The 288358-nt window shown below is 43.9% G+C and overlaps 2 protein-coding genes across 2 annotated transcripts; one reads left to right on the top strand and one right to left on the bottom strand.

Annotated features, from left to right (window-relative positions):
* Positions 1-3906: 3906 nt before the first annotated feature.
* Positions 3907-42595, top strand: LOC110522888 (transmembrane protein 132D-like). The gene is made up of 9 exons (XM_090236605.1): positions 3907-4487; positions 11670-12570; positions 31650-31793; positions 34309-34480; positions 35749-35892; positions 36907-37115; positions 39335-39632; positions 39710-39901; positions 41081-42595. The coding sequence occupies exons 1-9, from the start codon at positions 4421-4423 to the stop codon at positions 42536-42538; spliced, it is 3585 nt and encodes a 1194-aa protein (XP_090092731.1). The 5' UTR covers positions 3907-4420; the 3' UTR covers positions 42539-42595.
* A 44612-nt stretch (positions 42596-87207) lies between these two features.
* On the bottom strand, positions 87208-213020 carry LOC110522892 (transmembrane protein 132C-like). The gene is made up of 8 exons (XM_090236667.1): positions 212924-213020; positions 211002-211920; positions 179858-180001; positions 139528-139714; positions 116253-116461; positions 112397-112679; positions 90270-90461; positions 87208-89574 (listed from the first exon to the last, which is right to left on the bottom strand). Exons 1-8 carry the CDS (start codon positions 213018-213020, stop codon positions 88519-88521), a joined length of 3087 nt encoding a protein of 1028 aa, XP_090092793.1. The 3' UTR covers positions 87208-88518.
* Between the last annotated feature and the right edge of the window lie 75338 nt (positions 213021-288358).

Raw genomic sequence — 288358 nt, forward strand, 5'->3', positions numbered from 1 at the left:
GAGTGCGATTGAAATTATGGATCTGTTGGGGCGGTATGCAAATTGGAGTGGGTCTAGGGTGTCCGGGAGGTTGCTGTTGATGTGAGCCATGACCAGCTTTTCAAAGCACTTCATGGCTACCAACGTGAGTGCCACGGGCAGTAATCATTTAGGCAGGTTACCTTTGCTTCCTTGGTCACAGGGACTATGGTGGTCTGCTTGAAACATGTAGGTATTACAAACTCGGTCAGGGAGAGGTTGAAAATGTCAGTGAAGACACATGACAGCTGGTCCGCGCATTCTTTGAGTACACGTCCTGGTAATCCGTCTGGCCCAGCTGCTTTTTGAATGTTGCCCTGTTTAAAGGTTTTGTTCACATTGGCTACCGAGAGCGTTATCACATGCAGAACAGCTGGCGCTCTCGTGCATGCTTCAGTGTTGCTTGCCTCGAAGCAAGCATAAAAGGCAATAGGCTCATCTGGTAGGCTCGCGTCACTGGTGTCATGACGTGCCCCTTTCTGGAAATAGATCGTAGCATCCTCCCCTCTCTCTCTCTCTCTCTGTCTTACACCCAGGTTATGTTTTCTCAGGTCATAAATTCCTGGAGGAGACTCTCTCCCCCTGGCCATGCAGAAAGAGACACATAGAGAGAACAAAGGATTTCACATGGCAAACTCCTAAATCTCCAAAATGGGGATTTGATACAAAAGTTCCACTAGTGAGAAGGTGGGAATGGTCAGTGGACAACATACTTTGGTGCGAAAAGTGCAAATCAATCCCAGAAGAACAGCAAAGGACCTTGTGAAGATGCTGGAAGAAACAAGTACAAGTGCAACTGCACATGGGGACAAAGATCATACTTTTTGGAGAAATGTCCTCTGGTCTGATGAAACAAAAATATAACTGTTTGGCCATAATGACCATCATTATGTTTGGAGGAAAAAGGGGGAGGCTTGCAATCCAAAGAACACCATCCCGACCGTGAAGCACGGGTGTGGCAGCATCATGTTGCCGGGGTGCTTTGCTGCAGGAGGGACTGGTGCACTTCAAAAAATAGATGGCATCATTAAGAAGGGAAATTATGTGGATATATTGAAGCAACATCTCAAGACATCAGTCAGGATGTTAAAGCTTGGTCGCAAATGGGTCTTCCAAATGGACAATGACCCCAAGCAAACTTCCAAAGTTGTGGCAAAGTGGCTTAAGAACAACAAAGTCAAAGGAATTGGAGTGGCCATCACAAAGCCCTGACCGCAATCCCATAGAAAATTTGTGGGCAGAACTGAAAAAGTGTGTGCGAGCAAGGAGGCCTACACACCTGACTCACTTACACCAGCTCTGTCAGGAGGAATGAGCCAGAATTCACCCAACTTATTGTGGGAAGCTTGTGGATGGCTACCTGAAACATTTGACCCAAGTTAAACAATTTAAAGGCAATGTTACCAAATACTAATTGGGTGTATGTAAACTTCTGACCCACTGGGAATGTGATAAAATAAATAAAAGCTGAAATATATCATTCTCTCTACTATTATTCTGACATTTCACATTCTTAAAATAAAGTGGTGATCCTAACTGACCTAATACAGGGAATTTTTACAATGCCTAAATGTCAGGTATTGTGAAAAACTGAGTTTAAATGTAATTGGCTAAGGTGTATGTAAACTTCCGACTTCAACTGTAACTATATCTCTGAATATGTACATTTCACAATTATGGGGTTTGCATCTAATTCTTGTATCAAATGAATGAGTAAAGATTAAACTATTTGTGAAATGATGTAAAACCTTTAATGAAAGAGAATTGTATTCCCTTTAAAGTTTAACCAAGTCATTGGCCCGCCCCGGTGAGAACAGACATGATCAGGTGTCATGGAACATCCCTTTTATACTGTTACTAAGAAAAAACCCTCCTGAGAAAATCCTCTTCAGACCACGCATACCTCGGTCAGCTAAGGGGGCAAAGGTTTGAGTTTAGACTAAGCAAATCCATAGCGTGAGCTGTGATTGCAAATAGTTATTGAATTCCTAACCATACCACGTGGAGCATTGGCTACACGGCTGGAAATGGTTCAACTGAGACTATCAATCTCTCAAGAATAAGAGCAAGTCTGAGATACTAATTACTGGTCTGCAGCTAGAAATTATGTCAACCTGGGATGTGAAGACCGACAACCGCCGAAACAACTATGAGAACATTTATGAATGGTACTCTGAAGTATCCATTTTAACCACAAAATACTTGATCTTCAGGGAAACAGAAAAAAGAAAGAGAGTGACTCGGATGAACTCTCCATCAGAAGGACTGACGATTCCAACAGAGATCACGACACTATATAAATATACATTTATATTGATTGCAATTATTCCCGATTGAGTGAACGTTCATGTGCAAAGGATTAGCATTTCAATTAATATAATTATAAATTGTGTGACTCCAGTTCTATCCCGCCTTTTCAGTCCACACCCACTTCCCTTTGTCCGCCAAGCCGTCATATTGGCTTAGCCCACTAGGGAACCTCCCCTATCATTTCCTTGTAACCATATCAACTGTTTGTGTGTTTATGCAGTTCTGTGATTATTTAGTTAGTTAGTAAATAAATGATTAAGACAATTGGTGTATGAATGATATATAGTAAAGGCTGAGTTCATGCAGATAACCAACAATTTACGAAGTTTGGAATGAGACTAACGTGAGGTAAAGAATAATTCATTAATTAGAAGACTAATTGATTAGATATTAAAAATATCTGAAGAGTTATATTAGGAAAATCAATCTGAAGATTTTACTTTGTGCCCTGGCTTCCTAGTTAATTACATGTACATGATTAGTTTAATCACATAATAATAATTACAGAGAATTGATTTGATAAAATAACATTCTTCACTTTAATGATGCAAAAGACACAACACTGGGCAGCTCGCGTCTGAGTTTCCCTTTGTAGTCCGTAATAGTTTTCAAGACCTGCCACATCCTACGTGCGTCAAAGCCGGTGTAGTAGGATTCAATCTTAATCCTGTATTGACGCTTTGCTTGTTTGATGGTTCATCTGAGAGCATAGCGGATTTAAAATCAACCTGCTATAGAGCATTCTGGGAAATATGATAATGATGAGTGTGGTTGTGAGGGTTTTACTCTACATAGAGTAAAGATGACACAATTACACTAGCCTCTATTCACCAGCCCTGGCCGGGGTTCTTTTACACCACTGAATGTTAATTTACCTATTTTTTACACTAAAATGTAACACTGAAAAAACAGCACTAGGTAACACAATTTGCTGGGTACAAATATTCTCATACAGTTTAAAACATTATCACATCAATCTTTTTAAATGTTAAAGGATTAAGTTTAAACACTGAGGTAAACACTAACGGTCAAAGCACTATTTTAAAAAATGATTCAGAACGGTTCTCTTTAGAATGCTTCTTGCCTTCCAAATAATCATCAAAGAACCATTTCTTCCAAAAACGGTTCTTAGAATGAAAAATGTTCTAGGTAGAACCCTTTGCTCTACAAAGAACCCTCATCTTCCTAAAAAGGGTCTTCAGGTGAAAATGGTTATTGGTAGAACCCTATCTATCCATCTGCTAAGAACCCTTTTGGAACCCTTTTTTCTAAGAGTGTATATGCAATGCCCTCTCAAAAAAAACTGGGTATACCTTTGTCTAGCCCCCTCTACACCCCTGCCAATAGGCTACAAAAACAGAGTACAAAATAACAATAGACTAAAAAGTAGTTATTAGGTCAAATAAAATATATAGACATGTAGGCCTACAAAGTATTTCTAGGCCTTTTGTGAATTGTAGCCTATATACTAGTAGCGCAACATATTCCAAATGGGACAGCCTTTAATAAATCGTGGAGAAATCACTAGATCCCATTGACCTCTCGTGCGTTTAATTTCCTCGCAGGCCTTTCCCCCACGGCGATTACGCACGAGAATCGTTAATCTGACGGAATATGGGCACAGCGCTCAACCTGATTTTTACTCATTCTATATGCAGTCCAGGACAGGATATAACATATCCGCAGTCTACTCAGTGAAGTTTGCTTTTGTTGCGTCCACAATAAACGGTGAATGTAAAAGAATACCGCAACTTGGATCTTTGTTCTACAATTTGGCGATCCACAAGCGAAAGTGAATTTTACGCAGAAAAATTAGACGGAGGCAAGGTGCAGAAAGTAGCGTAAAGTGGATACTCAAACTGGTGGACCTAAACAACACTTCAGTTATTACTTGGAACAGGAATTTACCGTTGCATCTGTTATCAACAGAGAGTTATATATATATTCATTACAGCTCTTTACTTTGTTGGGGATTGAAAAAATGTAAATTACCATAGATGTGTGTCAATTGAGAGCAGAAAGTCTGACGCTGTTCTCTTGGTACGTTGTTAGAGCTCTCCTGTAGATAATCAGGACTGTCCAACTTGCCAAGATGCTTTATTTGCCTCTCTTTTGGATATTGCCAATTGTCACAGTATTAATTTTCAAACTTCTGACAGGTAAGGATCCACTTTGCTGTGATAGATAGTGAAAATGAAATGGTTTGAGGTCAATTCTTTTTTCATTTTGTCCATTCTAACTTATTTTGATACTCTCAATTGATCAACAGATAAAAAACACAGCTTGACAGTTGGAAACACATTTAAAGGAATAGCTTATTTTATTACAGTAGGTCCATACATTGATGTAGACTAGAGGCATTCATTTATTGAATACATGGCCTTTCCTATTTACATACTACATGAAAAAAATATATCTAAACAAAAAAAACATGCTTTTCACTTGGGGATGATCCCGAAAAGAGCATGAATGCTATAATAAGTTAATGCTTTAAGATACCATAGGACTATGTTTGCTCGAAAGTATTCTGGCATGACTGCTGTTTATTCATTCATTCATATTTTCCCATGCATTACTGAGTTAAAGAGTCCAGTAAACTTTAAACTTCATGAACATTATACAGTTGAGATCTCCCTAAAAATATGACGACATCTGTATACCCTCTGTGATATTTGTACTAATGAAAATCACCTGAGGAATAATGGGTCAACGGACGCCTCAGGTAACATCAGGAAATAGATTAATGTTGTGCACACAGATGTAGGATCTTCATTTGATCACCCTGTTGCAGGACAACTTGTAAGACGTTTAGTGTATTTGTTGTTTAAAAAGGCTTCAGAAGTTTGTAATTTCTACTGTGAAATTTACGACTTGATTTTCCCTCACGAAAAATGTATCAACCCCTACAAAAATGTCCATTAATTATAATTTACATAATAATTAACATTTCCTATTGTTGCAGGATTCTTTTCCTGCTGTAGCAAACTGGTTCAAATTAAGATCCTACACTAAACACTTAGCATTTACATTTACATTTGAGTAATTTAGCAGATTGTAATCAGTGTGCTTGAACCTCCTTGTGTGGACAGTACCACTCTTTCACCCAGCAGTCCAGCAATTATGGGGTGGTGCAGGTACAGTCACGTGTGGTGGGGGCAGTTGCAGACATGATTTGTTCATTAGACATGTGTGTGTTTTGGGGGCAGTTTGGCCAAGTGATGTGATGCTAGAGTGGAAATCATCATCAGAGAAAGAGGCTGGATGTCAGGAAACAGCCACTGTGTTTGTTTGGAGATAACCTGTCCTGCATTATAGAAGATGAGGCCAGGCTGTCTGTCTTCTGTTGATAACCATTTCAGACTGCTGTTTGGTGTGTGTCTGTGTGTGAGTGACTGTGCCTTCTCATCCCTCTACTTGTGCAGGTGTAGCCTGTAGAGAGATTAGAAAGTCAAGAAGATTTAATATTTGCTTTGTGCACAATTTCACCTTTTGACCCTCCACAAACCTGTTTTTTCCTTGAAAATGAAAATGTGATTTTAATTGACCCTCTCCGTGAGAGAAAGGTCACATAGGTTGAGCCATGAAGGGCAGTGCTACCCTTCCATTTCCCCAATACTAATTGGCTAGCAATTTCTTACTCCCTTCTAACGAAATACTAATGGTTTCTCATTAATATTCTGCATGGCTGATCAGTGTGATCAGTTGTACATGAGGGTATTTGGCCTCCCTGTGGAACTGTATCATTATGTTCTTGTTGTCTAAAGTCAACTCATTGAGAACAGAACAACACATTCAGGTGTTTTAGGCTTGACTTGCAGAACGCCTTTTGACAAATTACTTCAAAGATGCACGGCATGTCCAGATCAACCTTCAATTTCCGCCGTTGCACTTTAACGATGGCGGCCGTGTAGGCTTAGGAAGAGGAAGCTGGTGGGTCTGTCAGCGAGAGAAAGGTTAAGTGTCTGCCGGCTGCTTCTGCATACCAGGGTTCTGACACATTGTTTCTTGTACAGACAGGCAGTCATCCAACAGAGCCTCACAGTGCTGGTCGCTCGTTTTCTCAGATACATGAAGAGATAGCTACACTATCTTCTGGCATGGCAGAAGTGGGAGGGTTTCTATTGAGATAGACACTGAGTATACAAAACATTAGGAATACCTTCCTAATATTACCCTATTTTGTCCTCAGAACAGCCTCAATTTGTTGGGGCATGGATTCTATAAAGTGTCAAAAGCATTCCACAGGGATGCTGGCCAATGTTGACTCCAATGCTTCCCACAGTTGTGTCAAGTTGGCTGGATGTCCTTTGGGTGGTGGATCATTTTTTATGCACACAGGAAACTGTTGAGCGTGAAAAACCTGTCAGTGTTGCAGTTCTTGACACAAACCGGTGCACTTGGCACCTTCTACCATACCCTGTTCAAAGTCACTTAAATATTTTGTCTTGCCCATTCAGCCTCTTAATGGCATTCATACACAATATAATATATTATATATATATATATATATATATATATAATATAATTGAACAGAATAGAATAAAACATTATTGTCCATCCAGGATGGCCACCTTACATTTAAAGGATCACATACAGTGCCTTGCGAAAGTATTCGGCCCCCTTGAACTTTGCGACCTTTTGCCACATTTCAGGCTTCAAACCTAAAGATATAAAACTGTATTTTTTTTATTTTTATTTTTATTTTTTTGTGAAGAATCAACAACAAGTGGGACACAATCATGAAGTGGAACGACATTTATTGGATATTTCAAACTTTTTTAACAAATCAAAAACTGAAAAATTGGGCGTGCAAAATTATTCAGCCCCCTTAAGTTAATACTTTGTAGCGCCACCTTTTGCTGCGATTACAGCTGTAAGTCGCTTGGGGTATGTCTCTATCAGTTTTGCACATCGAGAGACTGACATTTTTTCCCATTCCTCCTTGCAAAACAGCTCGAGCTCAGTGAGGTTGGATGGAGAGCATTTGTGAACAGCAGTTTTCAGTTCTTTCCACAGATTCTCGATTGGATTCAAGTCTGGACTTTGACTTGGCCATTCTAACACCTGGATATGTTTATTATTGAACCATTCCATTGTAGATTTTGCTTTATGTTTTGGATCATTGTCTTGTTGGAAGACAAATCTCCGTCCCAGTCTCAGGTCTTTTGCAGACTCCATCAGGTTTTCTTCCAGAATGGTCCTGTATTTGGCTCCATCCATCTTCCCATCAATTTTAACCATCTTCCCTGTCCCTGCTGAAGAAAAGCAAGCCCAAACCATGATGCTGCCACCACCATGTTTGACAGTGGAGATGGTGTGTTCAGGGTGATAAGCTGTGTTGCTTTTACGCCAAACATAACGTTTTGCATTGTTGCCAAAAAGTTCAATTTTGGTTTCATCTGACCAGAGCACCTTCTTCCACATGTTTTGTGTGTCTCTCAGGGGCTTGTGGCAAACTTTAAACAACACTTTTTATGGATATCTTTAAGAAATGGCTTTCTTCTTGCCACTCTTCCATAAAGGCCAGATTTGTGCAATATACGACTGATTGTTGTCCTATGGACAGAGTCTCCCACCTCAGCTGTAGATCTCTGCAGTTCATCCAGAGTGATCATGGGCCTCTTGGCTGCATCTCTGATCAGTCTTCTCCTTGTATGAGCTGAAAGTTTAGAGGGACGGCCAGGTCTTGGTAGATTTGCAGTGGTCTGATACTCCTTCCATTTCAATATTATCGCTTGCACAGTGCTCCTTGGGATGTTTAAAGCTTGGGAAATATTTTTGTATCCAAATCCGGCTTTAAACTTCTTCACAACAGTATCCCGGACCTGCCTGGTGTGTTCCTTGTTCTTCATGATGCTCTCTGCGCTTTTAACGGACCTCTGAGACTATCACAGTGCAGGTGCATTTATACGGAGACTTGATTACACACAGGCGGATTGTATTTATCATCATTAGTCATTTAGGTCAACATTGGATCATTCAGAGGTCCTCACTGAACTTCTGGAGAGAGTTTGCTGCACTGAAAGTAAAGGGGCTGAATAATTTTGCACGCCCAATTTTTCAGTTTTTGATTTGTTAAAAAAGTTTGAAATATCCAATAAATGTCGTTCCACTTCATGATTGTGTCCCACTTGTTGTTTATTCTTCACAAAAAAATACAGTTTTATATCTTTATGTTTGAAGCCTGAAATGTGGCAAAAGGTCGCAAAGTTCAAGGGGGCCGAATACTTTCGCAAGGCACTGTACATTCTCACATCACACACATTTTATCCAGTCAGTCCATCATACTGCATACACTAAAAACATAGAGGACATTGATACATTCACTCACAACTGACCGCTGCCCCAACTACACTGGATAGATAAAATTGACCAATACAAAAAATTTTAAACATAAAATAATTTATCTTCGTCTATCGGTGTTTTCATAATTTTCATAAAGAGTATGACATTGTTTCCGCACGTAGCATTGAATTCAAGGGAAGCCAGAGATCATTTGGCCCCAAAAAACATGTATAAAATAATAGCCAATCAGCGTTGAGCTAAGCTGAGTGAGCTCAACTGTGAATGGTCCTGGCGCACCAAATAAAAGTGTCAAGCGGAAGCCAGTTTGGATTTGGCTTCACTCCTATCACATATAAATAAGTAATTTATAGAAACAACTTGAATTGTTGCATCTTGTTATGTTGTTGTTCTCTGGTGGCTAGCTAGCTAAAATTGTCCCTTTCCTAAATTAGCCATGGATGGAGATATGTATTTGGACTTGTGGTTTTACTTAATTCTCCGTACTGGCCATTGGACTGAGAGGATGGATGTAATATATGTAGTATATTAATGTAGTAGGCTAATATTAACTAGCTAACACTGCCCATAAAAGGAAGTTAGGCTAGCGAGCAAGCATTTTAGCCAGGTAGCCTAGGAAAACAAAAAATAAAAGCATGTACTGTATGACACATGAGTGACTATGAGTCATAGACCATTTTGCCCCGTAGCACTCACTTCTGTCATCATGAAGTGCTTTGAGAGACTAGTCAAGGATCATATCACCTCCACTCTACCTGATACCTTAGACCCACTCCAGTTTGCTTAGCGCCCCAATAGGTCCACAGACGACCAATCGCCATCACACTGCACACTACCTTATCCCATCTGTACAAGAGGTATACCTATGTAAGAATGCTGTTCATTGACTACAGCTCAGCATTTAACACCATAGTACCCTCCAAACTCATTATTAAGCGCAAGACCCTAGTCTCGACCCCGCTCTGTGCAACTGGGTCCTGGACTTTCTGACGGGCCGCCCCCAGGTGGTGAGGGAAGGAAACATCTCCAACCCGCTGATCCTAAACACTGCGGCCCCACAAGGGTGCGTTCTCAGCCCTCTCCTGTACTCCCGGTTCATCCATGACTGCGTGGCCGTGCACGCCTCCAACTCAATCATCAAGTTTGCAGACGACACTACAATGGTAGACTTGATTGCCAACAATGAAGAAATGGCCTACAGGGTGGAGGCGAGGGCCCTTGGAGTGTGGTGTCAGGAAAATAACCTCTCACTCAACGTCAACAAAACAAAGGAGATGATCGTGGACTTCAGGAAACAGCAGAGGGAGCATCCCCCCATCCACATCAACGGGACAGCAGTGGAGAAGGTGGAAAGTTTTACATTCCTCGGCGTACACATCACGGACCAACTTGAAATGGTCCCCTCACACAGACAGCGTGCATCTTCAACCTCAGGAGGCTGAAAAAATGTGACCTTGTCACCTAAAACAGTCACACACTTTTACAGATGCACAATAGAGAGCATCCTGTCAGGCTGTATCCCCGCCTGGTACGGATTTGGGGATGCTGTCACATATTTGTTCACGTTCGTCTTTAAAATCGACAGTGTCAAATCTTCCATTAAAGCAGATAAGGTCGTTTACAGTCAGCAATTGTATTGTTCTCTCTTTTACTCTCTCTTCCCATCATTGCATTAAGCCCTTCCCAAGCTCGTCTTAGATTGCCTGTACACAATCCATGTCTCAATTGTCTTAAGGCTCAAAAGTCCTTCTTTAACCTGTCTTCTCCCCTTCCCGTCTACACTGATTGAAGTGGATTTGACATCAATAAGGGATCATAGCATTCACCTGGATTCACCTGGTCAGTCTATGTCATGGAAAGAGCAAGTGTTCCTAATGTTTTGTACACTCAGTGTATAATAAGGCTGTGTATCCCATGGGCTTTCATACTGTATGTGCATTATTGAAAGCAGGATATGTATTGTGTACATCCAAAGCGTTTAAGGGTCCAACGCCTGCTGGAGCATATATTTGTCACAACATTGTCCACCAGGTTGGATGATATACAGTTGTTGCATGTTATGTTATGTATTTTAACAACTGTTGCCATTCTCTTCTTCAACCGTATGTATTTTGTAACTACCGTGTAATGTAGCTACCCTGTCGTTTTCTGAAGACCACTGTGCAATGTAGGGCTCAGACAAGGTACAATAGCCTGTATATTATAACAGGATTACACATATCCAGTGAAGTTGTGGCAGAAAAATACTTCCTAGATACATTTGTTTCATACTTTGCCTAGTCATTGTAGTGCTCTGCTGTTAAGCTGCAAACCTGTTCTCGTTGATGTTTACAATGAAAGTGATTGCGCTGGATTAGTTGGATTTGTCTTTTCCGCATGCACCAAACTCAACTGGTGTAGACTTTACTGTGAAATGCTAGTTTACGAGCCCTTCCCAACAATGCAGATTTTAATCAAATAAAATACTCATAAGTTAAGCTATATACAGGGAGTACCAGTACAATGTGCAGAGGTACAAGGTATTTTAAGTAAATATGTATATGAAGGCAGGGTAAAGTGACTAGGCATCAGGATAGGTAATAATAAGAGTAAATAAAGAACAGAGTAGCAGCAGCAAATGATGAGTGTAAAATGTGTGAGTGTTTGTGGAATGTGTGTGTATGTGTGTATGTGTTGTGTCGGTCTGCGTGTGTGTGTTATGTGTGGCTGTGTCATGATGGACTGTATAGTGAGGCAGGAGGGCAGTGGGCTAGCTAGGACTTTCAGTGTGATAAGTGACTGGTGTAAATATTGTTTTTCAGCAAACCTTCCCTGAAAAGCTTGGTAATCTCTTCTAGAATTCTGCTGAATTCACTGAATAAACACGGGTCACTGCATTAGAATTGCTTTTTATATCCACCATTATTACATTTTTAAACCAAATTTTCAGAAAATCCATTCTATAATAATGCTACTATATACTTTAAACAGACATACATTTGCTATGTGCTTTCTTTTTGCTCTATGCTAACAGCTGTATTTCATATCTTATCCTCTAGGTGTACACTGCCAGGAGCTGTCCAAGGACACCAAGAACCAAGCTCCCTTCCCTGTCTACCCTTCAGTTGGCTACCAGATCCTCAACGCAGACCACCTGCTGTTGAGGGACTACAGCCAGGAGCTGCTGGGGAACTCCAGCCTGCAAGCCCAGAGGCAGGCCTTCCTCATTACCAACCCCGGGGCGGGCCGCCTGCAGCCGGCCGTCAATGTCACCTTCGGCTCCCTGTCTGTGGAGAGAGCCATCGGCCCAGAGCTGCTCCTTGGCAGTCGCAGGATCCTCCCTGTCATCCTGGCACGCCAGGTCCTCTCCTCTGCCCCCATTATCAGGATCCTCTTTCACATGCCCAGTATGGCCAATGGAGGTGATGCTGGAGGGGGCAGGGCTGGGGAGGGGGTGGAGGTGGGTAGTGGTGGGAGGAAGGGAACGGAGGAGGGGGCCCACTGTGTGACGGCGTATGCCTTCTGTGAGACGCAGGAGGTGCGGGGGGCATGCCTGCTGTCCCCAGGGGGTTTCTGTGTTGCCCAGTTGAAGCCCGACCTGGCCTGGTTCAGCCCCACCAGCAGCTCCGACAGCAGGGATAGACAGGGAGAGGTGCAGGGTATTCCCGTGGAGATCTACTTCCAGAGCCGACGGGACTGGACAGGCCAGTGTGTTCCCCAGGACAGCCTGCAGCATGTGGGGGTGGGGAGGGGCGGCCCAGTGGGATCTGGTATACCCATGAGGAGGGTAGGGAGTGTCAACATCCTAAAGGCACCACCTGGAAGCCCTACGTTCCTGCGTCTGAGGTTAGGGGGAGCCGTGGTGGTCCAGACCTCATCCAAACCACTGAGGACCACCGACATGGCCACCTTCTATGTCTTCCTGTCCAGTGTGTCTGCTGTGGAGAGCTTCACTCTTAGGTAAGAGTAGGGCTGTACGATATGGGAAAAAATAGAATTGTGTTTTTTTTAGCAAATATTGCAATTGCGATTTGACTTGCGATTTAGATCAAAACATATGGTTGAAGAGTTGAAATAATAGAAATAGAATGATTTATATTAAAAAGCTAAAGTTAAAGCAGCATTGTTCTTATTTGGAACAATCTGTTGCCTGCAATTGATCAAACAGAACAGCATGCAAACTTATAGTCGATCTAACAGTGAGAGGTAACTGCAGGGTTTGAGTGATGGGACGGGGCTTGGTATGTGTGGGATGCAGCCACAAGAGGAGAAAAAAACAGAATAAACTATAAATACTGACATTACACGCAGCGTTTGAAAAAATTGCATGCGATATGAAAATGTCAAAATATTGCATGCGATATGAATCTCTTGCGATTTGCATATTGCACATGTCAATATTGCAATTTCTATGTGAATTCAATTAATTGTACAGCCCTAGGTAAGATCACTGCTTGGATATACTGTCTGTTCAGTCCATAGCTAGAATATCCAGGTCACAATCGGATACATTAGCTGTGAAGTTTGCACATAATGGTGTTGATATGACCTTTGTCTATTTATTCTATTGTAGAGTTTTGTGTTGTCTAAACGTGCGGAACGTATTCTGCATGCACTGATACACTCTTACTCACTAATGGATCCATTCTACATCCTATTTGCTTAATGTAAATTTAGGTCTATATGTTGTGGTCGTACTAATGCATCATGACTTTTATCACTAAGTCTTACTGTGCCTTTTCTGTTACCTTGACGCATGCTACCATAATGTGCTGGCCCCTGGCTCAGAACATAAATCCATAAATAATAGAAAATTAAGAAATAGGATTTATGTATGGATTATGAAAACATTCTCAGAACACATAGCAAATGTTAACCTCTTTTCCTGTTAAAAAGATGTTTGTGTATATGAGGACAAAATAATATTGTGTGTAGTCAGAAATTAGAGACAGAATGTTTTTTATTGCCATTTTAGGCCTTGTGTAAAAAGTCTATCACCATGATGAATAAAAGGGCTCTTCTCAAAGGATAAGTTCCATGCATTTAAATTGTAACTTAAGGCCACTTGAATGGCGCCAGGGCGTGTCACCAAGGCCATGCTGTGGGACGGTTGAACGCTGGTGTGGCTGGAAGTCGTCTTGCTGTTCCGCTCCCTACACAGATTACAGACTTGTCGTGTGCCAGTCCCAGTCTACTTCACTCCCGACTGGAAGAAGTTCTGAAGGCAGTCTTCCATAGACAGGGAAATAATTGGGTAATGGATTCGGCAGCCTTCATATCTTAACATCCCATTAACGTTTGAAAAGGGATCTCTGAATTTTTTAGTTCATAAATAATGCATACATTTAATGGAGCAAGAAAACAAATAACTAACAACTGCCTGACTCCTTATGGTGAAAATTAACTTATTACGCAGGCAGCTTTATCGCGCCAAACACACAATTCAGTCTGTTTTGCAAAAGCTCTACTCGTTGCTTTGGATGCACATCACAGAGCAGAATAAAGTTGCTTTTATTGGAATGTTTTAGATCAGTATACCTTAAAGTAATTTCTATCGGCGGAAGTTTGCATTTTCCACTCTTCCACTCGTTTTGTTTGAAGAAACAGCAGAAAAGCTTCTGATACATTGATATCTCAAAGTGTAGGGGACAAAGTAACACACCCATTTTCTCAGATAACATAGAAGATAGAATGACATAGTGAAGTCAGCACGTTCCGTAATGCGAAGGACGAGCTCCTAGCAAAAAAAAACTCCCAGTCTGGCCATGTTTCGCCTAGTTTTAAGAAGTGGTTTTGAGCAATGTAAGTAAAGAAAAGGACCTAGAAGTTTTTTTTTCGGTTGTAGAGTTGTGTTTAGTTGTTTAAGGTTCCAAATGTATGTCATTTTGTTAAGCCTTCTAGGGGCGGTTTCGCAGACACAGATGACGCTTAATCCTAGACTAAATTGCACTTTTAAACTGGACTAACTGAAATGCCATTTCTCAGAAATGGTTTAAAATAGTCTCAGACTTGCACTAGTCTAGATTTTTAAAAATCTGATTTCCAGAAGGACGTTTAGAGTTCATCTAGATCTAAGTGAAGGCTTAAATTAAACCTGGCCTAGAGGCAGGTTTAACTTCTGATTAATGGATGTTGGCCCCAAGGTTGACCTTGGCAATGGAGGAAAATGGATTACCTGGACTAAAATCTATTTCCGTGACCATTTCCATATGTACAAAGAAAATTCTTGAGCCAAGGCTTTATCTAAGTCTCTTAGGATAAAGCCCATCCCTCCTTCCCTACAAGTACTGATCCCCTTGAGGTTTTTGGGATCTGGAACCTTCCATCATGAAACATGATGTGTGGTGCAAATGAACTAACTGTATGCATAATCGTCCACAAAGTCTGCAATGCTATATGTGAACTGAAAGACAATTATACCAAGTTCCCTGATGCTGCTGACTGAGCCAACTACAAGGTAGAGTTCTATGAATATGATAACTTCCATGGAGTCATTGGCTGTATAGATGGATGTCATATTCCCATCAAGTTTCTCTCTACAGCAGATGCTGAGGAGTACAGGAATTGTAAAAACTGGTTCTCAATAAATGTAAAAAGTGTGTGCAGTTCTCCAACATTGTTGCATTTTGGAAAGGTGCATCAAGGATTCCTCTTTGTATGCTCAGCTTGAAGGTGGACAACATAGTGGAATCTTACTTGGTGACAGTGGGTATGCACAGACCAACTTCTTGTTCACTCCCTATCTTCATGCAATAGGACCTGAGCAACAATGGTGCAACCAAGCTCACATCCGCACCAGAGGTATATTGGAACACATGCTTGGTGTATGGAAGAGGAATGTCCTGTGTAAGAAACACATTACGCTTTTAACCAAGATGATGCTGCATTGTAATAATTGCAACAGCAGTGCTTCACAATTACCTCAAACAGCATGGCTGCCTAGATCCTTGCATTGAAGATGAGGATGACCCAGATGTTCCAATGGTTGAGGCAGACAATGACAGAAATGGACTAGCCTGCAGAGATGTTTTTGCTATGCAGCACTTCTCACAACAAAGATAGCTCAAGTGATTGAAGCAAACCGTAGACATGGATTGGTAACAAAAAAGGTTTTTAATTCACAAATGGAAATATCGGGACCCCGAACTGGTGCTGGTTTGAGAAGAACATTGGTACTGCTGCTGCTTCCTGTTTCTCTCCTCCTTCATAACCAACACAACATGAAGGATTAGCATCTTCATATCATGCTCTTCTTTTAAATACATTAGTTTGTGCTCATGAAATTCCATGGTCAGTTTCTCATGCATTCTCACACAATCTTCCCTCCTGGCTGCTGCAGATGTAGTGGGCTGACCTTCATCCTGCATTATCTCCTCTGAGCTATGGTGATCATCTGCCTCTAGAAAATGATTGCATTGCTGCATTAGAGAACATTATTTCTTCAAGAGTTGAGTTCATTACATAATTCTTATTATGGGAGTGCAAGAGATAACTGACACATTACATGTTCCCTGGAGTCCGGGGATTGCACATGTTGAATGAATGTGTCCTACCAAATGAGGACTGGAACAGTCCCCAATCTGAACTGTCCAAATTGTCATCATCGAGGATACCTTCCAGGGGTTGCTGGCTCAACATTTCCCCCAGCTCATCTGTCTCTGGGCCTCCTGGGTGTCCATCACCAGTCTTGAAACGCTCCCTATGAGCAGTGGTGCAAGATACCTTAATAGAAAATCACTCAAGTGAAAGTGAAAGTCACACAGTAAAATACTACTTGAGTAAAAGTCTGAAAGTATTTGGTTTTAAATATACTTAAGTATCAAAAGTAAGTGTAATTGCTAAAATATACTTTAGTATCAAAGTAAAAGTACAATAATTTCAAATTCCTTATATCAGGTATTCCCAAACAGGGAAACGGCACAATGCCGTCGGGGTAAGCCAAATAAAAATGTGATCCACATTAAAAATATATATATATTTTTAAAAAATTACTTAAAAAAATAAACAATGAATGTTCTTCACATTTTCTAACTGTCCATTTAGTAAGGCCCGCATCCATAGAGACACACATCAGCTCTACTTTCAAAAATGTAACCCTCCAAGATCCCCCCACAGTTCCCCAATAGCTGTCCCTCAACCATTTGAGACCCCCCCCCCCCCGGAAAAAAATACAATTAATTCCATTCCCCACCCCCAAGAACCCCCCAATGCACCAACAACCAAGAGAATGAACTAAAGAGAAAAAAGGAAAAGACAGAAGAAAACAGCAATCAACAATGCAAAAAAATGGACATCAAGGACAACTGAAATCATAACAGCAATGCCAACTTTAAATGTTTGTGTGCATGTCTGGCACTATTACCTGTATGTGTGTGTTCTTGTATGTGTTTATTTGAATGAGAGTGTGTGGATATGCATTTGTACAAACACCTGCACGGCATCAGCCTCAGGCAAACGAGCATTAGTTGTAAAAATAATGCCACTTAGTGTCATTCAAATGTACTTTTATTATTTTTTATTTTGACTTTTTTTTCTCCTTTATCTTTTGACCATTGACTCTCACATACAGCAACTCCACTCCCACTTGTCTCCAATTCCACATACCAACCCTCACCTTCCCTCAGCCCATCCCATCTATCTCTGCTGGCCACCCACTTCGTGTTTCTACGCAACACATATCTTTCAACTATGCTATGATGTTTAATGTATCTACAGATTGCGTGTTGAAGATAAATAATTTTACTAGGAGTATTAGTATATTAGTAATTGACTGACCCGGTCTCTCCAGATATCCTAACAGTACTATTTCTAGGGTCAATTTTAGATCAATGCTATGCATTTTCAGCCATTCCTGAACCTGAGGAAACACTTGCTGCCAAGGGAATGCCTGATATCTTGAAAGACGTTTTGGACACTACTGTGAAAATGGTTAACTTTGTTAAAGCAAGGTCCCTGAACTCTTGTGTATTTTCTGCACTATCCAATGATATGTGCAGCGACCATGTAACACTTTTACAACAAGTGTGCTGGTTATCAAGGGGCAAAGTATTGACACATTTTTTTTAATTGAGAGATGAGCTTAAAGTTCTTTACTGACCATCATTTTCACTTGTCTGACTGCTAGCAATATGACGAGTTTCTCACACGAGTGGCCTATCTGGGGAATGTTTTTGCTTGCCTGAGTGATCTGAATCTTGGATTACATGGACTCTCCACAACTATATTCAATGTGTGGGACAAAATTGAGGCTATGATTAAACATTTGGAGCTGTTCTCTGTCTGCATTAACAAGGACACCACCAGGTCTTTCCATCATTGTATGATTGTTTGTGTGCAAAAGAATTCAAGCTTACGGACAATGTCAAATATGATATAGTGAAGCACCTGAGTGAGCTGGGTGCGCATTTACACCGAGACTTTCCCAAAACGGACCACACAAACAACTGGATTCGTTATCCCTTTCATGCCCTGCCTCCAGTCCCCTTACCGATATCTGAACAAGCAGTTCTGTGAAAATGGAATTGAATCAGAAGCCACTACCAGATTTTTGGATACGGCTGCGCTGCGCTCAGAGTATTCTGTCTTGGCAAATCGCTCTGTTAAGACACTGATGCCCTTTGCAACCATGGACCTATTTGAGAGTGGAACCAGACGGCATCATTTTCTTTATTTTTTTAATTTACTGATAGCCACGGGCACACTCCAACACTCAGACGTCATTACAAATGAAGCATGTGTGTTTAGTGAGTCCACCAGATCAGAGCCAGTAGGGAAGACCAGGGATGTTCTCCTGATAAGTGCATGAATTGGGGCTCCCAAGTGGCGCAGTGGTCTAAGGCACTGCATCTCAGTGCTGGAGGTGTCACTAAAGACACCCTGGTTTGAATCCAGGCTGTATCACAACTGGCTGTGATTGGGACAGTATCTTACCTGAAGTTGTATTTCTGTTGATGAATCATGCTGTTATAATTGGGTGGTTTGACACAATTTGTTTCAAGAGGGTTTTTTCAGTCAATGAAATTATCTTAACGTTTTCTTTTAACTCCGTCCATTATTTGGTTTAGGTGACCCATCCCTAGTTTTGGAAGCATCCTCAGATCAGCACTAAGTGCACATCATTAATCTAATTAGGCTTCACAAAGATTAACTGGTTAGTCCTTATTTACCTTAGTCTGGGACGCCATAGTCTAGAATTTATTAATCTGAAGTTAAACAATGTCACAGAAAGCCATTTTTTTTATCAGGATTTATTTAAGTAGAATTTGCCTAGTCCTGATTTAAATTAAACTCTATCCGGGAAACCGCCCTGTAGTGACTAAATGACAGCATAGGTTTTAAAAAATCATGTTAGCTAGTCTTGGGTGTTAGCCTAGGAGAACTACAAGATAGACGGGTGGGACGAAAGTAACACAACGTAAATTTATGAGCTGGAATAAAATACATTTTAATTTTACCAGGTAAGTTGACTGAGAACACATTCTCATTTACAGCAAATACCTGGGGAATAGTTACAGGGGAGATGAATGGGCCAATTGGAGGTGATTAGGTGACCATGATGGTATGAGGGCCAGATTGGTAATTTAGCCAGGACACCAGGGTTAACACTCCTACTCTTACAATAAGTGCCATGGGAACTTTAGTGACCACAGAGAGTCAGGACACCCAGGACACCATTTAACATCCCATCTGAAAGACAGCACCCTACACAGGGACATGTCCCCAATTCCTTCCTACTCTGAGGTATTGCGATCTTTTGACCAGAGGGAAGGGTGCCTCCTACTGGCCCTCCAACACTAATTCCAGCAGCATCTGGTCTCCCATCAAGGACCAACCTTGCTTAGCTTCAGAAGCAAGCCAGCAGTGGGATGCAGGGTGGTATGCTGCAGGCCATTGTATCCTCTAGTTCATATTGCTTTTATAATGTTAACAAAATATCAACAAGTGACTGAATGTTTAAAAATTATATATGACATCATTAGAATTCTGCTTTATTAATCAATTGACTGGATGGATCAGCTTCTCACATAAGCTTTTATCGACAGGTTAGTGGTTAAAATATATACCTTTATGATTCTGTGAGTCAATTACCTTATGTCAATCCATGGAAATGTGATAATGAGTTTGCCGTTTTTGAAGAGAATAAAGGAAGTTCATTCTACCAAACACAAGGAGCGCGCATGACAGCTGGAGCGCACCTGATATGTAGGGCTGTGCAGGAATATTAATTGAAAATTGTGAAAAACATCTCCTACTACATTCCCGTTAAATAATTCCCCCCCTCTCATCAATCTACACTCCATAATGACAAAGCAAAAAAATGGAAATATCACATTTACATAAGTATTCAGAACGTTTACTCAGTACTTTATTGAAGCACCTTTGGCAGCGATTACTGCCTTGAGTCTTCTTGGGTATGACGCTACAAGCTTGGCATACCTGTTTTGGGGAGTTTCCCCCGTTCTTCTCTGCAGATTTCTCAAGCTCTGTCAGGTTGGATGGGGAGCGTCGCGGCACAGCTATTTTCAGGTCACTCCAGAGATGTTTGATTGGGTTCATTTCCTGGCTCTGGCTGGGGCACTCAATGACATTCAGAGACTTGTCCTGAAGCCACTCCTGTGTTGTCTTGGCTGTGTGCTTAGTCTCATTGTCCTGATGGAAGGAGAACCTTCGCGACAGTCTGAGGTCCTGAGCGCTCTGGAGCAGGTTTTCATCAAGGATCTCTCTGTACATTGCTCTGTTCATCTTGCCCTCGATCCTGACTAGTCTCCCAGTGCCTGACGCTGAAAAACATCCCCACAGCATGATGCTGCCACCACCATACTTCACCGTAGGGATGTTGCCAGGCTTCCTCCAGACGTGACACTTGGTATTCTTGGTTTCATCAGACCTGAAAATCTTGTATCTCATGGTCTGAAACTCCAAGCTGGCTGTCATGTGCCTTTTACTGAGGAGTGGCTTCCATCTGGCCACTCTACTGTAAATGCCTGATTGGTGCAGTGCTGCAGAGATGGTTGTCCTTCTGGGTGGTTCTCCCATCTCCACAGAGGAACTCTGGAGATCTGTCAGAGTGTCCATGGGTTCTTGGTCACCTCTCTGACCAAGGCCCTTCTCTCCCGATTGCTCAGTTTGGCCGGGCAGCCAATTCTAGGAAGAGTCATGTTGGTTCCAGACTTCTTCCATTTAAGAATGATGGAGGCCTCTGTGTTCTTTGGGACCTTTAAAGCTGAAGAAATGTTTTAGTACACTTCCACAGATCTGTGCCTTAACCTCACTAGGGGACGTGGGTAGCGTCCCACCTGGCCAACATCCAGTGAAAATGCAGAGCGCCAAATTAAAAAACAGAAATACTCATTATAAAAATTCATAAAACATACAAGTGTTATACATCGGTTTAAAGATGAACTTCTTGTTAATCCAACCATTTCAAAAAGGCTTTACCATGCGATTATCTGAGAACAGCGCCCAGCAGACAAATCATTACAAACAGTTACCAGCCATGTAGAGGAGTTACACAAGTCAGAAATAACAATAAAATTAATCACTTACCTTTGATGATCTTCTTATGGTTGCACTCACAAGACTCCCATTTACTCAATAAATGTTTGTTTTGTTCGATAAAGTTCCTCTTTATATCCAAAAGCCTCTGTTTTGTTCAGTAATCCACAGGCTCAAACGCAGTCACAACAAGCAGACGAAAAATCCAAATAATATCCGTAAAGTTCGTAGAAACATGTCAAACTATGTTTATAATCAATCCTCAGGTTGTTTTTAGCCTAAATAATCAATAATATTTCAACTGGACAATAACGTCGTCAATATAAAAGGTAAACAAGAAAGGCTCGCTCTCGGTCGTGCGCATGAAAAATCTATGGGACACTGTAGGTTCCAGTCATTCAGAGTGGTCTTACTCCCTCATTTTTCAGCATACAAGCCTGAAACAATTTCTAGGAAGTACAATTTGAGTCCTAAATCAATTGAAACTGTAATGAAAATCATTAGAAAACTACAAACATACAAAAATCCCACTTCCTGGATGGATTTGTCTCAAGTTTTCGCCTACCAAATAAGTTATGTTATACTCACAGACATTATTTTACAAGTTTTGGAAACTTTAGACTGTTGTCTATCCAGATCTACCAATTATATGCATATCCTAGCATTTGGGCCTGAGTAGCAGGCAGTTTACTTTGGGTACACTTTTCATCCGGAGGTGAAAATAGTGCCCCTTATCCTAGTTAACACAATCCTGTCTCAGAGCTCTACGGACAATTCCTTCGACCTCATGGCTTTGTTTTTGCTCTGACATGCACTGTCAACTGTGGGACCTTATACAGACAGGGGTGTGCCTTTCCAAAACATTTCCAATCAATTGAATTTACAACAGATAGACTCCAATCAAGTTGTAGAAACATCTCAAGAATGATCAATTGAAACAGGATGCACCTGAGCTCAATTTCAAGTCTCATAGCAAAGGGTTCAAATAGTTATGTAAATAAGGTATTTCTGTTTTTTAATTTCTATACATTTGCAAAATTATATAAACCTGTTTTCTCTTTGTCGTTATGGGGTATTGTGTGCAGATTGATGAGTAAAAACATTAATTTAATACATTTTTGAATAAGGCTGTAACGTATTAAAATGTGGAGGAAGTTGAGGGGTCTGAATACTTTCCGAATGCACTGTAAATACACCTTATGGAACAGCGGGGACTGTGAAGAGACACACACACAGGTACAGACACACACATACGCACACACACACTACCACATGCACTCTTACACAAACGCACATTGTAATATTGTTGTACGGTGGAATTATACATTTTTGTATTGTAGATATGTAGTGGTGTAAGATATGATACTGTTCTTTTTATGTGTGATGTAAGTGCCTAAATGTGTTTGGACCCCAGGAAGAGTAACTGCTGCCTTGGCAGTAGCTAATGGGGACCCCTAATAAATAAATAAAAATATACAAAACTGACCTGGACTAGCATTGAGGAGACTTTGGTGAAAGACTCTTAAACTCTCATGGCCTTGATATTATATTTATTTGAGAGAATAATCTCTATGCCCCCTGAACTTCCCAAATTCATTGACCCACTACAGATGCTTTTAGGCCTCTGTGCTTGAGTCCCATTGTAAATCATAGCCCCATACTGAGATTTAGAAAGGGGAGAGGACTGAAGGGACTGAGCCCAGTGTTTAAGGCCATGTGGAGGCTGGCCCGGCCTGGCCTGGCTTGGTTTGGCTCAGAGATGAGTGATTCTTCCTGGGGGAAAATCCATGCTCTACTTCACTCCTCCAGGCCCAATATTGAGTACAAACCCCCAGGTTTATGACAGATAATCCCTGTCCTGATTGAAAATGACTTGAGAGGTTAACCCTTTGGTTGAGAGATGATCTGACCATGGCTCCATTACTGCCTACTGGACTTTAATGTGAGTTTGTGTGTGTGCGTGTGTGCGTGCGGCCATACGTGAGTGAGTGTGTGCATGTGTGTTTGACGGTGGTCCCAGTCCCACAGTCATTGGAACAAGGCTCTCAATTACAGTAAGCATCTTTGCTGCTCTACCTCAGAGCCAGAGCTCAGAGACCATCCATTTCCAGTCTGTCCAAAGTGGCCAGTCTTTCTTTCTATGAAAACTCCCACTGTACAATATCAGCATATACAGCATATATCAGCATATAATATTAAACTTAAAATGACTTGTGGGGAAAAAAATTGGGACTGTTGCATGGCTGTTCATTTTACACAAGTAATTTAATTTGCACCACAGTATTGCGGGTAATTTAAGGACATTTCAGGCAGACCTGTTTTTTGCCTGAACAAATGTGATTGGTTGGTCCAAACAAATTAATACTTTGTCAAATTCAGGCCAGGGGATGATAACGTTGTGTATTTTAAAAAGTGGTATTTTGATGATGAGTTTGTGCTGTGCCTGAGAGGAGGTTCAGGAGGTCTCCGGCAGGCAGTTTATTTAGCTGATAGCCTGTTGGCAGTTCCCAACTAAATATATTGTAAAGGTGTGAGATGTGAAGGTAGTAGATGAAGAGGGGAGCTGTAAAAGGTTACGAATGAAATGATGATGAGTTGACTTTGAGGAAGTCACACAGACAAGTTTCTCTTCATATTCCCCCTTTTCAACGTGATCTCAGGCAAGGATTTATTTAATCAACCTCCTCTTTGACTTTTATTTTCCTTTCCCCTTCCTGATCTCATACTTGGACTGTTTACTATTCCAGCCAGGCTGAAAATAGACTGTTGTCATCGGGCTTTGCCACTCATCTCTATAGTCCTCCTCAGGCAAATTAATAACTGTTGGTCTGAATCACTTCTCGTTCCTGATACTGGCCCATTAAATTGAGATAAAAAAAGGTCCTCATTTATCATAGCAGGAGTAACAATATGTTTGGTTGGTGGATTGCTTGGCTCTAATGTTGGCCTTGCCTCAGTGAACCTAGTTGAGAGTGATTTAGTCTGGCTCCTGACCCAGAACTCGATCCAGATCTGCCTGGGTTAGTATTGATCAGACTGTCAGCTGTCACTGAGCACCAGTCTCTGTGCGTATGACTGAATCACACGCTCCAGCAGTCAGACGGGACAAGGGGAGTGTCTGTGTGTGTGTGTGTGTGTGTGTGTGTGTGTGTGTGTGTGTGTGTGTGTGTGTGTGTGTGTGTGTGTGTTTGTGTGTGTGTGTGTGTGTGCATCTGTCTAATCCACTGCACTGAAATCTCTGTTATTATATTTATAAAGCTTACTTGTCGGTGTGTGTGTATGTGTGGAGATTAAGAGTTGTCTGTCTGGATGCGTGGTGGGACTTTAAGCCACTGGGTTATCACTTAATAGTGACTCTCATTCATCTGAATGTTGTCCCGCCATCATCATCATCTAAATGTTGACCCCAATCATTGTCATCTAAATGTTGTCCCCATCATCATCATCATTTTAATGTTGTTCCCCCCATTATCATCATCTAAATGTTGTCCAAAATCATCATCGTCTGAATGTTGTCCCCCCATCATCATCTGAATGTTGTCCCAACATCATCATCATCTGAATGCTGTCCCCCTCATCATCATCATCATCTGAATGTTGTTCCCCCGTCTTCATCACCTGAATGTTGCCCCCATCATCATCATCTGAAAGTTGGCCCCCCGTCATCATCATCTAAATGTTGTCCCCCTATCATCATCATCTGAATGTTGTCCCCCCATCATCACCGTCACTTGAATGTTGTCCCCCCATCATCACCGTCACTTGAATGTTGTCCCCCACATCATCATCTGAATGTTGCCCCCCCATCCTCATAATCATCTGAATGTTGTCCCCATCATCATCATCATCTGAATGTTGTCCCCATCATCATCATCTGAATGTTGTCCCCCATCTTCATCATCTAATTGTTGTCCCCATCATCTGCTGAATGTTGTCCCAGAATCATCATCATCATCTGAACTTTGTCCCCCATCATCATCATCTGAATGTTATCCCCCCATCATCATCATCTGAATGTTGTCCCACCATCATGATCATCATCTGTATGTTGTCCACCATCATCATGATCTGAATGTTGTCCCCCATTGTCATCGACATCATCTGAATGTTGTCAACATCATCATTTGAATGTTGTCCCCACATCATCATTACAATCTTAATGTTGTCCTCCCAACATCATCATTCTGAATGTTGTCATAACATAATTGTTATCATCATCTGAATGTTGTCCACATCAACATCTGAATGTTGTCCCCCTATCATCATCATCATCTGAATGTTGTCCCCACATCATCATCATCTGAATGTTGTCCACCATCATCATCATCTGAATGTTGTCCCCCATTGTCATGGACATCATCTGAATGTTGTCCACATCATCATTTGAATGTTGTCCCCCCATCATCATCACAATCTTAATGTTGTCCTCCCAACATCATCATCATCTGAATGTTGTCCCTCCGTCATCATCAGCTGAATGTTGTCCCCAATCATCATCATCTGAATGTTGTCCCCCCATCATCAGCATCATCATCTGAATGTTGTCCCCCCGTCATCATCATCTGAATTTTGTCCCCCCCGTCATCATCATCTGAATGTTGTACCCCATCATCATCATCTGAATGTTGTGCCCCATCATCATCATCTGAATGTTGTCCCTACATCATCAGCTTCATCTGAATGTTATCCCCCATCAAAATCATCTGAATGTTGTCTCCATCATCATCATCTGAATGTTGTCCCCCATCATCATCATCTGAATGTTGTCCTACCATCATCATCTGAATGTTGTCCCAACATCATCATCATCTGAATGCTGTCCCCCTCATCATCATCATCATCTGAATGTTGTTCCCCCGTCTTCATCACCTGAATGTTGCCCCCATCATCATCATCTGAAAGTTGGCCCCCCGTCATCATCATCTAAATGTTGTCCCCCTATCATCATCATCTGAATGTTGTCCCCCCATCATCACCGTCACTTGAATGTTGTCCCCCACATCATCATCTGAATGTTGCCCCCCCATCCTCATAATCATCTGAATGTTGTCCCCATCATCATCATCATCTGAATGTTGTCCCCATCATCATCATCTGAATGTTGTCCCCCATCTTCATCATCTAATTGTTGTCCCCATCATCTGCTGAATGTTGTCCCAGAATCATCATCATCATCTGAACTTTGTCCCCCATCATCATCATCTGAATGTTATCCCCCCATCATCATCATCTGAATGTTGTCCCACCATCATGATCATCATCTGTATGTTGTCCACCATCATCATGATCTGAATGTTGTCCCCCATTGTCATCGACATCATCTGAATGTTGTCAACATCATCATTTGAATGTTGTCCCCACATCATCATTACAATCTTAATGTTGTCCTCCCAACATCATCATTCTGAATGTTGTCATAACATAATTGTTATCATCATCTGAATGTTGTCCACATCAACATCTGAATGTTGTCCCCCTATCATCATCATCATCTGAATGTTGTCCCCACATCATCATCATCTGAATGTTGTCCACCATCATCATCATCTGAATGTTGTCCCCCATTGTCATGGACATCATCTGAATGTTGTCCACATCATCATTTGAATGTTGTCCCCCCATCATCATCACAATCTTAATGTTGTCCTCCCAACATCATCATCATCTGAATGTTGTCCCTCCGTCATCATCAGCTGAATGTTGTCCCCAATCATCATCATCTGAATGTTGTCCCCCCATCATCAGCATCATCATCTGAATGTTGTCCCCCCGTCATCATCATCTGAATTTTGTCCCCCCCGTCATCATCATCTGAATGTTGTACCCCATCATCATCATCTGAATGTTGTGCCCCATCATCATCATCTGAATGTTGTCCCTACATCATCAGCTTCATCTGAATGTTATCCCCCATCAAAATCATCTGAATGTTGTCTCCATCATCATCATCTGAATGTTGTCCCCCATCATCATCATCTGAATGTTGTCCTACCATCATCATCATCATCTGAATGTTGTCCCCAATCATCATCATCTGAATGTAGTCCCCCATCATCATCATCTGAATGTTGTCCCCCATCATCATCAACTGGATGTTGTCCCCCACATCATCATCGACATCATCTGAATGTTGTGCCCCCATATTCATCATCTAATTGTTGTCCCCGTCATCATCATCATCTGAATATTGTCCCACCATCATCATCAAATGAATGTTGTCCTCCCATCATCTTCATCATCTGAAATTTGTCCCCCCGGTCATCATCATCTGAATTTTGGGCCCCCATCATCATCATCATCTGAATGTTGTCCTCACATCATCATCATCATCATCTGAATGGTGTCCCCCCGTCATCATCATCTGAATGTTTTGCCCCATCATCATCTGAATGTTGTCCCCACATCATAATCTGACTTTTGTCCCCCTGTCATCATCATCTGAATGTTGTACCCCATCATCATCATCTGAATGTTGTGCCCCATAACCATCATCTGAATGTTGTCCCTACATCATCAGCTTCATCTGAATGTTATCCCCCATCAAAATCACCTGAAAGTTGTCCCACCATCATCATCATCTGAATGTTGTCTCCATCATCATCATCTAAATGTTGTCCCCCGTCATCATCATCTGAATGTTGTGCCCCCATCCTCATCCTCATCTGAATGTTGTCCCCCATCATCATCATCTGAATGTGGTCCCCCATCATCATCAACTGGATGTTGTCCCCCACATCATCATCGACATCATCTGAATGTTGTGCCCCCATATTCATCATCTAATTGTTGTCCCCCATCATCATCATCATCTGAATGTTGTCCCCCATCAAAATCATCTGAATGTTGTCCTCCCATTGTCATCATCATCTGAATTTTGTCCCCCCCGTCATCATCATCTGAATGCTGTGCTCCATCATTATCATCTGAATGTTATCCCCCATCATCATCATCATCTGAATGTTGTGCCCCATCATCATCTGAATGTTGTCCCCACATCATCATCATCATCTGAATGTTGTCCCCCATCATCATCATCATCTGAATGTTGTCCCCCATCATCATCATCATCGGAATGTTGTGCCCCATCATCATCTGAATGTTGTCCCCACATCATCATCTGAATGTTGTACCCCATCATCATCATCTGAATGTTGTGCCCCATCATCATCATCTGAATGTTGTCCCTACATCATCATCTTCATCTGAATGTGGTCCCCCCATCATCATCATCTGAATGTTGTCCCACCATCATCATCATCATCTGAATGTTGTCTCCATCATCATCATCTGAATTATGTCCCCATCATCATCATCTGAATTCTGTACCCCCCATCATCATCATCTGAATGTTGTCCCCCCATCATCATCATCTGAATGTTGTCCCTACATCATCATCTTCAACTGAATGTTGTCCCCCCATCATCATCATCTGAATTTTGTCCCCCCCATCATCATCATCATCTGAATGTTGTCCCACCATCATCATCATCATCTGAATGTTTTCAGCCATCAAAATCATCGGAATGTTGTCCCTCCATCATCATCATCTGAATTTTGCCCCCCCGTCATCATCATCTGAATGTTGTGCCCCCATCATCATCGTCATCTGAATGTTGTCCCCATCATCATAATCTGAATGTTGTCCCCCATCATCATCATCTGAATGTTGTGCCCCATCATCATCATCTTAATATTGTCCCTACATCATCATCTTCATCTGAATGTTGTCCCCCACATAATCATCATCATCATCTACATTTGGTCTCCCCATCATCATCATCTGAATGTTGTCCCCACATAATCATCTGAATGTTGTCCCCACATCATCATCATCATCATCTGTATGTTGTCCTCAATCATCATCATCTGAATGTTGTCCTCCCATCATAATCATCTGAATGTTGTTCCCCATCATCATCATCATCTGATTGTTGTCCCACCCTCATCATCATGATCTTAATGTTGTCCCCCATCATCATCATCTGAATATTGTCTCGCCATCATCATCATCATCTGAATGTTGTCCCACCATCATCATCATGATCTTAATGTTGTCCCCCATCATCATCACCATCTGAATGTTGTCCCCATCATCATCATCATCTGAATGTTGTCCCACCATCATCATCATGATCTGAATGTTGTCCCCCATCATCATTCTGAATATTGTCTCACCATAATCATCATCATCATTTGAATGTTGTCCCCCATCATCATCATCATCATCTGAATGTCTTCCTCATCATCATCTGAATGTTGTCCCCATCATCATCATCATCATCATCATCTGAGTATTGTCCTCCCATCATCATCATCTGAATGTTGTTCCCCCGTCATCATCTGAATTTTGTGCCCCCATCATCATCATGAATGAATGATGTCCCAACATAATCTTCATCATCTGAATGTTGTCCCCCCATATTCATCATCTGATTGTTGTCCCCCATCATCATCATCAACTAAATGTTGTCCTCCCATCATCATCATCTTCTGAATGTTGTCCCCCATCATCATCATCATCTGAATGTTGTGCCCCCATCATCATCATCTGAGTGTTGTCCCCCCATCATCTTCATCATCTGAATGTTGTCCTCCTATATATTTATCATCTGAATGTTGTACCCCATCATCATCATCTGAATGTTGTCCTCCCATCATCATCATCATCTGAATGTTGTCCTACATCATCATCATCTGATTGTTGTCCCCCCATCATCATCATCATCTCAATATTGTCCCCCATTATCATCATCATCATCTGAATGTTGTGTGTGTGTATGTGTGTGTTAACTGACCTGTGTGTGTTTATGTGTGTGTTAACTGACCTGTGTGTGTGTGTTAACTGACCTGTGTGTGTGTGTGTTAACTGACCTGTGTGTGTGTGTGTGTGTGTTAACTGACCTGTGTGTGTATGTGTGTGTTAACTGACCTGTATGTGTGTGTTATCTGACCTGTGTGTGTGTGTGTGTGTGTTAACTGACCTGTGTGTGTGTGTGTGTTAACTGACCTGTGTGTGTATGTGTGTGTTAACTGACCTATGTGTGTGTGTGTTTGTGTGTGTTAACTGACCTGTGTGTGTGTGTGTGTGTTTATGTGTGTGTCAACTGACCTGTATGTGTGTGTTAACTGACCTGTGTGTGTGTGTGTTAACTGACCTGTGTGTGTGTGTGTGTGTGTTAACTGACCTGTGTGTGTGTGTATGTGTGTGTTAACTGACCTGTGTGTGTATGTGTGTGTTAACTGACCTATGTGTGTGTGTGTTTATGTGTGTGTTAACTGACCTGTGTGTGTGTGTGTTTATGTGTGTGTCAACTGACCTGTATGTGTGTGTTAACTGACCTGTATGTGTGTGTATGTGTGTGTTAACTGACCTGTGTGTGTATGTGTGTGTTAACTGACCTATGTGTGTGTATGTGTGTGTTAACTGAACTTTATGTGTGTATTAACTGACATGTGTGTGTGTGTGTTAACTGACCTGTGTGTGTGTGTGTGTGTGTGTGTGTATGTATGTGTGTGTGTTAACTGACCTATGTGTGTGTTAACTGACCTGTGCGTGTGTTAACTGACCTATGTGTGTGTGTATGTGTGTTAACTGAGCTATGTGTGTGTTAACTGAGCTATGTGTGTGTGTATGTGTGTGTTAACTGAGCTATGTGTGTGTGTATGTGTGTGTTAACTGACCTGTGTGTGTGTGTGTGTGTTAACTGACCTGTATGTGTGTGTTAACTGACCTGTGTGTGTGTGTGTGTTAACTGACCTGTATGTGTGTGTTAACTGACCTGTATGTGTGTGTTAACTGACCTGTGTGTGTGTGTGTGTTAACTGACCTGTGTGTATGTGTGTGTTAACTGACCTATGTGTGTGTGTGTTTGTGTGTGTTAACTGACCTGTGTGTGTGTGTGTGTTTATATGTGTGTCAACTGACCTGTATGTGTTTGTTAACTGACCTGTGTGTGTGTGTATGTGTGTGTTAACTGACCTGTGTGTGTATGTGTGTGTTAACTGACCTATGTGTGTGTGTGTTTATGTGTGTGTTAACTGACCTGTGTGTGTGTGTGTGTTTATGTGTGTGTCAACTGACCTGTATGTGTGTGTTAACTGACCTGTATGTGTGTGTATGTGTGTGTTAACTGACCTATGTGTGTGTATGTGTGTGTTAACTGAACTTTGTGTGTGTATTAACTGACATGTGTGTGTGTGTGTGTGTGTTAACTGACCTATGTGTGTGTATTAACTGACCTGTGTGTGTGTGTGTATGTGTGTGTTAACTGACCGGCGTGTGTGCATGTGTGTGTAAACTGAACGTTGTGTGTGTATTAACTGACCTGTGTATGTATGTATGTGTGTGTGTGTGTGTGTGTGTGTGTTAACTGACCTGTGTGTGTATGTGTGTGTTAACTGACATCTCTGTGTGTGTGTGTGTGTGTGTGTGTGTTAACTGACCTATGTGTGTGTGTGTTAACTGACCTGTGTATGTGTGTGTTAACTGACCTGTGTGTGTGTATGCGTGTGTTAACTGACCTGTGTGTGTCTATGTGTTCCAGAGCCACAGTGAGGAAGGGCATGTCGTTCAGTACAGCGAGGCCCACTGACTCAGCCTTATGGGACATCGCCCTGGAACCTGGCAGAAGGGGCGCAAATACCATCTCTGTCGTGTGTCAGAGGAAGACCACCAATCCCGGGAAAAGGTGTGTAGCCCTTCATTTTCCTCAAACATCCTGAGTTTTGTAGGCTCTCTTAAATCTTACCAATGGCCTTCCTTTGTCATGTTCTTACTGGTATGAGAAGTGTGAGATTATTGATGTATAGCATTTGTCAGAAGAGAAAGGTAGAAGAAACAAACATGTTGTTTCTTATAGCTTTCCAGATTCTCAGAATTCTCTTCGTTAAAATGTCAGGAAGAAGAACAGATTGCAATTCTAGGACTTGATCGAGGGAAAAAACTAATTAATTTCATCAGTTGCCTTGTTGGTGTGGTCCCAGCAGCTGTGCAGACAGCCGTTTATTGTGTGGAGCAGATCTGTTACATTGTGATTAATCACTCTCCTTGTAAATAGACTGAAGTGACTATTCAGTACTTTTGAACTGATAGATGTGGTACAGCTGCACTGATATTTGCTTACGGCACTTATTTCCCTGGTTTCTATAAGATATGTTATACGTAAATTGGGCCCAGAGTTTTCCCTGGTTAGGTCATGTGATCAGGAAAAACTCTGGGCCCTAGTTATAATCTCATGGAATATGGGCCAGTTTCCGGTACAGAGATCAAGCCTAGTCCTGGACTAAAAAGCATTCCTCAATGGAGAAATAGACTGTAGCACTAATCTGTGTCCGGGAAACCTGCTCTGTAACTACAAGGAATAACATACAGTAGATGACAATGTCAATCAGTTGTTTGTAAGGCTCTTTGAGATTATCATGATATCAGTAATAACGTTAGTAATCCTCCTGTCTATCGCAGTGGGGGAGGGATCAACTGTGTTGATATGAACAGTCTAGAATATTTCTCCATGATTTCACTGATGGGGTGCTGACAGGTAAACAACCTCTCCCTCAACATCAGCAAATCAAAGGAGCATCCTTATCAACAGGGCCGCATTGGAGATGGTCAAAATCTTAAAGTTCCTCGAAGTACACATTTCCGAGGAGGTGAAATGGCCAAACCACACGGCACCTCAAGATGCTGAAGAAATCTGGCCTGTCCTCGAGGGCCATCACAGTGTTCTACAGGAGCACCATTGAGAGCATAGTGTCAGGCTGCATCACAGCCTTGTACGGCAACTCCACCGCCAGTGACCTCAAGGCGCTAAAGAGGGTGGTACTCTCAGCCGAACGCACCATTGGATGCACACTGCCTGCCCTCCACGACACCTACAACACCACATGTTGCAGGAAGGCCAAGAAGATCATCAGGTACCCCAGCCACCCGGGCCATGCCCTGTTCTTCCCGTTTCCGTTACTTAGATGCGGGCAGTATAGGAACATCATGGCAGAAACTGTAAGACTGGCCAAAAGCTTCTACCCCCAGACCATCAGGCTGCTGAATAGCCACCACTAGTCAGCACAGCGTCAATGATGTCAACATGGACAATTATGTGGTGCTATCACAACACTTCCTGATCCAGATGGAAAAACACACCTCTGCCCTGCAACCTCCTAGCACATACCATCCTCCTTAGACAAACACACACACACACACACACACACACACTCCAGCCCGGCTCAGCGCGCCGCCTGTCCGGCCCACTTATCTGTAATCATCAGTAATCCTCAGTGCGTTATCCGGGCTTAACCGCTGGCTGGCACATTCCGGGCCAGATAAGGAGTGCAGATATTCCAAGTCCTGGCAGCAGTATTAACCAGTGAACAGACCAGTGAACACCCAGAGGGGTCGACAGAAGTGACCCCCCTACCCACCCCAGCACTCTGAAACTGATGATAAGACCACAGATTTACAAGCTACGACCCCCAAAGCCCCTGTAGAGGGTTTCCAGGAAAAAGAGGTGGAATTACCACCTATTTCTCCTCAATTCCTGTGCTGAAGTAATTGAGTGGAATATGGTGAAAATGTTCCTGTCCAAACTCTTTTATTGATGAATAAGTATACATGTATGTAGAGCAAAGCTATCTCGAGGTCTAAGCTGAAGAGGCTGAAAAAAGTTTGGGGAGGGGGATTGATCTGTGGGCCTGATCCGAGAATGAAAGAGAGATGGACTAGAGATGGAGAAGAGATGGAGGAGACAAATGGACAGATGAGGAAGGAGGGAGATATTGAGGAGAGAAGATGAAGAGAGCAGGAGGGAGGGAGACAGTGAATAATACAACACAGTAAACCAACACAGTATCCTACTGACAGCACCAAGGACAACCATTAAGGACATCCACACATCTGTTGTCTAGCAACTGCTTGACCAAACAGAGTGTTCTGAACACCCTTCCCCTCCCCCACCACCAGTTTCCCATCTCTGTATTACATACACTATAAGCAAGGTTAAGGTCAGATTATGATCATTTTATAATAACACTGTGGGTTTGAATGTGCATGTTAGATATAAGAGGGTTTTGTTGTTCTTGATTGCAGCATACATCTTGATTATTGCAGTATTCATGTCCACTCATGAGCTGTGACACACTGTATTGAGTGGTACAGTGAATATCAGTAGGATGAAGAATGTGAATGTAACTGTATTTCTGGATTGACAGGGGTCTGTTGGAGGTCTTGCAGCTTGACTTTGAGACCAAGGAGTTGACTGAGCAACAATTGGAGAGCCAGATAATCACATGGCATTTGGAAACAGGACACATTAAGGATGTTGGCATCATGAAGATCTATACCACCCAGAGAGACTACGTAGGCCTGACACCACTGGTCATGGTGAGGAGCATGTGTGCGTGCCTTTTATGTGTGTGTACGTGTGGCATTTTATTTGTATGCGTGCATGTACCTGTGTGCAGATGCACCTGGGTTTGTATGACACAGCAGTAGTTGCATTAACAGTAACACCACCACTTTATTCTCCCTGCAGCGTGTCTGTAAGTTGAATTACAGTCTTGCTGGATGTGCAATTAAGTACTGTGTGGGTCTACTGTAAATGTATGTCTATTGTACTCTCATCTGGTTTGATGTTTTATGGAGGAGACGTTGGCTATAAAATAACAATAACGTGTGTGTACATGATTGAGAGAGCCCTGGAGAGGGGGATGTCAGGGGGGTGCCGATGTGTTCATTGTTGTACAGCTGAGTGCCAGCTGTATTGGCCTCTAGCTTTGATAACATCAGGGCTGTTCTGGCCCAGGTCACACTCTCCTTCAATGTTAATGCAGTTGACGTTCAGTGAGGATCAAACAGCCCTCATAGGGAGGACTGAAACATCTTTATAACAAAGCCACAATGCTTTATACAATTTTTCCAAATGTACAAGTACAAGGTATAGATCTGGTTTGTCAGAAGATGGTTTTACCACCTGTGTACTTGTGACAGGAATTAATCCCTTTTTCAAAGCGGTGTTGGTACTACAAATCCCATAGGGATTGCTTCAGTACAGTAGATCTGTACAATACAATACAATACAATACAATACAATACAATACAATACAACTTTATTGTACTGGTAGTCAGTTTGGGTGACTTTCTGAATTGCGGTCAGCAGCTGTTATACTGTGCTGCTGAGTTCAGAATGACTTACAGGCTGCCCTGCAACATCTGTCAAGAGCTGCAGTTAAATCTACATCAGCTGGGCCATACAGTCATCAGCCACTGTATCAACCCCCATGCCTCCTAGATTAGAACCAATATTATTAGAGAGTATCATGGCCAGAAAACACTTTAAAACCCATGTTCAAAGAGGGGTTATAGAGCCGTAGATCAACCTTGATTTGTCCATTTATGTTTAGGAGGTAAGCAGTTAAACATATGCACAGACTTAACTGTACAAGGAAGTGGGTGAGTGCGTGTTCATGTAATTGTATGATTGTGCATTTGTGTGTGCGTTCATGCGAGCGTGTGTACATGTGCATGCCAATCTTTGTGTAAATGTGTTCTTGTGTGCATGCATGCTTACATGTGAATGCCCAGTTTTGAATGTGAGTGTGTGGTTAAATGCCTGCCTCACACAGTCACTCTGTCCCGTCTGTCCCCTGTAGGACAGTGATGTGATGAACACAGCTGTACTGACTGGTAAGAAAGTGTCTGCCCCAGTCAGGACTCTGGCTGTGGAGGCTGACGGCACTGTCACCGATGTCACCAACTATACCAACTGTAGGTCCACTGACGAGAACGTGCTGAAGGTACAGCTTTGGAAGCCCTGTTCCAATGTTTTTAATCAATGTTTTTCTCTACAGTTGTAGGATCTTAATTTGATCACCTTGTTGCAGGAGAACTTTCCTACAATGCAGGACAATTAAAACGTGTAGTGTATTTGAGGTTTAAAAAGGCTGCTGAAGTTTATCATTTCCACTTTGTAATTTCAGACTTGATTTTCCCTTACGAAAAATGTATCAACCCCTACAAAAATGTCCATGAATTATAATCCACATGTCCTGTTGCTGCAGGATTATTTTCCTACTGCAGCAAACTGGCTCAAATTGAGATTCTTTATCTACGTATCTGTATGTTGCAAGAGAACAAGACAAACATCCTAATGACTATCATGTTCAGAATCATTCAGAGACCATAATATAAATCATACTTGCATGTGAAATGCATGTTATTAGAGCAGATCTCATGGAGCCAAGGGCACAGGGACTTTACTCCAATAAGAGAGAGAGAGACGGAGAGATGAAAAGAGACAGCGAGGGGGCGAGACAGACAGAGACAGACAGAGAGAGAGAGGGTGACAGAGAGAGAGAGAGAGAGAGGGAAACAGAGAGAAAAAGCTAGATAAAGAGCAGGAGATACACATACACACAGAAACAATATGATGGTTCAACTGCATGCTCTTTCTTTCTTCTGTCTCTATCAGCACTTAGATTGATACATCTTAGATGGCTGAGGGCTAGATCAAATCCGGGCCGCATAAGATCTGCGTTATAACACAATTGAACATTTTACAGTAATTTCCGATTGAACCGACATATGCAGCGGAAACATTTTAATCTCACTCTAATGTGGATACTCGGTGGCCCAGATTGAATCTAACCGAAGCCTATGTGACAATGGGCACAGGGACCTCAAATGACAAAGAAATTAATGGGGCTAGTACATTATGGGCAAGTAGACTTCAGCTTGCTATCCACGTCACATAACTCCTCATGAAGAGGATGTGTTATTTAATAGCTCAGCATCCCCCTGTGTCCCCCCAGGTGTCGGATCGTTGTGACTATGTGTTTGTTAATGGGAAGGAGACGAGGGGGAGGATGAGGATGGTGCTCAACTTCACCTACAGCTACCTGAGTGCCCAACTGGAGATGAGTGTGTGGATGCCCCGCCTCCCCCTGCTTATCGACATAGCCAACCCCGAACTCAGCCAGATCAAGGGCTGGAGAGTCCCCGTGGCCGCCGGCACCAAGAGGTATGGTTTTGCTTTAAATAACAATTCTCCACATACCAATGTTGGCCACATACCAATGTAAGCCTTTGTCAATACTATTTAGAAATCCACAGAGAGAGCTGATTAGAGAGCTGATGCCAAGACCTGCTGTAGCAAGGCTGGAGTTTGGCATTCATGAAGGATTCAAAGAAGGATTTGATTGACAGTTTGTTTGCACAAAACTTAATAACAAATCATCACAAGAGCCACTAGTAGTGACCCACTGCATAGTGACAAAGGATGAAATCCAAAACCATTATTTGACAAATCTAAGTAGCAGTCCTAAAGCGTGTTTGTTTAGAAGCATCATAGACTAGAGCTGTGCTGTTCAGACAGATAAATGATTCCAATAATACAGTAGGTACTATGAGAGAGAGGGTAGGGAATAGAAATCTTCCAGTTTATCAGCCTTGACTAATGCATGTTGCTGTACTCTGTCGTGTCTTTGGCTATGCCGGATTAAGTGATATGACATGCTATTCTATAAAATAATTTATCCGTAATTAATATCTCCTGATTGAGCTAATCATGTAAATGTAATTAACTAGAGAGTCGGACACCACAAAATAATATTTATAGAGCTGTTATCTTCCGAATAAACTCTTAAAGACCTAGTTATATGTTACATCAATAGCAGTCAATATCAATCGCCATCTTAATTCAGTCTCATCTGAAAGTTGTAAATTATTTTATCTGCACGAACCCTGGCTAACAAGTTGAATCAGCAATACAAAATTGGGTTTAATTATTTATTTACTAAATACCTAACTAATAACACAGACTTACACATACACACAATTAATCATAACTTGATTACAAATTACATCATAAAGGAAAACGTCCCGAGCGGGCGGAACAGATATGACAGCTGGTTACACAAAAGAAAATGGTCTGGGTTGAGTGAAGGAGCGGGAAGACTGAGGAACAAAGGGAAGAAGCTGGGCTATCGTAAATACAGTATCTTATGCATTCTAAATTAACGCCCATTTGGAAAAGGAAAATGCAATAAATATTTACTCTGAGCTGCGCTTCAGTAGGTTGGTGGTAGATGGGAAGGCCGTGTTGCCAAACCGAGTCCTTTGTCCTTGAAAGAATGTCTCTGGTGGTCAATTGTATACGTTGTAGTAACGTCATTGTGTGGTAGATGGGATACTCTGTCTGTCCCTTCCTACCCTGCGTTTGCAGCAGGGGTTGCTAACTCAACCGCTAGGAGGTATCACTTCTGTAGTGAATACGAGTTCAAAGTTCAAACCATTCGCAACCAAAGCTCACGCTGATGTTGGCTTCGTTCTGTAGTTATTATCTGAACCAGTCTGACATAGGACCGTCGTCCTTCATCCCCGGAACAGGAAGTTATGTTGTCGTCAAGGCTTTATATAGGAAGGGAGAAAAGGGGTGTGTTTCATAGTTTACAACCTCTGTCTCTTCACGTGGGCGGGCTACTGAGTGAGCAGCCCTATCTGATGAAAACCTACATCTCACATTTTAGAAGCTAAAATCCCATTTCATCCCATCACAAATAATTTCATATTCAAACATTTAAATTGAACAACAATTCCATGTGAATCCGATAACTCTGATGTGTAGACTTTCCACTGTAGAGTTTATGTCATCTTATCATTGATGAGAAAGTCTCAGATGACAACCGAACTGACATCATATTCATTAAGTACCACTTGCATATGTTCAATCGTTCGGATTACCAGAATATAGTTAATTTCCCCCCACCTACTGATGTTCACAGAATCTCTATGTTAACCAAGGGTTTTGCAAATGTAACCTCAGTAGAGTAGAGGGAGGAAAAAGGGGGGAAGAGGTATTTGTGACTGTCATAAACCTACCCCCCAGGCCAACGTCATGACAACTCTATAATAATAATCTATCATCACATCACTGTTAGTTACATTAGTGTGTTATTCCCCGTAGAAGGGACATAGACTTGCTCTCAGATAACAGGTCAGTAGGGTCTCACTCAATACTGAGCGTCTTACCGCTGCCTGGTTCTTAGTCAATACACTGAGGTGGATGGATGGATTGTGTAGGGTGTTGTTGTTTTCTCTGGAGCTACACTGTATGTTTGCATGGTTATGGTTGGTGTCAGAGATAGCTACCCAAACCCATTCAACTCTCAGATTTTTCTTGAACGTCTTCCAGCTGACAGTTTTCTCGTAAGAGTATACAATTAAGTGTTGTTTTCTCAGGACCAGCTGGGACAGTGAGGAAGAGGAAGAGATAAGGAAGAGCAGAGGCTGCATGCTACAGTACCAACACACCGTGGTCAGGGTGCTCACACCCTTTGTGGCCGAGCCGTCGGACCCATCTCCAGACCCCATGGTAGGGGGATTGAGGGGGTCTCTGGAGACTTTTCTGGGGCCAGACTGGCAGGTGGATGTCACCAGGCTGGTGCGCTACTCTCTCAGGGTGGGAGACCAATCTATAGCCAGACTACATGCTGGGACAGTACTGCAGGGACGCGCTGCAGGGACCACCACTCTACAGGTAATGTGTGTATGTTTGTGTGTGTGCATGTGTGTGTTTGTTTGTGTGTATTCTAATGTGTGTGTATACTGTTGCAGGTGATGTCTCCTCTGTCTGACTCGATCCTGGCTGAGCGGATGGTCAGGGTTCTGGAAGACAAAGTGAGTGTGACAGAGCTGGGAGTGCAGCTGGTCTCTGGCCTCTCTCTGTCCCTCCAGCTCAGCCCAGGGAGAAACATGGCCATCATTGCCACGGCTACAATACAGGAAGTCATGCAGAGACCCAAACAGGTAAATAGACAAATGATGTAATATCAAACCTGATTCAAAACTATTATACAAAATAAAGTACATCCGAAGAACAAGCCCCAACTTCACATTGTGCCATTCTGAAGCTGAGGGGGGAATGATTAGCAATAGTGGAAAACCTGTACCCTAAAATCTCTTCACATATATTTAGCAAGAAAATAACACATTTCACAGTGAATAACAGTAACCTGCTAGCCTAGCAGCATGTGGTTTGTCCCTGCGATTCCTGTGTGTGTGCGTTAATAGTGTCCACAGCTCAGGACTGTAGTACTGTGGCCACGCTGTGAGCCAGACAGAGTGCATGGACGCAGTTTAACAGCTCACACATTAGCCGTGGCAGCATGCCCATTCAAAAACACTTCCCAAACTGTGATTGGGGATACCATTAGGCAGTAGTCCATACTCTATAACCAGAAGTATGACAGCCATGTGCTGCCAGGGGCCTGGCCAATCGCTAATTTGACCCAGTCAATACTCACCCTATTAGAACGGAGTTAGTGCACATGCCCATTTGTTTCTATGATGGGTCATGTACAGTACAATTCCAAGCTATGCAAATGTATTTCACCTCAGAATATAGGCCATGCCTCTGGCTTCAATCGTTCATTATCAGCTAACAGCTCTATGGTTCTATTGGACTGACTGTGGTGGGAGTAATTCATTTACATTGCACCCTCTGGTGGCTAGTGCTAATGGTTTGAATTCTCCATCTATACTGATATTGATCCCCTGTGGTTAAATTGAGTTTCACGCCATGATGTGATAGGACTGTGGTCTGTGATACAATAGCCCCCAAGCTAATTATAGTGAGATTAACAGAGGCAATTCTTAGATACCGACAAAATTAGGGATTAGCTATCATGTCAACCCAATGGACAAAACGCTAATGCAGGAATTGAAATAACTGTGTAATTGTGAATCATTGGGTTGCATGAGAATCCTGTGGAAATATGCTAAATCCTATCAGCTCCTGCTTTACCACCTACTCTTATGCATTAACACATCTATTTATGAGAGGGAATATTTGGAAATTAATTGATGTTCTGTATGTCTGACCCTCTGCACATGGAGAGAATATTGATTTCCTGATTGTATTTTGACCTATTTTAGATAATTCCAAGCCCTCTCCTTATCCTGTCTCTGTGTTATTTCCGTGTTTAGGAGGCAATGGTCAGCTGCTGGATCCAGTTCAGTGACGGCTCAGTGACCCCTCTGGACCTCTTTGACCGCAGCGTCTACTCCCTGACTGTGACCTCTGGGGACAAGAGTGTGGCGACCGTGCGCCGGACCCCCCAGTCAGCATTTGTGGTGGCGGAGGGTGAGGGTCAGGGGGCGCTGGTGAAAGCTGAGCTGAGGATCTGTGAGGAGTGCCAGAAGTCTAAGAGGAAGAGCAAGCTGGTGGTGGGCAATGGGCTTCTTAGGGTCACTTTCCAGAAAGGCAGCAGGATGGACGGAGGGGTCACTGGTGGTGGTGCTACTGGCTATGGCAGTGAAGGTTCAGAGTCAGAGGTAGAGCCTGAGCCAGTCGTGACATCACCACGGGAACTCACGCCAGTTGTGACCTCACCACGGGCTCTGATCGAGGGGGACGGAGACAGACGCTCGTTCAGGAGCACCGTGCCAGACTGCCAGGACAGCACTGTAACTGATGTCACCACGTCAACAGCCAGGGATCAGCAAGCTGCTGGAGGTGGCATTTCTACCATCAGAGAGGGCATCAGCTGCAGCACCACCAACACTGCCAGTAGTACCACCACCAGGGGAAAACCTGGCACGGACAAACCTCAGGTGTCTGGCAGACCTGGCAGGGTCAGAAGCCTGGGCAGAGGACAGGAGCTGAGGAGAGACTGGCGGAACGTGGTGGAAAACCCCAACCAGAAGAAAGAGATGCCCAAAGCAGAGGCACCACCCCAGAAAGAGCAGCCCAAGCCGCCCCAGATGGTGGAGAGTGACCTGGTGAAGACGTTCAAAGCCATGTCAGACCTGGAGATTGGCATCTTCGCGCTGGTGGGAGTCTCTGTCCTTGCTATCCTCGCCTTCCTGCTCAACTGCGCCTCCTATAATCTCTGCTTCCGGGTCAACAAGACCCCCGTCCAGGGCAACCCAGACCCCAACGGCCCCAAGGAGCACAGGCACGACTGGGTGTGGCTGGGGACCAGCACAGGGCCAGCGCCTGACAACCCACCCCAGGTCTCCACCATCAAACGGGAGAACCACGGCTCTATTGAGTCCCACTGCAGCCTGCAGAGACAATGCTCCACAGATAGCCACAGGGCTCTGGAGAGCAGCCTGAGTATGAGTGCTATCCCAGAGAGGACTGCCACCTTGGGTAGGAGGAGCAGCTCCCAGCAGGTTCCCACCCTGGACCCCATGGCTCAGGGTTCAGCCACCCTCCTGGCCAAGCCAACCCGCAGCGATCCACTCCACTCCCCCACCAGCAAGAGGAATCAGGTCCAGTTCACCACCTTCACCACACTGGACGTTAAGCACTTGGCTGCCCTGAAGAGGAACGGAGTGGACTTTAACTGGGCCAGTCAGGCTGGGGGAGCTGGGGAGCCTAAGGGGCCTCTACCTGACATGCTATGGCCTGTAGTCACACCCCTGGGCCAACCACAGTGATACTCCAAATGGGTTCTGTGTGTGTGTGTGTGTGTGTGTGTGTTCTGAACCTGTTTAAGTGTTTAAATGTGTACAACTTAGTGAGGATACACTTTCTCGTACACATACACATATTAATAGGTGTAAGGTCTCTTCCTTTCCATTAAGTCACACACATGACCAAATTACCAAATTAATGACCAGACCTCATTAATACGGGATGGTGAAAAGTGTTGTATGCTTATAACTGTAAATAATGTACTGTATATTTCTACAGATAGTTGTTTACACATTTCTAACTGTTTAAATGCATTTAATTACTGTTTCATTTCATGTCACTTTTGAACATTTGTATGAGAAAATGCATCATGATATATTTGTATGTGGTTATACACTTTCCAGGCTTTGTATATGTCCTAAACAGAATAGCTTATAGTTTGTTCAATTTGTCAGAGAAAATGCAATATTTATAAAATATATTGGAGCTCTGACAAATGGTGCTCTGTCTGTGCAATACTATTGCCTTTTTTAAGGCTGAAAAGGGATGTTAAATGTTAAATATAGTGGAACTGAAAGCGTTTTAGAAAAAATCTAATCTTAAAATCTGTTCATAAAAAGGAACAGGCCTTCCTGTGATATCGGGTGCTGTAGGTGGCCTGGAGGGCGGGTAGTTTGCCCCCAGTAATGGGTTGGTTGCCATACCAGCCCAACAATATGCTTTTAATTGTGCATCTGTAAAAATTTGTGAGGGTTTTAGGTGACAAGCCAAATTTCTTTAGCCTCCTGAGGTTGAAGAGGCTCTGTTGCGCCTTCTCCACCACACTGTCTGTGTGGGTGGTCCATTTCAGTTTGTCAGTGATGTGTACGCCAAGTAACTTGAAGCTTTCCACCTTCTCCACTGCGGCTCCTTCGATGTAAATGGGGGCTGCACCCTCTGCTTTTCCCCGAAGTCCACAATCATCTTCTTTGTTTAGTTGAAATTGAGTGAAAGGTTGTTTTCCTGGCATCACACTCCCAGATCCCTCACCTCCTCCCTGTAGGCTGTCTCGTCATCGTTGGTAATCAAACCTACTACTGTTGTGTCATCTGCAAACTTGATGATTGAGTTGGAGGCGTGCTTGGCCACGCAGTCATGGGTGAACAGGGAGAACAGGAGGGAGTTGAGCACACATCCTCGTAGGGCCCCAGTATTGAGGATCAGCGTAGTGGACGTGTTGTTTCCTACCTTCACCACCTGGGGGCGGCCCATCAGGAAGTCCAGGACCCAGTTACACAGGGCAAAGTTCAGACCCAGGGCCTGAAGCTTAATGATGAGCTTGGAGGGTACTATGGTGTTGAATGCTGAGCTGTAGTCAATAAACAGCCTTCTTACATAGGTGTTCCTCTTGTCCAGATGGGATAGGGAAGTGTGCATAGTGATGGCGATTGCATCGTCTATGGATCTATTGGGAAAGTAAGTAAATTGAAGTGGGTCTAGGTTGGCAGGTAAGGTAGAGGTGATATGATCCTTTACTCATCTCTCAAAGCACTTCATGATGACAGAGGTGAGTGCTACGGGGCGATAGTCATTAAGTTCAGTTACCTTTGCCTTCTTGGGTACAGGAACAATTGTGGCCATCTTGAAGCATGTGGGGACAGCAGACTGGGATAGGGAGATATTGAATATGCCCGTAAACACACCAGCCAGCTGGTCTGCGCATGCTCTGAGGACCCGGCTAGGGTTGCTGTCTGGGCCGGCAGCCTTGTGAGGGTTAACACGTTTAAATGTTTGACTCACGTCGACTACGGAGAAGGAGCAGGTAGCAGGCTGCACCGGGGGCACTGTGTTACTCTCAAAGCATGCGAAGAATGTGTTTTGCCTGTCCGGAAGCAAAACGTCGGTCTCGGCGACGTGGCTGGTTTTCCTTTTGTAGTCCGTGATTGTCTGTAGTCCCTGCCACATACGTCTTGTGTCTGAGCTGTTGAATTGCAAATCCACTTTAACTCTATACTGATGTTTATCTTGTTTGATTGCCTTGTGGAGTGAATAACTACACTGTTTATATTCTGCATTATTACCAGTCGCCTTGCCATGGTTAAATGCGATGGTTCGCACTTTCAGTTTTGCGCGAACGCGAATCTATCCATGGTTTCCGGTTAGGGTAGTTTTTAATAGTCACCGTGGGTACTACATCTCCTATACACTTCCTTATGAACTCACACACCGTATCCGCGTATGCGTTTAGATTATTTTCAAAAAGCTACCTGGGAATATATCCCAGTCCATGTGATAAAAACAATCATGAAGTGTGGATTGCGATTGGTCAGATCAGCGTTGAATAGTACAGGCACTTCCTGTTTGAGTTTCTGCCTATAGGACGGGAGGAGCCAGATTGAGTTGTAATCAGATTTTCCAAAAGGGATTTGCTTTGTTAAAACCCCCAGCTACAATAAATGCACCCTCAGGATATGTTGTTTCCAGTTTGCATAAAGTCCAGTGAAGTTCTTTGAGGGCCGTCGAGGTTTCGGCTTGAGGTGGGATGTAAACAGCCGTGGCAATGACGGAGGAGAATTCTCTTGGGAGATAATATGGTCAGCTTTTAATTTTGAGGTATTCTAGGTTGGGTGAACAAAATTACTTGAGTTACTGTATGTTCCTAGAATTACACCATGAGTCGTTAATCATGAAACACACCCCTCTGCCCTTCTGCTTCCCGGAGAGATATTTATTCCTGTCTGCGCAATGTACTGAGAATCCTGCTGGCTTTACCAACTCTGACAGAGTATCCCAAGAGACCATGTTCCATGAAACAAAGTTTGTTACAGGCCCAACGTCTCTCTGGAAAGAAATCCTTTCTCGAAGCTCATCAACTTTGTTATCCAAAGACTGAACATTAGCGAGAAATATACTCAGAAGCGCTGGGTGGTGTGCGTGCCTCCTAAGTTGAACCAGCAGGCCGCCTCGAGTGCCTCTCCTGCGCCGGCAAAGTTTTGGGTCGGCCCCTGGAGTAAGTTCAATTGCTCTGGGGAGAGTGAACAAAGGATCTGCTCCAGGGAAGTTGTATTCCTGGTCATAATGCTAGTAGTTCTGGTGAGTTACCGCCACCTTAATATCCAATAGTTCTTTCTGGCTGTATGTAATGACACAAAACATTTCCTGTGCTAATAATGTAAAAAATAGTACATAAAAAATAAAAAAAATACTGCAAAGTTTTCCAAGAGCTAGTCTTGATGCTGCCATCTCCATCGGCACCATCTTGCCCTGATACAGTAGCCTATTAGTCACATTATGACTGAATTGTGATCATTGCCCTTGTGTAACTAACTTCACATAGCGCCCCAGAAGAAAGACACACGGACACCCACACTTCAGGTTGACTCGGTTTTTATTTGCAGTAAAAGATATCAAACAGTGATGACATGCATTGACAGAATGATCACAGCCACACGTTCACTGCTCTCAGAATATCTCTCTCAGACTCAATCTACAAAGTGATTGTATAGTATACATGCTTTGTGTTTAGAAAATAACTAAAATACAGAAAAGCATACCTGCAGTAAAAGATATCAAACAATGATGAGAGGCATTGACAGGACGGTCACAGCCACACGTTCAATGGGTAGGTAGGACACAATATATCTTTTAGATACGAGCAACAGTAGTGATACATACCCTCAGTGTGAAGATATTAATCCATAAATACAGAGCACAAGTACAACCCTTTTATAGAAACCTTTTAAGGTAGTAAGAAAATAAACATTCACTTAATATTTAAAAAAACCACCTGCTGTCACGACTTCCGCTGAAGTTGTTCCCTCTCCTTGTTCGGGCGGTGTTTGGCGGTCGACGTCACCGACCTTCTAGCCATCACTGATCAATTTTTCATTTTCCATTGGTTTTGTCTTGTCTTCCATCACACCTGGTTCCAATCCCATCAATTACATGTTGTGTATTTAACCCTCTGTTCCCCTCATGTCCTTGTCGGTGATTGTTTATTGTAAGTGTATGTGTACGTCTGTACTGGTGTGCGTCAGGTTATGTTACCCATTGATTTTTATTATTATGTTTTCCGGTGGGTTTTTTTTTGTAAATAAACTGCGCCGTTGGAAACACAGTTATTTCTCTCCTGCGTCTGACTTCTCTGCCGCCAGTTAAACACCCTTACACCCGCTGGCAATAGCTAGCGTGACATTGTAGTGCAGTATCCAACGGTGCTAGTTAGCTCGTCATTAACATGGCTAGCTAAGCCAGCAAAAACTTGGTTAACTTGCTGAAATAGGTCTTCAATACATTAACAGGAAAAAAATATATATACATAGCCACATTCGCTATTGACTTTAGGATATATGAACCAGTTTTCCAAAAACTATTGTGTTATACAGTTTTAAACAGTTTTTATATACAGAGAAAAGGGCAAAGAACCTGCTCTCAGAATATCTCTTTCAGACTGAGGAGCAGGCAGACCAACTTCCCAAATAGGGGAGAAGCACTCAAAACCCACTAGTTGTTCTTTCAAAGAAAATAATACAAAAATGGAAAGTCCAAAGACCTCTCCTATTACCAACCGTATTACAACACAAAATGAAAGGATTTTATTTATATCACCACTTTTATATCATTTATATCACCCCTTTTCATTAAGTGAATGTTTTCACCCACTACTCTACCACGAACTGCGGCGTTCTTTCACATGTATTGAACTGCATCAATCTATTCTGCTGACAATGCCTTACTGTTTTTCATGGAATGTTGAGTCAAATATTACCTATTTTTAAATCCTCTTATAAAGTTGCTTTTGTAGCCTAAACTGGGAATTTTATATTTTGACAGATTTTATGATTTTATTTGTCTGTTAAAATGCTGTCAGTTCCACTTTAACCAATAAATGACTAAAGGACCAAGTGGATGCATCAGGAGCAGAATTTAATCAGTATTGTCTTCCACTATTATTCATGTTTTATTTAAAACAATGTGATTATATTTATATTCAAAACACATAATAATTGCTGAAATTGTCTGAATAGTTTTTTCTTTATTACTATAAAGGCCATTGAAAATTGAGAGAGTCCCTGAATATTGGTTTGTCCATCTATGTGGTGTGCCATACAGTACAGTATGTTTCAAGGGGCCTCAGAGGTCTGTCTGTCTGTCTGCTGACCTGAAGTCACCCACTGAATGAGGTCCATTTTGACTGCTAGGAGTGAATGAGAGAGAGAGAGAGAGAGAGAGAGAGAGGGAGAGAGAGAGGGAGAGAGAGAGAGAGAGAGAGAGAGAGAGATCTCCCTCTTGATTTGTTGCGATAGTGCCACCACACACCTGAGGAAATGCTGTTTTCTATTTGCTGTCGGAGTACACAAGCGATAACTCTCTCCCTCTCTAATGTGTAACCGTGGTGACACATCTCTAAATTACATTTCAGCAGCAGATGTATAAAAACCAGGTGTCTGGCTTACACTAGCCCAGATAATCTGATGTGCTGAGCATCGGAAACTGGCAGCAGTGGATTTGACAGCATGCGTCATTCCCTCCTGCTGTAGTGGGGGTTGGATTTGAAATGTTGATAAAGGCACTTTTAATAACTTTCCCCCAAAATGATCTCCCACTGCACGTCCAGCATGTTTGCTATGTGGGTAAACTCTCTCCCCTCCAGTTGGTTTATCTTTCTTATAGAAGCTGGAGAGGTAAATACACGTTCACCTCTGAGAGATCCCCTGAATCAAAGTGGTTTCTGTAGAGTCTCTGACCACAAAATATCTGTAATAATGGAACTACAATAACTGGTATTAATATATAAAGGCAAAAATCACAGAATATACTTCACAGGTGACATTTTATTGAAAACAAAGGGTCTATTTCAAATGTACAACAATATAATAAAGGCTTGGTAGTTAAGACGTTTTTCTAGATAAAACATATTTTGCATTGACGTGCATTCTCTAAAGCCCTTTGCGTTTCTTGTTTGTCATTAGTGAACAGCAGTGCACAGTAGTGCTTCCACTATCATTACAGTGACCCTTTAATCTGAAGCTTCAGCTTCCCTATTGACAGATTTAAGGGATTTGGGTCATTGTGTTTTGGAGGGATTAGTGTGAATTAGTGGACCCTATCCATGGCAAATGCCCTTTAATGTGGGCCAGAGACGAGCTTGTCGTTTACTTGTTGCTATGCTAACAACACTACCCTGGGTTATATTCAGCACGCTCAAATGGGGGTGAATGCTGTTCAAGTGAAATCGAATAGGAGCACTCGTACTCAACAAGTTTGGATGGTGCCATCTCGGTTTAGTGGTTCATGCCTATCTAACATGACTCTGTTCAGGTTTGACATAATAGATGGAATGTTATTCTAATTGTGTAGTGTTTTTTACTAATGATATACAGTGCCTCTAGCCTTGTGCTTCGGTTGTTTCATGTAGGCTACAGTATTTCCTCATTGAATTCTCTGATCCTCTGTTACAGTACTCAAACTTTACCTTTACTGTACCTGTCCCAGTGAGAGTGAAGTGACTGTTAAAGGAAGCTTAGACGTGAGAGGTGTTTAATAGAAAGCCCCTAGCCCCAGGCACTGTTTTGAGACGAAGAAGAGACAAGATCAAAACACCAGCAGTCTAACACTGTCACAGTGTGCAACAGGAGTTCTGTATGGTGGTTCATTAACTCACCAAAGGCAGGCATCAACAGATCTCCTGGTGCTTGTTTCTGCCGTCACACATCGCACACATCTCTCCGATCGACAGTCTACCATGTCACTCACTGCTACTCAACGCTAATGTCAGTCTGTAAAGCAGGGCAGGGTTACTATGGAGCACAATGATGAGGATGAACACAAATTAAACAGTGGCAGAGAAAAGGAAACCAGGCCAGTAGAGCTTAGCAGCAAAGTCGACTGACATCTGGAGAACAGGGGTAGGAAGAGAGGGAGGGAGAGCAAGGGAGGGAGAGAGAGAGGCAGGGAGAGAGTGAAAGTCAGAGGGATGAAGAGAGAGAGGGCAAGAGAGAGAAAAGGAGAGGACACAGTTAAACAAGGAGATTAAGCCCACAGCAGCCCGTGTATAATGAGGTAGCCAGTGAAGCCTGTGATGAGGACCTGAGAGGGACCACACACAGTCAATGCCCCACGGCCCCCTGGGACAGACTCTCTCAGGTCAGCGGGGAGCTGAAGCAGAACAAACAACAACATCATTTTTCTCCCTCCCTCTCGTTTTTCTTTCTCTTTCCCTTTCTCTGCGAAACTCGGTCAATAAATACACTAGCCTAAGGGAGAGGAATGTGACTCATTCACAGAAAATGTTTTTGGGAGAGTGAGAGCTCTCACGGTGTGTATTGATGGTTTGTAGAGCAGAAAATTGAAACAGGTGGCAGATACATGTTTCATACTGTGAAGAAGTCTTCAGCAGTCTAAATCTATAAGATTTCCACTCCATGATTATAATAGAAAAGGGGATAAATTCTAGATCCTCTTTTGATAACCCTGTAGGTGGAACAATCATGGAGTGATTATCTTAATGTAGCTGTTGTTATGACGTGGCCCTTTCTGGGTATAGATCGTGGCTTCCATCTCTCTCTCTCTCTTTCTCTCCTACACCCATGTTCTGTTATCTCAGGTCGTAATTTCCTGGCGGAGACTGTTCCCCCTTGGCCATGCAGTATAGAGAGAGCGAGTTTCACAGTAGAACAAAGGAACTCCCGACAAATTCCACTACATTCCAGAATTTGAAAAGGGAACAATATCCATATTTTGGAGAATGTGTAAACGGTCGGTGGAGAAGCCAGCTGCGACCCGGTCCGTTTTGGTTCATATTTGTGTTTATACAGGTGCCTCCATTATTTATTTATTTATTTTATTTCACCTTTATTTAACCAGGTAGGCAAGTTGAGAACAAGTTCTCATTTACAATTGCGACCTGCCCAAGATAAAGCAAAGCAGTTCGACACATACAACGACACAGAGTTACACATGGAGTAAAACAAACATACAGTCAATAATACAGTATAAACAAGTCTATATACGATGTGAGCAAATGAGGTGAGATAAGGGAGGTAAAGGCAAAAAGGCAATGGTGGCAAAGTAAATACAATATAGCAAGTAAAACACTGGAATGGTAGATTTGCAATGGGAGAATGTGCAAAGTAGAAATAAAAATAATGGGGTGCAAAGGAGCAAAATAAATAAATAAATAAAATACAGTAGGGAAAGAGGTAGTTGTTTGGGCTAAATTATAGGTGGGCTATGTACAGGTGCAGTAATCTGTGAGCTGCTCTGACAGTTGGTGCTTAAAGCTAGTGAGGGAGATAAGTATTTCCAGTTTCAGAGATTTTTGTAGTTCGTTCCAGTCATTGGCAGCAGAGAACTGGAAGGAGAGGCGGCCAAAGAAGGAATTGGTTTTGGGGGTGACTAGAGAGATATACCTGCTGGAGCGTGTGCTACAGGTGGGAGATGCAATGGTGACCAGCAGGCTGAGATAAGGGGGGACTTTACCTAGCAGGGTCTTGTAGATGACATGGAGCCAGTGGGTTTGGCGACGAGTATGAAGCGAGGGCCAGCCAACGAGAGCGTACAGGTCGCAATGGTGGGTAGTATATGGGGCTTTGGTGACAAAACGGATTGCACTGTGATAGACTGCATCCAATTTGTTGAGTAGGGTATTGGAGGCTATTTTGTAAATGACATCGCCAAAGTCGAGGATTGGTAGGATGGTCAGTTTTACAAGGGTATGTTTGGCAGCATGAGTGAAGGATGATTTGTTGCGAAATAGGAAGCCAAATCTAGATTTAACTTTGGATTGGAGATGTTTGATATGGGTCTGGAAGGAGAGTTTACAGTCTAACCAGACACCTAAGTATTTGTAGTTGTCCACGTATTCTAAGTCAGAGCCGTCCAGAGTAGTAATGTTGGACAGGCGGGTAGGTACAGGTAGCGATCGGTTGAAGAGCATGCATTTAGTTTTACTTGTATTTAAGAGCAATTGGAGGCCACGGAAGGAGAGTTGTATGGCATTGAAGCTTGCCTGGAGGGTTGTTAACACAGTGTCCAAAGAAGGGCCAGAAGTATACAGAATGGTGTCGTCTGCGTAGAGGTGGATCAGAGACTCACCAGCAGCAAGAGCGACCTCATTGATGTATACAGAGAAGAGAGTCGGTCCAAGAATTGAACCCTGTGGCACCCCCATAGAGACTGCCAGAGGTCCGGACAGCAGACCCTCCGATTTGACACACTGAACTCTATCAGAGAAGTAGTTGGTGAACCAGGCGAGGCAATCATTTGAGAAACCAAGGCTGTCGAGTCTGCCAATGAGGATGTGGTGATTGACAGAGTAGAAAGCCTTGGCCAGATCAATGAATACGGCTGCACAGTAATGTTTCTTATCGATGGCGGTTAAGATATCATTTAGGACCTTGAGCGTGGCTGAGGTGCACCCATGACCAGCTCTGAAACCAGATTGCATAGCAGAGAAAGTATGGTGAGATTCGAAATGGTCGGTAATCTGTTTGTTGACTTGGCTTTCGAAGACCTTAGAAAGGCATGGTAGGATAGATATAGGTCTGTAGCAGTTTGGGTCAAGAGTGTCACCCCCTTTGAAGAGGGGGATGACCGCAGCTGCTTTCCAATCTTTGGGAATCTCAGACGACACGAAAGAGAGGTTGAACAGGCTAGTAATAGGGGTGGCAACAATTTTGGCAGATCATTTTAGAAAGAAAGGGTCCAGATTGTCTAGCCCGGCTGATTTGTAGGGGTCCAGATTTTGCAGCTCATTCAGAACATCAGCTGAGCAGATTTGGGAGAAGGAGAAATGGGGAAGGCTTGGGCGAGTTGTTGTGGGGGGTGCAGTGCTGTTGACCGGGGTAGGAGTAGCCAGGTGGAAAGCATGGCCAGCCGTAGAAAAATGCTTATTGAAATTCTCAATTATGGTGGATTAATCAGTGGTGACAGTGTTTCCTATCTTCAGTGCAGTGGGCAGCTGGGAGGAGGTGTTCTTATTCTCCATGGACTTTACAGTGTCCCAGAGGTTGAGGTTTGAGGTTTGCATCTAAATATTGTATAAAATGAATGAGTAAAGATTAAACTATTTGTGAAATGATGGAATGTGATGATAAACCTTTAACTTGAGATAATTGTATTCCATTTAAAGTTTAACAAAGTCATTGGCCTGCCCCCGTGAGCACAGACATGATCAGGCATCATAGAACCGCCTTTTCTGCTGTTACGAATAATACCTCCTCCTGAAGAAATCCTCTTCAGACCACGCGTACCTCGGTGTATACTGAGGTGGCACAGGTTTGAGTACCAAACTAAGCAAACCCACAGCGTGAGCTGTGATTGCAAATAGTTAATGAATTCCTAACCATACCACGTGGAGCATTGGCTACACGGCTGGAAATGGTTGAACTCTGAGACTATCGATCCCTACATGCAACGATGTGAAACGGCTAGCTTAGTTAGAGATGGTGGGCGCTAAATAGCGTTTCAATCGGTGACGTCACTTGCTCTGAGACCTTGAAGTAGTAGTTCCCCTTGCTCTGCAAGAGCTGCGGCTTTTGTGGAGCGATGGGTAACGATGCTTCGTGGGTGACTGTTGTTGATGTGTGCAGAGGGTCCCTGGTTCGCGCCCGGGTATGGGTGAGGGGACGGTCTAAAGTTATACTGTTGCATTGATGCTGTTGACCCGGATTACTGGTTGCTGCGGAAAAAGGAGGAGGTCAAAAGGGGGGTGAGTGTAACGGATGTGAAACGGCTAGCTTAGTTAGCGGTGGTGGGCGCTAAATAGCGTTTTAATCGGTGACGTCACTTGTTCTGAGACCTTGAAGTTGTAGTTCCCCTTGCTCTGCAAGGGCCGCGGCTTTTGTGGAGCGATGGGTAACGATGCTTCGTGGGTGACTGTTGTTGATGTGTGCAGAGGGTCCCTGGTTCGCGCCCGGGTATGGGCGAGGGGACGGTCTAAAGTTATACTGTTACATACAGAATAAGAGCAAATCTTAGATACTAATTACTAGTCTGCAGCTAGAAATTATGTAAACCTGGGATGCGAATAGCAACAACCGCCAAAACATCTATTTTATGAGAACATTTCTGAATGGTACTCTGAATTATCCATTCTATCCACAAAAGCATTTGATCTTCAGGGAAACAGAAAGAGAGAGAGAGACTCGGATGAACTCTCCATCAGAAGGACTGATGATTCCCACAGAGATCACGGCGACACATGGGCGTACATATGTATTGATTTCAATGATGTGAGCGTTGAATGAGTGAGCGTTCATGAATTCAAAGGATTAGCATTTCAATTAATATAAGTATGAACCATGTATAGTGCTCCCTTTTGTCTTTCTCTCTCAGTCCACACCCACTTCCCTTTGTCCACCAAGCGTTCATATCGATTTAGCCCACTAGGGAATCTTCCCGGTCATTTGTTAGTAACATATTTACTGTTTGTTTGTTTGTGCATTTCTGTGATTATTTAGTTAGTTAGTAAATAAATGATTAAGACAATTGGTATATGGATGATTCATAGTAAAGGCTGGGTTTGTGCAGATAACTAACAATTTGCGATGTTTTGACTGACGTGAGGTAAAGAATAATTCATTAATAGAAGATGAATTGATCAGATATTAAAATATCTGAAGACTTATATTCGGAAAACTATAAATTTGTAATCTGAAGATTTTCCTTTGTGCACCAACTTCCTAGTTAATTACATTACCATGATTAGTTTAATCACGTAATAATAATTACAGGGAATTGATTTGATAAAATAACAGTCTTCACTTTTAATGATGCCAAAGACACAAAACTGTGTCTTTTTGCTCTAAAAAGGTTAAATCATGTGTTTAACACCCTGCACTGTACTTTACCATAGTCTTTTCGCAAAAGGCAAAATGTGTTGAATTCAGACTATGTCGTTTATCTTGGTACCAGACTGAAAATAAAAATAAAGTTCTGTGGCAGCATATAAGGTATTTATTTCTAATGGGATAGTCGCATTCATCCCAGAGATAGCTGGAGGCAGTACTCTGGGTCTGCAGTTATTTTTCACTTCATTTCAGATCTAAAGGGCACAGGAGTGTGCGTGTGCTTGTGTGTGTGTGTGTGTGTGTGTGTGTGTGTGTGTGTGTGTGTGTGTGTGTGTGTGTGTGTGTGTGTGTGTGTGTGTGTGTGTGTGTGTGTGTGTGTGTGCGTGCGTGCGTGCACGTGTGTGTGTGTGTGTGTGTGTAGGATAAGGATAAATGCAGCTAAAGTAAACTGGCCTATCAACGAGAGCAGGAATAAGGGAAACAAATGAAGAGGAATCTGGTAGAGAAGCTGGAATGTTTTCTCTTTGTTCAGCAGAGGAACATATTTGGTCAAATCATCAGTATTAGCCATCCCCACCTGTTTGGAGGACTATTCCTGTCTCACATGTAGCAAGCAGACATTGTGTTATCTATCCTTTTGATTTCTGACAACAGTTATGTTTCTTCATTCTCTCGCTACCTCTCTCTCGCCTTCCATCGCAGCACAGGCTGCTGTCCTTCTGGCTGAAGCCCCGCACACTCTTTCTCTATCTCACTCTCCTCCCTCGCCTCCCTCCCATATCCCACTCCCTGTTGTTCTCTGTTCCCTTCAGATTTCTGAAATGCGTTGACACTGTATTTTTGTCCTTTTTTGGTCAAGATAGTGCAGTCAGTAAGAGATGAAATAAGTCATGGTCTCTTTGGATGGGACAGTTCTCATATGTACCTATATGGTAATAAACAATTGATGCTCTGTACACGGTCCTGAACCGACAGTGCACTTCTCTTACCACTCCCTCACTGTCTCTCTGTCTCTCTGTCTCTCAGCCAGGGGGCCATTATACACCACTCAACAAGTCCTCACTATCACACAATAACATGAAAATGTGTTTTTCGGTTTAGCTACTTATATACAACTCTAATGTGTTTACCTCAGCTCTTTTCATCATTCAGGTTGTGCAGCGTTCAGGTTAGCAGCGCTCCAACGACAACAGCAACTCCACAAATGTGGCGAGGTGTTGCGATGTTGTCACATGAAATGAGAACACCCGCTGTAAGGGGATGTTTGTAGCCCTTTTAAGTAATGTTGTCAACACATTCAGTATCATCTGAGACTGAAAACACTCCTTTAAAATATAATTTTTCACATTTTTTCTTCTCAGGATAGACAGCACCTAGAAATATATTACTTGAGTAGTCTGTAGTTTAGAATGACAGAATGACAGATACAGTCATCTCCAAAATTATTGGCACTCTTGATAAACATGAGCAAAAAAATAATATAAAAATAAATAATCCAAAAACTGAGTTTATACTAACACAATTGCTCAGATAAGTAAATTTTGTTGAACAAGTTAAAACATTTTTTTCATAAATATAAATTTCAACATTTTTGGAACCCCTAAACATTCTCATATAAAATTTAATCTGCATCAACGTTTTGAAGTTCATCTCAGTTTAAGAAACTTTATTGTGGCCTTCCACATATCTAAAATCCATTTGCCATCCATCACCATGAGGAAAGGCAAAGAACTCACAAACGAAATAGTTGTTGACCTTCGTAAATCAGGCAATTGGCACATAACAATAGTTAAAAAATGAAATATACCACTTACCATTTTTAGGGCAAAAAATAAGAAGTTTAATGACTGGAACAGGGGTAAACATGCCTGGTAGAGGACGCATGTGTATCTTGTCCCCACACACAGCTAGGAAGATGGTTCTGGAGGCAAAGAAAAGTCCAAGGGCCACAGAGGATTACAGAACTTGGTCATATCTTCGGGTCACCAAGTCTGTTAATCTACAATTAGACGCCACCTCCATGCCAATAGGCTCTTTGGAAGGGTTGCCAGAAAAAAGGATTTATTGAGAGTAACCAGCAAATGTTATTGCCTAGAGCTTGCTAAACGACATTGGCAGCAGGTGCTATGGTGATATGAGACAAAAAATATACTTTTTTTGCAATGCGTTTAGCTTTTCTTGTGAAGTAACTTCAACACCTGACTTTGTCACCTGAAGCAACTTGTGGAAATGAATATCCCAAGGCTAGGCATTAGCTCAGGGAAGTAACGCCTGCGGATGTCTTCAGGTCGCAGGCAAGGTTAATTACAGGCACGATTCACAGTCTGTATCCACAATAGAAATCTGATTGAGCTGTGCAGGGCTAGACCTTCACCTATAGAGGAAGTGCTCAGCCACAGCAACGACAACTTCAAAAGTTCTCACACACTATTGTAATATCTGAGGGGGAGAATGGCAATCAAGGGAAAGTCTGTCGGTAGTGGCGGCAGAGGCATCCTTTACAGCACAACTAATGGGGGGGCGTGTCCGTGGAAGGGACGTACGATTTGGGCCCAATTTTCTCTATGACACGAGGCTTTGATTACTGTTTAGATTACTGTGGAGAACACCACTGACGCTGGATGTCACAAATTGTACCAGATTGCATTTCCTGATCAAGGGGCCGTGTGCGTGGGCGAGGGTGGCGGCACAGCAGGTGGTCTAGCTCACAAAGGCGTCGGATGTCGAGACACCCACAGGGGGCCTCAGAGACAGGTGTCTCACTGTCGAACGCTCTTACAGCACAGTCCAACGGCAGGCAGCGTAAAGACAATGTGTTGCTGGCGTCGGAGTGGAGACAGAGGAAAGTTATTACCTGTGGGGTGGAGGCTCTCTGGAAGGCAGATAGGGATGCTTTGAGGGAAGGCTATGTTCTCCGCGTAACTTTAACATGTACTATTGTACAACTCAAATATTCATAAGGCCATAGACATGACTTTTGGAGACTACAGTAGTTTGTTGGTTTTATTTGTTGACTTTCTATTAGACTTTATAAGCCCAAAAAGCTGCCAAATTGATCATTTGTTTTCTTGTCAGAGAACAGCAAAGCTCTAGATAGTCATTAAGCGAAGAGAAATCCACAAAAAATGTAAACAAACTTTAATGTAAGCGTTTTTGGGATGGTATGCCGCCTCTCAATAAATGTTTACAATACAGCTGGCCACACTTGAAACCTTTATTGATCATGACATGCTTAAGCTTTAGCATCTGTCCTATTGTATACACACATACACACACGACCAGCAGCACAGCTCACTCAGGCGACTCATGCCTCTCTGGTCTCAATTCACCACAGTCAATTGGCGTAAACACAAAATGAAAACATCGAGACATTACAACGCAACCAGGCTGATATTGTCACTCAGCCACCAAGTCAACCAGCCTGACAGGCAGGAAACACTGAGTGAGTATTTGTCCATCAAGCCAATACACAGAGACAGTGTCACAGAGAACATGTACTGCATATTTCTGCTGAAGTCTTGATTCAATTGGTTTATTTCCCTTATATTCTATTAAAAATACATACTGACCTCTGATTTTGTCTCTAGGCAGCATTTTATCCTGTCTTGTTGAGTGAAAAAATATATATATATTTGTTTGGATCTCTATGGAGGTAGGAGTATATAGTTTAAATAATACAATATATTAAATACATTCGCCTCATACTCAATCAAAAGGTATGACTATGATGATAGACTCTCTGTGGTACACATTGCTAGTTAACAGGCTTACCGATCCTGTCCTTTAATCCAGTGGGGAAATTAAAGTAAATTGACAAGTGGCAGAGGGAGAGCCTGTCTTTGTGCTGTCAGAACAGGAGTCATAGACATGCTAGCCAGATAATGGGTCTGATGTTTCTCATGTTTCTCATGCCTCAAAGAGATAGAAACAGACCTTTTTTATTCTCACTTGTACATTCACACCACATCTCTCTGGATCCATGGTTTTCACGCACCACATCCATGTGATAATTCTAGCTAGTTAAGCGGACAAGGTTTCTAAAGGCTTCCGTACAGTAGGTGGGTAGTGTTGGACTCTTGACAGCAGTCATGATCTCACACAGACGTTTAGTGCTCTCTAATGCCCACACGCTCTCTTCAGATCAGAGTTCAGGATGTTCAAACAAACAAACGGACTGAGCCTTTTGAGAGGAACTTCAGTGGCAGTATAAGGGAAATAAATAAATGACTGAATGTTGGAGGTTAAAATCTCAGGTGACACAGAGCTGAAATGTCAGTAGCTAAAGGTCTGGACAAGGTGTGTAAAACCTGCTAATCTTTTTTTTCATGCCACATAGTTATTTTGATGCATATCCCCTTTCAAGAGATCCACATTTTCCCAACCTAATATGTACATACTGCATAATAACATTAAAAACATCATGTTGATTCTCCTGAGAGGTCTCCTGTGTGCCAGACCAGGACAGACCAGACCAGAGCAGTCTGTAATGAGCCTGAGCTGATTAACACAGAGCCTCTCACTACGTCTCGGCCTCCACATCATTAACACCCACCTTGGCACATCAACTTCTACTGAACACACTGACTGGCAGCACTGCTGAGGGAACAGTTGCTTTAACCGACGCCAGCTTGTCTGTTAATAGCTCTTAATTAGCTTGTTTCTCACATTGTCAAACACATATACGTCACCATGACTCCTCAAAGGTACTCTTCTCGCCCCTGTTTATTAGTGAGATGTTAGTGAGTCCTCGGAGGATGTCAATAAACGTGTCAGTACTCAAGATGCTCTATTGCAGTTAGTGAAGAGCTTTCATGTAACGGTCTTCTAGTAGGAAGGATCGGAAGACCAACGCACAGCGTGGTACGTGTTCATGATTCTTTTAATAGAACACAGAAAAATACAAAATAACAACGTGCAATAACAAAAACCGAAAAGAAAATCACCCACACCACACAAGTGGGAAAAGGCTACCTAAGTATGATTCTCAATCAGAGGCAACTAACGACACCTGCCTCTGATTGAGAACCATGCCAGGCCAAACACAAAAACACCACATAGAAAAAGGAACATAGACAACCCACCCAACTCACGCCCTGACCATACTAAAACAAAGATATAACAAAAGAACTAAGGAAAGTGACATTTCACAACATTGAATGTCATTTAGTTACTATAGTAGTCAGCCTCAACACATTCACACTTGCATTTTGTTTGTTATGCAGTTGCATTTCAGTGAAGCTATGGACAATCCATCATTGTTTTGGAATTGTTTTATGTAAGTTTAAAGGGTCATGGCCTATCATGTTTTCTTATTGGGTTATTATTGGGGTTTTAGAGGTAATGTCACGAATCCCGCCGAAGATGGTGCCTCTTCCTGTTCGGGCGGCGCTCGGCGGTCGTCGTAGCTGCCACCGATCCCCTTTTCTGTTTCATTTAGTTGTGTCTGATTAGTTGCACCTGTTTCGTGTTTAGGTTTTGATTGTGGGCTATTTAAACCCAGTAGGCCCACCGGCTTTTGTGCGGGCTTGTTTTCTGTTATTTGATGTGTGTGGTTTCTGTGGAAGTATTTTGTTCTCGTACCGTTTTCGTCCTGTTGTTTTGGACTGGGTCTTATTGCACCCGTGTGTGTGGCGTTGACCGACACTGTTGTTTTGGACTGGGTCTTATTGCGCCCGTGTGTGTGGCGTTGACCGACACTGTGGTTTTGGACTGGGTCTTATTGCACCCGTGTGTGTGGCGTTGACCGACACTGTTGTTTTGGACTGGGTCTTATTGCACCCCTGTGTGTGGCGTTGACCGACACTGTTGTTTTGGACTGGGTCTTATTGCACCCGTGTGTGTGGCGTTGACCGACACTGTTGTTTTGGACTGGGTCTTATTGCGCCCGTGTGTGTGGCGTTGACCGACACTGTTGTTTTGGACTGGGTCTTATTGCACCCGTGTGTGTGGCGTTGACCGACACTGTGGTTTTGGACTGGGTCTTATTGCACCCGTGTGTGTGGCGTTGACCGACACTGTTGTTTTGGACTGGGTCTTATTGCGCCCGTGTGTGTGGCGTTGACCGACACTGTTGTTTTGGACTGGGTCTTATTGCACCCGTGTGTGTGGCGTTGACCGACACTGTTGTTTTAGACTGGGTCTTATTGCGCCCGTGTGTGTGGCGTTGACCGACACTGTTGTTTTGGACTGGGTCTTATTGCGCCCGTGTGTGTGGCGTTGACCGACACTGTTGTTTTGGACTGGGTCTTATTGCACCCGTGTGTGTGGCGTTGACCGACACTGTTGTTTTGGACTGGGTCTTATTGCACCCGTGTGTGTGGCGTTGACCGACACTGTTGTTTTGGACTGGGTCTTATTGCACCCCTGTGTGTGGCGTTGACCGACACTGTTGTTTTGGACTGGGTCTTATTGCGCCCCTGTGTGTGGCGTTGACCGACACTGTTGTTTTGGACTGGGTCTTATTGCTCCCGTGTGTGTGGCGTTGACCGACACTGTTGTTTTGGACTGGGTCTTATTGCACCCGTGTGTGTGGCGTTGACCGACACTGTTGTTTTGGACTGGGTCTTATTGCTCCCGTGTGTGTGGCGTTGACCGACACTGTTGTTTTGGACTGGGTCTTATTGCTCCCGTGTGTGTGGCGTTGACCGACACTGTTGTTTTGGACTGGGTCTTATTGCACCCGTGTGTGTGGCGTTGACCGACACTGTTGTTTTGGACTGGGTCTTATTGCACCCGTGTGTGTGGCGTTGACCGACACTGTTGTTTTGGACTGGGTCTTATTGCACCCGTGTGTGTGGCGTTGACCGACACTGTTGTTTTGGACTGGGTCTTATTGCACCCGTGTGTGTGGCGTTGACCGACACTGTTGTTTTGGACTGGGTCTTATTGCACCCGTGTGTGTGGCGTTGACCGACACTGTGGTTTTGGGAATAAACATTCCACATATCAACTACCCTGCTCTCTGCGCCTGACTCCTCCACCCACTACTTCTAGAAGTACATGACAGGTAAAACAAAAGTTTAATCTAGTTCAATACCTCTTCTCCAGCTGAGCCATATACTGGAGGCTTCAACAGATGTTGTTCAGTTCATTTCAATTTGCTGATATCTCAACTCAGCGTCATTGTTACGAACGGCCACGCAGTTACATTTTACATTGACAGTTTAGTAATCTCGCAGACGCTCTGATCCAGAGGGATTTCCGCATTCATCTTAAAACAACTAGGTGAAACAACATATCACAATCATAGCAAGTCTATTTTCCGTAAACAAAGAAGTTATCAGAAAAGTCAGTGCTATGAAGAAAATACAAAAGTTGTGGGATTTATTTAAGACAGTCTTTAAAGAGGTAGGGTTTCAGATGTATTCAGACTCCACTGTCCTGACATTAGGGGGAAGCTTGTTCCACCATTGGGGTGCCAGCACAGAGAAGAGCTTGAGGCCCAATCACACCAAGACCAAAGGTAAGACCAAGGCCAAAGGTACACTTTGTTCCCAAATGCACGGCAGGACGCTGTTGTAGGTGGGGTCACCGCCCTGCCTGTGTTTGTGTCTGATTTAAGACTGAGTCTGGGTATCTGTTTGCTGTACCCAACCGGCCTCCATCACACACACTTTGCTTAGAAAAGGAGGCATGGTGAGAGAGAGAGACTGGAATGAGAAATAAGAGAACACTCAGAAGCTACGGTACTAAAACATGAGATGAATTTCCAGCAGTGAAAAATGGCTGTAGCCAAGGTAAATTTGAAAGATGGATAGAAGCTTTGATTCAGGGTGTTGGTGGATAGTAAGAAGATATAGGTTTTTCTTTGTGTCCAGGAATAGTGTTGAACATGATTACGTAATGTTCTGTTCATGTCATCTTATTCAACCAGTTATCTTCACACACAAACCTCCAACATGCACACACACACACACACACACACACACCAACACACATCCAATTAAACAGACTTGATTCATATCTGTGGTGAGGTAGCATCCTTTCAAAACTGCTATTCAAATCAGCAGTCTGGCTGGGCTCAACTGGGGAGAAGAGGAAAACAAAGGGAATGTTCACTGTGTAGTTGCTTCGTCTCTGTTGGCAATCCTCTCACGTCGCACTGGTTGGTTCCAGTTAAGGGCACATCTGCCATTTTTCACCTTGTCTCTGAGTAGATTGGTAATTGCACACTGTTTATTTCTGTATCACCACTGCTGTTGACCCACCCTTCCCTCCCACTGTTCCTTGCCTATCTCTCTCTCCTTCCCTCTCCTCCTTTCTCCACCTCTCCCCCATATGCTCTCCTGCATAATGATACAAGGCTCTGTCCAGTCTAATGTGCACCTGGTGCTCGGTGGGAAAAAGGGAGCCAATGCAATATCTGGGAGAAGGATCTATGGTAGCCAGCAGTGATTATGTTGATCCAGATTCCATTTTCCTGAAATTTACCATAGAGTTATTTATCACCTGTAATTACTATAATGTTAAGCAACCTGCACAACCTGTATAACAGTTTATTTAATTCCTATACAAGCTTATTTTCTACCTTTCATTTGAACATTCGCAGTCTTCTTAAAAATAATGACCACCTTGTTCATTATCTGTCTTCTCTCAGTCATGTAAACTCAGCAAAAAAAGAAATGTCGTCTCACTTTCAACTGCGTTTATTTTTAGCAAACTTAACATGTGTAAATATTTGTATGAACATAACAAGATTTAACAACTGAGACATAAATTGAACAAGTTCCACAGTCATGTGACTAACAGAAATTGAATAATGTGTCCCTGATCAAAGGGGGTTCAAAATTAAAAGTAACAGTCAGTATCTGGTGTGGCCACCAGCTGCATCAAGTACTGCAGTGCATCTCCTCATCATGGACTGCACCAGATTTGCCAGTTCTTGCTGTGAGATGTCACCCTACTCTTCCACCAAGGCACCTGCATGTTCCTGGACATTTATGGAGGGGAATGGCCCAAGCCCTCAACCTCCGATCCAAAAGGTCCCAGACGTGCTCAATGGGATTGAGATCCAGGCTCTTTGCTGGCTATGGCAGAACACTGACATTCCTGTCTTGCAGGAAATCACACACAAAATGAGCAGTATGGCTGGTGGCATTGTCATGCTGGAGGGTCATGTCAGGATGAGCCTGCAGGTGTCACGCCCTGGCCATAGAGAGGTTGTTATTCTCTATTTTGGTTAGGCCAGGGTGTGACTAGGGTGGGCATTCTAGTTTCTTTATTTCTATGTTGGTGTGGTTCCCAATCAGAGGCAGCTGTCTATAGTTGTCTCTGATTGGGGACCATATATAAGTTGTCCTTTTTCTTTTGGGTTTTGTGGGTAGTAATTTTTTGTTTAGTGTCTGAACCTGACAGGACTGTTTCGGTTTTCACTCTTTGTTATTTTGTTAGAGTGTTTTGAATAGTACATTTATCATGAACACTTATCACGCTGCGCCTTGGTCCGATCCTTTCAACAAGCATGACAGCAGGAAGGGAACCACATGAGGGAGGAGGATGTCTTCCTTGTAACGCACAGCTTTGAGATAGCCTGCAATGACAACAAGCTCAGTCCGGTGATGCTGTGACACACCGCCCCAGACCATGACGGACCCTCCACCTCCAAATCGATCACACTCCAGAGTACAGGCCTCGGTGTAACGCTCATTCCTTCGACGATAAACGCGAATCCGACCATCACTCCCGGAGACAAAACTGCGACTCGTTTAGTGCTTCTTAGGGCTAGGCCCCTTTTTTCTCCATTTCCACCTGAATGACGTGCCCAAAGTAAACTGCCTGTTGCTCAGGGCCTGAAGCCAGGATATGCATATAATTGGTACCATTGGACAGAAAACACTTCGAAGTTTGTAGAAATGTTAAAATGTAGGAGAATATAACACCATAGATATGGTAGGAGAAAATCAAAAGACAAACCAACAGGATTCTTTTTTTTTGAGAGGGACTATCCTCTTAGAAAGGCAAGTTAAAGGTCATATTGAAAATTCTCCCTGGATGCAATTCCTATAGCCTCCACAGGGTGTCAACAGTCCATATTAACCCACTGTTCCTAGGCCGTCATTGAAAATAAGAATTTGTTCTTAACTGACTTGCCTAGTTAAACAAAGGTAAAATAAATAAAAAAATATTCAAGGTTTCAGGCTTGTAACTTCAAAACGAATAAATATCAGTTTTAGTACAGTGACAGTCTTGGAAATTTGTGTTAGAGCGCTCCATGAAGACAGGACGCACCTGCTTCCTATTGAACATACTTCTTTCCGTAAGAAATATTAGTTTGATTACATTTTAGGGTATCCGAGGAGTAAATAGAAACATATTTTCACTTGTTGTAACAAAGTTTAGGGGTAGATTTTCAGATTCCTCTTGAACAAGTGGATTACTCAAATCGATGGTGCCAAATAAACAGACTTTTTTGGATATAAAGGAGGATTATATCTAACAAAACGACATTGCATGCTATAGCTGGGACCCTTTGGATGACAAATTAGGAAGATTTTCAAAAAGTAATTGAATTTTAATCGTTATTTGTGAATGTTTTAAATCTGTGCCGGTGGAAAAATATTTTAATGTCGGGCGCCGTCTTCAAACAGTCGCATGGCATGTTTTCACTAATAGCTATCGTAAATGGCCTATCCCTAAGTATGAAGAGCACTTTTTGCCAGTCCTGTCTGGTCCAGCGACGGTGGGTTTGTGCCAATAGGCGACGTTGTTGCCGGTGATGTCTTGTGAGGACCTGCCTTACAACAGTCCTACAAGCCCTCTCTCCAGCCTCTCTCAGCCTATTACACAGTCAGTCTGACAGTCTGACAGTCTGAGCACTGATGGAGGGATTGTGCGTTCTTGTGTAACTCGGGCAGTTGTTGTTGCCATCCTGTACCTGTCCCACAGGTGTGATGTTCAGATGTACCGATCCTGTACAGGTGTTACACGTGGTCTGCCACTGCTAGGGCGATCAGCTGTCCATACTGTCTCCCTGTAGCGCTGTCTTAGCGCTTTAGGCGTTTCACAATACGGACTTTGCAATTTATCACCCTGGCTACATCTGCAGTCCTCATGCCTCCTTGCAGCATGCCTAAGGCACGTTCACGCAGATGAGCAGGGACCCTGGGCATCTTTCTTTTGGTGTTTTTCAGAGTCAATAGAAAGGTCTCTTTTTAGTGTCCTAAGTTTTCATAACTGTGACCTTAATTGCCTACCGTCTGTAAGATGTTAGTGTCTTAACAACCGTTCCACAGGTGCATGTTCATTAATTGTTTGTGGTTCATTGAATAAGCATGGGAAAAAGTGTTTTATCCCTTTTCAATGAAGATCTGTGAAGTTATTTGGATTTTTACGAATTATCTTTGAAAGACAGGGTCCTGAAAAAGGGATGTTTATTTTTTTGCTGAGTTTGTTTTCCATTGTTGCCCTTTCAGAAACATGATTGACTGAAGAGACAACCACGCTTCATGACATGTCTCCTTATATCGCTGTTAACCACTGTAGGACATCAAGAGTGGGAGGAGGAGAGTCCATTTTTGTTCATAAACATGTTCATTCTTTGTAAGAGAGGACCTTGCACTTACATGTGATAACATTGATGTTGAATCTCTTTTCATAGAAATTCCCTCCTGTACTTTTTTTTAACCACCAAAAAATGTGTTAGATACATCCAATTATCGGCCACCCGATTCTGACATTGGTAGTTTCATTGATATCCTTGCACCAGCGTTGGATTTGATTAATAATTCATATACAATTTGTTTACTATTGACTGATTATAACAAATGTATTTAAAAGTGAGAACCACTCACTGACGTCAGTCAATAGTAAATACTTTATATCCCAGCTATCTGTATCCCCTCATCTACGTATAAGCCCACAATACTTACCAGTTCATCTGACACCCTTATTGATAATAATTTTACAATGTGGCTAATACAGGTATACTTTATTAAAATTTATTAAACAAGCACCATTCACCCGAGTAGCCTGTTCTCTGTGCGTAAAGTAGAGAATATATACATGCACACTGACCACTTTCCAATTTTCCACTTCTCCTTGGCAGCTGGAAATGAAACAGATGGGAATGTAGAATATTTAACAAAAGTAATTGTGAGCTCTTTAAGATATTGATTGATGATATTTCTTGGGATTTTGTTAATAATAATCAGGCCTGCAGGCGTGCAATGTGGAGTCTGCTTACCAGACTTTGCTCACATCTTTTAATTCTGTATATCAACACTGCTTTCCCTTAGATAAACCACGCAAGAGAGCAGCAGAAGGGTTCTGGAAACCTTGGTTTACAACCGGTCTCAAAAAATCCTGTCTCCCCTGAATTCTGAAAATTAGTAAAAGTATATGAACAAATTTACTCACCTACTTCAAACCAAAAACGATATTTTACCAACAAATTCCAAAAATCCTTAAATAATACAGTTAACTGTTTCACCTGCTCCTGTGATTGTCTCCACCCCCTCTAGGTGTCACTTATTTTCCCTAGTGTATTTATCCCTGTGTTTCCTGTCTCTCTGTGCCAGTTCATCTTGTATGTTAGTCAAGTCAACCAGCGTGTTTTTCCCACACTCCTTTTGCTATTCTCTTTTTGATAGTCTTCCCGGTTTTGACCACTGCCTGACTCTGGACTACTTTCCCACCTGCCTGATCATCCTGCCTGCCCTGACCTTGATTCTGCCTGCCCTTCGGTACCTTTTGGACTCTGAACTGGTTTTGACCCTTTTGCCTGTCCATGAACATTCTCTTGCCTTCCCCTATTGGATAATTAAATATTGTAAGACTCCAACCATCGCCTTCTGTGTCCGCATCTGGGTCTCGACTTGTGTCATGATACTATAGTGATCTTGATGGTATTTCAAGTGAATTTAAGAACTTAAAATAGAAAATACTGATGGAAATCCCTTGGATTACATTAAGGGACATTTCCCATCTCTGCTCAATTTGATCCTCCTGATGTAATGGAGGTAATTGGTAACTTAAAATATATAATCAGAAGGTCATGATGAGGTTGGTGCCTCTTTGGTAAAATCAGTGTCTTCCTCATTTACTGAGCCTCTAACTTACATCCAAATCTATGCAAACTGGAATTGTTACTACAAATGTGAAAATCGCCAAAGTTATCCCCCTCTGTAAATCTGGGGATCCAAGATATTTGACAAATTATTTCCCAATATTTGTACTACCATGTTTTCTAAAATCCTAGAAAAATGTGTGTATATGAGAATGTTGAAACATTTAAATCAACACTGTATTCTATATGAGCACTAATATGGCTTTTGTGAAAACTACTCCACAGATCTCTTGGCATCTTTTTAGATTTATCCAAAGCATTTGACGATGCTTTGAGCATTTGTAGATCATTAAATATTACTTTCTAAATTGTATTAGTACGGTTTTCATGGTTATACATATAATTGGTTATATAGACATGTTCATGATAGAGAACAATTTGTGTATACAAATGCCTGTGCATCTACCAGGGCCAAGATATGCTGATGTGTACCATAGGGTTTGATAATTGGACCTTTATTATTCCTAATCTATATCAATGACCTTGCTACTGTGTCTTCTACTGTACTTCCCACATTTTCTGAATGGTTCCAGATAATTTGTTTATCTTTAAATGTAATTTAAAAAAAACACTTGTATTCACTTGCACAAATAAGAAATATACAAATTAAATTAAAAAAAGCGCCATAATCTCTATTGGTGGGAATGAAATGGAACAAGTCACATCCACTAGATTCCTCTGAGTTCTAATTGATGAAATGTCATCCTGCAAAGACCTTATTCAATTTGTCTGTAGCAAAGTGATGAAATCGGTTGGTTTTATCAGACAGATTATTGGTTTGGTTCATCAGGCTTGCTTCCTATACTATAGCTTAATTTACCCATATCTCATTTACTGTAATATTGTCTGGGCCAGAACATATGTCTCCTACCTAAACAAATTACTCATCCTAGAAAATACATTTGCAAGACTAGCCACCTCCTCTAATTACCTGGCTCCATCTGCAACTTTGTTTAAGAAACTCAGTATCTTCTCTATTTACGACATTAATGTATGCCAATTATAAACTCTCATCTACAAATACGCATACATCCCAGACAGTTTACCTAAGCCCCTCAATGGATTCTTCCAGATTAATTCTGAAATCCATCTATATAACACAAGACCCTGTGATAACCTTCACCCTCCCAACTGCTGCACCTCACATTGAGAATTGACTATCAGATAGAGAGGTACTATACTCTGGAATTCTTATCTTCACATTGCAAAAACATCATCATCCCTCAATAACTTCAAGGGAAGACTGCGGGTCAGCCTGATGAACCAAACTACCCTATAATCCCATCCATGTTGTCACGACCAAAGTCGGTCCCTCTCCTTGTTCGGGTGGCGTTCGGTGATCGACGTCACCGGCTTTCTAGCCACCACCGATCCACTTTTCATTTTCCATTTGTTCTGTCTTTGTCTTACACACCTGGCTTCACTCAACCAATTACTTGTTTATTATTTAACCCTCTGTTCCCCAGGTTGTGTTTGTGAATGATTGTTTATTGTAATTCGATCCGTCTTTGTGGGCTCGTGATGTTACTTTGAGTATTTGTCTTTTTTGAGTAAAGTACGTTAATTACTCATATCTGCTGTCCTGCGCCTGACTCTCTACACCAGCTACACACAGGACTCTTACACATGTAGCCTGACTCTCATTCTCACACTCACACATGCACACACATAATCAAACATGTTTTTTCTTGTAAACTGAGTATATAATGTACAATTATAGTTAATATGCTTTGTTTAACTGATTGAACACATTTTTTGTTTGTTTTACTTACATTTGTGGTGTGGTTGCACACTGTTTTACCAGTTTTTGTATCTTTAATGTTATGTCTTTTCTTTGGTGCGAATAAATAAAACCCACAAATCTCAGACCTATTGCACCCCCTTGTTGATTAAACCTGACTCATGTGGCCCCATGTTGTACCTGGGGAGAGTTGGCCTCCATAATGGCCCTATTCTATCCCCATGTGCTTTCACTCTGCCCTCTCTCCACTCCCACTCTCAGACTGACAGACAGGCATTTGTTGCATTGTGAGACAGATGGTTTCAAGAAGATTTATTTGGATACAGGATGTGAGGGAGGAATAGAGGAATGGAATGAGAGAGAAATATAGTAGGAGAGAAAGATATTGAGAGACAGAGAGAGAGAAATATAGTGAGAGATGTCAAAATCCTCTGATTTAAAAACAACAGTTTGTTGTGGTGAGGTTGAGGCTGGTACTTTCACTGCATGCTGAGCAAGCAGGAATCCCAGCCTTCCTCTGTGAAAATATGCCTAGTATTTCTCCATGGTACGATTGGTCTAGACTACAGATATTATTTGACCTTATCTAGCTTCATAAAATGAACGTTGTGGCCCACCCACCTGTAAATGGAGTTTTAACTGAAAGGGGCTACATTTTCTAATTAGAAATGGGGCTATAACCGGACGCTGTTAGTGAGGAATCGAAGCTCTTAATTGGCTGTGGTGTGTTATAGGCTCCTGAGTCACCACAGCTCTCATTAGCCACATTAGGAAAAGAACATTGCTCCACTGCTGCTGTCCCCCAGGCCCCTCCGCAAATGGCACCATGAATTATATTCACATTTTATGCTTTTGAACAACCAGCTGTTCCACAAACGCCTTGTCCCAATGGTGACTCTTACTAGTGGTCTGGATCCAGCATCCACCCAGATGAATGTGAATCTGGGTTTGAGTGGAAAGGGAAACACAGAGAATCGGGCTGGCTCTCTGCTTCCCCAAAAAGCAGATTTAGCCCTCACCTACAGTGGTCAGGGTTAATTAAATTAGCAAGCCATTTACACTTCACCCACCAATTATTGGCTCCATCGAGTGCTGAGTCATTGCGAGCTCCAGAGAATCACTCCACTCACCTCCTGGACAATGGCCACACTCTCCAAGCCAACAGGATGCTAATGCCAGCACAGGGTCTGTGTCCCAAATGGCACCCTATTCCCTATATAGTGCACTACACTTGACCAGAGCCCTATAGGGTTCCATTTGGAACTCAATCTGTCCACTGACAGACAGAGGGTGTTTGACAGCCGACGTCAGGTCAGGGCAGCAAATAAATGTTTGAATGTGAAAGTGAGCACACGTAAAGTGCGAAGGACACCACCCGGGTTAGAGTTTTTATAAAACCTTTATTTTATACCAAGGTATTAACACAAATAATGGCACACTTTGCCTTTTCAGAAATTAAACAACAAATGTGTCATTCTTAAATAAACATACATTTAAAAAAAAAAATAGAGTTATTTGATCCACAAAAAATAGTTTCCGCTCCTCCACAAAACATACCGCTCCTTAGTAAGCCCACTTCTTCTCAAACAATGGGAGATCTTTTACAGCCGAGAAGACCTCAAAATCCACTTTTGGGGCCTCCCGGGTGGCGCACTGGTTATTGGCGCTGCATTGCAGAGCCAGCTGTGCCACCAGAGACTCTGGGTTCACGCCCAGGCTCTGTCGCAACCGGCCGCGACCGGGTGGTCCGTGGGGCGATGCACAATTGGCCTAGTGTTGTCCGGGTTAGGGAGGGTTTGGCCGGTTGCGCCACTCCTGTGGCGGGCCGGGCGCAGTGCGCGCTAACCAAGGTCGCCAGGTGCACGGTGTTTTCTCCGACACATTGGTGCGGCTGGCTTCCGGGTTGGATGGGTAAAAAATATATATCCACTTTTATTCTCGCTTTGAAAAATCCCTTATTAAAAACACATCTTACATCCTGCCCATATCCCGTGTCTTTCTTATGTTTCCTACTCAGAAATATTGACATCTTAGCTTGTCCCAAAATTCAATTTAACAGGTGACATTTTCTTTTGGGTTGCTTCCTATATTGAAACCCCAAAATAAAAACAGTGGATTGAAAATCTCCGCTACAGCTTTACACAAAGACTCTAGTATTTCTAGGAGAGGATTTATCCTCTCACACTACATAAAACAGTGAAAACATTTTTCTCTTACATTACAAAAAGGACATCCATCTCCAACATCTGAGTTAATGACAGAAACAAAAGCATTAACTGCAATGTTGCCATGCAAAACCCTCCATTGCATATCACCAGTACCCTTTTGTAATGGTGGCTTGTACAGTGCTCTCCGTGCTGGCTTTACTTTGTCATCAATTTGATGTTATTTTAATGGACAAAAAATGAAGCCAATGCAAGAGCTGAATTGATTGGAGCTCCAGGGGGGCTCTGAGATGCACCTCTCCTTCAGAGCGGGCTGGTAATCTCTCCTGTCAGCCCTCAGCTACAGGCTGTAATTTTATAAATCGCAAACCTGAGATGAAGTGACATCAGGCTTGGCAAGGGCCTCCTCTCCTCTGACACAGATCATCTGATCCCTTTTTTACAGCACATTAAATATTGAGAGACCTGTTTTGCTGGTGCAGCCTCAAATTAAGAGATGCTCTACTAACAATTTGTGTTGCCACAAGAAAGAGTGTCACGATGTCACCGAGCGAAGGCGAACATGCAGGCCCCAAGGGAGGGTAATTAAACATTATCTGAAGTAGTAGCTCTTTTGAATGTCCATCAAAATATCTCCAGAGCATCAGACATACATCAGACATATTCGGCAGTCTGTATTGCCGTCAGCAACAGACCAGGTAAATATTGTAACTGTGTGGTTTCTGTGGACAGTCTAAGAGCATTGGGAATAGCTTGGGAAGTATAAGAATGGAGATTTGGATAATTTCATCTTTTTGCGTAGTCACCCAATTTTCCTAAAAATCCAGGGTGATGATGAGGGTCTTGTCAAGTCAGATCTAACATCTAAAGATGGCTTTTTGTTGTTGTCTCCCTTTCGGCCTGACTTCTGTTCCATACTCACCTCTCTCTCTCTGGGTCTCTTTCAACTTCTCTGTCAACACTCTCACTGACTGTACCAGGGTAAAGAGAGACTGTTCTGTCACATCTTTGAACAAGAGATAAAAGCTTCTCCAAGGCCCTGTTTTCTCCACAGATGTTTGACATTTAAAAAAGTTGTCCGACACCAGGTGATATTTCTTTCTCTCTCTCTCTCTCTCTCTCTAGCGCTCACACACACAAACACACAAGCACATACAGTGCCTATAGAAAGTTTACACCCCCCTTGGATTTCTTCACGTTATTGTGTTACAAAGTGGTATTCAATCATTTTTTTGTCAACAATCTGCAAAAAAATACTTTTTGAGATGAATGAAAACATCTAAAATTGCAATTAAATCTATCTCAATACCACTTTGTAACGTAGCAACATTTGAAAAAATTACAAGGGTATGCTTTCTATTAGCACTGTTCATTCACACACATGCGCACACAGAAACACACACACAAATATTAATTTATCAGTGTAATAAAACACATTTCATGCCAATGTAGATACACTCCACCCACTTCGCTTCTCTTAAATCTCAACTTTTTCTTTCAATTTTACAATATGCCGTAAGCAATCCCACGCCTCCCACACAGCTGCCATATCCATTTGATCACGGTCTGATTTGTACGTACATTTATTTTCTGTGTACAGTACAGAACTCACATCTGAATCTCTTTTCTGGTACATACGTTATGTTCTCTGATGTATTTCTCCAACATACTAGCTTTGAATGGTGAAAGGAACACATTACAATGGACCAGTATCATCTTAGGGACCGTTTGAAATGTATTGGGGCAACTGCACCCACCTCACATGACCCTCCCCTTGTACTGTAAAGAAAAGGTGCGCACCCTCCCCCTCATAAAATTAACTCAGAAATAATGGTCACCACCACAAATAACATTAACTGTAGCAACCCTGTGTTTACAAATGTGGATATGGCTATGACCACTTCAGCTTGGTTTTGGGGAACAGTAGACGCCACGCAGGGCTACGGGCCAGGAGGTTGAGGGTTTGGCGACCACCATGGACGAGCTTACTCGCCCTGCCTTTCTCATTACACTGGGACCAGAGCCGGCTGCAGACATTGATCAGCTACAGGGAAATCTGACTATCCACATTTTGATGCTATATGTACAGTTACTTAATAGAAAGTTACTCAAGTAAAAGTGAAAAGTCACCCAGTAAAATACTTGAGTAAAAGTCTAAAAGTATTTGATTATAAATATACTTAAGTATCAAAAGTAAATGTAATTGCTAAAAATATATTTGAAGCATCTAAAGTAAAAGTATAAATATTTCAAATTCCTCATATAAAGGAAACTAGATGCCACCATTTTTGTTTTTAAAATGTAAGGATAGCCAAGAGTACACACTAACACTCAGACATCATTTACAAATGATGCATTTGTGTTTTGTGAGTCTGCCAGATCAGAGGCAGTAGGGATGACCATGTGGTCTCTTGATAAGTGTATGAATTGGACCATTTTCCTGTCCTGCTAAGCAGTTGTCAGATATATGTGTATAGGTGGCAGGGAAGTCAGGCGCAGGAGAGTCAAACGGAGTGTAAAATGGAGTCTTTTAATAAATGTCCAAGTAACATGCTCCATAACACTAAATAGAAAAATGAATATAAACAAATATGGGTACGAAGACCCGTCGCGCACCTATACAAACAACACTACACTGACAATAAACAATCTCTGACAAAGACATGAGGGGAAACAGAGGGTTAAATACACAACAGGTAATGAATGGGATTGAAAACAGGTGTGAGGGAAGACAAGACAAAACCAATGGAAAATGAAAATGGATCAATGATGGCTAGAAGAACGGTAGCACCGCCCGAACAAGGAGAGGCAACGACTTCGGTAGAAGTCGTGACAGCAGTCTACATTTAACAAGTACCTTTGAGTGTCAGGGAAATGTATGGAGTAAAAAGTAGATTATTTTGTGAAGTAAAAGGTGTCAAAAATATAAATAGCAAAGTAAAGTACAGATACACCAAAAATGACTTAAGTAGTACTTTAAAGTAGTTTTACTCAAGTACTTTACACCACTGTATTTATAATTATAGAAAATATATGTAACGATTTTCCACTAACAGGTTTCTGTGCTAATGCACCACACACAACCAATAAGCAATGCGTAACAGCATACCGAATAACCAACTTCGAGCACTTCATCATGGTTTATGTTTCGACAAACAGAAAATACATCCCTCCCTACTCAGTATTGAAGGCATCAAATCAAATCAAATGTTATTAGTCACATGCGCAGAATATAACAGGTGTAGACCTTACAGTGAAACGCTTACTTACCAGCCCCTAACCGACTGTGCAATTAAAGAAATATGAATAAGAATGAGATAAAAGTAACAAATAATTAAAGAGCAGCAGTAAGAAATAACAATACAATACTGGTGGGTGCCGGTACAGAGTCAATGTGCGGGGGCACCGGTTCGTTGAGGTAGTATGTAGAGTATGTAGGAAGAGTTAATGGCAGTTGCCATACCAGGCAGTCATGCAACCAGGATGCTCTCGATGGTGCAGCTGTAGAATCTTTTGAGGATCTGAGGATGCATGCCAAATATTTTCAGTCTCCTGAGGGGGAATAGGTTTTGTCGTGCCCGCTTCACGACTGTCATGGTGTGCTTGGACCATGTTAGTTTGATGGTACTTGAAGCTCTCAACCTGCTCCACTGCAGCCCCTTCAATGAGAATGGGGGCGTGCTCGGTCCTCATTTTCCTGTAGTCTACAATCATCTCCTTTGTCTTGATCATGTTGAGGGAGAGGTTGTTGTCCTGATCTCATCCCTATAGGCTGTCTCGTTGTTGTCGGTGATCAGGCCTAACACTGTTGTGTCTTCGGAAAATGTAATGATGGTGTTGGAGTCGTGCCTGGCCATGCAGTCATGATTGAACAAGGAGTACAGGAGGGGGCTAGGCACGCACCCCTGAGGGGCCCCTGTGTTGAGGATCAGTGTGGCAGATGTGTTGTTACCTACCCATTACCACCTGGGGGTGGCCCGTCTGGATGTACAGGATCCAGTTGCAGGAGGTGTTTAGTTCCAGGGTCTTTAGCTTAGTGATGAGCTTTGAGGGCACTATGGTGTTGAATGCTAAGCTGTAGTCAATGGATAGCATTCTAACATAGGTTTTCTTTTGTCAAGGTGGGAAAGGGCAGTGTGGAGTGCGATAGAGACTGCATCATCTGTGGATCTGTTGTGGCGGTATGCAAATTGGAGTGGGTCTAGGGTTTCTGGGATGATGGTGTTGATGTGAGCTATTTCCAGCCTTTCAAAGCACTTCATGGCTCCAGACGTGAGTGCTACGGATCGGTGGTCATTTAGGCAGGTTACCTTAGTGTTCTTGGGCATAGGCACTATAGTGGTTTACTTAAAACATGTTGGTATGACAGAGTCAGACAGGGAGAAGTTGAAAATGTCAGTGAAGACACTTGCTAATTGGTCAGCGCATGCTCGCAGTACACGTCCTGGTAATCCGTCTGGCCCTGCGGCCTTGTGAATGTTGACCTGTCTAAAGATCTTACTCACATTGGCTGCGGAGAGCATGATCACACAGTCTTCCGGTACAGCTGGTGCTCTCATGCATGTTTCAGTGTTTCCTCGAAGCGAGCATAGAAGCTGTTTAGCTCGTCCGGTAGGCTTGTGTCACTGGGCAGCTCTCGGCTGTGCTTCCCTTTGTAGTCTGTAATGGTTTGCGGGCCCTGCCACATCCGACGAGCATCAGCGCCAGTGTAGTACGACTCAATCTTAGTCCTGTATTGACGCTTTGCCTGTTTGATGGTTCGTCGGAGGGAATATCGGGATTTCTTTTAAGCTTCCGGGTTAGAGTCCCGCTCCTTGAAAGTGGCAGCTCTAGCCTTTAGCTCAGTGCAGATTCTGCCTGTAATCCACGGCTTCTGGTTGGGGTATGTAGGTACGGTCACTGTGGGGAAGACATCATCGATGCACTTATTGATGAAGCCAATGACAGATGTGGTGTAATCCTCAATTACATTGGAGGAATCCTGGAACATATTCCAGTCTGTGCTAGCAAAACAGTCCTGTAGCTTAGCATCTGCTTCATCTGAACACTTTTTAATTGATCTAGTCACTGGTGCTTCCTGCTTTAATTTTTGCTTGAAAGCCGGAATCAGGAGGGTGGAATTATGGTCAGATTTGCAGAGGGAGAGCTTTGTATGCGTCTCTGTGTGTGCAGTATAGGTGGTCCAGAGTTATTTTCCGTCTGGTTGCACATTTAACATGCTGATAGATATTTGGTAAAACTGATTTAACTTTCCCTTCATTAAAGTCCCTGGCTACTAGGAGCGCCAACTCTGGGTGAGCGTTTTCTTGTTTGCTTATGGCGGAATACAGCTCATTCAATGCTATCTTAGTGCCAGCCTCTGACTGTGGTGGTATGTAGGTAGACAGCTACAAGGAATATAGAAGAAAACTCTCTCGATAGGTAATGTGGTCTGCAGCTTATCATGAGACACTCTACCTCAGGCGAGCAATAGCTCGAGACTTCCTTAGATATCGGGCACCAGCTGTTGTTTACAAAAATACATAGACCGCCGCCCCTTGTCTTACCAGACGCTGCTGTTCTATCCTACCGGGAACATCGTATAAGCAGCCAGCTTTGTTGATGTTGATATTGATGTATATTTTGATGTATGTTGATGCTGTCGTCGTTCAGCCACGTCTTTGTGAAGTATAAGATGTTACAGTTTATAATGTCTCGTTGGTAGTTTAATCTCCCCAATAACTTGTTAATTTTATTGTCCAAAGATTGCATGTTTGCTAGCAGAATTGAGGGGAGTGGGGGTTTATTCGATCGCCTCCGACTCCTCAGAAGGCAGCCCGCCCTCTGGCCTCTCTTTCTCTGCCTCCTCTTCACGCAGATCATTGGGGTTGAGACCTGTTCCATGACTCTCGTCAGAGTCGTGAAAGAAGAAAAAGGATTCTGCTAGTTCCTGGTGAGTAATCGCAGTCTTGACGTCTAGAAGTTATTTTCGGTGATAAGAGACGGTAGGGACAAAATTATGTACAAAATAGTACAAAAATGAGTTACAAACGTAGCAGATAAACGAACAAAAAAACACAATCGGTTGGGGGCACGTAAAACGTCTGCCTTCTGCTCCGGGGCACATCTTACACTTGGTTTGACAATCTCGAAATGTCATTGAACGTTTTGATGTTTTGTAACAGACTTCTCTTTCCATTCATCGAATGGCCGTTGTGCAGTTTATATGCTGGAATTATATTAGAGTGGAGTGGATGAACGTGCAGACTTAGACTACAGGAGACTTTTGAAGTAACCTAATCAGATTAAAACATTGTGACTGGTTGTGTTAATGCCACAGATAAAAGGTAATACATTTGAACATTTAAATATTTAGGCTATATTGAAGTGTTAGAGTTTAGGTCGAGGAATAGGATTGGAGGCAGAACGGCGCTAAGCTTTCCTGAATAACTAGGACTTCTGGGAGCATAGGCCTACGTAGGATGACTTAGGAGAAGGATGATCAGCAACAGACAGCGCATCAGTAATAGAACAAAAAGTATTTATGTTTGTAATAAAGCCCTTTTGTGGGGGAAAACTTATTCTGATTGGCTGGGCCTGGCTCCCCACTGGGTGTGCCTATGCCCTTCCAGGCCTACCCATGACTGTGCCCCTGCCCAGTCATTTGACTTCCATAGATTAGGGCAGGGGCACAACTTTGGTTTTAGAAGTGGAGGGGACATAATATTGCATTTTTTGGGGATAAACACTCCAAACAGCCTGACCTCTTGGAGATGTCCGCATGGTCCTAAAGCACCCCGTTGCCTCATTTTGTATCACATTCCAACAATAAAACTGGGGTGGCCAAAAATGTTCTTTCAGAATGCTGGGGGGACATGTCCCTCCCCGTCCCCAGTGAAAGCTGCGACACTGGATTAGGGCCTAATGAGGTTTTTTTTATTGACTGATTTCCTTATAAGAACTGTAACTCAGTAAAATAATTGAAATTGTTGCATGTTGCATTTATATTTTGGTTCAGAACAACATATATACACACTTGTTTTGCAGCGACACAATTCGAAAGGCTATAGCAAAAAAATGTCATTTTACTGTTTGCGATTCACAAATTATTATTTAGAATTTCATGATTTCATTCAACGTGATTTAACTATTTTTAGAAATATGAAGAGAGACATCTATTATACAGTAAATTACATTTGTATGGCTCTTGACTTGACATGTTTTCACATGACATGTCTTGACTCTTTGATGCTCAATGATGCACCTAGCCTCTCCGCTGCCTATCAGCTATTCCTCTATGTTCTTGTGGAGTTCTATAGAAAATTGATGGAGATTAGAATTATTTTATGTGCGGTATGATTGCTAGTTAACCTAATGCAGATCTGGACAAATTATCCACCTACCTGTTATGTATGGTACGTCGTGCTGTTCGTCGTACTGTACATTGTTATGGTTTACGACAGTGTGCTGCATTACAGATGAATGGGTTGTCAGAATGAGTGGCACATGTCATTAAATGACAGAGTAATGTACAATGTGAATCTGTGCAGATCTGCGTTCTTTTACAGCTAAGCTAGATATAGCATTGGCGATGAGGATGGCTGAATTCAGCGTACCACCACCAGCACCATTCCTTGCCGTGCCTGGTGAACCTCCAGTCCCGTGGATTAACTGGCTTGAAGGTTTTAACACTTATCTCGAAGCTATAGACTTTTCTACAATCTCAGACAAGCAGAGGACAGCACTTCTCCATCACTCCCTCGGTACAGAGGGACAGTGGATTTTCAGATAGAGGGGATGTTATGTGAAAAGACAAGAGGGAAACTACTTTTAGAATCGGATCATTTACAACTTGATGGAGCTATTAAAATAGCACTCCAGGTTGATACGGCTTTGGAATGCTCTACTGGGCTAACAGACAGCTCTGCAGCATACACTCAGCCCCCAGCCGTTCTCACACAGCAGCTTCAGCCCAAGCAGGCTCACTACAATGATCATGCGCTGCGCTCGCCTTCCCACGTCGATAGCAGCATGGACACAGTCACAGACACCAGCATGCCCGTGTAGCAGGCACACAGACAAACAAACAAAAGTAGCTGTGGGGCTAGCTCTCACAATTCATGGGCTTCAAACTGCCCAGCCCGTGTGAAAATATGCAAGAACTGTTCAAATACAATCACTTGGCTAAAGTGTGTCATTCTGCCACAGCTACTCGCTCCACCCAGAATAGGCCCTTATTTTCATCTCGCTCTCAACATGAGCACACTGAAATCTGAACCGTCTCCACTAACCATATGTCATTCAATACATGCACTGTGCAGCTACACTTACTACAAGTTTCTCAGTCACCTACCACTCCAGCAGCCCTCCACTGACCTCTGTGGGTATGGTAGATCCAAGATAGACATTGCAGGCACCCTCCAGGTCCCAGTACACTACGGCGCCAAGCATCTGCCATCCTTCACATTTCACGTTGCAAAGCGGGGTGCCAACCTCCTGGGCCTCGACCTCTTCACAGGCTTGGGGATCGCACTGAGAGATGACAGTTGGTCAGCTATCCACCAAGTTACCGGCACATGGCAACAGAACTGGCCAATTCTGTTTGATGGACTGGGCTGCCTCACAGCTTTTACTCACAGGCCCCTAGTGAACCCGGGCGTGACCGCAGTCATGCAGCCCCTGCGGTGCATTCCTTTGCACTGCGTGATGAAGTCACAAAATATCTCCTGTCACAGTAGGAGGCAGGCATCATTAAGCCAGTCAATGCTGCCCCCTGAATTTCAAACTTGGTAATCGCAACCAAAAAGTCAGGTGGAATTTGGACCTGTGTGGATCTCCGTGCTGTGAACAAGGCTGTTGTCCCGGGTAAGTACCCCTTGCCTACAGCTGAGGAGCTGACCGCACAATTTCATGGCCCCACGGTCCTCAAGAAGCTCGACCTGTGCCAGGGTTATCTTCAGGTGCCCCTCCACCCAGCCAGCACACATGCTGGTGTGTTCAGATACACATGCATACCTTTTGGACTTACCTCTGCCCCCAGCTGCTTGAGCACCATCCTCGCTGGAATACCCAGGGTGGCAGTCTATCTGAATGACATCGTGGTCCATGGCCTTGACCTCCAAATCCACAGAGTATTCAGTGCTCTACTGCGGAACAATCTGACCCTGAATGGTGGAAAGTGCACCTTTGCAGCTCCAGCCGTCAAGTTTGTGGAGTTCCGCCTATCGGCCAAAGGCATTGCCCCGCTCATGTCGAACATTGAAGCCGTCCTCTGCATCCTGGAACCGACCTCAGACTCTCAGGTGGCCTCGATCTTGGGCATGACAGCCTACTACCTCCGGTCTCTGCCCCACCACTCTCAGACCACAGCGTCCCTTCGCCAACTCCTCAAGAAGGATGAGCCATGGGCCTGGATGTGCCATGGGCCTGCTCAGATGCTGTCCGCTAACTGAAGAGCCAGCTCACCACAGTCCCAGTCTTGGCTCACTTTGATCCCGTCTGCCCCACCATTGTCTCCTGTGAAGCCTCAGCTGGAGCACTAGAGCTGTCCTCTCACAGCTGCAGAATGGCATTGAGAGGCCCAATGCCTTCGCCTCGCCTTGAGCCCCACTGAACAACGATACTATGTGGGTGAAAGAGAAGCACTGGTCTGTGTCTGGGCATGTGAAAGATAACACCTGTACCTATATGGCAGGCACTTCACGCTCCAAACTGACCATCAGTGCTTCACAACGCTACTGTCAGCATCATGAACTGGCCACAAGCCACTTCGGCTGCACAGATGGGCCAACCACCTCAGACAGTATGACCATCAGCTGAAGTTCACTCTGAGGAGGGATAACATGGTGGCAGACCCCCTCTCAAGCTCCTTTGACGCTCCTACTCCGACCGTCTTGCCAGACGACAACAAAACAGTGCTCTTACAAATGCTCTACGCTCTCCTTTAGTCAGCCATCTCACTGGAGGAGCTGAAGCAAGCATCGGAATAGGATCCCATACTGTCTACCCTGCGCACCTACACACGCACTGGATGGCCAGCATGTGTGCCGGAAGAGCTGGCGACTTTCACCAGGGTGAAGCACAAACTTTCTTGCTGGGAAGAAGTCTGTGTCTCTCGAGGGTTTTGCACTGTGGTCCTGAGTGGCCTGTGTATGTGTGTTCTTTCAATGGGGCGATGTCGAGTCCTTGTGTGGTGGCCAGACATAGACCAGACATAGACCATGACATTGAAGCCCATCCTAGACAGCTTGTTCACAAGGTGGGAACTATCCCTCACCCTCACCACGGACACTGTTTTCCTCCTATCTCATCAACAAGGGAATCAAACACATCCGAACGGCCTACTACACCCCACAAGCTAATGGAGGGGTGGAACGCTTCAACCAAACACTGAAGAACGGCATCAGAGCGCACTTGGTCCAGGGGTGCACGATCCAAACTGCTTTGAACCAAACTCTCATGCACTACAGAGCAAGCAAACACACAACAACACAGGTCTCCTCAGCATCTCTCATGCTAGGTTGAGAGATGGAACTGCCACTGGACAGACTCAGAACACAGAGAGTAGCAGAACCGGCGACTAGGCGCACCCAAGAAAAGCAGGCAGTGACCAGGCACCAAAGAGCAATGAAACAGCATTTCGACAAGGGTGAAGATGCCGATCATCCAAGTGTCAGACTGGTGCACTTTATCTAAGGAAGTCTTGAGGTTTTGCTCGCCTGACCTATTCTCCTCATGTGACTGAAAAGATTTGGCATGGGTCCTCAGATCCTCAAAGGGTTCTACAGCTGCACCATCGAGAGCATCCTAACTGGTTGCATCACTGCCTGGTATGGCAACTGCTTGGCATCCGACCGCAAGGCACAACAGAGGGTAGTACGTACAGCCCAGTACATCACTGGGGCAAAGCTTCCTGCCATCCAGGACCTCTATACCAGGCAGTGTCAGAGGAAGGCCATAAAAATTGTCAAAGACTCGGCAAGTGGCTTCTACCCCCAAGCCATGAGACTCCTGAACATCTAAACAAATGGCTACCCAGAATATTTTCATTGCCCCCCCCCCTTTTACACCGCTGCCACTCTCTGTTGTTATCATCTATGCATAGTCACTTTAATAACTCTACCTACATATTACCTCAATTACCTCAACTAACCGGTGCCCCCGCACATCGACTCTGTACCGGTACCCCACTGTATATAGTCTCACTATTGTTATTTTACTGCTGCTCTTTAAATACTTGTTTCTTTTTATGTCTTATTCTAATTTTAAATATTTTTAAACTGCGTTGTTGGTTCTATTCGGCGCATGTGATTAATAACATTTGATTTGATTTGTCTCTATACAAGCAACGGCAGAGGGAGAGTGAGAAAAACACCAAACGTATCCTCATACAGCTGTTAGGTCAGTCTGCATGAGAAGATGTCTCTGCGCTGTCCGGGATCTGAGCAGACTGTGTTTTGTGACCATACAGTATCATCTGTCCAGACAGAAGCTGCTTATTTTAGTGATGTTCTGGGCCTGATTCTCCCAACAATGTGTACTGGGAAAGGAAAGATATCTAGTCAGTTGTACAACTGAATGCAATCAACTGAAATGTGCCTTATGTATTTAACCCAACCCCTCTGAATCAGAGAGGTGCGGGGGGCTGCCTTAATAGTCACCCACATCTTCGGCACCCAGGGAACAGTGGGTTAATTGCCTTTGCACAGGGGCAGAAAGACAGATTTTTACCATGTCAGCTCAGGGATTTGATCCAGCAACATTTCAGTTACTGGCCCAATGTTCTAATCACTAGGCTACCTGTGCCCTGCCTTCTTGACACCTGCACAAACGTTCTATTACATGTAATTACTGTAAACTTTTCTAGCGTGGGGGGGTCGATTATATCACTGTCAGAACAAGAGTGTCAACAGTCATCATTACCACGATCACAGCCCTAAGTGCCAATCCCCACCAGACACTGACAACATAGACCTAAATACGGAAATACCATCTGAGATAAAACGAGAAGCAGAAAATAAAACAAACTCACTTCTTCCACAGAGGGGTCCCATTGAGGAAAAGGGGCGGGGGAGGGGTGTTAGCTTCAGTATCCCAATTAGTACCTCAATAAGGCCAGCACCGGGGGGAATAGGACTGAACCAGACACATCTAATACACTGCAGTGAATCATTTCCCTCAATGAACTCTTCATTGTTTCTGTGACTCCCTTGCCACTACAGTGCTTATCTATGAGGGCTGCGCCATTGCAGCGCTTTGTACACATGGTTTGGATGAAGGCAGTCTCTTATACTACACTTCAGTTAGTGTCTGCTTAGCATTGTGAACGTTGACCCTGTTGACCCTGCAATGCCAGGGGAGGAGGGAACAACACCGCAATCACAGCTGCTTTAATTTCACTGATCTAACTCATAAATCACCTCACACACACACGCACACGCGCACGCGCACACGTGCACACACACACACATGCATACGCACACACACCAGCAGTGTGATAAGGCCTGCCAACTCCAATATTTGTGAAAGAACCATTTATTAAGTTTCAAGTTTTAATGTCACATGAACAAGTACAGTGAAATGACTTTCTTGCAAACTCAAAACCCAACAATGCAATAATCAATAATAATGTATTAATAGAAAAATACAAATGAGAAATAAGAATAAGAAATATGAAATACACAATAAAGTAAGTAAGTAAGTAAGCATACTATATACAGGATTTTTTTGGTCAGTGTGCAGGGATACTGGAGTGATGGAGGTAGATATGTATAGGGGTAAGGTGACTAGTCAACAGGATATAAGATTAACAGAGTTGTAGCAGCATGGGTGTGAGTGGGTGGGCGGGTTTGTAGAGTCAGTATAAATGTACAGTATGTGCATATTATGTGTGAGTGAGCAAAAGATCAAGTGAGTATTTGTGTGTGTTAGAGTGACAGTGTGTGTGAGTGTGTAGGGCCCTGTGTATGCACAAATCAAATATAAGGTCATTAAAGATACAAGGTTAACTCAGATAGTCTGTGTAGCTATTTCGTTAGCTATTTATCAGTCGCATTGCTTGGGGATGGAAGCTGTTCTAGAGCCTGATGGTGTCAGCCCCAGTGATGTCCTGGGCTGTCCGTACAACCCCCTGTAGCACTATGTGATGGAGGGCGGTGCTATTGCCACACCAACCAGTGACGCAACCAGCCAAAATGCTCTCAATGGTACAGCTGTAGAACCTGAGGGGGAAGAGGCACTTCTTCACAACTGTGCGTGTGTTTGGTCCATTTTAAGTCTTTTGTGATTTGGACACCAAGGAACTTGAAGCTGTCTACCTGCTCCACTACAGCTTTGTCATTGTATATGGGGGTGTGCCCCCCCGAAAGCTGAGCGGCGGCGATATGAGGTAAGGCAGCGCAACAGGCACGAGAGATGCGGGGCACACGGGTAGATTGGCGGAGTCAGGCGATAGACCTGAGCCAACTCCCCATGCTTACCGGAAAAAGCGTAGTACTGGTCAGGCACCGTGTTATGCGGTCAAGCGCACGGTGTCGCCAGTACGTGCTCATAGCCCGGTGCGCTCTAGGCCAGCCCCCCCACAAGTGCCATGCGAGAGTGGGTATCCAGCCAGGGCGTATTGTGCCGGCTCAGCGTGTTTGGTCTCCGGTACGCCGTTTTGGCCCAGGGTATCCTGCGCCGGCGCTGCGTGCTGTGTCTCCGGGGCGCTAGGAGGGTGCAGTTCCATGCCGGGTGAATGTGGGCATTGAGCCTAAGGGAGAGGTGTGAGTGGTATGCACCAGACCTCCAGTGCTCCCCCACAGCCCAGTTCAACCTGTGCCTGCACTCTGGAGGGTCCGGGCTAAAGTGGTCATCCAGCCTAGAGGAGTGGTGCCAAGGCTGCGCACCCTAGCTCCAGTGCTCCCCCACAGCCCGGTCCATCTTGTGCCTCCTCCACGCACCAGGCCTCCTGTAGGTCTCCCCATCCTGGTGGGTCCTGTGGCAGCCCCACGCAGCAGGCTGTCTCTCCGTCTCCTCCCTCCAGGTTCTCCCTCCTGTCCGGAGCCGCCAGAGTCTCCCTCCTGTCCGGAGCCGCCAGAGTCTCCCTCCTGTCCGGAGCCGCCAGAGTCTCCCTCCTGTCCGGAGCCGCCAGAGTCTCCCTCCTGTCCGGAGCCGCCAGAGTCGCCCATCAGTCCAGAGGCGCCCTCTACAAGGGTCTTCAGTCCGGGGCCCGCTGCGAGGGTCCCCTAAGTGGGCCAAGACTGAGGTGGAGCGGGGTCCACGTCCCACACCCGAGCCGCCGCCGTAAGAAGGCCCACCTGGACCCTCCACTTTAGAGTCAGGTTTTGCGGCCGGAGTCCGCACCTTTGGGGGGAGGGGGGGTACTCTCAAGCCCTGGCCATAGAGAGGCTTTTTATTCTCTATTTTGGTTAGGCCAGGGTGTGACTAGGGTGGGCGTTCTATGTTCTTTTTTCTATGTTTTTGTATTTCTTTGTTTTTGGCCGGGTATGGTTCTCAATCAGGGACAGCTGTCTGTCGTTGTCTCTGATTGAGAACCATACTTAGGCAGCCTGTTTTCCCTTTATGAGTTGTGGGTAGTTTTCTGTTTTGTGTTTCTGCACCTGACAGGACTGTTTCATTTTCGTTCATTCTCTTATTTTGTTTTGTGTTAAGTAAAAAAAACAAACATGAACACTTACCACGCTGCGCTTTGGTCCACACCTTCTTCATACGACGACCGTTACATCCATCTTATTATCAAGTGACTGTACATTGGCCAGTAGAATGGAGGGAAGAGGTGACCTGTTTTCCCTTCACCTTAATCTCAAAATAATCACAAAATAGCTCAATTGAGTCAGAGCTTGCAAAACGGTGGCCATCCAGTTCCGTGCATACTGTATGTGCGCGCACACACACAGGCACACAAGTATATGGTGGGAAAGTGGGGCGAGTTTAATCTGTTTAAGGCCAGGATCAATAGAGAAAGAACAGTGAGCAGCTGAAAGAGACAACAGGACAAACAACAGTAAAGAAGGCCTCACTCACTCATACTCAGTTCACAAACACATGAACTCTACCACTTATTCATTCAGGCTTTCAAATTGATTTACCAACTCATGTTTTACTCATCAAAACAATTAATTTCAATAAAAAGCACAAGGTTCCAAAAACTCTCTACTGCGCTTCAAATTAAAACCAACCCTTCCAACAGAAGATCATTTTGGGTATTGTATTGGTACAGTGAGTTATCTAAAAACACACAGAAAATGCATAAAAAGTTCAGCATTTTGAATGGGGACTGATTGCATCCCTCCCGCTCTCCTCTTCACAGGTGCTGGGGCTTGTACTTCAATAGAATATCATTGACATCTGGGTTGTTAAATGTGTACAATAATTTAGCTTGAAGGCATGTACTGTATAAACTGTCAAGTTTGACATTAACATGTAGTAAACCACATCTTTGTAATCCTTAATTAGCTTTCCCATTCACAAAGAGGAGCCATACCTGTGTTCTATGGGACAGATACAAATTGTCTAGGAAAGGTACAAAATGCTTTTTAATGTATTAGAGTTGGAGAGGGAACTGTGACATACACTATGAGTAGCATTAGAGTAAATGGTGGAAATACTTGTGATACTCATCATTAGGGCCAATGAGTTTTTCCTAACCACATGACCTGACCATGAAAAACTCGGGTCCCCATAGGCTAATATGTGATCAAAATTTGGTAATAGTTCTGGTGTTGTAAGACAACTCTCGGTCAGCCATGTCTGAAGTAGTACTTTAGGGATGCAGACATCACAATAACTTATTTCCCCAGCTTACTATCTGCCTGGCAGATGCACAAATGCACAAACACCAAATTGCCAATCTCATTAGAGCAGCAGTCGGTTTGTAGAAATGAATAGGTTGGGTGGGTAACTGAGTCTGGACAGATAGATAGAGGGATGAATTAAACGTCTAGACAAATGAATCAAACAGAAACAGGAGAGAGAGGTTTCACCTTTTAGTTTTAATCAAATCCAGAGGCCATTTTGAAAACGGTAAGGGATCTGATTGACGGGGAGGAAGGAGGGATGGGGATGGACTCGTCAGGATTTTTGCCACAGAGCGGATCACTATTCCACCTGGAACTCAGCAGCTCATGTCATTAGAGTTTAGTTTAATGTACTAGCATCCTTATACTAGTATGCTATACTGATCTGCACCAACCATTGGTTCTGGTAATAGACCTGTACTATATTCTGTGTTTGGGTTCGATGACTCAGTCTAAGTGAAATAATCTGGAGTGATTATGGTCCATCTGAAAGTGGAATAAATAGATACAAAATGTGGATTTAACAGGATGTAGCTCACCAACAGTTACGCTCACCAATAATTACAGGTAAGGTCAGAATTAAACTAATTACACAAGGAGTAAAAATCTCCATATAGGCTACAGGTTTTACCTAGACATTGGAAACAGTCAAAGGAATCATATCAACTACCTTGACAACAAAATAACAAAAGAATGTCACAAACAGCAAGTAGGAGACACTCCTGTTGACTTCTAATAATAGAGAGAAAAGGAAAGATAAGAAAAAAATGACAAAATAATAAGAAAACACACAACCTAGAGCTCAGCTATTCAATGAATGTCATGTCTTTGACAGGGATGTGTGTGAGAGAAGCATGTGTCTTATAGGGAGGACTCTACAGTATGTACACATTTATTTCTGACGGATCAACAGGAACTAAGACAGGCTTTGTCTTTAGTAACATGCATGTTGATCTCTGGAGAACAAAATTAAATGCAAAAAGGAGGACAGACTAAAGAAAGACGTTACAAAATATTCTCTCATACTCCAAACCAGTCTCTATGCTCAACTTATTTACAATTTTAATAGCTTTGAACACTTCTCTCATGGACTGTAATTGCTTAACAACATAATACACAGCAGAATAAGGAAAGTATGATTTAAAAAGTCAACAAAGAGAGCTGTGCCTGAAAAACTTATTTCATTTTGTTATCTAAAATTAAAGACAGGGAGCAGATATATTTACTAATTAAAGTGTCATTCAAGTTAAAAAATTCCCACATATCCAATGTGGTGTAATGGCAATTTGAGTTTCCCCTCATTTCTGATCCTTGACCATTCTGATAGTAACAATGGAAACAACAATGGCTGGAACGCTCCATCTTGTTGTCATAGCGAGGTACAGTGCCAACCAATTTCAATAAACGCACCCCTCATTCCCTCCTTACTCTGAAGGCATTCGGGTGTGTTAGAGTTACTCATTCGTCCACTAAAAATACAAGCGTCTCTATACAACGTTCTTTGTAGCGTTCTCGTTCAACCTCTCCATGTAATTCCGGAGCTCTTGCGAGTCCCCGAGCTCGATGTCTGGACACACCCACTTAATGTCGTTGGTCAGTCCGAGTGCCAGTGGGCTCAGAACTGGGCATCCATTATTGGGCTTGACGTTGGAGAAGGTGGTGAATTTGACCCTCTTCCTCTTGGTGGTGGGTGAGTTGAGTGACTCGTTCCTACCTCCCGGACAGCTTCCCTGTGCACTGCTCTTCAGGGCCCCTCCATTCAGCAGCTGGCTGCCCTCCTCCAGGGTTGAGCCCAGCTCATCCTGCTGCTGCTGCAGGCACAGGCCCTCATCCTGGCCAAGCCACACCCAGTCGTGGGCATGAGGCATTGCCTCAGGGGCCTCCAGGGGCAGCTCCTTGCTGCGGTACTTGAGAGCGTAGGAGATGCAGTTGATGAGGAAGACTAGGATGGCCAGGCAGAAGACCCCCAGCAGGGCATACATACCGATCTCCAGGTCTGTGAGGCCACGGCGGGACGACAACAGGTCCTCCTCTGTGCTGTGGCCCCGCGGCAGCTCCGCCTGGGCAGGGAACTCAGAGAACTCTCCAGGGACTCCTCCGTCGGCCAATAGCCTGTCCCCGTTGGGCCTCACCGGGATGGGGGCCTTAACCGTGGTAGCGTCCCGATTCATGATTCCAGCCTCAATGTCAGAGATGGAGCCTCCGTAGTAGGGCGCGTCTGGTCGGGTTCTGCCTCCGGGGCGGCTGTACAGCTCCTCAGCGCTGCCAAACCTGACACTGATGTTTCCTACCCCGGCTGCCAGGATGATGCGTCGCTTCGTCTTCCGGCAGATCTCTGATGATGTCATCTCTACGCGCACCAGTAACCCTTGACCTTCGCCCTTTGCCACGATAACCGGCCACTTCCAAACGGTACTGCGCTGTACTGACACCACCTGCTCGTCCAATGAGGTGGCTGTGAGCACAAAGTGGGCGGGGTCATAGTGGTCCAGAGGGGTCATGGAGCCGTCACTGAACTGAAGCCAGGCACTGATAAGAGATTCCTGAGGAACCATACATACACACAAACACACACACACACGCACACACACAGACATCAGTGCGTCACCAGTCTTGTTTTTCCATCAAAAGGGTAAACTAAACAACACTGTCTGAGTAGCGCTTCAACAAAGCCAATCTCTTCCCACATCGCTACTCTAGAACACCAACTCCCCTTGGGACATACTGCAGCTTAAAAGGAAAGAATGCTCCCTGTCAATGTAAACTGTTACTGTTACTAGACAAAAGCAACCGGTATCTGCAGGAATCACATCTTTTCATCTTTATCAAGAGAGAAAAAGAAAGAGTGAGAGTGAGTGTAGAAGTAATGGGAGAGAAAGAACCCCGACAGATGTACAGAGATGTTTTAATTAGCCAGATTTAAAAGCGCAGGAGAATTTCAGCTGAGCAGGAGGTCTCTGCAGCTGTTCCTCTGAAAATGTGTTAGTTTCAGAAGCAAACATCTTCATTGAGATTAGATCAATAATTTGATGTCAGAATCTGATCATATTCACTATAAAGGATAAAATGGCAGCCAATGTGACTCCATCTATTCCAGGTGAGAAAGTTACAGTTTACCTTTATCACATATCTCATATAAACATATTGAAAATTCCCATATACAATTTCTATCTATTGGTCAACATTTGATACTGTATGTTTGGTGCAGTAGGTTGCTGAGTCATGTGTGTGTGGTTACCTGTTTAAGTTTCTGCATGACTTCCTGTGTTGTAGCCGTGGCGACGATGGCCCTGTTGCTCCCTGGGCTGAGCTGGAGGGACAGAGAGAGGCCAGAGACCAGCTGCACTCCCAGCTCTGTCACACTCACTTTGTCTTCCAGAACCCTGACCATCCGCTCAGCCAGGATCGAGTCAGACAGAGGAGACATCACCTACAACATTATACACACACATTAGTATACAGACAGACAAACATACACACACTTGTATTGGTTCAACTTCAAATATATCATTTCACATCACCTGTACAAGCACTCACACTGAAGCCAACACCATCAATAATGGACAGAGGGAGGAGCGAAGACGTCAACATGACAAGTTTATATTAACACTGAAGAAAGAACATAATGATGGAGGAACACCATGACCCAAGCTTTTTCATAATGTACATAATGTACATAATGTACAATGTATATTAATCAAGACAAGATGATGCATGTTCTGTACACTCAATGGGGTCTGCGATCACCAGCTTCGCACTCAGACACACTCGGACACACACACACTCCGCCTCATCTGTCTGACTGGCAGTTCCCCGGCTCCGGGGCCTGCTGGAGATGTAAGCATGTAAATGTGAGTGATGTGTGATGAGAAGGGAAGTACTTCCATCCACTCCCATTAGGTCTGAGTCTCCTCTCCACCATCCTCCTTTGCTCCACCACCCGCCCACACACAGACTCACGCTTCCACTCCCTCCACACTGCCATAATGAACTGTCAGCACTGATCACTGCCTCATCTGAAAAGGACCATGGCCAACACACTCCTCCTCCACAGCACCATACTATTAAAGCTGCATGCTACTGGCTGCATGCTAACGACATAGCTAAACACACTGGGAACACACCGGGCCAGCTGTGTAGATATGTGTACTATGGCACCTGTAGGGCTGGGTCGAAGGTCAAACATATAAGGCCCAGGGGTCATTTGCGATCGGTTTAAGAAAGCTGGTGGTATGACAGAGGTCACTACAGGAGAGGAATTTAACATAAAAAATATATTTTCATCAAAATGAGTTTTTTCCAGAAATGCCTTCTTGAACATGTGAACTTTCGTGTCCGTTAATAACAAACTTGTATGTCATCCTTAAATATGAATCAAATTGTTACATTACAAGCCTAGTTGGTTTAGCCACAGACAAAGGGAGGAACCTTCCCACTAGCCATGATTGGCTGAGATAATGGGTGGGCTGGACATGACGAGACATGAGTTCTGATTGGTCTGCTATGTCGCAGGCGTCTGTCTAAAACATGAGCTGCTCAGATAATCCTTGCGACCACATTTACAAAAAAATATATAGCCAAGGAGAACTGCAAAAGTGTTGCTACTGCTCTCAACAACATTGCTGCCATGAATTTAGCAGGCGCTATCGACAAAGGTCAGTGGGAAAAAGTTGAAAAGAGAAAACAAGTACTTTCTGGAGAAAGATCGTGCCATGTTGACTCGCTTTGACTTTGAAAACGAATCAGACGATGAGGAAATCAACAACAGTGTTGTTGTCATGGAAGAAGTGAAATCAGTAGACTGCCCACTGGAAAAGGAGTATGAGAAGGAGATGGAGAAAATGTGGATGTTTGATTGCAAATGCAGCGGGAGTCGAAAAGAGAACACAGAAGGCTGTTGTATAAAATACCCGTCTCCGGATTACATCTTCAAACTAAGGCTAACAATGGCCATGAAGCAATCATCCATGTAAACGGCTAAGAGTCTAGCTACATTTCAGATATTATGCGTTTCTAATTTTGACAAAGTCATTTTCATTGCAAGTTGAAGCCTACTGTTAGCTAGCCACTCTAAGGCTTCATGCCACAATGACTACTGCCCTGTAGCACTCACTTCTGTAATCATGAAGCGCTTTGAGAGGCTGGTTATGCACTCCATCCTCCCAGCACCCTAGACCCACTCTCAGCACCGCCCCAACAGATCCATAGATGACGTAATCTCAATTGCTCTCCACACTGCCCTCACCCACCTAGATAAAAGGAATACCTATGTGAGAATGCTGTTCATTGACTACAGCTCGTCAACAAGCTTAGGACTCTAGGTCTGTGCACCTCCCTCTGCAAATGGATCCTGGACTTCCTGATGGGCCAACCCCAGGTGGTGAGGGTAGGCAGCATCACCTCTGCCTCGTTGACCATCAACATATGGGCCCCACAGGGGTGTGTGCTTAGTCCCCTCCTGTTCTCCCTGTTCACCCACGACTGCGTTGCCACGCAATACTCCAACACCATCATCAAGTTTGACAACCACATGATGGTCATAGGAGGCCTGATCACCGATGATGATGAGTCAGCCTACAGTGAGGAGGTCAGTGACCTGGCAGTGTGGTGCCAGAACAACAACCTCTCCTTCAACATCAGTAAGACCAAGGAGCTGATCGCAAGCACGCCCCCATCCACATCGACAGGGCTGCAGTGGAGCAGGTCAAGCTTCAAGTTAGTCCAAATCACTAAATACTTCAAATGTTCCAAACACACGCACACTGTCATGAAGAAGACGCGACAGCGCCTCTTTCCCTCAGGAGGTTGAAAAAGTTTGGCATGGACAGTCGAATCGTCAAAAAGTTATACAGTTAGTTACCTGTAAACTTGATCCAAACATTTCAAACAACTTTCCCAATCCAACTTTAGGTATTTTTAAATGTAAATAATGTATCAAATTTAAGACGGAATAAACTGTATTCAATACCGGAGGAAAACAAATTGGAGCGAGCTTTCAGGTCACGCGCCTCAACCACAACAGTACACTTCACTCGACCCTCGTTCTGAACAGGGCTACTTCTTCATTTCTCAAAGGAAAAACATCAACCAATTTCTAAAGACGTTTGACATCCAATGGAAGCAATAGGAACTGCAAGCAACTGCCTTAGAATTCTAGATTCCCATTGAAAACCCATTGAAAAGAGAGTGACCTCAAAAAAATAATTCCTGGATGGTTTGTCCTCGGGGTTTTGCCTGACAAATAAGTACTATGCGTATTCTAGCTTCTGGGCCTGAGTAGCAGGCAGTTTACTTTGGGCACACTTTTCATTCGGACGTGAAAATAGTGTCCCTAGCCTTAAGAAGTTTTAAAGACTACAACCACTCAAGCCATAGACTATTCTCTCTGCTTCCGCACAGCAAGCAGTACCGGTGCATCAAGTCTGGCACCAACAGGCTCTTGAACAGCTTCTATCCCCAAGCAGTACAACTGATAAGTAGCTGTCAAAATGACTACGCGGACTGAGTTAACCTTTGAACTTTATTGACCTTTTATTTTAATTTCACTGTCTCTATGCACACTCGCAGGGCCCTACACACTTAATCCATCACCTACTCACTCACACATAATATGCACGTACGTTTATACTGACTCCACACACACACACTCCCTCACATACAAGCTGATTCTACTCTGTTTATCTTATATCCTGCTGCCTAGTCACCTTACCCCAATACATATCTACCTTCCTCACTGTAGTGTCCCTTCACATTGTGAATATGATATTGGAACTGACCCTGTATATAATACTGCTTACTTACTTATTGTATTCTTCAAATATTGTTATTTTTTTCTAGTATTACATTGTTATTGATTATTGCATTGTTGGGTTTTGAGTTTACAAGAAAGGCATTTCACTGTACTTTTGCATGTGACATAAAAATCTTAGCTGGCTGGCATTAGCTGGCTGGCTCTCTAACTACATGTATGATCTTTGTAGTAATATTATTAATATCTCAGAAAACCATTTGCATTTCTAGGTGTAGCCTACTGTTAGCTAACTAGCTAACATTGAATCCATTTGGTTAGCTTTAGCTACCTGCAGATACATACTACACCATGTCATGCATGGTGGCTAGCTATGACAATCTGCTTGTATTGCTTCTATATGGGTTGGGATTATTGTTCATTGTTCAGCTGGCTAGCTAGCTACATGTCTAAACAAAAGACTCCACTTTGCCAGATGGTTACATGACCCATAAACTTAGCCAACTGTGTCTGGGGGTGATTATGGCCATCTAGGCGAACAGATTCTAGGCAATAGAGACCCATCCACTTAGATATATGTTATTGGGGAGAGGTTATAGCCTCTCTTTCACATGACCTATCAATTTAGACAAGTGTGTTCCTGGTTAAGCCTCATCTAATAATGATCAAATATTTGTATCTGGAATTGGTCTTTCACCATTTTGGTATTTGTATATTTTATTAGGAAAGCAGCATCTACTCTTCCTGGGGACCACACAAAACATGAAACATAACATAATACAGCACATTAATAGACAAGAACAGCTCAAGGACAGAACTACATCAATTAAAAAAAGGCACACATAGCCTACATATCAATACATACACACACACACACACGATCTAGGTCAGATAGGGGAGAGGCGTTGTGCCGTGAGGTGTTGCTGTATCTGTTGTTTTAAACTATGTTTGCTGTTCATTTGAGCTATAAGAGATGGAACAGAGTTATATGCAATGGTAGCTCTATATAACTCTGTATGCTTTCTTGAATATGGGGACTGTGAAAAGACCCCTGGTGGCATGTGTGGTGGGGTAAGTGTGTGTGTCAGAGCTGTGTTTAAGTTGACTATGCAAACTATTTGGAATTTTCAACACATTAATGTTTCTTATAAGAAGAAAAAGTGATGCAGTCAATCTCTCCTTAACTCTTAGCCAAGAGAGACTGGCATGCATACTATTTATATTAGCCCTCTGATCACAATGAAGAGCCTGGGCCAGCTGCAGCTTAAATAGGTCCTTGCAGCACTCGACCACACGACTGGACAATAATCAAGATAAGACAAAACTAGAGCCTGCATGATTTGCCACTGCAGAACACGCCTGACTCTCCTCCACCAGTCATACAAGGAGAATGGTCTAATGTCTTCCATCAACAAGAGAGCTAGCCCAAGCAAGCACTGGTTACAACTGAAGCATGAGGACTTGCAGCAAGTTGTGAACATCAACAACTATGCAAAGGATAATGAATAGTATGAACAGGACAGAAAAACTTTGATGGAAGGCTGCTGCCATGTGACAAAAACAGAGGTGGGGCGTCTCCACAAGGAATCGATGACAACACTTGGTATGTAAAGCATAAACAACACATTCTGATTGTTTCATTTACCACCAACGTGATTGGAACTTCTTTTATTGATCTTGCATTTTTATAAAGTGTAATTTTACCTGGAGTTTTTCCTTATTGTAGTCAAATCAAATTAAATGTTATTTGTGACACGCGCTGAATACTACAGGTGTAGACCTTACTGTGAAATTGTAACGTTCGTCGTCTTCCTCTTCTGAGGAGTAAGAGAGATCGGACCAATTTGCAGCGTGGTAAGTGCCCATTTTAATAAGACAAACTGAACACTACAACAATAACAAAGTGACACAACCAAACCGGTCCCGTGTGGTAACTAACACGGAACGATAGGGGCAACGATACACAGCTGCCTCTGATTGAGAACCATACCAGGCCAAACACAGAACTCCCAAAACACAGAAAAAGGTCACTTTCCTTAGTTCTTTTGTTATATCTTTGTTTTAGTATGGTCAGGGCGTGAGTTGGGTGGGTTGTCTGTGTTCCTTTTTCTATGTTTTGGGAGTTCTGTGTTTGGCCTGGTATGGTTCTCAATCAGAGGCAAGTGTTGTCATCGATTCCTTGTGGAGACGCCCCACCTCTGTTTTTGTCGCATGGCAGCAGCCTTCCATCAAAGTTTGCATAGCAGAGAAGGTATGGTGGGATTTGAAATGGTCAGTAATCTGTTTGTTAACTTGGCTTTTGAAGACCTTAGAAAGACAGGGTAGGATAGATATAGGTCTGTAGCAGTTTGGGTCTAGAGTGTCACCCCCTTTGAAGAGGGGGATGACCGTGGCAGCTTTCCAATCTTTGGGAATCTCAGACGATATGAAAGAGAGGTTAAACAGGCTTGTAATAGGGGTTGCAACATTTTCGGCAGATCATTTTAGAAAGATAGGGCCCAGCGAGAAAGAGAGGGAAACGCTCATTCCTTCAATGATAAACACGAATCTGACCATCACCCCTGGTGAGACAAAACTATGGACTCATTTAGTGAAGAGCACTTTTTGCCTGTACTGTCTGGTCCAGCGACGGTGGTTTTGTGCCCATAGGCGACGTTGTTGCAGGTGATGTCTGGTGAGGACCTTCATTACAACAGGCCTACAAGCCCGCAGTCCAGCCTCTTTCAGTCTATTGTGAACAGTCTCAGTGCTGATGGAGGGATTGTGCATTCCTTGTGTAACTCGGGCAGTTGTTGTTGCCATCCTATACCTGTCCCGGATGATCAGCTGTCCGTCCTGTCTCCCTGTAGCGCTGTATTAGGCGTCTCAAGTACGGACATTGCAATTTATTGCCCTGGCCACATCTGCAGTCCCCATGCCTCCTTGCAGCATGCCTAAGGCACATTCACGCAGATGAATGATGACCCAGGAGATGACCCAGGTGTTTTTCAGAGTCAGTAGAATGGCTTCTTTAGTGTCCTAGATTTTCATAACTGTGACCTTAATTGCCTACTGTCTGTAAGCTGTTAGTGTATTAACCACCGTTCCACAAGTGCATGTTCATTAATTAATTGTTTATGGTTCATTGAACAGGCATGGGAAACTTTACAATGAAGGTCTGTGAAGTTATTGGATTTTTTGGAATTATCTTTGAAAGACAGGGTCCTGAAAAAGGGGTGTTGCTTTTTTTGCTGAGTTTATATAGGATTCAATCTTTACCTGTTTGGTGGATCGTCTGAGGGCATAGAGGGATTTCATATACAGTGGTTAGAACAAGTATTTGATACACTGCCGATTTTGCAAGTTTTCCTACTTACAAAGCATGTAGAGGTCTGTAGCATTTTTAGCATAGGTACACTTAAACTGTGAGAGACAGAATCTAAAACAAAAATCTAGAAAATCATGTGCATTTTATTGCATGACATAAGTATTTGCTACATCAGAAAAGCAGAACTTAATATTTGGTACAGAAAACTTTGTTTGCAATTACAGAGATCATATGTTTCCTGTAGTTCTTGACCAGGTTTGCACACACTGCAGCAGGGATTTTGGCCCACTCCTCCATACAGACCTTCTCCAGATCCTTCAGGTTTCGGAGCTGTCGCTGGGCAAAACGGACTTTCAGCTCCCTCCAAAGATTTTCTATTGGGTTCAGGTCTGTCCTCCCCTCAATACGGTGCAGTCGTCCTGTCCCCTTTGCAGAAAATCATCCCCAAAGAATGATGTTTCCACCTCCATGCTTCACGGTTGGGATGGTGTTCTTGGGGTTTTACTCATCCTTCTTCTTCCTCCAAACACAGGGAGTGGAGTTTAGACCAAAAAGCTCTATTTTTGTCTCATCAGACCACATGACCTTCTCCCATTCCTCCTCTGGATCATCCAGATGGTCATTGGCAAACTTCAGACGGGCCTGGACATGCGCTGGCTTGAGCAAGGGGACCTTGCGTGCGCTGCAGGATTTTAATCCATGACGGTGTAGTGTGTTACTAATGGTTTTCTTTGAGACTGTGGTCCCAGCGCTCTTCAGGTCATTGACTAAGTCCTGCCGTGTAGTTCTGGGCTGATCCTTCACCTTCCTCATGATCATTGATGCCCCACGAGGTGAGATCTTGCATGGAGCCCCAGACCGAGGGTGATTGACCGTCATCTTGAACTTCTTCCATTTTCTAATAATTGTGCCAACATTTGTTGCCTTCTCACCAAGCTGCTTGCCTATTGTCCTGTAGCCCATCCCAGCCTTGTGCAGGTCTACAATTGTATCCCTGATGTCCTTACACAGCTCTCTGGTCTTGGCCATTGTGGAGAGGTTGGAGTCTGTTTGATTGAGTGTGTGGACAGGTGTCATTTATACAGGTAACGAGTTCAAACAGGTGCAGTTAATACAGGTAATGAGTGGAGAACACGATGGCTTCTTAAAGAAAAACTAACAGGTCTGTGAGAGCCGGAATTCTTACTGGTTGGTAGGTGATCAAATACTTATGTCATGCAATAAAATGCAAATGAATTACTTAAAAATCATACAATGTTATTTTCTGGATTTTTGTTTTAGATTCCGTCTCTCACAGTTGAAGTGTATCTATGATAAAAATTACAGACCTCTACATGCTTTGTAAGTGGGAAAACCTGCTAAATCGGCAGTGTATCAAATACTTGTTCTCCCCACTGTAAGTGTCCGTGTTAGTGTCCCACTCATTGAAAGTGTTAGCTCTAGCCTTTAGCTCAGTGCAGATGTTGCCTGTAATCCATGGCTTCTGGTTGGGATATGTACATACTGTCACTGTGGGAACCACGTCGTCGATGCACTTATTGATGAAGCCGGTGACTGATGTGGTATACTCCTCAATGCCATTGGATGCATCTCTAAACATATTCCAGCCTGTGCTAGAAAAACAGTCCTGTATTTTAGCATCCATGTCATCTGACCAATTCCGTATTGAGCGAGTCACTGGTACTTCCTGCTTTAGATTTAGCTTGTAAGCCAAGTGGAGGGCGAGGGAGAGCTTTGTATGCGTTACTGTGTGTGGAGTAAAGGTGGCCTTATACAGGTCATTGAGTGCAGTCTTAGTTGAGTGCAGTCTTATATTTTTACTATTTTCTACACTGGAGAATAATAGTGGAGATAACAAAACAACAAAAACATAACTATGAAAGATAAAGATAACAAAGATAACAAAAACAAAACTATGAAATAACACATATAGAATCATGTAGTAACCAAAAAAGTGTTAAACAAATCAAAATATATTTTGTATTTGAGATTCTTCAAAGAAGACACCCTTTCCTTTGATGACAGTTTTGCAAACTCTTGGCATTCTCTCAACCAGCTTCACCTGGAATGTTTATAGTTTTGATGTCTTCACTATCATTCTACATGGTAGAAAATAGCAACAACAAAAAAAAACCTTGAACGAGTAGGTGTGTCAAAGCTTTTGACTGGTACTGTAGATGAGAACTCTCTTGGTAGATAGTGTGGTCTACAGCTTATCATGATGTACTCTACCTCAGGTGAGCAATATCTCGAGATCTCTTTAATATTAGACATCACGCACCAGCAATTATTGACAAATAGACACAAATCCCCGCCCCTCGTCTTACCAGACGTAGCTGCTCTGTCCTGCCGATGCACAGAGAAGCCAGCCAGCTCTATATTATCTGTATCGTCGTATAGCCACGTCTCGGTGAAACACAAGATATTACAGTTTTTAATGTCCTGTTGGTAGGATAGTCTGAATTGTAGATTGTCCAGTTTTTTCCAATGATTGCAAGTTGGCCAATAATACTGCGGGTAGTGGTGGTGTACCTACTCGTTGGTGAATTCTTACAAGACACTCTGCCCTCCTCCCCCCTTTTCTCTGTATTTTCTTTTTGCGAATGACAGGGATTTGGGGTTTGTCTTGACAAAGAATGTATATCCTTCGTGTTGGACTCATTAAAGAAAAAATCTTTGTCTAGTTCGAGGTGAGGAATTACTGTTTTGATGTCCAGAAGCTCTTTTCGGTCATAAGAGATTGTAGCAGCAACTTTATGTACAGAATGAGTTACAAACAATGTGAAAAAAAACGAACAAACAAGTATAAATGGTACCATTATCAAGGAAGGCTACTACTTTTACCACTTTTAGTCTTGAAATCTTTGGCTGTTTACTACACTACCTTACTCACTCTGTTGAGGACATGGCCTCACAAGTGAATACTTAAAGAGATGGGTGGGGCTAAGGCTTAAGAGGGTGGGAACGATGCTGAATGGGTGTGAACAAAGAGGTATAAAAACTGAACCAAAACTTTTCAAGGACCATTTCTCTTTTTAAGTGGGGTTACAAGTTTATAAACGTTCAAAGCAACATTACTTTGCCATTGTTATTCCGAATGCAGTTTATGACAGACCATTTTGAAGCTCTGAGTCTGTACTTCTGTCAAATGTCAAAAACACCTGTTAAAATGTTGGAATCGTCGGAAAGAGATGAGGTGTCACATTTGCAGTCTGTGGTTTGAAGTGATATGACCTCCCCACATGTGTTACCATGAGCATATATGTAGAGATACCTTGTTGTTAACTTGATGCATTAGGTCTATTTAGGACTATTTTATTATCTAAGTGGGTACATTGTGTCACTGGTCAGATTAAGCCAAAGCTTTATCCTAAAACCCAGCAGCACACCTACCACCACATTTTCATTCAATGTCCTTTAATCTACTCTAGAATTAAGTGAAATAAAATAATACATTAACAAAAGTAACTTAGAAAAGTAAAGAGGGCCTTTTTATATTACATCTGTTGGTGACATTGTGGAGGCATTGTCAAAACAATGAACCATTCGAAGCTGTATTTGAAGCTTGGGAAAAGCAGTGATTACGCCTTTAAAAGTTAATAACCGGTTTTATGAGGTAAAGTGATTAATCAATTTAGCAGCAGCTAAAACAACAGGGCAGGGAGAGATGCATCTGACACATGAAATGGGTTTTATTATTGGTAACCTTGGAGACCCGGGACCATCTACTCCCTTTTCAGCAGATTTCTTTTTGATAGTTTGATTACAAGACCCTCCTTGACAATCGCAGTGATTGCTCTTTTTATCAGATTTTAATTCCAGACGATTGAGGAAGCTCTTGTTTGTAGCTGGATCTAAAATCACTCCAGTGAAGCGAGAGGCAATTTTGCTATCAAATAAAACTTCAAAGGCTCTCTAACAACACTGTCAATACTCATTTGAGGCTGCCGCATGTGGGGTTCTCTGAGTGCCAGTGTGTGTGTGTGCGCGCGCTTCAGGAAGGAGAGGAACAAATAAATGAAGAGAGAGGAGAGCATAGTGGGTTCTGTTTTTTGCGTTTGTGTGTTTCTTTGCATGTGAGTGATCAGCATCAGAACTATAGATTTGTTTACTGTGTGTGTGTGTGTGTGTGTGTGTGTGTGTGTGTGTGTGTGTGTGTGTGTGTGTGTGTGTGTGTGTGTGTGTGTGTGTGTGTGTGTGTGTGTGTGTGTGTGTGTTGGCGTAGCAGTGGGATGTCTGTTTTGATTGTCCCTTGTACATATCGTTTTTCTTCGTATATATTTTTATATATAATTTTCCATCTTCTGACTGAACATAATCTCCTGCAACCCGCCTCACCCAAAGTGGTATGGATCGGCTATTTTTTACACTTTAGAACCGGAACCCCCTTCAGCAGCTAGCCAGCTAACCAGCTACTAGCTAGTAGTCAGTTAGCCACTGCTAGTGGTCATCACCGTTAAGTCGGACATCTGCCAGCCTCAGCCCGGTAAACTCCTGCTAGCCTGCACAGTGCGAAATCAACACAGAGCATATCGGACTGCTTTCCTCTACCACATCTTCCTACCGCAAGCTCTGAACCTTTACTCCGGATCATCGCAGCTAGCTAACTGCTATCCGAGTGGCTACTCCTGGCTAACATCTCTGTCCCGAAGCAAGCACCAGTTAGGCTGGAGCTAGCCTCGAACCAGGCCCATCTCCTGGCTAGCCGAAGAGATCCATCAAGCACTTCCTGGGCTTCAATTACCTATTTTGACAATTGGCCTGGAGCCTATGCTGCTGACAGGGAGCCCTGCCGATCCATCACGTCTGGTCTACCGACGTAACCGTCCGAGGGGGTTTCTGTCCCGAAGCAAGCACCAGTTAGCCTGGAGCTAGCCTGGAGCTAGGCCCATCTCCTGGCTAGCCGAAGAGATCCATCAAGCACTTATTGGGCTTCAATTACCTATTTTGCCAATTGGCAAGAACCCTTTGCTGCCGACACGGCGCCCCGCCTATCCATCACGACTGGTCTGCCGACATAACCGTCCTAGGAGGTTTCAACAGGCTCTCCCATTGCAACTTCCCCCTGAGGCCCATCTGCTAGCCTACTGCTAGCCCCGACCTGCTAGCTGTCTGAATCGCCGTGCCTCCAGCTCGCCTAGCTACTCACTGGATCCTATGATCACTCGGCTACACATGCCTCCCCTAATGTCAATATGCCTTGTCTATTGCTGTTTTGGTTAGGACTGTTTGTCTTATTTCACTATAGAGCCTCCAGCCCTGCTCCATATGCCTTATGCCTAGCCCTTATGTTTCACCCCCCACACATTGCGGTGACCGCACCTGGCTTAAATGGTGCCTCTAGAGACTAAACCTCTCTCATCATCACTCAATGCCTCAGCTTACCTCCACTGTACTCACATCCTACCATACCCTTGTGTGTACATTATGCTTTGAATCTATTCTTCTTCAGAAACATGCTCCTTTTACTCACTGTTCCGAATGCACTAGACGACCAGTTCTTTTAACCTGTTGAAACTAGGGGTCATTTTTTTTATTTTGGGAAAAATAACATTCCCAAAGTAAACGGGCTATTTTTAAGGACCAGAAAATAGAATATGCATATAATTGACAGCTTAGGATAGAAAACACTCTAACGTTTCCAAACCTGTAAAGATATTGTCTGTGAGTATAACAGAACTGATATTGCAGGCAAAAGAATGAGAAAAATCAAATCAGAAACGCAGCGGTTTCTAAATAAGAGTGTCATGTATTGTCATGTTGTGTCTTGTTTCTGTCCTTTCTCTTCACCCTGTCTCCCTCTGCTGGTCGTTTTAGGTTACCTTTTCTCCCCCTCTTTCCCCCAGCTGTTCCTTGTCTCCTCCTAACTACCTCGTCACCCCTTTTCCCACCTGTTCCCTTTTTCCCTCTGATTAGTCCTCTATATCTCTCTCTGTTTTTGTTTCTGTCTTTGTCGGATTCTTGTTTGTGTTATTCATGCCTGAACCAGACTATCGTCATGTTTGCTGCAACCTTGTCCTGTCCTGTCGGAATCTGCCGGTCCATCTGAGCCTACCTATGTTTTGTCATTAAAGAAGCTCTGTTTAGGTTAATTCGCTTTTGGGTCCTCATTCACGCACCGTAACAGAAGAATCCGACCAAGAATGGACCCAGCGACTTCGGATCCTCTCCACTCAGCCGTCGAGATCCAGGGAGCGATGCTAGGCAGACACGAGCAGGAATTGTCTGCTGCTCGACATGCCGTTGAGACCCTGGCCACCCAAGTCTCCAACCTCACAGAACAGGTTCACCATCTCCGCCTCGATCCACCGGCCACTTCCAGGGCTTTCGAATCTCCGGAGCCCAGAATCAATAACCCGCCGTGTTACTCTGGGGAGCCCACTGAATGCCGCTCGTTCCTCACCCAGTGTGATATTGTGTTTTCTCTCCAGCCCAACACTTACTCCAGGAGCACTGCTCGTGTCGCCTACGTCATATCTCTCCTTACTGGACGGGCTCGTGAGTGGGGCACGGCAATCTGGGAGGCAAGGGCTGAGTGTACTAACCAGTATCAGGACTTTAAGGAGGAGATGATACGGGTTTTTGATCGATCTGTTTTTGGGGAGGAGGCTTCCAGGGCCCTGTCTTCCCTATGTCAAGGTAATCGATCCATAACAGACTACTCTATTGAGTTTCGCACTCTTACTGCCTCCAGTGGCTGGAACGAGCCGGCTTTGCTCGCTCGTTTTCTGGAGGGTCTCCGCGCAGAGGTAAAGGATGAGATTCTCTCCCGGGAGGTTCCTTCCAGCGTGGATTCCTTGATTGAACTCGCTATTCGCATTGAGCGACGGGTTGATCTTCGTCACCGAGCTCGTGGAAAGGAGCTCGCGTTCTCCGTTGCCCCCCTCTCCGCATCACTACCATCTTCCTCTGCCGGCTCGGGTGCTGAGCCTATGCAGCTGGGAGGTATCCGCATCTCGACTAAGGAGAGGGAACGGAGAATCACCAACCGCCTCTGTCTCTATTGCGGTTCTGCTGGTCATTTTGTCACTTCATGTCCAGTAAAAGCCAGAGCTCATCAGTAAGCGGAGGGCTACTGGTGAGCGCTACTACTCCTGTCTCTCCTTCAAGATCCTGCACTACCTTGTCGGTCCATCTACGCTGGACCGGTTCGTCAGCTTCCTGCAGTGCCTTAATAGACTCTGGGGCGGAGGGCTGTTTTATGGACGAGACCTGGGCTCGGGAACATGACATTCCTCTCAGACAGTTAAGGGAGTCCACGGCCTTGTTCGCCCTGGATGGTAGTCCTCTCCCCAGGATTCAGCGTGAGACGCTACCTTTAACCCTCACTGTTTCTGGTAATCATAGCGAAACCATTTCTTTTTAAATTTTTCGTTCACCTTTTACACCTGTTGTTTTGGGCCATCCCTGGCTAGTTTGTCATAATCCTTCCATTAATTGGTCTAGTAATTCTATCCTCTCCTGGAACGTCTCTTGTCATGTGAAATGTTTAATGTCTGCTATCCCTCCTGTTTCCTCTGTCTCTTCTTCACAGGAGGAGCCTGGTGATTTGACAGGGGTGCCGGAGGAATATCACGATCTGCGCACGGTGTTCAGTCGGTCCAGGGCCACCTCTCTTCCTCCACAACGGTCGTATGATTGTAGTATTGATCTCCTTCCGGGAACCACTCCCCCCCGGGGTAGACTATACTCTCTGTCGGCTCCCGAACGTAAGGCTCTCGAAGATTATTTGTCTGTAGCTCTTGCCGCCGGTACCATAGTCCCCTCCTCCTCTCCCGCCGGAGCGGGGTTTTTTTTTGTTAAGAAGAAGGACGGGTCCCTGCGCCCCTGCATAGATTATCGAGGGCTGAATGACATAACAGTGAAGAATCGTTATCCGCTTCCTCTTATGTCTTCAGCCTTCGAGATCCTGCAGGGAGCCAGGTTTTTCACTAAGTTGGACCTTCATAACGCTTACCATCTCGTGCGCATCAGGGAGGGGGACGAGTGGAAGACGGCGTTTAACACTCCGTTAGGGCACTTTGAATACCGGGTTCTTCCTTTCGGCCTCGCTAACGCTCCAGCTGTCTTTCAGGCATTAGTCAATGATGTCCTGAGAGACATGCTGAACATCTTTGTTTTCGTTTACCTTGACGATATCCTGATTTTTTCACCGTCACTCCAGATTCATGTTCAGCACGTTCGACGTGTCCTCCAGCGCCTTTTAGAGAATTGTCTTTTTGTGAAGGCTGAGAAGTGCTCTTTTCATGCCTCCTCCGTCACATTTCTCGGTTCTGTTATTTCCGCTGAAGGCATTAAGATGGATCCCGCTAAGGTCCAAGCTGTCATTGATTGGCCCGTCCCTAAGTCACGCGTCGAGCTGCAGCGCTTTCTCGGCTTCGCGAACTTCTATCGTCGTTTCATCCGTAATTTCGGTCAGGTGGCAGCTCCTCTCACAGCCCTTACTTCTGTCAAGACGTGCTTTAAGTGGTCCGTTTCCGCCCAGGGAGCTTTTGATCTCCTCAAGAATCGTTTTACATCCGCACCTATCCTTGTTACACCTGACGTCACTAGACAGTTCGTTGTCGAGGTTGACGCGTCAGAGGTGGGCGTGGGAGCCATTCTTTCTCAGCGCTCCCTCTCTGACGACAAGGTCCACCCTTGCGCGTATTTTTCTCATTGCCTGTCGCCGTCGGAACGTAACTATGATGTGGGAAACCGCGAACTGCTCGCCATCCGCTTAGCCCTAGGCGAATGGCGACAGTGGTTGGAGGGGGCGACCGTTCCTTTTGTCGTTTGGACTGACCATAGGAACCTTGAGTACATCCGTTCTGCCAAACGACTTAATGCGCGTCAGGCGCGCTGGGCGCTGTTTTTCGCTCGTTTCGAGTTCGTGATTTCTTATCGTCCGGGCTCTAAGAACACCAAGCCTGATGCTTTATCTCGTCTCTTCAGTTCTTCAGTAGCCTCCACTGACCCCGAGGGGATTCTCCCTGAGGGGCGTGTTGTCGGGTTGACTGTCTGGGGAATTGAGAGGCAGGTAAAGCAAGCACTCACTCAAACTCCGTCGCCGCGCGCTTGTCCTAGGAACCTTCTTTTCGTTCCCGTTCCTACTCGTCTGGCCGTTCTTCAGTGGGCTCACTCTGCCAAGTTAGCCGGCCACCCTGGCGTTCGGGGTACGCTTGCTTCCATTCGCCAGCGTTTTTGGTGGCCCACCCGGGAGCATGACACGCGTCGCTTCGTGGCTGCTTGTTCGGTCTGCGCGCAGACTAAGTCCGGTAACTCCCCTCCTGCCGGCCGTCTCAGGCCGCTTCCCATTCCCTCTCGACCGTGGTCTCACATCGCCTTAGATTTTGTCACCGGACTGCCTTCGTCAGCGGGGAAGACTGTTATTCTTACGGTTGTCGACAGGTTCTCTAAGGCGGCTCATTTTATTCCCCTTGCTAAGCTTCCTTCTGCTAAAGAGACGGCACAAATCATCATCGAGAATGTTTTCAGAATTCATGGCCTTCCGTCAGACGTCGTTTCGGACAGAGGTCCGCAATTCACGTCTCAATTTTGGAGGGAGTTTTGCCGTTTGATTGGGGCTTCCGTCAGTCTCTCTTCCGGCTTTCACCCCCAGTCTAACGGTCAAGCAGAACGGGCCAATCAGACTATTGGTCGCATCTTACGCAGTCTTTCTTTTCGCAACCCTGCGTCTTGGTCAGAACAGCTCCCCTGGGCAGAATACGCCCACAACTCGCTTCCTTCGTCTGCGACCGGGCTATCTCCTTTTCAGAGTAGCCTCGGGTACCAGCCTCCGCTGTTCTCATCTCAGTTCGCCGAGTCCAGCGTCCCCTCCGCTCAGGCTTTTGTCCAACGTTGCGAGCGCACCTGGAAGAGGGTCAGGTCTGCACTTTGCCGTTATAGGGCGCAGACTGTGAGAGCTGCTAATAAGCGTAGAACTAAGAGTCCTAGATATTGTCGCGGTCAGAGAGTTTGGCTCTCCACTCAGAACCTTCCCCTTAAGACCGTTTCTCGCAAGTTGACCCCGCGGTTCATTGGTCCGTTCCGTATTTCTCAGATCATTAATCCTGTCGCAGTGCGACTTCTTCTTCCGCGATATCTTCGTCGCGTCCACCCGGTCTTCCATGTCTCCTGTGTTAAGCCCGTTCTTCGCGCCCCCGCTCGTCTCCCCCCCCCCCCCCCCCATCCTTGTCGAGGGCGCACCCATCTACAGGGTCCGTAGGATTTTGGACATGCGTCCTCGGGGCCGTGGTCATCAGTACCTAGTAGATTGGGAGGGGTACGGTCCTGAGGAGAGGAGTTGGGTTCCCTCTCGGGACGTGCTGGACCGTGCGCTGATCGATGATTTCCTCCGTTGCCGCCAGGTTTCCTCCTCGAGTGCGCCAGGAGGCGCTCGGTGAGTGGGGGGGTACTGTCATGTATTGTCATGTTGTGTCTTGTTTCTGTCCTTTCTCTTCACCCTGTCTCCCTCTGCTGGTCGTTTTAGGTTACCTTTTCTCCCCCTCTTTCCCCCAGCTGTTCCTTGTCTCCTCCTAACTACCTCGTCACCCCTTTTCCCACCTGTTCCCTTTTTCCCTCTGATTAGTCCTCTATATCTCTCTCTGTTTTTGTTTCTGTCTTTGTCGGATTCTTGTTTGTGTTATTCATGCCTGAACCAGACTATCGTCATGTTTGCTGCAACCTTGTCCTGTCCTGTCGGAATCTGCCGGTCCATCTGAGCCTACCTATGTTTTGTCATTAAAGAAGCTCTGTTTAGGTTAATTCGCTTTTGGGTCCTCATTCACGCACCGTAACAAAGAGTCCCTTCCTATGCTTCCCTATTGAGCAGTGAATGGGATATCAACAAGATTCCTTTTCTATGGCTTCCTTAATGTGTCTTGTATCACAGGACATAGTTTCAGGCTTTTATTTTGAACGACAACATTCTGTCAGTGTCCACCTGATGGCTCTTTGTGTATTTCTCGCGCAAAAGACAGAGGTAGCCATTTTTCCAACCCGGTCTTACTGAAAAAAGCTCTGTTCCAGTTGATATATATTTGAATAGATATTTGAAAAACACCTGGAGGATTGATTATAAACAACGTTTGCCATGTTTCTGTCAATATTATGGAGCTAATTTAGAATATTTTTCGGCGTTGTCGTGACCGCAATTTCCGGTCGTTTTCTCAGCCAAACGTGAAGAACTAATTTTTGGGGAAAAAAGGAACATTTGCTATCTAACTGGGAGTCTCGTGAGTGAAAACATCCGAAGCTCATCAAAGGTCAATTATTTAATTTGATTGCTTTTCTGATTTTTCTGCTGCTAGCTAGGCATAATGCTATGCTAGGCTATCGATAAACTTACACAAATGCTTGTCTTGCTTTGGCTGTAAAGCATATTTTCAAAATCTGAGATGACAGGGTGATTAACAAAAGGCTAAGCTGTGTTTGAATATATTTCACTTGTGATTTCATGAATATCAATATTTTCTAGTAAGATTTTTTGTCCGTTGTGTTATGCTACTTAGTGTCAGTTGATGACAATTCTCCCGGATCCGGGATGGGTAGTTGTTAAGGGATTTTTTATTAATAATGACTAATTATGAATACATTTCAATCAGGACTGACTAATCAGAATACTATTATGTTACAGTATAGATGTATGAATTTTCTTTTAATCCTAGTACTGAATATAATGTGTGTAAATATAATCAAGAATTAATTAATTAATCAAGAACTGTCTTTTCCTTGGTAGAAATGAATGAACTTATAGTCAGACTGGCTAGAATGCTTATCTACACAGGCAGACCTTGGCTTGGTCGTAAATTATCTAAGTAGGGAGAGACGATGTGGGAAGGCTTGAGAACTATACAGCAATTGTACTGGAGTGGAGATGAGACGGGATGGTACGAAAACTAATGACGTCATTTTCAGTTTATAACCTGTGGTAAACTGTATCATGTTCAGTACTCTCGAGAATAAATGCTGCTGATTGATTTTGAAACTGGTCTCTGTCCATTTTATGCAAATAAGAGTCTTACAAATTCTTAGGAATTGACAGAGTGTTTAATTTTAATTGGGTATTAAAACATATGGGAATTTAATTCCTGTAACAGTAGTTCCAAGAGTTAACCTTTAGCCGTGTTCTTATCCTTCTCCTCCCTCTGTTCCTCTGGTGATGTAGAGGTTAACCCAGGCCCTGCAGCCCCCAGCATCACTCCAATTCCCCAGGCGCTCTCATTTGTTGACAAAAAAAAAAAAAAAAAGCATTGGTTTCATGCATGTTAACATTAGGAGCCTCCTCCCTAAGTTTTTTTTTTCACTGCTTCAGCACACTCCGCATTCCCGGATGTCCTAGCCATGTCTGAATCCTGGCTTAGGAAGGCCACCAAAAATCCTGAAATTTCCATCCCTAAATATAAAATTTTCCGACAAGCTAGAACTGCCAAATAATTTGTGCTTCTACTTTTAAAAATCCACCATTCCAGAAACAAGTCTCTCACCGTTGCTTCTTGTTATAGACCCACCTCATCCCCCAGCTGTGCCCTGGACACCATATGTGAATTTATCGTCCTCCCATCTATCTTCAGAGTTCGTACTGTTAGGTGACATAAACTGGGACATGCTTAACACCCCGGCCGTCCTACAATATAAGCTAGATGCCCTCAATATCACACAAATTATCAAGGAACCTACCAGGTACAACCCTAAATCCGTAACCATGAGCACCCTCTTAGATATCATCCTGACCAACTTGCCCTCTAAATACACCTCTGCTGTCTTCAACCAGGATCTCAGCGATCACCTCATTGCCTGCGTGCATAATGGGTCCACAGTCAAATGACCACCCCACATCACTGTCAAACGCTCCCTAAAACACTTCAGCGAGCAGGCCTTTCTAATTGACCTGGCCCTGGTATCCTGGAAGGATATTGACCTCATCCCGTCAGTAGAGGATGCCTGGTTGCTCTTCAAAAGTGCTTTCCTTTCCATCTTAAATAAGCATACCCCATTCAAAAAATGTTGAACTAAGAACAGATATAGCCCTTGGTTCACCCCAGACTTGACTGCCCTTGACCAGCACAAAAACATCCTGTGGCATTCTGCATTAGCATCGAATAGCCTCCCTTTTCAGGGAAGTCAGGAACCAATTTACTCAGTCAATTAGGAAAGCTAAGGCTATCATTTTCAAACAGAAATTTGCTTTCTGTAGCACTAATTCCAAAAAGTTTTGGGACACTGTAAAGTCCATGGAGAATAAGAGCACCTCCTCCCAGTTGCCCAATGCACTGAGTATAGGAAACACTGTCACCACCGATAAATCTATTATAATTGATCATTTATTAAGCATTTTACCACGGCTGGCCATGCTTTCCACCTGGCTACCCCTACGCCGACCAACATCTCAGCACCACTGCAGCAACTCCCCACCCCCACCCCCGCTCCTCCTTCACCCAGACCGTTGATGTTCTGAAAGAACTGCAAAATCTGGATCCCTACAAATCAGCTGGGCTAGACAATCTGGACCCTCTCTTTCTAAAATTATCAACCTCTCTTTGTGTCGTCTGCCTTTCCTCCCAGTTCTCTGCTGCCAATGACTGAAACTAATTGCAAAAATCTCTGAAGCTGGAGTCTTATACCTCCCTCTCTAACTTTAAGCATCAGCTGTCAGAGCAGCTTACCGATGGTACCTGTACACAGCCAATCTGTAAATAGCACACCCGACTTTCTCATCCCCATATTATTACTTACCCTCTTGCTCTTTTGCACCCCAGTATCTCTACTTGCACATCATCATCTGCACATCTTTCACTCCAATATTAATGCTAATGTCATTCCCTGACCTTAGAGATCCTTATTTATTCTCTATGTTTGGTTAGGTCAGGGTGTGACTCGGGTGGGAAAATCTATGTTTTCTATTTCTTTGTTGTTTTGCCGAGTGTGGTTCCCAATCAGAGGTCTATTGTTGTCTCTGATTGGGGATCATATATAAGTTGTGATTTTCCGTTTGAGTTTTGTGGGGTGTTATTTTCTGTTTAGTGTCTGTGCCTGACGGAACTGTTCGCTTTCATTTTTTTTGATTGGTTATTTTTGTTTGAGTGTTTCTTGAAAATAAATATCATGAACACTTTCCATGCTGCGCTTTGGTCCACTCTTCCTTCCACCGATGAGAGCCATTACAGCTAAATTTTAATTAGTTTTCGCCTCTAGGGCCTATTTATTGCCTACCTCCCTACTCTCCTACATTTGTACACACTATACATAGATTTTTCTATTTTTCTTTTCTTTTGTGTTATTGACTGTGCGTTTGTTAATGTGTAACTCTGTGTTGTTGTTTTTGTCGCAGTGCTTTGCTTTATCTTAGCCAGGTCGCAGTTGTAAATGAGAACTTGTTCTCAACTGGCCTACCTGGTTAAATAAAGATAAGCCCCCTATAATAGCACAGTAGGGGAGGGACAGTGACATGATGGCTTTGTAGCAGAGTGAATAATTACAGGGTTATCAAGGTTGCCGTTAACATTCATAATGTGCCTCTCCACTCTTATTGAGTCATAGACATTCTCAAACCATCCAAAAGGACGCAAAAAAAATAGAGGGTCAACACAGTGCAACCATTGATATGATTTCTATCAATTTCGCTTCTGCTTCTGCCTCTGGGCCAAGGTCGCCATTGGAAATGAGAAAAGGTTCTCAACTGACAACCGGGATAACATAAAGGTAATAGGGCATTGTACACCGACACACACAACTGAAACTCATCAATAAGGAGAAGAGATGCAGGTCCATGGCTCAGGCCTTGGCAAAGCTGTTGTGCTGTTGGGGAAAAGCTTGATCGATTGTGTTTTACACCGTAAGTGGACACAGTAATGATCTAAATGGGATGGGGCATGTGAGTGTGGTGTGTGAGCCTACATGCCCTCAGAGACTCAGGAGCCTTTATTGGCCGTGCCGCAGTCTCACGTTGCTTTGTCAGGCCCTGATTGGCTAAGTGTTTATGTTGTGCCGAGATCGATTCTGTTGCCTTTTTAAAGTCTCCCTTGCAACGAGCCTCGGTCTACTTTGTATTTTCCAATCGTTCCTCCTCCACTCCCCATCCTCTATTATTTTGTCCAAGCAGGTGCTCTCTTTCTTTCTTTCTTTCTCTCACTCTCTCTTAATCATGTTGTTTCTTTCTCTCCCTTGCTCTCTCTCACAAACGAATACTCTCATTATCACTCTTTCCCCCACTATCTCTCTCTCCCCCTTTCGATCACACCCTCCCTATCTCCCTCTCTCTCTCTCTCTCTCTCTCTTTCTCTCTCTCTCTCTCTCTCTCGCTCTCTCTCTCTCGCTCTGTCTCTCTCACCTGTAGTTTGGCTATGCCGGTGCTGAGGCCCATCAGGACCTGTCCCTTCAGTAGGCGGGCCACACGTTGGTCCTCCACCCTCAGCGAATCCTGGACCAGGTCAGTCACGTCCACCTGCCAATCACTGCCCAGCAGGAAGTCCTGTTGGCCCAGCCCATCAGCTCCTAGGGCCATAAAGTGTGTGAGGACCCGCACCGTGGTGCTCTGGTACTGAGGGACACAGCCACTCTCTGTCCTCTCACTGTCCACTTCATCACCATCATCCTCACTCACCCTCTCATACCTGGAGAAAAGAAAAAGAAAAGCGCTTGTTAAGAAGCAGAATAAAAGGAGCCTTAAAGTTTACACAGTTTACTGCAGTTACCACAGACACATTTGAACGTGGGTATTTGTTTACTCCGGAGCAAAATATCAAATAAATACAATGCAACCAAATTTCAGAGTAAAAATATGTTTACTTGCAATGTGTTTTTAGTTTTTATAAAAAATGATCTACTCTATTCTATTCCTCCATTACTCTGACTTCTCTGTCTCTATCTTCTCCTATAATATTTGCCATTGTTTGAATTGAAAGAGAGATTGAAAGCCTGGCCTATAGGGACCCAGTCTTCCAACTTGGTCTCAGAGTATTTTGTATTATTCTGTATGTAAATCTGAACACTCCATTTAGTATGACATGTTATATTATGTAAAATGTCTCTAACACTAAACATACAAATATGTATTTTACAGATAAAAGGAAGGTAAAATCTTACAGTTAGCCATTTTATAATTTTATTATGCTATATTTAGAAAGCATATAAGTAATTTCAAGCCAAATTCATACAGTCTTGTTGAATAGGAAATATATCATATAAAATATGTAATATATATTAATATTTTATATTTTATACTGAATCCTCAAAAATGACTACACCTCAGCAATTTATAACTATTTTTACCAGAAAGGTGAGATTTGAACCTTTCTTTGAGTATGCAGCATTACTAGTTAATAATGTTTATGGCCCTCTCATGATGAATAACTACTTTTGGGGATTACATAGATTAAATCTTCGATTACATTTAGTTAAATTTAGCTGGTTACGAATTCTAGCTAGGTGGCTAGGTGGCTAATGATAGGGGCTAGTTTTAAGGTAGAGATTAAGTTTAGGAGTTAGGTTATGGTGCAAAGTAGCTAAAAAGTAGTAAGTAGTTAAAAAATTGCAAATTATCTAAAATGCTAGAGTTGTCCGTGATGAGATTCAAACTTGCAGCCTTTCGGTTGCTAGCCGTTTCTGTTATGCACCCACCCATCTATCCATCCACCCCGACGAACCACCCTCCTTTCGTTTTTGCATTAATACATTTTCATGTTCAAAATTGTCCTCTCTCCTCAAACAATAGCATGGTATTCTTTCTCTGTAATAGCTACTGTAAATTGAACAGTGCAGTTAGATTAACAATAAGTTAAGCTTTCAGCCAATATCAGATATATCTATGTCCTGGGAAATGTTCTTGTTACTTACAACCTCGTGTTAATCGCATTAGCTTACGTTAGTGCAACACAACCGTGGAAGGGAAACCGATCCCAAAGTATTGACCTTTCTCTTGCATTTCAAATATGGTGGTAAAACAAACACTGCTTGGTTTTTTCTTTGTATTTTCTTCTACCAGATTGTGGTCTTCTATTGTGTTATATTCTACAACATTCAATTCACATTTCCACAAACTTCAAAGTGTTTCCTTTCAAATGGTACAAAGAAAATGCATATCCTTGCTTCAGGTCCTGAGCTACAGGCAGTTAGATTTGGGTATGTCATTTAGACGAAAATTGAAAAAAAGGGGGGCTATCCCTAAGAAGTTTTAATAAACAAATTAGGCACATTTGGGCAGTCTTGATACAACATTTTGAACAGAAATGCAATGGATCATTGGATCAGTCTAAAACTGTGCACACACACTGGTGCCATCTAGTGGACAAAATCTAAATTGCACCTGGGCTGGAATAGTACATTATGGCATTTCTCTTGCATTTCAAAGATGATGGTACAAAAAAATACTAAAGAACTGTTGGTTTTTTCTTTGTATTATCTTTTACCAGATTGATTGTGCTATAGTCTACTACATTCCTTTCACATTTCCATACACTTCAAAGTGTTTCCGTTTAAATGGTACCAAGAATATGTATATCCTTGCTTCAGGGCCTGAGCTACAGGCAGTTAGATTTGGGTATGTAATTTTAGGCAAACATTTAAAAAAAAGGGGGTAATCCTTAAGAGGTTTTAAGTAACCATACCAAAGGTAACATACAGTTTCATACTAAATGGAGTGTCTCAGAGTTACATACAGAATAATATGAAATTATCTTAGACCAGGTTGAGTCTTTTTCATCTACTGTGATGAACCCCATACAGCAGCAATAGGGCTGATTAGGTAAAGTACAGACCAGGGAGAGGCACCTGTCTTCAGCCCAATGACAGACAGAACGTGGGCCAGAGACTCTAAACTCCTGTAAACAGTGTAGCAATGTGAAAAACCATAAACATGGAGGCCACAGCCATTATCCTGATACCACTCCAATCTCCATTCTCTCGTTCTCTCTACCTTACATGTTTTCTCATTCAAATCTCTCTCTTTCTCTCTCTCCACTCAGTTCACACCCTCTCTCTCGTTCTTTCTCCACTGAATTCGTTTTCTTTAAAAACAACCCCCTCCCCATCCCCCTCTGTTCTCTGGGCCAGGCCAGGTGGTTGGGCGAAGTGCGACACTGACAACTTCCATTAGGTTTAATGATGCTTGGCCATCCAGCCAGAAAAACAGACTGACAGGTTAACATGCTGGAGCTGACTGGCGTAGGTGCCCGGGCCCCCCATTCCTCCCCCCTCCACCTCTTCACCGGAGGGATGACACACACGTCAGCCTAATCGAGGTGACATTTGCAGCAGGGCGCAGACAAAAGCATGCAAGCCGTGTTCTCACTGATGACCGTCAGGACAGATAAGGTCTGGGCGTATAATGAGCTCGCTTTCAGACCCACGACTCGACTGGCCATTTCACCTCTCCTACCCACTGGACTAGAGTGATCATGGGCTCAGAGAGGGCCATGAAAGCAGGGGCATATGTGTTAGAACGCCACCTGGTGGCCCCAGGGTTAAAGGGTTGCACAGTGCATTGGGGATAATGATGTATGTTGAAGTGGATTCAAGCATGCATTGTGCAAGGTAACTGAACAATCTACAGAACATATGCCTCAAGCTAAAGAACTCAAGCTTAATTGCCCAAATTTAATTGCCCGTACTATAACAATGAGAGAAAATAAAAGACAGACTCAAACTCTATTCTTCTCTCTCTTTCTTCATTGTTCAGACATGGCTTTGCAACCAATAAATCTTGCTTTCACAACAAACAGAAACAAGGCTGTGTAAGGACATTTCCAGAATGTTGTGGAGGTGATAACAGATATGTTAGTCTTGCGCCTGGCTAACAGAAAGTGAGTCAGCGACAGAAATGAGAGACAGAGTCATGGCAGTAATTGAAAGTCAAATTTTTCCCTCAGAGAGGCCACCGACGTCACCTGGGTATCCTGATCACAGCAGTGGCCATAGACAGGGGAGTGATGGGAAGAGGAAAGGTGTAGGTGTCATGATTAAGACATTAGCATTCTCACAGTTATTCTAAACTGCCAGATGAAGATACTACTTCAAAAATAAGTGGTAAATATGTGGGAGGTGGTGATACAACCATCAAAATTAACAAGATGCTTGAAGATGATTCTTGAAAGTTAGTATTTTACTTTGCATCGCAATCACTGTTTAAGTCAATTTCCCAAGCAGTTTGAACCAGGTAATACATCTCACTATCTGGTAAAACTACTGACCTCTTGGTGCCGGCGGCCACAGGGACTCTCCAGCCCTTGATCTGGCTGAGTTCGGGGTTGGCTATGTCGATAAGCAGGGGGAGGCGGGGCATCCACACACTCATCTCCAGTTGGGCACTCAGGTAGCTGTAGGTGAAGTTGAGCACCATCCTCATCCTCCCCCTCGTCTCCTTCCCATTAACAAACACATAGTCACAACGATCTGACACCTGGGAGGACGAGGATGAGAGAGAGGAGAAATAGGGAAACGTGTTATTAAGAGAAAAACAAAATAAACTACACCTACACTGAGTGTACAAAACATTAAGGACACCTGCTCTTTCCTTGAAATAGACTGACCAGGTGAATCCAGGTGATCCCTTATTGCCACTTCTTAAATCCACTTCAGTCAGTATAGATGAAAGGGAGGAGACAGATTAAAGAAGGATTTGTAAGCCTTGAGACAAATGAGACCTGTATTGTGTATGTGTGCCATTCAGAGGGTGAATGGGCAAGACACAATATTTAAGTGCCTTTGAACGGGGTATGGTAGTAGGTGCCAGGCACACCAGTTTGCGTCAAGAAATACAACTCTACTAGGTTTTTCACGCTCAACTGTTTCCCATGTGTATCAAGAATCGTCTACCACCCAAAGGGCATCCATCCAACTTGACACAACTGGACGAAGCATAGGAGTCAACATTGGCCAGCATCCCTGTGGACTGCTTTTGAAACCTTGCACAGTCCATGCCCCAATGAATTGAGGCTGCTCTGAGGGCAACAGGGGGTGCAACTCAATATTAGGAAGGCGTTATTAATGTTTTGTACACTTAGTTTAAGTTCAAAATGTAGGCTACTGCTTTATGAAAGAATAAGATACAACAGTATATTCAGTGTCTAAGGGAAGTCCAGGGTCGAAGTTGCATCAAATTATTTCTATGCAAATATTAGTCATACAAGTTTGTACAGCTAGAGGGAGACAACAATGTTATTCTTATGTCCTTCAAAGACTTGACATTGCTCCCTCTGCTCTGTAATGATACAGATGACAGATTTGGCATTCCTTGAGCAAGCCCTTGAAGTCTCTATTCAAGTGTGTGTGTGTGTGTGTGTGTGTGTGTGTGTGTGTGTGTGTGTGTGTGTGTGTGTGTGTGTGTGTGTGTGTGTGTGTGTGTGTGTGTGAGCGCGCGCGTGTCAGTGGAAGCTGCTGAGGGGAGGACGGCTCATAGTAATGGCTGGAATGGAGTCAATGGAATGGTTTCAACCAATGGAAACCACATGTTTGATACCATTCCATTGACTCCCTTCCAGCAAATATTATGAGCCGTCCTCCCCTCCTTGGCCTCCACTGGTGTGTGTGTGTGTGTGTGTGTGTGTGTGTGTGTGCGCGCACGCACACAGATAAGCCCAGTGTGGAGGAACGGGCCACAAATCTCAACAGATGGACCAGAGAAAGACACAAATCCCAATTGCCAATCAAGAAACAAAACCCTGGCTCCAGGTCACCCCTCTTTATGATTGGCTAAATCTGCTCTGTCTCCTCCAATCAGTTCCAAAGCCTCTCAGATATAGATCGACCAATGGCATGGCAGGGTTTCTGAAGAGCATCTTCGAAACGTATGAACTTCTACCTTCAAACAACCTAAACCACTCGATCAGGCATGTATTCTTTCACAAAAGACTGGGAGGACAGATTTTGTTTTAGTTTCTCCATATGCAACGGCTTGTCAAAGCCTGTCATGTATAATCACAACCATTTTCCATTCATCTGAAGCTTTGGATGGAGCGATAATGAAGATGGGCATCACTGTTAATCTCAGCATGCCCACAGTTTGGGTGTGCAATTAGTCTTTTATAAATCTAGTCAAAAGCAGACTATCATCACTCTTCGCTGGAAGTGTCTTGGCAGTTTTTTCCACAAATTATGTGTCAGAACATCCACTCCTAATAGATTCACTCTGTCAGTTCTCTCTTTCTCTTCTCTCCTCTCGCTCTCCTTTTCTCTCTCTCTCTCTCTCTCTCTCTCTCTCTCTCTCTCTCTCTCTCTCTCTCTCTCGCTCTCTCTCTCTCTCTCTCTCTCTTTATCCCCTTCTCTCTCTCTCTTCCTCGCTCTCTGTGCCTCTCTTCTCACCCGTCTTCTATCTTTGATTAACTGTCATTAAAACGGGCTGTGTATCAGAACCTACTTTAACCTGGGAGAAGCTTCTATAGCTTCTCTATGTTGACCTGTTCCTTCCTTCCTTCCTTTCTTTCTTCCTTTCTTTCTTTCTTTCTTTCTTTCTTTTTTCTATCTTTCTTTCTTTCTTCCTACACTGCCTTTCAATCCACTACCACTGTACTGTAAAGTACTTGATGTAGGCTAGTTTAAAGGATTCACATTCCCTCTATATCTGTATGTGACTATAAGACTTTTTCTCATTTGAATGGGAATAAATAGTTTGGTTTAGAAAATAATAGAAAAACAAACACGTGTGTGTGTTATCTGACATAGAAAATGAAACATTCCCAGCTATATTTACATGCACACACAAGCACGCACAATCCTTCTCCTCCCTCTTCTCATTTCCCAGACACTGTGCAGGTTTTTAAAAAGTCACCCAACCAGAAAGCGATCTGAAACAATCCACTTCACTCCTTATTAAGCCTCCGTGATATCTATCTATCTCTCTCTCTCTTTCTCTCTGCATTCTATTTTAACCATCTCCAGTTTTAGAGAAAAAGGTGCTATCTAGAACCTAAAATGGTTCTTTGCCTATCGCTATTGGATAACCCTTTGAAGAACCTTTTTGGTTCCAAATAGAAACCTCTTGGGTTTCCTTTCCAATAGAGGGTTCTACGTGGAACCCAAAACCAGAAACCCTTTTGGAACCCTTTTTTCTAAGACTGTATATGTCCCTTCATCTGTCAATAACTATTCAACTACAAAGTTTAATTAAAGTTAATTTGAGGCTTCCGAAACTTTGACACGGAATGTTCCACATCAAGTAACAAATATAGACATTGCCATCATATTGATTTTCTCTGTAATTGTCGGGCCGTGGATATGTGAAGAAAATGTGTTATTTTACAGTGTTCTTTGGCTAGAAGAGAATAATTCAATAACGTTGCATGCAACAGACAATTACTATAACGTTCATTATTCAAGCTTATAGAACATAATGCTTTGTTTGAGTGAAATTACCAAGAGTAGCTTGGAAAGAGACATGCATGTACATGTGGGGTAAGTTGAGTAATATCTTACATTCAGCATCACTCCGTAAAGGGAAATGTACTGTTATTTCTAACAAAGATATCTACATATATTTCAGGATGTTGAGTATCCCTGGAAATACTCAGAATTCATGTAAACTTTACAGTTTTGTAAACACAGCTTGTCCAAACAAAAGTGGTCTCTTGGCACAACTTGCAGTACCCTGGGCATGGAGTAAATTGAGTTGCGGGACATGGTAAGTTAAGCTGCCAAAGAATATCTGTGTTGAATGAAAAAGGACCACTAGCTTTTTAAAACCATGTCTATCTTTATTTCCCAAACACAATTCAACACAATCACAATCACTTTTTTGTTCTTGAATAAATGTAAGCATATTTTAATACAGGCTAACAAACACATTGTACTTAAAAAAATATACATTGTCAGAAAGGTGCAGTGAAATGTTTTTTTTTTTTACAGTGTCAGCCATAATAGTACAGCCCTGGAGCAAATTAGGGTTAAGTGCCTTGCTCAAGGATACATCAACATATTTTCACTTTGTCAGCTCAGGTATTCAAACCAGCAACCTTTCAGTTACTGGACCAACACTCTAACTGCTAGGCTACCTGCTATCCTGACACCCTAACTTTGCTCCTGAGTGGCACAGTGGTCTAAGGCACTGCATCTCAGTGCTAGAGGTGTCACTACAGGCCATGGTTCAATCCCGGGCTGTATAACAACTGGCTGTGATCGGGAGTCCCATATGGCGGTGCACAATTGGCCCAGCATCGTCCGGGTTAGGGGAGGGATTGCCAGGGTAGGCCAATATTGTAAAACAAATGATTTGTTAATTGACTTAATAATAAATAATAAAACAAAACTACCTATTTTCCCATGTGGTTTCTTCTTTCCTAAATATTTAGTCAAATTATACATGTTGTTTCCTAGAAACAAGGGTGGCTCATCTTATCCCTTTGGCTTACCCCACTCTCCCCTACTGTACATTGTGTTTAAGTACACTAGTGTTGTCTTAGTTGTCTTTAGGGCTCCTGAGTGGCGCAGCAGTCTAAGGCACTGCATTTGTTATTGTGGAAAAGTAAACGGATGAAATTATTAATCTCACTGTTGTCACACATCTACCTCTTATGATTGAAATAGTGGATCAAACCTAATCATTACTGTTGATTTGTTTATTCATCTCAGAGACTATCACAATCATATTAGGTTTTGACAGTGTAATCTTCCAATAACACCAAGACCCATGAGGTTTAGAATCACCATCAACATTATGAAACCTACAGTGAGCTCTCACTCTCACACACACAACTTCAAATGTACAACCAGAAACACACACAAAGTAAATAAACACACATATACACAAACACACACCCTTACACACAAACACACCCATGTGCACTCATCCCTCAGAGGAGGGGGAGTTTGGCTACACTCTTCCCCCTCTCTCTCATTGTCATATCCTAAGTATTTAGCAGTGTGTGCTATTTGAGACAAAAAACAGGGAGGGACATTGAGAGTGGAGCGCTGTCTGTCTATTGGTGGTGAATAGAATACATGTAGCATCTATATTATTCGGAGCCGTCTAATTACCACCACAAACCGATGCTGGCACTAAGACCACACTCAACCAACTCTATAAGGCCATAAGCAAATAAGAAAATGCTCATCCAAAAGCGGTGCTCCTTGTGGCCGGGGACTTTAATGCAGGTAAACTTAAATCTGTTTTACCTCATTTCTACCAGCATGTCACATGTGAAAGCAGAGGAGAAACAAACTCTAGACCACATTTACTCCACACACAGAGATGCATACAAAGCTCTCCCTCGCCCTCCATTTGGCAAATCTGAACATAATTATATCCTCCTGATTCCTGCTTACAAGCAAAAACTAAAGCAGGAAGTGCCCGTGACTCCCTCAATTCGGGATGACGCAGATGCTATGCTACAGGACTGTTTTGCTAGCATAGACTGGAATATGTTCTGGGATTCATTCAATGGTATTGAGGAGTATACCACCCCAGTCATCGACTTTATCAATAAGTGCATCATCGACCTCTCCCCTACAGTGACCGTACATACATATCCCAACCAGAAGCCATGGATTACAGGCAGCATCGAGCTAAGGGCTAGACGCTTATAAGAAATTCCGCTATGCCCTCAGACGAAACATCAAACAAGAAAAGCGTCAATACAAGGATTAAGATTGAATCCTACTACACAGGCTTTGACACTCGTTGGATGTGGCAGGGCTTGAAAACTATTATGGACTACAAAGGGAAACCCAGACGCGAGCTGCCCAGTGACACGAGCCTACCAGATAAGCTAAATGCCTTTTATGCTCGCTTTGGGGCAAGCGACACTGAAGCATGCACGAGAGTACCAACTGTTCTGGACGACTGTGTGATATTGATCTCGGTAGCCGATGTGAGCAAGACCTTTTTAAACAGGTCAACATTCACAAAGCAGCGGGGACAGACGGATTACCAGGACGTGTACTCAGAGCATGCGCGGACCAACTGGCAAGTGTCTTCACTGACATTTTCAACCTCTCCCTGACAGAGTCTGTAATACCAACATGTTTCAAGCAGGCCACTGTAGTCCCTGTGCCCAAGAAAGCGAAGGTAACCTACCTAAATGATTACCGCCCCGTAGCACTCACGTTGGTAGCCATGAAGTGCTTTGAAAGACTGGTCATGGCTCACATCAACAGCATCCTCCCGGATACACTAGATCCACTCCAATTCGCATACTACCCCAACAGATCCACAGATGGTGCAATCTCAATCGCAGTCCACACTGCCCTTTCCTACCTGGACAAAAGCAACACCTATGTGAGAATGCTGTTCATTGACAACAGCTCAGCGTTCAACACCGTAGTGCCCACAAAGCTCATCACTAAGCTAAGGATCCTGGGACTAAACACCTCCCTCTGCAACTGGATCCTGTACTTCCTGACGGGCCGCCCCCAGGTGGTAAGGGTAGGCAACAACATGTCTGCCATGCTGATTGTCAACACTGGGCCCCTCAGGGGTGTCTACTTACTCCCCTCCTGTACTCCCTGTTCACCCACGACTGCGTGACCAAACACGACTTCAACACCATCATTAAGTTTGCTGACGACACAACGGTGATAGGCCTGATCAATGACAACGATGAGACAGCCTATAGGGAGGAGGTCAGAGACCTGGCAGTGTGGTGCCAGAAGAACAACCTCTCCCTCAATGTGAGCAAGACAAAGGAGCTGATCGTGGACTACAGTGAAAGGCGGGCAGAGCAGGCCCCCATTAACATTGATGGGGCTGTAGTGGAGTGGGTCGAGAGTTTCAAGTTCCTTGGTGTCCAAATCACCAACAAACTATTATGGTCCAAACACACAAAGACAGTCAACTGCTCAGCTTCTGACCTTAAGGCGCTACAGAGGGTAGTGCATACGGCCCAGTACATCACTGGGGCCAAGCTTCCTGCCATCCATGAAGTACATACTAGGCGGTGTCAGAGGAATTGTTAGAGACTCCAGTCACCCAAGTCATAGACTGTTTTCTCTGCTACCGCATGGCAAGCAGTACCCGGAGCACCAAGTCTAGGACCAAAAGGTTACTTTACAGCTTCTCCCCAAAAAAAAAAAAAAAAACCCGGTCCCAGCGGGATTCGACTCATGCTCCTGAGGGAGTATGATGGAACAGCTGCCGGATGCCAGGGATTTCTACTCCAGCTGGAGCTCTACCTGGCGACCGTCCACCCGGCTCCTTCGGGGCGTGAGAGCGTGTCCTCCCTCGTCTCCTGCCTCTCAGGCAAAGCCCTGGAGTGGGCCAACTATTTCGTCGCAACAGAGGGCTCTCAAGGGGTTGTCACGAGAGTGCTGATGTAGGTGTGTGGGGGTTTTCATCGGTGCTATTATGGTGGAAAGTCCAGACCAGGCCTCCACCATGCGCATCCACTCAGAATATGCCGATTTGGCTCTCGCCTTCTGTAAGAAGAGGGCGACTCAATTACCACCTCATCAACAGGGGGATTGTGCGATAAATCTCCTGGTAGACGCAGCACTTCCCAGGAGTCACATGTATCCTCTGTCACAGGAGGAGACGGTGGCTATGGAAACATATGTCTCTGAATCCCTGGGACAGGGATACATTCGGCCCTCCACTTCACCTGCCTCCTCGAGTTTATTTTTTGTGAAGAAGAAGGATGGGGGTCTGCGCCCGTGTATTGACTATCGAGGGATCAATCAGATTACTGTGAGGTACAGCTTCCCGCTGCCTCTCATCGCCAGTGCGATCAAGTCAATGCACTTCTTCACAAAATTGGATTTCAGGAGCGCTTACAACCTAATGCTTATCCGGAAGGGGGACGAGTGGAAGACAGAATTTAGTACCACCTTCGGGCAGTACCTCGTCATGCCGTACGGGTTGATGAATGCTCCATCGGTCTTCCAGGCCTTTGTTGACGAGATTTTCCGCCACCTGCACGGGCAGAGTGTAGTGGTGTATACTGACGACATTCTGATATACTCTGCTACACGCGCCGAGCATGTGTCCCTGGTGTGCAGAGTGCTTGGTCGACTGATGGAGCATGATCTGTACGTCAAGGCTGAGAATTGTCTGTTCTTCCAACAGTACGTCTCCTTCCTAGGGTACCGCATTTCCACATCAGGGGTGGAGATGGAGAGTGACCAAATTTCAGCCGTGCATAATTGGCCGACTCCCACCACGGTAAAGGAAGTGCAGCGGTTTCTAGGGTTTACCAGCTACTACCGGAGGTTTATCTGGGGTTTTGGTCAGGTAGCAGCTCCTATTACCTCACTGCTGAAGGGGGGACCGGTGCGGCTGCAGTGGTCACCTGAAGGCTCTGTTTACCTCGGCTCCAGTGCTGGCTCATCCGGATCCCTCTTTGGCGTTCATAGTGGAGGTGGACGTGTCCGAGGCTGCTCTCTCAGTGCTCGGGCACACCACCAAAGCTCCGCCCCTGTGCTTTCTTTTTGAAGAAGCTCAGCCCGGCGGAGCGAAACTATGATGTGGGGGACCGGGAGCTGTTGGCTGTTGTCAAGGCTCTGAAGGCGTGGAGACATTGGCTTGAGGGGGCTAACCACCCTTTTCTCATCTGGACTGACCACCGCAATCTGGAGTACATCCGGGCGGTGAGAAGACTGAACCCTCACAAGGCAAGGTGGGCTATGTTCTTTACCCGTTTTGTTTTCACTCTATCCTACAGACCAGGTTCCTAGAACGCTAAGGCAGACGCACTGTCCCGGATGAATGCCACAGAGGAGCGGCCCATGGATCACACTCCCATACTTCCGGCCTCTTGCCTGGTGGTACCGGTGGTGTGGGAGCTGGACGCGGACATCGAGCGGGCATTACGCACAAAGCCCACTCCCCCCCAGTGTCCAGCTGGGCTCCTGTACGTTCCGTCTGCTGTCCGCGACCGTTTGATCTATTGGGCTCATACGTCACCCTCCTCTGGTCATCCTGGCATCGGTCGGACAGTGCATTGGCTTAGTGGGAAGTACTGGTGGCCCACCTTGCCCGAGGACTTGAGGGTTTATGTTTCCTCCTGCTCAGTGTGCGCCCAGTGCAAGGCTCCCAGGCACCTTCCCAGAGGGAAATTACAACCCCTACCTATTCCACAACGGCCGTGGTCGCACCTGTCGGTGGACTTCCTGACGGATCTTCCTCCCTCATAGAGCAACACCACGATCCTGGTCGTAGTGGATCGGTTTTCTAAGTCCTGCCGTCTCCTCCCTTTGCTCGGTCTCCCTACGGCCCTACAGACTGCGGAGGCCCTGTTCACACACGTCTTCCGGCACTACGGGGTGCCTGAGGACATAGTTTCTGATCGGGGTCCCCAGTTCATGTCCAGGGTCTGGAGAGCATTCCTGGAATGTCTGGGGGTCTCGGTCACCCTCACCTGAGGTTTTCACCCTGAGAGTAACGGGCAGGTGGAGAGAGTCAACCAGGGTGTGGGTAGGTTTCTGTGGTCATATTGCCATGACCGGCCGGGGGAGTGGGCGGCGTTCATCCCCTGGGCAGAGATGGCCCAAAACTCACTCCACCACTCCTCCACTAACCTCTCTCCTTTCCAGTACGTACTAGGGTATCAGCCGGTTCTGGCTCCTTGGCATCAGAGCCAGATCGAAGCTCCTGCAGTGGATGAATGGTTTAAGCGCTCGGAGGAGACCTGGGACGCCGCCCATGTGCACCTACAACGGGCCGTGAGGCGGAAAAAAGCGAGCGCCGACCACCACCGCAGCGAGGCGTGTTCGCACCGGGGGACCGGGTCTGGCTCTCAACCCGGAACCTACCCCTTTGCTTGTCCTGCCGGAAGCTGGGCCCGTGGTTGGTGGGGCCATTTAAAGTCCTGAACGAGGTATGCTACAGGTTACAGCTTCCCCCAGATTATCGTATTAATCCCTCGTTCCATGTGTCTCTCCTCAGGCCGGTGGTGGCTGGTCCACTCCAGGAAGCTGAGGTGCGGGAGGTTCCTCCGCCTCCTCTGGACATCGAGGGGGCCCCGGCTTATGCTGTTCGAGCCATCCTGGACTCGAGGCGTCTGGCAAGGGGCCTTCAGTACCTCGTGGAGTGGGAGGGGTACTGTCCGGAGGAGAGATGCTGGGTGCCAGTGGAGGACGTCCTGGACCCATTGTTGCTAAGGGATTTCCACCGTCTCCATCCGGATCGCCCTGCGCCTCATCCTCCGGGTGGTCCCCGTGGTCGCTTCTGGAGCCGCGCGTCAAGCGGGGGGTACTGTCATGACTTCCGCCGAAGTCAGTCCCTCTCCTTGTTCGGGCGGCGTTCGGCGGTCAACATCACCGGCTTTCTAGCTACCACCGATCCATTTTTTATTTCCATTTGTTCTGTCTTTGTGTTTCACACCTGGCTTCACTCAACCAATTACTTGTTTATTATTTAACCCTCTGTTCCCCATGTTTTGTTTGTGAGTGATTGTTCTTTGTATATCGGTCCTATTAGTGGGCTCGTTATGTTGCTGTGTATTTTTTGTATTTTGAGTAGAGCAGGTGTCATTAGTTGTCTCTGATTGAGAATCATACTTAGGTAGCCTGGGTTGCACTGTTTGTTTGTGGGTGATTGTCTATGTTGATTGCTTGTGTCATCACAGTTCTCATTTAGCTTCACGGTCGTTATTTGTTTATTGTTTTTGTATTCAGTGTTCAGTACTTTCTTGAATTAAATATCAAGATGAACACAAATGCGTTTCTGTCCACCTTTCCTTCAACAGAAGTAAACCGTGACAGAATCACCCACCACAACAGGACCAAGCGGCGTGGTAACGGGCAACAGCAACAGCGATGTCAGGATTTCGGGACATGGGAGCAGAATCTGGACTACACAACTTGGGAAGAGATAGACAGGTGGGCGGTCGACCCAGGGAGCGTGCCGGAGCCCGCCTGGGATTCGATGGAGCAGTGCGCGGAAGGTTACAGGAGAATGAGGTTGGCGAAGCGAACACGGCTGGCAAGGAAGCCCGAGAGGCAGCCCCAAAAATGTCTTGGGGGAGGCACACAGGAAGTATGGCGAAGCCAGGTAGGAAACCTGAGCCAACTTCCTGTGCTTACCGGAGGGCGAGAGAGACCGGGCAGGCACCGTGTTATGCTGTGGAGCGCACGGTGTCCCCAGTGCGGGTGCATAGCCCGGTGCGGTACATACCAGCTCCGCGTATCGGCCGGGCTAGAGTGGGCATCGAGCCAAGTGCCATGAAGCCAGCTCTACGCATCTGGTCTCCAGTGCGTCTCCTTGGGCCGGCTTACATGGCACCAGCCTTGCGCATGGTGTCCCCGGTTCGCCTGCATAGCCGAGTGCGGGCTATTCCACCTCGCCGCACTGGCAGGTCGACCGGGAGCATTCAACCAGGTAAGGTTGGGCAGGCTCGGTGCTCAAGAGCTCCAGTGCGCCTGCACGGTCCGGTCTATCCGGTACCACCTCCACGCATCAGCACTCCGGTGGCAGCTCCCCGCACTCGCCCTGAGGTGCGTGTCCTCGGCCCAGTACCACCAGTGCCGGCACCACGCATCAGGCCTATAGTGCGTCCCGCCTGTCCGGCGCTGCCAGAGCTCCCGCCCCTCAGTCCAGAGGCGCCAGAGCCCCTCATTCCAGAGGCGCCAGAGCTCCTCAGTCCAGCGCTGCCAGAGCCTTCCTCTCCAACGTTGCCGGAGCTTCCCGTCAGCGCCATCAGAGTCGCCAGTCTGCCCAGCACCATCTGAGCTACCCATCTGCCCAGCGCCATCAGAGTCACCAGTCTGCCCAGCGCCGCCAGTGCCGCCAGTCTGCCCAGCGCCGCCTGAGCCACCCGTCTGCTTAGCGCCGCCAGCGCCGCCAGTCTGCAAGGAGCCGCCAGTGCCGCCAGTCTGCAAGGAGCCGCCAGTGCCGCCAGTCTGCAAGGAGCCGCCAGTGCCGCTAGTCAGCCAGGAGCCGCCAGTGCCGCCAGTCAGCCAGGAGCCGCCAGTGCCGCCAGTCAGCCAGGAGCCGCCAGTGCCGCCAGTCAGCCAGGAGCCGCCAGTGCCGCCAGTCAGCCAGGAGTCACCAGAGCTGCCAGTCAGCCAGGAGCCGCCAGAGCCCCTCAGCCCAGAGGCGCCAGAGCCCCTCAGCCCAGAGGCGATGACCTTCTGTCCAAAGCCCCTGCCCCTCTGTCCAGAGCCCCTGCCCCTCTGTCCAGAGCCCCTGCCCCTCTGTCCAGAGCTTCCACCCCTCTGTCCAGAGCTTCCGCCCCCCCTGTCCAGAGCCTCCGCCCCTCTGTCCAGAGCTTCTGCCCCTCTGTTCCGAGCTGCTCCTCTGTCCAGTGGTGTCATTTAGAAGGGTCGCCGTGGTTAGGAAGCCACGGAGGCGGACAATTAGGCGGACCAAGACTATGGTGAAGTGGGGTCCACGTCCCGCGCCAGAGCCGCCACCGCGGACAGACGCCCACCCAGACCCTCCCCTATAGGTTAAGGTTTTGCGGCCGGAGTCCGCACCTTTGGGGGGGGATACTGTCACGTTCTGACCTTTATTTCCTTCGTTTTTGTATTTATTTAGTATGGTCAGGGCGTGAGTTGGGTGGGCAGTCTATGTTTGTTTTTCTATGATTTGGGGATTTGTATGTTTCGGCCTAGTATGGTTCTCAATCAGAGGCAGGTGTCGTTAGTTGTCTCTGATTGAGAATCATACTTAGGTAGCCTGGGTTGCACTGTTTGTTTGTGGGCGATTGTCTATGTTGATTGCTTGTGTCATCACAGTTCTCATTTAGCTTCACGGTCGTTATTTGTTTATTGTTTTTGTATTCAGTGTTCAGTACTTTCTTGAATTAAATATCAAGATGAACACAAATGCGTTTCTGTCCACCTTTCCTTCAACAGAAGTAAACCGTGACAGAATCACCCACCACAACAGGACCAAGCGGCGTGGTAACGGGCAACAGCAACAGCGATGTCAGGATTTCGGGACATGGGAGCAGAATCTGGACTACACAACTTGGGAAGAGATAGACAGGTGGGCGGTCGACCCAGGGAGAGTGCCGGAGCCCGCCTGGGATTCGATGGAGCAGTGCGCGGAAGGTTACAGGAGAATGAGGTTGGCGAAGCGAACACGGCTGGCAAGGAAGCCCGAGAGGCAGCCCCAAAAATGTCTTGGGGGAGGCACACAGGAAGTATGGCGAAGCCAGGTAGGAAACCTGAGCCAACTTCCTGTGCTTACCGGAGGGCGAGAGAGACCGGGCAGGCACCGTGTTATGCTGTGGAGCGCACGGTGTCCCCAGTGCGGGTGCATAGCCCGGTGCGGTACATACCAGCTCCGCGTATCGGCCGGGCTAGAGTGGGCATCGAGCCAAGTGCCATGAAGCCAGCTCTACGCATCTGGTCTCCAGTGCGTCTCCTTGGGCCGGCTTACATGGCACCAGCCTTGCGCATGGTGTCCCCGGTTCGCCTGCATAGCCGAGTGCGGGCTATTCCACCTCGCCGCACTGGCAGGTCGACCGGGAGCATTCAACCAGGTAAGGTTGGGCAGGCTCGGTGCTCAAGAGCTCCAGTGCGCCTGCACGGTCCGGTCTATCCGGTACCACCTCCACGCATCAGCACTCCGGTGGCAGCTCCCCGCACTCGCCCTGAGGTGCGTGTCCTCGGCCCAGTACCACCAGTGCCGGCACCACGCATCAGGCCTATAGTGCGTCCTGCCGGTCCAGCGCTGCTAGAGCCTTCCTCCTCTCCAGCGCAGCCGGAGTCTCCCGCCTGTCCGGCGCTGCCAGAGCTCCCGCCCCTCAGTCCAGAGGCGCCAGAGCCCGTATTCCAGAGGCGCCAGAGCTCCTCAGTCCAGCGCTGTCAGAGCCTTCCTCTCCAACGTTGCCGGAGCTTCCCGTCAGCGCCATCAGAGTCGCCAGTCTGCCCAGCGCCATCTGAGCTACCCATCTGCCCAGCGCCATCAGAGTCACCAGTCTGCCCAGCGCCGCCAGTGCCGCCAGTCTGCCCAGCGCCGCCTGAGCCACCCGTCTGCTTAGCGCCGCCAGCGCCGCCAGTCTGCAAGGAGCCGCCAGTGCCGCCAGTCTGCAAGGAGCCGCCAGTGCCGCCAGTCTGCAAGGAGCCGCCAGTGCCGCTAGTCAGCCAGGAGCCGCCAGTGCCGCCAGTCAGCCAGGAGCCGCCAGTGCCGCCAGTCAGCCAGGAGCCGCCAGTGCCGCCAGTCAGCCAGGAGCCGCCAGTGCCGCCAGTCAGCCAGGAGTCACCAGAGCCGCCAGTCAGCCAGGAGCCGCCAGAGCCCCTCAGCCCAGAGGCGCCCGAGCCCCTCAGCCCAGAGGCGATGACCTTCTGTCCAAAGCCCCTGCCCCTCTGTCCAGAGCCCCTGCCCCTCTGTCCAGAGCCCCTGCCCCTCTGTCCAGAGCTTCCACCCCTCTGTCCAGAGCTTCCGCCCCCCCTGTCCAGAGCCTCCGCCCCTCTGTCCAGAGCTTCTGCCCCTCTGTTCCGAGCTGCTCCTCTGTCCAGTGGTGTCATTTAGAAGGGTCGCCGTGGTTAGGAAGCCACGGAGGCGGACAATTAGGCGGACCAAGACTATGGTGAAGTGGGGTCCACGTCCCGCGCCAGAGCCGCCACCGCGGACAGACGCCCACCCAGACCCTCCCCTATAGGTTAAGGTTTTGCGGCCGGAGTCCGCACCTTTGGGGGGGGATACTGTCACGTTCTGACCTTTATTTCCTTCGTTTTTGTATTTATTTAGTATGGTCAGGGCGTGAGTTGGGTGGGCAGTCTATGTTTGTTTTTCTATGATTTGGGGATTTGTATGTTTCGGCCTAGTATGGTTCTCAATCAGAGGCAGGTGTCGTTAGTTGTCTCTGATTGAGAATCATACTTAGGTAGCCTGGGTTGCACTGTTTGTTTGTGGGCGATTGTCTATGTTGATTGCTTGTGTCATCACAGTTCTCATTTAGCTTCACGGTCGTTATTTGTTTATTGTTTTTGTATTCAGTGTTCAGTACTTTCTTGAATTAAATATCAAGATGAACACAAATGCGTTTCTGTCCACCTTTCCTTCAACAGAAGTAAACCGTGACAGAATCACCCACCACAACAGGACCAAGCGGCGTGGTAACGGGCAACAGCAACAGCGATGTCAGGATTTCGGGACATGGGAGCAGAATCTGGACTACACAACTTGGGAAGAGATAGACAGGTGGGCGGTCGACCCAGGGAGAGTGCCGGAGCCCGCCTGGGATTCGATGGAGCAGTGCGCGGAAGGTTACAGGAGAATGAGGTTGGCGAAGCGAACACGGCTGGCAAGGAAGCCCGAGAGGCAGCCCCAAAAATGTCTTGGGGGAGGCACACAGGAAGTATGGCGAAGCCAGGTAGGAAACCTGAGCCAACTTCCTGTGCTTACCGGAGGGCGAGAGAGACCGGGCAGGCACCGTGTTATGCTGTGGAGCGCACGGTGTCCCCAGTGCGGGTGCATAGCCCGGTGCGGTACATACCAGCTCCGCGTATCGGCCGGGCTAGAGTGGGCATCGAGCCAAGTGCCATGAAGCCAGCTCTACGCATCTGGTCTCCAGTGCGTCTCCTTGGGCCGGCTTACATGGCACCAGCCTTGCGCATGGTGTCCCCGGTTCGCCTGCATAGCCGAGTGCGGGCTATTCCACCTCGCCGCACTGGCAGGTCGACCGGGAGCATTCAACCAGGTAAGGTTGGGCAGGCTCGGTGCTCAAGAGCTCCAGTGCGCCTGCACGGTCCGGTCTATCCGGTACCACCTCCACGCATCAGCACTCCGGTGGCAGCTCCCCGCACTCGCCCTGAGGTGCGTGTCCTCGGCCCAGTACCACCAGTGCCGGCACCACGCATCAGGCCTATAGTGCGTCCTGCCGGTCCAGCGCTGCTAGAGCCTTCCTCCTCTCCAGCGCAGCTGGAGTCTCCCGCCTGTCCGGCGCTGCCAGAGCTCCCGCCCCTCAGTCCAGAGGCGCCAGAGCCCCTCATTCCAGAGGCGCCAGAGCTCCTCAGTCCAGCGCTGCCAGAGCCTTCCTCTCCAACGTTGCCGGAGCTTCCCGTCAGCGCCATCAGAGTCGCCAGTCTGCCCAGCGCCATCTGAGCTACCCATCTGCCCAGCGCCATCAGAGTCACCAGTCTGCCCAGCGCCGCCAGTGCCGCCAGTCTGCCCAGCGCCGCCTGAGCCACCCGTCTGCTTAGCGCCGCCAGCGCCGCCAGTCTGCAAGGAGCCGCCAGTGCCGCCAGTCTGCAAGGAGCCGCCAGTGCCGCCAGTCTGCAAGGAGCCGCCAGTGCCGCTAGTCAGCCAGGAGCCGCCAGTCAGCCAGGAGCCGCCAGTGCCGCCAGTCAGCCAGGAGCCGCCAGTGCCGCCAGTCAGCCAGGAGCCGCCAGTGCCGCCAGTCAGCCAGGAGTCACCAGAGCCGCCAGTCAGCCAGGAGCCGCCAGAGCCCCTCAGCCCAGAGGCGCCAGAGCCCCTCAGCCCAGAGGCGATGACCTTCTGTCCAAAGCCCCTGCCCCTCTGTCCAGAGCCCCTGCCCCTCTGTCCAGAGCCCCTGCCCCTCTGTCCAGAGCTTCCACCCCTCTGTCCAGAGCTTCCGCCCCCCCTGTCCAGAGCCTCCGCCCCTCTGTCCAGAGCTTCTGCCCCTCTGTTCCGAGCTGCTCCTCTGTCCAGTGGTGTCATTTAGAAGGGTCGCCGTGGTTAGGAAGCCACGGAGGCGGACAATTAGGCGGACCAAGACTATGGTGAAGTGGGGTCCACGTCCCGCGCCAGAGCCGCCACCGCGGACAGACGCCCACCCAGACCCTCCCCTATAGGTTAAGGTTTTGCGGCCGGAGTCCGCACCTTTGGGGGGGGATACTGTCACGTTCTGACCTTTATTTCCTTCGTTTTTGTATTTATTTAGTATGGTCAGGGCGTGAGTTGGGTGGGCAGTCTATGTTTGTTTTTCTATGATTTGGGGATTTGTATGTTTCGGCCTAGTATGGTTCTCAATCAGAGGCAGGTGTCGTTAGTTGTCTCTGATTGAGAATCATACTTAGGTAGCCTGGGTTGCACTGTTTGTTTGTGGGCGATTGTCTATGTTGATTGCTTGTGTCATCACAGTTCTCATTTAGCTTCACGGTCGTTATTTGTTTATTGTTTTTGTATTCAGTGTTCAGTACTTTCTTGAATTAAATATCAAGATGAACACAAACCATGCCGCGTTTTGGTCCGTCTTTCCTTCAACAGAAGTAAACCGTGACAGTATAGTTATTGTTCATTTCTTTGAAATATTGTTGATAAAATATAATTTACTGCCCTTTCTTGTCCCTTTTAGGAACCCATGCTGAATTTAACTTGAAAATAAAACAATGGTGCCTCTAAAAATCATGACCCTGTGTGTGTGTGTGTGTGTGTGTGTGTGTGTGTGTGCGTGCGTGCGTGTGTGTGTGTTTGTGCGTGTGTGTGTTATTGTGTAGAGCTATTTGAACTGCAAATCTACTTTAGTGTGACTGTGTGTGCATGCGTCTATGTTAGAGCGCTGTAAGGGTGTGCATATGTCTTCAGGAGATGTATGTGTTTGAAAACGGCTGAGGTGTGAATGACGGGGTCTAGTCTGTGTGTTTCGCAGGGCACTCCCTTAGCATTCAGCTCTGCCTCTGTAAGGGCTCAATCTCTTTGCCCATCTGGCCTTGGGGGTGTGAGATGTGCTGTGACAGCGGGAGTGATGCAGGTGGCACGTGAACCAGGCCGGCTCATCCTCAACTCTCTCAATATCCCCCCTCTCCTCCCTGGTGGCTGGGCCCTCCTAGGGCTAAGTGACTGCTGGAGAGCATGCCTTATTAATGGCCCCTGGTATGATGCTCTGGCCCAGCGGTTGATAAGCAATCCAACATACATAGACAGACACACACAGTGATAAACTCACACACACACACACACACCATTCTCATTCCCCCCCACACACTTTCGGCTTGAGGAGCGGACCATCCAGCGTGTCCTGACCCAGCAGGGGAGGATTGCCTTCTCACACACACTCTTTTCTTAAGACTGCACACACAGAGGGAGGGAATCGATTAAAGGCCATTACACTTCTGTGTGGTTGGGGGGATGATAGGGAGGTGGATGATTTGTGTGTAAGGACCAAGCATGGCTCTGATTTATGTAGTAGACCTCAAGCTCAAGGACGGACCCAGCAAGAGGGGCTTAAAAACACTCATACCCCTGAACCATCCCAGGGTCAACCCTGAGACACAAACACATGCACGCACAAACAGCAGGATGATTAAGAAGGGTATTGATCAGTGCGCTGGGCTCCCTTTAGGCTGTGTGTGTGCATCCGTAAGGATGGCAGACATGATCTAAACTCACAAGCAGCATCACTGACAGGCAGGAGATGACACACAGTGCTCACACAAACCAACAACGCTCACACGGGAAGATGGGTATCGACCGGTGGAGTCTTGGGGACGAGGAGAAGAATGCCCAATTGCTGTTGAGCACATTGAGGGGGCCAAGTCAGGCTTGTGTTATTGCTTTGTTATTGTGTTATTGTTAGGCCTCCTACTGTGGAATGACGCTGATCTCCTTGTGGTTCATCTAACACTGGGGGCTGAGGGAAGCTGATCCTGGATCTGTGGTAACTACAATTACAAACAATGTGTTGTCTGCAAGCACAAACAGATATAATATTTGACTAAAACCTAATCATGTCAAACCTTGCTTACATTTCTCACATAATATCTCACTATTATGCATGGGAATATTTTGGTCAAACAGATTTCCAAAATTAAAATCACTTGGAGCTGATTTGCTGGTGTTTTTACAGTCTTTTATGCACAACAATATTTTTTCCTCAGACAACTTTGGGGACCTAATAAAATCACCACCAGTTGGGGAACCCTGCTATAGAGTTAATCCAAGGCCATGACTCTGTCTGAACATCCTGCATTATTCATTGACTTGATACTATAATCCATCGCAGCTCTGCATTGCTTCTATTGACGCGCCTATTGAGATGGGTGGGATGCTAAGATAAACTGTCCACCACCCAGAGGAATATGTATAATTCCTCCAATCATTCCTCCAATTCATTTCAAATTAAAAATGTTTCCTGGTCAGGTCATGTCAAGGAAAAAGTCAGGGCACTAAAATTACCAATTCAAAACCAAGTGCTCCAGTCAATTCAAATTCAATAGGATCAAATAATCAAACCAAGAATCTTCCATTCTCCATACATTCATTCAAACTGACATTCTCACATCACCTATACATTCACACACCTCTAACCTATGGCAATAACTGAAAGCTAAGGAGAGAGGAACATTGCTGTTTTCTGTATCTCCACACACCCATATTTTCCCCAGAGAAATAAACTGTTTTCAACCAGTAAGTCCAATACACTATGAGAATGTTATATTTTCAATGGTTATGGCCAGGGATGTGGGCGGCAGGCACAGCAATATGCAGGAGGCTGAAAATGCATTGGCTGATAAATGGAATGTAAAGATGAAGATGGCAGCCAGGGAAAAAGCAGGAAAATGCCATTTCATCAACGACATCATTCACAGAGATATGTCAGTCATTTCCAACAGGTCAAGGGAAGGAAAGAGTAGGCTAGTTCAATCACCAGTTTTCATAACATTTACATTTTAGTCATTTAGCAGAGCTTTTTACAGTTAGTGCATTCATTTTAAGATAGCTAGGTGAAACAGCCACATACCTTAGTCATAGTAAATACAATTTTCCTCAATAAAGAAGCTATCAGCAAAGTCAGTGCTAGATGGATCAAGTCAAGTGTGAGTTAGTTCACAAAATGCAAGGGTGTTAGGAAATGGGGGAGGCTGTGGGATTATTTAAGATAGTCTTTGAAAAGGTAGGGTTCCAGATGTTTTCGGGAAGATGGGCAGGGACTCTGCTGTCCTAGCATCAGTGGGGAGCTCATTGAACCATTGGGGTACCAGGACAGCTGATTCTTGACCATTTAATGGCAGGCATCATCTGTTATGAAATTATTGTGGTTCTCACAAATTACATGTCTCACATATTCCCAACTCGATTGTACCTTGACTCATTCTACTGTTCACTTGGATTAGAGTTTGTAGTTGCTGATTTCTCATGCCTGGGTATTAGCAAATAAAGATTTATTTTGGAGGGCATTCTGCCACCTGAAGAAGTAATAAATACCAATATTGATTATTTCATCAGGACCCACTGTGATTTATACCCTCCTCATTAATTACATATTGATTTATTACACAAATTGTGGGCTTGATAATCTATGGGTTTTGGATATAGTGTATTTGTTACCAGCTTGTCACTGAGCTCTGATTCCTGTTAGGGACTAAATATTAAAGCGCTGCTATTTTATTTTCTTGTCTGTGATGAAGCCTGTTTATTTGCAGGAGACCGTTAGTGGTTCTGAAGGCCTTTTGATTCAAATGAGCTTGGGTTCTTCAGTGTGCTGAAGTCAGGCCTTGCCCTGTTCTCTGAGCTGCTATGAGGGCAGGAGTCTGGCACTATGAGGAGAGCAAAAACAAGCTAACATGAAAACAAACAAACACACACACCACACAAACACAGAAAGGGCTAGTCTTGTAAATGAAGCTTGACACAAACAGATGTTTTTTTTTAAGAGAGGCCTCATAGAGAATGGTACAGAAAGAGAGAGAGAGGGTGAAAGAGCAAGCGAGAAAGAGATAGATATAGAGAATGAGAGAGAGAGAGAGAGAGAAAGAGAGAGAGAGAGAGAGAGAGAGAGAGAGAGAGAGAGAGAGAGAGAGAGAGTACAGCCGTCAAGCCCTATCAGCAGAAACAAAACAAATCCTCACCAGAATCTGGAGAACGTTTGATGGGAGCTGACTTTTCACGCGTTACTTTGCTTGATTTATGTTTTCTCACAGCCGCTTTAAGAGTGTGGTGAGGGGGGGAGTAAGGACAGAGATTAGCTTTTTTTTACGTGAGAGAGAGAATTAGTGCTGTCGACACACACCGGGAAAATAGAGCAGTGAATTAAAATCCAACATATCCACAAGAGAACTTAATTAAGTTATGAGGGGTATTAAAATGCCCATGAAGACAGCCAATGCTTCCTAGAGACTAGCTTGCACAGCATGATAACGGACAGCCCCACTCTGCTAACTAGGCTACTGTTACCACTGACTGGCTGCTATGTCAGTTCATGAAATGCTTCTTAGAGGATACTTAGTATGCTAGCATGATAGCAGACAGCCCCAATCTGCAAGCTAGCTACAGTAGGCTACTATTACCACTGACTAACTTCTATGTCATTATCTAAACACAGTTCCTGGCAGAGAAACAGCATAAACGATGGGAGGCTGTCATCTCTGGCTGGTATGATGTTGTGATTGTTGTGTGTATAAATCACTGATGCAGGACAGCTTTCTCTTTGGACTTATCTCCTTTCCTCTCCCCTCGCCGTTAGAGAACATTACTTTGACATTGGGATGACTGAATGTTTGTCCTCATTGTAGACACTTTGTCATTAGCAGTCATGTCACCAATGTAGGCACAGCTTGGAACACTTACATTTAGGTAAACCCCGGTTATTTCAGATAATAGCACTAGTCCATGGGACAATGTTAGAGAAATGCTTATTGTAGTGATTAGAGTGTTATGGAACTATGAGCATAATGCTAATATTAGCATTTGACCTAAAGCAAGCTTTGAGGTTGTTAATTAAATGCTAATGATAGTGTTTCTGATATAAAGAGCTTTCTTATAATGAGAGTAAAGAGACACACAACACTATAAATTGAACAAGAACTATGCATGGGAAGGATGCAGGGTGCTGTACTTGACTAACCTCTGATTAAATGTACTCTTTCAAGTCTGTTAACGAAACTGACGGTTTCTCTCTCCCTCCCTGCTCGCTCTCTCACACATCTCTCTCTCCCTCCCTGCTCGCTCTCTCTCTCTATCTCTCTCTCCCTCCCTGCTCGCTCTCTCACACGTCTCTCTCGCATGCAAATGTTTTTCTCTCGCTCTTCCTCTCGCCCTATCTCTCTCTCCCTCCCTCCCTCTGCATGTTCACTGTTTAGTGTGCGGTCCGTAGTCCTGAATTCCTTTCTAATTTCTTTATATTACTTACACTCCCCCTCTCCTGCCAGAAAGACAATGAAGAGGGTGACTGTGTGGAGAGGCACAGAGGCAAAGGACCAACGGGTCTATGGGTGAGTGAGGACAGGTGGCACTTTATATCCAGAGTAGCGGTGATGATTTACACCTCGTGGTTTCCCCTGCCAAGACAGACAGCTCCCATTATTATCTGACTGTAATCATGTTTTCTCTCCATCTTCAATCTCCTGTTCTCAGAGTGTAATATCCACTGGGTTCACATGTCTACTTGTAAGATGTAAGCCAGGGATGAGTCATAAAGTAATAATGGATGGGCCATGCACTTGGAACTAAAGCTGTCAACATGCTGTGTTTGTGTATATATGTGTGTGTGTGATGAGGAAAGTTAATAAGAGTAGAAAAACGTAGGCTGACCATGTCTCTCTCAGTGTATGGGCATTGGCACAAACATAATGGGACCCCAGCCGTTACAGACAGAATCACACCTGGCTCCCACTACTACTTGACAAGACTCAAGATGTTCTCAAATGTTTTCCACAGAGATCCATATTTACTGTCCTCACTAGCTAATAAAAGGATTGAACTAAAGTCTATGCTTTCCTTTGTTACATCACAGACCCTGGTAGCAGCTACAGAAGCAGGAGAAGCTAATTTTCGGACAAAAGGGGAAATATCAGACCTATTAGAATGGAGCCAGCCAAAGGTTAAAGACACAGTAGAAGTCTACGTGTTGCTGTCATGGGCTGAATACATAAATGTTTGTGGGGGTGAAGTGCTTTCTCACCAATTACCATAATAAGAGCTTAGAAGGTATTTGATTTCCACATAACCCATAACCCGCCACAATCTGCAGTTTGGAAAATGTACAAAAAATCTGCCTCCAGCGTATATATTTATTTTCATGGTGTAAAAACTCAAATCTACAGCAACACTGAAAGCCAAACAGTTGCAAACAATTTAGCATAAATAAATATGCATTATTGTAATACATTTGGTTGTCTAGAGTCACTTGCTGATGTACAGTATCCATTCGCTTTTTAAAAGGATTATCCTGTGTCCAAACTCAATTACCTTCTCAATCATGGAAAGTACCGAAAGCTCTATTAGCCAAATTACAGCCAATTAAGAAGTGCAAGCTTAGTGTTAAAACAAAGCAGAGAGGTTTGGGCTTTCAACATGGAATTTCAGCTTGTTCACCTCACTACTCAGACACACCACTTTCAAAATGGCCTCCTAGCTTCACAGCCAACACAAAATGATCATATCATTAAAAGGTAAAAAATTCCTATTATTTACGCCTGTAAGAGCAATTTGACTTTCCTCTGCTTTTTCCAGACGCAGGCAGTAGACTGAGACAAAGACATCAAAGCATTAGAGCGGGGGGAAATCGATGATATGAGTGTTTAGAATTGCAAAGATAGGTAAAAAACACTAGGTACAGCAGGTGTCAGGCTTGGAGAGACGAGAGACAAAGCCTCCTGCAGAGTGCAGTCAGCTATGTGAGGTAAAGCTGCACACACACACACACACACACACACACACACTCTTTTTGGTTCCTCTGGGGCTCCACTCACCATGGCCAGTGGCACAATGCCACCCAGGTCCTGTGGTGCCAGGCGGATGAGGGTTTGGACCTCGTCAGTGAGGGAGCGAGTTAGAGGGTACTCCACCTGCCACGTCACCACCCGGCTGCCCTGCGGGTCCAGCAGCCCGTTCACCTCCAGATCCACCTGGAGGACCTTCTGGTAGCCCGTCTCTGGCCTGGGGGAGAAGGGAGAAGAGGTAAACAGAGGTGTTTTTTATTTGTCTGCCAAGTGATCTTTGGTGTTTAGAAAAGGTGTTATGATGCATTGGCATTATTATCATCAGTGAGACAAAAAGAGATGCTAATATAGAATGGAAAAGGTGCCACATAGACAAGTATTTAAAAAAAAAAAAAGAGCTGTTACATGTATCTAATGAAAACCCAACCAGAGTTTAGTTCAATTCTGCCACACACTCCCCCAGAAGCATGAGGGAGATAAAAGCAATTGACTTTTGATCCTCCTTGGCAAAGCATAACACTGACTCTCCACTGATTGTGATGCAAACAAAGACGCGGAAAAACAATGAATACAAAAATCCTAAACGTATTTCATTTGCTGAGCCTTCTATTTGATCAGGCTGCATGACTGTCTGTCACCTGGCATTCTTTATCTAGATAAAACTAGATACAAAACATCCCTGGCAAACAAACAAAGGTGCATTTGGAATCCTAAAACTACAACTTGCGCCAGGGTCCTGAAACTTGCTGTCAATGCCAAGTATTACTTAGAAACAAACCCTCTTGTGTAACTGTTGATGCTTTTGTTAAGTGGAGTATGATATGCCTCTTAGTGTTCAAGGAAAGTGCTCACTGACACAGATAGGCATTACACAATCTACAGGAGAATGAGTTGGTTGGAAACTGATGGCTGTATTGTATTGTACTGGGTTGCCCCCCCCCCTAGCCAACGAGCTTCAACACCTGCACTGATTGCTGTTTAGGGTTTTAGGCTGGGTTTCTGTACAGCACTTTGAGATATCAGCTGATGTACGAAGGGCTATATAAATACATTTGATTTGATTTGATATTGTACCAGCTAAGTTGTGTCCTTATTGTCATATTGTGCAACAGGAGCAATGCCACAATCCACAAGGCGAGAACACTGAGATCCAAGGTCTTGGAGCCGAACATTCTAGCAGAGTATATTTTCCATTTGAGACTCCCAGAAGCTGTTCTAGTTAAGCATTTCAGTTACACACACACTTCAAGGACTGGTCGTGAGATCAATGTGTACTGAGAGCTTATGGTTGCAGAGTTTTGGAGGACAGACTGCAACATATGCGGGAACAGCACTGCAAAAATATTTTCTTGGGCAAGACAGAAAAGCTCAATCATAAAAAGATACTGTGTACTTCTATTCTGTTCAAATCCATTTTGACACACACACTCTCCCCATGCAGCGTCCAGCAGAGGGCAGTATGTGAACTGGTGGCTGGAATTGCCATAGCATGTGTTGAGGATTATAAATGGCTGCAGTCTGCTGGCCAGAGAGGTCAAGCCTGCTTCCCTCTGTGTCTCATTATAAACATAACCATACTTTGCCCTTTCAATGCATCCGGAGAGAGGTAGCAACATTTCCATAGAACACTAGTCTAACTGAACAAAGCACAGAGTCAGCTACCAGCTGCTTTTTCTGCTGCTGCTTCTTCAAGATGCATGCCTGAGACAAACACTGAAAACAATAGAATAAGTGACACAATAGTGTAGTTACTGTGTTTATTTAATTAGACAAGTCAGTTAAGAACAAATTCTTCTTTACAATGACTGCCTAACCCGGCCAAACCTAATGACGGTGGGCCAATTGTGCACCGCCCTTTGGGACTCCCAATCACAGCTGGTTGTGATACAGCCTGGTATTGAACCAAGGTCTGTAGTGCCATCTCAAGCACTGCAATGCAGTGCCTTAGACCAGTGTGCCACTCCGGAGACCCTGAGTTTGAGAGTGATGTGTCAAGAGGCTTTTCCTGGATCGTCGGGCTGTATCGACCTGTGTGTCAACGAGCTAACAGCAGTCAAGAATATACACATGCATTGATGAATATACACACACGCTTACATATCCAGGTCACCTATGATACATGTCAGTATTTGACGTCCGTCCATGTCTGAGGACATTGGGTGATGACTTGGGAACTGGAGAAACAGTGAGCGCTATTAAATACAAGTAGGTTTCAGTTTTGCTAGGGCATTGTGGACAGGGATGGAGGATGGGTGTTTGCATCGGCCACCAGTGCCAAAAGCAGTATGTTTGAATCTAGCAATAAAAAGTAGCTTTTGAGATTTTTGTTTTAAGCCTATCCCAAACCTTATCCCTTACCTTAACCATTCAGAGCTAATAATGAACCTTACAATTTCAGAGTTAATGCCTAAACTTAACCCTGAGCTTAAACATTTTGAGTTTTGGTGGCAAAGGGTGCATGTTCGAATCCAACGATAGAAAGTTGTTTTTGATATTTTTGTTTTAAGCCTATCACAAACCTTAACCCTTACCTTAACCATTCAGAGTTAATACTTAACCTTAAGATTTTGGAGTTAATGCCTTAGCTGTAAAATTTGGAGTTTATACCTAAACTTAACCTTAAACACTTAGAAATTTGACGTTTGGAATAACTTCGAAATTTGACGTTTGAGAAACATGGATGAACGTCTAATTCTGACGTGAGACTGTGAGAGCTAGTTGCCCTTAAAAAAGCATGCGTGCAAAAACGTATACACACAATAACTCATTTTTCAGCTTAGTGAGATTCTTCTCTATCAGAGAGCTGTGGTGACAAAGGACTCCAGGAAGGAACGAAAGTATGACAGATTGAAATTACAGCCCTTCAAAAATTAAATAGTAAGATGGAATCTACTCAACAGGAAGGGCCTGGGTAGCAGCGGTGTGTGTTCTTTAAGCCTAACACCTTTATGAATGGGGCTGAGAAAACACAGGGAAAAAAAACTATTTTCCTTGGAGACTCTAGGAGGATTCTTTCTGGCGAGCAGATTTTTGGTTAGCAGTGACAACAATGATACATCAAAGAACAGAGTCAATTCCAACACAAAGCCGCCAAGCTGTGAAGCAGACTGTTTGTTCCGTGCCGCTGCGTACCTGTTTGGATTGTGAGTGTGTATGTGTGTTTGTGGTGGGGAGGAATTAAACAGGGCCTTTGAAGTAGAGGCAGATGAGATGTAGCTAGGCAGGCATGAGCGCTAATCATTGGAGGAATCTCAATTCCAATAGGTCAAAGGTAAGGGCTGGTGCTCTGTGGTGAGCTGGAAGTTGGCTGAGGCCAAGACTCAGCAGGACAGTGGCAAAGATAGAGTGCTTCTGTCTGGGGCAGTTCTGGAAGGTTCAGCCCCCCCACTGGGGGAGCAGGGAACTCAATCAGAGAGCCAGCATGGGGGCCAAGACCTGGAGCTTTACAGGATGGAAGTGGGCAGTTGAAACATGCGCACACACTCACACGTGCATGCACACACATACACATACACACACACACACAAACACACACGCACACCCATAAGGATCATATCACCTCCACCTTACCTGTCACCCTAGACCCACTTGAATTTGCTTACCACCCCAATAGGTCCACAGACTATGCAATCGCCATCACACTAATCACTGCCCTATCCCATCTGGACAAGGAACACCTATGTAAGAATGCTGTTCATCGACCATAGCTCAGCATTCAACACCATAGTAAACTCCGAGCTCATCATTCAGCTCAAGGCCCCCGGGTCTAAACCCCACCCTGTGCAATTGTACTTCCCGATCGGGCCGCCCCCAGGTGGTGAAGATAGGAAACTTTGCTGATAATCAACACTGTGGCACCACAAGGGTGCGAACGCAGCCCCCTCCTGTACTCCCTATTTACCCATGACTGCTTAGCCATGCATGCCTCAAACTCAATCATCAAGTTTGCAGATGACACAACAGTAGTAGGCTTGATTACCAACAACAACTTGATAGACTACAGAGAGGGCTCTGGGAGTGTGGTGTCAGGAAAATAACCTCTCACTCAACGTCAGCAAAACAAAGGAGATGGTCGTGGACTTCAGGAAACAGCAGAGGGAGCACCCCCCTATTCACATCGATGGGACAGCAGTGGAGAACGAGGAAAGATTTAAGTTCCTCAGCGTACATATCACTGGCAAACTGAAATGTTCCACCCACACAAATAGTGTGGTGAAGAAAGCGCAACAGCGCCTCTTCAATCTCAGGAGGCTGAAGAAATTTGGCTTGTCACCTAAAACCTTCACAAACTTTTAAAGATGCACAATTGAGAGCATCCTGTCGGGCTGCATCACCGCCTGAAATGGAAACCGCACCCCCCACAACCGCAGGGCTCTCCAGGGGGTGGTGCGGTCTGCACAGCGCATCACCAGGGGCAAACTACCTGCCCTCCAGGACACCTACAGCACCCTATGTCACAAGAATGCCAAAAAGATCATCAATCAAGGACAACAACCACCCAAGCCGCTGCCTGTTCACCCCACTACCATCCAGAAGGCGAGGTCAGTACATGTGCATCAAAGCTTGGACAGAGAGAGTGAAAAACAGCTTCTATCTCAGTTCATCAGACTGTGAAATGGCCATCACTAGCACAGAGAGGCTGCTGCCTACATACACAGACTTGAAATCATTGGCCACTTTAATAATAAATGGAACAGTAGTCACTTTAATAATGTCCCTTTAATAATGTTTACATATCTTGCATTACGCATCTCATATGTATATACTGTATTCTATACTATCTACTGTATCTTAGTCTATGCCTCTCTGATATTGCTCATCCATATATTTATATATTCTTAATTCCATTCCTTCACTTAGATTTGTGTGTATTAGTTATTTGTTGTGAAATTGTTACATTTTACTTATTAGATATTGCTGCACTGTCGGAACTAGAAGCTCAAGCGTGTTGTTACATCCGCAATAAAATAAAACCAATGCAATGTGATTTGATTTGATTTGAAACCAACATAATCCCACAGGCTGCAGAGGGCAGAAGGAGGAAATATCAAATATTGGAGAAAAGGCCGTTTGAAATATTACCAGATACTGATCATCTTTAATGAAGAGGATGGGACTGGAACTGCATCTTGTATGTATGCGATGTGTGCTTGAGTGAACATATATTGAATGTGTGTGCATGCATATGGATCCGAGGGTGTAGTGGTAGTTACTGCTCCCAGAAGAAGACAAAGTAGCAGGGTACAGGAAGTGACACGGCGGGGCCAGGATGTTATTTACTCAATGCTTTCAAATGAAGTACAGTATAGCAATAAGGTCATTGTTGAGTAATACACCCAACATCACTGCATGTCTGCCCTGTCAGAGTGTTTGCTGTGATCTCCCTCCACTTGTGTCAAAAAAACTGAGTCCTAACAGCAATGTGGTTCAGAGAAAGGACTGGGTTACATTCCCTGCTCCTCTGATCTTCTCATCCAGTACATGTTCTATGTGTGTTTAATATTGTCATATTGTAATATGTAAATGTAAAATTGAATCAGTTTGCAGCCTAGGTGAAGAGGAAGCCTATTAGAGAGTCAGAATTTATCCAGAGCAAGGTCCTACAAAAGGCAATGAATTAATACTTAAACTATTCATTACTCCCCAGCATATTTACTCTGACACTGAACTTAAATTCTCAGTAGTTCTCAGCCATGACAACACTAATACCATAGAGGAGTGTTGTTGTTAGAAAGAGTCACTGTTTAAATGTTACCAGACATCACATGAATATGGACACCAAAGCCGGAAGGAAGCCAATACCCATCAGGCTATTGGTTGAAGGTGTAATGGGAGAGCCAATGAGCTGTGGGCTATGGAGGGTCCGAAGAGGGTCCGCAATGACATCAATCAACCCCAGAACACCAACAAGCCAATCCAGTTGTATCTCCAGTGCCTGTTGGTGACTCGGCTATGAACAACTGTGAGACTCTAGTGAGACTCCAGTGAGAGTGTAAAGAGACTCCAGTGAGAGTGTGGTGAGACTCCAGTGAGACTCCAGTGAGAGTGTGGTGAGACTCCAGTGAGACTCCAGTGAGAGTGTGGTGAGACACCAGTGAGACTCCAGTGAGACTCCAGTGAGAGTGTGGTGAGACTCCAGTGAGAATCCAGTGAGAGTGTGGTGAGACTCCAGTGAGACTCCAGTGAGAGTGTAGTGAGACTCATGAGACTTGCCCTCAGGTCTGCTACAGTAATATGGGAAAACACAAGGGTCTAATTAGTATGCCAATGTTTCATGTTGTATGTCTATATATGCATGATGTATGTACCTACCTTCTCATTTGCCGGGCTCGTCCAGCATAATTGCCCCTTGTGGAATAAAGTAAGTATTTAGAATTTAGTTAAATTGAGGGTAATGGATATAAAGTGACGCCGCAGCAGCCAGTCTGTGTCCCTCTCAGGAGAGTGTTCATGCCACATTACTGTCCATAATTATGTTCAGGCATGTTCCCAGTGAGCTGGACAGACTGGGAGTAGAGAACTCCATGATGGGGCTAGGCCAGGGCAGGGCAGCTGATGAGCTATGGCTGTCCTTGAGCAGATAGATAGAGATTAGTGGAGCATGTACTACAGTAAGCCAAGCCAGATCATGGCTGCATTATAAAATGCCAAGGACACCTGTCTTAGTGAATGACTGGTATACACCACTACAGACGGTGTTGATGTAATTTATATACAAGTGAACAAAAGGCAAAGTGCTCAATCATGTCAGAAAGCAAAACCAAACACTGACAAGCTGTGTATCCCATAGCCATCTGTAATCATACAACACCCAGAGCACCCTTAGAGCAGCACCTGTCACCCATAAAAAGTAAGACATCATATATCCTCCTTAATGCTACCCTAAAGAGACAATAATGCAAGGTCATTATAGTAAATTAAAACTACACTGAAACTATTAACATCAACTCCAAAACTAACTCAAATTAAATTCATTATGTTCCGTTTTATTTAGATTTAGTAAATGTTTTGGCAACATTTTTATGGGATTTTCAAGATCCTGAATCTGGTGGTTCACATTGAGATTTACTTTAATTTAAAGACTCAGAGAGTTGACATTGCCACGAGCAACACCACAGATATTGGTCGCATTCCCCTGCTGAGACATTACATGCATCAACCAATGGTTGCATACCACATCATCGACTGTGCAGTCGGTCACCAGGTTGCTATAAAATGTTGGTCGTGTTCCTCTGTTGATGCATGCCAGATCTTACAATGCCTAGATAGGTATCAGCTAACCACATCATATGGTATAGCAGTGTGGTGCCCGACTGCACAGTCAATGACGTGGCATGCAACCATGATGTGGTTAGCTGATACGCAAAATACTAGGGATGTAACGATTCACCGATACGCATCGGTCCACGGTTCAAATCTTTAAGATAAACTACATGACCAAAAGTATCTGGGCATCTGGTCGTCAAACATCTCATTCCATAATCATGGGCATTAACATGGAGTTGTTACCCCCTTTGTTTCTACAACAGCCTCCACTCTTCTGGGAAGACTTTCCACTAGATGTTGGAACAGTGCTGTGGGGACTTGCTTACTTTTAACCACAAGAGCATTGAGGTCGGCCACTGATGTTGGGCGATTAGGCATGGCGAAGGTGTTCAATGGGGTTGATGTCGGGGCATTTTACAGGACAGTCAAATTCTTCCACACTGATCTCGACAAACAATTTCTGTATGAACCTTGCTTTGTGCACAGGGCAATTGTCATGCTGAAACAGGAAAGGGCCTTAACCAAACTGTTGCCACAAAGTTGGAAGCACAGAATCATCTAGAATGTCATTGTATGCTGTAGCATTGAGATGTTCCTTCACTGGAGCTAAGCCCGAACCATGAAAAACAGCCCCAGATCATTATTCCTCCTCTACCAAACGTTACAGTTGGCAATATGCATTCGGGCAGGTAGCGTTCTCCTGGCATCGATCAAACCCAGATTAGTCCGTCGGACTGCTTGGCAAGCTGACCAACGAGAGGTTCACCTTCAGCATTCAAATGTTTGTATAATGGCTTGCGCAATATTAGGCTTTATTAGTTGAGTGACTAGGTTATTATCAAATGCGCCGTTGAAAATAATTTTTACTGGAATAAAGTAGCCTAAGCTATCGCCAGAGACACAACTCTCATCTGGCTATAACATACCTGCTGATCTTGGTTCAGGCTACATTAGTGTTTATTTGTTTATTTAACTTCTTATGGCTGCAGGGGCAGTATTGAGTTGCTTGGATGAAAGGTGCCCAGAAGTGCCCAGAGTAAATGGCCTGCTCCTCAGTCCCAGTTGCAAATATATGCATATTATTATTATTATTGGATAGAAAACACTCTGAAGTTTCTAAAACTGTTTGAATGATGTCTGTGAGTATAACAGAACTCATATGGCAGGGAAAAACCTGAGACAAAAATCCAAACAGGAAGGGAGAAATCTGAGGTTGGTCGATTTTCAACCCAGCCCCTATTGAATTCACAGTGGGATATGGATGCACTTCCTAGGGCTTCCACTAGATGTCAACCGTCTTTAGAAATTTGAATGAGGCTTCTACTGTGTTGTGGGGCTGAATTGGAGCTGAATGAGCCAGGTGTCTGGCAGAGAGCCCAGGGCTGGTCACGCGCAATTCACATGATAGCGACCTGCGTTCCATGGCTTCTCTACACACAAAGAAATGATCCGGTTTGAACTTTAATGAAGATTTATGATAACAACACCCTAAAGCTTGATTCTATACTTAGTTTGACAAGTTTCTTCGACCTGTAATATAACATTTTGAAGTTTTCGTCCGACGTTCGGATGGACCTGCATGAGCGTCTAGATTTGTGTACTAAATGCGTTAACAAAAGTAGCTACTTGGACATAAATAATGGACATTATCGAACAAATAAAGCATTTATTGTGGAACTGGGATTCCTGGGAGTGCATTCTGATGAAGATCATCAAAGGTAAGGGAATATTTATAATGTGATTTTAGATTTCTGTTGATTCCAACATGGCAGATAATTGTATTTATTTTCTGAGCGCCGTTCTCAGATTATTGCATGGTTTGCTTTTTCCGTAAAGTTATTTTGAAATCTGACACAGCGGTTGCATTAAGGAGAGGTATATCTATAATTCCATGTGTATAACTTGTATTTTCATCTACATTTATGATGAGTATTTCTGTTGAATTGTTGTGGCTATGCAAAATCACTGGATATTTTTGGAACTAGTGAACGTAACGCGCCAATGTAAACTCAGATTTGTTTATATAAATATGAACTTTATCAAACAAAACACACATGTATTGTGTAACATGAAGTCCTATGAGTGTCATCTGATGAAGATCATCAAAGGTTAGTGATTCATTTTATCTCTATTTGTGCTTTTTGTGACTCCTCTCTTTGGCTGGAAAAATGGCTGGGTTTTTCTGTGAGTTGGTGGTCACCTAACATAATCGTTTGTGGTACTTTCGCTGTAAAGCCTATTTTAAATTGGACACTGTGGTGGGATTAACAACAAGATGACCTTTAAAACGGTATAAGATCCATGTATGTTTGAGGAATTTTAATTATGAGAATTCTGTTGTTTTGAATTTGGCGCCCTGAACTTATATATCATCCCGTTAACGGGATTGCAGCCCTAAAAATTAACAAGCAGTGTATAAAGTATTTTTTTTACATATACAGGGTAAAGTTGACAATTTCATAACGAGGACAGCAATGACTTTTGCTACCCATGCAGTTGAAGCGGGAGGGGAATAAAAGTCCAACGTCCAAACAGTCTAAACCATTTGATTTGATTTGTGTGTATTAGGTAGTTGTTGGGGAATTGTTAGATTACCCCTTAACATCTGCTAACCATATGTATTTGACAAATATAATTCGATTTGATTTGATTTTGAGCCATGGGTGAAATCCAAAGTTGTGCAAATGTTTAAAGAAAAATAATAATACATTACTAACTCAAATACTTTGAATCTGCAAAAAAAGAAAAATTAATGTAACATTGCCCCCCATATCTCATAGTAGTGTAGTAGATTCACAGTTTCCTTTATGGCTCAGCTCAGATAGACATGTACATAATTGACACACACACCCAGCTCAGAGAGAAGTCAGCTAAGCCAGATCCAGCTCAGAGAGAAGTCAGCTCAGACAGATCGAGCTCAGAGAGAATTCAGCTCAGACAGATCCAGCTCAGAGAGAAGTCAGCTCAGACAGATCCAGCTCATGGAGAACCAGTTTATGAGATCGATCAGCAGCAGATTAGAATTTAGAATGGAAAATTAATGTGTTTATGCTACAAATGTTAGTGCATCGTATCACATTGAACTGAATTGTATCGATTCGTTCCTCTAATCAAACCGAATCGCACCAAATAATTTAAAACTAGAACGTATCATTCCTGTATCATATCAGAACCAATGTACTTAGATATGTATCGGATCATCTTGAAAGGAAAAGATGCACATCACTTTAAAATACCTATCCAGGTGTTGTAAGATCTGGCAGGCGTCAGCAATGTCTGAGCAGAGGATCGCGCCCCATGAGATGATTGCGAAGCAAGCCTTTGCTCTCACACAGTCACACCGTGTATCTGAGTATATGCACCGGTGCACTTCACTCTGCTACAATGTGGTAGCTACGGGAACAAAACAGCAGAGAGGTTTAGCCTCGCACTTCAACGCCCCTGGATGTTCAGGAAATTGACCTTCTACTACTGTTTACCTGGTGCATCTTCATCATCTCGCTGAGTCTGACTTTAAACCTAACCTAACCTATGACCTGACCAATTAACGTATGCAATACTGCCCCCCAAGTCAAGAAGTTAAATCCCCCAAAAACACAAAACTACGCAATATATAAATGACTCACTCCTACAGTAGCCTCTAACACTAAAACTAAAACTGAAACTAAATAAAATAAAAACTAAATATAAATGTTTTTATAAAACTTAAAACTAAAATAAAAGTAAATCAGATCTGAAAACCCAACTGAAACTAAACTGAATTTCAAATAGAAATCTAATAGAAATAAAAATGAATATTTAAAACACAAAACTATAATAACCTTGCAACAATTACATTTAAAAAAAACACAAACCTTGAACACAACCCTGGTTATTGTGCTTTTTCAATCTTGGCCGGTGAACATTACACATTCACAACACACTCATTCTCCGGCTGTAATGAAGTTGACTGATACTGAGGAGGAAGTTGTGCTGTGGACGTCAGATAGTATCCTAGCGCTGGAATCTGTAAAATATATGAACATTATTGTAAGTCGCTTTTGATAAAAGCATCTGCTAAATGGCATATATTATATTACATACAGTGAGGGAAAAAAAGTATTTGATCCCCTGCTGATTTTGTACGTTTGCCCACTGACAAAGAAATGATCAGTCTATAATTTTAATGGTAGGTTTATTTGAACAGTGAGAGACAGAATAACAACAACAAAATCCAGAAAAACGCATGTCAAAAATGTTATATATTGATTTGCATTTTAATGAGGGAAATAAGTATCTGACCCCCTCTCAATCAGAAAGATGAATGAGTGACGAATTTGTGGGCAAGGGCGGTCCATTTAAAAATGATTCCTTCCTCCCTGCAAGTGTATACTCGTCAGACGTCATGATACGTCATCAGAAGTGTCCACTTAATTTGAGGGCTGAGGGATAGGGTGTGTCTGGAAGTGTTTGGAATGCAGCCCGTGCTGTGAGGGGCACTGAGTTACAATCCCCAATCAGCATAATTAAGCAGGGGAATGCACACGCAAAATCACGTGCACTCACAAACACCGGGTGCGCATGCTAATGTCCACACGGGCACTACATGCAAATTGGCGCTCAAGTTTGAGAGAATAGAATCTCCAACAAAACAGTCACAACACAGCTCTTCTCTTCCACTTCTCCTCCACTAGGGGATCATGCATGTCAGCCACTCAGATGCTGGCTGCTATCTTTATTTTTAATGGAACCTAATACAATTTGGAGCTCTCTATGATTGAGAGGAGGAATTGATAAAAAGGGAACCGTGAGTTTAGTGACTCCTGCACCACCCAGAGGTGGAGCCCCCTCCCCGCTTCCCGTTTGCTAAGATGGAAGTTCGATCGGTAATTGTAGGAAGTCGTCCATGACATCGGAGGACTATTTAAAGGAACAACACACATGGTGTTACACACAACTCTATTCCCTGGCCAACACACATGATGCTGCACACAACTCAACTCTCTCCCCCAACCAACACAGTTACAGGGAAGTACTGGGATTTCACATTACTAAATCCCCAATATCGTCCTAATACTGTCCACACACGCATACACACACAGTCAGCAAAAGGGAGAGAGAGAGATTCTCGAAGACACTGGATAATTCCTGCTGGGATGTCTGTATGTTTGTACACCACTATAACAAGGACATGACAGCTAGTACACAGCCTACACAAAGAATACAAGCCATCAACAATACAAGACTGCTGTATACGTCTAGCGAGAGAGAGGGAGAACGGGCTGAAATGCCAGACGAGCTGTCTTTAACTTCAGATATTCTACTCACTTGTTTTTTTGCCCAACAGTTTGCCCACCTTTTGCGGAAATATGCTTTGAAAGTATAGAGAGCATTTATTTTTTCATCTCAATCAGCAATGATATTTTTTTCTCCACTACATCACTGAGTGAGACAATGTTTTTCCCCCCAGCTAACGGCAGAGTGGATGAAAAGTGAGCTCTGGGGCCTCCCGGGTGGTGCAGTGGTTAAGGGCGCTGTACTGCAGCGCCAGCTGTGCCATCAGAGTCCCTGGGTTCGCGCGCCCAGGCTCTGTCGTAACCGGCCGCGACCGGGAGGTCCATGGGGCAACGCACAATTGGCCTAGCATCGTCAGGGTTAGGGAGCGATTGGTCGGTAGGGATCTCCTTGTCTCATCGCGCACCAGCGACTCCTGTGGCTGGCCGGGCGCAGTGCGCGCTAGCCAAGGTTGCCAGATGCACGGTGTAGCCTCCGACACATTGGTGCGGCTGGCTTCTGGGTTGGATGCGCGCTGTGTTAAGAAGCAGTACGGCTGGTTGGGTTGTGTATCGGAGGACGCATGACATTCAGCCTTCGTCTCTCCCGAGCCTGTACGGGAGTTGTAGCAATGAGACAAGATAGTAGCTACTACAACAATTGGATACCACGAAATTGGGGAGAAAAAATTCAAAAAAATAAATAAATGAAAAGTGAGCTCTGGACGGATGAATGAACAAGTGTATGAGAGGGATGAGTCTGTTCTTCTCTGTGTACCATGTTAACACACAATCAAACCATAGCACGTGCTAGAAGCATCATCCTTCTCTCCATCGTATCCATGATCTCATTACTGCTGTATACATAGCCCTGAAACAGCATGTACAATTTACCCCAATTTGATGGATTGTTCTCATGATATGGTAATACCGGCCCCGGGCCGCGCTACGGAAAGCAATCCTCCTCCAGTGCATTGTGACAGCTCCCCTTCGCTTTCTCCTCTCTTCAGTTTTTTTTCTTTCTCTCCTCACATGAGCGGCTAGAGTAGACAGTCAATGTGGTGTTCCTGGCACTGGAACCCTCCCTCACGTCCCCAGTGCATTAGATTAGCAGAAGCAGAAATTCATCATTCCCAATGTGCATTTGTTACCATGGGAAATAGGCATATGAAGCTGGCGAGTAATACGTTCTATATGAGGGCCTGTGTGTATTTTGGGATCTGTGCTGTGTCCATTTAGCCCAAGCTATACATATACACATGAAATCTCAATAAAGGATGTTTTCCTCTTTTCATTCCCAGTTACTGCATCTGCAGTTTATGAATGTGTTGATATTTACATCTATTCGGAATACCCAACAATATGTGGATATGGCAGAGATCGCTGTGTTGGAGAGTCATCCAGGGAAAGCCTCATTGACAGAGCAATGATGAGTGCAGATTGAATGGAGCAGGGGTTCGATATCCAGCCCTCTCTAGTTTATAAGGAGACCCTCAGACTTTCAGTGCCGAGGCCAATGCGCAAAGTTCAAGGCACACCGCCAAGGAAAACAGCTAATCAATGATGAGTTGAGGCCATTGGAGCCACATTTACTGCTCTGAATTAGAGCTGACGTCCCACAATGCAATCAGATTCCAATGATGACTGGCAGTGCTGTGCATCAGCCAGGCGGATGAATGCAGAGATGTTAATGACCAATAGGAGTGGATGTGGGAGTGCATGGAGAACCAGGCCACCATTAATTACTGTAACACTGTATCCTTAAGCAGGGTGACACCTCTGATCAGTTCTCAGGTGTAATCTTGGTATTTGGTCATCTCTCCGTAGCAATAGTCCACAGGCCCAGCCACTCTACACTACCAGCACCATGTCACACTGAATGCGGAAGGGAGATGAGGATGTTTAGGGGGTGTGGAGGAAGAGTTCAGTAAACGTATGAATATACAGTGCATTCGGAAAGTGTTCAGACCTCTTCCCTTTTTTCACATTTTGATACGTTACAGGGTTATTCTAAAATGTATTAAATAAAATACCTTATTTACATAAGTATTGAGCTCAGGTGCATCTTGTTTCCATTAATCATCCTTGAGATGTTTCTACAACTTGATTGGAGTCCACCTGTGGTAAATTCAATTGATTGGACCTGATTTGGAAAGGCACACACCAGTCTATATAAGGTCCACAGTTGACAGTGCATGTCAGAGCAAAAACCAAGCCATGATGTCGAAGGAATTGTCTGTAGAGCTCCAAGACAGGATTATGTCGAGGCACAGATCTGGGGAAGGGTACCAAAACATTTCTGCAGCATTGAAGAACACAGTGGTCTCCATCATTCATAAATGGAAGAAGTTTGGAACCACCAAGACTCTTCCTAGAGCTGGCTGCCCGACCAAACTGAGCTATTGGGGGAGAAGTGCATTGGTCAGGGAGGTGACCAAGAACCTGTCTGGAGGAAACCTGCCACTATCCCTACGGTGAAGCATGGTGGTGGCAGCATCATGCTGTGGGGATGTTTTTCAGTGGCAGGGACTGGGAAACTAGTCAGGATCGAGGTAAAGATGCAAAGTACAGAGATCAGTTTTACATTTTTTATATACATTTGCAAAAAATTCTAAAAATCTGTTTTTGCTTCATCGTTATGGGATATTGTCTGTAGATTGATGAGGGGAAAAATCATTTCATCAATTTTAGAATAAGGCTATAACATAACAAAGTGGAAAAAGTCAAGGGGTCTGGATACTTTCTGAATTAACTGTATTTCACAATCCTTTTAAACTATCATCCTTCCATTCCAATGCTTATCTGTGTGAGCGCTAATGCATGGGTGACACTCTACTTACTGATATTAAGAGGGATTTGCAAGGCAGGCGGAGGAGCGTTGCGATCGTTAGAAAGATCCCGGGCATCGATCACGCATTATTTAATTTGCGTGAGTGGCGTATGAATCCTGGTCGCTTCACGTGGGCTTCGCGTGGTTATGAAATCATAAAGGCCCCATAATGCAGGTGGCCTAAGCCGATGGGATCATCATTTTTTTTTTTAAACGCTGATTTATTTACGGGGACCTGTCATCAATAATGAAAATTCTCAAAATGGCCGTCCAAAGTGAATGTAATTAAATGTATTTAATCTCCCTCTGTGATTTATACTGCCAGCTCTTACTCAGAATCTCCCCTGCCTCTTCACCCCTCTCTCATATCATATCTAAGATATCACATTAAAGATGTAGGATCTTAATTTGAGCCAGTTTGCTACAGCAGGAAAATAATCATGCAGCAACAGGGAATGTGACTTATTATGTGGATTCTAATTAATGTAGAGTTGAAAAGGTACTCCCACTCAAAACCATGAATAGGAATAACCCAAGGAGGCAGAGAGGCAAAAATAATATACTTCATTTAATCCATGCTCAAAAGAATACAAAAAGTGAAAGTGCAAGGTACTATAAAAAGAATTAACAAAAATGGAGCATACATTTCAGCCTCATGCCTTAATTAAGACATGTCCTTAAGGAGACACACCTGCTATGCGTAAAAGGCGCAACAGGTGCAAACAGACAGTTGATTAGATACTGGTGAATAGTGAGTCAATGCATGTTAACAAGGAATATGTAGAACATGAGAAATTGTCGATTCTCAAATGTCACATAAAATGTAAAAGGACAATGGTCTGGGCTACATAACAATATCAGAAGCAATAGATATGAATGAAATACTCAAGTAGGCTAAAAAGGGGGGCATGGCGGGGGTTTACTGGTGCGTGTAGACACAATATTAAGAAACATGCAAGGTCCAATTACTCATTAAGCCCTGATTTCAGGTCATTTCTTCTGATGGCAATGCGGTGCTCATTGATGCGTATCTGTAGTTGTCTGTGTGTAATGCCAGTGTATTGCAAGACACATGGACAAGACAGTAGATAGATTACATTGCTACAGTAGATCCACAGGTGATTCATCTATTGATAGTGTATTCCTTATTTGTGACGAAAGATCTGAAGGTATTGTACATTTGAACACCTGTACAGGCAGGGAAGAAACCACAGGGATCATCCAGACATTCCTTAGGTGATTTCGATGAGTCATAAGTGTCTGCACGCACCAGTATTTCCCTGAGGCTGCGGGACCTGGAGTGAGTGAACAGGGGAAGAAACGCATCAGAGCACACATTGGGATGATACAATCAGGAGGTTTGCCTAAGAAGGCATCTTTGGACCTAACTGTCCTCGTCATTTACCTCAAACAGAATGAACTCACTAGTATTCAGACAGACATTGATGAACAAGAACAGAAACTGAAATCCTCCTTATCTGAAGCTGACATTAAGAAGATTTAAGGAGGATTTGAAGTCCCTAATGGAGGAATACCTACAAGAACTCAAAAAACTGAACATTCAAGGACACTGTCGACTACAGAGATGGTAAGGTCTATCTCTGGCTCACTAAAACCAAAAACCTCCCTATCTAAACGGCTCCCTTTTGGAGATGACGTTTTCAAACGTTTTCTGGCCTAGCCAGTCTCCAGTGTGTGAAAACATTGAAGACTTACAGAAAACGTTTGACCTCTGTCATTGCCAACAAAGGTTATATAACAAAGTATTGAGATAAACTTTTGTTATTGACCAAATACTTATTTTCTACCATAATTTGCAAATAAAAAAATTTAAAATCCTACAATGTGATTTTCTGGAGAAACAAAATATAATTTGGTCTGCCATAGTTGAAGTGAACCTATGATGAAAATTACAGGCCTCTCTCATCTTTTTAAGTTGGAGAACTTGCACAATTGGTGGCTGACTAAATACTTTTTTGCCCCACTGTATGCTAGTATTTTTTACTTATACAAACATGTCTTGTGTGACTTAGTCATAAATCTGAGCGTACAGATTTATGAGCTGTTTAGGTGGGACCCTCCTGTGTTTACAATCGGCAGGAATTTAGCTATGTGGGAATTGCAGGGAGGAACAGAGAATGGTGGCGATAGCTGATATCTTGATCTGCACAGATGAGCTAAATTACTTTTTACAACTTTGTTCCCCGGCCCTGTTTCCACACACCTGCTAAACTGCCACGTAGACAAGAGGTTGTACTTTCGATAAAAGCTGAAAGCCAACTCTGTTCTTTGGGCTTTTCAACTCTGAACTATTTGAATGATTGTTGATTGCTCCATTTTTGCAAATCCTATTATAAAGTTGTTGTTTGAAGAATCTCCAGTCTCTCTTCCTATAGAATTTCCACTACAGCAGTTACGCTTACGGCAATAATTTAATCAAACCTAAAGCATACCTTGACTTGGAAGAGTTCCATTGTTGGATAGCCATAGCCAGCTAGTTAATATAGTATTATTTTCTGTTTGAGCCGGGTGTTGGAGTAGGCTAAACTAGCTAGCTGCATTTTCTAGCTAAATGAAAGTGAACGTTTAAAAAAAATACAACCAAATATCTGAGTCAGCTACTATTTTATACATTTCAGTGCTAGCTAGCTGTAGCTGATGCTTTCCATACTAGATTCATCCACTGATCTTTTTTTCTCTTTTGTTTCTCCCCAATTGGTAGTTACAGTCTTGTCTCATCGCTGCAACTCCCATACAGACTCAGGAGAGACAAAGGTCAAGAGCCATGAGTCTTCTGAAACAAAACCCTGTCAAGCCACACTGCTTCTTGACACACTGCTCACTCAATCTGGACGCTAGCCGCACCAATGTGTCTAAGGAAACACTTTACAACTGGTGACCGAAGTCACCAGGGATCAAACCCAGGTCTGTAGTGACGCCTCAAGCACTACAATGGAGTGCCTTAGACCAATGCGCCACTCGGGAGGCCATTCTCTGATCGTTTGATTGGGTGGACAACATGTCAGTTCATGCTGCAAGAGCTCTGAAGAGCTCAGAAGCTAGCTGTCCTCCAGCTACAACGTGGTGCAAACCTACAGTGTGCTGAGGGTACTGTAGACCTTCATTGCAAAACGGTGTGTTTTTATAAATTATTTGGTAACGTGACTATTTTTAGTATAGTTTTATCTAGGATCACTTTTTTAATGTTTAACTATTTTTATTTTTATGAAATTCACTGAGGAGAATGATCCCCCCCTTCCTCCTCTGAGGAACCTCCACTGTTGTACACCAACATTCCCCACAACAGGCTTCCCATTACCTAAGACTCTGTAGCTGACCCTAATCCTGCCTGAGTTGGTACTGACTAAGAACAATTTTTTGTTATTATTATTTATAATCCCGAGGCACATTGATGGGCACTACCTTCGCCCATGATAATACCAACCTTTTTATATGCGTCATTGAAGATAAATATATCTATTCTAAAAATATTTTTTCTTATAATTTTGTGTTCTACAAATGCTGCTGTATATTGATGACATTTTTATCATATGGAAAAGCACCAAAATGGAACTTGGCTCGTTCCATCAGTATGACAATGGCTTAGTTGACCCCAAATCACCTCAGTTTGGAATGTGACCCTGCCAAAATACATTTTCTAGACATGTCATTTTTTTACAATGTATTCTACACTACCCTCGATGTCAAAAGAATGGACAAAAATAGGGCCTTCTGCATGCATCAAGCTACCACCCTGACTCTTTGAAGAGGTGCTTGCAGTACAGCCAATTCTTACTCATCAGACACATTTTATCATTGAATCGAATTTCCACAGAGGTTACTCCACAGAAAGTTTGGACTTCCGATAAAGGCCGGGCTATGGACAGATGTGCCGCATTACAAGGCAAACGTAAAAAAAAAAAAATTCTGTGGTGTGCTGTACCGCATACACTCCTTACAGCTCTGACATTAAAACATTATTGGACAACACGGGCATGTATTTGCAAACTGTGGGCTTTGATGCCTTTCATAATCTTCCCCTGTTCACTCACTCCAGGTCCTGCAGCCTCAGGGACATGCTGGTGCACATAGACACTTATGATGCATCGAAATCTCCTAAGGAACGTCTGGATGATGCCCATGGTTTCTTCCCCTGCTGCAATTGTGCGGCCTGTGCAGGTATTGAAAAGTGAAACACCATCAGAACTTTCGTCACAAATAAGGAATACACTATACACAGATTAATTACCTGTGGATCACTATATACACTGTCTTGTCCATGTTGCTTGCAATACACTGGCATTGCAGGTAGCCTAGTGGGCCAGTAACCGAAAGGTTGCTGGATTGATTCCCTGAGCGGACAAGGTAAAAATCTGTCGTTCTGACTCTGAGCAAGGCAGTTAACCCACTGTTCCCCAGGCCCCCTGAAAACGTGGATGTCGATTATGGCAGCACCCCGCACCTCTCTGGTTCAGAGGAGTTGGGTTAAATGCGGAAGACACATTTCAGTTGAATGCAGTCAGTTGTACAACTGACTAGGTATCCCCCTTTCCCATTACGTTCAGTCAACTACGGTTACGCATCAATGAGCATCACAGTGATGCATCAACGAGCATCAGAAGAAATGACCTGAAATCACCAGGTGCTAGACATTTTCTCATGTGCCATTCACAGGTTTTTTTCTTCCTATTTGCCAGTATCTAAGCAACTATCTGGTTGCACCTGTTACGCACAGTAGGTGTGTCTCCTTAATAAATCTTCTCACCTAAAATAATGTACCCAAATCTAACTGCCTGTAGCTCAGGCCCTGAAGCAAGGACATGCATATTCTTGGTACCATTTGAAAGAAAACACTTCGAAGTTTGTGGAAATGTGAATTGAATGTAGGAGAATATAACAGGATGGATTTGTTGGAAGAAAACACAAAGAAAAAAACAAGCAAAACAATTCTACCACCGTCTTTGAAATGTAACAAAAAGGTCCCAGTTCGAGGCATCACTCCGGTTGTTTTTCCGATGGTGTCAACAAGATGGCAGCACTGTATATGCAAAGCTGAATAACTTGAAGTATGAGCGAACTGCAATTACATTTAGTGTGATGTCACCCAGGTAAATTTGGGCAAATCGTGAAGGAGACATTTGCATTCATATTAAATTTTTCTGCAAGAATATCATCACATCTGTATACTTGGACTTTGATTTAGCTTTTTCAGTATTAGTAGCCATATTATAAGTTCAGCATTTGCAAAACAACCAGTTTTCATAACTTAACTCTGAATATTCTTGTCCAAAAGGAAAAGGCATGCTGTTGTACAAGGTTAGTAGCTACATTTTACGACAGATACAGTGTTTCCGGATACTCTCATAAAGCCCAGCTCATTGACTATCTAGCTAGCTTTGTTTGACCCCGATTTGTGCTTATTTGTTCAAGTGGAGACCGTCCACTTCATCGGCGTGCCATGAAGGCGTCGTTCTCTGAGCAAATATGGTGTCCTATAGGATATACTACACCCCTAATAATATAGTGAAGTCTGGTTACATTCTAGGATCTCTGAGGAATACATGTGAAAGTGATTTGACTGGTTGAAACAACGTTTCGGGTCAGATTTTCACAGATTCCTTTCTTTGCAAATTGAACGAGTGGAAATACAAAATCCATCGTGCATGCTATTTGGACCTTTTTAGGACATGAAAAATGATTTTATCTAACAAAATGACGCTTCATGTTATCTCTGGGACCCTTTGGATGATAAATCAGAGCAAGATTTCAGAATGTAAGTACACAATTCACCTTCAGAGGTGAATTTATCAAACCTATCCCAGTGAAAGTGTTTTGTTGTTAGGAGCTCTCCACAAACAATAGCATGGCTTACTGTAAATTGGATAGTGCAGTGATATTAACAAGAATTTAAGCTTTCACTGCTTCTACTGTGACGTGGGGGCGAATGAGAGGGGAATGAGTCAGAGGTCTGCCAGAGAGGCACGAGCTGGTGACAGGCGTTCATGTGTTGTGAGAGTTAGCTTGCGTTCCATTGCAATTCTGAAGACAAAGGAATTCTCTGGTTGGAACATGATTGATGATTTATGTTAAAAACACCGTAAACATTGATTCTATACATCGTTTGACATGTTTCTACAGACTGTAACGGAACTTTTTAATTTTTCGTCTGCTCCTAGTGATCACACGTCATGAATTTAGAATACTGGGCTAAACGCGCGAACAACAAGGCGGTACATTTTGGACATAAATGATGGACATTATCGAACAAAACAAACATTTATTGTGGAACAGGGATTCCTGGGAGTGCATTCAGATGAAGATCATCAAAGGTAAGTGAATATTTATAATGTTATTTCTGACTTCTGTTGACTCCAACATGGCAGATATCTGTTTGGCTTGATTTGTTGTCTGAGCGCTGTACTCAGATTATTGCATGGATTGCTTTTTCCGTAAAAAAAATTTGAAATCTGACACAGCGGTTGCATTAAGGAGAAGTGGATATAAAATTCCATAGGTAACACTTGTATCTTTTAGCAATGTTTATTATGAGTATTTCTATAAATTGATGTGGCTCTCTGCAAAATCACCGGATGTTTTGGAACTACTGAACATAACGCGCCAATGTAAACTCTGATTTTTGGATATAAATATGAACTTTACCGAACAAAACATACATGTGTTGAGTAACATGAAGTCCTATGAGTGTCATCTGATGAAGATCATCAAAGGTTAGTGATTCATTTTATCTCTATTTGTGCTTTTTGTGACTCCTCTCTTTGGCTGGAAAAATGGCTGTGTTTTTCTGTGACTTGGCTCTGACCTAACATAATTGTTTGGTGTGCTTTTGTCATAAAGCCTTTTTGAAATCGGACACTGTGGCTGGATTTACAACAAGTGTATCTTTAAAATGGTGTAAAATACATGTATGTTTGTGGAATTTTAATTATGGGATTTCTGTTGTTTTTGAATTTGGCGCCCTGCAGTTTCCCTGGCTGTTGACGAGGTGGGACGCTAGCGGTTTTAAGTATGTGTCTTCTTCATTTGTTCGTACAGCACTGATGAAGGCATAAGGCTGAAATGTATACTCCGTTTTAGTTAAATGTTATATTAACTTGTACTTTCACATTTTGTATTCTTTTGAGCATGAATTAAATTAAAACCTGTTGCGACATATTTTGAAAGTGTTGTGTTCCAATGAGTCCCTATTGAGCTGGGAATGTGCTATCAACCAGCTTACGCTTTCTACGCATTCTCCAAGGTGTCTACAGCATTGTGACTTAGTTTTACGCATGTTTTTCAACGTATGTTGAAGAATAGCCGTAGGCGGCTACATTGCGTAAGTGGTCACCTGATGGCTCCCAAGGTGACTCTCGCGTAAAATACAGAGGTAGCCATTACTCCAATCGGTCCTACTGAAAAACTAATTGTCCCAACGGATATATTATCGAATAGATATTTGAAAAACACCTTGAGGATTGATTATAAATAACGTTTGCCATGTTTCTGTCGATATTATGGAGCTAATTTTGAATATTTTTCGCCGTTTTCGTGACTGCAATTTCCGGGCGATTTCTCAGCCAAACGTGAAGAACAAACAGAGCTATTTCGCCTACAAAAATAATATTTTGGGAAAACTGAACTTTGGCTATCTACCTGGGAGTCTCGTGAGTGAAAACATCCTAAGATCATCAAAGGTAAACTATTTAATTTGATTGCTTTTTTGATTTTCGTGACAAGGTTGCCTGCTGCTAGCAAGGCATAATGCTATGCTAGTCTATCGATAAACTTACACAAATGCTTGTCTAGCTTTGGCTGTAAAGCATATTTTGAACATCTGAGATGACAGGGTGATTAACAAAAGGCTAAGCTGTGTTCCACTGTATATTTCACTTGTGATTTTCCCGCATCCTTGGCAGATTAATGAGGTGGAGAAGCAGAAGTAAGAGTGCAGGTCACCACATGGTCACCCAGGGGTCAGCTGCCTCATTAACTCTGTCCAGACAGTCCAGTTTAATGGACTACACCAACAGGAATGGCATGGGGGGTAGGGGGTACTCAGAGTAAGCAAGTGGAAATAAAAGCATTTGGAGTGCTGATGCTAATGTTTTTTTGTGACGGTGCATGTAAAAGCAGAGTGAATAGCTGTAGTTAATGCTAGTGTCGTGGAAATTCTACACAGGTAGCCTAGTGGTTAGAGCGTTGGGCCAGTCATCGAAAGGATGCTGGATCGAATACCCGAGCTGACAAGGTAAAACATCTGTCATTTTGCCTCTGAGCAAGGCAGTTAACCGACTAGGTATCCCCCTTTCTTTCTTTCAATCTTAAATGAATGATTCTTTAGTATCAACATGCTGGAGAGGTTCCAACTAACTCAATACACCGAGTACACATGTCGATTCAGAAGCTCTATCAAGGCAGTTAGTTATCTTATATACAGACAAGTTATTTGCATGATTTAGCTTATTCATCATTCATAATTAATTCATCATTATCGTTTGCTTCATTCATGTGACAGACCAATACCTCATGAGGCTTCTTCTCTCGAAGCTGAGACCTTGACACTGAGATATCCTTTTCAAAACAAGGGTCCGGGCGTACTGCCAAACCTATCTTCACTGATAGTGAAGATTCGTTCCATCAGTCACTTACACGAACACAGAAATGCGTTTTTTTAGAAAAGCACAAACAATAAAATGTTCCATCACACTAGAACTTGACTGAGAATGACACAGACTGAGAATGCTATAAAGGATTGGTCTCTCTCAGTTTTCTAAAGACAGTATAGGATTCCCACAGGATGTAAGATGGAAACATTCCGTCTATCAAATACACTACAAACTTAAGGTATTCTACAGGTTTTCTCCTGTAGAAGAGTTCCACTTCTAACTACAGAGTATGGCTGAAAAGGGTCTGGTAGTCTATCCAAACCCAACACTTTAAATAGGCTTAAAATACTACAGTGATGTGCTCTATTTCTACAAGAGACCTTTTAGGGAATTCACAGAAAATATAAGAAATGTACACATAGGGATAAAGGATTGGTGAGATTGTGCTCGGTTTCTTTAAGAGAGTATAGGGGCCTATGAGAAATAGAAGAAATGGGGTAGGCACAGGTGATTTCATGGCACATTTCCTCTGGTCCCACAAGGTAATGAAACATTTGGAGATGGATCGACTGCGGGAGAGAGAGACAGAAAATCCGAAAGTGACAAGGGAAGGAAAAAAGAGAGGCAGAAAGAAAGACCAAGAGAGAAAAGGAAAACAGTAGGACAAACCTGTCTTTAGACCAGACAAAATCATGTCTAAAGGTGACATTTAAGGTACACGTTATCTGCGTTTGTGAGGCCGGTTGGATTTAATGCCAAATTCTCTAAAACAACATTGAAAGCGGCTTAAGGTAGAGAAATTCAATGTTGTTTAAATGATAAGGATATCTCTGACAAATGCACTCACAGATATACTATCATTTGCACATCCTGTCAAAATCCCTTTGACATTCTTACACTTACATGTGAGAATCAATTGGTTATGAGAATCAAATAATCCACAAAATATGGGATTTAAGTATGAGAAGGGAGCTGTACTCTTTACTCTATCTATACTGAGTGTACAAAACATTAGGAACACCTTCCTACCATTGAGTTGCATCCACTTTTGCCCTCAGAAGAGCCTCAATTCGTCAGGGCATGGACTTCACATGGCGTCAAAAGCATTCCACATGGATGCTGGCCCATGTTGACTCCAATACTTCCCACAGTTGTGTCAAGTTAGCTGGATGTCCTTTGGGTGGTGGACCATTCTTGATACACATGGGAAACTGTTGAGTGTGGAAAAACCCAGCAGCGTCGCAGCTCTTGACACACTCAAACCAGTACGCACCTACTACCATACCTCGTTCTGAGGCACTTAAATGTTTTATCATCAAATCAAAGTTCATTTGTCACGTGCACCGGATGCAATAGGTGTAGGTAGAGCTTACAGTGAAATGCTTACTTACAGGCTCTAACCAATAGTGTAAATAAGGTATTAGGTGAACAATAGGTAGGAAAATAAATAAAACAACAGTAAAAATACAAGCTATATACAGTAGCGAGGCTACATACAGACACCAGTTAGTCAGGCGGATTGAGGTAGTAGGTACATGTAGATATGGTTAAAGTGACTATGCATATAGGATGAACAGAGAGTAGCAGTAGCGTAAAAGAGGGGTTGGCGGGTGGTGGGTGGGACACAATGCAGATAGCCCGGTTAGCCAATCTGCAGGAGCACTGGTTGGTCGGCCCAATTGAGGTAGTATGTACATGAATGTATAGTTAAAGTGGAGAGTAGCAGCAGCGTAAAAAAAGGGGTTGGGGGGGCACACAATGCAAATAGTCCGGGTAGCCATTTGATTACCTGTTCAGGAGACTTATGGCTTGGGGGTAAAAACTGTTGAGAAGCCTTTTTGTCCTAGACTTGGCACTCCGGTACCACTTGACATGTGGTAGTAGAGAGAACAGTCTATGACTGGGGAGGCTGGGGTCTTTGACAATTTTTAGGGCCTTACTCTGACATCGCCTGGTGTAGAGGTCTTGGATGGCAGGCAGTGTTGCCCCAGTGATGTACTGGGCTGTACACACTACCCTCTGTAGTGCCTTGCGGTCAGAGGCCGAGCAATTGCCGTACCAGGCAGTGATGTAATCAGTCAGGATGCTCTCGATGTTGCAGCTGTAGAACCTTTTGAGGATCTCAGGACCCATGCCAAATCTTTTTAGTTTCCTAAGGGGGAATAGGCTTTGTCGTGCCCTCTTCACGACTGTCTTCGTGTGTTTGGACCATTCTAGTTCTATCTTGTCCATTCACCCTCTGAATGACACAAATACCCAATCCATGTCTAAAACAAAATATTTATTTAACCGGTCTCCTCCCCGTCATGTACACTGATTGAAGTGGATTTAACAGATGATATCAATAAGGGATCATAGCTTTCACCTGGATTCACCTGGTCAGTCTATGTCATGGAAAAACATGTTCCTAATGTTTTGTACTGTATTTTCCTGAAATAACAGTATTTTCCTTGGCTGCTCTTTATGGATTGACTGGTTGTGTGATGAGGGTGTGGGTGGGATGTGTGGTGTAAAGAGGGAGGCCTGTGATTGGTGGAGGATTGTGTGGAGACACAGTAGCTTCCTTCTTTCATTTCACACAGTTTGAGAGTAATAGGAAAAAACACCACAGAGAAGAATGAGATACAGCAGGAGAGAAAGACAGAAAATGGAGAGAGGAAAGGAAGAAGGGGGTGTGACAAACTTCTATGAGGAAGGAGAGAGGGGTAGAGCGAGACACAGGTAGATATAGCAACAAAACAAGAGGGAGAGGGAGCATTTTGGGGACCCCACAGAGACACTGAGCAAAAAGGCAATTTACAGTAGACTGGAATATTCTGGTCCTTTTTCTCCTCAGTCTTTGAGGCCTCCGTGACACATCTCCGCTAACAGAGATGATGATAGTTCCTGGGGGAAATCTTTACAGCACATACATTGGTTAGTCTTCTTTTCATCTGCCTCCTGACATGGTTTAATTTTATGATCTCTTTCATTATGTGTCTGTTATATGTCGATGTTTATCGATCCATAAATATATCCATTATGCTTCAACTCAGGTTGAACAGACAAATTGAGGATGCGGGGGATTTCTCGTGACACAATCTAGTCCTGATCATAAGTGAGAGATGTTTTATACAGTCACACTTCCATCAGTATAATAAAGCAGTAAACCTTCAGTACGCTGTTCACGGACCTGAAATGTACATTAGACCTACTCTTTCTCATCTCTCCCGCTCTCCCTCTCTCACATACACACAGGCACACGTCGGCACAACCTTACTCCTTCTGACCGTAGAACCCAATCACCACCATACTGCCTCTAACACCAACCATGGGAGGAAAAGGAGTACGGTAGCAGAGAAAGCTGGTAATCTACAGTACAAGTACAAATGTTGGTTTCTTAGGGATCTCAGTGTCAGGTGGGTGAAAATACAGACATTACAGCTGAAGGATGGCAACTTTTTAGAGAGGCTGTCTCCTCTCCTGGAAAGCTAAAGCACCAAGCAGACCATCAGTACACGGCTACCCATTTCATTTCTAGAGGTACAAGATGAATTCCAGGGCCTTGGTTTTACCAGTCTGAATTGTATTTTCTTTTCTTCACAGGTTTATTTTGATAGGGAGTCATGATGAGACCAAGGTCTATTTTACAGATGAGCCCTGTAATTACAAAAATATACACATCAATGCAAAATAGAAAACAAACACATTCTTCATAAAAAAAAAGGATCTCAATCAGCTGTCTGAAATGCAGAGGCACCAATTCATCCAACTTTAGAGAATTTTGGAGATTATTCCACAACTAACTTAAAGCTGGTTTACTTAACTCTGTAGAAACAAAATGCATTTCTAGAGTTAGCCATCCATGAGACTGGGTATGGTAACTCATATGTCTAAAGGTTATGAATGATGTTAGGTACAGCAAAGGTTTTTTTTAATGGATAGTTCTGAATTTACTGGAGGGGGGGGGGGGGGGGGGGTCATTACAAAAAAATTTATCACCCTCCCAACGTTAAAAAGATTTCTACGTGACCCTCCCCTTGTACTGTACAAAAAATGTGCACACCCTCCCCCTCATAAAAATACATCTAAAAAAAAGTATTACCACCACAAATAATAATAACTATAACAACCCTGTTTTTATAAAATGTGGATATCGACTTGACCACTTCCGCATGGTTTTGGGTCATATTCGATGCCACGCATGGCTACGGGCCAGAAGTGTGAGGGGTGGGCGACCACCACGAACGAGCTCACTCTCCCTGCCTGTCTCATTACACTGGGATCAGAGGGGTCGGCGACCAGCACGAACGAGCTCACTCTCCCTGCCTGTCTCATTACACTGGGATCAGAGTGGTCGGCGACCACCACGGACGAGCTCACTCTCCCTGCCTGTCTCATTACACTGGGATCAGAGGGATCGGAGACCACCACGGACGAGCTCACTCTCCCTGCCTGTCTCATTACACTGGGATCAGAGTGGTTGGCGACCACCACAGACAAGCTCACTCTCCCTGCCTGTCTCATTACACTGGGATCAGAGTGGTTGGCGACCACCACAGACAAGCTCACTCTCCCTGCCTGTCTCATTACACTGGGATCAGAGTGGTTGGCGACCACCACAGACAAGCTCACTCTCCCTGCCTGTCTCATTACACTGGGATCAGAGGGGTCGGCGACCACCATGGACGAGCTCACTCTCCCTGCCTGTCTCATTACACTGGGATCAGAGTGGTTGGCGACCACCACAGACAAGCTCACTCTCCCTGCCTGTCTCATTACACTGGGATCAGAGTGGTTGGCGACCACCACAGACAAGCTCACTCTCCCTGCCTGTCTCATTACACTGGGATCAGAGGGGTCGGCGACCACCACGGACGAGCTCACTCTCCCTACCTGTCTCATTACACTGGTGTCAGTCAGCTGCAGACAATGACCAACTAGAGGGAAAACTGACTTTCCACATTTTGATGCCATATTCAAAATTATATAAAATATGTGCAACAATTTTCCTCCAACAAGTATCTATGCCAACTGCATACTGATTACCGACTTCGAGCACTTCATCATGGTTTGTGTGTTCAACACCACAATCAAATAGAGTATATTAATCTCGACAAACAGAAAATACATCCCTCTCTACTCAATATCTAAGGCTTGTCTTGACAATCTCGAAATGTTATTAAACGTTTGTGTTTTGTAACAGATTTCTCTTTCCATTCATCGAATGGCCGTTGTGCAGTTTGTATGCTGGAATTATATTAGAGTGGAGTGGATGAACGTGCAGACTAAGACTACAGGAGACTTTTGAAGTAGCCTAATCAGATTAAAACATTGTGACTGGTTGTGTTTATGCCACAAATAAAAAGTTATACATTTGAACATTTAAATGACACATATTTAGGTTATATTGAAGAGTTCTAGGTTCTAGGTTGAGGAATAGCCATTCGGATTGGTGGCAGAATGGCGTTAAGCTTTCCTGATTAGCTGGGACTGCTGGGAGCATAGGCCTATGTGGCTACTTGGGAGAATGATGAACAGCAACAGACAGCGCATCCGTATCACAAGTAAAAACACAGTCAGACTGTCCTGTACTATGCCTGTCTAAAATGTATAATCTGTCGAGAGTAGATCCACAACTGATCCAAATGGAATGAAACATTCAAATAACAGGACTTTTGCAGCATGATTCAACTTACATTTTTACGGCAATTTACAACCTAGAGTAGATTTGTATTCAATTGCACTCACTTGAAAATAATAATGCAAATATGTATTGCATTGTGGTTTTGTAAACTAATCTAGGTAGGATAATTTTATTGTCCCTAAGGCCATGAACATGTAATTAAATGTATAATGGATAATTGTTTTGGAAAAGTTAATAACATTTATAGACAGTACCAGTCAGAAATTTGGACAGACGTACTCATTCAAGGGTTTTCCTGTATTTTACCATTTTCTACATTGTAGAATATGTTAGGGTTTTCTTGCGGTGAAGGAGAGTCGGACCAAAATGCAGCGTGGTATTCTTGATACATGTTTAATAACAAAAAAACACGAACAAATACAAAAACAACAAACGTAACGTGAAAACCTATACAGCCTATCTGGTGTAAACAAACACAGAGACAGGAACAATCACCCACGAAACACTCAAAGAATATGGCTGCCTAAATATGGTTCCCAATCAGAGACATCGATAAACACCTGCCTCTGATTGAGAACCACTCCAGACAGCCATAGACTATGCTAGATACCCCCACTAAGCCACAAACCCAATACCTAAACAAAACCCCAAGACAAAACACACCACAATAAATAAACCCATGTCACACCCTGGCCTGACCAAAATAATAAAGAAAACACAAAATACTAAGACCAGGGCGTGACAGAATAATAGTGAAGATATCAAAACTTTGAAATAAAACATATGGAATCATGCAGTAACCAATAAAGCATTAAACACATCAAAATATATTTTATATTTGAGATTCTTCCATGTAGCCACCCTTTGCCTTGACAGCTTTGCACACTCTTGGCATTCTCTCAACCAGCTTCATGAGGTAGTCAACTGGAATGCATTTCAATTAACAGGCGTGCAATATTAAAAGTTAATTTGTGGAATTTCTTTCCTTCTTAATGTGTTTGAGACAATCAATTGTGTTGTGACAAGGTAGCGGCGGGGTATCCCCTTTTTGGTAAAAGACCAAGTCCATATTATGGCAAGAACATCTCAAATAAGCAAAGAGAAATGACAGTCCATCATTACTTCAAGACATGAAGGTCAGTCAATCTGGAACATTTCAGGAACTTTGAACATTTCCTCAAGTGCAGTCGCGAAAACCATCAAGTGCTATGATGAAACCGGCTCTCATGAGGTCAAACACAGGAAAGGAAGACCCAGAGTTACCTCTGCTGCAGAGGATAAGTTCATTCGAGATACCAGCCTCAAATTGCAGCCCAAATAAATGCTTCACATAGTTCAATTAACAGACACATCTCAACATCAACTGTTCAGAGGAGACTGTGTGAATCAGGCTTTCATGGTTGAATTGCTGCAAAAAATTAACTACTAAAGGACACCAGTAAGAAGAAGAGACTTGCTTGGGCCAAGAAACATGAGCAATGGACATTAGACCAGTGGAAATCTGTCCTTTGGGATTTTAGTTATTTGGTTCCAACCACTGTGTCTTTGTAAGCTACAGAGTAGGTGAACGTATTATCTCAGCATGTGTGGTTCACACCGTGAAGCATGGAGGAGGAGGTGTGATGGTACTTTGCTGATGACACGATCAGTGATTTACTTCAAATTCAAGGCACACTTAACCAGCATGGCTACCAAAACATTCTGCAGTGATATGCCATCCCATCTTGTTTGGGCGTAGTGAGACTATCATTTGTTTCTCAACAGGACTATGATCCAACACACATCCAGGCTGTGTGAGGGCTATTTGACCAAGAAGGAGAATGATGGAGTGCTGCATCAGATCACCTGGCCTCCTCAATCACCCGACCTCAACCCAATTGAGACGGTTTCAAATCAAATCAAAATGTATTTGTCACATGCCCTGAATACAACAGTTTATTAATTAAATGCTCACTTACAGGATCTAACCAATAGTGCAAAAAAAGGTATTAGGTGAACAATAGGTAGGTAAAGAAATAAAACAGACTAGAAACAGTAGTGAGGCTATAAAAGTAGTGAGGCTACATACAGACACGGGTTAGTCAGGCTGTGTCACGAACGTGTGTTGAGATGGACAAAGGTGCAGCGGATGTCGAGTTCCACACATTTAATATAAAGTGACACTTAGCAAGAACAAAACAAATAAATCAATAAACTAACAACGAAACGTGACTACGTGGTGCACATGCACAAAACACAAAATAATATCCCACAAACACAGTTGAAAAAAACAGCTACTTAAATGTGATCCCCAATTAGAGGCAACGATTACCAGCTGCCTTTAGTTGGGAACCAAACCAAAACACCAACATAGACATTTTAAACTAGAACACCCCCTCGTCATGCCCTGACCTACTACACCATAGAGAAACAAGGTCTCTCTATGGTCAGGGCGTGACAGTACCACCCTCAAAGGTGCGGACTCCGGCTGCAAAACCTGAAACCAAATGGGAGGGTTAGGGGGTGTGACTAGTGTTGGTGGCGGCTCCGGTGTGGGTCGTGTCCACCCCCCAGACCCCGGATCCGACCATGGCGCCGGGCTGAACGACGTACCTGGACATCGACCATGGAGCTGGGTTGAACGCCGCGCCCGGACTGGGCACCGGCGCTGAGGAAGGCTCTGGCCTAAGAGCGGGACTGGACGCCGTGTCTGGACTGGACACCTGCGCAAAGGAGGGCTCCTGCCATGGAGCTGGACTGGACACCGTGCTTGGACTGGACACCGGCGCAGAGGAAGGCTCCTGCCCTGGAGCAGGACTGGACGCCTTGCCTGGAAACTCCGCACCGTCGCTGGAGGTTCCGGACCGTTGCGCGTCGCTGGAGGTTCCGGACTGTGGGCCGACACTGGAGGTTCCTGACCGTGGATAGTCTCAGGAGGTTCCGGACTGGGAACCGTCGCCGGAAGCTCTGGACAGCTCTGGACTGGGAACCGTCGCCGGAAGCTCTGGACTGTGAATGCGCACTGGAGGCCTTGTGCGTGGAGCCGGTACAGGTGGCACCGGACTGGTGACACGCACTTCAGGGCGAGTGCGGGGAGCAGGCACAGGACGTATCGAACTGGGGAGGCGCACTGGAGGCCTGATGCGTGGGGCCGGTACTGGTGACACGCGCTTCAGGGCGAGTGCGGGGAGGAGGCACAGGACGTACCGGACTGGGGAGGCCCACTGAAGGCCAGAAGCGTGGAGCCGGTACAGGTTGCACCAGCCTGCTAACCGGATCCTCTGGTCGGATGTTGAGCAGAACACACTTGCACAACATCTCTCTCATCTCTTTCTCTCCCAACATTCTCCATTGCCTCATCAACCGTCTCTGGCTCTTCCCGCGGCTCAGCCGCCAGCTCCATCATATTTACTTTGTTTGTTTGTGTGTGCACTTCTGTGATTGTTTAGTTAGTTAATAAATAAATGATTTAAGACAATTGATGTATGGATGACTCATAGTAAAGACTGGGTTTGTGCAGATAACCAACAATTTACGACGTTTGGAATGAGACTAACGTGAGGTAAAGAATAATTAAATAATCAGAAGTCTATTGAGCAGATATGAAAATATCTGAAAAGTTATATTAGGAAAATTATAACTTTGTAATCTGAATATTTAACTTGGTGCCCCGACTTCCTAGTTTCCTACAGTTACATGATTAATCAGTTTAATCGCGTAATAATAATTACAGAGAGTCATTTGATAAAGATTAATCTTCAGTTTAATGATAGTAAAGACACGACACTGGGGTCTTTGACAATGTTTAGGGCCTTCCTCTGACACCGCCTGATGTAGAGGTCCTGGATGGCAGGCAGCTTAGCCACAGTGATGTACTGGGCCGTACGCACTACCCTCTGTAGTGCCTTGCGGTCAGAGGCCGAGCAATTGCTGTACCAGGCAGTGATGCAACCAGTCAGCTCTCGATGTTGCTGTAGAGCCGTTTGAGGATCTCATGACCCATGCCAAATCTTTTTAGTTTCCTGAGGGCGAATAGGCTTTGTCATGCCCTCTTCACGACTGTCTTGGTGTGTTTCGGATGAGTGGGACCGCAGAGTGAAGGAAAAGTGCTCAGCATATGTGGGAACTCCTTCAAGACTGTTGGAAAAGCATTTGAGGTGAAGCTGGTAGAGAGAATGCCAAAAGTGTGCAAAGATGTTTCAAGGCAAAGAGTGGCTACTTTGAAAAATCTAAAATCTAAAATATATTTTGAGATGTTTAACACATTTTTGGTTACTACAGGATTCCATATGTGTTATTTCATAGCTTTGACGTCTTCACTATTATTCTACAATGTAAAAAAAATAGTTTGACTGGTACTGTACATACAGTTGAAGTCGGAAGTTTACATACACCTTAGCCAAACACATTTAAACTCATTTTTTCACAATTCCTGACATTAACTAAGTCCTAGTAAAAGTTTATTTTACAAATGAGAAATGTCAGAATAAATGTAGAGAAAATGATTTATTTCAGCTTACATACACGCAATTAGTATTTTTTTAGTAGTGGCTTCTTCCTTGCTGAGTGGCCTTTCAGGTTATGTCGATATAGGACTCGTTTTACTGTGGATATAGATACTTTGTACCCGTTTCCTCCAGCATCTTCACAAGGTCCTTTGCTGTTGTTCTGGGATTGATTTGCACTTTTCGCACCATAGTATGTTCACCTCTAGGAGACAGAACGCGTCTCCTTCCTCAGCGGTATGACGGCTGCCTGGTCCCATGGTGTTTATACTTGCGTACTATTTTTTGTACAGATGAACGTGGTACCTTCAGGCGTTTGGAAATTGCTCCCAAGGATGAACCAGACTTGTGGAGGTCTACAATTATTTTTCTGAGGTCTTGGCTGATTTCTTTTGATTTTCCAATGATGTCAAGTAAAGAGGCACGGAGTTTGAAGGTAGGCCACCAATAGATTTTAGCCTTTTGGTATTGTAGCGAACGGCGTGAAAGACAAATCCTATGCATTGTGCCAATGGGGATAATCCACCTGCTGGGAATTGTAATGTGGCTCATATAGCAAGGTTTGCTACACTGTCCCCTTTGTACTTGAAGACACATCCCTGTGCTTCAACTACTCAGCCCCCTAGCACTTCCGAGTCATGCGTTCCAGTTACTGTACAACGCCTCTCCCCTATTTGACCTAGATAGTTTGTGTGTATGTATTGAAATGTAGCTATGTGCGCCTTTTGTAAAAAATAATAAAAAAATTAAATGTAAAAGTATATACTGTATTTATTTATGTAGTTCTGTCCTTGAGATGTTGTCTATTAATGTTCTGTGTTATGTAATGTTGAATGTTTTGTATGGACCCCAAAAGAGTAGCTGCTGCTTATGCAACAGCTAATGGGGATCCTAATAAAATACCAGTACCAATTCCATTTCTGACACCAAATTAGCAAATAGCAAGACAAGGATGTGAAACCGGGTAACTGGCGTGAAAGGAAAACACCCTTTGCATCGTGCCATTAGGCTAAACCGACTTGGTAATAATAGCATTATTACATTTTAGTCATTTAGCAGACGCTCTTATCCAGAGCGACTTACAGGAGCAATTAGGGTTAAGTGCCTTGCTCAAAGGCACATCAACAGATATTTCCCCTAGTCGGCATTGGGATTCAAACCATTGACCTTTCAGTTACTGGCCTCCAGGCTTTCTGCCGCTCTCAATATGGCTCATATAGCGAGAAATGTGACAGTATAATGGTTTTGGAATGACAGTCACACTGACCAGTGTTTGAGTCCCAGTCAGGGAATCAAACCCTAATCCACTATATACATTTGAAGTCGGTAGTTTACATACATTTACGTTGGAGTCATTTCAAAGGTATCTATATCCACAGTAAAACAAGTCCTATTTCGACATAACCTGAAAGGCCGCTAAGCAAGGAAGAAGCCACTGCTCCAAAACCACCATAAAAAAGCCAGACTATAGTTTCCAACTGCAAATGGGGACAAAGATCGTACTTTTTGGAGAAATGTCCTCTGGTCTGATGAAACAAAAATAAAACTATTTGGCCATAATGACCATCGTTATGTTTGGAGGGAAAAGGGAGATGCTTGCAAGCCGAAGAACACCATCCCAACCATGAAGCACGGGCTGGCAGCATCATGTTGTGGGGGTGCTTTGCTGCTGCAGGGACTGGTTAACTTCACATAATAGATGGCATCATGAAGGAGGAAAATTATGTAGAAATATTGAAGCAAAATCTCAAGACACCAGGAAGTTAAACCTTGGTCACAAATGGGTCTTCCAAATGGACAATGACCCCAAGCATACGTCCAAAGTTGTGGCAACAAAGTCAAGGTATTGGAGTGGCCATCACAAAGCCCTGACCTCAATTCTATAGAACATTTGTGGGCAGAACTGATAAAGCTTGTGTGAGCAAGGAGGCCTACAAACCTGATTCAGTTACACCAGCTCTGTCAGGAGGAATGGGCCAAAATTCACCCAACTTATTGTGGGAAGCTTGTGGAAGGCTACCTGAAACGTTTGACCCAAGTTAAACAATTTAAAGGCAATGCTACCAAATACTAATTGAGTGTATGTAAACTTCTGACCCACTGGGAATGTGATGAAAGAAATAAAAGCTGAAATAAATCATTCTCTCTACTATTGTTCTGACTTTTCACATTCTTAAAATAAGTGGTGATCCTAACTGACCTAAGACAGGGAATGTTTACTAAGATTAAATGTCAGGAATTGGGAATAACTGAGTTTAAATGTATTTGGCTAAGGTGTATGTAAACTTCCAACTTCAACTGTAGGTGTCAGGTGTTGGAGAGCGCCATTGAAAGCATGTCCCAGCTGAGTTTCAGTCACATTACATTCGTGTTAGTTTTTCTGTCAGGTTTCTGTACTACTCATGTGATGGCAGTGTATGCAAAACAAATGTGCACCCGATTGATACAAATCATCATGATAGCGTTCTGACTGGTAGGCCTATTTTGCAGTCAACATTTAATTTTGAAAGTTTTTGGGGAAAACCGTTAAATGACTGTTTCAGCACGCATAACTGATTTTATAGAGCCAATAGGCTACATATCTTACCTTTAGAAGTGTTAACTTCAGGCTACTAGCATCTATTGAGTCGCAGTGTCCCATACATTAAATGTCCAAATCAATTTAAAGTATATACAAAATGAGTTTTGAAGTGACACAATTCTAAAGGAAGGCTACAGCTACACTCTTTACTGTTTGTGATTCATACATTATTATTGCGATGTACATGATTCGATTCACCGCGATTTAACCGAACACCAACTACTACAATAGCAAAGCACATCATTCAGTTCATTAAAAATAATAGTTTCATATGAATTAAATGAATCACAATTGTTTTTTGTTTTTTTTACTATTTTGAGAAATCTGAAGAGGGGCACCCATTATATAGTAAATACAATTTTTATGGCCTCAACAAGATCAATAGGGAGCTTTTTCAGCTGCGTGTCTTGACTCTTTCATGTGCAATGGCGCACCTAGCTTCTCTGCTGCCTATCAGCTATTCCTCTATGCTCTTGTAACGGGAGTCATCGTCTGAAGAAGAGGAATTGGACCAAAGTGCAGCATGGTAAGTGTTTATGCTTTCTATTGAAACTGAACACTATAACAAAATAACAAAGAGAATAAACAAAACCGAAACAGTCCTGTCAGGTGCAAAAAACACTAAACAGAAAATAACTACCCACAAAGCATAGGTGGGAAAAAGCTACCTAAGTATGGTTCCCAATCAGAGACAACGATAGTCAGCTGTCCCTGATTGAGAACCATACCCGGCCAACCTAGAAATAACAAAACTAGAAAAAGGAACATAGAATGCCCACCCAAATCACACCCTGACCAAACCAAAATAGAGACATAAAAAGACATAAAAAGCTCTCTAAGGTCAGGGCGTGACAGTTCTTGTGGATTTATATAGAAAGTTGTTGCAGATTTGAATTGTTTAATGTGTGGTATGATTGCTAGAACCTATTGCAGATATGGACAAATGATCCACCTATCACTATTGTCATTACAGATAGAGGGCAGGATAAAGTTGACTGTATCCCAAAACACTTTGATAGGGGAGGCGGATGCAAGAAGATGAGGAAATTTGGCTATATGGAAGAAATTATATAGTAAAACCTGCAAAATAGGGAATTTAAACCACTGAAAAAAAGATAGACAACTCTTCCCCTCTTTTGGACCAGTCACCCCGCCCCAGTAAATTTCGTCCCTAAAAGAGCTTTATAAACAAAAAGAAAGCAATGCATCGATCTATGAGGCTTCAAAGAGGGCCAACATACTTTTTGATACACAATGCAGTGATGTGGACTGAACCTGTCGCCCGTAATAAAGCGTAGTGCGCTGTGATAAATGTCACCGCTGATTATGTTAGAGGCTTATGGACACAATGTGACCTTTCTGTGTCTTTATATACTCTGAGAGGCAGGGTCATGTGACACATGCACACGTATCACTACATTACTGTGTAGTGTGTATACACATTGCTGTGTGTTTGGTTTCAGGTAGGCTGTAATAAACAATAATATCCTCTTGGTGAACTTTGGAAAACCTAATAGCTTTACAAAGTCTAAGAGAGATATGCTTCAGGTCTAAACATTTCTTTACCCATTCGACTGTAACTTGAGAGTAATTGGCAGCGCCCAAACTGAATCACTTATGTTGCTCGACACGAAATGTAACTATGAAAACACAGTAAACACAACAAATATATATCTTCTTTAGACATCTCCCTGTACGACCTGAATTTCAAGGAAGAGAGGGAAAAAGCAATCTAATAACAGTACAGTACTTGAATAGAATTTGTAAAGAGGTCCACAAGAAAGGAGGGAAAATTTGTTTGTTAATGTTTCCTCTCCTCGAGCACAAGAAAGCCTCACCACCATGAATTCTTGACATCTCCGTCCGTAACGCTTCTCCAACTCCCTCGCTACTTTCAGGTTGATGTTTATCAGTTGAAAAGTCAAAATTGTCTATATCGTAGAAATTCGTGAAAATATCTTTATTTAAGGCTAGGGTTAGTCATTAGGGTTTGCTGTGTGGTTAAGGTTAAAGCTGCAATATGTAACTTTTTGGGTGACCGATCTAAATCACATAGAAATATGAGTTATAGATCTGTCATTTTCATTGAAAGGAAGTCTAAGAAGCGGTGGATCTGTTCTATGTGCTATTTCTATGCTTCCTGTTTTTAAATGTTTTTGTGTCTTCTACTTTCGGTTTTGCACACCAGCTTCAAACAGCTGAAAATACAATATTTTTGGTTATTGAAAATATATTTCACAGTGGTTTTGTTTATAAATAAACTGAAATTAGGCAAACTATTATAATTTTACCAACCAGGAAATGGTGGAGGGATTTATGCATATTGTGCCTTTAAGGGTTGGGTTTAACATCAGATTTCATGACTTTGTGGCTGTGCCAGCTAGTGACCACTCTGCAGAGGTGCCTCCAGTACATGAGTCATCCCAATAAATGCCAGCCTGCTCACTGCTTCCTTATCTCTAAACTGACACGTCATCGCTGAGGAAGTTTCTCACACAGATTTCTATAATTAATGTTTGATAGAAAAAAATCACAAATAAACTCCACTTAATTAACATTGGAAAGTGTTGCCGTTGTTTTTAGCCACTAACTGGGGACTGACTCATACTGACTCATACTAATACGTATTCATGAGATGAATGTAAGTTATGTAAATGCGACCAGGGGGTAGACCATAGGGACAGAGAGTATGCTAAGGAGCAGTGACTGTGGCTGTCAATCATCACAGCACTAGGCTGACCAGTAATCCCACACCACTGCAGGGGAGAGGGCTGGTAATATGAGACACATAAGGGACAGTTCGAAATTTGGCCATACTCTAGGTGTCATAAAAAAATGCACCCCCCTCTTCAACGTTTAAAATATTTCCACATGACCCTCCCCTTGCACTGTAAAATAAATTGCACAACCTCCCCCCTCAAACATAATGATTACCAAGACAAATAACAATAACTGTAGTAAACTTTGTTTATAAACAGGATACTGAGTATGTGCGCAGAAAAGTATAGTGCATAAAGGAAGTACCAAAGCACCCTAATAGAGGAGGTGCATGCAACCAGATTAGGATATTTGGCTATATGGAAGACATTATATAGTAAAACCTGTAAAATGGGGAAAAGCCATGTACCCAATAAAAAAAAATCACACAACCCTCCCCAAAGCAAAACAAATTAGTTAGACAACCTTCCCCACTCTATAAATTGAAACGGAGTCCAATGGGAGACAAGTGCATTAAAGTTTAGCTCAGAATTTCAGTTGCTCAGTAGTGAAATTGTTATTATTAATGAGTTGTCTCTTTGGGAGGGGGTTGTTCGGGGTTCTAACAACATTATTATTATTATTAATGAGTTGTCTCTTTGGGAGGGGGTTGTTCGGGGTTCTAACAACATTATTGTTATTATTAATGAGTTGTCTCTTTGGGAGGGGGTTGTTCGGGGTTCTAACAACATTATTGTTATTATTAATGAGTTGTCTCTTTGGGAGGGGGTTGTTTGGGGTTCTAACAACATTATTGTTATTCATGAACATCATTGAACTGAGTCTGCTGAGTAAGCAGCACACCATGACAGTTGCTTTAGCCCATAATACATCATTAGGGCCCATTTTCCCAGACCACATGGCCTGAACAGGAAAACTCCTGGCCCTACCCATAATCCATCAAATCTGCTATTACAGTGTGTTGAATCGTAATCAACAAGAACCATGTGCCACTGACCTCTGACCGAAGGTGTTCTCCTTGCGGTGACAGTGAAGGGTGATGACCCTGTGTCCCTCGCTCCTCACGTCCTGACTCACTGTCCACAGGACTGGGTCACTGGCCCTCGCCCCCAGGAATGCCACGCCATCCTTCGACTTCACTCTGGAGGAGAGAGAGGGAAGATGTCAGACAACAACATTAAATGGGACTGATTACTATGTCTGCATCCTAAATGGTCCTGGTCAAAAGTAGTGCACCATATAGGAAAAAGGGTGCCATGGCTTCAATGTGATGTCACTGGTCCAGCATACTTGGCTATGTGTATGCACTGTTTGTACATACAGTAGATTGATTCAGGTCCATTCTGATCCAGATCCAGATTACATACAATGTATATTGAACAGAAGTTTCCGCAGTCTTCCATACAGAAAGTTTGCAGTTCACCATGGGAGAGTTGGCTATGAAAAAAAAAAAAAAAAAAAACAAGCCTCACAGCCTGCTGTTTTCTTGTCTAGGATGAAATTCATGTGATTTGCAGCCTACAAATTATGGCATAAAGACAACAGATGGCTTGTTGGCTGTTTAAAACAATAAGGATGTTGGATTGACTTTGAATTAACCTTCGAAGAACACATTGTGGAACTATAATTAGGAGGTTCACAACAAGCCAGGAACACTACTTACATCCAAGACAGGTTATAAAACCTACAACGGGAAGTTAACAGCCTGTGTCCATGCTGACTCACTCTACAGCTGGAAACAGGTGATGCAGTCTTCTATTTTATTTAATCCACACCTGTGGTTTAAAAGAGTATTCAGACAAGAGCTGTACACTCTAATTTGATCTATGCCATTATTCATGGTTACAGCTAGCTGGAGAGAAGCCAGTAACTCTCTAACCTGCTCCTATTCTCCATTCTAACACATGCTAATCTCCATTCTCTGCCTTGTCATAGGATATTGCACTGATGTGCCTAAGTGGCTGTCCCTACCTTTTTCTATCATGAAAAATTGCACTGCTTCAAGCCTGTGACACTAAAGAATCAGTCTTTGAAGAAAACATTGTAAAATAGGAAGGATAGATACAGTAGGAAGAAAGTCAGGCAACAAAAAAAGAACAGTGAAAAATCACTGTTGACTGGGAAGAAACATGGTAGATGGGAGAATCCCCCCCCCCCCCCCTCCCCCTACTGAAAATGGTGAAGGACTTCTAACGCGCTGAGGAAGTTGTGACATTACAGCAGATGAATACGTGACAAACTGTGCTCGGGCCAAAGGGAGAGCTGTGGCACACATCTCCCAACTCAGCCCGGTTTCTCCTTTGATCTTATCAGGGAGCTGCAGCTAGCAGTAATAACTGACCTGTGTTCAGCGTGGAGCTCCTGACGAGCCCAGATAAAGGCCAGCTAGAGCCAACACTGCTGCCTATGTGGCTGAGGAGTTGACTGATGGCTCCCAGCTCTCTGCATCCCAAATGGCAGCCTATTCCATACATCCCTAAAACTCAACTCTGGACCTCGAAGCTAGTTCCACTGCACTTTTACATTGTTTCGCTCTAGTCAGGAACTCATTTAGACCTGGGTGGATGCAATTCATTATCAGGTAGAACTGAAAACCTGCAGACTCCGGACCTCGTAATGTAAGAGTTGAATACTCCCTGCCCTACATTTGGTCAAAAGTAGTGCACTAAATAAGGAATCGGATGTCATTTAAGAAGCATCCTGTGTGGAGATTCATACTGTAATGACTCCATGCTGAATACAGGTGGTAACAATAAATGGTTTACATACAAACCTACAGCCCAGATCTACAGTAGGTTACACCTCCATAGTGTTCAGAGATTGAACAGCAAACGTAAGCTCTCTCTACCTCTCTCGGCCTCTCTCTCTACCTCTCTCTCTCTACCTCTCTCTCTACCTCTCTCTCTCTACCTCTCTCTCTACCTCTCTCTCTCTACCACTCTCTACCTCTCTCTCTACCTCATTATCTCCAGCACAATACCCGTGTCTACATACAGTGGAGAGAACAAGTATTTGATACACTGCCGATTTTGCAGGTTTTCCTACTTGCAAAGCATGTAGAGGTCTGTAATTTTTATCATAGGTACACTTCAACTGTGAGAGACGGAATCTAAAACAAAAATCCAGAAAATCACATTGTATGATTTTTAAGTAAATAATTATCATTTTATTGCATGACATAAGTATTTGATCACCTACCAACCAGTAAGAATTCCGGCTCTCACGGACCTGTTCGTTTTTCTTTAAGAAGCCCTCCTGTTCTCCACTCATTACCTATATTAACTGCACCTGTTTGAACTCGTTACCTGTATAAAAGGCACCTGTCCACACACTCAATCAAACAGACTCCAACCTCTCCACAATGGCCAAGACCAGAGAGCTGTGTAAGGACATCAGGGATAAAATTGTAGACCTGCACAAGGCTGGGATGGGCTACAGGACAATAGTCAAGTAGCTTGGTGAGAAGGCAACAACTGTTGGCGCAATTATTAGAAAATGGAAGAAGTTCAAGATGACGGTCAATCACCCTCGGTCTGGGGCTCTATGCAAGATCTCAACTCGGTGGGCATCAATGATCATGAGGAAGGTGAAGGATCAGCCCAGAACTACACAGCATGACCTGGTCAATTAAGTGAAGAGAGCTGGGCCCACAGAAACTAAAGAAAACCATTAGTAACACACTACGCTGTCATGGATTAAAATCCTGCAGTGCACGCAAGGTCCCCCTGCTCAAGCCAGCGCATGTCCAGGCCCGTCTGAAGTTTGCCAATGACCATCTGGATGTGGTCATGTGGTCTGATGAGACAAAAATAGAGCTTTTTGGTCTAAACTCCACTCGCCGTGTTTGGAGGAAGAAGAAGGATGAGTACAACCCCAATAACATCATCCCAACCGTGAAGCATGGAGGTGGAAAACCCAATAGAAAATCTTTGGAGGGAGCTGAAGGTCCGTATTGCCCAGCGACAGCCCCGAAACCTGAAGGATCTGGAGAAGGTCTGTATGGAGGAGTGTGCCAAAATCCCTGCTGCAGTGTGTGCAAACCTGGTCAAGAACTACAGGAAACGTATGATCTCTGTAATTGCAAACAAAGGTTTCTGTACCAAATATTAAGTTCTGCTTTTCTGATGTATCAAATACTTATGTCATGCAATAAAAGGCAAATGAATTACTTAAAAATCATACAACGTGATTTTCTGGATTTTTGTTTTAGATTCCGTCTCTGACAGTTGAAGTGTACCTATGATATAAAATGACAGACCTCTACATGCTTTGTAAGTAGGAAAACCTCCAAAACCGGCAGTGTATCAAATACTTGTTCTCCCCACTGTATGTGAAAATGGAGCATTTCTAAAAAATATAAAGTGAAAAATGTATACCGGATGACATCATCAAACTTTACAACACTTTAAAAACAGTGCTTGTCAAACATGAGATTCATGCTGATGTGGGGAGCAAGAAAATACCCTCCCTCTGGTAAGAAACTCAGATATTACAGAGAAACATTTGTATCGGACCTTTCTTCTATCTTTTTAACCACAGATCATAGAAACGTGCTGTTTTCACATATGTAGACACTGGTTTGGTGCTGGAGATAAGGAATATCAAGTTGAAAAGTGGCAGTATTGTCCTTTAAACATGAGCACTATGAAAGGGGCAGGGTTAGGACTGGTGAGAGTAATCCACTGCTGTGTATAAATCATTTGGGAAAGCTATGTATATCTTCTACATACATGGATATAGCCTACACTACAAATTCAATAGACACACATACACACAGCACACGCATACACGCGCATGCACAGACACAAACTGATGCACAAACATACAGCTGCATTAACCAGTACCAGCCACGGGGTTAGATTACCCCAGCTCTCACATAATGGCTTTTAATTGGTGGAAAATACTGAGCTGGGGTATATAAGAGTATGAGTTCACAATCATCTACAAAAAAGGACAATATGAATGGGAGAAAAGAGGGCTAAAATATCCCTTAAATCTGTCAGACCAGTCTTTTCAGGTGACAATTACACCATGTTTCATTATACTGAAACATTATATTACCATCATAACATTCATACAAGGTCTGGCTTCAAATAATACAGTTCTACCAAATGAATAGACACTGACACATAAAAATACATATTTATGCCAGATTTCCAAAAGCACACTTTTGGTTCCCATGGTAATGAGTGGAGAGGAGAGCTGGCTGAGACAAAGACTTGGCAGTTGAGAGGTAAGAGGGCCAGAGAGCATGGTGCAGGTGGTGATTGGCCTAGCTGGGAGTTCAACGAGGTGTATAGGGCCATAAGCAAACAAGAAAATGCTCATCCAGAGGCGGCGCTCCTAGTGGCAGGTGATTTTAATGCAGGAAAACTGAAATCCGTTTTACCTCATTTCTATTCGGCATGTCACCTGTGCAACTAGAGGGATAACAACTCTAGATTACATTTACTCCATACACAGAAACACATACAAATCTCTCCCCCGCTCTCCATTTGGCAAATCGGACCATAACTTTATCCTCCTGATTCCTGCTTACAAGCAAAAACTCAAACAGGAAGTACCAGTGACACGCTCAAGATGGAAGTGGTCCGATGAAGCAGGACTGTTTGCCTAGCACAGACTGGAATGTGTTCTGGGATTCATCTGGATGCCATTGAGGAGTTTACCACATCAGTCACCTGCTTCATTAATAAGACCATACGTACATATCCCAACCAGAACCCATGGATTACAGGCAACATCCGCAATGAGCTAAAGGCGGACACTAATCTGGACACTTATAATAAATCCCTCTACATCCTCCGACAAACCATCAAACATGCAAAGCGGCAATAAAGGACTAAGATCAAATCCTACTACACTGGCTCTGGCTCTTGTCAGATGTGGCAGGGCTTGCAAACTATCACGTTTTACAAAGGGAAGCCCAGCTGAGAGCTGCCCATTGATGCAACCCTACCAGACAAGCTAAATGCCTTATATGCTCAACTCGAGGCAAGCAACACTGAACCATGAGTGTGAGCACCAGCTTTTCCGGACGACTGTATGATCATGCTCTCCTTAGCCGATGTGAGTGAGACTTTTAAACCGGTTAACATTCAAAAGTCCACAGGGCCAGACAGATTGTGCTGACAAGTGTCTTCGCTGACATGTTCAACCTCTCTCTGACCCAGTCTGTAATGCCTACATGTTTCAAGCATACCACCATGCTTCGTGTGCCTAAGAACGCCAAGGTAAACTTGACTATGTGACTACCACTCACATCTGTAGTCAGAGGCTGGTCATGTCTTACATCAACACCATCATCCCAGAAACCCTGGACCCAATTCATATACCACCCCAACATATCCACAGATGATGCAATCTCTAATTGCACTCCACACTTCCCTTCCCCACCTGGACAAAAGGACCACTGACATGAGAATGCTGTTCATTGACTACAGCTCAGTGTTCAACACCAAAATGCTCTACAAGCTCATCACTAAGCTAAGGACCCTGGGACTGAACACCTCCCTCTGGATCCTGGACTTCCTGATGGGCCACCCTCAGGTGGATAGGTTAGGCAACAACACATACGCCACATTGACCCTCAACACAGGGGTGTGTGCTCAGTCCCCTCCTGTGCTCCCTATTCACCCACAACCACGTGGCCACGCATGACTCCAACATCATCATTAAGTTTGCAGATGACACAACAGTGGTAGGCCTGATCACTGGCGACGATGATGCAGCATATAGGGAGGAGGTCAGAGACCTGGCAGTGTGTTACCAGGACTACAAAATGTCCTTCAACGTGGGCACGACAAAGGAGGGAAACGGAGGGCTGAACACGCACCCATTCACATCGGTGGGGCTCAAGAGCTTCAGGTTTCCTCGTTGGCCACATCACTAAGGCCCTACCATGGACACCAACACAGTCATGAAGAGGACACAATAACGCCTTTTCCCCCTCAGTAGGCTGAAAAGATTTGGCATGTGCCCAGATCCTCAAAATGTTCTACAGCTGCACCATTAAGAGAATCTTGATTGGCTACTACACCACTTGGTATGGCAACTGACCGCAAGGTGCTACAGAAGGTAATGCGTACAGCCCAGTACATCACTGGGACCGAACTCCCTGCCATCCAAAACCTCTATACCAGGCTGTGTCAGAGGAAGGCCATAAAAAGACTCCAACCACCCAAGTCATAGACTGTTCTCTCTGCTACCACACAGTAATCAGTACCGGAGTGCCAAGTCTGTGACCAAAAGGCACCTGAACAGCTTCTATCCCCAAGCCATAAGATTACTGAACAGTTTATCAAATGGCTACCCAGACAATTTACATAATGTCTTTATCTTAATTGTTTTGAACTGACTCCCTTGCACTGACTCTATGCACACTCACTAGACGCTACCCACACACTCACACATACTACACTGATACTCCAACATATACACACACACACTTCATATGCTCACACACACACACACACACACACTTTCACATATGCTGTGGCTACTCTGTTAATTATATATCCTGATTGCCTAGTCACTTTTACCCCTACCTACAGTACATGTACAGTGCCTTGCGAAAGTATTCGGCCCCCTTGAACTTTGCGACCTTTTGCCACATTTCAGGTTTCAAACATAAAGATATAAAACTGTATTTTTTTGTGAAGAATCAACAACAAGTGGGACACAATCATGAAGTGGAACGACATTTATTGGATATTTCAAACTTTTTTAACAAATCAAAAACTTAAAAATTGGGCGTGCAAAATTATTCAGCCCCTTTACTTTCAGTGCAGCAAACTCTCTCCAGAAGTTCAGTGAGGATCTCTGAATGATCCAATGTTGACCTAAATGACTAATGATGACAAATACAATCCACCTGTGTGTAATCAAGTCTCTGTATAAATGCACCTGCACTGTGATAGTCTCAGAGGTCCGTTAAAAGCGCAGAGAGCATCATGAAGAACAAGGAACACAACAGGCAGGTCCGAGATACTGTTGTGAAGAAGTTTAAAGCCGGATTTGGATACAAAAAGATTTCCCAAGCTTTAAACATCCCAAGGAGCACTGTGCAAGTGATAATATTGAAATGGAAGGAGTATCAGACCACTGCAAATCTACCAAGACCTGGCCGTCCCTCTAAACTTTCAGCTCATACAAGGAGAAGACTGATCAGAGATGCAGCCAAGAGGCCCATGATCACTCTAGATGAACTGCAGAGATCTACAGCTGAGGTGGGAGACTCTGTCCATAGGACAACAATCAGTCCTATATTGCACAAATCTGGCCTTTATGGAAGAGTGGCAAGAAGAAAGACATTTCTTAAAGATATCCATAAAAAGTGTCGTTTAAAGTTTGTCACAAGCCACCTGGGAGACACACCAAACATGTGGAAGAAGGTGCTCTGGTCAGATGAAACCAAAATTGAACTTTTTGGCAACAATGCAAAACGTTATGTTTGGCGTAAAGGCAACACAGCTCATCACCCTGAACACACCATCCCCACTGTCAAACATGGTGGTGGCAGCATCATGGTTTGGGCCTGCTTTTCTTCAGCAGGGACAGGGAAGATGGTTAAAATTGATGGGAAGATGGATGGAACCAAACACAGGACCATTCTGGAAGAAAACCTGATGGAGTCTGCAAAAGACCTGAGACTGGGACGGAGATTTGTCTTCCAACAAGACAATGATCCAAAACATAAAGCAAAATCTACAATGGAATGGTTTAAAAATAAACATATCCAGGTGTTAGAATGGCCAAGTCAAAGTCCAGACCTGAATCCAATCGAGAATCTGTGGAAAGAACTGAAAACTGCTGATCACAAATGTATCTCCATCCAACCTCACTGAGCTCGAGCTGTTTTGCAAGGAGGAATGGGAAAACATTTCAGTCTCTCGATGTGCAAAACTGATAGAGACATACCCCAAGCGACTTACAGCTGTAATCGCAGCAAAAGGTGGCGCTACAAAGTATTAACTTATGGGGGCTGAATAATTTTGCACGCCCAATTTTTCAGTTTTTGATTTGTTAAAAAAGTTTGAAATATCCAATAAATGTCGTTCCACTTCATGATTGTGTCCCACTTGTTGTTGATTCTTCACAAAAAAATACAGTTTTATATCTTTATGTTTGAAGCCTGAAATGTGGCAAAAGGTCGCAAAGTTCAAGGGGGCCGAATACTTTCGCAAGGCACTGTACATACTCTATTACCTCAATTACCTCAATTACCTCGTACTGCTGCACATTGACTCGGTACCGGTACTCCTTGTATATCGCCTCATTATTGTTTGAATTGTGTTACTATTTCCTTTTTTATTTAGCAAATATTTGTCTTACTTTTTAACTCTAAACTGTTGGGAGTGGGCTCGTAAGTAAGCATTTCACTGTTACGTCTACATCTGTTGTATTCGGCGCATGTATTCAATAACAATTTATTTGATTTGAAGCTTGTATAAAGATGTTGGTGGTGAGGGCTGGGCAGGGACGACGGCTTGATATAAAGCAGTGTGAGTGGAAGAGAAGGCACGGGGCCTGTCTGTACCAGGCTAGTTTGATTGGTGAAGACAGGACCTATCTGTGGTTAGAGTGTCAGTGACTGTGAGGGCCTGGGAGGTCAGAGACAGTTGGCTGGATTTACTGGAGGGCCCCTCTATCTGTACTCCATCACACATACTGTAACAACATATAAAGTACATGTGTCATAGTTTAGTTTGACACATTAGTTTTTCACAATTCCTCACATTTAGTCCTAGTAAAAATTCCCTGTCTTAGGTCAGTTAGGATCACCACTTTATTTTAAGAATGTGAAATGTCAGAATAGTAGTAGAGAGAATGATTTATTTCAGCCTTTATTTCTTTCATCACATTCCCAGAGGGTTAGAAGTTTACATGCACTCAATTAGTATTTGGTAGCATTGCCTTTAAAATGTTTAACTTGGGTCAAACGTTTCAGGTAGCCTTCTACAAGCTTCCCACAATAAGTTGGGTAAATTTTGGCCCATTCCTCCTGACAGAGCTGGTGTAACTGAGTCAGGTTTCTAGGCCTCCTTGCTCGCACACGCTTTTTCAGTTCTGCCCACACATTTTCTATAAGATTGAGGTCAGCGCTTTGTGATGTGCCACTCCAATACCTTGACTTTGTTGTCCTTAAGCCATTTTGCCACAACTTTGCTATGCTTGGGGTCATTGTCCATTTGGACGACCCATTTGTGACCAAGCTTTAACTTCCTGACTGATGTCTTGAGATGTTGCTGTGTAAGTGTATGTAAACTTCTGACTTCAAATGTAGCTATATGCCATCTATGAAGTTTACTGTATCAAACCATCCCTAAGTGTCTGTGTAACTGATTGACAGGGATTCACAGGCACTGAGGGACTAGCCAGTAGACCACTCATACAACCACAGCTAATCCCGCTTGGCCACAGTGGAGTGGATGAAGTATTGTGGAGATTGCTTGAAACGAAAAAAGAAAGAAGAGAAAACTGACCTTTATAGGACTATAAACTGATCATTGCTCTGGAGAGGAGAATGGTGGCTTTGGGATTGCGGGGGCACCACACACACACGCACATGCGCGGGTGCACACACAGAGACACACACATAGTCACACACTCACACACCCTTGCCTATCTGATAGGGCCAGCATACTGGGGGAATGTGCCCTGGGACACGGCTGACCTTTAGGGAAGATCAATTAAAGTGAGAACCCTAGCTCCTACTGATATCAGTCAGTACAAGGACGCCACGCTTCTTACGTCACAAACTATAGAAAAAAAGCAAAAGGACTGTCCGAAAGATACATTTGGAACACTTATGTACCCCTGCCTCCAGAGATCCCCTCCTGTGGAATAACCGCAATGATCAACCCCTGAGATCTTAGCAATGGTGATTCTTCAGCCTAATTTGAACTACAACAGACACTCCCTCAAAGGATTCAACTCAACTTACTCCATAGAAGCGGATGATAAATTGATTCAATATTGGATACATGAAATACCACAACCAACAAGCCTCCAGGAGCAACATATTCTCTTAATGTATTTTTTTTAAAAACTAGATACACTTTATAAAATTTACGCAAAATTTGGAAATTGCATTACACCGGCGAACTTGGGCACACACCCTAATTTCCCAGCACCTAGCAGCTGAAACCCATTACCGGCTAAACATTGTCACCGATTCTCCTCTCCTTCTCCCATTTGTAGCTGGAGCAAATTCCCTCCCCTCCTTACCTACTCCACACCCCTCTGTTCTGCAGCTCTCCACAGCACTGAATAACCTCCATTACCCGTGGGCAAAACTGAATTAGACAATAACCAACGACAGCCGAGCGCAGCCTCCTCTTTTCAGATAAATAAGTAAGGTGAAACAGTGTGTGTGCTGAATTGTCCAGAGTCAATGAAATCCTCAGAGCCATAGGCTAGTCACCTAACTAGTAGAGGGAGTGTGGAGGAGTAGACACGGTCAGATGTTAGGTTAAGGGGAGCTAATTTAATTAATGAGTTGGATGCTGTTCTTTTCATTAACAAGCCTAGTTAAACGTACTGGGGCATGACAACACGACAACTGGGAAAGGAGATTAACACAGATTCACAGTCCTCACCAGACTAAAATAATCTCCAGCTAAGCGTAATTCTTGCTGTCTCTGTTCTTTCTCTCGCTCTCTCCCACTCTCTCCCAGTGCCAGGCTTCCTTCATTCCAATCTATTTCTATTTTGTCTCTCTCGTTTATGCCTCTTACTCTACCTCTTTCCTTCCTAATGTATTTCTCTTTTTATCTTCCCTCTCACCCTCAACCACTCTCCCTCTCTCTCTCCTCCCTCTTTCTTTCCCCTTTAACTTTTATCTCTGCTAAAACATAGAGCAGTGAGCAGTGCTGATCTGAGAGAGAAAGTGATATGAGATTGCTTTCAATCCAAACCAACTAGGCCATCCCAGGCCATAGCTGGGCCAATCAAGCTATACTAAGAGATTTCACAGACCAGGCGTAGCTGGGTATACATTAGTGTGTAGTGTCATGCTGCATGAATATGACAACTCCTCATTCCACTGATCACCTGATCTACTGCACTAAATATGGTTAGAACTGTATATCTAGGAGATGGAGGGTTGTGAGGGTTAAAAAAAAACATTTTACTACTGCTGAGGGGAGGAGGATCAAGTTGAGTATTACTTAGTATTTTAACTTTGAGTGGATGGTATGGAGTGGTCCTTATTGGAGGAGATGTTGAGTGTCACCAATTCCCCCCAATCCCCCCTACAATCAGCTTGACTTACCCAAGGGACTGCATCGTATTACTGCACAGTACTTTACTGTAAGCCTATGACAAACATAGTCTACCTAACCCTATGCTGGTTATAGATGGCAACATCTTCAAGAGAATTTGGGTAATTGAAAAGTGCTACATAAGTCCTGCGTATTATTATTGTTATTGTTAATAACAACATATCCTGATCTCTTTTTCAAGCAGGTTTGTATTGCACTAAAAGCAGTGGAAACATGTCGATGGCTATACTGATTACATGGGGGTGTAAAAGGCGGGGAGGGGGCAGAAGTGAAGAAGGAGAGAGGAGAGGGAAGAAGTGAGATGAGAGGGGTTTCTGTGATTGCCTGAAGCCCATCTCTCCCTCCATCCAGACAGAGAAGACAGAGACAGGAGAGATAGCTGCCTCATCTCAATGTTCTCTTATCCAGCCCTCTCTCTCCACTTCTTTCTTTTCATTTCTTCTTTCACCCCTGCCTTTATTAAATTCTAAAGCAGGCTGAAGACTGACAGAGATTGGCAGCAGCACCATAGATGAACACCAACATAAAAAAAACTCAGAAGAGCACGGGGGGGGGGGGCTTCAAATGAGAGGAGAGGAGGCTCAAACTGGGAACAGTCCATGGCCTCACAACCTTACTGCAGATCAAGAGTAGTTGTACAAGCTGGAGCTCAGAGCTTGAAGGCCAATGAAGGAGACAACTGTCTGGACAGTCAATGAAAGACAGACAGGATGGACTGACAAGCTTCACTGAGCTCTGCGGTCTGTTATTGGGAAGCCTGAATTTTCACCTTGTATGGTGTCTAAGAAATTAACTGTGACTTCGGAGTGGCACGTACTGTAGATTAGCCATGTGACTCACTAGCGCCTGCGGAAGCCTGGAGAAAGCAATGTGGTGGAGAAAGCAATGTGTTTTTAGAAGGTCTAAAAAGAAAAGGTAAAAGAAAGGAAATTATAGTATCTCAATAAGATGAATCACATGGATAGAATAGCATCATGGCATTTCAGGGTAGGATATCAAATGCCACGGTGTCATAAGTGGTGGCAGGTTTAAAAAGCTCAGCGGTGTGGATGATCAAAGACTCGAGCTCAGTGGAGCAAAACATGTGAACAAACCAAGACATTTTGCCTGCTTCAAGGGGAGCTGACAACAATGAAAAGTATATGTCAGCTATTCAATAAAATTGAGTTTTTAAATGTACTACCCGTGTGAGGTTCTTAAAGTCAAGTGCAGGTGTCACGACTTCCGCCAAAGTTGGTCCCTCTCCTTGCTCGGGCGGTGTTCGGCGGTCGAAGTCACCGACCTTCTAGCCATCGCTGAACCTCTTTTAATTTTCCTTTGGTTTTGTCTTGTCTTCCATCACACCTGGTTCCAATCCCATCAATTACATGTTGTGTATTTAACCCTCTGTTCCCCCTCATGTCCTTGACGGTGATTGTTTATTGTAAGTGCTTGTACCCATTATTTGGTTATTCTGTTTTCCAGTGGGTTTTTTGTTATTAAACTGAGCCGTTTGGAAACACAGTTTTTTCTCTCCTGCGTCTGACTTCTCTGCCGCCAGTATGCACCCCTTACAGCAGGGCTCTTGCTGCGTCCAACTTCAGTGTTGCATCTCACGTGACTACATGACTAAATTAGCTGAAACTGCACTTGTGAAAGTACAATAAACACTGATAAAAATGGAAACTGGCAAGTGATTGGCTATGAGAAAATTGTCTCCATAGAAATGGAGTAAGTAATTAATTGAAGGACGGGAGTGAGCATCTGCTCTTGTAAACATGAAAACACGTGGCTAACCTCTATACTCTACATTGTAAGCTTATAAAATGCAATTGTAAAAAAGAAGAAAAAAAACTATTTGTGCTGTTTTAACAATTGATTTTCCCATCATCAAGTGTAATGAATCATGTCCTTTTTGTTAGAGCCAACCAAATAGTGCACAACTGTTGATCCAGGAGGACAAAATGTTCTTGAAAACTTTCAGAGAAATTATTTTATCCAAATATGCTAAGTCTCTCAGCCAATTGGACACAAATCATCATCCCAAGACTAAATCAAAAATATCTTTCTGTCAGCAGTAATCATTGAGCTACGTACAGTGGGGCAAAAAAGTATTTAGTCAGCCACCAATAGTGCAAGTTCTCCCATTTAAAAAGATGAGAGAGGCTTGTAATTTTCATCATAGGTACACTTCAACTATGACAGACAAAATGAGAAAATAAATTCAAGAAAATCACATTGTAGGATTTTTTATGAATTTATTTGCAAATTATGGTGGAAAATAAATATTTGGTCACCTACAAACAAGCAAGATTTCTGGCTCTCACAGACCTGTAACTTATTCTTTAAGAGGCTCCTCTGTCCTCCACTCGTTACCTGTATTAATGGCACCTGTTTGAACTTGTTATCAGTATAAAAGACAACCTCAAAAAGTCACACTCCAAACTCCACTATGGCCAAGACCAAAGAGCAAAATTGTAGACCTGCACCAGGCTGGGAAGACTGAATCTGCAATAGGTAAGCAGCTTGGTTTGAAGAAATCAACTGTGGGAGCAATTATTAGGAAATTAGGAAATGGAAGACATATAAGACCACTGATAATCTCCCTCGATCTGGGGCTCCATGCAAGATCTCACCCCGTGGGGTCAAAATGATCACAAGAACGGTGAGCAAAAATCCCAGAACCACACGGGGGGACCTAGTGAATGACCTGCAGAGAGCTGGGACCAAAGTAACAAAGCCTACCATCAGTAACACACTACGCCTCCAAGGACTCAAATCCTGCAGTGCCAGACGTGTCCCCCTGCTTAAGCCAGTACATGTCCAGGCCCGTCTGAAGTTTGCTAGAGAGTATTTGGATGATCCAGAAGAAGATTGGGAGAATGTCACATGGTCAGATGAAACCAAAATATAACTTTTTGGTAAAAACTCAACTCGTCGTGTTTGGAGGACAAAGAATGCTGAGTTGCATCCAAAGAACACCATACCTACTGTGAAGCATGGGGGTGGAAACACCATGCTTTGGGGCTGTTTTTCTGCAAAGGGACCAGGACGACTGATCCGTGTAAAGGAAAAAATGAATGGGGCCATGTATCGTGAGATTTTGAGTGAAAACCTCCTTCCATCAGCAAGGGCATTGAAGATGAAATGTGGCTGTGTCTTTCAGCATGACAATGATCCCAAACACACCGCCCGGGCAACGAAGGTGTGGCTTCGTAAGAAGCATTTCAAGGTCCTGGAGTGGCTTAGCCAGTCTCCAGATCTCAACCCTATACAAAATCTTTGGAGGGAGTTGAAAGTCCGTGTTGCCCAGCAACAGCTCCAAAACATCACTGCTCTAGAGGAGATCTGCATGGAGGAATGGGCCAAAATACCAGCAACAGTGTGTGAAAACCTTGTGAAGACTTACAGAAAATGTTTGACCTCTGTCATTGCCAACAAAGGGTATATAACAAAGTATAAACTTTGTTATACGTTTGACCTCTGTCATTGCCAACAAAGGGTATATAACAAAGTATAAACTTTTGTTATTGACCAAATACTTATTTTCCACCATAATTTGCAAATAAATTCATTAGAAATCCTACAATGTGATAGTTGAATTGTACCTATGATGAAAATTACAGGCCTCTCTCATCTTTTTAAGTTGGAGAACTTGCACAATTGGTGGCTGACTAAATACTTTTTTGCCCCACTGTATTAATGAACTGGAGACCCATTCTAGGGAGATAGGTTTTCTTTTATGTTACCCGCAATGTTACCTTCATGTTTGATTGTCCAGTTCTCCTTTAGGGGAACATTCTATCTATGTTAGCAAAAACATTTGAATAACCTTTTTTGCATGTTTTGCTGTTAAAGTTACGAGAACATTCCGTTAATGTCTAGCCAAACTTATCTAGAACGTGGTTAGTGCTTTCACAGTGCTTTCAAACACATTGCTAAGACTGTTAGAGTAGGGTGACTCCCCTAGCAGTGAACCTAGGCCATCTGCACCAATGACAAGAACCCTACCCACTGTCCCAATAAGGGATATCTCTAGGACAAGTGTTTATTGGGTCAGTATAGTTAGATTAAAACACACTGTTTAGAAATGAAGGTCTACAGTACCCTCAACAGCACTATGTAGGGTGGCACCATGGTGTAGATGGATGACAGGTAGCTTCTGTCATCCTATGGGTACATTAACTTCAATACAAAACCTAGGAGGCTCATGGTTTTCACCCCCTTCCATAGACTTACACAGTAATTATGACAACTTCTGGAGGGCGTCCTCCAACCTAACAGAGCTCTTGCAGCATGAACTGACATGTTGTCCAACCAATCAAAGGACCAGAGTATGAATCTAGGACTGAAAGCATAAACTACAGCTAGCTAGTACTGCAGTGCATACAATGTGGTGAGTAGTTGACTCAAAGAGAGAGAAAGACAATAGTTAAACAGTTTTGAAAACGCTGTACTGCATGATTGTAGCGGGTTTAGTAACACGCTAATTCTATTTAGGCTTAGAAAGTGTTTTTTTTTCACCTGGTCACATACATCTGATGTGTTGTGCATTGAAGTCCACAAACAAAGGAAAAAGGTGAGAGAAGGAGAGCACGTAGGTGTGAGGAGGAATACAACGTGGCTGCTATGAAAGTGAACTGTGTTTACATGTGTTCACGCAAACGGAACGAAACGAAGTTAAATATACCTGAATTTGTCCAATAGAAACTCTCGTTTGCAACTGTTGGACAACTGATTGCACCCTAGATCAGCTAGATGCAGGCAAGAGTGTGCAATTAAGGTGGTGTTGAATGTGTCACTCTATCCATGTGTCACTGTCTGTCACCTCAAATGTTTTTACGACCTGTGTGCACCTATTTTGTAAACTTTCATTCATAGGCTAGGATGTAGCAACCTTATGATGGATAAAGGCAAAATTTGAGTAGTATGTTATCATATTATCACATCATCCAGTAACATGACATATATTGGATTAATATAAAATTGTAATATCTTCTGCTGTGTGATGGGGGAAAAATGTGGCCTAGAAGAAAATTACTTGAATAATTCAATGGATATTTTTGGCACAAATGTGATAACCAAAGTGTCTTTTTAGGAATGTTCTAATTGAACTTCTCTATGGGGCTATCTATGGGAACTGTCTTTTTTGGCTCGACATCAGCTAAACTGCAATACCGAAAGTGTCCTCTGAGCACAGTGGATAGTGTTCTTCTAAACCGGAACCCTGTGGTATTAATGGTTAACTTTGCATGACGTTCACAGAAAAGGAGAGATTAGAATAACTGGAAACTCTCAACAAAGACATGGGTGAGAAAATCAGACAGGGAGGTGACTGGGAGAATGTATAATTTTGGCAAAAAATAAATCTAGTGTGTGCGAGAAAAAGAGGCTGCAAATATGAAAGAAAGTCAATAAGATGATGACACTAACGGTTGGGCCAGTGCAACACAGCTCAGTGACTCTCCACTACAGTATAACCAACAGGCCCCTTAGCCATGGGATGAGTGCTACTAGCTAAGTCTGTATGTTAGAGGAAAAACAGTCTTGTAACCTGCATGTAAGATTCTGATCCCCACTGAAGTTAGAGTTAGGATACATGTACATCAATACACAAACAACACTGATTTTAAAATGTGTGTCAATGTGGTATTTTTTCGCTTAGGATCACCAAACCATATTTGTGCAACTGTATGCCAATGGACTAAAAACTTCCCATGTTCATGCGCTTACAGGGTTTTAAAGACTATAGGCCAGCAAATCACCCAAATTAAGGACGCCCTATCATATCCTGGCAGCCAGATGCAGGATCCCTATGGTCGCTAGTTGCACAGCCCCTTCGTCTTTTAAACCAGAGGATGGGGAAAAACACACCATGCAGACGGCTCTGTTCCCATAAGTCCTCCCTGACCTGACGGTGGGTCCAGGGGGACCAGAATTAGTGATCATATGGAATCTGCTGGGCTAGGACGGATCATCCCAGAGTGATGCGATATTTGGACGGGAGCTGGAGGGGGACTAGTGGGATTATCACAAGATGTGCTCGGCCAGATTAGGGAGAGGACGTAAACCTGATGGAGAACGGGTTACAGATTAACACTGCTGGTCAGTCAGTCTAGACTACAGAGAATAATAACACCTCTACTGTATACAATAGATTAGATACATCATACACTCTCAGATTAGATCCTTCTAACTGTCCTAGTCTCAATAAATACTATAGATGAATAAATTCCACTAACATTAGGATGAGGTTGTATGTTTCTACTAGAGCCACATAAAACAAAGAAGAAATAAATATGTATTGCCCCATACACCGGATGCAGTGAAATGAGTTGTTTTTCAACAGTCACCATAATGTGATGGATCACTTTGATCTGACTTTGACAAATGTAATATTTGATTTAGACATAACGCTACTGTTGATAATGCTAGACATACAGTACATGACATGTTCACACATACACACATGCATGCATGCACTCAAGCACACACAAACACAAACATGCACATTCATTATTGAAACATACCACATGACATAAACATCTATGTAGGAACATCAGTCATACACTGAATCTGAATGCACTGCTTTATCGATTCTTTACCGAAACATCAGATTTTTCCGCCAGACCTTTAATTGAAAACCTGTGTCAAATGGAAAATGTACAACACTGTCAAGAGCTAAACGAACAGCACACATGTCAAAGAGGAAGAACAAAACAATCAGAATTACCATACATATGCAAAAAAACAAAAACATTTTTGCAACAATTAATCATTGGCAATCACTGAAACAGTTTAATCAGAATCATTACAAATGGTTGATTATTCATTATGTCCGGTAATTAGATCATAAATGGTATGGATGTACTAGGTGAGGCTTTTGAAGGAGATCACACGCTGGGGACAAATAGAAAAGCCAGCTAAGGACGGATGACGATTAAATATGAGTTTTTTAAATTGCAAACAGGGACCAGGGCCAGATGGGGATATGTATTCCTCTGCCAGGTCTCTATAGAGAGAAATTCATCTTATTGATCCATTGTTGCATTTCACACATGTACAAGTGTGTATTAATACGGATATGTGAATTGGAAATGTGTTTTTTGCCCATTAGTTAAATGATGTGTGACGCCGATGTCTTATGTGGGTATGAGTGAGTGAGAATTCCATGGGCATAACTCCTAATGCTGCTATGATCACAACTTTATCTTAGTTAGTTTTTTACCATTTCTGATAGGGCTGAAGATGAAAGTTTAGGAACAAGTAGATGGAGATAACAATGGCAGAACCAGGGAAGTACCGACTCAACGCACTTCAAAGTTCTCCACTTCTGTCCATATCCACCCACCCCTACTCTTCTCTGTCTGCCTTGGGGGACAGAGTAATGACCAAGCTGACTTGCTGAGGTAGGCTAGTCATGCTGCATGTGTTCATAATTTCTGCTCTGCTCTCCTCTCCTCTGTTATTAGTTAATGCCTTAGTGGGACGTCAGGTAAATCAATTGGGGGCTGATCTTTAAAAGCTGACACGTAAGCGAGCACATTATCCCTATTTGCACTTCATTGCGTGCACCGCTGGGCAGTGCTGAACACTCACAATCAGCAGACAGCACAGGACAGAGTCCCAGTCATAACATACACAGGTTCAGATGTACTGTAGGACAGGGACAAGTGAAAGAGGAGAATGGGGAGAGTAGGGGGAGAGGGAAAGAGGGAGAGAGTGGAGAGGGAGGAAGACGGAGGGATGATTCAGAGGTTGAATAATTTACTTTGACAAAGGCCCAAAGGAAACCTGCGGGTGAGTTCTGATGGGTAATCTGCTTGACTTTGGAAAAATAGAGACGAGCACAAAAAAAATTGCCAAACACATCCTTTCTGGTTTTTTAAATAATTTCTTCCTACAAAATTGCTCATGAGATTTTGCACCCATGGCACTTATGTTCGTTCCTTAAATTGCTCTGATTAGTTTGTGAAGGGGACCTTTTTTTATGAAAAAATCTGAAATCAGATTGCATTGCGGAGCATGCAATCTACAAAATGTTACAGATGCTCCCTGCTTCCCTGCTGTATATCTCGTTCCTTCCATCTATCCCTCTGCTTGTGATTTTTACTCTCCCTCTCGCCACTCTCCCTCCATCTCTCTCTAGCTCTCTCTCGCCACTCTCTCTCCCTCCATCTCTCTCCAGCTCTCTCTCGCCACTTTCCATCCATCTCTCTCTCTCTTCCTCTGCTCTCCCTCCAGCTCTCCTCATCCGAGGCCCGATTCTACCAAGCAAAACCGAATTTAATGATAACATCCCTAACAGTGAGTTAACTTCATTAATAAGCTTTTGATAAACCCAACACCTTTTACTGTCGGTTGAGTTAATAAACCACCATCTCTATTTGATACATAGCCTACTGTATCAAAAATGTGATGATGTTTAGGAGGTAAATCTGCTTAGAGCAATAAACATCAAATTTGACTTGAAGAGGTATGGGTGTGAGTTTGAGTTATTGCTAAAGGTACATTGACAAACACATGCTGTACATGCAAATTGCACACAAATACAAAGGTTAGTTGTGTCATTCCACCTATTGGGTACTTTTTGAGTAGTCCAACTTGGTAAAAGGGGAGGCAAGTAGCCTGGCGGTTAAGAGTGTTGGGCCAGTAACTGAAAGGTTGCTGGTTCGAATCCCCGAGCTTACTAGGTGAAAAATAATTCAATGTCCATTGAGCAAGGCACTTAACCCTAATTGTTCCAGTATGTTGCGCTAGACAAGAGCATCTACAAAAAAAAAATGTTTTTAAGTAGTTACACCTCATTTTAACATTCTATCATAATGAGCACATGTTCAACTCAATAAAATAAAAAATGCTTTCCCATCTTAAAAAATACTACATTAAGTGCCAAACAAAGTAACATGGTTGACTGTAACAGGGTTGATGATTCATCATAAATCAGCCATAGATCCCCTTGTGACAGGGGGAATGGAAGCTTGTTGTGTACAACAGGGAGGGGCAATTGAAAGTCATTTTGAAAACACATTTTTTAATTATTAAATATTTCTGTCTATACATGGGAAACAGGGTTGACGTGTTCTACTTGACCCACTCAGTCTTCCACCACAAAACACCAGAAAATGGCCAAAAAGATTAGAAGTGGCTCAACAGCTTTTACACTAGTTTGACTAAGATGTTCAATGTTTAATTTGAAAACAAATATTTAAAATGGAAAAGTTTCAGCATAATATGTTATTATAGTAAAGCGAGAGTTCAGGTCACACAACAGGGTTGACATTAAAATTAGGGACAAAAATGAATCACTAATTACATTAAATAAATAATCATCTTCAGAAATGACTTTGTCAAAGCAACATAATAACTAGGGCTTTACAATGATGGTGAAAACCTGGAGAAATGTTAAGTGGGTTAACATTTTCCTAGAAGTCACAGAGGGACATGTCAAAATTATGAATTAAGTCTTTATTCATATAAAAAAATCTGATTTATTGAATTTTCCATGTGGTCTATGTTAAAGAGCACTTCATTTAATATAATATACTTTTAAAATGCAATATTGGTGCCCAATTGTACATAAAATATTATAGGGATGCAAAAGGCACTCATTTTGTGGATCGACCCAGTTCTGTTTACACACACAAACATACACACACACACACAGACAGCTCAAGACCCCAGCTCACCCATCTCCATGCAGGTCCTTAACTCTCTACAGTGGATTAGATGGCAGAAATATGGCATCCTGGGGGCGAATGGGCTGAATGTTTTAACGAGGCTGCAGCCCACTTTATTCCCTCCCATGTAGCAGTTATCTATCAGCTACTATGGCCATGCGGCCCTGAGCACAGCTTACACTTCACAGGTTATCCACCTCTGCCACTGGATATTTACACTGATCCCTACGTTTACATTCCAGGTCCCCTGGGGCCATAATACAGGAGCACTGGGACAGGCCTTGCTATGTCTAATCCCTATGGTCCAGAATCAAATACTCTCCTCGCAATGTTTGGACTGAGGGAGTTGGGTGTAAGAATAGTGAGAACGCACACACACGCACACAAACACCCACAGACAAGTCCTCAATGAATACACACACAGGTACCTTGCATGCGTGTGCGCGCACACACACACACACACACACAGACACACACTGTGTCATAAGCCCTGCTCAGTTTGAGAGGTGTGCTCACAGGAGGGCCTCACAACTACAGAGCTAGGTGTCTGAGTAGAACCCAGGGGAGACACTGTCAGAGAAACAGACAGTGTTCCTAGAGTTCCTAGACATGAGAACCACTACAAAGACTCCGTTTTGGCATTTCCCTGTAAAAAGCCCCATGAGCACTAACATATGAAGTTCATAGGAGCACATCAAATTTGGTGTCAAATGAAAGTGTATATTTTTTTGAATTTAAGGCATTTATAAATGTTTCAACCATTTTCCACCCTAAAAATGCAAAGGCAATGACAGACATAAAAGGGGTCTAAGAAAACATTCAGCATAGAACATCTATAACAGGAATTCATAGTAGTCACAAATCACAGTTGGTTCACATGCTACTGTTCTCCCTTCCACTGGCATGCTGTTATGTTCAGCTCAATGTTCTCTTTCTCTCACGTGGTAGTCAAAGCAAGAGTGTGAAAACACTCTGGACGAGCCCTCTCTCTCCCCATCTCTCTTCTTACTCTTCAGTTAGTGTCACCTCTCCCAGCGATTACTGAAACATACCCATGAGGCCCCTATTTCCATTTCCGGTCCACACCAACCAAATTTAGTCTTGTTTGGGGAGGAGCTCATTAGAATAATAGCCAGTGTGCAGAATAATACCCAAACATGCAAAGGAGGATATCAAATGTTCTGTCTTTGTGTGCCTATTCAGCATATATCACCATGAAGAGAATGACATTCATAATTATGCATTTCTCTATAGTACAGATCAGGGACTCATGATGTCTTTCTGTTACCATCATTCTGTTACCGAGTGTAAATCTATTTACTCCAGTTCAATAACCAAATGAGATTTGTTTCTAACTAAAGGTGCCATATCATAGCTGATAGCTCATTTTTTTCTACAGACATCTTTGAATCTTAATTCATAGATATTTAACAAGGTTTTTGAAAAATGTGGTCAGGGAGATTTTACCGACATTCTTTTACCAAACTTTACATCTGCACTGTTCATCGAGTAAACGTGTTTTTGTTAATGTTTCTGTGGAAATTGTTCAAAGTAGTCCATGTGCATAGAGTTGTACGGTTTGTTTAACTTTGCAATCAATGTCTTTTATTTGGCATACTTTTAAAGTGAAAAATATGCATAATTCTGTTACCATGGAATTGCCCAATTATAAAACCTGCCTTCCAGTGTATCCACTCTAGAGAAACGCCTGGTTATACGCCTGAAAGGCCCAATATGGAGTTGGGTAGTGGGTAGATGGCTGGAGTGTGTTGGGTGTAGTTTGTAGTGTGTGTAGCTCTTATGTAGTAACTCAGTCCTGGGATGCTCAGTGTAGTTCTAAGCAGCTACTCCTGTGTTAGTTCTGTTTGATGATAAGGTTTCAGAAAGGGAATATTTGATTTTTCTCCCTCACGGGTACCCAACGGGTGACTGTGTGTGTGACCATGCCAAGTTCTTGGCATTATCCCTGGATTGGGGGGCTGGTGTGTGTGATAAAGGAGTTTGAGAGGGCTATACGAGGGCTGCTTTCTGAAGTTTCTGGTCGTGTGTGTGTTTGTGCGCAATGTGCACGTTTACAATGTGATTGTGTTTGTTCACGTGTGTCTTGTGTGTTATATGCATATGTGTGTGCGTGCGTGTGTGCGTGTGTGTGTGTGTGTGTGTGTGTGTGTGTGTGTGTGTGTGTGTGTGTGTGTGTGTGTGTGTGTGTGTGTGTGTGTGTGTGTGTGTGTGTGTGTGTGTGTGTGTGTGTGTGTGTGTGTGGACAAACAGGATCTGTGTTAAGGGATCCTGTGTATAGTGGGTAACACTTCATCATCTATTCATGGGCCCAGGGGCAACTCTCAACCCTCTCCTCCTACAGTTAGGCCTCTTAGGGCAGCTGCTTTTACTGCATATGCTCCCGTCGAAATGCATCTGGGGGACTGGACTTGATCCATGGGCGTGTGGTAATGCAGCAGCATCATGGATAGTAATTCATGTTCTAGTCATTATTTAAACTATGATATACTGTATTTCATACTTGACTTGAAAGACTCTCATATCATTAAATAGATGAAATGTGGATGTGACGATTGTCCTATGGACAGCGGCCCACGGCCCCCCTTTTGTAGGCCCACATATCAATTTCCAAAACAAAACAAAAATGTATTGTCTATATATTTTTTTTGTGAAGGGGGGGTTAGAATAGTAGAACTTTAGTTGTGCATCAGCAGTTTTTCTCTTGTTATGTCAGTCACTGACAGTCACTCAATCAGCCCATGTCAGCTTGGAAAAATATTCTAGCCAGCTATCTATGCAAAATATTCTCTCTGCCCCAAAATGTGTAGAATTGCAGAAAACTTGCTTTAAAATTGCAAAAATGTCTCTGCGCCCCATGACAAAATGTGTAGAATTACAGGAAAATAACACATTGGTTATGTAACCTTTTCTGAAAGCAGTTATTCATTGTATTTATGTGTAGTTAGCTGTGTTTTCTGTGCATGCATTCAGAATGACCACAAGTTACATGTACAATGTGAAAGTAGATCAAATGAAATGTAAACGATTACCTTGTATTCCTTGTTTATTGAAGAGGGTTATCTGGCCATTTCCTGGTTGGAGGTTTCACCAGCAAACTTTTGTTTTTACTCTGTTCTATTACCTTTTCTTTTATTTTACTTGACTGTGATAAGGTCTCGGAAAAAAAGAGCGTCCTGTCTGTTAAATTAAAACAAGGCTTTGCCACTGCACAGCCATGGGCTTCTACAAGCAAGCGCCACTGCTGTGGTTACAGCCTTTTTAAAGATTGTGCTCCACAATATAAAATAACCAGTTGATATTCCGGTTTCAAAAAATAAATCTTAAATGGCACAATTCATTTACTGAATATACAGTATATGGGGCAATTTAGAAGTTATCTGTAATGGTTATGATAAATGAGGCATTGTTGCACACAGTTGGCTTATAGTCATATTTTTCTGGTCCTTGTGTACTCAAGTTCAATATAATTTATTGTGGCAGAATCTAAGAAAAATATGTGTTCTATTGATAAATATTGAAATCCCCTGTGAAGAGACTTGCAGCAAATGGAATTGCAGCAAATGGTTTTAAAATCATTTGTAAATGTTTAATCATTTTTTTTAAATGTGCCCCTACTTCCAGACAAAGTCAGGTGCCCATGCACACACACACACACACACACGCACACACACTCACACTCCTATGTTTGCTAATCATTAAGACCATACAGATCATTTAAGACTACTGTAAATTCATGATCTGCTTGTCAGGTTAAAGCTTCCCAGTGGAATCGACTCATTGCCTCATTAGCAATCTAGAGTGGCTGCCATTGAAATAGGATTTGCATCCTATTCATAATGCAAATGAAAAACAATTTCCTCGCGAACAAATTAACACCATTTTCAAAAGATAAATAGCCCCAGCTGTTTTATAATTTTTACTAAACAATCATATTCATTTCCACAGGTTCCCCAAGGGACATATACTAATGCATGCTAATGAGCATGCATTAGTTCATCAAAGGTAACTAGGAAATTCTTACACACCGGGGCATCGGATCCAGATAGTGTGTTGTTTTATAGTTAAATATGTATATTTTGCTGGCAAAGAATATTCTATCAGGCAGTTTTCAATTCAACAAGACATGTTATGCTATCCATAACAATTAATATCAGGTGTTAGGCTGATCTTTAACACTGGTCAGAGTAACACGTAATGTGTCTGTACTGTTGGATATAGGCCAGCGGATGGCTGAGAGATCACAGAGGAGAGAAAAGGTTGGAGTAAAGATGTTTTATCCTCCATGTATTATTGTTAAAGGTCACTAAGATAGGCTTTGCCTCCATTTTTCATACTTATTGTATCTAGGTCTTTTTTTTTACTCCCCTCTCCCCCTCTCTCTCCCCTTCTCCTTCCCTCCCTCCCTCTTCCCTTTCTGTTGTGCATATCTCCCTCCATGTATTGAAATGAAGTGGGACCATGTGATGGAGGCATTATAGACCCCTAAACCTGATAAGCTGCCATCTCAGTTTACTCCATTCTTCCTCTGAAGCTGATGAATACAAGAGCCTGAAATAACAGTTTATCCACTGTGTGTCACTTCCTGCCTCCCTCTCCTCTTTCGTGAAGACTTCCTGTTTACTCCCACTCCACCACTTCTCTTCTGTGAACACTCCTACTGTGATGTGGTTCAAGGGCATTGTTGAGCCCACACTCCATAGAGGGTCCATCTAGTGTGATAGTGTGATGATGACACAGAGACAAGTGCCTCTTAGGCTACAGTACCAGTCACATGCTAGGGTCAGACTCTTTTCACCAGGCCCTTTAAACTTGTGAATTGCCATGCAGACTTGGCTTGGAGGCTACTGAGACACAGAGTTGAAGAACCAAGTTTGACGTTCCCCAGACTTTGAAACCCTCTGGTCTCAGTGAAGAGTTGGTGTTGGGTGCTGAATTCATATATGCTTCCTAGATCTGACTTTCTCTGGTGTGTTAGGTTTTGTATTTAATAATGTGTTTTTCTAAGAGACTGGTTGTACGGTAGACAGTTGTGCAGTTAACAAGAAACAGTCATTATGCACATTTCAGGGTTCAGTCTTCATCGGCACACTCGATATCCTTGGTTTCTCAAATGATTGCATCGCCTGGTTCACCAACTACTTCTCTGATAGAGTTCAGTGTGTCAAATCGGAGGGCCTGTTGTCCGGGCCTCTGGCAGTCTCTATGGGGGTGCCACAGGGTTCAATTCTTGGACCGACTCTCTTCTCTGTATACATCAATGAGGTCGCTCTTGCTGCTGGTGAGTCTCTGATCCACCTCTATGCAGACGACACCATTCTGTATACTTCTGGCCCTTCTTTGGACACTGTATCAACAACCCTCCAGACAAGCTTCAATGCCATACAACTCTCCTTCCGCGGCCTCCAACTGCTCTTAAATACAAGTAAAACTAAATGCATGCTCTTCAACCGATCGCTGCCTGCACCTGCCCGCCCGTCCAGCATCACTACTCTGGACGGTTCTGACTTAGAATATGTGGAGAACTACAAATACCTAGGTGTCTGGTTAGACTGTAAACTCTCCTTCCAGACTCACATCAAACATCTCCAATCCAAAGTTAAATCTAGAATTGGCTTCCTATTTCGCAAACAAAGCATCCTTCACGCATGCTGCCAAACATACCCTCGTAAAAATGACCATCCTACCGATCCTCGACTTCAGCGATGTCATTTACAAAATAGCCTCCAATACCCTACTCAATAAATTGGATGCAGTCTATCACAGTGCCATCCGTTTTGTCACCAAAGCCCCATATACTACCCACCACTGCGACCTGTACGCTCTCGTTGTCATCTACAAGACCCTCCTAGGTAAAGTCGTCCCTTATCTCAGCTCACTGGTCACCATAGCAGCACCCACCTGTAGCACGCGCTCCAGCAGGTATATCTCTCTGGTCACCCCCAAAACCAATTCCTCATTTGGCCGCCTTTCCTTCCAGTTCTCTGCTGCCAATGACTGGATCGAACTACAAAAATCTCTGAAACTGGAAACACTTATCTCCCTCACTAGCTTTAAGCGCCAGCTATCAGAGCAGCTCACAGATTACTGCATCTGTACATAGCCCATCTATAATTTAGCCCAAACAACTACCTCTTCCCCTACTGTATTTATTTATTTATTTTGCTCCTTTGTACCCCATTATTTCTATCACTACTTTGCACATTCTTCCACTGCAAATCTACCATTCCAGTGTTTTACTTGCTATATTGTATTTACTTCGCCACCATGGCCTTTTTTTGCCTGTACCTCTCTTATCTCACCTCATTTGCTCACATTGTATATACTTATTTTTCTACTGTATTATTGACTGTATGTTTGTTTTACTCCATGTGTAACTCTGTGTTGTTGTATGTGTCGAACTGCTTTGCTTTATCTTGGCCAGGTCGCAACTGTAAATGAGAACTTGTTCTCAAGTTGCCTACCTGGTTAAATAAAGGTGAAATAAATCAATAAAATCAATAAATAAAATGCACAACAATATAGTCTGAACCAGAAACCAACAATATTGTCTACCAGAAACAACCGGCCAAAGACTCATTGAAAAGGAAACCTCATCCCGTCGCTATCTCCCTTTGCAACACTGAACAGCATGAGCGGAGGTGCACACGGAAGATTAGAAAAATGTTCCACAACACTTGGAGGACAATGGAAGAGGAGTTTATATGGTAAATTACATATTTTAAAATCAACACTTTTCACTATCCTGGAATAAAAGCGCTACAATATTCACTGTATTATTCAGGTAGTTCTCCATCTTTAGCCCTGGCCTGTGTGTCTCTGAGGTCTGAGCTGGTCAGTGTGGTCCGGCCTGATTGGTGGTCAGACATTGATCTGCTATGATAAGCGTATGGTTTGGAGGGAAGCCCTCGTCAGCTTCTGGAGCTGCTGCCCCTGGGTGGCTAAGCCTTGATCTGCCAAGGGGTGTGTGTATGCATATTTGTTCATGTGCATTTGCACATGTTATGTGTGTGTGTGTGTGCATGTGTGCGGTGTGTATGTGTATGTGTGCCAAACCCATGTGTGTATGTAGGTTGGGATCCTTGTCGTGTCCAATAATCCCAGAATCCTCTGATAACAGGAGTCCTCCCCTAGCAACCCTTCCCTCTTGCCTGCTCTCTAACCCCATCGCCTGCACATTGATGATTGTGTGGTCCGATCACGCCGATCATAAACAGTTTAATCCTGTTAGTCTGAATTTGAGGAGCAGATAAGCCCTGGCTGAGAAACACATGTCCAAAGAACCTGCCTAGACACACCGTACACTGGCTGACACACACACCGTACACTGGCTGACACACACACCGTACACTGGCTGAGAGGAACTCACTGTATAGTAGGCTAAATGGAACACCGACAGCACCAACTGAACTGCTGATTAGTGAGCTTTGGACTTAAGTTCATATATAGCAAACTCCCTGTGGGAATCATTATTCAAAACATATAACCTTGGAAAATATGAGCAGCATGACTGTAAAAAAGTTTAAGGAAAAACATGATTCACATTCGACAAGTGTATTAAAACAGGGATTCTCAAAGTGGGGTACTGAGGGGGCCAGTGGCCAGATCTAAAAATATTTCAATATTTTTATAAATATTACTAACAACAGATTAAACCAATTTTGGCCAAGGGATCCGTGGAATAAGTTTAAAGGGTTTATGTAATACAATACAATACAATGTAATATTAGTAATCTACAATGTTTGTTCTTAACCCTGGACAACATGGGCTTGGCATGCTCACAGGGATATTGGTATTTACAGTACTCCAACAATTATCAATTTTTCAACTTTAACTTGTTTTTTTTACATAAGTGCAATGTAATTTATGATACAACTGCAAAGTTTTCTCTCTGCCTCATGGCAAAATTGGTAAAATTGCAGGATATTAGATGGAAAACTGAAACATTTTCTCTCCGATGCCAAGATGCGAGCCTTCCCAGGGCCTGAGACTTGGTTCGTCCGACCATGCACTGCCAAACTCCAGTTGTGTTCTGATTATGAGGGGGTCCCTGATGAATTTGCTATAAGAAAAGAGGTCCTTGGCCCCAAAGGGTTTGAGAACCCCTGTATTAAAACACACACAGAGCAAATACTCTGGAAGTTCATTATATGTTGGGTGAGGAAAAGCAATGAGGCTTCTTGGCAGATTTCCTGTTCACCCAGGTTGACAAATTGGTATGGGCCTTTTGTCAGAGCTCCACCTTGAGCTCACTAGCGATTTTTTTCTGCTGTGATTACAATTTCAGGCATGAAAGTACACTATTGGAAATGCATATTTTCTTAAATCTCTATTTGCATGGCCCGTGGGATGTCTTCAGTCGCTTTGTCACTTTCTAATTAACGCTCAAAGCCCAATGAATCAATAACGAGCTTCCCTCTACTGCAGCACACTCAGTTCAAATGAACTATTCCTCAGCATTGAACTGTTTTGATGTTAGGGACATAAAACATGTCTTAATGAACACAGCAATAAATGGATGTGAATTGTTCAATATATTTATTTGTACAATCTAATCTAATCTATTTACACTGAGTGTACAAAACATTACAAACACCTGCTTTTCCATGACATAGACTGACCAGCTGAATCCAGGTGAAAGCTATGATCCTTTATCAATGTCACCTGTTAAATCCAGGGGAGAGACACGTTAAAGAAGGATTTTTACGCCTTGAGACAATTGAGACATGGAGGGTGAATGGGTGAGACAACAGATGTACGCGTCTTTGAACAGGGTATGTTAGTAGTGCTAGGCGCACCGGTTTGAGTGTGTCAAGAACCACAATGCTGCTCGGTTTTTCAGGCTCAACAGTTTCCTGTGTGTATCAAGAATGATCCACCACCTGAAGGACTTCCAGCCAACTTGACACAACTATGGGAAGCATTGGATTCAACATAGGCCAGCATTCCTGTGGAACGCTTTTGACACCTTATAGTTCATACCCCGACAGATTTAGGCTGTTCTGAGGGCAAAAGGGGGTGCAATCAGTATTAATGTTTTGTACACTCAGTGTATATTTTTTTTACAATTCTTAATGTTTAAACATGTTGTAATTATAAGAATGACTAGTATCTAGCTGTATGCATATAAAGCACATACATTTTCAGATGATCAAATGTATTTAAAATACTTGGTATGAGAAGGAGCAATGATTTCAGCAGCTGTGTTGCAGTATGTTCGACTATTTCCAATCACAAAGCAGATTAGTTGGGAGTAAAGAACCTCTGTAAGATTATCAGCCAGTGAATATCTTGCACAAGCATGACATTTAAAAACCAAAGAGTGTGAACTGTGAACATATTTGATGAATCACCATGAAACTCCATGGAGACGACAGACGAGACACAGCTCTCTGAGCCTTCTGGTTTCCAAGCAAACCCAAAGTGAAGACAGCATATATAATATTGTTCCAATATTGTATATTCTGTATGATGTCTATTTGGACTTGTGTCTGTATTCTGTTTGTATATTGTCTATTGCTGACAGCACCTTCTCACTAAGGCAAATTCTGGGTTTGTGTAAATGTCCTTGGCGAGTAAAAGTCTGATTCTGATAAAATGTCCTTGTAATTGTAATGGAGAAAAATATTTTTTTTGAATTGAATGGAAAAGAAGTCTTCTGACCTCAAAGGATTGGCGGCTCCCCTGCGGGACGTTTGAGCTAATGTATGCTAATGCGATTAGCATGAGGTTGTAAGTAACAAGAACATTTCCCAGGACATAGATATATCTGATATTAGCAGAAAGCTTAAATTCTTGCCATTTTAACTGCACTGTCCAATTTACAGTAGCTATTTTACAGTGGCTAATAATATATCATGCTATTGTTTGAGGAGAGTGTACAGTTTTGAACATCAAAGTTATTAATAAACAAATTAGGCACATTTGGGTTGGTTTTTTCTTTGCATGATCTTTTACCAGATCTAATGTGTTATATTCTCCTACATTAATTTCACATTTCCACAAAGTTCAAAGTGTTTCCTTTCAAATGGTACCAAGAAAATGCATATCCTTCCTTCAGGGCCTGAGCTTGGGCAAACATTTAAAAAAAGGGGCCGATCCTTAAGAGGTTTTTAATGGTACTTCCTGGATAAAGGTTAAATCAAAATGCCTCACTGTGACTTAAGGAGGCCCACTCACCTGAGGGTGAAGATCTGTACAGGTGACAGGATGGAGAGAGCCAGGAAAGTGGAGACTATCTCCCTCTGTCTGATTGGTCTAGAGGGCACCATCACCACAAAGTTACTGTCCAGCCTCAGCTCCGGCATGGGCTGGAACAGACGCACGCTCCCAATGCGCTGCATGGGTGTGGGACCCGAGAAGTACCCCATGGGCCCCTGGTGCTCTGTGCGCATGGAACTGCCTTTCCTTGAGTCCTCTGAGCTGCACTCCCCAGTCTCCGTGGACTGTACCATGTAGTAGAGCTCCACGGGGGTGCCCTGGGGCTGCTCCGGAGATCTCTGCCTCCCTGGCCTCACGGTGGGGGGACTGAACCAGCTAGCCAGGGGCTCCAGTTCTGCCACACACATCCCCAGCTCCCCCTTCAGACGACACGTGCCCCGCACCTCCTGGGTCTCGTGGAAGGCAAACATCCTGACACAGGGCAGCCTGTGGATGGTGGTATAGTCATCCCAGTCCCTGCCTCCCACATAGAACAACACTTGCACCTTTGGCCAACTGGGGTGAATCCTCTCACTGATGATGAAGGTATGGACCTTCCAGTTGTAGGTGAAAAGGGATGGAGAAGAGGAGGAGGAGGATGACAGGGAGGTAAAAGAGGGTCCGTTGAAGGGTCCGGGGCTCTGTAGGAGCTCCAGGGGGATGGGTTGCTGGGCAGACATGGGTCCGTAGCTGGCGTTGATGAAGGGCATCTGGCGGGCCTCCTGGATGAAGAAGGGCTCAGTCCTGGCCTGCAGGCTGGAGTTCCTCATTAGGTCCTGGTTGGCCTCCTTTAGGAAGAAGGCTGCCTTGGCATTGAGTACCTGGTAGCTGACAGGCAGGTAGCCGGGCATGGGGCCGTACCTCTGTAGACCATCAAGAATCACCCTGCTGTCTGCCACTGAAGGAGAGAGGAGAGGAAAGGAGAGAGGTTAGCTATCTACCTGTTAACCTCTATAACAAAGGGCAAAGCAGAGAGACGGGAAAGTGAATGAAAAGGGGGATTTTTTTATGGGAGTAGCAATTCAGGACCATGGACAGCGTACTAAACACTGAACATCTCTTTATCGCTATGCTTTTCTGGTCATTCACATTGCTATTCCAATGTCTTAATAACAAATGATTTGCTACAACATGTTCATATGACATCTCCTTCATGCATTATTGCGCTCATTTTATGGTGGTGCATGTAAAAGAACTTGCAGTTAAACGGAGAGACTAAAAGACCATGGATTAGGAATCAAATCTGATCTACATTGATAGACTGTTTCTACTGATAGACACGGTTCCTTGTTTAATCCTACTTACTCACTCACTTAGTCAGTCAACTCAGTCACTCAGTCATTCAGTCAGTCACTCACTCTCCTCTTCTCTATCTGAACAGCTTGGTTCACATTCTCCACACACTACTCCTGTCTGGAGTCTGAACCAGACCCTGTTATCAACCCCGGCACACCCAGCAGGGCCTCAACCCCCCCACCACCCCAACTCCACCTCATCTACACCTTCCCACTTCTGTCTCTCCCACTGATGTATGAAGAGCTGGAGACTGCTGAGACTGAAAACCGTTGTTTTCAAGGTAATCTGTTCACGTTCACATATGCCGATTCATGGACCGTCTATATCCGGGTCACATCCTGTTTACACAGACCAACATCACATGCACAATAGCACTTAGTGTGCACAGGGAGCAGCGCTAGCGGCGACTACTTTATCACGTCATCCAAAAGACTGGATGAATATCAAATTGGGTCTGAGCGATAATTATTTGAATAATTCAATGAATGTTTTGTGCATAAAGGTAATGACTAAAGTGTCTTATTAGGAATTCTCTAATCGGACTTCTCTTTGTGGCCGTCTATGGAAATTGTCTTTCGGGGCCGGGCATTAGTAAACTGCAGTACCGAAGCAAGACTGTAGGACCAGTCGAAAATTGGCTTCCAGACCGGAACCCTGGCCCCCAGACCGGAACCCTGGCCCCTTGGTCTCTCCCTTCACCATCAAGCTCCAGATATTTGGTCTGATGGAAGATTCTGAGAGAGGCCATTGATTTCCCGTTGTAGCTGAGCCGTGCGGTGGGAGCTAGGAGACACGGCAGTGATTTGTGACAGCCCAGTCCTCCAGCCTGGAGGACCGGGCTCCACAAGCTGTGGTCGGAATACTGAGGGCCATAAAGCACAATGTCTGTCTGTCTGTCTGTCTGTCTGTCTGTCTGTCTGTCTGTCTGTCTGTCTGTCTGTCTGTCTGTCTGTCTGTCTGTCTGTCTGTCTGTCTGTCTGTCTGTCTGTCTGTCTGTCTGTCTGTCTGTCTGTCTGTCTGTCTGTCTGTCTGTCTGTCTGTCTGTCTGTCTGTATGTCAGAGTGGAACAGAGAGACTACAGGGATATGAATGATGGTTGATACTCGAGTTTCAGTACATAAAAGTAGGCTACGACTACTGTGTGATGTTACACAAAGACTGAGTATAGAGGGAGAGCAGGCAGATGCTTAGCCGTGATGAAGCATGCCTCACAGAGAGATAGAGAGGTGTATCTGTCTCTCTCAGGGAGAGTTGGCTTACTGTTCTAGTTTTCACATACAGAAGTCCCGTGATAGAGACAGAGAATCTACTTTACAATCAAAGTGCTGTAATCACTTCCTAAATGTCAGCATGTTTTTCTTCATCTTCCAACGCTGACGTCCCTAAATGCAATAAGTAAAAGCTCCCCATTCACCTTGGGTTGGCACATACGTACATTTCCAGATTTTTTAATACAGTTTCTTCCAATGAAAACAGAGATGATTTGTGCAGGCACTTGACCTTCTTGCCAAATCCTGCCTACTGTAAACAGCCCAGTGATCCGTGAATACAAGTTAATCCCAGAGGAAAGGGACTGAAGAGTCTTTTTACATATTAAACAGGGAACTCTGCTTCACCAGCACTGGACATATGGGAGATGTTATCCATGCATGATTTAGGAGCCAAAACCCACAAGACTCAGTGACTCATGAATAATGAGTCCATACTGTACATATGCCATGGGATTCTCACTGACTGTTGGTATATACAGTAGGCTTCAAACAGCAATTTACCAATCGCTATAATCTCACTACTATAGAAAACATACAGTATTATGCATGATTATCAGGGTTGTTCACCGCTGTATCATACCATTACAGGTAATACCACACAAGCGTAGAAACAGTTAAATGTTTCTTCCGCCATAGCGAAAAGCTGCCACAACACTGCAAAATGTCAGTGGGTTAGGTTAAATGTGAGTGGGTTATATAGGCTAATTCTGTCTAAGTGCCCTAGCATGCCCAAGTATGATTCAGCGTAGTCTGACTGATCAGGAGGCCTACATTCTACCGTAGGTTGAGTAAAGGCACCGAATGTGGATCTCGTGTTTTAGGGACCGCCCGCTGTAGACGTCTGACTGCCGACATTTTTCACACGATTCTACATGTAAAAAGGGCGCGTGCTCAGTTCGCAAATTACATTGAGATGCTAAGTACCCTGGGCCAGCGAATGCTATTGGTGTGTCTGAGCTCTACAGGACTTAAGGACCATAAAGGAGAGTAATCCTTGCTCCCTGTGTGGCTAATCTAGCTGTGCCTCTGCTGCGCCTCCACAGTCAAAGAGAGATGCCACAGCAGGATGGGGTGGAAAAGAGTGAGGAGAAAGGTGGAGCATGGATGAGAGGGAGAAAGACCATAATGCATTGCAAGCTGTTGACAGGGAAAGACTGTGAAAGAACATCCTCAGCTCCCTCGGGATCAGTAAATGAAAGTACATGGACTAGTTTATATAGTAACCAATAATCAATTACACAGGAATAGCCAAACCCATGGCCGTAATCGTATGATCAGTAGACCCCAACCCCAGCATCTGTTGTATTTGTTTTATATATGGCCTGACCTTACAAATAATTAATCAAACAAAATCCTCCTCGAAGTTAGGGAGGGGGGAGGGGTTATGAAGTTGGTGGGGTCTCTTCCTATGAGCTTTGGAAAGCCCAGCAGGGGGTGTGTTTTTCTCAAGCCTGCTTTACAAGCTGTATACCAGAAACACACCCACTGAATACAAAGTGAATATGAGACTATGCAGGGAAATATACACAAACAAAAATACGTATTATTCTGAGTCAAAGTAGAGGAATAGCATTATCGTACATACTTTACTGTCTGAGGGTGAATAACAAGCACTTTCAACATCAAATCAAACCACATTTTATTGGTCACATACACATATTTAGCAGATGTAATTACGGGTGTAGCGAAATGCTTGATAAAGGGTTGCTTTTTTAACACTAAATTCATTCAGTCTAAACAAGAATATTCAATATGCAGCTCCTAGATGCTTCATGTGTGTTTGAAACTACTCATTAGGAAAATTACAGCCATTTAGTCCTTTTTTACCATTTACCCAAAATATGTTTCCCCAGAAAAACATTTGTATTCAACCTCTGACACTTCCAGTTGAAAATGGTACATGAAGCACTTTGCAATCACTTGATGTGAGACTGGTCCACAGAGAACACATAAGTGCCCTGGAACACTTTAAAGGCATGTTAACACTAAGCCCCCAATCAAAACAAACAGAGACAGACAGCTAGGAGGTCTCAAAGGTACATTTACCCAGAATGCTACCTGACATTTCTCCCTCCATCCTGAAATTGTAGTCTGTTGTGCTATTGATAACCTGCTGTAATCCAAAATTACATTTTACAAAAGTGGTAAATCAAGATGTTCCGTATATCAACTTCCCACTGGGCACAAACTGGTTGAATCAATCTTATTTCAACATAATTTGTCGATGTATTGTGATGTGGAATCTATGTGGAAAATACATTGTATTTGAAAAACCACATGATTATGCCATCATGGCAACCAAACATAGACAAACCTTGTATAAAATGCTTACCTTTGAAACAATGGCAAATCTTCAATGTTTCCACTATCAGAAAAAAATAACAATAGGCTTGGCAGCACTTCCTACTGGTGAATGAATCTGTCTACAGCCACCCTTTGGTCCTCCATCCAGGGTTTTAACCAAACCCCGTCCATCTTAGTCTTCATATGTGTCACTGACTACTACCAATGTGATATCAGGAGTTGGTGTATGAATAAGAAATATCTGACAATGTATGTACTTTGTTGTACTTTAAAATGTTGGAAAGTGCAGTAATAACACATTTAGATGACAACTCAACCTAAAATGTGGAATTTGGGGGGGAGAGAGAGAGAGAGAGAGAGAGAGAGAGAGAGAGAGAGATTTGAAAACAACAGGTCAGGGTTCATAGCCACAGGCAGAGCAGCAGAAACTGGATCAGCAGCAGATATTTGAGGGTATCTAAACCCATCGAGCATGTCAAGTGACTCAGCTTTTTTTAAACAAGCAAAAGAAAGTTTTCCTTGGTGCAGACTAAATATAATAATAGTTGTTACCAGACCACAGAGTTTCTGCAAACAACAGCAATAGCTGACCACGAACTTGTACCGTCTACAGAGTAACTTTCTACACGTGCGAGACGCTACCTATGGTCATTTAGTCAGGACAAACAAAAATCTTCAGTAAATGCTGACACAGACAGACACAGACCAGTGAAGGTGACAAAGCCACTGATGACTATAAGAGATGCGCCTGGGGAGAGTGGATCCTGTAGCTGAGTCTCCAGCCCTCAGGGGTAGCCAGCCAGCCAGTCAGAATGCAGTTTGGGCTACAGTAATTAGAGTACCTTTAGAGCTGGGGTAGAGCTGGGGTAGAACTGGGATAGAGCTGGGGTAGAGCTGGCCTAGATCCGGGGTAGAGCTGAGGTAGAGCCGGGCTAGAGCTGGGCTAGAGCCGGGCTAGATCCGGGGAAGAGCTGGGGTAGAGCTGGGATAGAGCCGGGGAAGAGCTGGGCTAGAGCTGGGGTAGATCTGGGATAGATCTGGGGTAGAGCTGGGATAGAGCTGGGCTAGATCCGGGGTAGACCTGAGGTAGAGCCGGGCTAGAGCTGGGATAGAGCTGGACTAATGCTGGGGTAGAGCTGGGCTAGAGCTGGGGTAGAGCAGGGGTAGATCTGGGGTAGAGCTGGGGTAAAGCTGGGATAGAGCTGGAGTAAAGCCGGGCTAGAGCTGGGGTAGAGCTGGGGTAAAGCTGGGCTAGAGCTTGGGAACAGCTGGGGTAAAGCCAGGCTAGAGCTGGGGTAGAGCTGGGGTAAAGCCGGGCTAGAGTTGGGGTACAGCTGGGGTAAAGCCAGTCTAGAGCTGGGGTGAAGCCGGGCTAGAGCTGGGGAAAAGCTGGGGTAAAGCTGGGGTAGAGCTGCGGTAAAGCCAGGCTACAGCCGGGGTAAAGTTGGGGTAAAGCTGGACTAGAGCTGGGCTAGAGCTGGGCTAGAGCTGGTGTAGAGCTAGGGTAGAGCTGGGCTAGAGCTGGGCTAGAACTGGTGTAGAGCTAGGGTAGAGCTGGGCTAGAGCTAGGGTAGAGCTAGGCTAGAGCTGGGCTAGAGCTGGAGCAGAGCTAGGCTAGAGCTGGGCTAGAGCTGGTGTAGAGCTAGACTAGATCCTGGGCAGAGCTGGGGTATAGCTGGGCTAGAGCTGGGCTAGATCCAGGGTATTGCTGGGGGAGAGCTGGGCTAGAGCTGGGGTAGAGCCGGGCTAGAGCTGAGCTAGAGCTGGGCTAATGCTGGGGTAGAGCTGGGGTAGAGCTGGGATAGAGCCGGGCTAGAGCCATGGTAAAGCTGGGCTAGAGCTGGGGTAGAGCAGGGGTAGATCTGGGGTAGAGCTGGGGTAAAGCTAGGGTAGAGCCGGAGTAAAACCGGGTTAGACCTGGGGTAGAGCCTGGCTAGAGCTGGGCTAGATCCGGTGTAGAGCTGGAGTAAAGCTGGACTAGAGCTGGGGTAAAGCTGGGCTAGAACCGGTGTAGATATGGGGTAGAGCTGGGGTAAAGCTGGGCTAGACCTGGGGTAGAGCCAGGCTAGAGTTGGGCTAGAGCTGGGGTAGAGCTGGGGTAGAGCTGGGATAGAGCCGGGCTAGAGCCATGGTAAAGCTGGGCTAGAGCTGGGGTAGAGCAGGGGTAGATCTGGGGTAGAGCTGGGGTAAAGCTAGGGTAGAGCTGGAGTAAAACCGGGTTAGACCTGGGGTAGAGCCTGGCTAGAGCTGGGCTAGATCCGGTGTAGAGCTGGAGTAAAGCTGGACTAGAGCTGGGGTAAAGCTGGGCTAGAACCGGTGTAGATATGGGGTAGAGCTGGGGTAAAGCTGGGCTAGACCTGGGGTAGAGCCAGGCTAGAGTTGGGCTAGAGCTGGGGTAGATCCAGCATAGAGCTGGAGTAGAGCTGGGCTAGATCCGGGGTAGAGCTGGGGTAGAGCCGGGCTAGAGCTGGGGTAGAGCTGGGGTAAAGCCGGGCTAGAGTTGGGGTACAGCTGGGGTAAAGCTGGGATAGAGCTGGGGTAAATCTGGGCTAGATCCGGTGTAGATATGGGGTAGAGCTGGGGTAAAGCTGGGCTAGACCTGGGGTAGAGCCAGGCTAGAGTTGGGCTAGAGCTGGGGTAGAACCGGGCTAGAGTTGGGCTAGAGCTGGTTTAGAGCTAGGGTAGAGCTGGGCTAGAGCTGGGGTAGAGCTTGTGAAGAGCTGGGGTAGAGCTGGGCTAGAGCTGGGGTAGAGCCCGTGTAGAGCTGGGGTAGAGCTGGAGTAGAGCTAGGCTAGAGCTGGGTTAGAGCTGGGATAGAGCTGGGGTAGAGCTGGTCTAGATCTGGGTAGAGCTGGGGTAGAGATGGTCTAGAGCTGGGGTAGAGCCAGGCTAGAGTTGGGCTAGTGCTGGGCTAAATCCAGCGTAGAGCTGGAGTAGAGCTGGGCTAGATCCGGGGTAGAGCTGGGGTAGAGCCGGGGTAGAGCTGGGGTAGAACCAGGCTAGAGTGTGGCTTGAGCCGGGCTAGATCCAGTTTAGAAATGGGCTAGAGTGGGTATAAAGCTGGGCTAGAGCTGGGTAGAGCTGGGGTAGAGCTGGGGTAAAGCCGGGCTAGAGCTCGGGTAAAGCCGGGGTAGAGCCGTGGTAGAGCTAGGGTAAAGCTGGAATAGAGCTGGGCTAGAGCTGGGGTAGAGCTGGGCTAGAGTTGGGCTAGAACTGGGGTAGAGCTGGGCTACACCTGGGGTAGAGCCGAGCTAGAGCTGGGCTAGAGCTGGGTAGAGCTGGGGTAGAGCTGGGGTAAAGCCGGGCTAGAGCTCGGGTAAAGCCGGGGTAGAGCCGTGGTAGAGCTAGGGTAAAGCTGGAATAGAGCTGGGCTAGAGCTGGGGTAGAGCTGGGCTAGAGCTGGGGTAGAGCTAGGCTAGAGCTGGGCTAGAGCTTCTGCAGAGCTAGGTTAGAGCTGAGCTAGAGCTGGTGTAGAGCTAGGCTAGAGCAGGGGTGGAGCTTGTGAAGAGCTGTGGTAGAGCTGGGCTAGAGCTGGGGTAGTGCCCATGTAGAGCTGCTGTAGATCTGGAGTAGAGCTAGGCTAGAGCTGGGGTAGAGCTGGGATAGAGCTGGGGTAGAGCTGGGATAGAGCTGGGCTAGAACCGGGGAAGAGCTGGGATAGAGCTTGGGTAGTGCTCGGCTAGATCTGGGGTAGAGCTGGGGTAGAGCCAGGCTAGAGTTGGGCTAGAGCCGGGCTAGATCCCGTGTAGAATTGGGCTAGAGCTGGTGTAAAGCTGGCTAGAGCTGGGTAGAGCTGGGGTAAGGCTGGGATAGAGCTGGGGTAAAGCAGGGATAGAGTTGGGGTAGAGCTGGGGTAAAGCCAGGCTAGAGCTGGAGTGCAGCTGGGGTAGAGCTGAGGTAAAGCTAGGGTAAAGCTGGGGTAGAGCTGGGGTAAAGCTGGGGTTGAGCTGGGGTAAAGCTGGACTAGAGCTGGGATAGAGCTGGGCTAGAGCTGGGGTAGAGCAGAGGGACATTCTGAAGTCTGGGGGTTTAATCGGATCACTTGTAGAGCCGGGTTGCACTTCATCTTTCATCGCCTTGCAACACATTAATAACCTATTGATACGTTAAATTATATTTCCCCCCTATTTTGTGAAATATTTAGCAAAATAAGGCATAGTGACTGGGCCAAGATGGATGAGGTAAGCCATATACAATATATATGTACAAAAGTACATTGACACCCATTTTTATTTGTCACGTGTCGAATACAACAGCTGTAGTAGACCTTACTGTGAAATGCTTACTTACAAGCCCTTAACCAACAACGCAGTTCAATAAATAGATTTGAGAAAATATTTACTAAATAAACTAAAGTAAAACTAAATAAAATAAAGTAACACAAGAAAATCACATAACAATAACAAGGCTATATACAGGGGGTACCGGCACCGAGTCAATGTGTGGGGGTATAGGTTAGTCGAAATAATTTGTAAAGTGTGGGGGGGGGAGAGGGGGGTTCAATGTAAATAGTCTGGGTGGCCACTTGATTAATTAATTGTTCAGCAGTCTTATGGCTTCGGGGTAGAAGGTGTTAAGGAGACTTTTGGTCCTAGACTTGGTGCTCCGGTACCGATTGCCGTGCGGCAGCATAGAGAACAATCTATGACTTGGGTGACTGGAGTCTTTGACAATTATTTGGGCCTTCCTCTGATGCCTCCTAGTATATAGGTAGGCAGGAAGCTTGACCCCAGTGATGTACTGGGCCGTACGCACTACCCACTGTAGCGCCTTACAGTCAGATGCTGATACCAGCCGGTGATACCGATACCTGCAGTTGCCATACCAGCCGGTGATGCAACCGGTCAGGATACGGCTATTTCAGCCACAGCCATTGCTGACAGGTGTATAAAATCGAGCACACAGCCATGCAATCTCAATAGACAAACATTGTCAGTAGAATGGCCTTACTGAAGAGCTCAGTGACTTCCAACCAGTCAGTTGGTCAAATATCTGCCCTGCTAGAACTGCCCCAGTAAGTGCTGTTATTGTGAAGAGGAAACATCTAGGATCAACAACTGCTCAGCCGCGAAGTGGTAGGCCACACAAGCTCACAGAACCGGACAGCCAAGTGCTGAAACACGTAACGCACAAAAATTGTCTGTCCTCGGTTGCAACACTCTACCAAGTTCCGAATTGCCTCTGGAAGCAACATCAGCACAAGAACTGTTCGCCAGGAACTTCATGAAATGGGTTTCCATGGCCAAGCCACCACACACAAGCCAAAGATCACCATGTGCAATGCCAAGCATCGGCTGGAGTAGTGTAAAGCTTGCCGGCCATTGGAATCTGGAGCAGTGGAAACGCGTTCTCTGGAGTGATGAATCACGTTTCACCATCTTGCAATCCAATGGACGAATCTGGGTTTGGTGGATGGCAAGAAAAAAAAGCTACATGCTCCAATTCATATTGCCAACTGTAAAGTTTGGTGGAGGAGGAATAATGGTCCGGGACTGTTTTTCATGGTTCAGGCTAGGCCCCTTAGTTCCAGTGAATGGAAATATTAACGCTACAGCATACAATGACATTATAGATGATTCTGTGCTTCCAACTTAGTAGCAACAGTTTGGGGAAGGCCCTTTCCTCTTTCAGCATAAAAACACTCCCGTCCACAAAGCGAGGTCCATACAGAAATGGTTTGTCGAGATCAGTGTGGAAGAACTTGACTGGCCTGCACAGAGCCCTGACCTCAACCCCTTCAAACACATTTGGGATGAATTGGAATGCCAACTGCGAGACAGGCCTAATCGCCCAACATCAGTGCCTGACCTCACTTATGCTCTATGTTCCAACGTCTAGTGGAAAGCCTTCCCAGAAGAGTGGATGCTGTTATAGCAGCAAAGGGAGACCAACTCCATATTAATGCCCATGATTTTGGAATGAGATGTTCAACGAGAAGGTGTCCACATACTTTTGGTCATGTAGTGTATATTTTATAGACATCAGCAATACATCTTCCCTTATGCTTCCTCCCATTTTTGAATAGCTTTAAAAAGGCAACATATTCTCTCAGCCTCATTGCAAAATGTGTAGAATTGCAGGATATTAGCTTTAAAACAGGAACATTTTCTCAGCCTCATGGCAAAATGTGTAGCATAGCATGAGATTAGCTATAAAACTGCAAATCCTTTTTCTCTTTGCCCCATGGCAAAATGGCAGGAAGTTTGTTTTTTTCTTCCCAAAAAAGCATTCCTAAAAATATAATTTAAAACGGTGGTACGCCACTGGCCAGACGGTGTCTATCTGAGCATGTGCACTCTGGTCCTGATGAGTCTGTGAGGCGTGAGGGAGAGGAGACGTGTGAGGAATCATAAACCTTCCGTCAGAGGAACAGCTAGCCACAGACAGTCATCTCTCTCAGATGAATGAGCCTCCATTACATCGTAACACAACACATTCCTTACTGCCATACTGATCGTCATTATCTAGGTGATGAGGAATTTACAACAGAGACTTATCAAGGCCTTTACTAAAAGTAATTAGATGCAACAATTCTAGTTACAGTCATCAAATCTGTCTGTAGAATGTTTGTCAAATATATTTCAGAAGTCATATAAGGTACATGAACAAGGGGATAGTTAAGTTGGAAAAGCAGAAAAATGTATTTAGAATGATTTAGAAAATATATTTAGTATCAAGGACATTACTTAAGGAAGTATTCACCTTAAATTCTTCACCTTCATCAAATTTGTGTAGAATTGAGAAAAAGGCTTTAGTCTAGGCCTACATGAAATGGAGTTGAAATCAAGTTGTTTGTTGTTTTCTCCACAGTAAATTCACCACACCACAAGCAGCCCCAATTAGAGCACAGCGGTAATTGCTCTAAAGCAGGATGCTTCAATTCCTGCTTCCCTGGTTGGACATTATGCTTTTCAATGCTATAGGAATCTTTAAGAAACGCTAATGGAAAAAAAATACCAAGTTGGGCATTAGTCACACATGGCTGGGGAAAACTCTTTCAGCATCTGCCTAGCTTCTCTTTATCTACGAGGAAGCAATTTTCTGCACTAAAGTTTGCAGGGAGACATCTCTCCCGGGTGGGGTTACTGAGCAATGAACAGTGCTCTGGCAGTCGTGGCAGAGGAAAAAACAGAAGCTGTCCGTTTTAAGACACATTGGGGACCTGAATGGACTTTTTATGACACTTCAAACCTGTCCATTGCCTGTAAACCTGATGCTGTGCATTGTATCGAGGGATCCAGGGAAGGGAATTGCAGTGGAGGCTTCGACACTGCCTGTAGTCAGCCACCGTTTAGCCGAGATGAACTAGGGAGGACTGACTCAAAATGAAGTGGGAGAAATATTCTGAGCTGAGCAATGCAGCAGTTTCCCTTCCTATAAGGGCAACAGAACAGCAATCCAAAGAGTTCAACTTTAACTGGATGGTTCGGATTGTGTCGTTTAGGGCCACAGATTGTGGAGAGGGCCAGGGAGCCAGTCTTCTTCCTATTTCCCATGTCAATGTGAAATTATCATCAGATTTCGCTGTTCTCTTGTAGCAAGCTGCCAGCATTCAAAGTGAGCGAAATAAATGTGGTGATGACAATGACAGATTACATGGTGCTTTGCTCAGACACGAGCCAGGCCCTGTGTCATAAATAACAGTGTCTGTTGACACATGGTAATCACATCCAAGTAAATCCATTTCAGGTGTAGACCCCGGCATGATATTTCTTGGCAAAACTGGGAAATAAAATGCAGTGAATAAGGCTGGAATAATGCAATGGGTTGCAGGTGAGGAGGGTGAATAATATACCTGCATTTACAGGAAGGTTACGTTGAATGAGAGTCAATTGTACTTGAGAACAAAGTAGGGATTCCATGATTTCGAAGGATGCAACAACAGTATATGGCCTGACCAAGATTCCACCAGGTCCATTATAACTGGAGCCAGGCAGAATGTGCACAAGTGGAATATAAATAATACATACCTTTTGTAATGCATTCAAATCAAACTACAGACTGTTGGACCTCTGAAAAGCATTGTCACAACAACCTTGCAGATTCCATCTTACCCAAATCATAACAAACAAAAGGTCCTTCAGAAGAGCGTATTGTCAAATTCTCCCAGGAAGTGGAAGTCTAATGTCAAAGGCAGGAGGTTATGGTAACAGGAAGCTATTTATTTGATAGCTATTGCTATCAAAATACAATTAAAGACAACTAATTGTCAAAACCAAGGTCTCTTAATGGATTTTGTGATATTATAAATGGTTTATTTCCCTGTATTCAGAAGGATACTGCACTTCTGAGAAGTCTTCTCTGTACATCTCTGAACTCTGGGGTGTTCAAAGGATACCCATGCTGTTCAGAAAGATGCTGGGCTGCTGAGTGTACAGTATGAACTGAATATATTTCAATACCAATTAAACCAAAGCCTCCCCCCAATTTTCACTCAGCATAGGGGGAGCTGCTTTGTCTAACAGCAACAGTATGAGCCGAATTGCTCTGGAGATTTTACATTCATCATAAATGGGGAGGAAATTAGTTGAAAGGGAGTGATTTTGGGAATTGAAAGCTGAGTGACTTTGAGTAAAATTAACATACAGTTTGTTTTGAGGTTAGACTATTGGATAAACTTTAGTATTCTAGTAATCTTGTTCCCAGACTCTTCCTCCCAAATGCGTGAAGAGTCTGGTGGACCAATACATCAAACTTGGCCTTCCTTAACCAATACAGAGTGCCGGGAGAATCTCCTGGTGCCAATATAATTGGCTTACTCGGCTTAACCTACCAACCAAACACCTAACCCTCCCTATAAACTAGCACACCACGAGCACAGTTTGATTCGTAAAAAATGTATGATGACAAATACTTTACTCAGTAGTTCACTCCCATAGAATTCTATGGTCACTTCCAGTAAGGCCAACTTTGAGTGGTTGATATCCCAGGCTTACATGCGCTGTGAGCAATAGCCTGGGGACAAGGTTATTATTTTAGTGACTGCTGCTGTTGAACAGGGGGAAGATGAAGAAGAAGAGGAAATGTATATGGTGTGTGAGTGTGCGTGAGCGTTTTCACTGTGCAGCCTCAGAAACTCTCTGTAAACAGAAATGTATATTGAGCCAGCTCGCGCCATCGTATGGATGATCAAAGATTTTGCCTCTAAAGGCTTCTAAACAGCTTCTACCCCCAAGCCATAAGACTCCTGAACATCTAATCAAATGGCTACCAAGGCTACCCCCCCCCCCCCCCCCCCACACACACACACACCCTCCTCTTTTACGCTCATTCTACTCTCTGTTATTATCTATGCATAGTCACTTTAATAACTCTACCTACATGTACATATTACCTCAATTACCTTGACTAACTGGTGCCCCGGCACATTGACTCTGTACCAGTACCCTCTGTATATAGCCTCCACATTGACTCTGTACCAGTACCCCCTGTATATAGCCTCCACATTGACTCTGTACCAGTACCCCCTGTATATAGCCTCCACATTGACTCTGTACCGGTAACCCCTCTATATAGCCTCCACATTGACTCTGTACCGGTACCCCCTGTATATAGCCTCCACATTGACTCTGTACCAGTACCCTCTGTATATAGCCTCCACATTGACTCTGTACCGGTACCCCCTGTATATAGCCTCCACATTGACTCTGTACCAGTACCCTCTGTATATAGCCTCCACATTGACTCTGTACCAGTACCCCCTGTATATAGCCTCCACATTGACTCTGTACCGGTACCCCCTGTATATAGCCTCCATATTGACTCTGTACCACTACCCCCTGTATATAGCCTCCACATTGACTCTGTACCAGTACCCCCTGTATATAGCCTCCACATTGACTCTGTACCGGTACCCCCTGTATATAGCCTCCACATTGACTCTGTACCAGTACCCTCTGTATATAGCCTCGCTATTGTTATTTTACTGCTGCCCTTTAATTATTTGTTACTTTTATTTATTTCCTTTTTTAGGTATTTAAAAAAAAATGCATTGTTGGTTAAGGGCTTGTAAGTAAGCATTTCACTGTAAGGTCTACATTGTATTTGGCGCATGTGACGAATAACATTTTATTTGATAAAGCCTGAACTCTAATATCTGTGAGAATTGTCCAGATCCGTTTACAGTCTGGGTGTAAGTAGTAAGCAGCCGCTGGCAGAGAGACATGGTTCCGTTCATCAGGAGTATAGTGGAGGTGGGCAAATCTGCTTCTGACAGCAGCGTAGTGATAAACAGCACAGGGGAACAGAGCCTGGGCTAGGATGGCCCTGAGGAATTCAACATGCGCAACCAGGAGGAATGAAAAGCAGTGTTTCAGTACAGCTCTGAAACTCTGAAATGAAATGAACTCGGGGTCCCCTGCATTCAAAGCTCACGCGGTATCCTCTCCCAGAGTGCCACAAGGAATTTGAGTCTCACTTTGTTTCGGGCTGGTAGAAAACGCCTCACTGTCATTTTCACTCAACTCCGAGGCATGGCCCTATCTTTCAGGCCTTCCTCCCCCAGTCAACTGATATTGTCACTAACAGCAAGAAAAAAGTTTGGTCAGATAATTACCACTAGCTGCCTCAGGTTTTGCTGAGAAAAAGCTTTTCAGAGAGTTTCCCTCTTTTTACGGCCAGTCATAAAATAAGGAGCCGCATCATAAAATGGCTCAATACTGTACCTCCATGGCACTCTAAAAAGCTGTCTCTACATGGAACATCACTTTTGGGTGAACTATGGAGCAGCAGTGTCCAAGGTGACATGGTCCATAGGCAGAGAGTAAATCCTATACCTGGTTGATTAGGAATTAGCCAATGTCCTCATTTTTTACAAACACAAACTCTCTTTGTGGTGCATTAATGAGCTCACTGAACTGAGATGTGCCATTTCAAATCAAAGTTTATTTGTCACTGTCACGCCCTGATCTGTTTCATCTGTTCCTGTGATTGTTTCCACACCCTCCAGGTGTCGCTTATTTTCCCCAGTGTATTTATCCCTGTGTTTCCTGTCTCTCTGTGCCAGGTCATCTTGTATGTTTAGTCAAGTCAACCTGCGTGTTTTTCCCGTACTCCTTTTCTATTCTGTTTTTATATTCCTATCGGTTCTGACCCCTGCCTGACTCTGGACTACTTTCCTGCCTGCCTGATCATCCTGCCTGCCCTGACCTTGATTCTGCCTGCCCTTCGGTACCTTTTGGACTGATCTGGTTTTGACCTTTTTTGCCTGTCCAACGACCATTCTCTAGCCTACCCCTTTGGATTAATAAACATCGTAAGACTCCAACCATCTGCCTCCTGTGTCTGCATCTGGGTCTCGACTTGTGCCTTGATAGTCACGTGCGCAGAATAGAACCTTACAGCGAATTGTTTACTAACAGGCTCTAACAAACAGTGCAATTTTTAAGTATAAAAAAAGCTATTAGGTGAACAATCGATAAGTAAAGAAATAAAAAATAACAGTAGTGAGGCTATGTACAGTATTGAGGCTATAACAGTAGCGAGGCTATAAACAGGCACCGATTAGTCGGGTTGATTGAGGTACTATGTACATGTAGGTATGGTTAAAGTGACTATGCATATATGATAAACAGAGAGTAGCAGTAGCGTAAAAGAGGGGGTGGTGGGTAACAAAGAGTAGCAGTAGCATAAAAGAGGGGGTGGTGGGTAACAGAGTAGCAGTAGCGTAAAAGAGGTGTTGGCAGGTGGCGGAACACAATGCAGATAGTCTGGGTAGACAATGTGTGGGAGCACCAGTTAGTCAGGCTAATTGAGGTAGTATGTACATTAATGTATAGTTAAAGTGACTATTTACAGTGGGGAGAACAAGTAGTTGATACACTGCCGATTTTGCAGGTTTACCTACTTACAGCTCCCTCCAAAGATTTTCTATTGGGTTCAGGTCTGGAGACTGGCTAGGCCACTCCAGGACATTGAGATGCTTCTTACGGAGCCCTCCTTAGTTGCCCTGGCTGTGTGTTCCGGGTCGTTGTCATGCTGGAAGACCTAGCCACGACCCATCTTCAATGCTTTTACTGAGGGAAGGAGGTTGTTGGCCAAGATCTCGCGATACATGGCCCCATCCATCCTCCCCTCAATACGGTGCAGTCGTCCTGTCCCCTTTGCAGAAAAGCATCCTCAAAGAATGATGTTCCACCTCAATGCTTCACGGTTGGGATGGTGTTCTTGGGGTTGTACTCATCCTTCTTCTTCCTCCAAACACTGCGAGTGGAGTTTAGACCAAAAAGCTCTATTTTTGTCTCATCAGACCACATGACCTTCTCCCATTCCTTCTCTGGATCATCCAGATGGTCATTGGCAAACTTCAGACGGGCCTGGACATGCGCTGGCTTGAGCAGGGGGACCTTGCGTGCGCTGCATGATTTTAATCCATGACGGCGTAGTGTGTTACTAATGGTTTTCTTTGAGACTGTGGTCCCAGCTCTCTTCAGGTCATTGACCAGGTCCTGCTGTGTAGTTCTGGGCTGATCCCTCACCTTCCTCATGATCATTGATGCCCCACGAGGTGAGAGCTTGCATGGAGCCCCAGACCGAGGGTGATTGACCGTCATCTTGAACTTCTTCCATTTTCTAATAATTGCGCCAACAGTTGTTGCCTTCTCACCAGGTTGCTTGCCTATTGTCCTGTAGCCCATCCCAGCCTTGTGCAGGTCTACACTTTTATCCCTGATGTCCTTACACAGCTCTCTGGTCTTGGCCATTGTGGAGAGGTTGGAGTCTGTTTGATTGAGTGTGTGGACAGGTGTCTTTTATACAGGTAACGAGTTCAAACAGGTGCAGTTAATACAGGTAACGAGTGGAGAACAGGAGGGCTTCTTAAAGAAAAACTAACAGGTCTGTGAGAACCAGAATTCTTACTGGTTGGTAGGTGATCAAATACTTATGTCATGCAATACAATTCTAATTAATTGCTTAAAAATCATACAATGTGATTTTCTGGATTGTTGTTTTAGATTCTGTCTCTCACAGTTGAAGTGTACCTATGATAAAAATGACAGACCACTACATGCTTTGTAAGTAGGAAAACCTGCAAAATCGACAGTGTATCAAATACTTGTTCTCCCCACTGTATATATGCTAAACAGAGAGTAGCAGCAGCAAGGACTACTGTCCATGTTGACATAATGGGCTCTTAATTAAGCTCGCATTGATATAGCACAACAATGGGTAAGCGGCTATTATGAGTTGTAGATACACTCTAGGACAGTGGTCACCACCAGCCTTTTCTGGGATAGAAAACAAACACCCCCTGGAGAGGTGAATCTCCCACATTGTGCTACTTATTAGTCTCAAAGCATAGTGGGCCCAAATAAATCCCATATATAACTTTTAAAACCGTTAGCGTTCACCTCTCCAATGCAGCCAGACAGACAACATGGTTGACTAATGTAGACTTCAAGATCCCACACCGACCAGGGTCACATGACTGTTCAGCTGCAGGATACTCAAATATCAAACTTCCCCTATACTAACTAACAACTAACAAATAAACACATATCTAGATAATGTAGAAACCTACACATTTTTTGTTACAAAAAGTATTTTTATAATTGTAATAATTTTCATAGGAAGTAATAGGTTCCATCATGTGTGCATATAAAACGTATTCTTATGACACCCTCACAACACACGAAGACAGCGTGGTGACATGGGAGAGAAGAGGGGGAAGAAGGAGTGGGTGTATAAGTGGCACTATAAAAGCATCTTCAGAGCACTATAAATGACTTCAAAATAACTATGAAATGACAGCTCCTTCAAGTAATAACTCAGTCTACAATACAATATGTTGTTGTTGTTCCCTTTCTCTCAGGGTAAGAGAAGGGTCCCCACAGGACAGACACACTCTCCTGCTCTTACTGTGCCATAGCAACATGGTAGCAACAGATGGGAGACGTCTGCATATCAGTTTGTACTACAACTACAGCAGCTATGAATGCAGAGCAATAGCTTGTGATAAATTCACTTAACAATTGGCTTTGAAATTTAGTGAGAATTTCCCTTTTGTTTACAGTAATGTGTGAACGGACATTAGAAGGTGGTATGGGGGGACGTTACGCCCAGGGTGGATAGTGGACATTGGGGCAGCAATAATAGCTATAAGCCTATAGACCTGGTGACATAGCATCTTGTCGGCAACTCATTCCGACTGCCCTTGTATCTGCTTTGACTGTGCTTGCGGAGATCTATGAGGCAGTCCACTGATGAGACCAGATCAATACTTAAGCCCCCTATTATAATTTCAAACCAAACAAGGGCCCCAAAATTAATCTCTCCATTCCAAGTTAGCGACTTCTCCTGACTAACACCATGGGAAAGGCTCTTTGTTTGTGTTTGTTCATATTGATCTGACACCAAGTGGATGGCCCGGACAAATCCATTTGATGCATGTTGGGCCTGTCAATACAAACTATTTCCTTGACTTTGATTTGTTGTTTCTGTCAGAAAAAAAGAGACATTGCGTATTCAGTCAAACAAGCACAACAGTTCCTTTTAAAACGAAACAAAACAAATACAGAGATGTCTTTATTTCCCAGTTAAACATTGTGGCTTGGCTTGTAGACCCTGTGCTCATTGGTGCCAATGTAACAAGCACCCAACTTTGTGCCCAGAAATGGCAGTTAGTCCTGGCACCAGTGCCCAGCCTGGCACAAACCACCACGACCTACCAGTCCAGGGTTTTGCAGGATTTTCTAACTAAACTCCACAATGTTGTCAAAACCACCCGGTGCTTAATTTGTAAACCGGGAGGTGGCGGAACAAAAAGAGGGGGTGATCTGTAGAGCTCTGAGGTACCGGAATACATGAGAGCAAAATATCACCGTTATAATAAAACATTGAATGCATATCATCGCATTTTCGTAGTGGTATAGAGCAGTAGCCTAGGGTCTGGGGAAAATGTGTCATTTTATCAGTTGTGTGTATTCACGGATGTCAGGGGAAGCCAGGCTTCCCCAAAGAATTGACAAAATAAATAAATAACATAACGTAAAATAATTCATATTTTGTCTCTCTGTGTTTCATAATTTTCCTTCAATTTGCAAGAGGCTGAATGTATCTCACAGAAGAAAGCATCCGTGCGAGCAAAACAGCTGCCCTCTGTCTCTCTATGTGTAGGCTATCTATCTGATACTGTCTGGTCCAAATGTGTATGACATTGTTGCAGCCCGTAGCATTGAAGGCAAGGGAAGCCAGACAGCATTTGGCCTCCCTTGATAAAAAAAAGTATACAAAATTTGCCAATCAGCATGGCACTAAACTGAGCGAGCTCAACTGTGAATGGTCCTGGCCAGAGAGGGGGGGGGTAGAGTCCAAATCATGACATTTTACATGACATTTGAATAACTTCTGTAGCTAATATTAGTTTCCCCCCTTTACGGCAGAATGACAGATTTGTATCTTGTCAGCTCGGGGATTCAATCTTGCAACCTTCCAGTTACTAGTCCAACGCTTTAACCACTAGGCTACCTGCCGCTCAGTGGCTAGCTAAAATTGTCTCTTTCCTAAATTAGCCATGGATGGAGATAGGGATTTGGACGTGTGGTTTTACTTAATTCTCTGTACTGGCCAATGTTTTAATGGTGATTCTGATCTAACCATAAATTCATACATTGTTGTGCCCCTGGCCTGAGTGGATGGAAGTTCAATATGTAGCTAGATGTAGAAGGCGAATGTTAACTAGCTAACATTTCCGATGAATGGAAGGGAGGGGGGGGGGTAGAGTCCAAATCATGACATTTTACATGACATTTGAATAGCTTCTGTAGCTAATATTAGTTTCCCCCCTTTACAGCAGGTGTTAGTCTTGACAAATCAAAGGCTATAGAGGCAGAAATACTACAGACTGTAACGTCGGGATAGTGATGGGTGTGGAGTCAGACGCAGAGAGCAGGAGGTAGATGGGAAAAAACGCCTTAATGTCCTCAAGCACAGTAACAGGGACAAACATGGGTGAAGCCCAAAACACAGGTGCAACAAAACGCAAACCCACTGTTACCAAGATACCGGACAGCGAAAACCCAAACCCACTGTTACCAAGATACCGGACAGCGAAAACCCAAACCCACTGTTACCAAGATACCGGACAGTGAAAACCCAAACCCACTGTTACCAAGATACCGGACAGCGAAAACCCAAACCCACTGTTACCAAGATACCGGACAGCGAAAACCCAAACCCACTGTTACCAAAATACCGGACAGCGAAAACCCAAACCCACTGTTACCAAGATACCGGACAGCGAAAACCCAAACCCACTGTTACCAAGATACCGGACAGCGAAAACCCAAACCCACTGTTACCAAGATACCGGACAGCGAAAACCCAAACCCACTGTTACCAAGATACCGGACAGCGAAAACCCAAACCCACTGTTACCAAGATACCGGACAGCGAAAACCCAAACCCACTGTTACCAAGATACCGGACAGCAAAAACCCAAACCCACTGTTACCAAGATACCGGACAGCGAAAACCCAAAACCACTGTTACCAAGATACCGGACAGCGAAAACCCAAAACCACTGTTACCAAGATACCGGACAGCGAAAACCCAAACCCACTGTTACCAAGATACCGGACAGCGAAAACCCAAAACCACTGTTACCAAGATACCGGACAGCGAAAACCCCAACCCACTGTTATCAAGATACCGGACAGCGAAAACCCAAAACCACTGTTACCAAGATACCGGACAGCGAAAACCCAAAACCACTGTTACCAAGATACCGGACAGCGAAAACCCAAAACCACTGTTACCAAGATACCGGACAGCGAAAACCCCCTGTTACCAAGATACCGGACAGTGAAAACCCAAAACCACTGTTACCAAGATACCGGACAGCGAAAACCCAAACCCACTGTTACCAAGATACCGGACAGCGAAAACCCAAAACCACTGTTACCAAGATACCGGACAGCGAAAACCCAAAACCACTGTTACCAAGATACCGGACAGCGAAAACCCAAACCCACTGTTACCAAGATACCGGACAGCGAAAACCCAAAACCACTGTTACCAAGATACCGGACAGCGAAAACCCAAACCCACTGTTACCAAGATACCGGACAGCGAAAACCCAAACCCACTGTTACCAAGATACCGGACAGCGAAAACCCCAACCCACTGTTACCAAGATACCGGACAGCGAAAACCCAAACCCACTGTTACCAAGATACCGGACAGCGAAAACCCCAACCCACTGTTACCAAGATACCGGACAGCGAAAACCCAAAACCACTGTTACCAAGATACCGGACAGCGAAAACCCAAACCCACTGTTACCAAGATACCGGACAGCGAAAACCCAAAACCACTGTTACCAAGATACCGGACAGCGAAAACCCACTGTTACCAAGATACCGGACAGCGAAAACCCAAAACCACTGTTACCAAGATACCGGACAGCGAAAACCCAAACCCACTGTTACCAAGATACCGGACAGCGAAAACCCAAAACCACTGTTACCAAGATACCGGACAGCGAAAACCCCAACCCACTGTTACCAAGATACCGGACAGCGAAAACCCAAAACCACTGTTACCAAGATACCGGACAGCGAAAACCCAAAACCATTGTTACCAAGATACCGGACAGCGAAAACCCAAACCCACTGTTACCAAGATACCGGACAGCGAAAACCCAAAACCACTGTTACCAAGATACCGGACAGCGAAAACCCCAACCCACTGTTACCAAGATACCGGACAGCGAAAACCCAAAACCACTGTTACCAAGATACCGGACAGCGAAAACCCAAACCCACTGTTACCAAGATACCGGACAGCGAAAACCCAAACCCACTGTTACCAAGATACCGGACAGCGAAAACCCCAACCCGCTGTTACCAAGATACCGGACAGCGAAAACCCAAACCCACTGTTACCAAGATACCGGACAGCGAAAACCCCAACCCACTGTTACCAAGATACCGGACAGCGAAAACCCAAAACCACTGTTACCAAGATACCGGACAGCGAAAACCCAAACCCACTGTTACCAAGATACCGGACAGCGAAAACCCAAACTCACTGTTACCAAGATACCGGACAGCGAAAACCCACGGTTACCAAGATACCGGACAGTGAAAACCCACTGTTACCAAAATACCGGACAGCGAAAACCCACTGTTACCAAGATACCGGACAGCGAAAACCCACTGTTACCAAAATACCGGACAGCGAAAACCCACTGTTACCAAAATACCGGACAGCGAAAACCCACTGTTACCAAGATACCGGACAGCGAAAACCCACTGTTACCAAAATACCGGACAGCGAAAACCCACTGTTACCAAAATACCGGACAGCGAAAACCCAAACCCACTGTTACCAAGATACCGGACAGCGAACACCACTAACGTAAAATAACCACAAGCCCGCACAAACACCAGCGGGCTAAACTAACTTAAATAACACCCATCCCAAAACCACAACTAGGAACAGGTGAAAACATTTAGACAAAAACAAACGAAAAGGAAAAAGGGATCGGTGGCAGCTAGTAGACCGGCGACGACAACCGCCGTGTGCCACCCGAACAGGAAGGGCAGGCACCTTCAGGGTTATTCGTGACACAGACGATGTAAACCTGCCTGAAATATGTACCTTACCGCAAAGGGGGCCAGTGGGAGGGCCAACGAGGAAGATGATGAAAGAGTTCCTAAGAAGTTAAAAGCATCAAAACCTTTTCTGACAGTGCCTTTTATTTGGTTTATTGTATATATCATTAGGTCATGTAACAACATGCTTTGTGGACTTCACTGGACAGAGGTTGCTATACGGTATTGTGATAAAACAAAGGTGTGGTTGAATTTATTCTATATATTACGGTCACAAGGCATATGAATTAACAGGTTACAGTGATTTTACCCACACACCGCTACTGCCTTTAATAAATGCATTTCAAGCAATTCTACATAATTTTCCATGACTGGAGACTTTGGCAGTATAGTTTTTAATACCACACAAATGATCGAATTGACAGGCTATTGACACCGACAAACTGAGAATCTGAGATCAATAAAAACAACCTTATGTTGAATCAATCAATAGCATAGGCATAGGTGTGTGGAGACAAATATTGTAGACTACAATATGAGAAGTAATTTTTGTCCTAAAATTGCCTTCCAGGTTCACTGACTCACCCAATAATGGGCAGCTCACTCGCCGATGATGGCCAATGTGTTCATGCCAAAAGCCTATCTCTCTCTTGTTTTACTTTGTACAATATTTGGAAGTTGATCAAATATTTTGGTAGCCCACAGCAGACAGATTAGAGTCTTCTCTATTCAGCAGGAGCCATTTGCTTTCTAACCTGTGTTTTCCCGCAACTGTATTTGATATATTGTGAAAGGCCTGTTTTGTCTGCATGCTGTTCACTGACAGATTTGCTGCATGTTCTCAACTGTAGGCTATGAAACCACCCACAAGTCCACAGCACCACACCTCAGCACTCCAACCCAGAGCTCAACAGCCACTCAGCCCATTGTTTTTCTTTCTCCCAAGGGCTCTCTTTCCCAATGCAGAGTGTGTGCAAACCCATTTCCGTGCCTCCCAGGTCATCCCCCTCGTTCAGCCAAAGTTGAGATGGCTTTCGGGTCACACTGTGCTCTCGCCAGGGTCGCATGTTAAGAAAAGTGTGTGTCGCATGAATCCAGATCTACGAACAGAACCCATACTGTGAGCTGTGGGATTGTACAAGAGACTCCCCCTCTCCACTAGCACCACTGTTGTTCTGTTCTGTTGTAGCTGTTATACTGTACAGTAGCTGCTGCTGCTGCTAGAGAGCTGACAGTCCTCACTGTTCACTGGTCTGGATATGAGAATAGTATAGGACATATTCTGGGTGGTCTTTCAACACCACACACAGACATTCACACTCACACACACACACACACACACAGTCATCACACTATGATAACACAGAGTGTTCAAGCTGAGTGAGGGAGTGTGTGTTTACTTTATGTGCACATACATACTGTACATATATATAGACAGTAGTACATGTGTGATTGCCTGTACTGTATTGTGACTCTCTATAGACTCTATAGACAATTCTTTGTGATTGTGAGCCCCACGCCTATTCAGTCATGTCATCTGATGCCGCTCTATTCATTACTAGTTATGTGTAGCACAGCCTTAATACCACATTTACTGTGGAGAGGGATAGATAGAGAGTGATAGAATAGAAGAGGGATTGTAAAAAGCAGTCCAGATTCTATGGAAAAGCTAGGGAGAGAAGTGTGCAGGGCTGATGGACAGGCAATAGGGGTTCCATTTTTACTTGCTGTTACTGAAAGCATTGGTTGACTTGACTATGGACTTTATTTCACAGAACTATAGACTTGAAACTCTCTCTTATCCATCTCCCTCACTATTCCTGCCCACCCCCACCCCTTTCTCTCCTCCCCACCTCCCACCCCCCTCGCTCCTCCCTACCCCTCTCTCTCCTCCCCACCCCCCACCCCCTCTCTCTCTTCCCCACCCCTCTCTCTCCTCTCTCCTCCCCACCCCCCACCCCTCTCTCTCCTCTCTCCTCCCCACCCCCCACCCCTCTCTCTCCTCCCTACCCCCCACCCCGTCTCTCTCCTCCCCACCCCTCTCTCTCCTCCCCACCCCCACCCCCACCCCTCTCTCTCCTCTCTCCTCCCCACCCCCCACCCCCTCGCTCCTCCCCACCCCCCACTCTCCTCCCCAACCCCCACCCCCTCTCTCTCCTCCCCACCACCCACCCCTCTCTCTGCTCCCCACCCCCACCCCTCTCTATCCTCTCTCCTCCCCTCCCCCACCCCCCCTCGCTCCTCCCCACCCCCTCTCTCCTCCCCAACCCCCACCCCCTCTCTCTCCTCTCCACCCCACCCCTCTCTCTCCTCCCCACCACCCACCCCCTCTCTCTCCTCTCCTCCCCACCCCCACCCCCTCTCTCCTCCACACCCCTCACTCACCCCCTTTCTCTCCTCCCCACCACCCAGCCCTCTTTTCCTCCCCAACCCCCACCCCTCTCTCTCCTCCCCACCACCCACCCCCTCTCTCTCCTCCCCAACCCCCACCCCTCTCTCTCCTCCCCACCACCCACCCCCTCTCTCTCCTCCCCACCACCCACCCCCTCTCTCTCCTCCCCACCACCCACCCCCTCTCTCTCCTCCCCACCCCCACCTCTCTCTCTCCTCCCCACCCCCACCTCTCTCTCTCCTCCCCACCACCCACCCCTCTCTCTCCTCCCCACCCCTCACTCACCCCCTTTCTATCCTTCTGCCCCATCTTTCTCTTTTCTATCCTTACCTCATTCCCACACACAAAACACATTATCTGTATAATGAGTACTGGGTCTCAGAGGGAGATGGGGAGGAGGTGATGGGGGAAGAGGGAGTACCAGTGTAACAGAAGGACCCCCTTCCACCTGCATTCTGAAGGAGTAACCCGTGGCTCCCCCCTCCCTCCCTCTGCCCCCTGGCCACGCCCCAGGGAAATGGGCCCGCTTGTCCCCCAGTTCCCTATCAGTGCTGCATCACAGACACACACCTCAGACACGGCTCCTATCACCTAGTCTGGCAGTTGGTGATTCACAGATCACACTCACTCTCACACGTACCGGCATGAATTGATGAAACACACACATATGCAGGAACGCACACACACACACACATAGACACACTCTCTCTCACAGTCTCATACCAGTGCACACACCAATAGAACCAAGGAAAGGCAAGGTCCAGTTTTTTAGATTGTGTTCTCAGTGTTCGGCAGCTGTCACAGCTCCTGTCACACACACACGCATACACATATGCACACATGCACATTTCTTGCTGCTCTCCGCCAAATCTGCCATAGTCAATATTTACAGCACGCCAGTGGAGTGAGAAAGCGAGTGAGCCCTACAGCCAAAACCAACCATTTGCGTGCGCCCACTGCCTCACTAATTGGGCACATTTGTCTTTCATTTAGCACTGGATTGAAGTGCAGGAATAGCTCCAAAAGCACACAGCTTCCATCTTAGCACAAGTTTACTGAGTGCCGTCCAAAATAATAGAAAAAGTTCTACAGCTGGTTCTGCCGCTCAAGATATGGAGTGAAGAGGACTTTTCTTGTGTACTTCTTGTTGGTCGCTCTAAGAATATTGGAGGAAAAGAGGCAGATCTGGAGGAAGTGAGATGATTGATTGAAGAGTGAGTCATTGAGGAGAGAAAGATGGGCTGGATGATTGGTCTCCCTCAATATGGCCAAAAACCAGCACTTTACTGTGCTTGCCATGGGTACATCATCGCCAGCAGTGTTGGGTGGCTGATATCTTAAGTGGACAGGTCTGTTGAGTGGCCAGGAATGGTCTGATGGAGGTACTAGCCAGGATTCAGTTAGACTGAATGGGAGCTGAGTGCACATTCTATTGGATGAGTGGACGGATGCCAATATCATGGTGCTTTTGTACATTGCCAGTCTCATATAGTGTTTCAAACCTGTGTGCACAACATACACTTTACTACATGCCCCCAACCCATATTCATTTTGTAGCATAACATAATGTATTTCCACTTTAAATATACAGTTCCACGAATACTTTATCTAGAATTACCAATATTAGACATTTAAAGCACTCGGTATGCCTTAGGACCAATTGGCCCCTATCAAAATGACCTTTTAAATTCAATAATTTCATACTGACTATCACAGGTATAGAATCTGACATTAAGGTATATCAATTAAAAACCTCATTATTCAATTAGCATGTGTCAGTAATGGAGCAATAGGAGAGGCGGTAAATTGCTCAGACCAATTAAAGCTGTGAAATTGCATGTCTAAACAGCAGTGGACGGCGAGATCACACTGGGAACATGATTTAAAATAATTGCTTCTTATTATCGGGGAAATAATTCCGGGCCTCAAGGGGATTTTGTGCACTGAGCGAAGGAGAGGGGAAGAGGAAGTGCGGCGCAATACGCATTGGAATGGAAAAACAACAAATTCAATCATTTTCCTAAGTATTTTTCAGTGTGCCCCATAACCATAATATAATATTCTGTTGTATTCTGTGCTGACTGGACAGAGACTTGTTAACACTGTGAGAGAGGCTGAAGTATATCTTAATAAAAAACATCCAACTCATATAGGACTATACCCTCACAGTGATACACACAAGGCAGGAAGAATGTTGCCCTGGAGGCAACTCTGCAGAGTGGTCACTAGCTAGCCAAGCCAAAAAACAATACAATCTGATTTTAAACCTAACCCTAATGGCTAACCATAACCTTAAAGTAAGACCAAAAAGCTCCTTTTTGTTTTCATGAATTTAAACAATATAACCAATTTTGACTTTGCAGCTGGCCCATCTAGCAGATATCCCTCAGTTCTACCTCCAGGGCAATAGACGTCAACCTGTCTATATATCACTCCCACCCCCTTCTCTTCTATCTCAGTTTAGGCTGTCTACAGGGGGTCATGTGGGGACATGTGGTGCTCTTATGTGCTGGGGTCGTGCTGGGGCTGTTTCAGACGCAATCTACCAGTGGGCCACATTCCATCAGTCGATCACTGCTCCTCGAGTTGATTTCACAGGGGAGCCAGAAATATTTATTAAAGGAAGGAGGAAGAAACAGATTTCTTTGTGTGCGTATGCAGGAGGCTGAAATTGGCGTGCTTACAAACCTGGATGGACTCTGCATAGTTAATTAAGATGAAACTATTCAATTCTGGTGAGATTGAGCAGCGATTGGACACATGCTGCACGGGGAGACCGCTCTGATTAGCAGTCGAGGCAGCGCGTTCCAATGCATTTTGATGCGAGACAATATTCCACTTTTTCAATTACACACCCCAACAGCCCCCTAACTACCAAAACCAACTCATTTGCATAATTTAAATATAATTATAGTGTGCTGAAAACATAGTTCTGTTGTGTTTGCTATTACAATTGTTTTCATTTTGCCTCCAGTTTTTTCTATGGTCGAGATAGGTTCTTTTTTTCTCCTGAAATGAATATTTCTGAAATCAATCTTTGAGGATACGCCTCAAGGTCAGGGAACGTGTCAAGATAACTTTGAGTCAGAAGAAAATAGTTAATCTGGTCAGAATCATTTCAAACAAGGTAGTGAGGCTCAAACATTTACAATTGCTGTCTTATTTGACAGACCTCTCACAATATTATCAAACAACTGAATGCTCCGACCATGTTTCAAACGTCTTTATAGGCTGGTCCCTCTTCTCTCCTGCTTTTAAGGATTAGCCTGGACACATGGCATACTTCTGTATGATAGTCAGTAGACAGAGAAGATTGTTACTACATTGTCTTATCGAGATATGGCTCATTCAACAGCAGCTTAACATTTTGCACTCAGCATCACGCTGGTCATTTCCATGCTAAACACTAGTTCACTCAAACAGATGTGAAGGCGACCTGTGTTCACCTGGCTTCCAGATGGTATTTACCCATCTCTAGGTGTAAAATTACCCACAGCTGGGTCCACCACCCGCCACTAAACCACACTCTGCAAGTCAAACATGTGTGTTTGTGTGTGTGCTTCTGCGTGTGTGTTTTTGCAGTGTATTTACATCTGGTTGTGATGAATAGGGACACACTCAATCAATTCACATGCATGCACAAACACATTCAAACAAACATTAATCATTGCCTGCTTAGAGCGGACAGCTTCTGCCCATGATGGACTTACTTCCTCTTGAAGAGCCAACTCAACCTGCCTCAACATTACTTCATCAGAAAGCTGCGATGCCAGGAGCAAGACCTGCACTCAATAAAATGTTCCATTCATTTCATCAAAACTAATAATAGCATGCTTGCAATCATCTTGTTGAGCCAGGGAAGCAGTACAATGAGTTGTTGCTGGCCTAAATTATCATATAAAGAGGAATAAAGAAATGTATTGCACGCCGTTCTCCAACTTTTTTTTCCACATAACACAGCTGCATCAAAGCAGAAATCAATTTATTTTTGACTGTGCGTTATTGAGTCACTGCATGCAGCCCTAGTTTATGAAGATGCACATTATAATTAGTCTACAAAGACTCATTGAATATTCAGCATTCAGCACTCCAGATACATCACATGATTCCTGGGACATTGTCCTGGGACAATGAAAATAGATGAGAAAATAATTTAAGTTTTTGTTGCTGGATGATCAGCAAAGTACAAGGCCCTGTTCACATTCACCCGACATCTGACTGTAATTCATCTTGCTACATTAAAGAAATTACAGTGACAATGATAGATAATGCACTAAATTAATTCTAATTCCACATTTATCCGTATCTAAGTTTCAGCCACGGTGAAAGTCTCTCTAGTGTAGCTGCATTTGAGTCTCTTTTTAAAGGTGTTATTCGTTCTCTTTTATCCTGTTATCTGTTATTTAGTTGACTCTAATGAAAAGCAGGCTTTGTCTGACTGAGCTAAATGTCACAGCAGCACAAAGCAGAAAATACAGTCAGATCCCGTGTCAGTGTTCGGCCTGTCAGTATCATACCACAAGCCATGCAGACCATCTCCCTGTGCCAGCCCCGAACCCCAAGCACCAAGCCCCAAGCCCCGAACCCCAAGCCCCAAACCCCAAGCACCAATCCCCAAGCCCCAAGCCCCAAGCCCTGAACCCCAAGCACCAAGCACCAAGCCCTGAACCCCAAGCCCCGAACCCCAAGCCCCGAACCCCAAGCACCAAGCACCAAGCCCCAAGCCCCGAACCCCAAGCCCCGAACCCCAAGCCCCGAACCCCAAGCACCAAGCCGTGGGAAAGTACTGCTCGGATCATCTCTAGAATACATTGTGCAGAGCAAGTGTCTACTTCAGAACACGTCTGAGTCCTACTGAGCACCACGCAATACTAGACCTGGAGGGCTGAATAAACAAGCCTTCAGTCTCCTCCTATTCCACTAGCCGTTTAGTAGTGGAGCTGTGCTTTCCAGACCTATAGCAGTCCTAGTCCTACAGTCAAACACAGCTGGTGAACGAGAATACCCTTTTACTAACGTATTCCCCAGCAAGTCGATCACGGATTTCTTCAAGTAGCCCAGTTCTACCACCGGGCTCCCATAGTCCCTTAGCTAAACAACATGGCAGAAGTCCCTTCAACATTCTACCACAAACACATCCTACATCCATCCACCATACAGGACAAAACCACAACCAGTGGAGCGTTCTAGAGCAGGCTCATCTATTCAGCATAAGTCTTTGACCCACCCCTTCCAGCCCACAAAATTACACAGCACCCCTCCATCCACCATCTGATGTTGAATAACAAATTGAGACATAATTTTAGTTGAGCCACAGGGAGCCATTTTCTAGCTTTGATTAGCAGCAGTGTCAGGGAGCTGTATGTTGTGGTGGTGGGAGCTGTGTGTTGTGGTGGTTGGAGCTGAGCCAGGAAATGTCAGGTCATCAGATTCCTCACTCCCTGCTCCACACACACTCAAATTGAGGGAGCGCAAAACATCAGCTCTAAATGTAATTCCAAACTGATGAGCTCACCACAGAGTAAATTCATCAGATTTACATATGAAAGAGGTTACAGTTGTTCGACAACAGAATGAAAATAGTGCTAATTAGCCGTACAGGGGTGATAGAGTTTCTCAGCGTGCACTAATACATACCTCGGTGAAGGCAAGGTGTGGATTTAAATAAAACAAAGCAGCGTTTACCAGCGCACCCTGGGAAACCTAATTACAAACTGGATGTAAAGAGCACAGGAGATAGTGTGTGAAATAACATTGGGAGCAATCTCATGAAGGGCTGGGAGCAAACATGTTGGAGTAAAAATATGGGGTCTTTAGAGTTCGTTCTGTGGTGTATATCATGGCATGTCATCAATACGGTCTCTCTGTGTTCATCTAAACATTATTTCAAATGTTTCTTCTGTGTAGTGCACGGCAAAATACTTTTCCAGTGTGTGTTCTCTGTGTGACGGGTTTGTTTGATGCCTATCTGTGTTTCTTTCTATAGCAGGACGCTGTGCTGCGTTCTTTCACATACTGCTTTGCCTTCCTTCCAAAGCCAGGTCATATAGAAAGCTGTGCCTGGACAGAGATTGGCCCTGCTATTGTAGCCTGAAACCAGACACACAGAGCCTTGGTAATACATCTACAAAGAAACACTTAAAGCCCAATGCAGCCGTTTTTACTTCAAAATCAAATCATTTCAGGGTAACATTTAAGTATCTAAAAAAAAAATGCTTTTTAGCAAAAAAAAATATTTCTCAATCAAGAATTTTGCTAGGACTGTCTGGGAGCAGTCTGAGTGGGGAGGCGATGGCCATCAATGCACTGGAGGGGCCTAATGGGAGAGAGGTTATTGACAAAGAGGTTTGGAACTCTTTGTCATTAGTCTATTACAACTTAAACCGTTTTCACATTGACAATAGCAAAGGGACATTTTTGAGAGACAATACTGTTGTGTAAACTTGCGAAATGATCACGTCTCAAGCACTACTTCCAGAGGTCGCGCACGACACTCATCCGACAGTTGTCCCCTTCTGAGCGTGGCAGTGTGAACAGAATTGTGTCGTTGAGCTCAACACTCTTAAAGTATAAATTGTAATAGCAGATCACTGTTTTTGAAACAGCTGGGATGTGTAGAAAATGTTCTTTATATTTGAGAATTGTTTATTGAGTTTTTACAAAAAATTGCAGTAACGGCGTGTTACATTCTGATATTGTCGCAGTAGCTGCCACCTGCTGGCTGCACTGAGCCACGTAAAACTATGAAAGCCCATTGACGCCACCATTTAAAAACAAATAATTGCCAATAGACCTACTATCTCAAAATGTTGAGATACGCTCAGCAAACTACGTAAGTTAATATTTTTAGATAGTATATCACAATAATAGAATCAGTTGTTTCATTTGTAAGATTGTGTGCTGAGGTGGCACCACAGGTCCCAGACTGGTGGGGGGAAACTGTTTTCCTGGGGCCCAGAGTTTTTCCTGATCTGGTAGGCTAACCTCACTAGGTAAAACTCTGGGTACATCTCAACTCGCTGGGGAATTATACCCATGTTTTCAGTCTCAATATTCTTTTTAAATCCACAGGCTTTGGCTGCATCTCAGCTCCCCCTATGTGGGCCTTTTAAGAGCTGATTTATCCTCCATTACTAAGCTCTAGGCTGGTCCAGGCAGGACTGGCTCCGGGGAGGGTTGGCTCCGGGCAGGGCTGGTTCCGGGCAGGGCTGGTCCAGGCAGGGTTGGTTCCGGGCAGGGCTGGTCCAGGCAGCGTTGGCTCCGGGCAAGGTTGGCTCCGGGCAGGGCTGGTTCCGGGCAGGGGTGGTCCAGGCAGGGCTGGTCCAGGCAGGACTGGCTCCGGGGAGGGTTGGCTCCGGGCAGGGCTGGTTCCGGGCAGGGGTGGTCCAGGCAGGGCTGGTCCAGGCAGGACTGGCTCCGGGGAGGGGTGGTCCAGGCAGGGCTGGTTCCGGGCAGGGGTGGTCCAGGCAGGGTTGGCTCCGGGCAGGGATAGTCCATGCAGGGTTGGCTCCAGGCAGGGTTTGCTCCGGGCAGGGCTAGTCCAGGCAGGGTTGGCTCCAGGCAGGGTTTGCTCCGGGCAGGGCTGGTCCAGGCAGGGTTGGTTCCGGGCAGGGCTGGCTCCGGGCAGGGCTGGCTCCGGGCAGGGCTGGTCCAGGCAGGGTTGGCTCCGGGCAGGGCTGGCTCCGGGCAGGGCTGGTCCAGGCAGGGTTGGCTCCGGGCAGGGCTGGTCCAGGCAGTGCTGGCTCCAGGCAGGGCTGGTCCAGGCAGGGTTGGCTCCGGGCAGGGCTGGTCCAGGCAGGGTTGGCTCAAGGCAGGGATGGCTCCAGGCAGGGCTGGCTCCGGGCAGGTCTACAGCACCAAAGCTACTTCAGTGCTTAGTGAGGATCCGGCAGGACATCGGCCAGTGAAAGAACAGCTCAATGAGATACATTGGAAACCACTATAATTGTCCTGGATGAGAGACAGGAACACCGTAAGCATGGACCAGATCACAGAAAACACATAGATCAGGAGTGATCGGTTTGGGGTCAATCTGGGGACCTGCCTTGCCAATGCCATATGCTCTTGTCATGTTGACAAAATGTTGCGTCGACATCTAACCTTCCCTGATTGTGGAAAAGGACTCAAAAATTGAATTTAAATCTACACATGTTATATGGTGAAGTATGGTGTGTGGTCAAGCCACAGTGGTTTGACAGCCAGTACGGAGCAAAGGAAGACGAGACAAGGGAGCAGCTGGAAGAGGAAATTGTTGGGTCGGTGCTCAGCGAGACGAGAACTGCCTCCCTCGCTTTGTCCTTCGCGTCAGTGGAGTCAGCCTGGGAAGGAGAGGATTGCCTATTCCTTTTAGATTTCCATTCGTTCTGCTGGAGCTCCACTCTGGACAGGGGAGGGGAGGGGCCAGGGAGTGAAGAAGTGGAGGGCAGGTGAGGAGAAAGGGTGCGGGGGGTTGCAATACAACCTTATCAGGGATCACAGACTTCGTCTGCAGAAAGGAATCATGTAAATGATGCATGTGTCAGCAGGGTTTTCCACTCGCCACTCTCTGCCCACAGAGCAGCCAACTACAGCAAGTACTTCAGAAGAGAAGGAGAATGGAAGAAGTTGAGATGAGAGGTAGGTTGAAAGTAAGGACCTGGAGGTGAAGCTCTTGATTCCAGTGTTAGATTATGTACTGAACTAAGGCCCGATTTCCTTTGCTCAACACACAGTGTCACATTGAAGAGGTAAAAGTCTTGCTAAAACTGTTGACTTCCTCCCTGTTCAAATTAATCGGCACAAAAACTAATACACTCACATACACATTCCCATAATAATATTGTCAAAGCCTGAAAACATTTATCATTCCCTGATGAAACCTATTTCACTGCAGATTGCAATTTTCTGATGAAATAGGGAGTAGCGACTGGCATCCAACACATACAATGCAAACTAGAAATAGACCAATATGAGTTTTCCAAGAGAGGTACACATTTTCTTGAGCCCAGACTGGCCTTTAGCATGCACATCGATCAGCATCCATCTCTCATTCTCATATCCAATGTACTCTGCTGAGCAGTAAACACAGTACACACAAACAACATAGGCTATACCAAACTAAAAAGGCCTACCACAAAACTAACCTTAATGGGTATGGTATTATTGCCAGGAGTTATAGGTTTCAACATAAGTCAATTGAAGAAAGAGCTGTTTTGAATCCTTCCCAGATTTAAGAAAGCATTATTCATCACCGATCACATGGCACACCCTAATATATATTCATTAGAAGGGAAAGGTTTGTCAGATGGTCAGAGAGTATGTTGTTCAGCAAATAAATGCTTCAAGCATTCCAATTAATTTTCCCATATATACGGTTCAGCTGGTTAACACATAGGAATGTAGGTTTATGGAGTAATTCCTATTTCTAATATTGTTTGTATTGGTGGAGCTTTCAGCAATGTTTACTGCACCTATCGAGGCAGTGTTGCTGAAAATGTGGTTAGGGAATTGATTATTGGTTTGGAAATCACATTATTTTGAATTGTGGAATAACCTCCCTTGGGTCCCCGGTTCAATTCCTGAGCCTCTGTTAAGTTTGAAATTCACCTGTCTACATTTTCCTCCTGGGTATAAGAACGTGTGCTCAGTTTTGTTGTGTTAGGTTGAACTTTTCAAGGTGTTTTTCGTTTTTTGTTCCCTTACATTTGATGAACCAGTTGGGAAATTGATCAATGGGAAATAGCTCGGAGTTACCCCATTCCGGGAACAAGACAATCAGAAAGAAAGAGTATCTCATCACTGGTGTTCCAGAGGAACAGACCATAATTTCATGCCAGCTATCAAAACCATTCAAGCCATTATCAATAACAAGGTCATGTTGTTTGATGCCAAAAGCCCAATAACACCCTGCTCTGTGGGGATGGATAGCATTGAAAAACAGCCATGCCTAGTTGTTATGGAACGGCTGACATACCAGCTCACTACAGGATCTGTGTACGTACAATCCTGGTTGATTGTACTACTTCTACTTGGAAAATAACAGAAATCTGTCTCCTTCAAAATAAAAACGTATTCTGACGTGTTCCTCTAAAACCCATACATTTCACATAAAGTCAAAGTGTTAGTCCAACTCAACAGGGAATTAAAACAAGGAAAGACAGAAGATGGAAAAGATTGGCCCCCTCAGGGATTAGAGCTGCCAGGGGAGGAGAGATTGGCTAATGTCTCCCTGTCTATGACTCCTGATTGGGTAGATGTGTGGGGATGTGTGGTAAGTCTTTTAACTAATGCTCTGTTAACTATGTTAATGTCTCCAGACCTCCTGTGATGCGTTGTCCCGCTTGGCAGGCTCTGATGTTGTTTGCCCACTGAGATGAGTGCGTGGAGAGCAGCGTGGAGCTTCCGAGCTCCCAGCCCCATCCGGGGAAGGCGTGTACCATATTCCCAATGCTCCCCCCTCCCTCCCCGACTCCCAGATGTCACACAGGAATCAACAAATGTTCTATTTCATCTTACTGCCTACATTAATCTAACCCCTCTCCATTCCCACATACAGTGGGGTCATTTATAAATATGAGCAGAAATGACTGTATAAAATAAATAATTAAAATAGTGAGGCACCGTTTATACTAATACAGTTGCTTTTAACAAGTAATTTTTTTTGCTCAAAAAGGTAGGAATCAAAATGACAGTATTGACACCACTGTTTTCAATACGTTCAATACCTCATCTTGCAAAGATAACAGCACTCAGACTTTTCTAAAGTGTTGTATGAGCTGGGAACCACATTGGGAAGGATGTTCGACCATTCCTCAAAAGAGAATCCTTCCATATCCTTGATATTCTTTGTCTGCACTTATCAACTGCCCTCTTCAATTCAAACCATGTTTTCAATGTGTTTCAAGTCTGTAGACTGAGATGGCCAATACAAAATGTTGATTTTGTGGCCAATTAGCCCTTTCTTTGTGGATTTTGATGTGTGCTTGCGGTTACTGTCTTACTGGAATATCCAATTGCGGCCAAGTTTCAACCTCCTGTTAGAGGCAACCATGTTTTGGGCTAAAATATCCTGGTACTGGGTAAAGGTCATGTGGAAGTGATGAACTTCCAGTGGAAGTAAAATAGCCCCATAACATCAAAGATCCACCGCCATATTTTACAGTAGGTATGGGATTCTTTTCTGCTCATGCATTCTAATTTCGACGCCAAACCCACCACTGGTGTGCCTGGCCCAAGAGCTCTATTTGCATGTCATCCAACATTAGTAAACACCTGGAGTTGGGGTTTTGGCACTTGGATTGGAACCTGTACTTTGTTCAGATGTACCTCTGATCCCATTCATGAGAAACAATGAGGACTTTTTTTCTCCTCTGTGTTTATTCATTGGTGTTTCTAGTAAAGTGAGTGACACAGTTTACACAAATAACGACACACAGCTATACACAAAGTCAATCCCAAACTGTAGCTAGGCCCTTGGTCATGTAATTTTACCGTAGTACATATTACTGTAGTGAAGGCAGGGTTTTACATTTTTGGCAATGACCTTTATTCTATGAATCTACTCATGATGTGTCCAAATAAACAGCACTCTGTGTTGCTGTTACTAACATTGAGCAGTAAACACGATGTTGTCAGAAGACCCACATTATGAAATAGGTGATAGCAGCCCTCTTCACTCTAACCAGGTCACTCAGACACAAACAGACATCCCTAAAAATCACTTGTAATTGTGTGTGTGTGTGTGTGTGTGTGTGTGTGTGTGTGTGTGTGTGTGTGTGTGTGTGTGTGTGTGTGTGTGTGTGTGTGTGTGTGTGTGTGTGTGTGTGTGCGCGCGCGCGTGTGTAATGATGCTGGCATTTGCAGCTGTCTCTTTGTCTCACTTTCCATTATTTCTCTGGACTCCCTCTCCTCCTCGTTATCTCTACCTCCCCAACAGGTGACTGCTATATCTAAAAGGTCCATCGCATTAATTAAATAAAAATCAATTGTCCTTTCAAATCTGATGTCATTTTTACGGTTTACAGTAATCAGCAGAACCAAATAATACAAACAGCAGCAGAAAAAACAGGCTGTGGAATCAGCATTGATTTGAAGAGGAGAAATCAGATTAATGTACTCAACCCTCCTCAAGATGACCTGTGTTTCCATGTTACGATTCTTATAGACTGCTCTATAGCATACTGTTCCTATATACAGTATGCTGGTGAAGTGAATACCCCAGCTTTGCCCACTACTGCACTCTTCCTGATGTTTTTATACACCATTCCTCCCTACTGCAGCTCTTTACACTGCTGCTCCTTAACCATAGAGTCCTATAACATATATTGCTTGTTTTACTCTACTGCTCAGCCAGGCTTATAGTGCCGACCTCTGGTCTTCTGCAGTGAAATGGTGTGTGTGTGTGTGTGTGTGTGTGTGTGTGTGTGTGTGTGTGTGTGTGTGTGTGTGTGTGTGTGTGTGTGTGTGTCTCCCTCAAGGGAGAGCCGTCTGTGAGACTGAACTGGGCCACGACATCCCCTGAGGCTCCACACACCAGGAGGCAGACAACGAGCAGGACATAATCCATTCAGCCTTTTACGTTAACGGTCCAATGATGTTTTGTTCCTTGACCTCTCCCACCTGCACACATATGCAATACACACACACAAACAAACAGGTACAACCACAAGAGTACATGCTGAGAAGATCCCTAAAACACAACATTCTCTTTCCCCACACACAAATGCTGTGTACTCGCACACACACTTGCTTGCCAATGGCAGGCTTTGGCAAGCAGCCATGCTGAGTACATTACCAGACTCCCTCTCTCAGCCCAGCATCAGGTTTATAGAACATGACTGAGGTTCAAAACCGTGGTGGGACACACCTGCAAATATGCTAAAACTATATCTAGTTCTATTCACAATGCCAATAATCCAAACCAACCTGTCCTTGACCCATAGGCTAGAATATTACACATAGAGTTTAGTCACTACCATAACAGATTATTCTTCTCTCTATATCCCTGCCTTGAATATAGTAATTCCCATGTATTTTATAACATCTCACCACTCCTAGTGGTATTTCATATTACAATTTAGTCCTCCACTTTCCAGGAGAAAGAGCTAGAGATTCTCACATTTCTGTTAACCCATGCCTATTATTTGCCTTGTTCATGATGATGACTAACATTAAGATGATAAATTAGAAAAGGATGTAAAATCAAATCAAATCAAATTTTATTTTATTTTGAGAGATCATTCAGAGAGATAATTGAGAGAAAGTTGATATGATTGCTACTAAATAGCAATTTAAATAGTGTCTATTAAATAACAATTAAATTGTGGCTATACTGGATATGATTGGATACTCATCACAGAACACATTGGAGATTCCCAGAAATATCCTGATTTAAATATGATGTGAATTGTGTGTGCCGAGGGCATCACATCTCAATGAAAGAAAATGATAGCGTATGACGAGCACAGGCTAAAATTGCAGTATAGCCTGTTATTCATATTAACAAAAGTGGGATTAGGAGAATTTCTCACCTCCGCAAAGAACGACCACCGCAAACCCCACTGTGCAAAGTAGAGTCATCTTTCCTTCCGGTGATTCAGAAACTTCCACACGTACAAAAAAATGAAAAAAGGCGGGACGACTCTGGTCCCTAACGACGCTCCGGAGGGAAGGAGCCAGAACTTTGCGCACAACTTTTCTCTTGTCTCTTTCAAAAATTAACAGGATACACGTTTTCCATGAATTACACAATTGATGAATCTCCTCAGTACAAGCGCTGAAAGCTGACGAAAGTCCGACAGTCAACAGCCGTCCCTGGCACGACAGGTACCCAAACAGTGCGAAATGTCTTGGTGCTGAGGAGGGAACTGAGAAACTCCAGGGGAATAACGGTCCGTGCCAGTATCCAACCCTTATGCAATAAACTAGAATGTATCCTTAATTTAACTGTTTATTTAATTAATTTAAGATTTTAATGGCCCGGTTTAGAGAGTTACCGAGTGTAAATTGTATTGACCGTTGTTCACATTTGTGTCCATTGCGCAGACTATGATTCCGACATCACCAGTTGAACCTCTTGACGCAGGTCTTTGACATAACACGAGAAACCGTGCGCCCAAATTTTTTTACCGGAGGGTGCATCAGTGGTCTCCACATTAGACCCTAAGCGCGCTGCACCACGTTATATTTATTGGCCACCTTTATTGTAAAAACACCTCATGAAAACTATCTTCAATTTAGAATTACTCAAATATAATTTTCGTTTTATGACAATTTCCTCAGTAGACCTAGTTGTCTGCTGGATATCACATGGTCCATTGTTCTTTTGCGCGTGTTAGGCTACTGTCTATAGAATACGGCGAGGGTCACAAACAATGCACATAATTTTTACAAAATAATTTCTTCCTCCACGTTTTCTTCAGATGTTCAGCGGGAAAATGCTCTTGTCACAGTATAGGCTAAGATGTTTTATCCGGCTATTGTGTCCAGCTACATTCTGATAGAGAAATTCGTTTATTTCGCTCTCTGAGATTAATCAATATGAAGATTGGGCTATCATAAGATTCCATCATTCTTTTAATAGTTATACTTTTTGTGTGTAAAATAATTTAAGAAAGAGTTTAATTAATATCGTGCTCCTCTCACCACTCTGCAGCAATGGCAGTGAGTGAGTCATGATCAGCGCGCGCGCAGAGAAACCGAATGGGATGGATTGGCAACTTCTTAGTGAGGCATCACGTGCAGGCAAATTTCACCGACACCTACCATATGTAGGCTAATTGCCAACATCCTTGAAATGATTGCATTCATATGAATTAGTAGGCTGTAAAATGTTATAGGGTTATGATGATAAGCTTCCAGCAGAAACACCTGCCTGTCATTTGCTAAGGTCCTGCAATAGGAAAAGCATGTGTTTCACACCCAGAATGATAATTTTGCAATGGTTCCCTTCACCTCACCTCTCTGGTAATTTTGAATAATTATAAATCGTCATGACAACCCTCTATTTTTCCTCCTACATTATTTAGAGGCTATTCTCTCATAAATTCAATGCAGAGCAGCTATGACATGCATACACAACAGAAGTCCTTGTACAGTTGTATACAACCTGTTGGGTTGGTCTCACAGTTTACAGTATGGGACCTTCATAAGAATCAACAGTGCCCCCTATAGGATATATCATTGTACAGGCACTGACATCAACCACTGGGACAGTGTCTTTTCACTTAGATCAGTAACAGAAGTCTTCTTTTTGTTTATTGTAATAGAGCTTATGTGGCAGCAGTGGCATATGTTAAAGAGCATAGTTGAATCATGACTGCTAAAGAGACTGGAATGAAAGAGTAAAAACAAACTAGCACATATTGTATTACAATTAAATTCCATACAAGAGAAAATAAAGATTGTCTGGTCAATTTGATGAACAAACCCCATGACAATTCCAACCAGTGGTTTAGCAAAGGGCCTACATCACATAGTATATCTCTCAGTAGGCTAACTGGAGTGTAAGTGGTTTTACTAAGCATGAAACAGATAACATGTCAGTGGGCTGAGTGTCTCTCTGTGACCCTGGAAGAGAGGCTCTCGCCATGTTCACACACTCCCCATGTTCCAAAGCCACAGTGAATGATGCATAATGGAAAGCCTAACTGTTGACACAAAGGGAAGGAAGGCAGAGGAGCAGCAATTCGCAGCTGAAGCCTCTCCAGTCTCAACGCTAACTGGCATATTACTGACCGTCACAGGAGGAATGACGTGTGTGAATTTGAGGAGGGAACTTTTATTTTCTTTCCTCTGCTCTCCCTCCCCTCTCATCCCTTCCATCTGCCCAGGGGCATTTACGTAAGTAAACTTGAAATGGTGGGAGAAAAAGAAAACGGGGCTTTCATTCATTGTTTGCACGAACAACTGAGTGGTTACCTTCCATTGTTTGGTGTCCTCTGTCATAGCGCTTTGAGAGATGCACGTCGTCCATAACTGTAATGGTCACCTCGCATCAAGAGAACTCTTGATCTGAAAAACATAAATGGTTTTGTAGTGGAAAATGGTTGTTGACTGTGAAATCACATCCCAAAATAGGATGAAGAGGACAAATCCACAAACACAACTTCTCAGCATTAGTCCTAATCCTCATCATGTCTTATTTTACATAGTGCTCCTCAGTACATACTTCCCAGATGTCTCTTTGCAGGTAAGATAACTGAATGAATAAAGAGGACAGACATCTTGATTCTGTTGGCTGAGTTTAATTGTCTGTCTGACTCAGAGGATTGACTGACTCACTGCAGCGTCAGAGTGGCTCTTTGAGTATCTGGGACCTGGGGAGCAAGTACATCCCCACCTACTGAGAACACTTGGATGTGTTTAGTAGCCCTGCTACCCTCTGGTTCACAGAGTCAGTGTTCACACAGAGACAAAATCACTAAATAATTGATGAGTTGCATAAGACGGGTGCTGCTGCATTGATCTGAATCCATGTGAGACTGTTAGCCCATCTGTATCAATTACTAAATGGATCGGGGTAATGGAGGGTATGCAGGAACTCAACAACCATGCCCATGTCTTTGGATGACTGGACAGGAAGACATTTGATGAGAAAACTTCAGGGCATGAGGTCCTCATGGCGTCTTATAACTCTACAATCAGCGTGACCAGACCAGGTGTTGACTGGGTACGCGGGTTGTCTGCACACACCAAGTTGGCCCATTGAGCTAAAGCCTAGGTATTACCTTAGGAAGCTAACACAATTCTCAGTGATGAAAAAATTACCCAATTGTCATACTTGAGTAGAAGTAAAGATACCTTAATAGAAAATGACTCAAGTAAAAGTGAAAGTCACCCAGTAAAATAGTACTTGAGCAAAAGTTTTAAAGTATTTGGTTTTAAATATACTTAAGAATCAAAAGTAAATATAATTGCTCAAATATACTTAAGTATCAAAAGCAAACCAGATTTTCTTGTTTTTTTAATTTACAGATAGCCAGGAGCACACTCCAACACTCAGACATAATTTACAAATGAAGCATTTGTGTTTAGTGAGTCTGCCAGATCAGAGGCAGTAGGTATGACCAGGGATGATCAGGGATGTTCTCTTGATAAGTGTGTGAATTGAACCATTTTCCTGAACTCAGCATTCAAAATGTAACGAGTACTTTTGGGATTCAGAGAAACTGTATGGAGTAAACATTTTATTATTTTCATTAGGAATGTAAAAATAGAAATAGTAAAGTACAAATACCCCCAAAAACTACTTAAATAGTATTTTAAAGTATTTGTACTCAAGTACACCACTGACGAATCTTTACATGTAAGGCAAGGTTACTCATCTTGCAAGCATAGTCAAAAAATATTACATACAGAGAGAGACAGAGAGAGAGAGAGAGAGAGCGAGAGAGAGAGAGAGACAGACAGACAGAGAGAGAGAGAGAGAGAGAGCGAGAGAGAGAGAGAGAGCGAGGGAGGGAGGGAAAAACACACAATAATTCCCTTAGAGGCCAATGCACTCTGCTGCCTGCGTGTCTGTACTCTGGCCTCTGCCTGCTAATGTCAGGTCCAGTAATTAACATTTATCAGTCTCTGAGTAAGACCTTTCCCCGCGAGGGGAGAGTGATGTCTTACCTGCACTGCTCTTTTCCCTCCACCGCACTTTGTTCTCACACTATAGTCATTATAATGGCAGGCAGTCAGAGGGAGAGCTCAGATCAAGACTAAACTGCCACCTGCAGTCATAAGACAGGTAACAATGACTATATGGTGTAAACCCCACATCCATTACATCTAATGTGTGGGTGTAAACATGAAAATAATACAAATAAAAAGTAGGACCGGGTGAGATCCCCCTCCTCATCAATGTGATTTTATTCCTGCATCTGGGTCTGGAAAACGCTGAGTGGTAAGACCTTGTTGGCAATGGGTAAATATGTTTAATTTAAGTTGACGGACATCTTATTACGTCCTTGATGTAACACCTTGAGACTCCCATACAGCCTCCCATTGAAAGGCATTAGCTTTGGCAGAGGGATGCAGGGATCATAAGCACATTGATAGGCTATCCGTAGAGTGGCCAACTACTGTGGGTTAAAGAGCAGTACTGATGGATTGATAAGTCACAAGGACACATTATGCCATCAGAGGCTGAAAGAACCAAAGCTGATATTACTGATATGATAGTGTTCCTGCATTATGAATATAAATCACTTAATTTTGTTCATGCCAAATAGCTCTTTACCGGGAAAAGGAACAGTATGCCAGGATGGGCAGACTGCTTTTTGAACCTGTAGAATATATCTGAATTAGAGGCACAATCTAAGACTAGAGACAATGCAAACGTTCATTAGTTTGAGCCATATTAACGTTTATACCCAAAGACGCACCTTAACCATGACATAGCATAATCATGCAAATGATCATCAGTGTGGAATCTGGAAGGACAGTAATAATGTCCATTTGTTGTTTTGCCCATTTCACCATCATCCCAGGGTATCAGGTTTCAGGTATGACCCAGATGCAGACAGTGTTGAAGAAACAAAAGTGTATTTCTAGTACAGGGGCAGGCAAACGACAGGTCAAAGGCAGGCAGTAGTCAGTTATCCAGGGAAGGTGCAAAAGGTCCAGAGCGGCAGGCAGTCTCAGGGTCAGGGCAGGAAGAGGTCAATCATCCAGTGAGGTGGGGCAAGGTATAGAACGGCATGCAGGTTCAGGGTCAGGGCAGGCAGAAAGGTCAAACTGGGAAGGACTAGAAAACAGGAGCAAGAACAGACAGGAGCAAGGGAACAAAAGCTGGTAGGTTTCACAAGAAAAAAAAACTGGCAACAAACAGACAGAGAACACTGGTAAAAATACAAGGGATAATGGGGAAGATGGGTGACACCTGGAGGGGGTTGGAGACAAGATCAATCACGATCGAGACAGATCAGGGTGTGAAAGACCCCTCCCCAGGGGCGCATACCTGGTTGACCAGGGTGCCAGCATTGGAAATCTACAGTCCCTAGTGGGGACCCAGCACCTCTCCTCAGAGACAAAACTCTCCCAGTCAACCAGGTACTGGAACCCCCTGCCCGAGGTCGAACCTTCCTGGAAACAGGAGACAAAGGGCTGTGAGACATGGGTTTAGCTCTGGATGTATACGGAGTGTACGGGACAACAGAAGACGAACAACAGAGGGGCTAATGACCGTGGAGATGGGAAAAGGGCCGATATACCGGGGGGAAAGTTTGTGGGATTTCACCCGGAGAGGGGCAGATCCTGGGTGGACAGCCATACCTTCTGCCCGAGACGATACCAGGGAACCGGGGTCCGGTGGAAATCCGCTTGTCGTCTATACCTGGAGGTGGTCTTGAGGAGGGCCGACCGGGCTCTCCTCCATGTTTGACGACAGCGGCGGACAAACATCTAGGCCGAAGGTATGCTGACCTCATCTTCTTGCTCAGGGAAGAGCGGGGGCTGATACCCCAGGGAACACTCAAAGGGTGATAGGCCCATGGCAGAGCAGGGAAGGGTGTTGCGGGCGCAATCGACACACACATGCTGCTGGCTCCAGGTGGTGGGGTTGGCGGTGCAGAGTAGTCTCTAGGTCTTGGTTGGCTCGCTCCGACTGGCTGTTGTACTGGGGGTGGAATCCGGAGGACAGGCTGTCCGACCCGTGACAAAGTCCAGGGAGATGTGAGACCAGGGATGATGAGGGACAGGCAGAGGTTGGAGGAGACCAGCTGGAGCTTGCCGAGGAGTCTTGATCTGTGCTCAGACCGTGCAAGCGACAATGAATGCGGAGATGTCAGGAGCCATGGTAGGCCACCAAAAGCGTTGTCGCACAAAAGCCAGGGTCCGATGTGAGCCCATGTGGCTGGGAACGCTGCGCCTCACGAACATGCTTTCCTATACCCCAGCTAAGTGTGCTGTCGCCAGACACGAGGGGAGTAGGATGGTCTCAGGTTCTGGGGTAGTAACCGTGGGGCTATAGCGGCGTGACATCGCATCCGGCTTGACATTCTTGGATCAAGAAACTCACGATTCCCATTGAAACAGTGGGAGAATAAAGCGCTGGGATGCAACTTGAGGTCCAGGGCAGACCACTGGGACAGGACAGCCCCCACTCCGACATCCGAAGCATATGCCTCCATCATGACCTGGCGGGACGGGTCAGGATGAAGTGAGATGGGAGGTCTGCTGAAGCGGTGTTTGAGATCCCGGATCGCACGGTCAGCAGCTGAGAACCACGTAAACAGAACTTTTGAGTGCAGACAGGGAGGCCAGGGTGCTGTAGCCCCAGATAAAGCAGCGATAAACATTGGCGAACCCCAGGAAACATTGCAGTTGTATTCTGGACATAGGCTGGGGCCAATAAACCACCATTCTCATCTTCCCGGGATTCATCTTTACACGCCCTGCAGCAATGATAACCAGAAAGGAGATGGTGGAGCGATGGAATTCGCACTTCATTGCTTTTACAAAAAGTTGGTTCTCCAGGAGGCGTTGGAGAACCTGTCGGACGTGAAGCACGTGTTCTTGGGTGGAGCGAGAGAAAACTAGGATGTCATCAAGGTAGACGAAGATGAACTGGTACAACATGTCGCAGAGAACATCATTAACCAGAGCCTGGAACACGTCAGGGTCGTTGGTAAGGCCAAATAGAATGACCAGATACTAGTGACCGCTGGCTGTGTTGAAGGCAATCTTCCACTCGTCCCCTTCCATTATCCACACCAGGTGGTAGGCATTCCATAGATCCAGCTTGGAGAACACGGTAGCCCCCTGGGGCGGCTTGAAGGTCGAGGAGATGAGAGGTAGCGGGTAGCGGTTCTTCACCATGATGTCGTTGAGACCTCGGTGGTCGATGCATGGGCGCAGGGTTTTGTCCTTCTTCTCCACAAGGAAGAACCCTGCGCCGGCAGGGAATGCAGAAGGACGGATTAACCCTGCAGTCCTCAATGTAGGTCTCCATAGCCTTGGTCTCCGGACCCGACACAGAGTACAGTCATCCCCGGGGTGGAGTGGTGCCTGGGAGAAGGTCAATCCCGCAGTCATAGTCTGCTCACTTCTGTTGCTGGACACACACATAGAGGGCTAACCTAATTTAGGCCAGCAGGACTCTAAGCATAGGAATATGTTTATTTTATTTACCGCCATGTAAAAATAACTAACCTTAGTGGCATAAGCTAATCAATAGGGTGCCTCTGCATCCAGAGTTTAATGTGTGTCTGACCTGTAGGGCCTCTGGCTTTGTCTCTCAAAATAAGAGAAGGTGGGTCCATTAGCAACACTTATAAAGGTGTGTTTTAGTGGAGAGAAAATACTAATCACCACTGTCATTCAAGCCTCAATATTAACATTGATGAATCATGTGGCCAGACTTGTTCCCTACAGGCTGAGACGTTGCCAGACAGTTTCAATTAAAAATGGCTGATGAATCATTGTCATGAAGTCAATCTCTGAGTCATTAAAGGAAGCCCTGCCATTAGTACTTTTATTGCATAAAGGATCACCAGCCATTCATCTGAGAGTCATTATCATGCCCATCACATCACACACACAGTTACAAAGCCTCTCCAATGGTGAGGGGTGGACAGCTACCTGTCATATGAATTGATAACCCTTACAAATGCCATAACTGTCAGTCCATTTAATACCCCTGACACATTTTTTCGGCTAGATTGGCTATAACAACCACAATGACGCCCATTTTTGTTCTTGTAAAACTGCAAAGAGGTGCTGGGAATGCCAATGGTCCAGAGGATATCCGCAAGGTCACCTACCTGAACTTGCATGACATGACACGTCCTTGTGCTCTCTCCCAGCTTGGATAGAAAGTTGTGAGTAAAACCAGTCTATCAATGCCAAATAATACAGTCCGTCCAACACTAGCTGACTAAGATTTGTTTCATTATGTAGTGTACTAGCTATATAGCTATAGCTACATACAGTGCCTTGCGAAAGTATTCGGCCCCCTTGAACTTTGCGACCTTTTGCCACATTTCAGGCTTCAAACATAAAGATATAAAACTGTATTTTTTTGTGAAGAATCAACAACAAGTGGGACACAATCATGAAGTGGAACGACATTTATTGGATATTTCAAACTTTTTTAACAAAATCAAAAACTGAAAAATTGGGCGTGCAAAATTATTCAGCCCCTTTACTTTCAGTGCAGCAAACTCTCTCCAGAAGTTCAGTGAGGATCTCTGAATGATCCAATGTTGACCTAAATGACTAATGATGATAAATACAATCCACCTGTGTGTAATCAAGTCTCCGTATAAATGCACCTGCACTGTGATAGTCTCAGAGGTCCGTTAAAAGCGCAGAGAGCATCATGAAGAACAAGGAACACACCAGGCAGGTCCGAGATACTGTTGTGAAGAAGTTTAAAGCCGGATTTGGATACAAAAAGATTTCCCAAGCTTTAACATCCCAAGGAGCACTGTGCAAGCGATAATATTGAAAGGGAAGGAGTATCAGACCACTGCAAATCTACCAAGACCTGGCCGTCCCTCTAAACTTTCAGCTCATACAAGGAGAAGACTGATCAGCCAAGAGGCCCATGATCACTCTGGATGAACTGCAGAGATCTACAGCTGAGGTGGGAGACTCTGTCCATAGGACAACAATCAGTCGTATATTGCACAAATCTGGCCTTTATGGAAGAGTGGCAAGAAGAAAGCCATTTCTTAAAGATATCCATAAAAAGTGTTGTTTAAAGTTTGCCACAAGCCACCTGGGAGACACACCAAACATGTGGAAGAAGGTGCTCTGGTCAGATGAAACCAAAATTGAACTTTTTGGCAACAATGCAAAACGTTATGTTTGGCGTAAAAGCAACACAGCTGAACACACCATCCCCACTGTCAAACATGGTGGTGGCAGCATCATGGTTTGGGCCTGCTTTTCTTCAGCAGGGACAGGGAAGATGGTTAAAATTGATGGGAAGATGGATGGAGCCAAATACAGGACCATTCTGGAAGAAAACCTGATGGAGTCTGCAAAAGACCTGAGACTGGGACGGAGATTTGTCTTCCAACAAGACAATGATTCAAAACATAAAGCAAAATCTACAATGGAATGGTTCAAAAATAAACATATCCAGGTGTTAGAATGGCCATGTCAAAGTCCAGACCTGAATCCAATCGAGAATCTGTGGAAAGAACTGAAAACTGCTGTTCACAAATGCTCTCCCTCCAACCTCACTGAGCTCGAGCTGTTTTGCAAGGAGGAATGGGAAAAAATGTCAGTCTCTCGATGTGCAAAACTGATAAAGACATACCCCAAGCGACTTACAGCTGTAATCGCAGCAAAAGGTGGCGCTACAAAGTATTAACTTAAGGGGGCTGAATAATTTTGCACGCCCAATTTTTCAGTTTTTGATTTGTTAAAAAAGTTTGAAATATCCAATAAATGTCGTTCCACTTCATGATTGTGTCCCACTTGTTGTTGATTCTTCACAAAAAAATACAGTTTTATATCTTTATGTTTGAAGCCTGAAATGTGGCAAAAGGTCGCAAAGTTCAAGGGGGCCGAATACTTTCGCAAGGCACTGTAGCTATTTACCGTATTAAGCTGCTATTTTTAAAATGTTTAAATCCCTACGGTGAAGCATGATGGTGGCAGCATCATGCTGTGGGGATATTTTTCCACGGCAGGGACTGGGAGACTAGTATGGATCAAAGGAAAGATGAGCAAAGTACAGAAAGCTCCTTGAAGGAAACCTGCTCCAGAGTGCTCAGGACGTCAGACTGGGGTGAAGGTTCACCTTCCAACAGGACAATGACCCTAAGCACACAGCCAGGACAATGCTGGAGTGGCTTTGGAACAATTCTCTGAATGTCCTTGAGTAGCCCAGCCAGAGCCCGGACATGAACCTGATTGAACATCTCTGGAGAGACTTAAAATTAGCTGTGCAGCAACGATCCCCATCCAACCTGACAGAGCTTGAGAGGATCTGCAGAGAAGAATGGGAGAAACTCCCCAAATACAGGTGTGCCAAGCTTGTAGCGTCATACCCAAGAAGACTCAAGGCTGTAATCGCTGCCAAAGGTGCAACAATAAAGTACTGAGTAAAGGGACTGAATACTTATGTAAATACTAGATTTCCATTTTTTTATGATTTACACATTTGCTAAAAATTCATAAAACCTGTTTTTGCATTGTCATTATGGGTATTGTGTGTAGTAGATTGATGTGGGGAAAAACTATTGAATTAATTTAAAATAAGGCTGTAACGTAACAAAATGTAGAAAAAGTCAAGGGGTCTGAATACTTTTACAAATGCACTGTATCAATGAATTGGAGACACGAGTACAGTATGCAGCACCAAGCACTACTGGATGCAGAAATCAAATGTCTAATGTTTTCAGATGATCTGGTGCTTCTGTCCCCAACCAAGGAGGGCCTAGAGCAGCACCTACAGTTAAGTCGGAAGTTTACATACATTTAGGTTGGAGTCATTAAAACTCGTTTTTCAACCACTCCACAAATTTCTTGTTAACAAACTATAGTTTTGGCAAGTCGGATAGGACATCTACTTTGTGCATGACACAAGTAATATTTTCCAACAATTGTTTACAGACAGATTATTTCACTTATAATTCACTGCATCACAATTCCAGTGGTTCAGAAGATTACATACACAAAGCTGACTGTGCCTTTAAACAGCTTGGAAAATTCCAGAAAATTATGTCATGGCTTTAGAAGCTTCTGATAGGCTAATTGACATAATTTGAGTCAATAGAAGGTGTACCTGTGGATGTATTTCAAGGCCTACCTTCAAACTGAGTGCCTTTTTGCTTGACATCATGGGAAAATCAAATGACATCAGCCAAGACATTAGAAAATAAATTGTAGACCTCCACAAGTCTGGTTCATCCTTGGGAGCAATTTCCAAACACCTGAAGGTACCACGGTCATCTGTACAAACAATAGTACGCAAGTATAAACACCATGGGACCAGGTAGCCGTCATACCGCTCAGGAAGGAGACGCGTTCCGTCTCCTAGAGATTATCATACTTTGGTGTGAAAAGTGCAAATCAATCCCAGAACAACAGCAAAGGACTTTGTGAAGACACTGGAGGAAACAGGTACAAACGTATCTATATCCACAGTAAAACAAGTCCTATATTGACATAACCTGAAAGGCCGCTCAGCGAGGAAGAAGCCACTGCTCCAAAACCGCCTTAATAAAGCCAGACAACGGTTTCCAACTGCACATGGGGACAAAGGTCATACTTTTTGGAGAAATGTCCCCTGGTCTGATGAAACACAAATTATCATCATTTTGAAATGGAACTGTTTGGCAATAATGACCATCGTTATGTTTGGAGGAAAAAGGGGGAGGCTTGCAAGCCGAAGAACACCATCCCAACCTTGAAGCACAGGGGTGGCAGCATCATGTTGTGGGAGTGCTTTGCTGCAGGAGGGACTGGTGAACTTCACAAAATAGATGACATCACGAGGAAGAAAATTATGTGGCTATATTGAAGCAACCTCTCAAGACATCAGTTAAAGCTTGGTCACAAATGGGTCTTCCAAACGGACAATGACCCCAAGCATACTTCCAAAGTTGCGGCAAAATGGCTTAAGGACAGCAAAGTCAAGGTATTGAGGTGGCCATCACAAAGCCCTGACCTCGATCCTATAGAAAATGTGTGGGCAGAACTGAAAAAAGCATGTGTGAGCAAGGAGGCCTACAAACCTGACTCAGTTACACCAGCTCTGTCAGGAGGAATGGGCCAAAATTCACCCAAATGATTGTGGGAATCTTTTGGAAGGCTACCCAAAACATTTGACCCAAGTTAAACAATTTATAGGCAATGCTACCAAATACTAATTGAGTGTATGTAAACTTCTGACCCACTGGTAATGTGATGAAATAAATAAAAGCTGAAATAAATCATTCTCTCTACTATTATTCTGACATTTCACATTCTTAAAATAAAGTGGTGATCCTAACTGACCTAAGACAGGGAAATTTTACTAGGATTACATGTCAGGAATTGTGAAAAACTGAGTTTAAATGTATTTGGCTAAGGTGTATGTAAACTTCCAACTTCAACTGTAGATCTTCTGCAATAATTATGTCAGACTTGGGCCCTGACAGTGAATCTCAGTAAGGCAAAAATAATGGTGTTCCAAAAAAAGTCCAGTAGCCAGGACAATAAATACACATTCTATCTAGACACCATTGCCTTAGAGCACAAAAATAATTATACCTACCTCGGCCTAAACCTCAACACCACAGGTAACATCCACAAGGCTGTGAATGATCTAAGAGACAAGGCAAGAAGGGCCTCCTATTCCATCAAAGGAACATAAAACTCAACAACCAATTAGGATCTGTCTAAAAAATACTTTAAATCAGTTATAGAACCCAGTGCCATATATGGTTGTGAGGTTTTGGGTCCACTCACCAACCAGGAATTCACAAAATAGGACAAGACCCAATTGAGACTCTGCATGCAGAATTCTGCAAAAATATTGTGTATAATGCAAAATCTCAAACAATGCATGCAGTGCAGAATTAGGACTATACCTGCTAGTTATCAAAATTCAGAAAAGAGCTGTTAAATTCTACAATCACCTAAAAGAAAGCGATGCCCACACATTCCACCACAAAGCCCTGACCTGTTACAGAGAGATTAACCTAGAGACGAGACCTCTCAACCAGTGGGTTCCAGGAGACCAACACAATTAGACCCAATCAAATTATGAGAAAGCAAAAAGATAACTATGACACAATGGAAAGAATCAACCAAATAAAACGGAGCAAATTGGAATGCTATCTGGCCCTAAACAGAGTACACAGTTTCAGAATACTTGATTGGCCACTGTGACTGACCCACGTATTTCCCACAGATCACACAGACCCACAAAGAATTTGAAAACAAATCAAACATTGATAAACTCCCATATCTCTTAGCTAAAATAATGTGCAATCATAGCAGCAAGATGTGTGGCCTGTAGCCATGAGAAATGGGCAACAAGTGGTGCACAAACAACATTGTAAATACCACCAATATTGATCTGTTTATGTATCCTACCCCACTATTCATACTATAACTAATTGCACATTTCTAAAACACTGTAGATAGCTGATAATAACACTTGAAATGTGTATGATTTTCATTGTGTTAATTGACATCGTTTTTGTTTCTTCACACTTTTGTTTCATTTCACTTGCTTTTGCCATGTAAACATATGTTTCCCATGACAATAAAGCCCTTTTGAATTGAGAGGGAGAGAGAAAGAGAGAGAAAGAGAACAAGAAAGAGATAGAGAGAGAACTGGATGTATTGTTCATCATACTTAAGCGAGTAACATATCCTACAGAGCTGAGAAGTGTTTTGATATACAGTGTGAAAACATGTTTAGAAATGTTTGCTAATTCATTGAAAATCAAAATGAAATACATAAATATCTCATAAGTATTCACACTCCTGAGTCAATACGTGTTACAATTACCTTTGGCAGTGATTACATCTGTGAGTCTTTCTGGGTAAGTCTCTAAGAACTTTGCACACCTGGATTGTACAATATTTGCCCATTATTATTTTCTAAATTCTTCAAGCTCTGTCAAATTGTTTGTTGATCATTGCTAGACAACCATTTTCAAGTCTTGTCATAGATTTGAAAGCAAATTTAAGTCAAAACTGTAACTCGGCCACTTGCTCTTTAGATTATTGTCCTGCTGAAATGTGAATTAATCTCCCAGTGTCTGGTGGAAAGCAGACTTGACCAGGTTTTCCCATAGGATTTGGCCTGTGCTTAGCTCCATTCCGTTTCTTTATTACCCTGAAAAACTCCCCAGTCCTTGGCGATTACAAGCATACCCATAACATGATGCAGCCACCACAATGCTTGAAAATATTTGCCCCAAATATAACACTTTGGATTCAGGAGAAAATGTTTTTTGCAGTTTTACTTTAGTGCCTTGTTGCAACAAGGCACTACAGTTATACTGCTACAAATTTGGCAAAGCAATTAACTTTTTGTTCTTGTAGGTGCAAAATTGTTTTGTTACAGTCCAATGCTATGTAAATGCTTGAGTTGAATAGTACTAGTTACTGGTAATTTTCCACAGTCACTGGTAATTTTCCACACCTGTCCAGTAACCTCTTTACATACAACACACAGAGGAGTAAGTTATTACTGGTTCATTATCTATAGGGCTCTAAAAGCCAGGCGGACATCTAGTTTCCTCTGGTTTAAAGATTTTATCACTCATCTCACTCATCTTGGACATTAATATGCTGTGAGAACTGGTTAGAACGTGTTCTCATTTGTGTTATTTTTCTAAAGAAGAGAAGCCAATTACCCCATCTCTTTTCTAAGCTTACCTCACCAAGAATGTGGTATAGCTCTTTGTGTAGGTAGATAAGGTATATAAAGACTATGTCATTTGTAAATTAACAATATCCTCTCCGGGTCCATCTTGAGAGAGTGATCTTCCTTGCAATTGCTTGAATAAACCTCTTATTACTGATAAATGAGTTCTGCCTGATTCCATGAAAGAGTTTTCTTCAACATCCTGAATACAAAGTGTTATGGGCCTCTGGTATGACCATAATTGGTTTAATATCTCCATTGGGGTGAGGTGAGATCAAACCAAAAGGGAACAAACCAACATGGCTGACAAGTTTGTATTATGTGAGAGTTTGTTTCTTTTCATACTAGGTGAATACAAATATTCCAAAACATGCATCCTGTTTGCAAACTTATTATGTGACTTGATAAGCAAATTCTTACTCCTGAACTTATTTAGGCTTGCCATAACAAAGTGGTTGAATACTTATTGAGTCAATACATTTAAGCTTTTCATTTTTTATTAATTTGTGAACATTTCAAAAAACAGAATTCCCCTTTGACAGTATGGGTCATTGTGTGTAGGCCAGTGACCAAAAAAACTCAATTGTAGCAATTTTTAGTTCTGGCTGTAACACAACAAAATGTGAAAAAAGTAAAGGGGGTGGAATACATTCTGAAGGCACCATATAATCAAAGAGAAACCACTATTTAAAAGTGAGAATATAGTTAACCTAATATGAAAAAGAAACATAAACTCTTACACAAACTTGTCAGCCATGTCTTTTTATGGGGTCAGTTTGCTCTCTTTCAGTTTGATCTCACCTCACCCCAACGGAGATATCAAAGCAATATGGTCAGACCTTTTCGGTGCAGAGGCCCAGAGTGCAGCCGTGAGTCCGGCTGAAGTGTTTACCCACTAGTGGCTGTATCTGTCAGGGTGACATATGAAGGCGCTTATCCCCCGTATCTAGGAGAGCAGGGGAAAGCAGGGGGAGGAGGGGGATGCACAGGGAGGAGAGTGAGGCAGGGGGAGAAGGGGATACACAGGAGAGCAGAGTGGTGTCAAACTGCAGGCACAGCATGTTTATAATGAGGGGAACACCACACTGAAGCAGTATATAAAGAAAAAGAGACTATCGCACATTAAGGTCTGAATGTTTTACCACAGGTAATAAAGACCCTCCTGGCAAATCAAATTCACAGAGAAAACACCATCCCTCCAGCAGTGACCACGACCAGTAAGAGAGTTGTTTTCCTCTAAAGCAGATTATCTTTTCTCTTCTCTTATGAGTGGCGATTATCACAACCACAGCACCCGTTATCTGAAATTGTGTCTCTCGTCATGGTTTAAATATGAGTGTAATTGAGTTTTGGAGGTAGGCCTGCTTGATCTGCTAAAATGTGAATACATCTGCCCTTGATGTAGTAGGGGTAGTTCTCAGATGTTAAGGGGTGGGGGATAGGGATTAGCTTTGGGTGTCTGAGTGGTATTTGGAGCATTAAAACAGGTCATATTATTGATCACGTCAAAGTCATCCCACTGTGCACAAACTGGTTGAATCAATGTTGTTTCAAGGTCATTTGTCAACGTATTGTGATGTGGAGTCTACGTGGAAAATACATTGGATTTGAAAAAACGTAAACTGTTGTTTGAGGGGTGACATTTCATCCACAGAATTATGTCGAAATGGTAACCAAATTCCAACATAAACAAACTGTCACGTCCTGACCTTAGTTCCTTATTTATGTCTCTATTTTAGTTTATGGTGGACCCCACTCCACCACAAAGTGTGGTCCACGTCCCGCGCCAGAGCCGCCACCGCGGACAGAAGCCCACCCAGACCCTCCCCTATGGGTTTAGGTTTTGCGGCCGGGGAGGGTACTGTCATGTCCTGACCTTAGTTCCTTTTTTATGTCTCTATTTTAGTTTGGTCAGGGTGTGAGTTGGTGTGGGCATTCTATGTTTTTGTTCTATGTTTTTTATTTCTGGTTTTGGCCTTGTATGGTTCCCAATCAGAGGCAGCTGTCAATCGTTGTCTCTGATTGAGAACCATACTTAGGCAGCCTGTTTTCCCACTATGGGTTGTGGGTAGTTGTTTTCTGTCTTTGTATTAGTTACCAGACGGAACTGTTTCAGTTGTTCTTTTTGTTTACTTTGTATTGTAGTGTTCTGTTCAGTTTAATAAAATGACGAACACTTACCACGCTGCATATTGGTCCGATCCTTCCTACTCCTCCTCAGAAGAGGAGGAAAACCGTTACACAAACCTTGTATTAAATACAGTGCATTTGGAAAGTATTCAGACCCCTTGACTTTTTCCACATTTTGTTATGTTACAGCCGTATTCTAAAATGTATTTTAAAAAAAATTTACCTCGTCAATCTACACACAATACTGAAATATCACATTTACAAGTATTCAGACCCTTTACTCAGTACCTTGTTGAAGCACCTTTGGCAGCGATTGCAGCCTTGAGTCTTCTTGGGTATGACGTTACAAGCTTGGCACACGTGTATTTGGGGAGTTTTTCCCTGCAGATCCTCTCAAGCTCTGTTTCAGTTGAACGTCGCTGCACAGCTATTGTTTGGTCTCTCTAGAGATTCAGAGACTTGTCCCAAAGCCACTCTTGCATTGTCTTGGCTGCGTGCTTAAGTTTGTTGTCCTGTTGAAAGGTGAAACTTCACCCCAGTCTGAGGATCTGAGTGCTCTGGAGCAGGTTTTCATCAAGGATCTCTTTATACTTTGCTCCGTTCATCTTTCCCTCGATCCTGACTAGTCTCCCAGTCCCTGCCGCTGAAAAACATCCCCACAGCATGATTCTGCCACCACCATGCTTCACCGTAGGAATGGTGCAAGGTTTCCTATACATGTGATGGTTGGCATTCATGCCAAAGAGTTCAATCTTGGTTTCATCAGACCAGAGAATGTTGTTTCTCTTGGTCTGAGTTCTTTTGGCAAACTCCAATCATGCTGTCATGTGCCTTTTACTGAGTAGTGTCTTCCGTCAGGCCACTCTACCATCAAGGCCGTATTGGTGGAGTTCTGTAGAGATGGTTGTCCTTTTGGAAGGCTCTCCTATCTCCACAGAGAAACTCTGGAGCTCTGTCAGAGGTACCATCTGGTTCTTGGTCACCTACCTGACCAAAGCCCTTCTCTGCCAGATGCTCAGTTTGGCCAGGCGGCCAGTCCTAGGAAGAGTCTTGGTGTTTCCAAACTTCTTCCATTTAAGAATGATGGAGGCCACTGTGTTCTTGGGGACCTTCAATGCTGCAGAAATGTTTTGGTACCTTTCACCAGATCTGTGCAGCCATAGAAAAATGATCCAATTTTCAGACTTGAGTAAAAAATAAAGATAATCTTAATAGAACATTTCTAAAATCAAAGTGAAAGTCATCAAGTAAAATATTACTTGAGTAAACGTCTGAAAGTATTTGGTTTTAAATATACTTAAGTATCAAAAGTTCAAGTAAAAGTATAAATCATTTGACATTAGTTATATTAAGCAAAGCAGACGGCACAATATATTTTTGTTGTTTAAATTTACGGATATCCAGGGACACACTCTACCACCCAGACATCCGCCAGATCAGAGGCGGTAGGGATGACCAGGAATGTTCTCTTGATAAGTGTGTGAATTGGACCATTTTCATTTCCGGCAAAGCATTCGAAATGTAACTAGTACTTTTGGGTGTCAGGGAAATTGTATGGAGTAAAAAGTATATTCTTTTCTTTAGGAACGTAGTGGAGTAAAAGTAGAAGTTGGCAAACATATATATAGTAAAGTATAGCACAGATACCTCCAACAACTACTTAAGTATTACATTAAAGAATGTTAACTTAAGTACTTTACACCACTGCAGGTTAACAAATGATGTTGCCAACTCAATCAAAAATCTAAGTTATCAACCAAAAATAAAAGTTAAAGAATGGGATTAAGTCAGTGGCTCAGATGGAACTATCCAAGTAGTAGTTACATCTCTTTTAAATTATGATTTGGTTGTGTTGTCAACCAAACTGTCACTCCCTGATCTGTTTCATTTGTCTTTGTGATTGTCTCCACTCCCCTCCAGGTGTCACCCATCTTCCCTATTATCCCCTGTGTATTTATACCTGTGTTCTCTGTTTGCCTGTTGGCAGTTCGTCTTGTTTGTTCAAGTAAACGAGCGTTTTTGTCTCAGTTCCTGCTTGCTCTCTTTTCTCGCCCTCCTGGTTTTGACCCTTGCCTGTCCTGACTCCGAGCCCGCCTGTCTGCCCCTGAGCCTGCCTGCCGACCTGTACCTTTTCCCCCTTCTGGATTACGACCTCTGCCTTACCCTGACCCTGCCTGCCACCCGTTCCTGCTGCCCCTCCTCTGGTTTACTGACCCCTGCCTGTCTTGACCTGTCTATTGCCTGCCCCTGTTGGAATGTTAAACTATTGTTTATTCAACGTGGTCTGCGTTTGGGTCTTACCTTCATACCTGATGCAAACACAATTCAATAATACTTTCGAAATACAGTAAAGAGCCTAAAGTTAAAGCTATTTTACAAACTAATGTAACATTTAACCTTAAAATGAGTAACACATCCATGGCCACATCTTGAGTTTACTGTACCTATGCATTTCTTCTTATGTAATCATATAGCGCGTGCATGTTCAAGATAGCATGCATAGGTTGTAGCAGGTCTGCGGAGATCTTCACCTGTGCTGTAATCTGCGCAGAATCACAAACAGCATTGAACACTTGCACCATGTACAATTAATGTAATTTTAACTGCAATGTAAGTAATTTGGTTCTGCTATTAGAGAAAGGACAGGGAGAACACATTAATCTGTTGTATAAATAAACAAAATATTTGACATTGTGTTCCCATTTGAACTTTATTGTGCTTTTAAGTGGTTGAAAGCGCAGCAATAGACATTTGGGTGGAATCTAAACCAAAAATCAGACAGTTTTTACATTGGAATTTGGTTGTGCTTTTAGATGGTTGAAAGTGATAAAACATTGGAAATTCAACTAACTGGCAGTCTTTTTGAGTAGGTGAATATAGGTTGCAATCATTGACGAACATCTCAACCAAATATTATCCACGTTGAAATGACGTGATGTGCAGAGTGAGATATACTGTAGCTTTTGTATTAACATGTCATTAAAACATTTCCATTGTAGTCTATAATACCAGCCTATCCCCGAGGAGCTTATTGTAATGCTCATCTGAAATCCAGCCTGGCCTATAACACTGGAGTGTGGCTGTAGTGTTGTGTTTACAGAGACCACTTCTCTCACACTATGAGCTCATCCTTTGCATGTTTACATGCACCCACAGCCTTATCACCATGACAAATACGAGGTGCAATCCACCACTTAGTTCAACCGCCCTGTCGGTAACACCTAATGACACCATTGCGTGTGATTAATTTAGCTCTGGAGGATTCAGGTCATTAAGAGTTGAATTCATTATGAGGTGCGTCCCTCTGAATGACAAGTGGAGGCCCTTAGGGAGCAGAATAAAATGGAGTCCTTAAAAATTGAGCAAACATGGCCATAATCAAGTACTTTAATCTCTGCTCCAATCCTGTTGGACGTTATGGTAAATGTCATTTTTGTTTACCCTTTGATGCATGTAAAATTGGGGGAGGACGGATTCAATAAATTAATAAATACATAAATCACAGCCTAAAGACCATCTGCTCAAAAACAGTCTACATATAGCCCTATCCATAGTCATTCAATATCAATACCACTGACTTTGGTCTCTCAAACCATTTCTCATGATAGGTATATGTCGAAATGGAAGGATGTACTGTACACATCCTGCATATGAACATATGGCAGAAATGTTTAGCCAAACATTTTTCAAGAAAGACACTCTCGGGTGTTAATGTAAGAGCTGTTCAATCAAAGGGTTTGTGTTTCTATGTCAGAGAGAAGGTTTCTGGCATTTCCTGGTGACTCCTTGCTGAGAGGGGTCATGGAAGACAGACTGGTCAGCTCTGCCGTACTGCTGAAATTAATTGATGTCATTTCCTATGATTTTTTGTGGAGTGCCTAGCGTCTCCAGTCAGGAATATTTCATGGACAAGACCCCATTTCCACCCTCCTCACCTGCTGAGTGGAATTCTGGGTAAGCAGCAGAGTGAGTGTTATGTATGATGCATTGTCTATGTACTTTCCAATGAGCTGAATAGCGGGTCTGGGATGAACAATGTATTTTTTTTTACAGATTGGTAGAAAGCTTTGAGGTCATGAAGAGCTCAGGAGTTGAAAAGTTGACAGCTGAAGTTGTTCGGAGTTAAAAATGTAGTGTTATAGTTGATCGGAATCAATAAAAACTGCTGTAGACAAAATCCCTGAGCCATTAATAGCATATTTTCAATTTTGCAGTGTATACATTTCAAGTTTTGTTTTTCTAATTCTCATGCAAGACAAATGAAAAACGACCACTGAATAAATCAATAATGATTGTCTACGACATGCGATTTAAAAATAATTTATTGTTTTCTACCAAGGTACTGAGACACACCCTGACAAACACCACCAAACGTAAAATGAACAAATATGCCTGTGAGTAAAATGAACCAGATTAATCAGTTAGGACAAAAAAACAACAACGTTGTATCCCTTGACAAAATTGTATGTTCTGAGCTTCATTATGTTTTGAGGTTGAGCTTGAATAACCCTCTCTGTGAGAATAAAAATATCCTACTGTATGTCGTTGCTCAAGAATGTGCAAATAAATTGAACAGAATGAAAGCACCTGAATGCATGCTGCTAACCATGGATGGCTCTTGTTTAATGAAATACAATTGGCTCTGCATTCTGCTTTAAGCACTCCCTCCATTGTCAGAGCTGTGCGTCTGAAATGGCACCATATACCCTATTTAGTGCATGACTTTCCCCAGAGCCCTACAGGAATAGGTTGCCATTTGGGACACAGACTCTCTGTTCATTTCTACTGGAGAAGGTTTGAGGGTAATATTAAGGAGACTCTGGGAGTGAGAGACTGGACTGGAGTGATAGGAGAAGTCAGTGGTGCTGATAACAGACAGCCATCCCAACAAACCTTAATTCCACATGTCTATCCTGTCTTTCAAAGAGCTGTGAGGGGGAAAGTCTCAAGAACTGGGATTGGGCCGAAAAGAGGCTGGATCAGCGTAAACTGGCTCATAGTCACTGTTGGAGTGGAGCCATCCACACATCCTATCCTCAGATTGAGAGAAAGAAAAAACAAACATGGGTCAAAAAGTGAATAGATCAAGCCACAGCTTATATCAGACTAAATAGATTGTTTCTCTGTTTTTCAGAAGCCCCAAACTTGGAGTAAACCCACCACAACAGCCCATTCTCCTACAACTGCAAACACAGAGGCACCAACAATAATATTGCCAAGCTATCTCCCACAACTGTTGGATGCCTTCTCTATCATCTCTGGACCATCATCATCCACCCCAACTCACTCCTCATTCCCTCTTCCACATCCCCCTGCCTTGGCCTGGACAGCCAGGTGCATCATGCACCCCAAAATTCTTCCTGCAATCTAGAGCCATAATCATTATGCATAATTCGATGACAAAAATATGTTTATTTTTCTGCATAGTAAGCATACCTCTTGAGTTGTCTGTATCCTCCTGACTGAGGGATCGTTTTTTTAAAGAAACTAAATATTCTTCTCTGCATCTCTGCTCAAATCTGGGTAAAAAATTGAAAGACATGTGAGTCTTATTCAGTACATTTGGTAATTGCTTTATTTTCTAGTCTATCAACCTTGCCAGCAGGCATGCCAGCTAAGATAGTTAGACAAGCTAGCTACTCTAATTTAATTGAGAGCCTGAAATGGCTTCTTGATAGCTAGTTATGAGGTAGCAAGTTATACATTTCATAAAATTGCTAGGTGTCTAGCAGTATTACAGAGAAACAACAACAAAATGTTTTACCATTTGTTTATTTTTTTGTTTTTATAAAACAGGATAAATCTGAGGGGGCAAGTGCCCCTGTAACCCCTGTGGGCATGACGCCTCTGTTGACATCTGCCATGGCTGGGCTGGAGCCATGAGATCCATCATCCCGCTCCATCCCCGCTGCTCCTGCTTTCTTAAAAAAAAAATGTTTACCCCGTTTTCTCCCCAATTTCGTGGTATCCAATTGATTTAGTAGCTACTATCTTGTTTCATCGCTACAACTCCCGTACGGGCTCGGGAGAGACGAAGGTTGAAAGTCATGCGTCCTCCGATACACAACCCAACCAAGCCGCACTGCTTCTTAACACATCGCGCATCCAACCCGGAAGACAGCCGCACCAATGTGTCGGAGGAAACACTGTGCACCTGGCAACCTTGGTTAGTGCGCACTGCGCCCGGCCTGCCACAGGAGTCGCTTGTGCGTGATGAGACAAGGATATCCCTACCAGCCAACCCCTCCCTAGCCCAGACGACGCTAGGCTATTTGTGCGTCGCCCCACGGACCTCCCGGTCGCGGCCGGTTATGACAGAGCCTGGGCACGAGTCTCTGGTGGCACAGCTGGTGCTGCAGTACAGCGCCCTTAACCACTGCGCCACCCAGGAGGCCGCTGCTGCTCCTGATAATGCTAATAATAACCTCCACACTGTCACCTCCGTCTCACCGGCCCAACCAGCACAGCCAGAGGCAACCCTCTACAGATTGCCTTCTCTGATTAGGACCCCATTAAAGAGGGTTTTTACCCACACTCTCCCCCAGGGACTGTCACACTTTGTTTGCCTATCAAAAGACCCTGTGGAGTCCACAGTGACCTTTTGGTCAAGTTGGAAATGAATGTTATTTATGTATCAGTTAAATTTTCTAACAAGCCTCCAGAGTGGCGCAGCGGTCTAAGGCACTGCACCGCAGCGCTAGAGGCATCCATACAGACCCAGGTTTGATCCCAGGGAGATGCATGAGCTGGCACACAATTGTCCCAGTGTCCGGGTTAGGGGAGGGTTTGGCCGGCTGGGGCGGGCTGGGCGCATCTATGTTGACTTTGGTCACCAGTTGTACAGTGTTTCCTCCTAAACATTGGTGCAGCTGTCTTCCAGGTTAAGTGGGCAGTGCAGCTTGCGCAGGGTTGTGTTTCGGAGGACGCGTGGCTCTTGACCTTTACCTCTCCCGAGTCTGTACGGGTGTTGCAGCGATGGGACAAGACTGTAACTACCAATTTGATATCCTGAAAAAGTGGTACAAACAAATGTATAATAATAATTGTTTGACAAAATGTTATCATTAGCTGATGAGATGCATTTTTTAATAGCACCTTGGGTGATTCTACATCACACAACTTTTGTTTCTCTATGCAAACAACTTTTTACTATTTATGAATGCTTAAGCATCATGCATGTGTAGACCCCTCTACAGTTACACACACTGAAAGGTTAAGCAAGGATACAGGCCACTCATCTCCTGTTGCCTCCATCCCTATTGTATTCTAGACCACATGTCACTGAGCTGTGGTGGACACTGTTTAAGGTTTTATTAGTAGTATGTTTATTTTTTATTTATTTCACCTTTATTTAACCAGGTAGGCTAGTTGAGAACAAGTTCTCATTTACAACTGCGACCTGGCCAAGATAAAGCATAGCAGTGTGAACAGACAGCAACACAGAGTTACACATGGAGTAAACAATAAACAAGTCAATAACACAGTAGAATAATAATAATAATTTTAAAAAAGAGTCTATATACATTGTGTGCAAAAGGCATGAGGAGGTAATAATAATAATAATAATTACAATTTAGCAGATTAACACTGGAGTGATAAATGATCAGATGGTCATGTGCAGGTAGAGATACTGGTGTGCAAAAGAGCAGAAAAGTAAATAAATAAAAACAGTATGGGGATGAGGTAGGTAAATTGGGTGGGCTATTTACCGATGTACTATGTACAGCTGCAGCGATCAGTTAGCTGCTCAGATAGCAGATGTTTAAAGTTGATGAGGGAGAAAAAAGTCTCCAACTTCAACGATTTTTGCAATTAGTTCCAGTCACAGGCAGCAGAGAACTGGAACGAAAGGCGGCCAAATGAGGTGTTGGCTTTAGGGATGATCAGTGAGATACACCTGCTGGAGCGTGTGCTACGGGTGGGTGTTGCCATCGTGACCAGTGTACTGAGATAAGGCGGAGCTTTACCTAGCATGGACTTGTAGATGACCTGGAGCCAGTGGGTCTGGCGACGAATATATAGCGAGGGCCAGCCGACTAGAGCATACAGGTCGCAGTGGTGGGTGGTATAAAGTGCTTTAGTAACAAAGCGGATGGCACTGTGATAAACTGCATCCAGTTTGCTGAGTAGAGTATTGGAAGCCATTTTGTAGATGACATCGCCGAAGTCAAGGATCGGTAGGAAAGTCAGTTTTACTAGGGTAAGTTTGGCAGCGTGAGTGAAGGAGGCTTTGTTGCGAAACAGAATGCCGATTCTAGATTTGATTTTGGATTGGAGATGTTTGATATGAGTCTGGAAGGAGAGTTTACAGTCTAGCCAGACACCTAGGTACTTATATATGTCCACATATTCTAGGTCGGAACCATCCAAGGTGGTGATGCTAGTCGGGCATGTGGGTGCAGGCAGCGAACGGTTGAAAAGCATGCATTTGGTTTTACTAGCGTTTAAGAGCAGTTGGAGGCCACGGGAGGAGTGTTGTATAGCATTGAAGCTCGTTTGGAGGTTAGATAGCACAGTGTCCAAGGAAGGACCAGAAGTATACAGAATGGTGTCGCCTGCGTAGAGGTGAATCAGGGAATCTCCCGCAGTAAGAGCAACATCATTGATATATACAGAGAAAAGAGTCGGCCCGAGAATTGAACCCTGTGGCACCCCCATAGAGACTGCCAGAGGACCGGACAACTGGAGCTGTTGGCCAAGGTTGGAGTAGCCAGGAGGAAGGCATGGCCAGCCGTTGAGAAATGCTTGTTGAAGTTTTCGATTATCATGGATTTATCGGTGGTGACCGTGTTACCTAGCCTCAGTGCAGTGGGCAGCTGGGAGGAGGTGCTCTTGTTCTCCATGGATTTTACAGTGTCCCAGAACTTTTTGGAGTTATAGCTACAGGATGCAAATTTCTGCTTGAAAAAGCTGGCCTTTGCTTTCCTGACTGACTGTGTGTATTGGTTAATGACTTCCCTGAACAGTTGCATATCGCGGGGACTATTCGATGCTATTGCAGTCCGCCACAGAATGTTTTTGTGCTGGTCGTGGGTAGTCAGGTCTGGAGTGAACCAGGGGCTAAATCTGTTCTTAGTTCTGCATTTTTTGAACGGAGCATGCTTATGGTGAGGAAGTTACTTTTAAAGAATGACCAGGCATCCTCAACTGACAGGATGTCAATATCCTTTCAGGATACCCGGGCCAGGTCGATTAGAAAGGCTTGCTCGCAGAAGTGTTTTAGGGAGCGTTTGACAGTGATTAGGGGTGGTCGTTTGACTGCGGACCCGTAGCGGATACAGGCAATAAGGCAGTGATCGCTGAGATCCTGATTGAAGACAGCAGAGATGTATTTGGAGGGCCAGTTGGTCAGGATAACGTCTATGAGGGTGCCCTTGTTTACAGATTTAGTGTTGTACCTGGTGGGTTCCTTGATGATTTGTGTGAGATTGAGGGCATCTAGCTTAGATTGTAGGCATATCCCAGTTTTAGTCACCTAACAGAACAATCTCTGAAGCTAGATGGGGGGTGATCAATTCACAAATGGTGTCCAGGGCACAGGTGGGCGCTGAGGGGGGTCGGTAGCAGGGTGCAACAGTGAGAGACTTATTTCTGGAGAGATTAATTTTTAAAATTGGAAGTTCAAACTGTTTGTGTATGGACCTGGAAAGTATGACATTACTTTGCAGGCTATCTCTGCAGTAGATTGCAACTCCTCCCCCTTTGGCAGTTCTATCTTGACGGAAAATGTTATAGTTGGGTATGGACATCTCAGAATTTTGGGTGGCCTTCCTAAACCAGGATTCAGACACAGCAAAGACATCAGGGTTGGCAGAGTCTGCTAAAGCAGTGAGTAAAACAAACTTAGGGAGGAGGCTTCTGATGTTGACATGCATGAAACAAAGGCTTTTTCGATCACAGAAGTCAACAAATGAGGGTGCCTGGGGACATGCAGGGCCTGGGTTTACCTCCACATCACCCACGGAACAGAGGAGGAGTAGAATGAGGGCGCGGCTAAAGGCTATTAAAACTGGTCGCCTAGAGCGTTTTTATTTTTATTTTACTAGGCAAGTCAGTTAAGAACAAATTATTATTTTCAATGATGGCCTAGGAACAGTGGGTTAACTGCCTGTTGAGGGGCAGAACAACCTTGTCAGCTCGGGGATTTGAACTTGCAACCTTCCGGTTACTAGTCCAACGCTCTAAACACTAGGCTACCCTGCCCCCACGCCCCTAGAGTGTAGGGGGACAAAGAATAAAAGGAGCAGATTTCTGGGCGTGGTAGAATATATTCAGGGCATAATGCGCAGACAGGTGGGGTGCGGGTACAGTGGAGGTAAGCCCAGGCACTGGGTGATGATAAGAGAGGTTGTATCTCTGGACATGCTGGTTGTAATGGGTGAGGTCACCGCATGTGTGGGAGGTTGGACAAAGGAGGTATCAGAGGTATGAAGAGTGGAACTAGGGGGTCCATTGTAAACTAAAACAATGATAACTAACCTGAACAACAGTATACAAGGCATATTGACATTTGAGAGAGACATACAGCGAGGCATAACGTAATCACAGGTGTTGATTGGGAGAGCTAGCTAAAACAACAGGTGAGACAACAACAGCTAATCAGCGAACACAACAACAGCAGGTAAAATGGCGATGACTAGGCAGAGAGGGTCGCATTAACTACACACAGAGCCTGAGTTCGCGGCTGGGGCAGACAGATACAAAATAAATAAACAGAATGGAGTACTGTGATTAATGGACAGTCCAGTATGCATCAGCTATGTAGCCAAGTGATCATAGTGTCCAGGGGGCAGCAGTAGATGGAACAGGGGAGCCCCACTACGCTAGCGACACGGCGTTTAAAGTTAGTAGCGTCTGCTCCGACGGAGGCCGGATGTAGGCACAGCGGATGGAGTATTCGTCGGCAGACCAGTCATGGTGGTCCGGCGGGGCACCATGTCAACAGAGAATCCAAGCCAGATGGCGAAAGAGGTATTGTGGAATTTAGTTTGCTAGCCGGGAGATGTGCCTGGCTCACGGCTAACTGGTGCTAGCTTCGTGGCAGTGGCATTAGCCACTATATCCAATCGGTTTACAGCAAGGATCCGGTGGAGTTTTGGGCTCTAGCCGTGTATGAGTGGGGTTCGGGTGAACAGCTGAGTAGGCCGGGAGGTGGGCCTCAGGGAATAGCTTCGGTACTAGATGCCACGGTGAATGAAAGCTAGCTGTGAGCTTGCAAGCTGTGAGCTAGCTAGCTGCAAACTGTGAGCTAGCTAGCTAGCTAGCTACAAGCTAGCTGTGAAGATCAGAAGTAGTGGTCCAGGGATTACGGCAGGAATCCGGCGTTGTTGTGGAGAGACAGTCCGATATTGGTAGACAGGCGAGTATTGTCCAGGCTAAAAACAGGGCTGGTATCTGTGCAGAAGGTAAACGCCGCTAGCAGTGGCTAACAATGACTAAATAGCTTGTAGCTAATTAGCTGGTTAGCTTCTGGTGATTCTTGAATGTGTTCTAAAATTGAAAATAATAGCGATTCCGTATCACATTGGGTGAGGCAGTTTACCGGAAGGTATAATCGAATAAAAAAATCGAGAAGAGATTGAAAATATATTGAAATATACAGTGCCTTGCGAAAGTATTCGGCCCCCTTGAACTTTGCGATCTTTTGCCACATTTCAGGCTTCAAACATAAAGATATAAAACTGTATTTTTTTGTGAAGAATCAACAACAAGTGGGACACAATCATGAAGTGGAACGACATTTATTGGATATTTCAAACTTTTTTAACAAATCAAAAACTGAAAAATTGGGCGTGCAAAATTATTCAGCCCCCTTAAGTTAATACTTTGTAGCGCCACCTTTTGCTGCGATTACAGCTGTAAGTCACTTGAGGTATGTCTCTATCAGTTTTGCACATCGAGAGACTGAACATTTTTGCCATTCCTCCTTGCAAAACAGCTCGAGCTCAGTGAGGTTGGATGGAGAGCATTTGTGAACAGCAGTTTTCAGTTCTTTCCACAGATTCTCGATTGGATTCAGGTCTGGACTTTGACTTGGCCATTCTAAAACCTGGATATGTTTATTTTTGAACCATTCCATTGTAGATTTTGCTTTATGTTTTGGATCATTGTCTTGTTGGAAGACAAATCTCCGTCCCAGTCTCAGGTCTTTTGCAGACTCCATCAGGTTTTCTTCCAGAATGGTCCTGTATTTGGCTCCATCCATCTTCCCATCAATTTTAACCATCTTCCCTGTCCCTGCTGAAGAAAAGCAGGCCCAAACCATGATGCTGCCACCACCATGTTTGACAGTGGGGATGGTGTGTTCAGCTGTGTTGCTTTTACGCCAAACATAACGTTTTGCATTGTTGCCAAAAAGTTCAATTTTGGTTTCATCTGACCAGAGCACCTTCTTCCACATGTTTGGTGTGTCTCAGGTGGCTTGTGGCAAACTTTAAATGACACTTTTTATGGAAATCTTTAAGAAATGGCTTTCTTCTTGCCACTCTTCCATAAAGGCCAGATTTGTGCAATATACGACTGATTGTTGTCCTATGGACAGAGTCTCCCACCTCAGCTGTAGATCTCTGCAGTTCATCCAGAGTGATCATGGGCCTCTTGGCTGCATCTCTGATCAGTATTCTCCTTGTATGAGCTGAAAGTTTAGAGGGACGGTGTCACGAGTCCGACCGAGGGTGTTTCCCTTTCCCGGGCAGGTGGCGCTCGGCGGTCGTCCTCACTGGCCTATTAGCTGCCACTGATTGTTTTTCCTTCCCCTCCTTGTATGTTGAGTGGTAGCACCTGTGGATGTTTAATTAGTTTGTCTTTATTAGACAGCCGGCCCGCCTGGTTGTTGTGCGGGATTATTTCTATGTAACCTTCGGCTCTGTGGTATAAGCACGTGTTAGTGTCCGGTTGGGATTGTTTCCCATTGTACATTTTGATTCCCTGTGTTTTGGGAACGCAACTTTTTTGTGAGCACCCTGTGGTGCGTTGGTGCGATTAAAAGACGCGCAGCATTGAACTCTCTGTCTCCTGCATTTGACTCCACACCCACGACACCCGGAGCATTACAGACGGCCAGGTCTTGGTAGATTTGCAGTGGTCTGATACTCCTTCCATTTCAATATTATCGCTTGCACAGTGCTCCTTGGGATGTTTAAAGCTTGGGAAATCTTTTGGTATCCAAATCCGGCTTTTAACTTCTTCACAACAGTATCTCGGACCTGCCTGGTGTGTTCCTTGTTCTTCATGATGCTCTCTGCGCTTTTAACGGACCTCTGAGACTATCACAGTGCAGGTGCATTTATACGGAGACTTGATTACACACAGGTGGATTGTATTTATCATCATTAGTCATTTAGGTCAACATTGGATCATTCAGAGATCCTCACTGAACTTCTGGAGAGAGTTTGCTGCACTGAAAGTAAAGGTGCTGAATAATTTTGCACGTCCAATTTTTCAGTTTTTAATTTGTTAAAAAAGTTTGAAATATCCAATAAATGTCGTTCCACTTCATGATTGTGTCCCACTTGTTGTTGATTCTTCACAAAAAAAATACAGTTTTATATCTTTATGTTTGAAGCCTGAAATGTGGCAAAAGGTCGCAAAGTTCAAGGGGGCCGAATACTTTCGCAAGACACTGTATATACAAAAAATACAAAAGTACACAAGAGGACAAAACAAACACGTCTTCACTGCTACGCCATCTTGGATTTACGGGATACACATAGTATACAGCATCCAACAAAAAGCTTACTTCCAGGTTCCTGCTTGACAATGCAACAACAATAAGAAATAATAAAATAGAATAATACGAACATAAATGGTTCAGTAGAATAGAATAAATGTTTTACCATAAGTATAATACAGGAAGGCACAATTTATAGTCCAACATTTACATGTGTTTTGGGGAAGGGGGGATTGGGGGGACAAGTATTTTAAATTGTGCAGTATTTGGCAATCACAATAAGAGTCTGGTAGCAGCAGTTGCGATGTGTGTGTAGCGTGAATGTGTGTGTGTGTGTGTGTGTGTGTGTGTGTGTGTGTGTGTGTGTGTGTGTGCATGTGTGCTAAGGTGCAGAGAATCAGTGCAGGTGGTCAGTCCAGCTCAAGTGTTCTGCAGTCTGATGGCATGTAGATAGAAACTGTCTCTGAGCCTGTTGGTATCAGACCTCATGCTCCAATACCATCTGCCCGACGGTAAGGGAGTGAACAGCTCGTGGCTGGGGTGTGTGGGGTCCTTGCTGATGCTGCGTGCCTTCCTCAGGCACTGTTTAGAGTAGATGTCCTAGATGGCTGAGAGCACCACGGGCCTTGTGGGCGTGGACGGAGAAATTCCTGTACTGGACAGTAATACTTCCTGTACTGGACAGTAATACTCAGTTTGTGGGTGATTGGAGCAGAGGGACGCCCTGCCCCTTTGTGCTCCTCTGTAGCCTCTAGCCTGTTTCTATGCCCTGGCGATGGGCAAAGGCCCCGTAAATCACTGACCCTGGCACAGTTAAAACAATTATTAGAGACAGAAGACATAGAATCTTGTCTATCCCTGCCCCACGCCCTGCCATTAGAGCTCTGGTATTAATAACCCGCTTCTCAAGAGGAAGAACAGAAAATAACAAAGATCTTATTTTTCCTCAAAATAAGAGGAGACAATTCACTGAGTTTCCCCAAGGGTAATCACTTCTAATCTATGTGACTTGGAATTAAACTTTGTGGAACATGTTTGACCAAGGACTTATAACACATGCAGAACAGCATGGATGTCATGCATTGTCGCCAAATATAGAGTTTACTGAAAAGGGACGCTAGGGGCAAGGCAAGTACTACTAATGTAATTTCATAATAGAGATGGGAAAAAGCTTATTATACGATAAATACTAATGCTCTACCATGATAATGTAACCTCCACTGCCATAAATAACCAACTTGGCACCCTAAATTGTTTCCCATTTTCAATGCCAATCTGCCCTTACTGTGTAGGGAGAGAGAAACTACTGGAGTGAATCTCAGTCCATTATCAGGCAGGCTTCTCTCCAGGTAATTTTTCTGGCAACCAAGTAATCCCAATAGACAGAATGGAAAAGAAAAATGTCATATTTCCTCTTCACTTTTAAATTCATGAGACTTCTCCCTTATCAGCTCACGGGAGTCTTGACCTGTTTAACTTCCTGCAGGCATTCACAATGTGTGTGGGAGTTAACCCCCCCCCCCCCCCCCCACTGACGTTTTACCAAGTTCCCCTCTGTCCCCCAGGGGACTGATAACACGTCACACATGCAGAGATGCAGTATGGGGATAGGGGACAGGGCTTCCCAAATTGCTTTCCTAAACTTGATTAGCATTTCACCACCTCTACTCATCTCTGAGTATTATGGGGGCAGGCCACAGCCTCGTTGTTCTCTGCTGCGTTCTACGTACAGTATGTCTGGATCGTTTTATGCTGGGGTGTGATAAGATGGGTACTTGAATTTGCACCGATACGGGTTAAATGCCAACACACGTGCAATCTATACTATGAGTGTGATCACTGCATCTACATACATTTGTCAAATACATTCTCATTTCCATCACTGTAATGGATGTAAAATCAAATAAGACACCGTCTCTGATTAGATGTGAATGGACTAATCAAATGGCAGTGGGTTAATTGCGCTGTTATTGAATGCAATGCAATCAAAGCAGAGTAGTTAAAACATAATTAAGATGAGGATTGGATTGTAGATGGACTTTTGGTCGGAACCATAACTCAGGGAATTGATCATTTGAGATGTGTGGAAGCAAGCTCCCAGGCAACGATGCCAATGAATGAAAGATCATTGATCAGAGGGATCTGGTCACTGTCGTACTGTACATGTATGCACATCTGGGATCAAGACTTGTCAAAAACTTTTGGGGAATGTAATAGTCTACTGACACACCGGTGTGTCAATTTAATTGGTAGAAATAAAAAGATCCCCATCTAAATCTGAGCTCCAGAAGTATTGGGACAGTGACACATGTATTTATTTATTTTTCACTCTGTACTCCAGCAAAGGATTTGAAATGATACATTGACTATGAGGTTAAAGTGCAAACTGCTGTTCCTTAGGCTATGGCCTAAAATAAATGAATTCATATGGTCAGAATATTATACTTTGTAGCATAGGCTTCTGTTTTTATGAAAATATTACATCTGGTGAAAGGCCAACGACATTTGGTCCTTTCAAGACTGTTACGTGACATTAGAAATGTGATTTCAGAGACACAAGGTAACAATAGTTTATGATTAAAGGGACCAGAGTCCGTCTGTTACCATCATCATTATCATGATTTATATCATTCAAAATCACCAAATAATGTATTTAGAAGCCCACTAGGCTACTAACTTGTTGTCATTAAATGTCCTGGATAATAGAAAGGAAATACCTTTGGGTGTTCCTACAACAGCCTAGGCTATCCTACACAGTCACTCAAAGTAGCCGACCTCGGTGTCTAATCCCATGCACAGAAACATATGAAAACATTAACTCATTGCCTTGATGCCTTCTCTGTTAAATCTTTAATACCCTGGTGGTTTCTCTGTTAAATATTTAAGACCCTGGTGGTTTCTCTGTTAAATATTTAATACCCTGGTGGTTTCTCTGTTAAATATTTAATACCCTGGTGGTTTCTCTGTAAATCTTTAATACCCTGGTGGTTTCTCTGTTAAATATTTAATACCCTGGTGGTTTCTCTGTTAAATCTTTAATACCTTGGTGGTTTCTCTGTTAAATATTTAAGATCCTGGTGGTTTCTCTGTTAAATATTTAAGACCCTGGTGGATTCTCTGTTAAATCTTTAATACCCTGGTGGTTTCTCTGTTAAATATTTAATACCCTGGTGGTTTCTCTGTTAAATCTTTAATACCTTGGTGGTTTCTCTGTTAAATATTTAAGATCCTGGTGGTTTCTCTGTTAAATATTTAAGACCCTGGTGGATTCTCTGTTAAATATTTAAGACCCTGGTGGTTTCTCTGTTAAATATTTAAGACCCTGGTGGTTTCTCTGTTAAATCTTTAAGACCTGGTGGTTTCTCTGTTAAATCTTTAAGACCCTGGTGGTTTCTCTGTTAAATATTTAAGACCCTGGTGGTTTCTCTGTTAAATATTTAAGACCTTGGTGGATTCTCTGTTAAATATTTAAGACCCTGGTGGTTTCTCTGTTAAATATTTAAGACCCTGGTGGTTTCTCTGTTAAATATTTAAGACCCTGGTGGTTTCTCTGTTAAATATTTAAGACCCTGGTGGTTTCTCTGTTAAATCTTTAAGACCTTGGTGGGGTCTCTGTTAAATATTTAAGACCCTGGTGGTTTCTCTGTTAAATATTTAAGACCCTGGTGGATTCTCTGTTAAATATTTAAGACCTTGGTGGATTTTCTGTTAAATATTTAAGACCCTGGTGGTTTCTCTGTTAAATATTTAAGACCCTGGTGGTTTCTCTGTTAAATATTTAAGACCCTGGTGGTTTCTCTGTTAAATATTTAAGACCCTGGTGGTTTCTCTGTTAAATCTTTAAGACCTTGGTGGGGTCTCTGTTAAATATTTAAGACCCTGGTGGTTTCTCTGTTAAATATTTAAGACCCTGGTGGATTCTCTGTTAAATATTTAAGACCTTGGTGGATTTTCTGTTAAATATTTAAGACCCTGGTGGTTTCTCTGTTAAATATTTAAGACCCTGGTGGTTTCTCTGTTAAATATTTAATACCCTACTGTAAATCTGTAGACAATAGCAGATAATCAACATAAATGTAGGGGTATTGGATTGGATGTAACGTGGATCAAAACGGTCTTCACTGGTGCAACAAACAAGACATTAATATATTCTGGATATGCTTTCTGAACACTGTTTTCCGGACTGGATTCTTTTACATCAAGTGCTATATCACAACAGCTGTTTATCACTTGACTGTAATCAGCTGATGATAGTTGACAATATCACCATGCATAACAAACAACTGGATACGTGCATCCAACAAGTAGATATATTAGCCTAGGCATTGCCTATTGAGGAACAACGCAAGTTCTAACTCGGTTAGAAGCATCAGATTTTGCAAGCGCATACATCACTTCGAATTTGTGTGCCCATGAAAACTTTTTTCACAGGGTAGCCTGAACTATCAATATGAACATTTGATAAATTGGTGCTGCCGTTGATAGCACACCATCTCATGGACTCAGCAAGACTTGTTCCGCTGATGGGCCAAAAGGGGTTGTTCAGATGATTAAGCTTTCAGAACACCTAGCCTATTGGTCAATCAGCTCACAGTTGTCTGGACACTTTCTTATGTGCAATGCAGGTCAGTCATATTCCCGTCTCCTTTTCACAATGGTGTAAAGTGCTTAGGTAAAAATACTTCAAAAAAGTACTACTTAAGTCATTTTGGGGGGTATCTGTACTTTAATTTACTATTTATATTTTAAGACACCTTTTACTTTTACTTAATTTACATTCCTAAAGAAAATAATGTACTTTTTACTCCTTACATTTTCCCTGACACCCCAAAGTACTCGTTACATTTTGAATGATTAGCAGGAGAGGAAAAGGGTGCAATTCACACAATTATCAAAAGAACACCCTTAGTTATGCCTACAGCCTCTGGTCTGGCAGACTCACTAAACACACATGCTTCATTAGTAAATTATGTCTGAGTGTTGGAGTGTGCCACAGGCTTTCTGTAAATAAAACAACAACAATAAAATGGCGCCATCTGGTTTGCTTAACATAAGGAATTTGAAATGATTTGTACTTTTACTTTTGATACTTAAGTATATTTGAGCAATTACATGTACTTTTGATACTTAAGTATATTTAAAACCAAATACTTTTAGACTTTTACTCAAGTAGTATTTTACTGGGTGACTTTTACTTTTACTTGAGTCATTTTCTATTAAGGTTATCTTTACTTTTACTCAAGTATGACAATTGGGTACTTTTTCCAACACTGCCTTTTCATATCAACAAAATGCATCTGGTAGCATACTGATATGACTTTACATAGGCTGTCGGTGCGGATCATTATAGCCTAATACTCTAATCGATGGAAAGATTTAGTGTGCTGCTGACAAACAGCGTGCAGAAGCTCTAATAATTAACCTATTCTAAAAACATTAATCATAATGTGCTTGAAATGAATGAATCGGCACTCTTTGCTAAAGCCAATTATGATGTTTGAGTAGGCTATAGGCCTATTCAAGTAAATCATAGGCCTAGTTTTATTATATTGATAATTAGATGATATAGATCAAATTGAAAGAACATTTACTATAACAGGGTTGAAAGCTGTATACCTTGCACGTTTTTTATTAATTAATTAATTAATGTGTTAGTAGGCTTGTTTTTCAAGATGTTCACCCAAACCGGATTTATTTATTCTTTCTAAATGAAAGAACTATATATATTTTTTTATATACAATATTCTGCTCATATTAACAAATGTATATACAATATTCTGCCCGTATAAACAATCTTATTTTAGGGCATAAGTGAACCAATATATGAGAGACTTCAGAAAGGTTTCCCTACCGAGCCACCATCTAGCCGTCGTTCGCCAGCCAACCACGCACAGGCGTTGTTCCTCAGCCAATCATGCACACGCAGGGGGGCGCGCGGACAGAAGAGTCGCCGACAAAGGAGTTTGCTTCCGCTGCAGCTTTCGCTCTAAAATGTAACGCATTGCGGCGGTGCTTCGCCTTTGACCTACGGGCAAATCGATCATCACGTCAATTGAGATCATACTGGAGACCATAATTTCTACATCTACAGTGATTGGACCTGCTCTAATGTTAGACAGGAAAGACATTTAACTGCAAAGATATTGCTATGGGTAGCTAAAAACGTATAGCAGAGTACAATTAAGGTCAAGCATCAGAGGACGACCTTCATTAATAAACGGACAGTAAATTAAGGACTAGAGTAGTATTGTTGATGATAGAGAGTTCATTTATGGTCTTCCTTTTTTATTGATTGACAAAAAAATACATGTAAAGAGAGAAAGGCCAAATGATTTGGCCCCTCTCCAGTTTATCAAGTCTGGTGTGGGACTTGGAGACAAAAGCAGCTCAAGCAGGAAATGCACCACCATTTTGAGGAAACAGGTGGCTTTGCATTCTCCAGATTCACACCTGCAACCAATCAGGTCACATAAGCAATTAATTAAAATGGTCTAATAAATAATGTGTACATGTAATGACTACTTTACATTTTTATGACAACTTATCATCAAAGATGATGCTAAAAACATAGTATAGTATAGTAGAATTCAGGTCAAGCATAGAATCTTCAATCATAAAACGAGCAGCAAATTAAGGACAGGGGTGGTATTGTTGACGATACAGAGTTCATTTATCCATGTCCTTTATTATGGTCTGTCTTTTTCCATTCATATTGATTGACATATGAAAGCAAGGCAACAGTAAACATGTCGCCCCACACAAATAATGCAGCCCCCTACCTTGGGCCAATTGAGATCATTTTGTAAATGCCGTATTTCTATGGCAAAGACAACTCATTCACCCAAGTTTTGTCAAAATTGGGCCAGTGCCGTCTGAGATATTGCGTGTGATGAATGGACAGAGACAGATCCACAGTCCCTCCCTGATTTCATCTTGGGGTACAATATGGAGCTAGAGAGAAAAATAACCGATGGTTTGGCTCCTCTCCAGGTGATCTTGGTCACAGAGTGGTCAAGAAGGTGACATCCATCAATGGCAACAGAAAAAAACACCCCTAAATGCCTGACTCCTCCCATCGCAGCAGCAACAGAGTGATGATAGCCTTGTCTCAAATAAAGGCCGATCCATTGGTCTGATACCGTCTTTGCACTGACAGATGAGGCCCCGTTTGATAAAGGGTTGATTTGCCACAGGGGAAATACGGATGGAATTACAAGGGTCACCTTTATTTTGTCCTCCCCTCAATCCCAAGTAAAACAGGGTTGAAAAAAACTATGCACAGACCCAAGCAGGTTGATTGCAATATAGCTCTCTTATTATCTGTTCCAGAGACAAAGCCCCCACCCCCAGACCACAGGTTTGTTGTCTCTTTTTATGACTTTAAAATAACTGTCCAGTGTTTCAAGATTTCTATTAAATATTACCTATAATT

This window comes from Oncorhynchus mykiss, chromosome 5 (genome assembly GCF_057628025.1).
Source record: "Oncorhynchus mykiss isolate SJ-2025 chromosome 5, ASM5762802v1, whole genome shotgun sequence".
NCBI lineage: Eukaryota > Metazoa > Chordata > Actinopteri > Salmoniformes > Salmonidae > Oncorhynchus > Oncorhynchus mykiss.

Coding starts and splice junctions, on each gene's coding strand:
- LOC110522888 (XM_090236605.1), top strand. CDS start 4,421: ATGCTTTATTTGCCTCTCTTTTGGATATTGCCAATTGTCACAGTATTA. Junction 4,488..11,669: donor AATTTTCAAACTTCTGACAG/GTAAGGATCCAC, acceptor CTTATCCTCTAG/GTGTACACTGCCAGGAGCTG. Junction 31,794..34,308: donor ACCACCAATCCCGGGAAAAG/GTGTGTAGCCCT, acceptor CTGGATTGACAG/GGGTCTGTTGGAGGTCTTGC.
- LOC110522892 (XM_090236667.1), bottom strand. CDS start 213,020: ATGGTGAAGGGAGAGACCAAGGGGCCAGGGTTCCGGTCTGGGGGCCAG. Junction 139,715..179,857: donor GAGAACACCTTCGGTCAGAG/GTCAGTGGCACA, acceptor CTTCTCCCCCAG/GCCAGAGACGGGCTACCAGA. Junction 112,680..116,252: donor GTGGCCGCCGGCACCAAGAG/GTCAGTAGTTTT, acceptor TCTTTTCTCCAG/GTATGAGAGGGTGAGTGAGG.